Consider the following 268832-nt stretch of genomic DNA (forward strand, 5'->3'; position numbering starts at 1 on the left):
CACCCTGCTTATTTAACTTCTATGCAAAATACATTATGAGAAACGCTGGGCTAGAAGAAGCACAAGCTGGAATCAAGATTGCTGGGAGAAATATCAATAACCTCAGATATGCAGATGACACCACCCTTATGAGCCTCTTGATGAAAGTGAAAGAGGAGAGTGAAAAAGTTGATGTAAAGCTCAACATTCAGAAAACGAAGGTCATGGCATCTGGTCCCATCACTTCATGGCAAATAGATGGGGAAGCATTGGAAACACAGTGGCTGACTTTATTTTGGGGGTCTCCAAAATCACTGCAGATGGTGACTGCAGCCATTAAAAGATGCTTACTCCTTGGAAGGAAAGTTATGACCAACCTAGATAGCATATTCAAAAGCAAAGACATTACTTTGCCAACAAATATCTGTCTAGTCAAGGCTATGGTTTTTCCAGTGGTCATGTATGGATGTGAGAGTTGAACTATAAAGAAAGCTGAGCACTGAAGAATAGATGCTTTTGAACTGTGGTGCTGGAGAAGACTCTTGAGAGTCCCTTGGACTACAAGGAGATCCAACCAGTCCATCCTAAAGGAGATCAGTCCTGGGTGTTCATTGGAAGAGTGATGTTGAAGCTGAAACTCCAATCCTTTGGCCACCTGATGCAAAGAGCTGACTCCTTGAAAAAGACCCTTATGCGGGGAAAGATTGAAGGCAGGGGAGAAGGAGATGAAAGAGGATGAGATGGTTGGATGGCATCACCGACTCAATGGACATGAATTTGAGTAAATTCTGGGATTTAGAGATGGACAGGGAGGCCTGGCGTGCTGCAGTCCATGGGGTCACAAAGAGTTGGACACGACTGAGCAACTGGACTCACTGATGTCTGGCTTGCTTCACTGAGCATGATGTCCTTCAAGTCCATCAATGTTGTTGAAAAGGGCAGGACTTCTTTCTCTCTCTCTCTTAAGGCTGAATAATATTCCATCATGAATGGATGTAGATCACATTCTCTTCTCTTATGATGACACTGCTGGCACTTCTTTATCTTCCTGAGTTGGGACAGGCCCTCAACTGAGGTGGAAGTGATGCTGTGTAACTTTGAAGTCTATGTCACAGACATGAGAAAGCATTCCCTCAGTCCTCCCTCAGGACACGTACCTTGAGATCCCTGAGCTCACACAGAGGCTACATCACTTGCTGTGATGGAGGGACCACATGGAGGGACTACTCAGAGATAGAAAAAGGTGCCCAAAGAGCCCAGTTGTTCCAGCCTTCAGCCTTTGGGTGGGTGTTCTGGCTGAGACCCCCAAAAGATCAGCATCCTCACTGTGCCTCACTTGACCTCCTTACCTGCACAGTCTGTGAGCCTAATAAACAGTTGTTTTGTCTATCAGCTTTGCATGATCTGTTATGCCACCCTATTAACTGGAACAGGCTGTATGCTAGTTGGGCAGGCAGAAGATAAGCCAGTGAACAAATAAACAAACAAGGTGTTGTCAAACATGGCTGTAAAGAGTGGAAAATAAGATGCTAAGACAGGAGTGTGTGGAGGGAGGGGAAATTCTGGCAGAAGAGAGAAGGTGTGAGCTGTGGAGATGTTCACGTACAAAAAAGGGCAAGAATGAATATTCTGGGAGGGACATAACAGCAGGAGCAAAGGCCCTGAGGCAGGCTGAAGCTAGACCCATGTAAGGGACTACAGGATAGCTGGTGTCTCTGGACAATAGTAAGAGGAGTCTAACAGTCCCAGCTGAGGTCGGTGCAAACAGAGGACCTCATATATGGACTGGTAGGTCAGAGCTAAGGGTTTGGATTTTTATCCAAGGATAATGGCAAGCCATGGAAAGGTTCTTAGTGGTGGAGGGGTACAGTTTTATTTACAAAGTAACAATATCCCTTTGGCAGCTGTGTGGTGACAGGATTGAAATATAAGAACTGAAGCAAGGAGGCTAATTAAGAGGCTTCAACCTCCATTCAAGTGAGAACCCATGGCAGCTCAGACTGACCTAGAAGTAGTGGACATTTTAATAACAACAACAATGGATAACATCGCCTGAGTGGTTTCTATGTTCAGGCATTGTTTCAAGCGCTTTACATGGATTATCTTGTTTTGCCTTCACAGCAACTGTTATGAAGTGGGTTCTATTATTATCCCAAATGAGCAGTCAGTTACTTTGCCTGTAATAAGTGGTGGAGGCAGGGCTCCTAGCTCAGGCAGGACCACTGCTGAATGCTGCTTCCCCGGATGGAATCCAGTGGGAGGATTCAGGATATTCTGGAGGACTGGTTACATGATTTGGGGTTCGGAGGAAAAGAAAGAGCTCAAGGCTGGAGCTCGTGTTCTGACACGGGCAATGAGGGTAGAGGTGGTGCCATCTTTTGAGATGGTACTGCCTAGGGGAGAAGCAGAGGTGGGGAGAAGCCAGAGTCCTCTCATTCTAAGAATGAACAACCATAGTGATAAAATGAGCATGCGCGCATGTCCAGCTATGTCAGACTTATCTGCCTACAGAATTTTCTGGGCAAGAACACTGGAATGGGTTGCTATTTCCTCCTCCAGGGGATCTTCCCAACCCAGGAATCGAAGCCATGTCTCTTGTACCTCCTGCATTGCAGGCAGATTCTTTACCATTGAGCCACCTGGGAAGTCCTGTAGAATGAGCATAATCAAGGCTAACGTTTATGGAGTGCCTACCACGTGCAAGTACTCAACCTATACCGATTTGATTTGGCAACAACTTAAAGAAGTAAGGTAGTATCGTTTCCTCACCTTATGATGAAAGGAAGCAGCAGGAAGGCTGAAGAAATGTGCTGAAGGTTACTGAGCTAGTAAATTGCAGATTTGAGGTTTAGTCTGATTGACTGTCTGCTCTAACACACTGCTGCTGCTGCTGCTAAGTCACTTCAGTCGTGTCCGACTCTGTGTGACCCCATAGACGGCAGCCCACTAGGCTCCCCCATCCCTGGGATTCTCTAGGCACGAATGATAAGTACCAAGCACAGTGTCTAATGCAAAGTAAGTGATCGATAAATGGTAGCTGTTATTATTGTTGTTGCTATTAGTATTCAAATGTGGTTGACCTTCTCTGATGTACGTAACAGTGTGTTACTAGGAAATAAAACTCAGTCAGAAAGATGCCATGTCTACAGGAAATCCAGACACTCACGTGTGGAAGTTTAAATGATTCAAGACAACCACACAATACAAAACAGCAGAGGAGGAGGTGCCTCCAGGCAGCATGTGATGAAGTGCGGAAGGGATGGCATATATCTGGCTAGACTGATTTTTTCAAGTATCTTGAGGAATATTAAAGCCTTGTGCCAGGATTATTAACACATGGATTCGCAACAGGGAGGTTCCTTCTCTATGATTCATTGTGCCCTGTCAGGACCCAAACCAAATGTCAAAGCTTGGAATAGTGACATTTACACCGGTTTTAATTACCCAGCAAGATTAGTGTTTGTGGACTTGTTAAGCAGTTCCCAAACAAAGCAATGAAATTTAATGGTTCTGCTGTGCAACAAAATTCACCCCCTTTTTCATTTCCTTCTCTTTTTTTCTCCCTCCTGTCCCCTTCCTCCCTTTGGAGAAGCAGTAGGGACAATTTTTACTAGTATTATCAAGACAAATTCCTTGATGTTTTGATGTAATAAAAATGAAAAACATGGGCTGCTCCCACCTTTCTTGCTTTTTGTAATGTTACTTTTTCTCTGTGGTTCCCAACATGCCAGAGATTCAAAGCAATAAGTCAAGCTATGTTTGGAGGAGGATTTTCACATTTCCTTATTTTTTTTTTAAAGGAAGAAAAAACCCTAGAAAATTTAGAAATGTGTGTGTGTTAAGTTGCTTCAGTCATGTCTGACTCTTTGAGACCCTATGGACTGTAGCCCACCAGGCTCCTCTGTCCAGGACAAGAATACTGGAGGGGTTTGCCGTGACTTCCTCCAGGGAATCTTCCCAACCCAGGGATCAAACCTGCACCTTCTATGTTTCCTGCATTGGCAGACAGGTAATATAAACAAACGAACGAACGAACAAAACCTCACATAATCATACCGCTCTAGCACAATGGCTGATCATAATTTGGTATATTTCCTAAGGAATTTTTGTTTTCCTGTGCTTATACACAGTTGTAGCTCTATCTAGTGTGCTTTCAATGTTGTATGCTGTTTATGTAAACGTTTATTGGGTATATCTTTCTATGCCATGAGGTAAAACTCCAAATTTTATTAGAATAGTCCATTGGATGAAACTCCCTTAATTTCTATAAACAATGTAAATAGATCACTTTTAGAACAAGGAAATGAATAAAAAATCAAATACATAAACAGCGTTACTCTTTCTCTTAACGTTAAACTTGGCGAGGTCTCATGTCTAAGGGTTGAGAATTCTGGCTTTGCCACTTGCTAGCTGTGTGACCTTGGACAAGTCAAAGGTTGAGTCACACTTAACCTCCCTGGGCTTTAATTTCTTCACCCATTAAATGTCGATAATGACAGCGCTACTTCGTAGGAATGGGATAATGTACCTGTCACATGATGAATGCTCAATAAATGTCAGCAATCATTACTATTATTATCATTATTATTTAAAGTTCCAAACATGATTTTGGTAGAATTTGCATCAGATTGGGAATCAGAATGTTTGTGCTCCAGACTTGAATGAGCTGTGTGCTACTGCTGGTTTCTGTTAACTGTGAAAGTGAAAGCGAAAATGTTAGTCAGTCATGTCTGGCTCTTTGTGACCCCATGGACTGTAGCCACCAGGCTCCTCTGTCCATGGGCTTCTCCAGGCAAGAATACTGGAGTGGGTTGCATTCCCTTCTCCAGGGGATCTTTCCGATCCAGGGATCGAAACTAGGTCTCCTGCATTACAGGCAGACTCTACCGACTGAGCCACCAGGGTCCATACGGTTCTTAACTGTAAAACAGTGTTATATACTTGCCACGCCTCTTTCACAAAGAACTCAGAATAAGATACAAAGCTCTACAAATGCATATAAGGCCACATGTACTCCTTGTGGTCTGAGAGGCACAGTCCGTGGCCACGGCTGGGGTGGGAGGTGGGGGAGATCGCAGCATGTCTCTGATGACCAGACCTCATTCCAGAGCCAGGTTTGTTTCTTAGAACAATGCCAGAGGCACACAATGCCAGGCAGAGGTCAGCAAAGGCTTCCCACCTTGCGCTCTTGGTGTCTTCTTCCCTACTATTTACAGAAGGTGCAGAGCCACCCCTATCTGCTGTGTTAAGGAAACCTCTACCTCAGGCTTTTCTCTCTTTTTTTTCCCCATGTCTATTTATCTTAGGTATTCTATCAATATCATGTGCACGGCTCAGGTTGGAAGCTGTCAGCATTTCCCATTTAGGCTGCTATTTTCAGGGGATGGTAATTTGATCGCAACATTTGTTCTGGGCAGCAACAGGCCAAAAGAGGTCTCGGTGCAAAAGCATCCTCCACCCACTTAAAAACAACAGCCACCGCAACGCACTCCTTACGTGACCAATTTAAAGTGATGGAGGTCAACAGAAAAAACACTGATATTTTAAATTCCGGAAGATGGAGGGAGTTGTCCTGACAGCGCTGTGAAGTTCATAGCTGCAGGTCAGCCAGAGTTCATTCTCAAGTATCCCAGCATGAGCTGGGATGGCAGCAGGCAGCAGGAGCTGCCAACCCTCCAGCCAGGTCCTGCTTCTGGGGAAAAAGGGTAACTGCCGCCTCCTTGCCTCTCTTCTCTGTCGGGAATGGACTAGTGAGGAAGGGAGATCATGGTCAGCTCCTTTTTGGGAGTCTGCAGGCTGGGCAGAGAGCAGCGAGGAGAAGTGGAAGATGCATTACTGTTAAGAGGCTGACCTCTTACATTTGCATACCCAGCCTGAATCACCTCCTGCATCATCATGAGAGCCCTGAGCAGTACCCGGGGGAGTGACGGACCTCCTGCTTCAGAGGCTTGCTCGTTCAAGTGTTATTTACTGAGCACCTAATGCACTTCTTGCCCTCGTGTCTTGTTGGATGTGTGAGGTTGAATTGACATGCTGCTCTTCCCAGGGAGCCTCAGTTGGTGTGGAGGCGTGTCCCAGGTGAATGTACAATTACACACACCATCAGGACTACCAAGGGAAACCAGAGGCTGCTTGGAGAGGCAGGATGTGGAGCCTCTCTAACTTTCTAGAGAAAGTGACATTTCACTGGAGAAAAAAGGCAGTGTTGAAGGTACGGGGTATAGTTTAAGAGGCAGGTTCAAGATCAGCACCATCTTTTGAACAATTAGTATGTAAATGTACCAGGCATCTTGTTGCGTTTCCTTTGTCTGAGTTGGATGTGAGACTTAGGTATCTATTCAAACCGCTTAAATGAAAACGGAGGTTTGTTGAAAGGAGGAAGTTGGTAGAACCCAAGGACATCCAGACGGTGCAGGGAGTTGCTTCTTCCCTCTGTCCCTACAGGACTACCTGCTAGGGTTGGGGTCTTGGCTCCCTATTTGGCCTTTTCTGATGTTGTCCCAGGAAGGAGGTTGGGGCATCTCACTACAGCCTGGCAGGACTGGGAGCTTAGACTCTGGGCCTTTGCTGGGAGGGGGGAGGGAGTGGGACACAGTATTTCCTGTGGTGTTTGGCTGGAGTAGGATGTTTATTTTCTGTCTTGCTTGGCTTCCCTGTCCTGGCCATTTTGGCAGAGAGGTAGGGACTTTTGGTCCGTATCTGTTGGTCTCTCATCCACACTAACCAGGCCTGACCCTCCTCAGCTTCCGAGATCGATGAAATCAGGTATGTTCAGGGTGGTATGGCTGTAGACTTGGTCTGTATCCACTGGTGCTTCTGGATTTCTAACTTCTTCAGGATCCAATCTGGGATGTACCAGGCAAAAAGAAAACCCACGCAAAACATTCCCCAGCCATTCAGCCTTCTCTCAGAGACTTCTGTTCTTATGATGTCTAGGGGTTTTAGTTGTACTTGCCTTGAGGAATGGGAGACATTCAGAATGAATGTTTACTGGATCCTTCTGAAAATGAGAGTCAGTCAATGACCTTCTTGTTTTTTTAAGTTTTAATTAATTAATAGTTAATTTTTATTGACTGGAAGGGTTTTTAAATTCTGCCATGCTTTACAATTTTCAAAAGTTTCACACAGGTGATTTCACATAATCCTACAGTAATGCTTTTTCCTCCCCCTCTTTCGCCCCTCCCCTCCTTCCCGCTTCCCCCTGGTAACCATCCATTTTTCTCCGTATCTGGGGGTCTGCCTCTTTTTGTTTGTCCCATTCGCTAGTTTGTTTCATTTTTTAGACTTCACATATAATCAGTCACTTCTCTACTTTAACAGTCCAAGTCAGATTCTGTTGTTTAAAACTAAGATGTTATCTGACACAGAGATCTTAATGGTGAATAACAGAAAACCACTCAAGCTAGTTTCAGTAGACCATGACTTCCCCGAGGTCTAGAGCCAAGCCCTAGAATCTCTAGGAGAGCCAGAGAGGAGTTGTGAAACCAGCATCTGGGCTCAAACCACATCGGGAACAGGGACAGCAGTGACGCCTCTGCCGCCACCCCAGGGCCATGCCCGGGGACAGGTGCTGAGCGTGCCTTCCACTCCCCCAGAAGCAGAAGATTCTGCCGCCATCTTTGCCAGGGTGAATTCCACGTGGCACTTGTGACACCACATCATGTCTTCTGAGTCAAAGTTCGTTACGTGGATGTTTGGAGGCCAAGCTAATGTCTGTGTCCTGGTCGCAAGGGAAGCTGGGAAAATCAGCTGGGGCTTCTGTCTTGTGAAGGTGAGGACATTTTCAAAATACAGAAGGAGTTCTGGGTGGGCCCAGACATGACAGGTGTCCACCACAGAGCTTACTTAACAATGTGAGGGCCCAGACGGCCCAGACTCAGGAGCAGATAGAGGAGATGAAGAGGAGAAAATGTATCTGAAAGATAGTGAGAAGGCGGAATCACTAAAAATTCATAACAGACTGGGTGTGAAGCATGAGCAAGAGGGAAGAATCTAGTTACTAATCAAATATTTATGACTTTAAGCCAAAGATGTCCAGTTGTTGAGTCCATGGTTGATGGAGGATCCAGTTACCAAGTCCTAAGACTTTTGTTGGGAGTAATTTTCCTGAACAAAAGTACAGAAAACAGAGCTCCCCTGTTTTTCAGCATTACCAGCAGTTGTTATTGGACCTTTCAACAAGACTGACTTTAGTTTTATGAGTGCTACAAGCCAAGACCTTCAGAAACAACCTAGGCAGATCTTTAAGACAAACAAACATGTCTGAATGGTGTCTTTCCTCATGGTGTCACGATACAAATGTTTTCCTTTATCACCCTTATTTATAATCATCTTCCAAAATATGTTTGAAAGATTTGTCATACCTACACGTATTAAGTAAATAAGCAATAATAAAATAAATCCCCATATCAATACAAGGATGAAAGACTAAGACTGAGTAATGGGGACAATAGGTCAGAGCAAATTATAAACTACAGATTAAAGAGGCTAATGGAATTGCGTCCGAAGCTCAGGTACGATATTCCTGGCATCACTTGAGAGAGATAAAAAATGGGATGGACTGTGTACATGTGTTACTGTGGACTAATTGTATCCACCCATCCCAACATATGGTGAAGCCTTAAACCCCAAATGGAGAAGGTGATGGCACCCTACTCCAGTACTCTTGCCTGGATAATCCGATGGACAGAGGAGCCTGGTAGGCTGCAGTCCATGGGGTTGATAAGAGTCGGACACAACTGAGCGACTTCACTTTCACTTTTCACTTTCATGCATTGGAGAAGGAAATGGCAACCCACTCCAGTGTTCTTGCCTGGAGAATCGCTGGGACGGGGGAGCCTGGTGGGCTGCCATCTATGGGGTCACACAGAGTCAGACATGACTGAAGTGACTTAGCAGCAGCAGCAGCAGTAACCCCCAAAGTAATGTGTTTGGAGTGGGATTTTACAGGATTAATTAAGGTTAAATAAGATCATGAGGGTAGGGCCCTGATCTGAAAGGATTGGTGTCCTTATAAGAGAAGATACCAGAAAGTTCGCCCTCTCTCTGCCATGTGAGGACGCAGTGGGAAGGTGGCCCCCGTGAGCCAGGAAATTAGGTATCAGCAGAACCTGACCATGCTGGCACCCTGATCTCAGACTTCTAGGCTCCAGGATTGTGAGAAATAAACTTCTGTTGTTTAAGCCACCAAGTCTATGATATTATGGTACCCTGGGCTGACTAAGACACATGTACTATACATGTCCAGCTATCAAGACAGAAAGAAATCTGTTTTCCCAGTTCTGAGCTCCAAGAGTAACCCAGCCTTGCAGGTTACTTAGATAAGAGACATCCAACAACATATTAAAATTTTATAGCTGTTTGTCAAAAAGATGACCTTAAACAGTTCCTGATAAAATAGTTGATGCCTGGAAGTTAAATCACAGCTCACTGCAGAGATTTGGAGGACTAAGTCATATCGCACAGGTTCTGAGCTCCCTGGACTTTGATAAGAGGTGTGCGACAAACAGATGACAGCTGGAGTTTCCATCAGCCTCTGGGAACTGGCATTATTTCCAGCCCATATTTGCTGTGCGGCAGCCCACAGGTTGGAACACCCATGAGAGTAATGTGTGTATGTGTGTGAATCTTGCATGTGCCAAATGACAGCGAAGTGATGAGCACAGCTTCAGAGAAATGTCTGATCAAGGTCACATGAGTACAAAAATACCTTCAAGAGCCAGACAGGTGGGGCTGTGTGAGGAGTGGGCCCAGAGGGTGCACACCTGGTCAAGAGGAAGCAGCTGAATTTTTCAGAAGTGAAGAAATGCCCTGCAAGAATATTCTGCATGTCAAAGCCATCTACGGGCAGCATTCATCCAGAGACCCCCCACCCACCTCACCACCCCACCCTGTCCTCAGGCCTCACAAACTACAAGACTGTTACTCTGAGATTTCCATGATTCTGTCCAAATCATGGCTAACAATTCCAATGAAGAGAGCTGGTAATGTCCACAAAGCAACTCTTTAAAACAGTAATGACCTAGCAGGACTTTGTCACACGAACTTAGAGAATGGATGTCCTCAACTCTGCTGTGGAGCGCAGTGCTCTTTTTGCTCTTTCATTTGCTTGGGCGTGTTTCCCAGCCATGTGTCCTTCAGCAGGGTTTCTAAATGGGTTAACAACACCTTCCCTCAAAGTGCTTGGTCAGGATATTTGCCGCTTTTTCACAGCCATGGAAAATGCACACAGGGATTGAAAGGCCCAGTTCATGCAACATTGCTCAAAGGATTTGAGGATTCCATTACTGCACAAATCCTTTAATTAAAGCCAGTTCCTCCAGGCCCCTGTTACCCGAGCCCAATCCATAGTGTCCCGGGCGACCTTGGGAGAGTTGATTAATTGACGAGTTGGCAGTGCAACCATTCCTTCAAAGATCCCAAGATATATCTGCTAAAACAAAAGTGCCCCCGGACACCGTATGGGCCTGCGTTTGCAGTGGCTCTTAAAATTTATCTGCAGCTTCTCCCCGGTGTGACTAATGTCTGCTGCCTTCTACTCAGTGGCTGTTTCGACCCTTCCTCTCTGAGGCAAAGAACTCTTCAGAGAGGAGATATTTTTGGAGACTCAAGAGGGCGTTTTTGCAATTTGGCAATAAGAAGTAACATTCTCCACTGGGCCCAAGTTACAGTTGATATCAAAGGAGCCAGATTTTTGAAAAATCTCTCTGCCTTGGCTTTTCAGGGATTCAGCACTAAGCAATTATATCTGGAAGCACCAACATCTAGATTCTGCTTATCAGAAGAGTGAATTGAAGGGAACCTGGATAACAGCAAAGTCAGGCAGGAGCATTCTTCCAAGGCAACTCTTAGGGTGACTCTAAATGTTTCTTCTTGATAGCTCTGGGTATCCTCCCTTTGTCTTTGTCAGCATGCTATGTATCAGGCTCTAGTAAAACTGGGTGCTGACTCATCTTTTCAGAAACCTAAGAAACAAGAGAATTCAACCAAAGGCAAACTTCTAAAAATGTCTAAAGAGCAATGAGTTCAGTGCAGTTTGTCTATCTGAGCACAAAGATAGTTCTGTGCATGTGTATTTGAGAGAAGACCATTGAAAAAAGCTGTATAATTGAAGAAGAATTTGGAGTTTCTGAGGCAATCCTGGAGCAAAGCGGTAAGAAGGTGAGAGTGGGAAAGGGGAAGGAAGAGGAGGCTGGAAGGAGGCAGAAGGTTGTGTTAGGACTCCTCTCTGAACCACATCCTCCCATCTTCAGAGGATCCCACCAATCAGGTACTCCCCTGTCTTTTTTTTTTTTTTTTCAGAACAAACAACTTTGTTGAGTATAATTGATTTACAATATTGTGTTAGTTTCAGGTACATGGCAAAGTGATTCAGTTATATATAAATATATATATTCAGTTAAATATGCTGAGCTGTGCTGTGCTTAGTCATTCAATCGTGTCCAGCTCTTTGCAACCCCATGGACTGTAGCCTGCCAGGCTCCTCTGTCCATGGGGATTCTCCAGATAAGAATACTGGAATGGGTTGCCATGCCCTCCTCCAGGGGATCTTCCCAACCCAGGGATCGAACCCAAGTCTCCTGCACTGCAGGTGGATTCTTTACCATCTGAGCCACCAGGGAAGCCCCCAGTTTTATATATACATATATATATGTATATAATTCCCTTTTCAGGTTCTTTTCCATTATAGTTTATTACAGGATATTGAATTTAGTTCCCTGTGCCATACAGTAGGTCTTTGTTGTTTATCTATTTTATATATAATAGTGTGTATCTGTTCATCACAAACCCCTAATTTATCCCCCACCAGATGGTGATTGCAGCAATGAAATTCAAAGATGCTTACTCCTTGGAAGGAAAGTTATGACCAACCTAGACAACATATTAAAAAACAGATATTACTTTGCCAACAAAGGTCCATCTAGTCAAGGCTATTGTTTTTCCAATGGTCATGTATGGATGTGAGAGTTGGACTATAAAGAAACCTGAGCACCGAAGAATTGATGCTTTTGAACTGTGGTGTTGGAGAAGACTCTTGAGAGTCCCTTGGACTGCAAGGAGATCCAACCAGTCCATCCTAAAGGAGATCAGTCCTGGGTGTTCATTGGAAGGAGTGATGTTGAAGGTGAAACTCCAATACTTTGGCCACTTCATGCGAAGAGCTGATATACTTGAAAAGACCCTGATGCTGGGAAAGATTGAAGGCAGGAGGAGAAGGGGATGACGGAGGATGAGATGGTTGGATGACATCATCGACTCGATGGACATGGGTTTGGGTGGACTCTGGGAGATGGTGATGGACAGGGAGGCCTGGTGTGCTGCGGTTCATGGGGTCACAAAGAGTTGGACAAAACTGAGCAACTGAACTGAACGGACCCTTCCCCAAGTGCTCTTTTAAAAGCCAAATACATTCCAGGGCCCCACATGACCCAGTCTCAAGTTGATGTCATGGGCAAAGTAATACATTATTCTAGCTAAGATGAGTACCTAATTCCAAGCTTTACTTGAATGCCTGTAATCTCATACAAGGAAATGCAGTTAGTAAACCTCATGAGAAGGACTATAGAACTATAGAGCAACGCTGAAAGCATGGACCTTGGGTCAGGCAGCCTGAGACTTTGAACTTGGTCCTGCCACTTATAGGCTGTGAGATCTTTGCTGAATCACTTAACCTCTCTATGCTCTGCTGTGCTGTGCTGTGCTAAGTTCCTTCAGTCCTGTCCAGCTCTGTGCGACCCTATGGACTGTAGCTTGCCAGGCTCCTCTGTCCATGGGATTCTCTGGGCAAGAATACTGGAGTGGGTTGCTTGCCTTTCTCCAGGGGATCTTCCTGACCCAGGGATCAAACCGCATCTCTTAAATGTTCTGCATTGGCAGGCGGGTTCTTTACCACTAGCACCAGCTGGGAAGCCACTGCTTTAGGTCTCTCATCTGTAAAATAAGGATGATTGCAGTACCTACTAATTAGGTGATGAGAGTGAAATGAATTAACCTTTGTCAAGCCCTCAAAACAGTACCTGACACATAAGAAAAGCTACGTCAATCTTGTAAATAAATAGTAAAAATAGTAAGTAAGTAACTACATGCTAGGATCCACTTTCTCTGATACTCAACTCAAAAGAGTGTTTCTAATTTTCCTCTCTGTCATTTCTTTTTCATCACTTTCTTACTCTTTTCTTTTACTCTCTCTCTTTGAGAAAAAGCTCTGCCTTTCCTGATGCAATCCCCACTTTTGTTGCCTCATCTCTTCCCAACCCAAAGAGTACCCAGATCTGCCTGCAAGGGGCCTGGAAGGGGTTGGAAAGGATAAGACAGAAAAATGCGGAGTAAAACGTGTCAGAATTTGCCCCGTTAACTGAGGATGAGAGGGTGGGGGAAATGCCATGAATTTGTATTCTCAGATAATATTTTCCTCTTATGTTTGATGTGAGTGACCACAGAGAGGGGACTGAGGAGTTTCATTTCACATCAGGCAGCAGACGGGAGGCAGCATGAGAAGATTATGGAACCTGAAGGCGACCTCAAGAACCCAAGGTCACCCAGGAGTTCACAGAATCCTTGGCAACTTTTGACTTGCGTAGGCTCTGGCCCTGCAGGAAGTGTGATCCAATTTCTTCAACATCTTTGGTAGGAAACATGAAGTACTATCAGTACACATAAAAATGCAGAGTGGGTTTCTTAAAAAGGGAGGCAAACATTTATCAGAACTCTTATAATAGAGAGATGGATGGCTAGTGTTTAAGATCTTAATCTGGACAGGAAGAATAATCTATTAGGTTAAATAATAAGTACATAAGATCTATTCGGTGTATATAAGATGGTTTGCATATATTCATTCATATATGAATACCTATATTCATTTTTACACATAATGAACCATATGCTTGTGGAAATGAATATATTAAATAAGTAGAATATAAAGGAATATGTTTGGCTAGTTAGACATGTGAGCAATATGGTGAAAATGTGTAAGGCTCTACAATCTGGCAACCACAAGACGAAGTGAGTTCAGGACCCAGCTGGAGACTGATCATGTGGGTTAGTGGTCGCAGTTAAGAATGAATGGTACCAGCTTCAATACTGGTTGTCCTGGTAATCACGTTCCTCTGCTCACCCTAGTGACATTACAATGAGCAAAATCACATACAAATAAGGTAAATGGAAAGGGTGGGAGAAGACAAGCTGAATGACTGGCCTAAGACATCGAGTTGTGAGCTTGGATATGGCTATTGGTACTTCCTCCGGCCTGAACAAATCCAAGGTGAAGAAACCAAGTGCCTTGTCCATCCTATTTTTTGCCACAGCTAAGCTGAAGCATCTAGAGACCAGGGGTTGATGTGAGTTGTCTACAAATGTGAGTCTTGATTACTCTCCCTGCTGCAGCCTTTAACGTTGGACAGAATACCCAGGGTGATGGGTGGGGGAGGGGTGGTCGGGGGGGGGGGATTCAACTTACCTCTTATTTGATTTTCTATAGGAAACAGATGCTGCGAAAGGTCTAGGGGATAGAATTATACACCAACTTTGTCATTCTCCTGCCTTCCCATTAAATGTGCTCCCTGGGGGAAGAGGTGGATTCTTTTCCTGCCTGTGAGTAGAAACTTAGGCTCATTTTATTAGCTTACAAGACATTCTTAAATAGTAAAACATTCACTTTCTATCATAAACACAATATCAATTTTAGTCATTTTAAATGCTCAGGGCTCCTGAGGGTAATGATGTCTTTTATTTTTTTCAGGTAAGGAAATTGAAGTTTGGAGAGAATAATTGATTGAAAAGAGGTCCCAGTGGTAGAAAGTGGGGAAGTCAGGATTCAAACCCATGACCCATGTATGCTTCACTGAAGACTTTACTTCCCACCCTCCACTGAGTGCATCAAAGAGTCCCTCCTTTCACTCAAACCCATTTTGTCTACCCTTGGAGCAACAGATGAGTGAAGGGTTGAAAACCAGTTGCATCCTAACTTCTTAGCATGACCTGACCCTTAGAGGCAGAACACTGAGAGTAGCATTTAACCATTCTGTCCCAGTAGGAAAAGAACTAAATAATTCATAAGCAGATTTCTTGACCTGTGGTCCATGAAAGATCTCCTGGTGGAAAGATTAGTCTTTTCTCTTAGATTTTCTTTGGTGTCACTTTGTAAACTGTCTTTATGAGAAGACTGTATTTATTGTAAATGTAATCATATTTTTGATGTGTGGTTTCATTACAAACTAATGTTGCATGGGAAGGGTATTACTTGATAATAGACATACTAGCCATTACCCTGACTTCCTGTTGGTGATAGGAGCATCCACTGATAGAAATGGGCCACAACACAGCCATCACTGGGAGATGATATTTCTTGGTATTTTCCAATTAAGGCCCAGGTTAATTGGAAAATATCAAGAAAAAGAAGTGATGTCCACATTTACATATATTCTTTGTTGTGATTTTTTTTTTATCAGTGAGCATGATAAGGACTCCCAACACCACTCCCCTAAAAATGCTGCAGTGCCCATAGTGTGGCAAAATTATGTCTGTCCACCTTGCAAATATACTGGACAAGGTATTTTTCATAAGAAGGCTTGATTTTAAAAGGCAGAAACCATGTCTAAACTTGTATTGTCTCAGAACAAAATTCTTTGGTCAAAACATCTTCCACAATTTTTTATTCATGTCTTTCAAGTGAAATAAGCCACGGGACTGTGTGGATCACAATAAACTGTGGAAAATTCTGAAAGAGATGGGAATACCAGACCACCTGACCTGCCTCTTGAGAAATCTGTATGCAGGTCAGGAAGCAACAGTTAGAACTGGACATGGAACAACAGACTGGTTCCAAAAAGGAAAAGGAGTCTGTCAAGGCTGTATATTGTCCCCTGCTTATTTAACTTCTATGCAGAGTACATCATGAGAAAAGCTGGACTGGAAGAAACACAAGCTGGAATCAAGATTGCCGGGAGAAATATCAATAACCTCAGATATGCAGATGACACCACCCTTATGGCAGAAAGTTAAGAGGAGCTAAATAGCCTCTTGATGAAACTGAAAGAGGAGAGTGAAAAAGTTAATTTAAAGCTCAACATTCAGAAGACGAAGATCATGGCATCTGGTCCCATCACTTCATGGGAAATAGATGAGGAAACAGTGGAAACAGTCAGACTTTATTTTTTGGGGCCTCCAAAATCACTGCAGATTGTGACTGCAGCCATGAAATTAAAAGACGCTTACTCCTTGGAAGAAAAGTTATGACCAACCTAGATAGCATATTCAAAAGCAGAGACATTACTTTGTCCACTAAGGTATGTCTAGTCAAGGCTATGGTTTGTCCAGTGGTCATGTATGGATGTGAGTGTTGGACTGTGAAGAAGGCTGAGTGCTGAAGAATTGATGCTTTTGAACTGTGGTGTTGGAGAAGACTCTTGAGAGTCCCTTGGACTGCAAGGAGATCCAACCAGTCCATTCTGAAGGAGATCAGCCCTGGGATTTCTTTGGAAGGAATGATGCTAAAGCTGAAACTCCAGTACTCTGGCCACCTCATGAGAAGAGTTGACTCATTGGAAAAGACTCTGATGCTGGGAGGGATTAGGGCCAGGAGGAGAAGGGGATGACAGAGGATGAGATGGCTGGATGGCATCACTGACTCGATGGACATGAGTCTGAGTGAACTCCGGGAGTTGGTGATGGACAGGGAGGCCTGGCGTGCTGCGATTCATGGGGTTGCAATGAGTCGGACACGACTGAGTGACTGAACTGAACTGATAGTGAGATTTGAGGAAGTCCTTACTATGTGGATTTGGCCTAGCTTATTTGGGACTTGGAGCAGATGAAGAAAACTGAAGCATACCTCTGTCAAATAGCAACCTAACTTTGGAATTGTTGAAATTTCTTTTATTACAGTGTTCTGAAAGTCCCTTGGACTGCAAGGAGATCAAACCAGTCAATTCTACAGGAAATCAACCCTGAATATTCTCTGGACAGACTGATGCTGAAGCTCCAATACCTTGGCCACCTAATGTGAAGAACTGAAAGGACCCTGATGCTGGGAATGATTGAAGGCAATAGGAGAAGAGGGTGGAAGAGGATGAAATGGTTAGATAGCCTTATCAACTCAGTGGACATGAGATGGAGCAAACTCTGGGAGATAGTGGAGGACAGGGAATCGTGGCATGCTGAAGTCCATGGGGTTGCAAAGAGTCACACATGATTCAGTGACTGACAAACAAAACCTATGAAGAGGTATTGTTTGGAACTGCTGCAGCCATTTTGTGACCATGAGGAGGAGGCCAAGAGAATTGTAGAAAAGTTGACCCAGAATTCTGATCTTGTTGAGCTGCCAAACTATCACTGGAATGCCCTATCTTTGGAATACCTTGTTAAAAAAAAAATACATTCCTAGGATCTAAATAACTTTAACTAAATATTTTGTTCAGTTCAGTTCAGTTCAGTCACTCAGTCATGTCCGACTCATTGCAACCCCATGAATCGCAGCATGCCAGGCCTCCCTGTCCATCACCAACTCCTGGAGTTCACTCAGATTCAAGTCCATCGAGTCAGTGATGCCATCCAGCCATCTCATCCTCTCTCGTCCCCTTCTCCTCCTGCCCTCAATCCCTCCCGGCATCAGAGTCTTTTCCAATGAGTCAACTCTTCTCATGAGGTGGCCAAAGTACTGGAGTTTCAGCTTTAGCATCATTCCCTCCAAAGAAATCCCAGGGCTGATCTCCTTCAGAATGGAGTTACTTGCCCTCTAACATTAGGATCTGTGTTTCAGACCTTGTCTTGGAGAATGCCGTTATTCCTTGGTATAAGTTTTCTCTCAAATGGCTAAAAGCTTTAGGGGCTCTGTTTCTTTTGTGAGTTAACATTTAATATTTTCCAAAGGAAAAACCAACTGGTTGGGTATTGATATGTCATGTACAGATCATGTCAAATTGTATATTACAATTTCAATTTCATCTATTTCAAGATAAATATCATGTTTTTAAAAGTGAAATTTACCTTTGAGAATATGTAAGATTGACTTTTGTCTTGTTGCTCTTATTTTTCTTCCTGGAATGGATCGTTAATTTTTGAATAATCAAAAGTGAGGGAAATGATTTTTTTTAAAGATTGAACACAGATGAAGTAAATACATTTCTAATGTAATTAGTTCCTTGCATGTAATTTTTTTCCCATTTATGTTTCAAGAGTATTTTTCCCTGGAGAGGGATCCTATACCTCTTATCAGATCCTCACATGAGTCTGGAATAGAAAAAATATTTATCTTGAGTTGGTATGATAGGATAGACCATATTCAAAGCCTCAACTCTTGCTAGATTTCTACCTACTTTTTATTACGAATAGGCATTGGCTTGGTCCAAATTCCTACACAATGGTCCGTTCCTACACCTCCAGTCCATGCCACGGTAGCATGGTGCATCCCTACACTGTTGATCTCAACAGTAGCTACATGATTTGCTTTAGTTAATTAAATGTGAGTAGAATTAACATGTATCACTTCCAGGCAGAAACTGTAAGAGCCAGCACACAATTCATCATATTCCCTCTTACCCCTCTGTGATCTTGGAATCATGTAAAAAAATGGCACATCTGCCAAGGTTCTGTTGAGTTGTGAGTGGCTCTGGTTAGTAGAGCTCCCTCGTCGACCCATGATGGACATGGGGCATGAATGAGAAATTTGAACTCAATTGTTGTCAGCTGCTAAGGTTTTCAGGTTGTTATTGTAGCACAACCTGACCTATCCTGATGGATCTAATGTCCATTTCAACCCTTCCTGCTTTATCCATTCATACCTCTGACCTCAAACACATGCAGCATGGAACCAGGAAAAGAAAGGAATTTCATTTACAGAGTGGTTTCTAAGTGCCCAGGATAATGGAGGGTCTTATTCCTAAAGTCACCTTATTTCAACTGCACAAATAGCCCAATGACACAGGAAGGGCTCCTAGTTCAGCACAGGGTTCAGGAGATCAAGGCTCGGAGCTTAAGCACCCAGTGCTGGGAGCCTCAGTTTCTACTCCAAAGCTCTCACTCTTTCCATTGCAGCAACTGTCTCTCACTGCAAGGCTGGCTAAGGTCATTCTGGGAGGGATGCTTTTGGATCTTAAAAAAATAATAATAACCTTTACTAATGACCTGGTAATTGTTTTTATAGCTTCCCAATGAAGTGTGAAGTGTTCTAAGAGACAACACAGGGCAATTTCCTTTGATGGTGAAGTTCTCCAAAGAATGATTTCCTCAATTTGGGCTCCTGGTGCCCTGACTTCAGAGTGATATTGAACGGACCCTGAGTTGCTGGCCTAGAAAACCTGCCGAGTTTGGCAGGAAGGTTGGCTCGTATTTATCTATATTTTAAAGCAGTAATCCTATCTTTCTTTTTCAAAAATGACCACATAACAGCATATGAACAAATAATAAATAGCTGGCCTTTGTCGAGCACTTACACTGTGCTATGACTGGGCTCAGCACTTCAAGTCCCCACCCCACCCCCCCCAACCAAAGCCCAGCGTGGTGCCTGGCACGTGGCAAGGGCTCCATAAACATCTCTGTAATGAATAAATCACCTACAACAAACATTTGTTAGACCTGCTGCTTTGAGCTCTGCTCAAATGCAATGAAATACTTTCTGCTCAAATACTTGTGCTGTGCTGTGCTAAGTTGCTTCAGTCGTGTTTGACCCTTTGCATCCCTATGGACCGTAGCTTGCCAGGCATTTCTGTCCACGGGGTTCTCCAGGCAAGAATGCTGGAGCGGGTTGCCATGCCCTCCTCTAGGGAATCTTCCTGACCCAGGGATTGAGCCCATATCTCTTACGTCTCCTGAATTGGGAGGCAGGTTCTTTATCACTGGTACCACCTGGGAACTTGACCTCTGGCCAAACGCAGTGAAAATTTATTGAGATGGTAGCGGGGAGGCGGGGGAGAGAAAGGTTAGTGTTCAGACAACTCAGTCACTGAATTTGCACCTAAAAAACCTTTTGAAATTCCAAGACAGTGAGAATATTAATTTTAATTGAAAATATTAATGATATAAGCTAATATTAGAGTTAGGTCCAATTTATGATCTAGGAGAGTTGCCTTTTACTTGTTTTGGTACAAATAACTGGACTCCCTCTGTCCAGAGGGACATTACGTCCCTGTAGGATAGATAATGTGTTATGTCTATTAGGACTCTTCATGGTTTACTTACAAAGCCCCTCCCAAGAGTTGTCTCACTTTTCTCTCACAGTTTCCCTGTGCGGGAGGCAGGGCTGATGTGTTTATTATGAGTTGCAGCTCAGGAAGTTTGGAGACATCCAGGGAACTGCCTGAGGAGCTGCACACTCATCCAGGGCAGAGAAGGCTGGAAGCCGGACACGAGCTCTAAGAGAGGCCAGCGTGAAGTGTTTTCCATCACACCGGGGGACCTTCCTCCTTCTCGGCTTCTGATAGGTCCTGGGACGAAGGCGCTAAGCAGGTGGTGGGCTGTCGCACCTTTTGTGTTGTTGTTGTGCCTTTATAAACGCATGTGTTACTAATCTATGGTTTATTCCATGCTTGCTGCTCGGATAGCTGTGATGTTCCCCGTAGTGTGTGCTGTGCTTAGCTCCTCAGTTGTGTCTGACTCTTTGTGACCCCACAGATTGCAGCCTGCCAGGCTCCTCTGTCCCTGGCTCTGGATAAAAATACTGGAGAGGGTTGCCATGCCCTTATCCAGGGGGTCTTCCCAACCCAGGAATCAAACCCAGGTCTCCCATATTGCAGGCAGATTCTTTACTGACTGAATCACCAGGGAAACCCATTCCCTATAGTAAGAGATAACATACCTGTGATGGTTAACATGTCAACTTGGCTAAGCTACGGTGCCCAGTTGTTTGGTCAAACACCAGCCTACATGTTGCTGTAAAAAAATATATTTTAAAGATGTGATTAACATTGAAATCAATAAGAGTCGAAGTAAAGCAGATTACCCTTTGTAATGGGGGTGGACCTCAGCCAGTCAGTCCAAGTCCTTAAGAAAAAAAGGCTGAGATCTCCGAAGATGAAGAAATTCTGCCTCCTGACTATCTTTGGACTCCAGACTGTAATGTTCACTCCTGCAGGAATTTCCAGCCTGACAGCCAGCCCTGTACATTTTGGACTTGCCAGCCCCCACAACTGCATGAGCCAATTCCTTAAAATTCACTCGCCTCTCTCTTTATTCTGTATACATACATATTTACATCCTGTTGGTTCTGTTTCTCTGAAGAACCCTGACTAACACAATACCTTATGCCTTTCTGGCAGATGATGACAGCGAGGAAAGCTCCCACTCTGGACTGCCTCCTCTCTGCCTTTCTTGAGCCATCTCATGTAACCTTCACAACAGCTCAACGTGGGCAGTGTTACTCCCTCATGATACCAATGACGAAATCAAAGTGGGTCGAAATAACTCACTCAAGGTCAAAAAGCTAGACAGTGACAGGGAATGAAGCCAGGTTTCCAGTCCCAAGCACTCAAACAAACATCTCTGAATTCATCAGGCAATTCATTTTCTAAGACAGTCAAAGAGTGTATCACAGTAAAAATTAAGCAGCTGATCATATTTTTCAGAGGTGATATTTTATTCATTGGGAAATAGCAGCCACTTGTCAAATATTATTTGAGTAGTGTTAGTTAGTCAGTTGTGTCCAAATCTTTGTGACCCTGTGGACTCTATCCCGCCAAGCTCCTCTGTCCATAGAATTTTCCAGGCAAGAGTACTGGAGTGGGTTGCCATTCCCTTCTCCAGGGAATCTTGCCAACCCAGGGATAGAACACGGGTCTCCTGCATTGCAGGCAGATTCTTTTATTGTCTGAACGACCTGGAAAACCCATTATTTGAGTAGATGAAGTATAATACCTTGAACTAAAAGAAGGAGGAAACCTTTCTGATGATTTGCTGTGATTCCAAATTCATTACAGAGAGGATGCAAAAATCTGTCACCTGGCAACCTCAAAAGCTGAGTTGCATTTGTGTGACAGAAAACAAAAGCCTATGCCTTTCAGGTTGGTTCTGGGTTTGGAGATGTTTGAGACTCGAGAGGTGTTACAGAAGGGGAGACCAGTGATAAATGATTCTGAAGTCTGTGCTTTCTCTTTGCATGCAACACAACTCCCAAGAGCATAAGGTAATGTTCCAGAAAAAAAATGTCTGAGAAGGCTGCCACCTGTCCCAGCGCAGTATGTAGACCCTCAGTGATATTTATTTTGCCTGTTACATGTACACAGATATGTAAAACCAGCTCAGGAAAACCAGCTCTTTATCTTTCTCTGGGAAACTCCATGTAAGCTTTGGAAGTTTAAAAAAAAAAAAAGGCAGGGAGGGATCCGCTTTCTCATGAGCTTATTTTTAGCTCCTCTCTCCTTTGCAGAATGGCTAACGCCAACTCAAACTATTTCTGAAAAGAGTTGCTGGGGACAAAGTGGAGCCGTGGGTAGGCCTCCTCGAGCTGGGTCTCTGAAGCAGGTGAGATGCAAGATAAAGCAATCGCTTTGCAGCCACCTTTGACGTAAGTGCTGGCGATTTCTTCAATTAGCCTAATCCTTTCCTCCTGACAGGCGCTTTATAGAAGAGCAAATGGCGTCATTATCCTCTCCCCCCCGCCCCCCCACCAAGCCCCCGGCCTCTCTAATCCCTGTCTGCGCGCCGACAGATGCCTTTCTGCCTGCCTGTGCTGCCTGCATCTCGGAGCCCTGTGTCATGATGAGGCGGACTGTGTGTGACAGATTGCTAAATCTGGCCTTCTCTAGGCAGGGGACTCGGCACTCAAGGGGCACCGGCTGCTCCAGCCTTCCCGGGGCTGAGGCAGGCCCAGAAAGTTCTGGAGGGCTACGTTGTGACTCAGGAAATCCCTTGCAGAGAAGGCCAGCTCTCCGCTGCTGGCAGAGCCCACCATTGGGAGCTTGTCTTGTTTAGGATGTAAATCTGGGGCCCCGCCCAGGAGAAGCCGAGGGAAGTGTCTTGCTCCAGATACCATGGCAAGTATCAGCCATCTTTTGATAACCAAGGAGTATTGCCTGGTCCTGTCCTCCTAAACACAACTGGGACCTGTCTGTGTATGCCCATTTGTTCATCTACTTGCCTGTTATTTTCACCCCTCACACATTTCCATTTCTGTTTGTTTTTTTTTTTCCTTCTGAGGCCACTGCTTTGGATATGAAACTGCTCTTAAACTTCAGCCCTGTCTCCAATCACCTGTGTATCTTTTGAGCCGGTTTCTGAGCCTCTGTTTCCTTATCAGTCAATTGGAGAGGAATGCTTTCTTTTTTTCTTTTGAGAGATGTATAGTGAGGAGTCAGGAAAATAACGAAAGCACTGCACCTCGTGTACAGGGGGTGCTTAATAAATGTGATTTATTAATGAAACAATAACACATTTACATTACCATCACTACTACTAGTGTATATTTCTCTAGTGATTTAGTTCATTAAAAAAATGTCAAGGGAATTTCATATAACATCGCTCCAACTGCTAGAAATTAGTATTATATCCCTCAATTTTTTTTTCAGATGAAATGTGATATACTTGAGATCACTGCGGACAGAGGTTGGCCAACTATGGCCAGTGGACCAGAGCAGCTCACTGTCTGCTTCTGTAAATAGTTTCCCTGGGATTTGACCGTGTCCTCAGCTATACATGGTCTGTGGCTGCTTTTGTGTCACAAGACCTCTGACAGGTTGTAAGCGGTGGAACCAGGACTGAAATGATATACATGTCTACCAAAGCTCAAACTCAGGGCTATCCTGGGAACATGTTCTCTAAATGGGAAAAAAAAAAAAAAAAAAAGGTGGCAGCACGTGGAAAAAACTGCAGATGTGTTTTGTGTGTGTTTTTAATTAACCTAAACCGTTTCTTTGCATTCCTTAGGCAAGATTCACATGTACACAGCAGTGTCCTAGACCGAGAGCTTGAGAAAGTTCCGGATTTAGACCCCAGGGCAATCCCTTGAATTAGAGCCCACCTGGCAAGCTCATGGTGGAGACAGCATGGGGTCTGGAGCTTCTGATTTAGGAGGAACTTCTAACAAGGTCTTGTTCTCACTGTTACCTCCATGTGAACATTTCCTGTTACTTACTATATGCCCTTTAACCCCTGATTTCTCTTTTCCCTATCTCAGCCCCAGCCTGCGCTGAGTAGCACTCTCAGAGGCTGGCAGTATGGACAGGGCTGTTGAGGGGTTCTGTGCTCTAATCCCAAAGGCAGGAAATCCAGCTCCTCCGCCCCCTAACCCCCAACACATATTTCCCAAGAGCCTGCTTTGTGCTGAGCCCAGTCCTGGGTGCTGGGGAGACACCAGTGCATGGTGAGCCCTGGTGCCAGCCCTCAAGGAGCAGAGCAGAGGAAGGGGATCAGAAAGTGAAGAAACAATGCTAAAATAGGGTCAATTATCTGGGGAGGGTAGGCGTTTAGTAGGTCTGGAGTGCCAATTTGAGAGGGAAGCCAGGAGAAGCAGCCAGAAATGAAGTGTGGAAAGAAAGGGCCTCACATCAGACTCTGAGGAGTTTGGATGACTTCCTGGGGGCAGGGAGGAGCCCTTGAAGGTTCAAAGCAGGGGGTGCCCTCAGGCCTGCCCTTCCTACTACAGGGCACCACCTGTACCCCATTGCTCTCACCCTAGTCTCTGCCCCACTCTGCTCCATCCGCAGATCACTCCCTCAGGCCTGGTGACGTGTACACTGCTCATGGCTCTGCCTTCAGGAGAAAGGACCCAGGCAAGGCTCCTGTGCACGCCGGGGTGGGGCCCACGGTGGAGCGTCAGGAATACAGGGTCTTGGGTGTCTGGACTACAGTCTAGAATTGCATGAGCATGCACCTAGGGCATCTCCGCACATAGAGGGTGACAGGACAAGAAATACAGGATTCTAATTAAAGTTGGTGCCTCTCTGAGGAAGTGAGCTCCGAAGGGTGGCTATGGGTCAGCCAATAGAAGATGGTGAGGAAGGAGGTGAAGGTGAGAGGAGACGGGCAGGGAACAGCATTCCAAACAGAAGGGCTGCCGGGAGGAAGACACGGTGATGTCTGCCCATGTTCTCCCTGGCAGGAGTGACAGAAGAGGGTGGCAGGCAGCAAAGTGAGGCTGGCGCCCTGGCTGTATAGGGCGTTAGTGTGCAACTCTGTGCGTGTGTGTGTTATGTGCATGCACGTGTATGCACACGTACATGGGGGGAAGGGCAGATAGGAGATCCCTTGCCAAGTGCTACACATAAGGTTGCACATCTCCCCAGCAAGTCGAGGGGCTTTCAGCTTCCGTACTCACCCCCTCTTTCCTGTGTGAGGATGTAAACGTACAGAAAATAATTCAATCTTGATGAGTTGAAGATAAAAAATAATAGTGACACACATGCATGTGCCCAAAGCAAATTGAGAAAGAACTGCAAACTTCTTTTCATCCCGCATAGTGAAAATAATTTGGTCTCTGACCCAATGGAGCATCTGAAATGCAGGCAAAAGCAACATAACTTAGATGCCAGTCATGCTGTTTTTAATGAGTTCTTCAGACATTTGCGTTCGAGGCTGAGATAGCCCCAGAGGACTCCTGTGTCAGTTATCTATAGTTGGAACATTGTGGATACTTTTTTACACAAAACAGGGCCCACTTCCAAAGAGATATTATGTTTTCCCCATCAATAAAGCTTGATTTTTATGGGCATTTAAAATCACACTAGCAAGACCCATTGGTAGGTGTTGAACAGGCTCCAGGATGGGAGCCTGCCAGTGTTCATCATCTTCATAAGCTCAAATGCCCTAAAACGTTGCCCTTGAGGATCTTCCCAGAAAGACCAGCCTTGCCAATTCTTCAATACACTTGAAATAAGAAAGATTCTTGTGAAGAGTGCAAAGCATTTTGGAGAGAGTGGTACCCTTCCCTTGGGGTGCTGTCTGACCCCCCTTCATTTCAGTTTGCCTCATTCAATGACAACTTGTACTTCATCTCCTTGCTGTCAATCCTCTTGATTTTGCTTTTACCATTAACACCATTTTTAATATGGGTATGGTGCAAGGCCTAAAATTAAGGTTTCATATTACAGGCTGCCTTGGCATTGATAAAATCAGGAGGTCCTCAAAAGGCCTAACCCCAAGGTTCTGCAGTCCACGGGGGCACAAAGAATTGGACACGACTGAACGGTTGAACAACAGCAGCCAAGGTTCCCGCTCTGCTCCTGGAGACCAGGTCTCTTAGCCCCGTTAAACAGACCAGGTGTAGTTCTTGCTTTCCTCTCAGTTCCTTGCGAGCCCAAAGATTTATTCAAACAAGCTTACTGTATCCTTTCTCTGGAACCAGGGGCACTTCACCCTTTTGATACTACAAAGCCTGCTGTCCACAGCCCCTGGTGGTTCACTCTGTTCGCTAGCGCAACCCCCTCATGCCCCTGCCTGGTGCGGCTGTTTTTAGTTGGAATTGTTGCACATTCTGAATTACTAGGATGTAACTAGAAAGCCTTTCTTTTCAAATTTAATTTATTTATTTGTCTATGCTGGATCTTTGTTACTACACTTGGGCTTTCTCTGGTTGCTGAGAGTGGGATCTACTCTCTACTTGTGGCGGCTTCTCTTGTTGCGGAGCACAGGCGTTAGGCATGCAGGCTTCGGTAGTTGTGGTGCATGGACCTAGTTGCTCCATGATGTGTGGGAAGTTCCCAGACCAGGGATTGAACCCATGTCCCCTGCATTGACAGGTAGATTCTTAACCATTGGACTACCAGGGAAGTCCCTAGAAAACTTTCCTATTGTCCATCTGCTCAGTGCTCCTTGACACTGAGGGGACTCACCTAGATTGTTTTATGGATATCATCCTTAAAATTTCTTAGAAAATATGTTTATGTTAAAAATAATATAGCTCCACTATAAAAAAAATAGAAAATTCATACAAGTATTCAGATGAAATTAAAAATCATCCATAACTTTATGCATCTAGAGAGTGATCACTAACATTTTTCCTTTTAGGTTTTTCTCTGTATATTTTAAAATATAGTTTATGTCTTATGTATATATGTTATTTTTGTACTCATTTTAAAGTTAGTATTATATCATAAACATTTACATATGCTATTAATGATTTCTGTAAACATTTTTTAATGGCTGCATAATAATCTGCATATTTTTCCTAATGATTTTCTGAAAACTATTTTGGTTATCTATTATCATATAATTTATCGTATCATTTATTATAAGTAATACTGGGATAGCAAATGAACACATCTGATGCCCAGCTCTGTAGATCTGGGTCTCTTATCAAAAATAATAGTATCTTTTATCATGTGATATCACTTATATGTGAAATCTAAAAATAAGGTAAAAATGAACATATTTACAAAACAGAAATAGAGTCACAGATGTAGAAAACAAACATAGTTACCATGGGGTCAGAGAGAGAGGGATAAATAGAAAGTTTTGGGTTTACATATTCACACTACTATATAAGATAGTTAGCTAATAAGGACCTAACATACAGCACAAGGAACTCTACTCAATACACTGTAGTGGAATATATGGGAAAAGAATCTACAGAAGAGTGGATATATGTATGTGCGTAACTGACTCACTTTGCTGTACACCTGAAACTAACACGACATTGTAAATCAACTATGAAAATCAGAGTGTTAGTCACTCAGCTGTCTCCGACTCTTTGCGACCCCATGGACCGTAGCCTGCCAGGCTCCTCTGTCCATGGAATTCTTCAGGCAAGAATACTGGAGAGGGTTGCAATTCCCTTTTGCAAGGGTTTAATCCAATAGAAAATTTTTAAAAAGGAAAAAAAATAGATAAAAAGAGAATAGTTTCCTTGATGAGTTTCACAGTGAAAGGTCATGGTTACCTCATGTGGATAAGGAAGCTGCTCCAAGTCTTACAGGATAGGGTTTGGTAAACTGTCTCCTCTAGGCCCAGTCCAGGCTGTTTTTGTAAATACAGCCTGATTGGTCACAGCCATGCTCTTTGCAACCGTGTTGTCTATGGCTGCTTTCATGCCTCAAGGGCAAAGTTGAGTCATTTAGACTTGCAAAACGTGAAGTATTTACTACTGACTCTTTCCATAAAAAGTTGGCTAATTCCTGATACTAGAATGTCAGGGACCTCAGGCTTTCTCACTGAAAACCCTACAGCCCTAAACCATTGCATTTTAAAATGTCTTCCTTTAAATCGTGATATTAAAAACAAATATAGAGGAAGTTAGCATGTAATAATAAAACAGCCAAACTCCAATAAATTTCCAAATGTAGGCTTCATGGGTGTACCCAATTCCACTCCTTACATCCGCCTATCCTCTATTTTAGAATTTTAGCCAGGCCCAGGAAAAGATTGATAAAACAGAACAGAAAGTCAGACAGAATAAGATAGGAACAGTAACTTTATCATAGTAAATATGCCACCAAAAATTAGTGGAGAAGAAAAGTATTGCTCTACATTTGGTGTTGGCATATGGTGTGAGGTAGGAATCTGATTCATATTATATACAAAAATGAACTTCAGATTAATACCTAACTGTGAAAGGTTCTGGTGGCTCAGACTGTAAAGAATCTGGCCTACTCTGGCATACTGTTATGTGAGCATGCATGAGGATCTTGCTCTCAGCCCTCTTAGTGGTAGTGGATACCAGAGGCAACTCTTAAATGTGAAAGTGTGTTCAAATGGATATACTCTATTGTATACATGCAACTGTAAGGTACAATGTCTGATATTGTTGTTGTTCAGTTGCTAAGTCGTGTACAACTCTTTGCAACCCCATGAACTGCAGCATGCCAGGCTTCCCTGTCCTCACCACATATAGCAATCCAGATAACACCCTTGACTCTTAGTACTGAATGAATAGATAAGCAAGAAATTTTAACACAATACTTTCTAATAAGTTCAAAATACAAACACACAGAAAATAGCAGCATGTATTTTTTTAAACGTTTTATTCTGTATTGGAGTATAGCCGATTAACAATGTTTTGATAGTTTCAGGTGAACAGCAGAAGGTCTCAGCCGTATATAGACATGTTTCCATTCTCTCCCAAACTCCCCTTCCGTCTAGGCTGCCACATTGAGGAGAGTTCCCTGTGCTATTCAGGAGGTCCTTGTTGGTTATCCATTTTAAATAATGTACCTGTATGTACCTGTCCATCCCAAACTCCCTAACTATCCTTTCCCCCAATCCTTCCCCCTGGCAACCATAACTTCATTCTCTTAAGTCTGTGAATCTGTTTCTGTTTTGTAAATGAAGTTTATTTGTATCGTGTCTTTTTAGATTCCGCATATAAGGGATGTCATAAAATGTTTCTGCTTCTTTGACTTACCACTGTGTATTTTATAAGGTACCTGCATCTTGAGAATGAACATACAAACAGACAGTGGACAGACCATGTATAAAAATAGAACTCTAACCCACCACCTGCAGCAACCTGTCCAGGAAACCAGTAGTTAACTCAATAACTAGCCTAGGAAGCCAGCCTGCTGTAAGTCTTTCTTGTAGGAAGTCAGACTGTTAATCAACCCAGGAAGTTAAATAATAACTTCTGTAACAATTGACCCCAAATGGCCAGGAGGACTAGGAACTTTCCAGGTGGTGCAGTGGTAAAGAATCTGCCTGCCAACGAAGTAAGTGCTGGAGATGTGGGTTTGATTCCTGGGTTGCGAATATCCTCTGGAGGAGGAAATGGCAGCCCGTTGCAGTGTTCTTGCCTGGAGAATTCCGTGGACAGAGAAGCCTGGCCACCTACAGTCCATGGGGTTGCAAAGAGTCAGACACGACTGAGTGTCTGAGCTTGTATGTACAGCCAGGACTTGATTAATAATTCACAGTTTGTCTAATAGTTGCCCCCCTTCCACCTTCGAAAACCTACCAGAGAGTGTTAAATAGGAACCACTAACCAATCGCATAGGCTATCTGTCTTCTAGTTAGCTGGCCTCCAACTTAACATGCCAACAGCTTCTCCAATCTGGGCATTCTGGAAGCCTTCTCTCTTTTCCTACTATAAAGCTTTCCCACTCCTCTGGCTGCCTTTGAGTCCCTGCCAGGACGCGAGTGACAGTAGCTGACTTTGCTGTAGCAAACTCAGAGTAAATTGCCTCTGCTTATTCTCATTTAGTTGGTCTTCATTATTTCCATGATCTGCAGGGATCTGCTGGGCACATTTATTTGTGTGGTACCCCTTTGTAGGGTGGGGGTGAATTGGAGGGGAAACCAGGGCCTTGCATGGGCCCATGTAGACACTATCTGTGCCACAAACTGAGGAAGTCATTAACTGAACTTTTGGAGGTCCACGAAAAATAATTTAAAAAATTGTTTTAAATTAGTTCATTTTCATTTCTTTCTACATTGTGCCTTTCCTTTTTTGCTTCTGCTCCTTTCCAGATTTCCCTCTGCTTGAGGTTGGGGCTAATATCCAGATCATTCTTTAACCAAGAGGAGCTGGTTAAAAGGAATTAAAGGAAGGCATAAAAGGAAGCTGCCCTCATCTGCCTTCTGGGGACCAGTGTAGCGGAGGTTCAGATGATCCATTAAGGTCCCCACCAAATCTGAACTTCTCTAGGAAACTCTCCAGGATGGCACAGGCGGAGGGAGTTCTGAATCCAGATTTTCTGCCTACAGCTGGGCTTTATCTCTGTTAGAGCATAGTTTAAAGCTGGTGACCTCCTTCTTATACTCAGTGCTGGAGATGAAAGGAGAAAATAGCCACAATGATTTCATCTCAGTCTTTTTCATCAAAAATTACTTTTCAGAACTATTAAATCTTCTGTGAAGGTTATAACAGAGGATTCAGGTTCAGTTTCACTCATTTATTAAGATATAGGCTATCAAGCCCCAGGAGAAAAAATAAACAAACAACTAGCAGTTGACGTGGATTTATGCACAGTTTGTCGAATCAATCAATCTGTAAACATTATGCAAATGTGTGTAAACCCAAACCTAGCCCAGACTTTACGTATGCATTGTTATGTAAACGATCAATCTTGTTAATGCAAATATTAATATAAACCTGACATTAAACACAAGTTTACACAGCCTTGCCAGTTGAAGGCAGCTTAATTTACATTGGAATGTAAATAGCAGTAGTGCTCTGTTTGGGGCTTTGGAAAACAGGCTGACTAAAGCTCATTGAGTGGTGTGTCCCCACCAGGGTCCCCAGATCCACTCCCGGAACCCCTTTATTCACTGTATCCCGTGAGGAATTGGGGGAGGGTTTGGACAGCAGCTCGTCCGTGCCTACTGGAGTTCTTGTTGTTGAGGCCCTGCAGGACACCACCGTTAGGACCAGAGGGCCGAGGTCTCTGAACCAACAGTTCAGGGAGAGACATTCCCAAAACTTCCCACTCCCACTTTAGCTGAGAGTTTGCAGGTGAGCTGTTATATCAGTAGGACTTGCCATTAAGTGGTTTGTGGGCAGCTCGGTGAGGGCGGCACTCAGGTCACTCTGTCCCATCCCCTCCTTCTTCTTATCCTTCTAATCTGTTTTAAATGTCACCTCTTTGGACAGGCCTTCCTAGACAATCTATTCTCAGTAGGGGCCCTCCTCCACCGTCCTCTAGCACAGCACCTGTACATCATAGTCATAATGCTTTTCTCAATTTGTGAGGATGTATTTATTTTCTTGTGTGTTTACTGTTGTGCATCTTCCCCACCTATGAACTTCCTGGGATCACAGTGACCTCTATTTTGTTCATCCTTTCAAACTCAGTGCCAGGCACATTAGATACGCATAGACAAATTTTGTTAGGGACTTCCCTGGTAGTCCAGTGGCCAAGGCTCCACACTCGTAATGCAGACGGCCCGGGTTTGATCCCTGGTCAGGGAAGTAGATCCCACATACTGCAACTAAGAGTTCACATGCTGCAACTAAGACCCAGTGCAGTCAAATAAATATTATTATTATTTAGGTTGTGTCGTGTGCTATGCAGGATCTTAGTTCTCCAACCTGGGATCAAACCTGTGGCCCTTGCATTGGAGCACAGAGTCTTAACCACTGGACTACCAGGGAAGTCGCTAAATATTAGAATAAGATAAAATTAACTAAAAACTGATATTAAAAAAAAAGATTTTGTTGGATGGATAAATGGATGGATGGAAAGGTGGATGAATGGACACACACTTGGGAACCTTGCTGCTTAGCACAGAGTTCTGTCTTTCCATAAGAAGTCTTGAGAAATTGCCCAGTTCTGTCTTTTCTTTAGGACCTGGGTTCTGCTCCGAATATATTGATAATCTTCCAGGTCTGATTTGTCCCAAGGCTTTTTGCCAGAATTGAGTTCTATTCTCTAAGCTCTTGCCATAGCATGATAATAATAACAGTAGAAGGAGAAGGAACTGTCATCTGTTCAGCACTTAGTAGGTCCAGTTCTTGTTCAGTTCAGTTCAGTTGCTCAGTCGTGTCCGACTCTTTGCGACCCCATGAATCGCAGCACGCCAGGCCTCCCTGTCCATCACCATCTCCCGGAGCTCACTCAGACTTACGTCCATCGAGTCCGTGATGCCATCCAGCCATCTCATCCTCGGTCGTCACCTTCTCCTGCCCCCAATCCCTCCCAGCATCAGAGTCTTTTCCAATGAGTCAACTCTGCGCATGAGGTGGCCACAGTACTGGAGCTTCAGCTTTAGCATCATTCCTTCCAAAGAAATCCCAGGGTTGATCTCCTTCAGAATGGACTGGTTGGATCTCCTTGCAGTCCAAGGGACTCTCAAGAGTCCTCCAACACCACAGTTCAAAGCATCAATTCTTTGGTGCTCAGCCTTCTTCACAGTCCAACTCTCACATCCATACACGACCACAGGAAAAACCATAGCCTTGACTAGACGGACCTTAGTCAGTAATGTCTCTGCTTTTGAATATGCTATCTAGGTTGGTGATCACTTTTCTTCCAAGGAGTAAGCGTCTTTTAATTTCATGGCTCTAGTCACCATCTGCAGTGATTTTGGAGCCCCAAAACATAAAGTCTGACACTGTTTTTTACTGTTTCCCCATCTATTTCCCATGAAGTGATGGGACCGGATGCCATGATCTTTGTTTTCTGAATGTTGAGCTTTAAGCCAACTTTTTCGCTCTCCTCTTTCACTTTCATCAAGACGCTTTTTAGTTCCTCTTCACTTTCTGCCATAAGAGTGGTGTCATCTGCATATCTGAGGTTATTGATATTTCTCCCGGCAGTCTTGATTCCAACTTGTGTTTCTTCCAGTCCAGCGTTTCTCATGATGTACTCTGCATAGAAGTTAAATAAGCAAGGTGATAATATACAGCCTTGACATACTCCTTTTCCTATTTGGAACCAGTCTGTTGTTCCATGTCTAGTTCTAACTGTTGCTTCCTGACCTGCATACAGATTTCTCAAGAGGCAGGTTAGGTGGTCTGGTATTCCCATCTCTCTCAGAATTTTCCACAGTTTATTGTGATCCACACAGTCAAAGGCTTTGGCATAGTCAATAAAGCAGAAATAGATGTTTTTCTGGAACTCTCTTGCTTTTTCGATGATCCAGCAGATGTTGGCAATTTGATCTCTGGTTCCTCTGCCTTTTCTAAAACCAGCTTGAACATCAGGGAGTTCATGGTTCACGTATTGCTGAAGCCTGGCTTGGAGAATTTTGAGCATTATTTTACTAGCATGTGAGATGAGTGCAATTGTGCGGTAGTTTGAGCCTTCTTTGGCATTGCCTTTCTTTGGGATTGGAATGAAAACTGACCTTTTCCAGTCCTGTGGCCACTGCTGAGTTTTCCCAATTTGCTGGCATACTGAGTGCTGCACTTTGACAGCATCATCTTTCACGATTTGAAACAGCTCAACTGGAATGCCATCACCTCCACTAGCTTTGTTCATAGTGGTGCTTTCTAAGGCCCACTTGACTTCACATTCCAAGATGTCTGGCTCTAGATTAGTGATCACATCATGATTATCTCAGTCGTGAAGATCTTTTTTGTACAGTTCTTCTGTGTATTCTAGCCACCTCTTCTTAATATCTTCAGCTTCTGTTAAGTCCATTCCATTTCTGTCCTTTATGGAGCCCGTCTTTGCATGAAATGTTCCCTTGGTATCTCTAATTTTCTTGAAGAGATCTCTAGTCTTTCTCATTCTTCTGTTTTCCTGTATTTCTTTGCATTGGTCGCTGAAGAAGGCTTCCTTATCTCTTCTTGCTATTCTTTGGAACTCTGCATTCAGATGTTTATATCTTTTCTTTTCTCCTTTGCTTTTCACCTCTCTTCTTTTCACAGCTATTTGAAAGGCCTCCCCAGACAGCCATTTTGCTTTTTTGCATTTCTTTTCCATGGGGATGGTCTTGATCCCTGTCTCCTGTACAATGTCACAAACCTCATTCCATAGTTCATCAGGCACTCTATCTATCAGATCTAGGCCCTTAAATCTATTTCTCATTTCCACTGTATAATCATAAGGGATTTGATTTAGGTCTAGCAGTTTTCCCTACTTTCTGCAATTTGAGTCTGAATTTGGTAATAAGGAGTTCATGATCTGAGCCACAGTCAGCTCCTGGTCTTGTTTTTGTTGACTGTATAGAGCTTCTCCATCTTTTGTTGCAGAGAATATAATCAATCTGATTTCGGTGTTGACCATCTGGTGATGTCCACATGTAGAGTCTTCTCTTGTGTTGTTGGAAGAGGGTGTTTGCTATGACCAGTGCATTTTCTTGGCAAAACTCTATTAGTCTTTGCCCTGCTTCATTCCTCATTCCAAGGCCAAATTTGCCTGTTACTCCAGGTGTTTCTTGACTTCCTACTTTTGCATTCCAGTCCCCTATAATGAAAAGGACATCTTTTTTGGGTGTTGTTAGTTCTAAAAGGTCTTGCAGGTCTTCATAAAACCGTTCAACTTCAGTTTCTTCAGCGTTACTGGTTGGGGCATAGACTTGGATAACTGTGATATTGAATGGTTTGCTTTGGAGACGAACAGAGATCATTCTGTCGTTTTTGAGATTGCATCCAAGTACTGCATTTCAGACTTTTGTTGACCATGATGGCTACGCCATTTCTTCTAAGGGATTCCTGCCTGCAGTAGTAGATATAATGGTCATCTGAGTGAAATTCACCCATTCCAGTCCATTTTAGTTCACTGATTCCTAGAATGTCAACGTTCACCCTTGCCATCTCTTGTTTGACCACTTCCAATTTGCCCTGATTCATGGACCTGACATTCCAGGTTCCTATGCAATATTGCTCTTTACAGCATTGGACCTTGCTTCTATCACCAGTCACATCCACAACTGGGTATTGTTTTTGCTTTGGCTCCATCCCTTCATTCTTTCTGCAGTTATTTCTCCACTGACCTCCAGTAGCATATTGGGCACCTACTGACCTGGGGAGTTCCTCTTTCAGTATCCTATTATTTTGCCTTTTCATACCGTTCATGGGGTTCTCAAGGCAAGAATACTGAAGTGGTTTGCCATTCCCTTCTCCAGTGGACCACATTCTGTCAGACTTCTCCACCATGACCTGCCCTTCTTGGGTTGCCCCACAGGCATGGCTTGGTTTCATTGAGTTAGACAAGGCTGTGGTCCTAGTGTGATTAGATTGACTAGTTTTCTGTGAGTATGGTTTCAGTGTGTGTGCCCTCTGATGTCCTCTTGCAACACCTATCATCTTACTTGGGTTTCTCTTACCTTGGGCATGGGGTATCTCTTCACAGCTGCTCCAGCAAAGCGAAGCCTCTGCTCCTTACCTTGGATGAGGGGTATCTCCTTACCACCGCCATTCCTGACCTTCAACGTGGGATAGCACACATCTCACCCAAACTTTGATGTTCAGAGTACATTTTTCAAAAGATCAAGCCTTTAACAAGAAGTCACGGATAAACGGGCTTGGATGAGGAGAGAGTGCAGTTCACAGTTCAGGGTCCAGATTTGAAGTCAGTGAATATGTGAGTTCTAATCCTGACTATACTAGCTATGGATCTTAGAAAAGACCTTTACGCTGAGCCTCCATTTCCCGAGCAGTAGATCAGGGAAGTACATATTTGTTTTCCAGGGTTGTTGTGACAATTTAATGAGATTGAGAGTGTAGCATAAGAATTTAGTCAATATTAGTGTTTATTTACAGCTCTTACACAAAAGTTCAGATTTAGAGGCCAGGGGCTGGCTTTATTGCCTTCAGTCTCTTTGTCTTCTTTGTCCTTTTCAAATCCGTGACTGCTTTCGGCTCTCTTGGATCACGCTGCGTTCCTTGTAGTAGAGCATTTATTTGAGATGAACCTTTAGGAGCATCCACTGAGATCAGCCACCCCAGGGTGAGACTGAGGACCCAGGATGCTGCAGGTGAAAGAAAGAGGCGCTAAACGGGACTAGAACCCTTATACACGCCCATCAGTCCTAACCCCAAGAGCCCGCCCAAAAAAGGGAATAGAACTAGACCTCGAAAGTCACAGCTAGTTGGCCACAGCTTCCAGCTGAAGTATGTCTATTACTGGCATATCTATTTATGTCTCAGTGCCCTGAAAAGTGGGGCCTGTGTCTTACTCATCTTTGTAATTCAGCAGCCAATGCAGTGCTGGAACTTGGTGAGTACCCAGTCAGTTTGTTGAATGAATATTCCCTTTCCAACCTCTCCTACCTAGATTCATTAGAGTTCTTTTGGGGGGTGTGTATTGGTAGGGGGTACTTTTAAGTTTGCCTTTGTTCTTCATTTGGGTGAGAATTGAAGTGCATTGGGAAAAAGACCACACAAATATTCTTCTGCGCCAAGTCTCTAGGTGATGCCTGCCTGAGAATCACCTGTTTACACGGAGGCTCAATTTTGACCAAATGAAACTCAACTCCCATGACTCAACTTCCAATTATTAGTAGCATCTTCATTTGGAGCAGAGAATGGGTAGCCATTTCCTTCTCCAGGGGATCTTCCAGATCCAGGGATCTAACCCAGGTGGATTCTTTACTGTCTAAGCTACCAGAGAGACCCAAAATCTTCCAGCACGAACACAAATACCAGCAGAATGAGATAATTTCTGTTGCTTGAAGCTGAAGCAAGAAAAACTGAAATGGAGTGAAAAGGTGGAGCTGAACTATTATTCATATGAATAATAACACCTTTTATTTGAACAAGGCTTTGAAACTGATCAAATGCCTGGATTATCTCATTCATTGCTCATCACCCTTTGCGGGGTATTATTCATCAATTTGCAGACTGCTCAGAGACAGTCCACGATAGCAACTGGACCCTCCAGTGATCAGCTACCAGAATTGTTTCATGAAAAGTCTTGGTTCCTTGATGTCTCCCTGGGCATATCTCAAAGTTAGTATAGGGCTTCATGGCAGTCAGCTAGATGACTCCTAGCTGAGCCGTTGTCATTGTTCTGACCATTATAGGCTCACAAACTCTGTTTTGAAGAAAGGAGACATTCACCAAGATAGGATTCTCCCAAAAGAGTCCTTTAGAAAGAGTGCTGGAACCTTCGCTAGCCACCTTGACAGTCCCCAGAGACAAACTGAAAGGGCCTCGCTTAATGTCTCATCCGAAGGGTATTTGCCGTGCTGGCTTCATCATTCAAAACAGGAAAGGCCTTTGTCATGGTCAAATGCCTTTAATGTGTTTTGAATGCTACATAAATTCAAACTTGATGGCTCATTTATTTGTTGGATTGAAGTTTTATACAATAAACTAAGCCTTGGTATTTACTAATAACTTGTGCACTGCCCTTTGTTTGTTTAGAACAGCCGGAAGGCAAAGAAGTTGACCGAGTCCCTACTGGCCAATATGGTGTTCAGGTCCTGGCATTTCCTGGGAGAGTTTATGGATTGGTGGGAGGGATGATAAAAAGGTTGTTTGCGGAGGCTGGAGAGACAAGAGAGGTGGATAGGAGAAGGGGAAAGATGCAGATGGGTGTTTTATTTCAGACTTTTAAAATTCCTGACAGAGCTCCACCCCAGCCACTTCAAAGCTGAATTCAGTGAGCTGGGAACTGGGAACTTTGAGTGACAGGCTAGGGTTGGCTAGCGACTTGTGGCATGACCTTGAGAAATCCGTTGCCCCCTGCTGTGTCTCACCATCTCACTCTGAAAAAAAGGCAAGAAAACTTGTAATAAATTCTATTCATCGTTCAAGGTGAACTTCCTTAAGGTAAGCTTTCTCCTTTTAGGAGATCTTTGTTCTTTACCTTGACCCTATCTATAAAAACTTCTCACTTTCTCTAATTCCAATAGGTACTACTTGTCCCATGTGTTCTGGGCAAGAATACAGGCTTGAATGAGCTGAATGAGAGTCCCAAATCCTCTCCTTGTCTAAACCTGAACAAGTCAGGGAATATTTTTGAGCTTCCATTTTCTGTAGTGAAATAACAGTATGTATCCACTATATCGTGAGAACTAAACCATAGGACACATTAAGTCCTCAGCTCAGTGCCCAGCATTTTGGAAATATTCCTTATGTGTATATGTGTGTATGTGTGTGTGTGTGTGTGTTAGTCACTCAGTCACATCCAACTTTTTGCAACCCCATAGACTGTAGCCTGCCAGGCTCCTCTGTCAATGGGACTCTCCAGGTAAGAATACTGGAGTGGGTTGCCATTCCCTTCTCTAGGGGATCTTCCTGATCCAGGGATCGAATCCAGGTCTCCCACATTGCAGGCAGATTCTTCATCTGAGCCATGAGGGAAACCCCATTCCTTATATATACATGAGCAATATTAACTATAGCCTCTTGTTTCGGGGTCTGGAATAGAGCATAAACTCCCAAAGGGAAGGAAGCAGGTGGGTACCGATCTTTCAAAACATCCAGCGTGTGGAGATGAACTTATTGTCTCTGATAACAGACATTTACAGAGACAGATAATGTGACTGTCTCACAGAGGAGTCACTGAGAACAGAAGCCTCTCTGAGTTCATTTGAAGGGTAAGAGTGAGTGTGGGAATGACATTAGTGGGCAAATTCTAGAAATCTTGACATTTCCATGGCTGAGGAAATATCTTCCTGTTTACACTGGAAGACAAGATTTGCCTTTAGTGGCTGACTTGAAGGACATGAGTTTGAGTAAGCTCCGGGAATTGGTGATGGACAGGGGAGCCTGGTGTCCTTGGGATTGCAAAGAGTCAGACACGACTGAACAACTGAACTGAACTGAACTGAACTGCACCCTATTTCCAGACAACTCCATTTACCCCCAGATATCACCTATAGAGTCCAAGGGCTTGTTAGCTGAGGCAGATTCTGACCCCAACAAGGTACATGAGGCAGTGCTCTGCTGGCCTAGAGCCTTGGCAAGCCTTCGTTGGTATCTCTCTGACTCCTGGGTGCTGGCACCTGGCTGCCCGTGTCCTGACCTGAGGCTCTCCTGCCTCCTGATACTTGCTCTCTGCTGTAGCTGACCTGGCAAGCCTTTCCCCTGCTTCTGTGCTGGAGGAGTCTTACTTTTGTTCCAGCTTGTGTTAACAAATAAATTGGGTCCCACTGCTCACCACTTACACAATCAATACTCACGAATGTCTGTAGGAAGAAAAGATGCCTTTAATCAGAATGCTGGCAATTTGGGGAGATGCTGGACTCAGTGTTCCCCAAAGAACCACCTCCAAAGATTCTGCTTGGCCAAGCAAGTTTTAAAGGGAAACAAAAAAAGGAACCTCAGTTAATCATTGAGATAGGAGGTCAGAGTCGTCACCATCCCCCAGTGTACGCAGGCAGGGGTGTGGGCTTATCAACTTCTCTGATCTTTCTCTGGATGTTATCTTGTTCACATAGTTCAGTCACACACTTTGTTGAGTTTACTTAAGGGGAAGCTGAGGAAGAGCTCTGATCATCTGTTAGTTATTTATTCTTCATTTCTATTTCTTTGATCTATGAAAAGAACCAACAAGCCAAGCAACATACTATGTGATTAAAAGATTTGAAAGGTATGCTTGGGCGGGAGATTAGTAGAGCCTGGGGGTGCCTGGTTTAAAAGTGAGTTACAGCAGAGCTTTGCTAAAGTGACAGGAAAGGGGCTTCCTGCTGAGGGTGGTTTCCTGTAAAGAGCTGCGTACATTTGCACACCTTCCCCAAGTCACTAAGATGAATTCCGATTGGTCTAAGTCAATCATGGCACTCCCATCCCCTAAATGTGGCTAATGAGAACAGAGATTCTGAATAAGGTTTCTTGACTCTAAAAAAAGACAAAATGGATACCAAGAAGAGCTGGTCCCCTTTATCATTAAGATTCTCCAGAGAACCAATAGGATGGATGTATATACAAAGAAAAGACCCTAATACTGGGCAAGATTGAAAGCAAAAGGAGAAGAGGGTGGCAGAGGATGAGATGGTTAGATATCATCACCGACTCAATGGACATGAATTTGAGCAAACTCCAGGAGATAGTAGAGGACAGAGGAGCCTGGCACACTGCAGTCCATGGGGTTGCAAAGAGTCAGACATGACTTAATGACTGAAAAACAACAACAACAAAATGTGTAGAGAGTGAGAGAGAGAGAGATTTATCATAAGGACTTGGCTTATGCAATTATGGGGGCTAGTAAGTTCCAAAAGTGACATGGCGAGTCAGTAAGCTGGAGACCTGGGAGAATGTATGGTTTAGTTCTGGTCTGAGTGTGGAGGCTGAGAACCAGAGGCAATGGTGTAGATCTAGTCTGAAAGCCAGTGGCCCAAGATTCAGGAAGAACTCACGTTTCAGTTTGAGTCCAGAGGCAGGAAAAAAGTCGATGTCCCAGTGTGAAGGCAGTCAGGTAGAAGAATTCTCTCTTACCTGGGGAGAAGGTTGCTACTTTTGTTTTATTCAAGCCTCCAACTAATTGGATGAGGCTCACCCACACTGGGCTTCCCAGGTGGCGCTAGTGGTAATGAACCCACTCGCCAATGCAGGAGATGGGGATCTCATCTCTGATCTGGGGAGATCTCCTGGAGGAGGGCACGGGAACCCACTCCAGTACTCTAGCCTGGAGAATCCTGTGGACAGAGAAGCCTGGTGAGCTGCGGTCCATGGGGTCGCAAAGAATCGGACACAACTGAAGTGACTTACCATGCACGCACGCACCCACATTAGGGAGGCACTCTGCCTTACTCTCGTTCAATCTCATCCCCAAACACCTTTTCAGAGACACCCAGAATGATACTTGACAATATTTAGGCAACAAAAGACCCAATCAAATTAACCATCACATTCCCTTTCTGCCTAATGTACATCATGAGTTGAGCGTGTTTCACTAAAAATGTAAGCTGAAGTCCTAAACTGCAGGTTACTTCAGAAGTTGATTTTGTTTGGGAATGATGTCATTGTAGATGTAAGAGGTTAAGATGAGGTCATATTGGAGTGTGCTGGACCCTAATATAGTACAACTGGAGTCCTTATAAAATAAGGCAAATTTGGACATAGATACAGAGGGAATGCTGAGTGATAATGGAGGCAGACACTGAAAGTCTGCAGCTGAAGCCAAGGACCTCCAGGAATTTTTTTAACACCAGAAGCCAAAGGCATGGAATATTCTTCATCAAAGCTCTCAGAAAGAACTAACCTAGCTGATACCTTATTTTCTGATTTCTGGCCTCCAGAACTGTGAGACAATAATTTTCTGTTGTCTTAAGCCATTCAGTTTGAGACATTTTGTTTTAACAGCCCTAGGGAACTAATCCAGTGTGTGAAGGTGTGATGCCTGGGGCTGCTGGACCATCTTGCTCACAGAGATGAGAGGGGCTCACAGACACACTGAGGAGGACAGTGTAGAGTTGGAAAAACCTGGGTCTTTGATAAATTTGTTGAGCTTCTGAAATAACCAGCTCAGAAAGCACCCTTTCTCTACACTTGTAATATGAGATACTACATACCCTTATTGTTTCAACCATTTGGGACTGAGTTTTCTGATATATGTCGACAAGTGCATCTGACTGATGGATGGATCTCATAGCCTCATAGTTCAGACATATTTTGCCTTCTGTGTTTCTTGTCTTAGTGAAAGGCATCACCATCCATCCAGGTGCCAGAGCTTCCCAAAGGAGAAATTTGGTAGTCATTCTTGATGCCTTCCTTTTTCTCATCCCCCGGCTTAATCATTCATCAGATCCTGACAACATTACCTCTTTATTGGCTTTCAGTTTGCCAGCCATCACTGCCTTGGTACTGTCCTCCCACATCTTAACTGGACTCCATGTGGTCAAATCCTGATCAACTTAAACCATTATCCTCACCAGGGCCAGACTGATATTCTGCACATATAACTTTCCCAATTTCTGCTTGGCAGAAAGTTGTTGGGTGGTGCTTAAAGCCTGAAATGGATGGAAACTGACCAGACCATGCCCTCTGCATATGATAATTGCAGAGTCTCTTATCTCCTGGCACATTTTAAAAGCAAATCATACCCCTTTGTCCCTCATTTTTTTCCATACCCCAAACCACATCACTTGCTCATTTCTATCAGTGTATTTCATAAGTTTCATTCTGTATTACTAACCCTAAATATAAATAGAATTGTTCAAAGGAGACCATTCTGTTCTTAAAGTACTTAGTGACATATGTGTAAGCTCTGCATGGTGGAACTAAGGACAGGGCTCTTTCTTGTACCTGAACATAAATGTAAAAAGAGGATCCATTTTTGAGTGATATGAGACTTCAGCTTATTTGTAATTAACTTTCTTCAAGACAAAGTTCAGGCCCAAACTCCTTAGCATGGTATTCATTGTCATTCATGATCTAGTGTCCGGTCGCTATTTCAGCCTTATCTTTTATCACACGACCTGTGATCAGACTTGAAACCATTGAAGTTATCACTCTCTCTCTTGCCTCAGGATCTTTGCATATGCAGTCCCCTCAAGATGAAATGTGTTAACCAAGCATTCCAAGAATGGAGACCTGGTGAAGGAAAAAAATGTTTATTTGGGGTTTGTTAGGATTGCAGCCCAGGAAGTAGAAATTCAAAGAAGCTCACCTTGAGTTATGTTTGGCTGGAAGGAAAGTTATGACCAACCTAAATAGCATATTAAAAAGCAGAGACATTACTTTGCCAACAAAGGTCCGTATAGTCAAGGCTATGGTTTCTCCAGTGGTCATGTACGGATATGAGAGTTGGACTATAAGGAAAGCTGAGCGCTGAAGAATTGATGCTTTTGAACTGTGGTGTTGGAGAAGACTCTTGAGAATCCCTTGGACTGCAAGGAGATCCAACCAGTCCTTCCTAAAGGAGATTAGTCCTGGGTGTTCATTGGAAGGACTGATGCTGAAGCTGAAACTCCAATACTTTGGCCACATCATGTGAAGAATTGACTCTTTGGAAAAGACTCTCATGCTGGGAGGGATTGGGGGCAGGAGGAGAAGGGGATGACAGAGGATGAGATGGCTGGATGGCATCACCGACTCTATGGACATGTGTTTGAGTGAACTCTGGGAGTTGGTGATGGACAGGGAGGCCTGGCGTGCTGCGATTCATGGGGTCGCAAAGAGTCCGACACAACTGAGCAACTGAACTGAACTGGACTACAAAATGGGGGAAACTTATAAAGGTACCCCCCACTCCCTGCCAAGATTGTATAAATTGTTTGTCAAGAATTAGGGTTGGAGCTGGCAAGAAGTAAAGGTGCTTGTTAAGTCAGGAGTGGTTGGGGTTCTAAAGTTTGAAACTTTGAAAGTTGTTGCAGCTAGCTGCTGCTAGGAGATACTGGTTTTGAAAATGACTGATGGTGTCCTTGAGTTTGATACAGTTCAGAAAATTCAAATTCTCAGTGATGTAAGAATGTGTCTGAAATCATATCCACAATGGCCCTTGGGGTCTATTTTCAATGTCTGAACCATAGTTACTCCATTTTGATTTTTGAGGAATCTTAAGTATGTCATCAAATGCTACTCAGCTCTCTTGGCTAATTCATTCTTCAGGCCTGAACTCAGCCACTACCTCCTTCTCCAGGTGACCTTTTCTGACACCCTGCTATTGTTTGGTTGGGTATTTTCAGATTCTAGAAACAATACTGGCACTCAGGGAAATGTGGCCTGGAAAGCCCCTCGTTGTTGTGGCAAAATCACTGGAGAGAGAGTGAAGAGACCTAAGTTCCAGTCTCGGTGTCTGCCACTGAGGAAGCTGTGGGGCCTTGGGGAAGTACCTTCTCCTCTTGTGGGGGTCAGTTGCTCTGTCTTTTGAGTAAGGAAGTAGGACTATGGTTAGTAGCTTCCAAACTACACCCTTCAGAGCCTAACGACTCTGCAGACACGGCCCAGGTAGGGAGCAAAAGGAGGGAGAGACAATCCCTGGATCCTGTCTTCTCATCTCCTCAGGTCTTACTACATCTGCTTCACATACTGTGATTTTATCAGAACTGGGGGGAAAGAGAGGAATTAAGAGCTCCAAAGTGTTAGAAAACCGGTGATCTTTATAATTACAGTTTCATTCAGGGCTTCTCTGGTGGCCCAGTGGTAAAAAAATCACCTGCCTATACAGGAGACACAGGCTCGATCCTTGGTCCCGGAAGATCCCACATATCTTGGAACAACTAAGGCCACGCACAACAACTATTGAGCCTGTACTATAGAGCCTGGGAGCCACAAGTATTGAAGCCTGCGTTCCCTAGAGCCTGTGCTCTTCAACAAGAGAAGCCACTGCAATGAGAAGCCCATGCACCGCAACTCGAGTAGCCCCTGTTGCTGCAACTAGAGAAAAGCCTGCAGGCAACGACAGAGACCCAGCACAGCCCAAATAAATAAGTAAACAAACAAAAATTTTATAAAAGTCTCATTCAGTTCACAGGCTATGTTGTAACACAGGAAGATGAAGAGAGAGAGATGGTTGAGGAAACAAAGGCGGTGATGCCAGTGTCTATGGGAGGAAGCGGGGAGAGCCTGGCAACCCAACAGATCTCTTTGCTCCAGTTTGCACAGAAGTGACAGGCTCTGGGCTAAGACTGGACATTAGGAGTTTGGAGTCCAGAGCTTGGGTCTTTGGGATTTCAAAAAAGTGGCTCCTAACCTCAAGCAAACAATCTGTTTCTTGTCTCTACATACTGCCCTTTTCTGAATATTTGAAATTATAAAATATATAGTCTGTTGTGTCTGGCTTTTTTCACCTCATGTAATGCTTTTGAGGTTCATCCATGTTATAGACTTATAGGCTGTGCAAAGGATTTCCAGTCTGATGAAGGATAAAAATATGACCCAGAGAGGCAGTAACACACGAGGAACTTCGTTGCATGGTGCTTAAGCTTGCATTGGAGAGGAAGTATCTTTCAGGATGAGACCATCCAGAGACTTGGAGGGGAGCAAGGGAACTAATAGAGAGCTGGGTCAGAAAAAGGGCTTGTGTGTTTAGGTAATGTTACTCCGCAGTACCTGGCAATCTCCAGGTCAGACAGATGGAGAACAGCAGTTTGGGGCCTTGGGGCCCAGGGCACCCCTTTTTGATTGCTAGCAGGAAATTTCCATGGACAGAGGAGCCTGGTGGGCTACAGTCCATCGAGTCAGATACGACTGAGCTGCACGCACATTGCACAGCAGACACACATCAGGGGAGTTTAAGTTGCTAAAAAGCTGCTTGTTTGGAATATTTTTAGGATAACTGGATCCATAACCATTCGAGTTTTATCAGGACTTTTGGCTAATAGGTTTCAGTCTGAAGAAATAAACACCCTAGGGACCAATACACACTGGCCATATTTTACTCATTTATACAACAAGCATATATCAGTATTTCATCTCTTTTCTTTTCTTTGTTGAATTGTATTCCATTGTATAGATATACCACATTTTGTTTATCCATTCATCAGTTAATGAATATGTGATTGTCCATTACAAATAATACTGCTATGAGCATTCATGAACATGTCTGTTTGTTGGGGTATGTTTTCATTTTGCTTGGGTAGTTTCCTGGGAGTGGTTTAGCTTGGCCAAATGATGACTTTTTTAAAGAAACTGTCAAGTTATTTTCAAAGCAGCTAGATACATTTTACATTCCTGCCAGCAATGTATGAGGGGCCTAATTTCCCCACATCCTTGCTAACATTTGTTATTGTCTATCGATTGGTCAGTCAGTCGCTCAGTCGTGTCTGACTCTTTGTGACCCCATGAATTGCAGCACACCAGGCCTCCCTGTCCATCACCAACTCCCAGAGTTCACTCAGACTCACGTCCGTCGAGTCAGTGATGCCATCCAGCCATCTCATCCTCTGTCGTCCCCTTCTCCTCCTGCCCCTAATCCCTCCCAGCATCAGGGTCTTTTCCAATGAGTCAGTTCTTCACATGAGGTGGCCAAAGTACTGGAGTTTCAGCTTCAGCATCAGTCCTTCCAAAGTACACCCAGGACTGATCTCCTTTAGAATTGATTGGTTGGATCTCCTTGCAGTCCAAGGGACTCTCAAGAGTCTTCTCCAACACCACAGTTCAAAAGCATCAATTGCTCAGCGCTCAGCTTTTTTCACAGTCCAACTCTCACATCCATACATGACTACTGGAAAAACCATAGCCTTGACTAGATGGACCTTTGTTGGCAGAGTAATGTCTTTGCTTTTTAATATGCTATCTAGGTTGGTTAGACAAAAATTGGTGCAAATAGTTGGTGCTAAGTGGTATCTCATTGTGATTTTAATTTGCCATCCCCTGAAGACTAATGATGTTAAGCATTTAAAAATAAATATATAAACAGAAAATTTGCCCTTGTGCCCATTCTAAGTCATAACTCAGTGGCATTAATTACATTCTCACTGTTGTACAACCATCACCATGATCTTAAAAAAAAAAAATTCACTCCTTTGGCCACATTGGGTCTCAGCTGCAGCACACAGACTCTCTAATCGTGGCGTGCAGCCTTAGTTGCCCCTCGGCATGTGGGATCTTAATTCCCCAACCAGGGATTGAACCCATGTTCCCTCTGTTGCAAAGTAGATTCTTAGTTACTGGACCATCAGGGAAGTCCTTCTGTTAAGCATTTGAAAATGGGCTTATCAGTGATTCATTTCTTGGTCTATTCAGATCTTGTGTCCATTTAAAACTGAATTGTTGTCTTCCTTATTTATTATGTTATTTATTCTGAATACAAGTCTTTTACCAGATATACAGTGTGTAAACATTTTCTCCCAGTCTACGACTTGCTTCTTCATTTTCTGAATAGTCTCTTTTGAAACACAAAGATGTTTAATTTGATGAAATCTGATTTATCAATTTGTTTTCTTTTATGTGTTGTACATTTGGTGTTGTATCTAAGAACTCTTGTCTAACCCAGGGACACAAGGATTTATTCCTATTTTTTCTTTCTTGAAGTTTTATAGTTTTAGCTCTTAGACTAAAGTTTAGTTACAATCTAATTTGAGTTAATTTTTATGTCTGGTGTCAAGTATGGATATTCTTTTGCCATGTGAATATTCAATTGTCCCAATGCTATTTGTTGAAAAGACTGTTTTTGTCCATTGAATTGTCTTGGCATCACTTTTGAAAATCAGTTGACCATAAATAGGTCTTTATTTCTAGACTAAATTCTGTTTAATTTAAATCTATCTATCTGTCTTCTTAGTCAGTGTCACATGTCTTGATTACTATAGCTTTGTAGTAAGTTTTGAAGTGAAAGTTCTGCCACATTTTTCTTCTTCATAATTAATTTTGCTATTCTGACTTTTGCCTTTTTATATAAATTTTAGAATCAACTTGTTAATTTCTGGAAAAACAACTCCCAGAATCTTATAGAAATTATGCTGAATCTGTAAATTACTATGGGGATAACTGACTTCTGTAACAACTGTCTTCTGATCCATGAACATGGAATGTTTCTTCATATGTTCAATTCTTATTTCTTTCAGTAATGGTTTCTAATTTACAGTGCACAAGTCTTACACTTTATTGGTTAATCTATTATTAAATATTTTACCTCTTTTGAGGCTGTCATGAACTAAATTGGTTTTTAAAAAATTTTTATTGGAGTATAGTTGATTTACAATGTTGTATCAATTTCTGCTGTAATGAACTTGTTTTTTTAATTTCATTTTGTGGATTGTTCGTTACTGTTCTGCAGAAATACAATTGAGTTTTGTATATTGATCTTATATCCTGGACCTTGGTATACTCATACATCATTTCCAGTAGTTTTAAAAGAAAGCTGTATGGATTCCTTAGAATTTTCCCTATACAGGATTAAGTAATCTTCAAATAGAGACTATTTTACTTCTTCCTTTTAATCCAGATAGTTTTAATTAAAATTTTTTGCATTGATTCACTAGCTAGCTAACATTCCCTAGCTAACAGTGGTGGTGCTATACTCAGTCATGTCCGATTCTTTGCAACCCCATGGACTATAGCCACTGTTCAGGGAATTTACCAGGCAAGAATACTGGGGCAGTTTGCCATTTCCTACTCTGGGGAATCTTCCCTACCCAGGGACTGAACCTGCTTCTCTTGTATTGGTAAGCAGATTCTTTACTACTGTGTCACCTAAAATCTCTAACAAAATGGTATTTCAAAGCGACAAGAGAGGATATTCTTGCTTTGTTGCTGATCTTGAGGGGAAGGCATTAAGTCTTTTACCATTAAGTATGATATTTAGCTTTAAGGTTTTCATAAATGCCCTTTTTCAGGTTGAAGAACTTCTCTTCCTATTTTGTAGAACATTTTTACCTGCATGAGTGCTGGATTCAGTTATGTGGTTTTCCTGCATCTATCGAGATAATCGTGTGGCTTTATTCTCTTAATAGGGTGCTTTACGTTGGTTAATGTTCAGATGTTAAACCAATCTTGTATTGCTGAGATAAATCCTACACGGTCAAGGTGTATAATTCTTTTTATATGTTTCTAGGTTTATTTAGCTAATATTTTGTTGAGGATTTTTGTGTCTGTATTCTTGCCCAGGTTGCACAGTGGTAAAGAATCTGCCTGACAAGGTAGGAGACATAAGAGACGCGGGCATGATTCCCAGTTGAGGAAGATCCCTGGGAGTAGCAAACGGCAATCTGCTCCAGTATTCTTGCCTGGGAAATCCCATGGACAGAGGAGGCTGCTGGGCTACAGTCCATGGGGTCAAAAAGAGGTGGACACGACTGAGCAATTGAGCATACACACACGTTTCTCAGGATACTAGTCTACAGTTTTATTTTCTTGTGATATCTTTGTCTGATCTTGGCATCTGACCATTACCCGATGTTGACATCTGAGTAATAGTGGCATCATAGAATAATCTGGAAAGTATTTTCCCTCCCTGTATTTTCTGGAAGAGTTTCTGAAGGGTTGTTTTATTTATTATTTACATACTTAATAGAATTAAAATTCTCCAAGCCAGGCTTTAGCGATAAGTGAACCGTGAACTTTCAGATGTTCAAGCTGGTTTTAGAAAAGGCAGAGGAACCAGAGATCAAATTGCCAACATCTGCTGGATCATCGAAAAAGCAAGAGAGTTCCAGAAAAACATTTATTTCTGCTTTATTGACTATGCCAAAGCCTTTGACTGTGTGGATCACAATAAACTGTGGAAAATTCTGAAAGAGATGAGAATACCAGACCACCTGACCTGCCTCTTGAGAAACCTGTATGCAGGTCAGGAAGCAACAGTTAGAACTGGGCATGGAACAACAGACTGGTTCCAAATTGGGAAAGGAGCACGTCAAGGCTATATATTTTCACCCTGCTTATTTAACTTCTATACAGAGTACATCATGAGAAACGCTGGGCTGAAAGAAGCACAAGCTGGAATCAAGATTGACGGGAAAAATATCAATAACCTCAGATATGCAGATGATACCACCCTTATGGCAGAAAGTGAAGAAGAACTAAAGAGCCTCTTGATGAAAGTGAAAGAGGAGAGTGAAAAAGTTGGCTTAAAGCTCAACATTCAGAAAACGAAGATCATGGCATCTGGTCCCATCACTTCATGGGAAATAGATGGGGAAACAGTGGAAACAGTGGCTGACTTTATTTTTCTGGGATCCAAAATCACTGCAGATGGTGACTGAAACCATGAAATTAAAAGACGCTTACTCCTTGGAAGAAAAGTTATGACCAACCTAGACAGCATATTAAAAAGCAGAGACATTACTTTAGCAACAAAGGTATGCTAGTCAAGGCTATGGTTTTTCCAGTAGTCATGTGTGGATGTGAGAGTTGGACTATAAAGAAAGCTGAGTGCCGAAGAAGTGATGCTTTTGAACTGTGGTGTTGGAGAAGATTCTTGAGAGTCCCTTGGACTGCAAGGAGATCCAACCAGTCCATCCTAAAGGAAATCAGTCCTGAATATTCATTGGAAGGAGAAGCTGAAACTCCAATTATTTGGCCACCTGATGTGAAGAGCTGACTTGTTTGAAAAGACCCTGATGCTGGGAAAGATTGAGGGCAGGAGGAGAAGGGGATAACAGAGGATGAGATGGTTGGATGGCATCACCGACTCAATGGACATGGGTTTGGGTGGACTCTGGGAGTTGGTGATGGACAGGGAGGCCTGGCATGCTGCAGTTCATGGGGTCGCAAAGAGCTGGACACGACTGAGCAACTGAACTGAACTGAGTTGAACAGAACTCACTGAACAAGCCATCTGGGTCTGGAATTTTTTGCCTTTGGGAGATTTTTATTTACTAGTTCAAGTTTTGTTGTTGTAAGTCTTCTTGAGTCCATTTTGATGATCTTCTAGAAATCTGTCAATTTCATTTAAATTGTCTGTTTGTTGCCATAACATTGTTTGTGCTAATCCTTTGTACTAATAATTCCTTAATTTGTATACAGTAGAGTCCTCTTTCCTTCTGAATTTTGCTATTTGTGTTTTATCATTTTTTTCTTGGTCAATCAGGAAAAAGTTTGGTCAATTTTTGGAAGTGTTTCAAAGAAACAGCCTTTGGTTCTGTTAATTTCTCAGTGTTGTTTTGTTTTCCGTTTTGTCCACTATAATTTTTTATTATTTCCTTTCTCCATTTGCTGTGGGCTTAGTCTGTTCCTCTCTTCTAGTTTCTTAAGGGGGAAACTTAGGTTATTGTTTTGAGATTGTTCTTCTATAATATTCACATTTAAAACTATACACTTTCTTACTAGCATTGTTTTACATGCATCCATACCTTTTCGATACGTTGTGTTTTCATTTTCACCCATTTTCAAGTATTTTCAAATTTCTCTTTTTTTTTTCTTTGACTCACCAGTTCTTTTGAAGTACATTATTTAATTTCCAAATATTTATGGATTTCCTGATTTTATCTCTTTCTTGTTTCTGATAAGGAATCAGCTACTAACTGTATTGTTGTCTCTCTGTATGTGATGAGTCATTTTTCTCTTGTTTCTTTCAAGCTTGTCTTTAGCTTTCAACAGTTTGTATATGATGTGTTTATTTATTTAAAAGATGAACTGCAGTTGGTGCAATATGGTGTTAGTTTCAGGTGCACAGCAAAGTAATTCAGAGTATATACATAGGTGTGGGTGTGTGTGTGTGGGTGTGTGTGTGTGGGTGTGTGTGTGTGTGTGTGTATCTGGAAAAGAATATATATATATATATATTCTAGATTCTTTCCATTATAGGCTATTATAAGATATTGAATACAGTTCCCTGTGCTGTACAGTAAATCCTATTGTTTCTCTATTTTATATATAATGCTGTGTATGTTAATCTCATACTCCTAATCTATCCCTCCCCACTTATACCTTTGGTAATGATAATGTTTGCTATGTTTGTGAGTCTGTTTCTATTTTATAAATAAGTTGATTGTATTGCTTTTTAGACTCCACATATAAGTGATATCATGTAATATTTATCTTTCTCTCTCCAACTTACTTCACTTAGTATGATGATCTCCAGGGTCATCAATGTTGCTGCAAATAGTGATATTTTATTCTTTTTTATGGCTGTGTATTATTTCATTGCATATATACACCACTTCTTTACCCATTCATCTGTCAATGGGCATTTAAGTTGCTTCCATAGCACATGTGTGCACATGAACATTGGGGTGTGTATATCTTTTCAAGTTAGAATTTTCATCTTATCTGGATATATGCCCAAGAGTGGGATTGCTGAATCATATGGCAACTCTATTTTTAGTTTTTTTAAGGAGCCTCTATACTGTTTTCCATAATAGCTGTATCAACTTACATCACCATTAACAATGTAAGAAGGTTCCCTTTTCTCCATATCCTCTCCAGCATTTATTATTTGTAGACTTTTTATGATGGCCATTCTGGCCAGTGTGAGGTGATGTCTCATTGTAGTTTTGATTTACATTTCTCTAATAATTAGCAATAATGAGAATCTTTTCATGTACCTGTTGACCATCTATATGTCTTCTTTAGACAAATGTCTATTTAGATCGTCTACCCATTTTTTGATTGGGTTGTTTGTTTTTTGATATTAAGCTCTATGAGTCATTTGTATATTTTAAAAATTAAGCCATTGTTGGTTGAATCATTAGCAAATATTTTCTCCCAGTCTGTAAATAATTCTTTTTGTGTTATGATTTCCTTTGCTATGCAAAAGCTTAATTTGATTAGGTCCCTTCTTTTTTATTTTTTGCTTTTATTTCTTTTGCCCTCGAAGATGGATTTAAGAAAATATTGCCATGATTTATGTCAGAGAATGGTTTGCCTATGTTCCCTTCTAACAGTTAAATGGTGTCATGTGTTATACTAAAGTCTTTAGGCTATTTTGAGTTTATTTTTGTATATGGTGTGAGGGAGTGTTCTAACTTCATTGATTTGTTTGTGGCTGTCCAGCTTTCCTAACACTTGCTGAAGAGACTGTCTTTTCTCAATTGTGTATTCTTGTCTCTGTTGTTGAAGATTAATTGGCTATAGGTGTACGTATATGATGTAGTTAGATATAGATCTATTTGCATTTAAACAACTTGGACTTCATAAAACATCTTGAATCTGTACATTTATGTTTCTTATCAAACTTGGGAATTTTTTGGCCATTATTTCTTCTAATATTTTTTGCCCTTCCCTCACCTCTCTCCTTCAGATATTACCATTAATGTATGTTAGCATGTCCAATGGATTCTTATGACTGTTTGAGGGTCTATGCAATTTTCTTCTTTTTTGTTCTTCAGATTGTATAATTTTTGTTGATTTATATTCAAGCTCACTGATTCTTTATTATACCATCTCAAATATGATGTTGAGCTCCTCTAGGGAAAATTCCATTTCCCTTACTTTACTTTTCAACTGTTAATTTTCTATTTCAGTTCAGTTCAGTTCAGTCACTCAGTCATGTCTGACTCTTTGCGACCCTGTGGATTGCAGCACGCCAGACCTCCCTGTCTATAACCAACTTCCGGAGCTTACTTAAACTCATGTCCACTGAGTCGGTGATGCCATCGAACCATCTCATCCTCTTTCATCCCCTTCTCCTCCTGCCTTTCCCAGCATCAGGGTCTTTTCAAATGAGTCAGTTCTTCGCATCAGGTGGAGAAAGGATTGGAGTTTCAGCTTCAGCATCAGTCCTTCCAATGAATATTCAGGACTGATCTCCTTTAGGATGGACTGGTTGGATCTCCTTGCAGTCCAAGGGACTCTCAAGAATCTTCTCCAACACCACAGTTCAAAAGCATCAATTTTTGGTGCTCAGCTTTCTTTATGATCCACCTCTCATATCCATACATGACCACTGGAAAAACCATAGCCTTGACTAGCATACCTTTGTTGGCAAAGTAATGTCTCTTCTTTTTAATATGCTGTCTAGGTTGGTCATAACTTTTCTTCCAAGGAGCAAGTGTCTTTTAATTTCATGGTTTCAGTCACCATCTGCAGTGATTTTGGAGCCCCCCAAAATAAAGTCAGCCACTGTTTCCATTGTTTCCCCATCTATTTCCCATGAAGTGATGGGACCAGATGCCATGATCTTCGTTTTCTGAATGTTGAGCTTTAAGCCAACTTTTTCACTCTCCTCTTTCACTTTCATCAAGAGGCTCTTTAGTTCTTCTTCACTTTCTGCCATAAGGGTGGTATCATCTGCATATCTGAGGTTATTGATATTTTTCCCGGCAATCTTGATTCCAGCTTGTGCTTCTTTCAGCCCAGCGTTTCTCATGATGTACTCTGCATAGAAGTTAAGTAAGCAGGGTGACAATATACAGCCTTGACATACTCCTTTTCCTATTTGGAAACAGTCTGTTGTTCCATGTCCAGTTCTAACTGTTGCTTCCTGACCTGCATACAGGTTTCTCAAGAGGCAGGTCAGGTGGTCTGGTATTCCCATCTCTTTCACAATTTTCCACAGTTTATTGTGATCCACACAGTCAAAGGCTTTGGCATAGTCAATAAAGCAGAAATAGATGTTTTTCTGGAACTCTCTTGCTTTTCCATGATCCAGCAGATGTTGGCAATTTGATCTCTGGTTCCTCTGCCTTTTCTAAAACCAGCTTGAACATCTGGAAGTTCATGGTTCACGTATTGCTAAAGCCTGGCTTGGAGAATTTTGAGCATTACTTTACTAGCGTGTGAGATGAGTGCAATTGTGCGGTAGTTTGAGCATTCTTTGGCATTGCCTTTCTTTGGAATTGGAATGAAAACTGACCTTTTCCAGTCCTGTGACCACTGTTTTTCAAAACACGATTTCTATCTGTTAATATTCTCTATTTGATGAGTCAGTCACCATACTTTCCCTTAATTTTTAAAAGTAATTTCTTTTAATTTTGAACATATTTTTGCTACCAGCTTTAAAGTTTTTTTCTTCTAAGTCCAGCATCTTACAGGATCTCTCAGAAACAGCTTCTGTTGACTGCTTATTCCCTAAGCATTTCCTACTTTCCTGTTTCTTTAAATGTCATAATCTTTTATTAGGAACTAGGAATTTTAGGTAATATATTGTAGCAACTCTGGATTCTGACTCCCTCTCTGGGTGTTGTTGTTAGCATTGTATTTTGTTTGTTTATTGACTTGCTTTGACTTATTCTGTGGAGTCTCTCAACTTCAGTCTTTGCATGTCTTTGCTAATTTTCTTTTTTGTTCTTGCTTTCCTTTCTAAGTTTGCCTTCCTACAATTAACCCTTAGTTCAGCATAGCTTACTAATTGGTCAGAGGTTTTATTCAAGCACCTTCAGTCAGTAAAGCTTATACCCCCGGCTGTTGGAGCTCTCCATGGATTTGAAAACGCATTTAAATTCAAGCAGGTTATACATCTGCCCTTGCTTATACTTTATGCCTGTTTGTGTCTTCTCTGTTTGTATTCAAAATCTCACCTTATTCAGGCTTATGTACATAGCTAAAATCTTCTCCAGCCTCTCTTGGATATGCACTTAGCCTAGAGCATGGTTACAGCTTTTGAGATCTCTGGGGATAGGCTGAAGCTTATTGAGGCCAACTCTGCCTATCCAGTTCCTTTAATATCATTGTCAAATTTCTGGCTATGCTTCTAAGTCTTCTTCTACCAATGTCCCAAACAATATCACAGCCTAAAGACTAGCTGTCACATTAACCTTTCCCATTTGGTTGCTAATACAATCAGTACTGTTAATCATGATGTCTGAAGGCATGGGATTTTTTTCCATGCTCCACTCCAAATCGCATCAGCTTTCTCTGAAAAAAAATTTTTCAGAGCTTGTCCTGCCCTGGTAGACCTATGATATTGATGCAATTGAAGGGATGATGGGAATATCTGTAGGTTGAAATATCATAGAGTCCAACTGTCCTTAGCCAGGTTTCAGTAGGCTTACTTGAATAAACACATCTCGGTTTCTTCGCATGTCTTTGGACACTGTTCAGGGTCTCAAAGTTGTTTTTGACATTTCTATCTGGTTTTACAGTTGTTTGGGACAGAAAGAATTTGTTGAGCTCCTCTCTCTGCCATTCTGGAAATCCCACCTTTTCAATATAATTTTATGTCCTTATGTCTCTGTTGTGTGTTGCTTTGCTGGGACTGCTAACCAGAGGCCACACCCTTTTCTAGCCAGGAGATACACCTAAGACATAAGTGAGAAGTCAAACTCTCTGGGCTCAAATTTTATGTATCTGTTGTAAAACATCATTTATTTATTCATTTGGCTGTGTCGGGTCTTAGTTGTGGCATGAGGGACCTTCTTTGCGTCATGTGGGGTCATTCGTTGCAGCGCACAGACTCTGGTTGCGATATGCTGGCTCAGTAGCTGCAGCACGTGGATTTTGTAGCTCACAGGCATGTGAGATCTTAGTTCCCTGGCCAGAGACTGAACTTGTGTCCCCTGCATTGCAAGGTGGATTCTTAACCACTGGGCCACCAGGGAAGTCCCTGGACTCAAATTTTAAATCTTGATGGGTGTGATACAAAGTCAGAAAATAGGAAGTTGCAGTTCGTTTATTTTAGCCACACCCTGATAATATTGTCAATTATCTCTTGCTACTTAGATTTCTGGAATTCCCCTGCTTCTCATTATATACAAAGCCTGGTTGTCTGGCCTTTTATCAGTTGCGGAAAGACCCCCACTATGTTCGTTCAAAAAATACCTTTTCTGCTCAAGTTAGCCAGACCCTGTTTCTGTTGCTTGCAAACAAAGAACCTGACGGATACAGCTTTTCAAAGGATGTGCAGAAGGGAATCTTCTAAAGACTCCAGATAAGAGGCCAATTATTCACTTGACAGTTCTCGGGATTGCTACAACACACATGTGCCTGTGGGAAGCTCCTGAGCCGGCGGTGTGCTGTGTGTCTGATGAGATCCCACTGGAGGGGCCAAGTCTGCACCTGTCACCAGCCACAAAGAGGATCCAATTTTTTTTTATCCATTTCATCTGGAGAACCATCTGGGCTGGGGATAGAAGTAATAATAACAAATCATTGTCACCAGATTTCCTCGTAGATAGCACTTCATTTTTGTGGCTCTTGTTAAAAATCAAGTGTTCAAGCCTGCTGGTGAATAAACAGCCAGCAATCGTTACAAAGGCTGTCCTGAGCCGTCCGGAGACTGAATTGGGACTGGGCCTAGGAACATGGCATAGAGAGACTTGGCTGCTGGCTGTCTTTTCTGGAGGAGCAAGAGGCTGGAAAGCCCCAGAAGCCACAGTAAGAGGAAGCCCTACTGAAAATCACGCAAAGCAGCATTGTGTAGCAATGGCCTCCTTACCAGTATCATGCATGAGAAACTAGGGTTTTGTTTGATGAGGGCCAGCAGCAGGATGTGGGGGCTTAAGTAAGCCATCTGTGATATTAAGTAACATTAATGCAGTCCATGGGGTCGCTAAGAGTCGGATACAACTGAGCGACTTCACTTTCACTTTTTACTTTCATGCATTGGAGAAGGAAATGGCAACCCACTCCAGTGTTCTTGCCTGGAGAATCCCAGGGACCAGGGAGCCTGGTGGGCTGGACACGACTGAAGAGAACTGGACACGACTGAAGCGACTTAGCAGCAGCAGCAGCAATAGAGGAATATTATTGTAAACAAGGGAGATGATATTTCCTTCTTTATTCTTTCTTTATTCCATGCTTCTCTGAGCACTCCAAGTTATATCTTATTTTGGCATCATCTATTTCGTGTGCTATAGACTAAAAAGAATCTGTTCAGAGGAGAACAATCAAGATGGCAAACTGAAACTGCCACATGATAAACAGTGGGAGGAACGGAGGTCGTTTTGTTTATGGAGGAGGGATTAAGAGGGTGAAATAGAGGAGGGGAGGTATGATAACTATTCTCAAAGATCTCCAGGGCAGACAGGAGGAGGAAGGACAACATTCATTCTCTTTGCTGCCAGTGACAGCTAGGATCAATGGCCAGAAACTACAAGTAGACACATTTTAATTCCATATCCCTTTAAGTGGAATACTTAAATTTCCCCCAGGGTCACTAGGAAATGTGTTTTCATCTTATAATCTCAGTCAAAGCATGTTTCTTTGTGAAAACCATAGATGTTAGTTTATAAGTACCGACACTTATAAGTGGCAGGTAGGTGATAGCTATATGACTTACCTATATACAGACATATATATTTCCTGTTTTAACTCACTGTACAAACCCTATTTATAAAAAAACTATGTGTACTTTAGGCATTTATTGGCTGAAAAATGTTTGAGTTTTAAAAGAATTTGCAGAACCATGTGTAAGAGCTCAGAGAAATGGAAGAAGATACACTAATAAAACCTTAAAGAAGAGATCAAGTAGCTGACAAGTGAGAGACTAACAGTGGACCAGGAGGAAAGAGTGGGAATTAGAAGAAGAGCAAACAGTTCCACAACTGTCAGAAGGAGCAAAGGAGAGTAATCCATCACTTGTAATCAAGGTGGAAGTGCACAGCACAGAAAATGTTAAAGCTGCATGCATTGCATTGATCTTAAGACTGTGGCACCCTACTGGTATGGGCTTCCCCGGTGGCTCAGCGGTAAAGAATCTGCCTGCAAAACAGGAGCCGCAGGAGACTTGGGTTCGATCCCTGGGTCGGGAAGATCCTCTGGAGGAGGGCATGGAAACCCACTCCAATATTCTTGCCTGGAGAATCCTATGCACAGAGGGACCTGGGCTATGCTAAGGCCCATAGGGTCACAAAGAGTCTGACATGACTGCAGTGACTTAGCATGCATGCATCCTATGGTATATTTAAATAATCATCCATGCACCACAGGAGTAAGATTCAGGACCTCTGCTGGCTCATCCAACACTTACAGGTGAACTAGAAAGAGGCCCTCTACTGGACACATGCAGCCCTGCAGGTGAATGAATCAGGGAAACGCCAGACTTCACCTTTCTCATGTCCCTTCTTTTGAGCATCTTTGTACAGGGAATTGCTGCCTTCATAGGCTTGGACAGTCTTGACATGATCTGTTCCCGTGTTCTGAAACTCACATTTAGAATTTTATATCTGGACCCTTTAAGGACTGGATCAGAAGAATGAAGGTTTTCATTGTGTTTGGAACAGAATAGAAAATGTCAATCTACATACAACTGGTAAGGAAGAATTTTCAGAGCTATCCAAATCTGAAATGCAAAGCTTTAAAAGAAAGTAGCCTTGCCACTTTCAAGCGGTTCGAGTAAAGATCTGGTTATACAAAAAGAGAAAATGTTCCGGTTACTACAGCCAAGATCTTAAGTTTGAGTGAAATTAAGAGCAGAGTGATGAAGCTGTGTCAATGGTTCTAAATATTAAAATGTATCTGAACCTCCTGGAGGTTACAAGCGTATATTGCTTCAAAGGTTCCAATTCAGTAGATGTTCTAATAGGCTCTTAGCTGAGGCTGATGCTGCTGCTTCAGAGACCACATTCTGAGACTGGCCTAGACAGTCATTAAGGCATTTTTACATGGGTATGAATCACTTGGAGATCTTGTTAAAATGTAGATTGTGATTCATCCAGTTTGGGAAGGGGAGGCTTGGGATTCTGGACAAGCTTCCAGGCCCTGGTCCAGGGACAGGGCTTTGAGTATCAAGCACCCAGGACTGGTTCCATGGCAGTTGCTGAATCTGAAGTCATGTGACAAGCTACCTCAGCTGTAAAGACTTAGAGGACTGTTGGGCAGGAAGCCATGTGGCTCATTCATTCATTTCACAGATATGAGTGCCTATTGAGTCTCAGCTGCTGGTAAAGGGGACATAGCAATGAAGAGGCCCAGACCTCACCTTCATGGAGCTCGCATTCCAGACAACCCAAGTCATGTTTACAGCTCACTCTCCAATCTCTCAGTGGTCTCGTCCTTCGGCTTCAATATTTCATACCTTAGCTTATCCCAAGGAAGGAGAATAAATATAAAGAACTGCAAAAAAGCAGAGTAATTTAAAATACTTCGTTTTCTTCCCACTTTATTTAAGAAGTATAAAATTTTCTGACTCTTGAAAAAGTTTTTCAGAAAAGACATTTATATATTGACATAGGCTCACTCACTTTTACTTTCTCTCCAACATTTCTAAACAAAATGTGCATCAAGATGAACCTTAATGTCATTGTCGTGCGGTGAAACAGACACGGTTAGAACCTAGATGCTGACTTTTGAATTGGGGTGGCTCAAAAATAGGGATCAGGACAGTACTTGGAGGAAGTAGACAATTTTGAAAGGAGCAAATGGGTATTTTCCACTGCCTTCGTCCTTGGTTCCAGAAAGTCTGGGTGAGTGGGAAGGAAACAGTCAATAGATTGGCAGTGAAACGTAGTGGCCTAAAGCATGGGTTCAAATTCTGTCTCTATCACTTACAAATTGTGATCCGGACAAGTTACCTAATGACTCTGATTTCTAGTCCTTATCTGAAAAGGAGGAATAAAGTCTAGCTGGCAAGGAAAAGAATGAAATAACAGTTCAACACGCATATGGTTCACAGTAAACTCTCAGTAAGTGGTAATGATAGCAGGATCCAGGTAGACCAGAGTGAAAGTTGCTCAGTCACGTCCAACTCTTTGTGACCTCATGGACTATACAGTCCGTGGAATTCTCCAAGCAAGACTACTGGAGTGGTTAGCTGTTCCCTTCCCTGGGGGATCTTTCCAACCCAGGGATTGAACCCAGGTCTCCCTCATTGCAGGTGGATTCTTTACCAGCTAAGCCACCAGGGAAGCTTAGAAAGTCAGTATAATTCAGGGCTATTTTTAAATTTTTATTTTTATTTATTTTATTTGGCTGCCCAGGTCTTAGTTGTGGAACATGGGATCTTTAGTTGCAGCCTGTGAACTCTAAGTTGTGGCATGTGGGATCTAGTTCCCTGACCAAAGACCCAACCTGGATCTCCTGTGTTAGAAGCATGGAGTCTTAGCCACCAGACCACCAAGGAAGTCCTAGTTTAGGGCTATTTTTGAGAGGCGTGTAAGCAATGCAGAGGGAAAATAGCCCTTCTTCTTGGCCAACCTTCCAGAAAGAGGCTCAAAATACAATAGAATAATTTTGTTTGGATAAAAAGGAAAACATCAACCCGGTGATAGAGAACTGGGTTAGACTGAGCTGAGGGAGATCTGTGGCTGCAACTAGAATGGATTCTTTTCTAGGATGAGGGTATTGGAATTTTACAATAGATACACAAGAACAGCCTTGGATTTGTGATGCTTTTAAATATACCTAAAATTATGATACCCAAAGCTGGTGAAGTTGCGGTTAAACTGCTATACCCATAAGGTTTTGGTGGAAAATTGGTACTATCTTTTAGGAAAGTAATTTGGCACTGTGAATTAGACATTCTGAAAATGTTCATATGCTTTCACTTGGTTATTTTCCTTTTAGAAATTTATTCTAAGGAAATAATCCAAATGAAAGAAAATGAGGAAGGTAGTTATTTTTATTACCTGTATTTGGGAAAAAGAACCAGAAAGCAGCTGTAGTAATTTTAAAAATTTTTAAATTTTTACTGAGATATAATTACACATAACATTGTGTCAGTTTAAAGTATGCAGTGTGTTGATCTGATATATATATATATATATATATGTATCAATATGATTACCACTGTAGCCGTAACTAACACATCCATCATGTTATATAATTACTGTTTCTTCCTTGTAGTGAGAACATTTAAGATCTATTCTTTTAGCCGCTTTTAATTGTATAATACAATTGTTAACTATATCACACTGCAGTGATTAGATTCCCAGAACCCATCTTCCAACTGCAAGTTTGTACCTTTTGACCAACATCTTCCCAGTTTCTCCCACACCACTCTACTCTCTGTTCCTAGGAGTTTGGTTTTCTAGATTCCACATATAAGTGAGATCATATAATATTTGCATTTATCTGTCTGACTTGTCAGAAGTAGCAGGGTTTCCTTCTTTTTTATGGCTGAATAATATTCCACTGTGTGTATATGCAGACATGTACCACTTGATATATCCATTCTTTCATTCATCTGTGGACGAACACTTAGGCTGCTTCCGCATCTTGGTTGTTGTGAAGAAAACGCTGCAATAAACACAGAAATGCAGTTATTTATTTGATATCTTATGTTCAATCCCTTTGGATATATACTCAGAATTGCTGGATTATATGGTAGTTCTATTTTTAAGTTTTTGAGAAACTCTGTACTGTTTTCCATAGTGCTGAACCAATTTACATTCCCACCAACAGTGCACAGGGTTCTCCCTCAATTTTTTGTCTGATGTAATCTTGCTTGTTGATATTTTAGTTTTTATTATATTTTAGTTTTGTTGTTTGTGCTTTTGGTGTCATGTCCAAAAAACTAGTGTCAAGACTGATGTCAAAGAGCTTTTTCCTCTGTTTTCTTCTAGTTAGCTTTTTTCCTAGAAGTTATATGGTTTCAGGTCTTATGTTTAAGTTTTTAATCCATTTTAATTTTGTGTGAATGGTATAAGATAGGGGTCCAATTTCATTTATTTCCTGTATGTAGTTATCCAGTTTTCACACCATTATTTATTTAAAAGACTATCCTTTCCCTATTGAGTATTGTTGATTTCCAGTCAAGTGTTAGTTGACTGTATATGCAAGGAGCTATTTCTGGGCTCTCGATTTTGTTCCATTGGTCTATGTATCTACCTTTATGTCAATATCATACTGTTTTGATTATTATATTTTTTTAGCATAGTTTGAAATCAGGAAGTGTGAGACTGCCAGCTGTTTTTCTTTGCTGGCAAGATTGCTTTGGCTATTTGGAGTCCTTGTGATTCCTTACAAATTTTCAGATTATTTTTTCTTTTATTTGAAAAATCCCATTGGAATTTTGATATGGATTGCATTGACTCTATAGGCGGCTTTGCGTGGTCCTTCCTTTTCTAAAATAAACAGTCTATTTGCAGCTGGGTAGCTTTCTCATTCTACTTCTTTCTCACAGAAGGGCTGGAGTTCCAAAGGCCTTTTTTTCCCCATTTCATGTTGATGCTGTCTTTTTCAGTTCAAGGTGGTATTGCTTCTGCAAGTAAAATTCTCTTGAAAATTTTGTGGGTCTTTATGAAATATTATTGTTTCCTTCATTAGATAAAATTCACAAAAGGTCTTTGAGGTAGACCCTTCTCTCCTTTCAACTGTCTATAAATCTGCTAATGGCAACATCGTTGAGAGTCTATCACTTAAGAGGTATGGTTTACAAAGAGTGGCCTTAAGGTCCTTAGACAATTTTTTTTATCCAGTTGATGATATTTTTGAGATACCAGCTTGGATCTTTCTGAAATCTTTAAAAGAGTGTTTTAAACTCACCCTTTCTGGATTCATTTTTACCCTGTGACTACATTTTCCTGAAAATCTTTTTCCTGGGCTTGTTTTTACTTTCAGTCCTCTGCTGGATAAAAATATTCTCTTTTGCCATTTGTATTTCCTCCAAATTCTACTTGAAAACTGTATAGTTGGTTTCCAGGTCATCTGTTCATATCATTGTAGTCTCATTTCACTAAAGGCAGCTCCGAAGAAGCCAGGTGGCATCTTAAACACTCTGCCTCGAAGTTTTCTTACCCGAAGTACAAAGTTCATTGAGTGCACTTTCTACTTTCCACATCACTGCAGGTGATGGTTATGCTAAACTTTCTACCACTAAATAACAACAGTCCCCTTTCCTTTAGTTCCTTGTAACATTTTCCTTACATTCGTTCAAGCTCTCACTGCCATACTTCTCATGGCCCTTCCAGCCCTTATACCTTGCCCAGTGTCAATGTCACATTTTAGGTTTTTATTATAGCAGCTGCTCATTTCCAGGTACCAAAATTCAGTTTTGTTACTAGTATTGTATGGAAAACTGGCTCAGCACTTAGAGGCTTAAACCAGCGGGTTTATTTTACTCATGATTCTGTGCGTTAGAAACTTGAAAAATGCTCTGCTGAGCAGTTCTCACTTGAGGTTACTCATGCAGTTGCAGTAACCTGTCAGCCTGGGCTAGATGTCCAGGATGGCTCGCTCATACAGTTAGCAGTCGATGCTGGCTGTCAGCTGCAAGCTCATCTGGGCTGTCGGTCAGAGTGTCTACGTGTGGGATTCCTAGCATGGCAGTCTCAGGATACTTGGCCTTCTTACATGCTGCCAGTTTCCCCTAGAGCTAACATCCCCAAAGAACCAGACAAAAGCTTTGTGGCCTTGTCTGACCCAGTTCTGAAAGTTACACAGCATCACTTTTGCTGCATTCTATTGGCTACAAGGAGGTCACTAAGTCATCCCAGATTAGAGGAGAGGAGAGACAGAAACCACCTCTTAAAGAGAGGAGTGGCAAATAATTTACAGATACGTTTTAAAATCTCCAGACAATCTATCAAATTCTACAGAAATGCATGTATACTGTCAATGGAGCAATACGCAAGGGGCATATGGAAAATGCTGAAAAATGAAGAAATTATTAAAACAATTTTGTTATTATGCAATATTTTTCTTCATTCATTTTATATTTGGAAGGAAAGATGGAAGGAGGGGAAACTACATATATAACACAGATCTAAGTGACTCCATGTTTCTGCTTTCTAACCTTTGTTACGTCAGAGAACTGAATTTACTGACCCAAGTGATGGAGGGATTTGAAGGATACAAGGCAGAAAGACACAGCGATGAGGAATCTGATTTGAAAAAATCAGCAGAAAAACCATACTCATCCCAAATGGAACTTTATCATAGTAGGAAGAAGACTGATACATAAGAAACTGGAGAATGTGGTAGATCAGGGTCTTATGTTTGACGACCCTATTTGTGATCATCGTACGTGTGTTTGCTAATCTTAAACAGCTGCATAGAATAATGTGCGAGGGAACATGGCAGCTGAAGAACTCGAGAACAATACTGCTGCAGCACAAGCTGCCTCTCCTGACACTACTGATTTGATGGTCAAGGAATGAACTGGAAAATTTCCAGCGTTCCACTGATGAGGAGGAGGCTCTAAGCTCCCCATTGTTGGTTTCTGTTCCCTATGAAACCCACCAGAAGCCTTCAAGCTCAACTTCCTTCTTAACTCATGAACGCCATATGCCTTTTGCACATTTGCAACAGACTCATCACTGAAGATGTTTAACAGCTCTCCAGATCCACATAAGAAAAGGGCTTTGTGTAGTGGTTAAAAGTTCAGGTTTTAGAGTGTTCATTCAGGCACATGGTCTTAGAAGCTTTGCAGGCTATGTGAGCTTAGCTGAGTTACGAAGCCTTTCCAGGACCCAGTTTCTCTTCTATAAAATGGGGATGACAATATAACAAACATCCTGACGGTAAGTGGGGTCTGTACCTCGTTGCTTCCATCCTTTGCAGGATGCTTGGACCCTTGGCGAGAGACCTGGTTGAACCCAATGCCGATTCACCTCGACCAAGCTGTCGGAGTCTTACTGGGGGCCCTAGAGCTAGGTGAGAAACCCCTTTCCTCCCTGTTGTTAAGATACGCCGAGTCACCTAGCCTGAACTCTAACATGTGGGGACACCTTGGCCTTTCTGATGGCAGGTGGGGGAAGCTCGTCCTAGCCCCAAAGCAATCAGGAGGGTGCCTGTCAGGGAAACTGACCTGTTTAGGATGCCAGGATAGGTCCAGGCCCATCAGAACTATGAGCTTTGATCTGTAATTTACCTCCCTGCATCACTCTCACGCCTGTTAAAAAAATGACATCCTGGTCTCTGATGCTCTGTGGGGACCACGTGGAAGGACCTGCCCACATTTGGGATTCAGTGGACACAAGAAAGGGAGCCCTCACTTCAGACTGCCCATAGTGGTGGAATCACCAGCAGAGGGCCACTGGGGGCAGAGGCTCCATACAGAGGCATGATGAAGATGCGTGAGTGGCTGGACTCAAGAGCCTGTGTCCCAGAACATGGGAGATGATACCCAGACGGCTGAACTAGCAGGACAATGCTGTGATGAAACAGAGGAGTATTTTCTGCTAAGTAGGCAAGGCTGCGGAGAAGGCAATGGCACCCCACTCCAGTACTCTTGCCTGGAAAATCCCATGGATGGAGGAGTCTGGTGGGCTGCAGTCCATGGGGTCGCTAGGAGTCGGACACGACTGAGCAACTTCACTTTCACTTTTCACTTTCATGCATTGGAGAAGGAAATGGCAAGCCACTCCAGTGTTCTTGCCTGGAGAATCCCAGGGACGGGGGAGCCTGGTGGGCTGCCGTCTATGGGGTTGCACAGAGTCGGACACGACTGAAGCGACTTAGCAGCAGCAGCAGCCCCAGGCAAGGCTGTGTATACAGTCCCTTGGGTTACCAGCCCAACACCTTCTTCAGGTGGACCATACCTACGTATATACCCAGTGTTGATGGTCACTATACTTAACCGCTACTGTATTAATTAGGACTAATCCCAAAGGATGTAGTTGGCACTGAAGCTTCCAGTAATTTATGGAAGAAAGAAAATCTCACAGCTAATGACATGGAAAAATTCCAAAATCCTTTTATAAAGAAGAGAAAGGATAATTGGGTTGTTCATGATTCCCCCCCTGCCCACCCCAAACCATGGATTCCTTTCTGTTGAGACCGAAAGAACCCTCACCACTAATCTTTTTGAATTCTGGATTTTGATACTGGAGATTTTGTTTGTTTGTTTAAGAGAACAGAGGGTATTCGATATTCTGGATGTCCCACCGCTGCACAAGGAATCAACCCTTTGCTGTGGTTGTTGTTTGTTCACTAAGTTGTGCTGGAGTCTTTGCGACCCCGTGGACTGTGGCACACCAGGCTCCTCTGTCCGTGGGATTTCCCAGGCAAGAATACTGGAGTGGCTGGAGTGGTTGCCTTTTCTTTTATCCAGAGGATCTTCCCGATCCAGAGATCAAATCCAGGTCTCCTGCATGTCCCCTGAATTGCAGGCACATTATTTTACTGCTGAGCCACTGGGGAAATACATCAACCCTTTAGTTACTGCGTACTGGGGCAATTCATAAAATCCCAGAGGAGGTGCTGGGTAGCCGGTAGCAGTGAGACAAACAGAGGGCTAGGGTCAATATACTTTTACCAAGGAGCATGAAAATATTCCAGTGTTTTAACAACGGGAGTAGCTGAGTACCGATATACACATAACTTACACACAGCACAGGTGCTCTTACTGTGATGCCGTCTCCTGACCAGGTACAGAGAGAGAAGACTGAGGCTCTGGATCCCCCAAGCTTTAGCTGAGAAAAGGATAGGGGGTCAACGCTGCTTCAATTCAGGCCATCTTCCCTGCCAGACAGATGGATCCACATAGCTTCCCTGTCCACCACTGCCAACATAGCACAGTCAGGAAGGCTGTGGAGGGAGGTGAGATCTTGGGTTAGAGCTCCTTCTTCCCCATCCCCTGCCCCTGCCTCCTGAGTCTCTAGAGCGAGGCAGGTCCACATGATACCCAATTCCCATTTCAGGGTGTGCTCAGCCTTGCCGAAAATGAAAAGGTTGACTTATTTTTAACTTCAGCTCTTCTGCTTCTGGACCGAATGAATGCTGGCTGATTCGTAGCTGGTGAAATGGAACTATTTCCATGACCACAAATCCTCATTCAAGGTCCCCACAAGCTCAGCCCACACCCTCCTACTCCAAATCAATGAGGCTGACTCAGTTTCCTGGTGACTCACAGCAGTCCCAGCTTTTTCAGGCAGCTAGCTCCACAGGTTGAACATGGCTTAGGGTAGAACCCACAACCTCTGGGAATCAGAGCATCGCATATAGCCACTGTGAGAGGCTCAGTGTGGTCCTTAGATCCCCTGCATTTTCCTCGTGGCCTGGATCTCCTCACTGCGCCGAATATCCGATTCTGAAATGGGAGTGTGAACAAGAGTGTGAGGTGCAAAGGCAGATGGAAGCACACAGCTAAGATCACTACAGAGCCTTGATTCCTAACCCAATTCAAAGGCTACTTGAAATCTAACACTTTGGGATATTCAGGCAACCTGATGATCAGCTGCTTAGAAAATCTGGATTCTAAACTCCCAATCATGGGGAGTTACTCCGGAAGGAAGCAAAGCCTATTGCTGGTGACATGGAAAGACTCGGAAGCCCTTTTATCAAGGAGAGAAGGGAAAATTAGATTTTCCCAATAAACCCCATAGTCCTTCCTGCTGAGACCAACAGAACTCTCAACACTAATCTTTTTAATTCTGGGTTTTGCTGCTGGAGTTCTTTCAAGAGAGCAGAAGGAATCAGATTTTCTTAAAGGAATATGTTCCTGACCTAAGATCAACCTTTTTACATTCACTCTAGTAAATCTCTGTGCACAATTTACAACACTCACTCCTGCTGGCAAAAAAGTTGATAATCTTTTAATAAAAACATCCAATTCTAAGATGATGGAACAAAATACCTTATCTTCTCCTAATTCTTAATTTTAATAAAATCTGTGGGTTCTGGGAATAGGGCTTACAAGTAACGGGTAAATGGTTCCTCTAGGGATGAAGCTAAGGAATTACAAAGAGGGCATCTCTTTGTAACCAAGTCAGGGAAATATACCTTTAAATAACCCTGAATTCCTGTCCCTATATCCTAAAGATGAAATTTTTGAATATTTCCAAACAACTGTTAAATTGTGATGGTTAACTTTGTGTATCAACTTGGCTGGGCCATGGTGCCCAGATATGTGCTCAAACATTCTTCTGAATGGTTTTTGGATGAGATTAACATTTAAACTAGTGGACCTTGAACAGAGCAGATGGCACTTTATATTGTGGATGGGCCTCATCCAATCAGTTGAAGGTATGAATAGAACAGAAGACTCACCTCCCCAAACAAGAGGGAATTCAGCAACAAGTGGCCTTTAGACTTGAACTGAAGCATTCTCTTCTCTGGTCTCCAGCCTGCAGCCCCATTCTGCAGAGTTTGGGTTTTCTATCTCCATAACCACATGAGCCAATTTCTTAGAATAAATCTCTTTCTTTGTACATATACATCCCATTGGCTTTCCCCTGGACTAATACCAATGTGTTTCCCTATTTCTGTTATATGATTCCCTGCTCATATTCTCTTCTCAATCTTGGCTAAACAGTAGACTCACCAAGGGGAGCTTTAAAAAATACAGGTGCCTGTGTTTCTAACTGCAGAGCATGATTTAATCCATCCAGGCTGTGGCTTGGACATCAGGATTTTAAAAGCTTCCCAGATGAGGCTGAAGTGCAACAAGATAGCTGAGAAACACTGTCTTCCAGCTCCTTGGTCAAATAATCTAAAGAAGAGCTGCATTGAACCTCTACAACTATCCTATTTCTAATCATTTCATTGGATCCCTCTGCTGGGAGTCTCACCTTTATGGATTCCAGAACAGGGTCACAATGTCCCAGGAATGGACTTTTTTCTCACCCACCTACTTGTGACAGTGCTGAGGTCACCAAGTGTAAACCATGTCGCTTTGTGTTAACACAAATTATGATCTTTCAGAAGAAAAACATGTTTTTCATTTTAAAGTTTTACATTAATTCTTTGACATTGGCAAGTGGCTAGTTTGCCTCTATTTTACTCATGAGGAAACTGGGGTAAAACAGACAATTTCTTTGCATAGAATTTTTCCTAAGAGCCAAAACTGTCCAGTGAAGTAATAAATTGTCTTTTGAGAATTTCTTCCCATAGTGCCTCGTATGAAGTCATGGAACCATGTCCTCTGCTATATTTCCACGTGAGCAAAATGACACACCTACAAGGTTATCCATTAAAGTCTGGATTGTGGAAGTAAAAGACCAGAAACAACCTGAGTGTCTACCACAAGGGACTGGTTAAAAAATTATAGTACATCCTAAAATGACCTGCTACACTGCCATGAAAGGGAATGAGGCAGCTCTTCATGCTCTGATATGGAAAGATCTAGCTGTGTGATGGAGGCGGCTTGGACCAATTCACAAGCGCAGATAATTAACTTCTCTTCCTAACTCTGTCCTCAGTGACCTCACACAGCTTGAAATTGACCATGGTAACAGTTACACCACGGACATCTGTAAATGCTACCAATCAAGGCACTCCCTACCTCACAAAAGCTGGTTGTTAACTATTTACCAGCATACCACGGAAAAGATCTATAGAGCCCATTGTCAAGTGAGTAAAGCAAAATGCAACACAATACGTGTAGTATACTGGCAACTGTGTGAAAACAGAGGAAACCGCATGTTTAAAAACTTTCTATTTCTCAGTATTTAAATTCTATTCTATTGCTGTATGACCCAGCAATCTTACTCCTAGGTATATATGCAAAAGAAATCCATATGGAAACTTGTACACAAAAGACTATAGCAGCATTATTCATAACAATCAGTAGGTGAAAACAACTCAAAGGTCATTCATCAGCAGATAAATGAATAAACAAATTGTGGCATATACATACAACAGAATGTTATTCAGCCATAAATAAGAACGAAGTAGTGATACACTCTACAGCTTGGATGAACTCTGAAAACATTATAAGTGAGAGAAGCTAGACAGGAAAGGTCATGCATTGTACGATCCCTTTTATAGGAAGTATCTAGGATAGGCAAATTCATGAAGATGGAAAGCAGATTAGTGGTTACCAAGGCGGGAGGCTGCTGCTGCTGCTAAGTCGCTTCAGTCGTGTCCGACTCTGTGCAACTCCATAGACAGCAGCCCACCAGGCTCCTCTGTCCCTGGGATTCTTCAGGCAAGAACACTGGAGTGAGTTGCCATTTCCTTCTCCAATGCAGGAAAGTGAAAAGTGAAAGTGAAGTCGCTCAGTCATGTCTGACTCATAGCGACTTCATGGACTGCAGCCTACCAGGCTCCTCTGCCCATGGGGTTTTCCAGGCAAGAGTAGTGGAGTGGGGTGCCATTTCGGCAGGATGGCTAGTGGGGGAGAAATGGGTAGTGATAACACAACTGCAAGGAGATCCAACCAGACCATCCTAAAGGAGATCAGTCCTGGGTGTTCATTGAAAGAGCTGATGCTGAAGCTGAGTTTCAGCTTCAGCTGAAACTCCAGTACTTTGGCCACCTGATGCGAAAAGCTGACTCTTTTCAGACCCTGATGCTGGGAGGGATCGGGGGCAGGAGGAGAAGGGGACGACAGAGGATGAGATGGCTGGATGGCATCACCGACTCAATGGACGTGAGTTTGAGTGAACTCCGGGAGTTGGTGATGGACAGGGAGGCCTGGCGTGCTGCGATTCATGGGGTCGCAAAGAGTCGGACACGACTGAGCGACTGAACTGCACTGAACATAACAGTTAATTTTATCTTTTGGTTTTTCTGGGGTGCTGAAAAAGTTTTAGAGACGTGATGACTGCACAACATGGTAAATACACCAAATACCACTGAATTGTACACTTTAAATAAAATTGCCATATGTGAATTTTACCTCAAGTTAAAATAATGCCTCTGGGATTCTATACATATAAACTGTATTGTCTCTGGAAAGGAGAACTGGGTACCTGGGCAACAAAGCATCAGGGTGCCTTTTCGTTGTATGTGCTGGTAGGTTGTTTAGAGGCTAAATTTTGTCCAACTCTTTGCAACCCCGTGGACTGTAGCCTGCCAAGGCCCTCCATGGCATTTCCCAGGCAAGAATACTGGAGTGGGTTGTCATTTCCTGCTCCAGGGCATCCTATTGACCCAGGGATTCCAGCATTGCAGGCAGATTCTTTACCACTGAGCCACCAGGGAGGCCTTTTTTGTTGTATGCCTTTTAAAAAAAATTTTACTGAACTACAGTTGATTTATTTAATATTATGTTAATTTCTGCTATATAGCAAAGTGACTCCGTTATACATACATTTTTTTCTATTATGGCTTATTATAGTATATCGAATATAGTTCCCTGTGCTGTACAGTAGCATGTAGTTGTTTATCCATCCTATATATGATAGTTGCATCTGCTAACCCCAAACTCCCAGTCCTTCCCTCCCACACCTGCCTTCCCTCCCACACCTGCCTTCCCCTTGGCAACCACAAGCCTGTTCTCTATGTCTGTGAGTCTGTTTCTGTTTTGTAGATATATTAATTTGTGTCACGTATACCATTTTTGTACTTTAAAATTTTGAACCATGTGGACAAAGGGGGATACAAAGATCTAAACAGATGAATGTGTTCCCTCTACAAAGCCCAAGATACACAGGTAAACAGGTAAACAATGAGTTAGTGGCAGACCACAATTAATTTAAAGTCTAAAAATACAGATTCTAGCCCAGTTCTCCAAATGCTAGCTTTCTAGAGGCTTCCATTGGTTGAGCTAAATTCACCATCAGTGGGAACATCTTTCCAGAGGGCAACTGGCATCCGGACTGACTCTGCCCTGTGGACAGACGACATAGCAGAATGTCTGGGATCCCTGGTGGTAGAGTGGGTGAGGCAGATTGGGGGAATGGTCATCTGTCTTTGGGTTAGGCATGTGACCTCTCTCTACCTGTTGATGTAGCATGAAGACCTGCTCTGCCTTCATTGTTCAATTGTACAAGCTTGATCTTTTACCCATGACTTTCTGAGACCTCCATTTCTCCTGATTTTACAAATCAAGACTGTATCATTGAAGTGGAGGATGAAGAACCATGTAAAGAATCAAACTCCTAGGAGCAACCAGAACTATGATTTACTGAGTGCTTACCTTGGGCCTTGTATTTTAAATGTATTGCTTCTGACTCTTAAAACAGCCTTAGAAGTGATATATTTCAACCCTCATTTTAGACAGCACAGAGAGTTTGAGTAACTTGATCATAATAACACAGCCCTAGTAAGAGGGCAGAGGTTGGAATCCAGGAGTGCCTGGCTTTCTACTCTATCATATTTCATCACGGAACCCAACTTGCAAATTTCCAAAGTCAAAGCTATTGCTCCAGTTGAACAGTCATGGAATCTAGATGAAAGTTGGAAGAGACCCCAAAGAGTATCAAGTCTAACCTTTCTCTGACATGGAACCTTCACTTCAATATCCCTGATTTTTTTACGGGGAGCTCACTACCTCATGTGACGGTCCATTCCATTTTTAGACAATTCTAATTTCTAAGAAGACTCATAATGTCCTATTTGCCAGTCAGATTCACCTGCTATTTTCATTACAACTTCATTCACCCTGATGAGGCCATCATTAAGACATTTCCAGCTGAAATCCTGAATCCATTACCTCCTGGACTTGCAATAGGTCCTTAACACCATTGCCAAATAAAGTCCCTCTAGAACATCAGCAATGCAGACAAAGTCATGAAAGGGATGCTGATTGCTGCTTCAGATGAGTCTAGGATAGGTGATTATCTCTTCCTGGGAAAAGGCTTTTCCGGATGGGATGTATTGTCACTCGGGACAGAGGTATAGCATATATGGCAAAAGTTTAAAAATAATCAGAGTCGTGTGCATGCAACACAATTCCTCAGTTAATTAAAACACTGCAAAAAGCACTGAAAGCTGATTTTTGTGCTTCTCCTTCCTGGTTTTCAGCTTCTCTGGCAGTTTTCTGTTGAGTTGAAGGACAGTCTGCTCTAAACAGTCAATAATGAGCTAATGTCGCTAGCATTCTGCACCTTGACCTTATTGTAAGATCCAACTGCTCATAATGGAGATTAAAAATGTGTAAGAATTAAGAAGAGGGTAGCCAAGGTCTTCTGAGTGTGGGAGCCATGCTCATCTGATTCTCTGCAGGGAAAACAAAATATGTTTATGTGATTGTGCAAAGTGCAGGAAACAAAAAGCTGCCAGGGTCAGAAGAGCAATGTGGCTCCTCTGGGATTTCAGGTGGCAAATCGGATTGAGAATTGTAACTTTAATGAAGACAACAAAAATCACATAATTAACACACACTGTTAACACCTCATTAGTCTCCTGGGGCTTAAGTTATGCTAAAAATAATCAACACATTTTGCTTAAATAGGGTGCTCTGACAGGTGGTCTTGAAGGCGGCCTTGGCCATAGAATGAGGCCACTGCTCTGCAGTTTCTTCAGATGTTTTAAAGCAGGACTTATCTTCATCCCGAGGAAAGGATTATTAAAGACATATGTGGAATCACAGAGTGGAAATGAGTGTATTATTAAGAGCCTCTCTGACTCTGAGCCTGACTCCAAAATCTTACATAACCCTATTTCACAACCCAGGTCCCCTAAGTCAGGACTGTCTCCTAAATGAATCTGCCAGGAGGCATTGGTACTGGCTACAAGTCAAGCTGTAAAATTGATCAGTTTTGTTCAGTATGCCTTCTTTTCCTAGTGACAGTTTGAGCATTAAAACTCCTAAACATTAGACATTTACCTCCACCTAATCTAGTTTGGCCCATGACTGCTTTGACCAATGGAATTTGGAGGAAAGATGTTGCAGGAATCTGAGCCCAGGCATTAAGAAGGCCTGAACCTTTTGCCATGCCCTGAGCTCTCAAGTATAATGTCTGAGTTGTTGTTTAGTCACTAACTTGTGTCCGACTCTTGGTGACCCCTTGGCCTGCAGCCTGTGAGGCTCCTCTGTCCATGGCATTTTCCAGGCATGAATACTGGAGGGGGTTGTCATTTCCTTCTCCAGGGAATCTTCCCTACCCAGGGTTCGAACCCAAGTCTCCTGCATTGGCAGGCAGATATTTTACCACCAAATCACCTAGGAAGCCTGAGTACCCTTATCATAAAACAAGGCCACATGGACAGGACTTGGAGGATGAGTCATCACATGAAGGATGACCACACAGAGGAACACCTGAGACTCAGATATCTAGCGCAGTGGCAACCCAGTTGCCCACTGACAGAAAGTGCAAGAAAGAACCCAACAGAGACCAGTAAAGGAACCGCCGTCAGCCAATCCCCAGCTAACCCATTATCTAAACAACCCATGAAACGTGAAAAAGTGGTTGTTGGAGTATGTGCTGCAGGACAGTAAATAACCCAAAGACCTCCTCTCTGCCCTCCCCTTTTTAAAATCTGAAAGTATGGTTATTTTATTTGGTGGGAATGTTAAGGACTCTGAGCCCAGGAGGCGGCATTCCAGTAGCTCTGAGAACACTGCTCCCTCTGCCCCTCTTTTTAAGATTCTTTTTTTTTTCTTGGGCACTTCCCATCTTGTGGGATCTTGGCTTCCTGACCAGGGATTGAACCTGAGCCCTCAGCAGTGAAAACATGGAGTCTTTAACCACTGGACTACCAGGTAATTCCCACTCTGCCCCTCCCCTGATGATGCCCCTGTTCACCATGTCTCGGGGCATTTCCAAGGTATCTTCTAACATGTTTGGGAAAGTCACCTACGTGTATTCACATGTGCTCATGGGAGCAGGTCTCCCTCCATTTCTTGGCAAAATAATATTTCCTGGGATTTTTGGAGATGAGACAGCAGATTTCTTTGCCTTACCTAAGAGAGGAATGCTAAGTTGTTCCTTAACTTTTCTTGCTCTTATTTTCTCTCTGCGTGAAAATAGGAACACCACAACCCCCGTGGGATTAAACAGCAAAACCCTGAGCTTAAGGGGTGGTAGTGCTGACTGGGGAGAAGGGCGAGAGTCATTGCTTAATTTTGCTGCCCCGGACATCTCCCTAAGTTTAAGAGTCAGTGATAGGTCTCCAAGGGGATTTTTCATGTAATCCTCAACTTGAAAGCTCTTCTCTTCCTCTCGAAAGTCAGGGCAGACAACAAAACTGCTCCTACCCCCTAGTGAAGATTGAAGCTTGCTCCAGAGACAGGCAGAGAGGCAGGAAGCAGCCATACAGGTCTGATAGCAAAACAAAGAATTTTGTGAGCATATTGAAGGAACATTTACACAGACCTGTGCAGTAGCCTCATCACTAGCAAAGGTAAGGGTTTAGAAGTATTGTTGACAAGACTGTGTACTTTAGAAAGCTTATATTGAATAAGTAAATGGGTGGATGATGGAAGGATAAAGAGACAATGGGTGGATAGATAGATGGATCATTGCCAGCTCTGCTCAAGGGAAACAAGCATTTAACATTGTGAGACCCAGAGGTCTGTGAATGGTGCCGTACGAGGATAAGGAAGATCAGGGTGCAATATTTCTTTTAGCTGCATCTGGTTAAGGTTCACATCATTCTCTTTAGATAAGAAATATACAAGACTTTGTGGTTATTTCTAGCCTGGGTCCTCTTTATTCATGCTTAAGTTAATTGTAAGTAGTTAATGCCACGGGGAGTTGATGATGGACAGGGAGGCCCGGCGTGCTGCGATTCATGGGGTCGCAAAGAGTCGGACACGACTGAGCGACTGAACTGGACTGAACTGAACTGAATGCCACGGGATGAGCTTGGTTCATCTCATCTAATCTTCTTGCTGTCTTTGTAAAAGTCTCAAATTAAAGAACTTCTTTAGTTCCTTAAAGAACTAAAGATAAATATCTGAACAATGTTGCAGTCATTGCAAGCCGCCTACCTAATAAACATTCTCTTCCTTCTTAATAAGGCAAATTTAATTTTGCTAGGGTAGCAGTATTTTAGGCTAAGCACACTTGCTCTGTCAGAGTCCCATGAATCTAGAGATGCCCTGTGATACATTTCTCACCATGAGAAATAAATTGAAGGCATCAGGGAAACAGTGCTGCCACTGCCCCCTCCTTCTGAATGAGATGGACATCTGGAGGTTTAAAAGCCAGTTTGCAGGACGGAGGCAACAGCATGAGGTCAGAAGTCTACACACTGCTGATGAGGAAAAGGAAAGATGTGAATTTCCTGAGCACCCAGCCACAGTGAACATTTTGTTCCATGAGACAAACATCCAAGTGTTTAAGTAACCTTCTATCATATTTGTAGCCAAAAGCACTCCTGGCAGTTACTTTTTCAATTGAAAACTGCAGCCTAGGTTCTAGTGCCCAGGTAGGTAAGGGGAAAAGCCTTCTTAATTGAGCATTGCCTAAATAAAGGTGAATTTCTTACTGGGGATGGTACATCGTATTAGTATAGGCTACAAATAAAGAAACCCCTGACTCGTACTAACGTATATAATAAATCACAGAGTGGGAAGTCCAGAGATAAAGAAGACTCAGGTGCAGAACCGTCGCAGCTCAGGGATCCAAATTATTCCATCCCTTTGCTTGACTGTCCTTGGGGAGCCCCATGTGCTGGCTGAAGTAGATGAAGCAGGAATTTTCTTGGTGATCTTAATCCTCTTGGGTAGAGTTGGATACTTGAACAAAATGTATGCCTATCAGCAAGGAAAAGCAGGGGTTGATAGTCATGTCCATGAGACGCAGTCCATAGAAGTTCTCTGTAAAATGTGGAAAGCCCCAAAGGACGAATGACGGCAGTTCCACCAGCCTAGAGCCAGCATTGATCTGAACATGTTCTGCTGCCGCTTGAAATACAGAGGACTTGTTTTTTTGTCCATTCAGCTAATATTTATGGCTTCCAACTGAATGGTCTGATTCATTCATCCCATTTGACTGGTCTCATAACAGGAAGTAAAGTATCCCAAGGGACCAAATAGCCCTCTTATAAGATTGGAATATTTGAAAAAATTAACAATTCCTTCCTTGTCTTCCTCCAAACTAAGCCACCTTCACTGGTGGTACCTAATAAACCCAAACTCTGTTTACATGGAAGGAAAGAGTTTCCACAATCTATTTAATAACAAGACAAAGTCACAGATGCTTGTTAGAAATAGTCTTTTTTTTTTTTTTCCCATCGTGGAGCTAATGTTCTTAGGAATTTTAAGAAGTGGCACCTCACTGGGAATAGATGTGAAAATGAGTGAAAGGCCCTGTGATGTGCAGACAGCTTCCCAGGAGTTCCTTTCTCCTCAGAACACTAATCTTCTTGTGGGTAATCTACCTCAGTACTCACTGTGGCATGTGTTGTGGAGAGCAATTCCTAGTGCCAGGAACCACTTGCGAGATATACAGAATTTTGGCAAAACAGAGAGGCACCCGTGTTTTCCTTTGGGGAATTATGTCTCTCTCTCTCTTCCTTTGTGGGTTGGTTGTGCTGACCCTGGCTCCTGGCTATTGGTGGGCTTATCACAGTAGTGCATTCCATTCTTATCCACACTGCAGCTGGTTCATATGTGGGACCCAAACAAGCCCCCTAGCCTTAACTTGGGACTCCTGTTGGAATTATTAGGGGTTGCAGGGTTACTGGAATATAAGACACTGGATTGTTCAGTTCTGTGAACCCATGAACTCCTGTTTGCTGAACTTGGCTTGAAGGAGATGTAGCTAATATAGTGACAGGTACCAGTATCTTGACTCCTAAAAAGGAGGATCAGTTACCCATGGTGAGATAAAGACATTTATTTTGTATTTACAAGTCTTCCCATCCCCATCCTGACAACTCTGTGCATTCCCTAGCTCAGTTTATAAAAATGAGCAATTCTCAAAAAACACAAAAAACCAACAACAAGAAGTAACAGAATGACAGAGTGTGGTGGTTACTATGTGCCAAGCACTTTGCTGATTACCTTTATACACGTACCTCATTTCATCCTTACACAATTACTGTCCTGTTTTCACTCATGAGGACCTTGAGCTTGGAGTGGATAAGGGCTGTCAAGTGGTGCCCAGTTCAGCTAACCCAAGCCAGGCGCAGCACTCACCGCTCCTGAGGTCTCCATCAGAGACTTGGCAGAAGGCTTCAGAACTGATTAGCTCCTCAATAAGACAAACATTCAGCAATGGATAGAAAAGCCTCCTCTTTCTTATCTAGAACTGTTACTCATTACAGGCTTGATCTCAGACTGTGAGACCGAACTTTAAGGACCAACAACATAAAATCCAAAATTCCATTTAGATGACTTTGTCTGGGAAGAATTTGAACTTGAGGTTATTTTCACACCAGTGAGGTTCAGCCCAACAGCTGCCAACTTGATTATTCTGCTAATGTTTACACATGTCTTTGCTTTTCAAATTTACTGAAGTACAATTTACAAGCAATAAAATGTAGGATCTTTGACAAACTCTCATTTAAGCATCTCATATTCAATATAGAACATCTCCATTACCCCACTTTCATCACCCCAGAAAGATTTCTCATGTCTTTTTGTAGCTAATTCTGAAACACATCCATATCCAGCACCCCTTAACCCCCATCCTAGGAAGCCCTTGTTCTAATTCCTAGGACAATAGATTAGTGAACCTGTTCTGGAACTTCATTTGAATAGAATCACACAATATGTACTATTTTGTGTCTGGCTTCTTTCACTCAGGGTTACATTGTGGACATCACTCTACGTTGCTGTATGTACTAGCAGCTTATTCCTTATTTCTGCATAGTGTCCAATTATGGAAATATAACACAGATGATCTATTGACCTGCTGGTGGACATTTGTGATGTTCCCAGTGGAACACTTATGTATAAAGCTCTTGTGCATATTCTTAGATAAGGCTTTGTGTGGATATGCATTCTCATTTGTCTTGAGTAAATATCTAGGAATGAAATGATTGGATCACATGTTATTTGCTGTTGTTCAGTCGCTAAGTCATTTCCGACTCTGTGACCCCATAGACTGCAGCATGCCAGCCTTCCCTGTCTTTCCCTATCTCCCGGAGCTTGCTCAAACTCATAGCAGCAGCAGTAGCATGTCCATTGAGTTGGTGATGCTATCTAACCATCTCATCCTCTGCCACCCCATGTTAAGTGTGTGTTTAACCTTGTGTGAGACTTCTGAAAACTTTTCCAAAGTGGTTCACCATTTTACACACTCACCAATAATGTAGGAGTTCTAGCTATTCCACATTCTCACCAACATTTACATCATCAGTGTTTTTCTTTTTAGCAAGCATATTGATGTACAGTGATATTCAGTTGTGGTTTTGTTTTGCATTTTCTTGATGACCAATGAAGATGCTTATTGGTCATTTGTACTGAAGCATTGATTAAATTATTTGATCCCATTTTAAAAATTGGGTTATCTTTCTTATTATTTCATTGTAGACACTGTCTATACATTCTGGATACAAGTCCTGTGACAGACAAGTGTATTAGTAATATATCCTGGTCTGTGGTTTCCCTTTTCAGTTTTATAAAGGTGACTTTTGAAGAACAAAAACATTTTTAATTGAGATGAAATGCAATTTGTCCATTTTCTTTTATAATTTATGCTTTTTTTGTTCTACTAAGCAAACTCTACCTACTTGAAGGTCATAAAAATTTATCTCCTACACTTGATTGATAGAGTTTTCTAATGGGTCTTGAAGTCAGGTAGTATCAGTCCTCTAACTTTTTTCCTGCAGAATTATTTCAGCTATTCTAGATCCTTTGCTTTTTTACATACATTGTAGAATCATCTCTTCAATTTCTGTAAAAGTCTGCTGGGCTTATGACTAGAACTGCATTGAATCTGAGAAAACTGACATCTTAACAATACTTATTTTATAATCCATGAATATGAAATAACTATATTCAGATCTACTTTAATATCTCTCAGAAACATTTTGTATTTTTGTACATTTTAAGGATTGGAGTATTAAAATCTTTTTCTAAATGTATTACTGAATATTTTATTCTCTTTGATGTTCTTATAAATAGTATTTATTTCATTCTCAGTTGTTTTTTGTCAGTATACAAAAATCCAATTGATTTTTATTTACTGACTTTGTATTATGTGACCTTGCTAAATTCTTTTAATTTTTATTGGAGTATAATTGCTTTCAATGTTGTGTTAGTTTCTGCTGTACAGCAAAGCTAATCAGCTCTACATATATCCCATTTTGTGGATTTCCTTCCCATCTGGGTCACCAGAGAGCACTGAGTAGAGTTCCCTGCTCCCTGTGTGTTAATACACAGTATTTGTTTTTCTCTTTCGGACTTACTTCACTCTGTATGACAGTCTCTAGGTCCATTCATTCTGGATTTTGTCAAGAGCTTTCATGAATCTATCAAGATAATCATATGGTTTTCCTTCTTTAATTATTTGTTAACATTGTGTATCACATTGGTTGATTTGTCTATACTGAAGAAGCCTTGCATTCCTGGGATAAATCCCACTTGATCATGACATATGACCTTTTTAACCTTGTTAAATTCTTTTACTATTTATAGTAGTTTTCAAAATAGTCCTTGGAATTTTCTCTGTAAACAACCACAATGTTTGTATAATGTTTACTTTCTTCCTCCTCAATAGCCATCCTTTCTTTTCTTGTCTTACTGCACTGGCAAGGACTTCCAGTACAGCAGGTAGGAAGAACAGTTCCAATCTTAGGTGGAAAGCAGTCAAAATTTCTCCATTACCCATGCTGTTATCTGTAGGCTTTTCATAGCTGTCTTTGATGAAATCAAGGAGGTTCCCCTCTATTTCCCTCTAATCAAGGAGTTCTGATCATGAATGGGGATTGGCTTTTGTCAAGTACTTTTTCTTCTCTTATTGAGATAATCATATGATTTTTCTCCTTTATTCTGTTAATGTGGTAAATTGCATAGGCAAATTTTCAAGTGTTAAATCAATCTTGTATTTCTGAGATAAATTCTACTTGGTCATGATATACTTTCCGTATGACATATTTTCCAGATTTGTTTTGCTAATATTTTGTTGAGGAATTGTTTTCTGTGTTAACGAACGACATTAGCCTGTCAGGATTTTGGTTTCAGGTTTATGCTAGTGTTGTAAAATAAATTGAGAAGAATTTTCTCCTCTATTTTCTGAAAGAGTATGTGAAAGTGTGATATTACTTCTTTCTTAAATATTTGATAACTGTTTGGTAGAATTCACCGATGAACCCATGTGGGCCTATGCTTTTCTCTGAGGAAAAGATTTTTGAGCTACAAAAAAATATATTTTTAATGTACAGTGCCATTTAAATTATTTTTCTTGTATCAATTTTGGTAAGTTAAAATTTTCAAGAATTTTTCCAATTTATCTCAATTATTGAATTTATAAACAAATTTACTCAGAATATTTAATTATCTTTTTGATACCCATAGGATATGATGTGATATGCCCTCTTCTATTTCTTATACTGGTAATTTGGATTACTCTCTCTTTTTTAATTCATTTTACTAGAACTTTATCAATTTTATTAATCTTTCCAAAGTACCTTCTTTTGGCTTTTTAAACTTTCTCTAAAGTTATCTGTTCTCAATTTCATTGATTTATGTTTTTTATTATTTCTTTCCTTCTGCTTACATTGTTGTGATTTTCCTAGCTTCTTAACACTTAAACCTCCCTATTTTTCCTACATAGGCATTTAAAGTTATATATTTTCCTCTAATAACTGCTTTGGCTACATTCCACAAATTTTGATCTGTTGTTTTCATTATGATTCACTTAGAAATATGTTCTAATTTCCCTTACGGTTTCTTCTTTGACTCACGGATTATTTAGTGTGCCTTATTTAATTTTCATGTATTTGGGAATTTTCTAGATATCTCATTGTTATTGATATCTACTTTTCTTTCATGTAATCAGATAACATATTAACATAATCCATAAAGTTTTAACTTTTAAAAATATAATGAAACCAGGATAGACTAGGATATAGTCTACCTTGGTGAATATTTCATGTAAACTTGAAAAGAACATTTATTCTGCAATTGTTGGGAAATGATTTTAGTCATGTTGGTTGATAGTGTTGTTCAGATAACCTATATGCCAAGTGTTTTTTGTCTATTTCTTCTATCAACTAAAAAGAGAATATGTTAAAAAATGTCCAATTATGATTATGCACTTATTTATCTCTTTAGCCAAGTTTTTGTCAATGTATTCTAATGTTTTGTTATTGGGCTAAACATTTAAGGATTATTGTCTCCCTGACAAATGTGCTTTCATTACCATGAAATGCCCAATTGCAATCATCTATACCAATCATATTTATCTCAACATCTACTTTGTCTGATATTAATATAATCTTGCTTGTCTTAGGCTTTTTGCATGGTAAATCTTCTTTTATCCTTTTACTGTCAATTTATCTGTATATTTGATATGTAGCCTTTACAGGCAGCAAATAACACTATTGAACCATCATTTGAAAAATGAGAACTATCGTGTAGAAATGTGAATCTCTGGTCTCTCTTGAAAATAGAAGGCATGGCAATAATAGGCAGCATTCCCATTTGGCAACATCTGGTTGTGCAGCTGTTGCCCCATATCTATTCAGAATTTCTCTCCAATCTCCACTCTTCTCTATTGTTTTCCAGGCACTGGGGGCTGAGTTGCCATTTTTCAATGGGCTGTTGCTGTTTTTCTCACAGAAAAGAAATTTTTCTTCAGGTAAATATCTCCTCTAGAATATGAAGATACAATATATATAGAAAGGCTATGTGTTTGATGACAAAAAGGAGACAACACATAGCTGGCCCACTTTAGTCATGATGTGACCTGTCTGGCCCCCATAGGTGTCTGAGTTTTCAGTGTCTGTTGTAATAAACACTCAAGTTCTGTTTGAGTTGATAGAACTTTGAAAGTCAGAATGCAAAACAGAGAGAATGGTTTCATCCTAGGCATAGGCATTTACTTTTACAAATGCCTGTTCACTCCTTGTAATGTATTTTAAAAGCAATTTCAAGTCTAAGTTAGTGTGTATGTAACAAACATATGTTCCCAAATGAGAAGATAACTTTATTCTAATCAATAATGCCCAACCAGGAAAATGCTCTGATGATCAAAACACATTTCCATAAGTCAAATAAAGTAGTTGAACCAATGGTTAGATCCCAAATCTTCTGCCTTGGATTTTAAGGGAAATTAACCCGGTGGCTCAGTGGCAAAAATTCTAAAGACTCTACCTGGAATGCGGGAGACACAGGAGATGTGGGTCAGATCCCTGGGTCAGGAAGATCCCCTGAGAAGGAAATGGCATCCCACTCTAGCATTCTTGCCTAGAGAATCCCATGGATGGGGAGCCTGGTGGGCTACAATCCATCGGGTCGCAAAGAGTTGGACATTATTTAGCATGCAGCAGCTGATAAGAGATACCCCCTAGTTTCTGAAGTAAAAATTTTGTGGAGAAAGACCAATGTGACAAGCTTCTTATGCTAAGATGGACAAAAGCTGGAGAAAGTTCCATGTCCTGGTCCCCATCTGGGTCTGCCAGTAGCTCCTATTATGTCCCTGCTAAAACCTACTCCCATTCTCTCCAGGAATGGCAAGATGGATCCTGAACAGCTGTGTCTGAGCTCAGAAGAACTGCGAGGAGGTTGATTGCTTTGTAAAATTGCTCCAAAATTCTGTGAAATGAAATTAAAAATATACTACTAGGGCCATAGCGCAGGACTATCTAAGCTTTCAGATACTGCTGCCCTTCTGGACTCACCTCTGGGTGATATTGCTAGGTCATGGTGGTTTGGAGGCTGTGATGAAAGTCACTACTCAATCCATTGAGACCATCACTAAAGAAGGGCCAGAACCCTACTGGATTTATTTTCTAAGTGAGACACATGGCTGCTTATCTATTTCCCTCCTTGGGCTTCAAATCTGAGGCTTTCTGAATTCCGTCAGCATTTAGACTGCCTAAATCCTTTTCTAAAATAGAGGCTGAGTCAGAGGACCTCTTCTGTACAGTTTCTTCCCGCTTTGATTTTCTATAACCCTAGGAGCAGAGAATGTAATGTCACTTCCGTCTCTAGAGGCCAGTCTCTACATGTTGCAGGGTTTGTGCATTTTGCACAAGCTCCCTGGGGGTTTCCTGCCCATCTTTTTCTTGTTGTAGTTAGTTTGGTCATTCTGAAGGTGTGGACAAAAGGAATTGGGCCAGGGTGGCCATCTGAATGGGGAGAGGTTTTCTTCTTCCTGGTGAGGTTGCAGGGTTTATGTGTATTGCAGGGGGCAGTCAGAAGGGGAAAGGGAAAGAGAGAGTCTAGGAAGCATCAGAACCAGTGAGATAGACAGGCACCAGTCTGAAGGCTCAGTGATCTGGGCTCAAGTCCTTCCTCTGCACCTATTAGGTGTGACGCTGAACAAGGCAATTAACCACTGTGGGTCTCAGTTTTGTTATTTGTAAATTATGAAAATAACACTGGGGAGAATCTGTGGTCCTTCCTATATAGGTCTGTTCAAATAGATTATGAGCCGCCTGAACTAAGGTTAGGATTTATACATTTTCACAGTCATGATGTCCAGAGCAGAGTCTGGTACATAATTTTATCAGTCAGGCATGAATTTGGCTGTAAGTATTAATAACAGAAACCCACTGACAGTGAAAAACGTGGAGGTAATTTCCTCCTATTATCAGAAAACTACAACTGTGCTGGTGTTAGTTAAGGTGCTCAGTGAGACACTTTTCCCTCTTTAGCTTTTAATTTAATTTAGTTTTTAATGAAGCTTTTGAGGACCTAGGTTCTTTCCATTTTTTTTCTCCTTCATCCTGTGCATGTTGGCTTTTGTTCTCATTCTCACGAACTTATAGCCCCAAAGGAGCTGCCACATTACTAGGCATCAAACCCATGTTTAAGACAATAGGACAGATAAAGAGGCAGCACCAATCATTTCTGTCTTTTTAATAATGAAAGTGAGAACTTTGCCCAAAGCCACATCAGATTATGTCCAGTTGGCTATAACTGGGTCTCATGACCACCACCAGCTGCAAGGGATTCTAGGAAAGTAAGTGCCTGGCTTTTCAGCTTCTATAGTGGGAGGCAGCAAGCAGAGGGGTCCATATGGCCCTTGGGTTAACAAATATTTTAAAATAAATACAACTAGAAAATAAGCTGAAAAATACTCTTTTCTCAAGTGGAGTGTACTGTGCAATTATTTGAGGAAACGAATGCTTTGTTGGATATACTTTTAAATATTCATACTGCTATTTTGTTTTTATGTGGCAAAACAGGAATGACCTAAGTGTTCTCTCACAGGTATGGGCAGGAAGTGGAACTAGAGGCAAGGTCAGACCCCGTGAAGGACTTAGCTTGGAGGGATTTTACTTTGATGTTTTCCTGAGAGAATACTTTGCACATACTCACCTTCTGATCAGAAAGACATTGCTTTTCATGTGCTACAGTTGGTCTTCTCCTCACATGGCCAGCCAAGTGTAACTTGCTGAGAAGTTCCTGGTTCTCACTGGTTTCCATTCCCTTCTGATTCATGTACATTTCAACGGAAGGGTTACACATTCACAGTGAAAAGGAAATTTCCCAGAACATAGCACAGACACGGAATGCAGTGTCTCTTCACTGAAGAGCAGGGCTGTTACAAAGAAAAGGTGCATGTGAGCCACTTAACTCATGCCTGGCACAGAAGAGGCACTAAACACATGTGAGATAGTATTGTTTTATGACTGTTAATAAGAGTGATGTTTTTAATCTCCCTGCCCACTTTGCCAACAAGCATCTCCTTTTCCCCATATTATCCTGTTGGGTTTGGACAAAATGACAGGATGCAAGGTTGAACTACACAGGCCCCTGATTCCACTCTTACTTCCCAGGGGCTTCTGGGAGAACCCAGGCAGGCAAGACACACTTTAAGCTGTCTCAGGTGTATCTGAAGTACTCTGGTTGGGTAAACTGTTACCACACAGACTCTGGCCTTTTAGGGAGGCAACCTGAAATCCCAACTGTTGTGTTCAGAAACTTTCTCCTCACAGTAACCACTTTATTTCCTGGTAGAATTTAATTCTATCAATTTTCTGAACACAATGAGAAGGAAGTTATGTACAACTGATATTCCTGCATAAAAGAAGCACAAGTTCTCCAGCAGAGATCTCTTCTATTCAGACAGGAGTACATTTGAATGCATCTCCTAATAATGGCTGATTGACAATGCTTGCTTGATTTTCCATTGTATTATACATTAGCACAAGGAGAAAGGACAGAGGTCAAGGGTTAGGTGTCTTGTTTGCAAGGCAGTAACTAACTACAGAGATAACTGTGAAGTACAGAGTCATTTGTTGTTTTGAACTTTTCTTTCATTCCCCCTTCAGACTTTTGGAGGTAATAAAACATAATGATAAAGGGACCAAGATCAGCAATCAGAGACTCTTGGGTTTAAATTTTGCCTTTGCCATGTTGTAACACTGAAACTTTTGGCCTGTTCTTTTCTTTAAAAAAACTGAAGTATAATTGACCTATTATTCAGAAAGAATATTCTTTCTGAACCTCATTTCCTTATCTACAAAGTAGGCAAATTAACACCTATCTCACAACATTATTGCAGGCATTAAATAGAACAGTATATGAGAAAGTGTTTTGTAAAGTGTTTGGTCTTAAGTGCAAAAAAATGCAGCCCAAACAACTTAAGCAAAAAGAGAAGGTATTTTGTAATAGACTGGTAAAACATGCTAGTCTATTAAAAAACAATTAATTAAAAAAATTTTTTTAATGAAATAATGCTTTCTCATAAATAATTTTAGGAAAAAAACTCCAAATGGTGATTAGGGTGCTTCTTCCTCTCCTTCCTCATTCTCAGTTCTGCACCCCCAAAACAAATGCTGTTAAGAGTTTCTGGTTTTAATACATGTTGTAGGAATAGAAAAATAGAGTGTATTGTTTATTAGGCTGCCGCTGCTGCTGCTGCTAAGTCCCTTCAGTCGTGTCCGACTCTGTGCGACCCCATAGACAGGGGCCCACTGTCTCTGGGATTCTCCAGACAAGAACACTGGAGTGGGTTGCCATTTCCTTCTCCAATGGATGAAAGTGAAAGCGAAAGTGAAGTCGCTCAGTCGTGCCTGACTCTTAGCGACCCCATGGACTGCCGCCTACCAGGCTCCTCCGTCCATAGGATTTTCCAGGCAAGAGTACTGGAGTGGGGTGCCATTGCCTTCTCCGGTTTATTAGGCTATGTTTAAATATATGTATTATAAAATGTGTATATTACTAAAAAGGTACAAAAACTACCAATAAATCATTTGTCCATTAAAAAACAAACAAAAAAAGAATGTATTTGACTCACATAATGAAAACAGTTTCAGGTACAGCTGGATCCATGGGCTTAAACAGTGCAACTGGGTCCAAATATCGCTCTACTTTTATTCTACTTCCCTCCACTGGCCCCATCCTCGCATGGGTTTTCCCTGAGTGGAGCAAGGGGGTACAATAACTCTACCATTTCTCCTCCAGTTTCAAGTCCATTGGGAAAGAGAAGATGCATCCTTCACAACAGGCCCAGCAAAAATGTCACTGCATCTTACTGGCTCTGAATGTATTATTCTGGAACTAATGCAATATTATGACTGGTCAGGAACCTACCTCTGGAGCAAAGGGTGAATCAATACTACCTGCATGGACTGAAAATGCAGTGGTTTCCAAGAAGGAAATTGGGGTGCTATTGCCAAAGGAGTAGTGCATGGATGTTGGCGAGGTCGGGTAGGAGAAAAAGCAAATTTCTCCTAGAATGGCATAAAAAGAAAAGTGAAAATGGACTTTAATACCAATCCTAGAATATCATAGCAGAGGAAATCTTTCTCGGCCCTTAAATAAAACTAAGTGAAGAAAGTGCTCCTTCATACAGCAGTTATGAACTGATATAATTCTTACTTCAATAACTGAATGAAAATACAGGTTTCTTTTTCTTTTTTTTTTTTTTCAGTTGGATGGACGATTCACAACGGGAAACCGGAATGTTTCAGGGTGAGATAGACTGGAGGACAGCATCTGGAACTCAGAAAAGTCATTAGTCAAAGGCACCTACGCCCATCAACAGAATGCAGAGTGGGAGGAACTGAGCCCATGATGCCCGAGTTCTCAGTGAGCCAGGTGGGCTGATGCCAGGATAGAGGCTGGAGGCTCTGAGTGCCCAGAAATCTCCATCTTACCTTGTGCAATGGCTGCTCCAGGACAAGATCTTTAGTTTGAGTTCTGCCTGCCAGGCAGAGGTTTCCAAACCTGGTTGTACCCTAGAATTCTTGTTTTAGTTGCTATGTCACGTCCGACTCCTCTTTTGCAACCCCATGGACTATAGAGGGCCAGGTTCCTCTGTCCACGGAATTTCCTAGGCAAGAATACTGGAGTGGGCAGCCATTTCCTCCTCCAGGGGATCTTCCTGACCCAGGGATCAGATCTATGTCTAATGCTTGGTAGGTGAATTCTTTACCACTGAGCCACCTGAGAAGCCCATACTCTAGAATAGCGAGTTTTTAAAATGATGATTCCAGGAAGCCCTGCTGGCAAAGGATTAACTTAGCCTGGGATGGGGCCCAGAAGTCTAGATTGTGAACAAGCTTTCCTGAGGTCAGGACAAGGGTCTGGGTCTCTGAGGGCCCTGGCTTTGCTTCCCCAGTTGCAGTCCCCACTCTGTACTGGATGGATCTGTTGACACTGCTGTTCCCTCCCTGGAGTATGAACCCCAAAAAGCAGGGACTCGTGCAGCTTTGGGTACCAGTACCAACAGAGCAAGCACCCACTAAGCGTTTATTGAAAGCAGGCTGGAGGGCAGACAGGCAGGCAGGCAAGCTGCCTTTTCCAACGTGGGCTTTTCTGGGGGTGGGGGTGGGGGGGACTTCTATTTCTGGAAAGAACTGCTGTGATTAAGGAAAGATCATGGCAAAAGGAGAAAAAGGGCACTGGGGAAGGGAAAGTGGTTCCTCCACACTACTCATTCTTTTAAAGGACTCCTCCATAGCTTTAATAAGGAAGCGAGAACAGGATGAGTGGGACTACGGGCAGGGCACTGGGTTAGCCTCACCTCCCCATGTTACAGATGAGGAAACGGAGGCACAGGCACATCCTTAGGAAAGTGACACCGCTGGGACTCTGCAGCCTGAGTGGGTAACTGCTACCCCACCTGCGTCTCACCTCTCACAGGTGTGGAAGCACAGTCCTGGAGAAAACATTATGCATTTTTGCAAGGTGTCCATTTCCATCTTAGACATTCAGCAAAAGTAAATCAAGAGCTGAGGAAATCAGGGGAGAGCAAAGGGCGTCTCAAGAAAGAGACCATTGTACACCTCTCCAAACAAGCTATTTTCTGTCTACTTTTTATTCCCCTGCTCGGCCCTGAAGGTCACTTGCTACGTCTGCACAACTCAGTGAAGTCACAAAAAGGAATACTTGGCCCTGGAACGCGGGGCTGGGGAGGGACTGCGGGGAGGGGACAGAGCTGGGGGAGGTGAGGCAATTCCACAACAAGGACTGCCTGGCCGGCTTCCCTGCCTAAACCAGCCCAATGACCTTCTTTCCTCAGTGACCACTCCCCCTGGAGGCTGCCCTGCTCAGACACAAACAGCCCGGGAGTTGCCCGCATTCCTGTGACCAGCTGGTGAGGTGCTGCTCCTCGGGTCCCAGGTGAGAGAGCGCTCTTTGAAGAGCTGGAGAGGTGGGTGTGAAGTCGAGGTTCATTTCACTCTTCTCAGAGTGTGCTTACCGAGTCTGAAACTGGGACAGGGCATCCAGCCTCTTCTAGGAAAAGGATTTGAACATTTTCATGGGAAAAAACGCACTTCTTGACAGAGCCCAGCTGCTCTGAAGGGGAGGAGGAGGGCGGTGGTGAGAGGGCTCAGGAAGGCAATGGGCCGGGGCAGGAAGTGACTGTTTAGGGATCCGTTAATGCCCATTCATTGGAGAAGGCAATGGCACACCACTCCAGTACTCTTTCCTGGAGAACCCCATGGGCGGAGGAGCTTGGTAGGTTGCAGTCCATGGGGTCACGAAGAGTCAGACACGACTGAGCAACTTCACTTTCACTTTTCACTTTCATGCATTGGAGAAGGAAATGGCAATCCACTCCAGTATTCTTGCCTGGAGAATCCCAGGGATGGCGGAGCCTGGTGGGCTGCCATCTATGGGGTCGCACAGAGTTGGACACGACTGAAGCAACTTAGCAGCAGTAGCAGCAGCAGTAATGCCCATTCAAGAGGACCTCAGCATCGTCTGGGTTAGAGAAGAGAGAGATGTGGCGTGAGGAAGGCAGATGTTTCTGGATGTTGCCTGGTGTGGGTGGCAAGGAAAAGCCACCTGCTTAGGAGAGGCACAAAGGGAGGACCCCCACAGGCTCAGACTCACAGGTGGGACCCCATCTCATAGGGCACCCAGGCATTAGAAGACCCTGGAGTCTTTGAGGGGTGGGGGGTAAACAGTTTTCCCAAACCCAAACCCAGGAAGGAGGTACCAGCTTGGTAGCTTGCTTTGTTCCCTGATAACTTTGTTCTCCCCTCCGGACCAAGCAAGCCCTTCTGAAACTGCTTGGTCATCTACAGCTCAAACTGAGAGACTGAGAAGGGTGAGCCTTCTGCGAGCTGACCTGGAGGGCTGGAAGTGAAAAGCTTAAGACCCAAGGAGTTTTACTTGGGGTTTAAGAAGAATTCTCTTTTATTTAAGAGGGCTTCCCTGGTGGCTCAGAAAGTAAAGAATCCACCTGCAATGCAGGAGACTCAGGTTCGATCCCAGGGTAGGGAAGATCCCCTGGAGAAGGGAAAGGCAACCCACTCCAGTATTCTTCCCAGGAGAATTCCATGGACAGAGGAGTCTGGTGGCCTACAGCCCACGGACTTGCAAACAGTCGGACACGACTAAGCGACACACACACACACACACACACACACACTCTCTCTCTCTCTCTCTCTCTCTCACATTCTCTCTCTCTCTTTTTAAGACAAAAACATCTCCTTCAAGTGTTAAATATGACCCAAGCATTTTTGGAAAAGAAAGCTTTGTGGACATGTCCAAAACAACCCGTTTTTGCGTATGCTTTCAGTGAAAAACCTTCTAGTTGGCAGAGCCCGCCTGAGGGGTAGGACCAGCTCAAAAGGACAGGGGTGGTCGGTAGTGATGGAGAGCTTGAGGCCAAGATGTGGCCTCAGGGAGAGCCCTCTATTCCCGCCCCTGCTCCCTGGGGCTTTACCATAGGAACCTGGCCAAGTCAGAACTGCTTCCCTTGATGTCACTTTCTGGACCTCTCCTCCTACCTGTCCCTCCTTCTCGGAGCCTTTCCTGGCCACCTCCTCCCACAGCTTCAATAGCATCTTTCAGTGAATAGTCTCGAAATCCTTATCAGCAGTTTTTCTCTGATAGCTAACAGCTGCCACTTACTGGGAATGTTCTATGTACCAGGCTCTGGGTTAATTGCCTCTGATGAGAGCTATACAGTGTGGTGCCTAAACCTTGGGCTTGGGGCAGACCACACCCCTTCACATCCTGCCTCAGCTATTATTGAATGTGTAACTCTGGGAGATAGTGGAGGACAGAGGAGCCTGGTGTGCTACAGTTTATGGGGTCACAAAGAGTTGGACATGACTTAGCTATCTGTACAACATTCACCTTTTTGTGCCTCAGTTTCTCTGTGCTCTAGAATGGGGGTAACAATGCAACCACCCCAGAGGGTTCTTGAGAGGCTACATGAATTAACATTTGCAAAGTGTTTTCAACAGTGCCAGTCGTGCGTTCAGTAAATGTTAGTGATTCTAATTGTGTCTTTCAAGCATCACAGCAAGTCTCTAAGGTAAGTATGATTATCTCTATTTGCATATAAGAAAACAAGGCTCAGAGAGGAGGGTGAGCCCAATTAGACTCTGCAGTCCAGCACTGTCTGGTACTCTGTAACAAAAATAACAAGTATGCTAACTCTAAGGGAGTAAGTGAAGTGGCAGAGTCAGGCTTCAGATCCAGTGAGTTCTGGAATCCGTGATTTTAATCACCACACTAGATTGTCTTTCTGTAATGATTATGGAAGGAATAAACACTCAATCCCAGATTTTAACTTTAAAATGGCATCTGCTTTGGGGTTGGAGAAGGCCTTTGACAATGCAGTTGACCCTCAAACCAGCTCTTTAGAGGCAGCATTGATCCCTGTGGGCAGGCTTTAAAATGTGAAAATGACCTGTCATCTCGTATCTCATTTAAACTTCCTAGTGATCCTTGGTGGTCTTACCAGCCTTATTTTATAGCTAAGGCAGAGTCAGAAATTCCCCCCACAATACTGCAGTTAGTATTTGTGTCTTGCTTTAAAATTCCTGGTTGGGTACCAGAGCTACCAATAAAACAAAATGAAGTAACCCATGCCCACTGACTCAGAATCTCTTAGGGTGTGGCCTGGGCATCTGAATTTTAAGATTCAGAATCTGATGTGTAGCCAGCAAACACTGAGAACCCTTCCCACTGACACTGCCTCTTCCGAGGGCCAGAACTCCCATTCACAACCGTCTGCCCAATATCCCACCTGGGATCTTACCCTTAGCAAGCTTGGGCAAAACTTGCCCTCTCTCCCTTCTTCTCAGGGCCTGGTACCACCATCCATCACCCAGTCTCCCCTGCTGGGAACTCAGTCATCCCCAGCTCCTCTTCTCCACTGCCAGTGGTACCCAAACTGTGAATCCGTTTGAAGCACTCCTGAAACCGTGTTGCCTCCACTTTGGTAGTAGCCTTCATCATTTTTGGTTTGGATTGCTGCTACTACCCCCTAATTCATCACCCTCTGCCTGTCTCCATTTCTCCCTGGGGTCTTCCCATCCCTGCTCCTCTGTCCTCTCCATTCCCGAAGTCTAGCCCACATCTTTTCTCCTGCCAGACTGAAAACCTATCTCAACACTCACTTTTCTGCTTAAAAACTTCTACCAGCACTAGCCTCCTGGCTAATAACCATGCACTTTAGCAGAGCAAACCCAGCCCCTCCCTCCTTGGCCCAAAGCTCCCTCTTCAGCCTTGACTCCTCCTCCCTGGTGGCACAGGCTGCGTCCCAGCCACATTAAATTTCCCCCATGCCCCATAAAAACTGTGTCCCTTCACAGCCTGTGAACACTCATGTTGTGCCTCCTGCCTGAAATGGGCTTCTGACCTGGCTTGGCTGAAAAGCTTCTACTTGTCCTGTGGGACCTTCAGAAGTCACCTCCTCTGGGAAGCCCTCCTAAAGTCCCTCATGGAGACGTGCACTGCTTATTCTGTCCTTCCCCTGCACAAAGCTCCATCTTCAGTCAGAGCATTGGAATGATCTGATGACACGTCTGTCTCTCAGTGAACTCCTCATTCCACATTCACATATTAAATGTCTCCTACTGCCAGATGCAGGCCCAGATGCTGGGGATACAGATGAATACAACTGCGTTTCTGGCTTCAAGTCTACAGGATATGGCAGAGAGGAGGGGATGGGGCACTTCAGGGAGCACCCAGCAAGTGCAAGAAGCAGCGGCAGCAAGCCTTATGCTGCCTGTCTAAGAGGAGGCAGAAAAAGAGTGGCAGGAGATGAGGGGGCAGAGATGCTGAGAGGGAGGAGATCTGGAAGGGCCAGGAGAGCCTCCCTCAGGTAGCCTGAGACAACCCCCTGTTGTGCTTAGCGGCTCTTCCGTGTCTGACTCTTTGTGACTCCATGGACGGTAGTCCACCAGACTCCTCTGTCCATGGGGTTTCTCCAGGCAAGAGTACTGAGTGGGATGCCATGCCCTCCTTCAGGGGATCTTCCCAACCCATGGATGGAACCCAGGTCTCCCACATTGCAGGCGAATTCTTTACAGTCTGAGCCACCAGGGAAGCCCACCCCTAGGCCAATGTCCTGGACTCACATTGCTATGGAGATGGTAGTTGGGAGGATCACTGTAAGACTTGTGGCTCAGAAAGATCCCTGTGAGTTTCTTGTGATTATTCCTCATCCATCTTTACAAGGGCAGCACCTGGCCCAGTTTCTGGAATACAGCAGGCCCTGGAGAGACAGGGGCCAAAAGAACAACAACAAAAAAAGCACGCTGGGCAAGAAAGCCCCTCAGCAGGAAGGGTCTGGAGTCAAGGACACCGGGGGGTCTGGGATTCCAGGTTTGCAGCGACTAAGCCTCGTTCCGCCCCGCCCCCTGGGGGTGCCCACAGGTGCTCGACTCGCCATGCCGGCGCTGCTCTGTGCCTCTCTGCTCCTGGTGGCCTGTGCCTCGGCCGCCTCGGCCGACCAGGTCCAGCAGCAGATGGGCTCCAACACGGAGGAGCAGATCCGCGACATGCACGCCAAGGTGACAGAGATCTGGCAGGAGATGATGCAGCGGCAGGCGGCGGCCATCGACCCGGACGCGGCGCTCCATGCGGTCTGCCGGGTGCTGCCGTCGGCCACGCTGGAGGCGGAGCAGCCCCGGGTCAGCGGCCTCGTGCTCTTCCGGCAGCTCCGGCCTGGCGCCCTGCTGGAGGCCTTCTTCCACCTGGAGGGCTTCCCGAACGAGCCCAACGGCACAAGCCGCGCCATCCACGTGCACCAGTTTGGGGACCTGAGCCAGGGCTGCGACTCCACCGGGCCGCACTACAACCCGATGTCCGTGCTGCACCCGCAGCACCCGGGCGACTTTGGCAACTTCGCCGTGCGAGATGGCCAGGTCTGGAAGTACCGCTCCAACCTGGCTGCCTCGCTCACCGGCCCGCACTCGATCGCGGGCCGTGCTGTGGTGGTCCACGCAGGCGAGGACGACCTGGGCCGCGGCGGCAATCAGGCCAGTCTGGAGAACGGTAACGCGGGACGCCGGCTTGCCTGCTGTGTGGTGGGTCTGTGCGGCCCCGGGCCCTGGGCGCACCAGGCGCAGGAGAATGCGGAGCGCAAGAAGCGGCGGCGCGAGAGCGAGTGTAAGGCCGTCTGAGCGCTCCACCTAGGTGGCCCTGAGCTCCGACCGCGCGCCGCAGACCCCTTCTATGCCCTCTGGGAGCCCTTCCATGCCCCGACTCCCCTGCAAGTGCCCTAGACCGCTCCACGCCCGGACTTCTCTCCAGGCTCCCGAGATCCCCTCTGTGTGCCTCAGCCCCCTCAGCCACCCTCTCTACGTACCCCAGTATCCCTGTATGCTGTGACATCTCTCCCAAGGACCCCAGACCTTTCTACACCCTGACACTCCTCCAAGCGCCCAAGATGGTCTCTATGTGATCCAGGACCCCTTCTACGCATCCTGGGGAACCCTGGGACCTCTCAACATCCTGATGCCTCTCCAAGGCCCACGATCCCCTCCTTGAGACCCCAAGCCACCTATCCCCTCACCTTGATTTTTCTCCTTCCTTTCCCGGAGACACTTTGTACTCTGGAGTACCACTTCTGCCATGGCTAGGCTCTAACTGAAAATCCCCTTCACTTTGAGGTCTTCAACCAAGTATATTGAGACATCCCCTTTTCATCCTGAGGGCACCCCGAGCTCTGAGGACCCCCCAGAGATACCGAAGTAAGCCCATGAACCTGAGGGTCTTCCAGACTCTCTGAGGTCCCTTTCCACCTTGACACTCCCGCCTTCACTGTGTGAGCCCTGAGATCCCTCTATGCCCTAAGCACCCACCTACCCCCACCTCCAATGAGCTCCTTCTAGGCACTCTGAGACCCCTCCAGAATTTGCCTAGCACCACTCCCCCACCTCTGCCCCCCAGCTTGTGCAGCCTGCACTTAGGTGCCTCTTCCAGGTGTCTCCAGGTATTCCCCCCTACTTCACCCCTCACTCCCTCAAGAAAGCAGCTCCTTTGGGGGTTGGCAATGTTTGTGTTGCACATTAAAAACTCAGCAAATCAGTATTTCATGGGGGCCTTGGTTACTTTTTTCTTTTTTGATGCTTCTTCCTGGCTCAGCCATTTTGGGGGAATGGTAAAGATGTTTCCCAAGTCCCTGCAGGGCTTCTCTTTCTTCCCTGCCTAGCTCCTCTGCAAGGTTTAATCACCTATTGATCCTTATGCATTTGGGTGGAGCTCGCAAGAGGGAGGAAACCAAGATCACTTAGGGAAATGGGAAAACAAACAAAAAGACAGCTTCCTGGGCTATATCCCAGAGCTGTAGAATTCAAAGGGAGAGGACGAAATTTATTTGAAACAACCTTCCCAGTGATTCTGGGCTTCCCTGGTGGCTCAAACAGTGAAGAGTCTGCCTCTAGTGCAGGAGACGTGGGTTGAAGCCCTGGGTTGGGAAGATCCCCCTGGAGAAGGGAATGATCCCCCCTGGCTCCAGTATTCTTGCCTGGAAAATCCCCGTGGAGAGAGGAGCCTGGTGGGTTACAGTCCGTAGAGTTGCAGGGACTGACATGACGGAGCAACTGGCACTTTCACTCCCAGTGATCCTGATGCTGGAGCCACTGGCCTGGCATGAGGGGTGCACCAACTTCCTGGGCTCTATGGCCTTTCACACCTGCCTCTGTGTGAAGCCTGAGGTCCATATCCCAGATGGCGGAGACAGGGCCACTGCGGCAGTGTCACTGGGCAAGTTACAGGGAAGCTGGTGTTGATACCTGAAGTTGTCAGCCTTCTCCACAACCAGGACAATGCTCTTCTTGACTTTTTGTTTTTTTGGCCATGCCATATGGCCTGTGGAATCTTAGTTCCGTGACCAAGGATCAAACCCTGGCCCCCTGCTTTGGAAGTGTGGAGTCGATCACTGGACCACTAGGGAAGTCCCTCTTCTTAACTTCTTGATTACAAAAACAGGTGGAAGCAGTGGGGTCTAAAGGTAGGTTGGTCTTGATCACGGCTTGATGGGGGAACCGTTCTGCCTCTCCTCTTGAAAATTATAATCTATACACAGACTAGATTGGTCCTGTGTATTCACTTTCATTTATTAATGAAAGTATACTAACTTTTCAGCTTCCTGGGATAGAGTCTCTTCCTAGCTGTGAGTGTTCCACCCTGGTTCTTTATAGGCAGCTTCTGTTTCTCTCAGACTCTTGAGACAGTGAGTCAAACTGAACTTTAGCCAAAAACTCATCCCCAGTGGTTATTTTTACCTCTTACTAGGACTAACTTGTTATTTAAAAACCATTCCTTGAACCCAAGTGACAACTGGGAAGAAAGACTATTGCCTGGTGAATTTGCTCCACCAGCTGGTTCTCACTGATTTTGAAACTGAACAGGACTCTGCGAGGCCTTCCCAGGGACAGACCCCTTGTGTTCCCATCCCCACATCCCCCAGTCTGCAGAAGAACTCTAGCCTGCTAGGCCTTCCCTGAGTTCTAGAGAGCAAACGGAATCAGAGAAGTGAGAAAATGCAGAAATAAAGGAAAACGATCAAGCAAGACAAAGTAAATGTTCAGTTATCAAATACTTATAAATGTAAAATAGTTATATTTTGTTATATTTAAATAAATATTTAGTTATAAAACAGTCAAGGACCTTTAGTTCCTCCTTAAGGGCTATAGAGAACGTGAGCCACATCCTTAAGCCGTTTGGCAGACACTAAACCCCCTACCAGGTGAAAGAGGTTCATGGCGTGATGACCACAGCTGTGTAGACCCCAGACCAGTTGGAACGAGAAGGTTGATGACTGAGATTCCTGAAACATCACCTTTGTCTTCATCACCAGCCAACCAGAAGGATGTCCTTGAGTGGCTCATGCACCCTGTGACCTTCTCCTTCATCTTAAAAAACCCTTCACTGAAAACCATCAGGGACTTCGAGTCTTTTCAATGAGTGGTCCATTCTCGCTTGGCCCCACATTGGGTGCCCTTTCCATCACCACAACCCAGTGTCAGTAGGCTGGCTTTACTGAGTATCAGGCAAGCAGACCCCAGTTTGGTTTGGTAACAGTCTGAAATATTATTTTAAACTGTACAGATCGGCACTGATAAGGGATTAGTAAACCAAGTATTTAAATATCCTGATCTCAGATGCATTTGCCTATCCCCACAATTAAAAGTTGTGAAAACAGGCAGCAATTACATAGGATCACAGAATGGGCAAGAATAAAAAGCCAGCACCCCATCTTTGACACTGCTGCCCAAATTACAGGTTAATTCAGGATTGTCAATGGAAGTTTGTACTTGTTTTGCAGAAGGGACTGGTGCCTCTCATTGTTTATTTTCTGTCTTGGTCCATTCGGGCTGCTATCACAAAATACTGCAGCCTGGCTTGCCAATAAGCAATAGACCTTTATTTCTCACAGTTCTGGAGGCTGGGAGTGCAAATCAGGGCACCTACATGGTGGATGAGAGCCTCTCTGGGACTCATAGCCTGCTTCTCACATGGTGGAAGGGGTGAGGGATTTCTTTTGAGCCTTTTTAAAAGCACCAGTCTCATTCAAGAGTGTTGAAGAATTGATGCTTTTGAACTGTGGTGTTGAAGACTCTTGAGAGTCCCTTGGACTACAAGGAGCTCCAACTAGTCAATCCTAAAGGAGATCAATCCTGAATATTCACTGGAAGGACTGATGCTGAAGTTCCAATACTTTGGCCACCTGATTCGAAGAATTGACTCACTGGAAAAACCCTGATGCTGAGAAAGATTGAAGGCAGGAGAAGGGAATGACAGAAGATGAGATGGCTGGATGGCATCACCTACTCAATGGACATGAGTTTGAGCAAACTCTGGCAGTTGGTGAAGGACAGTGAAGCCTGGCAGCTGCAGTCCATGGGATTGAAAAGAGTCAGACATGACTAAGTGACTGATCAGCAACAACAACTCATTCAAGAAGGTTCTCCCTTCATGACTTTGGGACCCCTACCAAAGGTCTCCCCTCTTAACACCATCATATTTGGGGGTTAGGATTTCAACATGAATTTTGCAGGAAACACACACATTCAGGCCACAGCACCTTCTGTTTTCGGCTTCTCTCTTCACTACCTTTGACTCCCCTAGACTGAAAAGATACCCTGGCAGACCTGCTTTATTTCTGTTCTGTCCATTCATGTCCTTGGGGTTGATGAACTGCTCTATGGGTTCCAGAGCCAAGAAACAAAGAAAGGGAATATTAGAGGGGCAAATTACAGTTCACTGTAAAGACAAGGAATGTGTACAGCACAGTGACCAACAGTTCAGGCTCAGGTAGGAAAGCCTGTTTGGAACCCTAGCTGGATCACACTTATAAACTTTGTGACCTAAGTGAGTCACTTCACCTCTCTGGGCCTGAGTTCTCTCATCTGTAAAATAAGATTATTACATTGGATTGTTGTGCTGAAAAATTGTTACTACTGAGAGGGGTATCAGTTCAGCTCAGTCGCTCAGTCGTGTCTGACTTTTTGCAACCCCATGAACTGCAGCACACCAGGCGTCCCCATCTATCACCAACTCCCGGAGTTCACTCTGACTCACATCCAGCCAGTTGGTGATGCCATCCAGCCATCTCATCGTCTGTCATCCCCTTCTCCTCCTGCCCCCAATCCCTCCCAGCATCAGAGTCTTTACCAATGAGTCAACTCTTCGCATGAGGTGACCAAAGTACTGGAGTTTCAGCTTCAGCATCATTCCTTCCAAAGAAATCCCAGGACTGATCTCCTTCAGAATGGACTGGTTGGATCTCCCTGCAGTCCAAGGGACTCTCAAGAGTCTTCTCCAACACCACAGTTCAAAAGCATTACTTCTTCGGCGCTCAACCTTCTTTACAGTCCAACTCTCACATCCATACATGACTACTGGAAAAACCATAGCCTCGACTAGATGGACCTGTGTTGGCAAAGTAATGTCTCTGCTTTTGAATATGCTATCTAGGTTGGTCATAACTTTTCTTCCAAGGAGTAAGCATCTTTTAATTTCATGGCTGCAGTCAACATCTGCAGTGATTTTGGAGCCCAAAAAAATAAAGTCTGACACTGTTTCCACTGTTTCCCCATCTATTTCTCACGAAGTGATGGGACCAGATGCCATGATCTTCGTTTTCTGAATGTTGAGCTTTAAGCCAACTTTTTCACTCTCCTCTTTAACTTTCAACAAGAGGCTTTTTAGTTCCTCTTCACTTTCTGCCATAAGGGTGGTGTCATCTGCATATCTGAGGTTATTGTTATTTCTCCCGGCAATCTTGATTCCAGCTTGTGTTTCTTCCAATCCAGCGTTTCTCATGATGTACTCTGCATAGACGTTAAATAAGCAGGGTGACAATATACAGCCTTGACGTACTCCTTTTCCTATTTGGAACCAGTCTGTTGGTCCATGTCCAGTTCAAACTGTTGCTTCCTAACCTGCATATAGGTTTCTCAAGAGGCAGGTTAGGTGGTCTGGTATTCCCATCTCTCTCAGAATTTTCCACAGTTGATTGTGATCCACACAGTCAAAGGCTTTGGCATAGTCAATAAAGCAGAAATAGATGTTTTTCTGGAACTCTCTTGCTTTTCCCATGATCCAGCGGATATTGGCAATTTGATCTCTGGTTCCTCTGCCTTTTCTAAAACCAGCTTGAACATCTGGAATTTCATGGTTCACGTATTGCTGAGGCCTGGCTTGGAGAATTTTGAGCATTACTTTTCTAGCATGTGAGATGAGTGCAATTGTGCGGTAGTTTGAGCATTCTTTGGCATTGCCTTTCTTTGGGATTGGAATGAAAACTGACCCTTTCCAGTCCTGTGGCCACGGCTGAGTTTTCCAAATTTCCTGGCATATTGTGTGCAGCACTTTCACAGCATCATCTTTCAGGATTTGAAACAGCTCAACTGGAATGCCATCACCTCCACTAGCTTTGTTCATAGTGGTGCTTTCTAGGGCCCACTTGACTTCACATTCCAGGATGTCTGGTTCTAGGTGAGTGATCACACCATCGTGATTATCTGGGTTGTGAAGATCTTTTTTGTACAGTTCTTCTGTGTATTCTTGCCACCTCTTCTTAGTATCTTCTGCTTCTGTTAGGTCCAGACCATTTCTGTCCCTTATCGAGCCCATCTTTGCATGAAATGTCCCCTTGGTATCTCTAATTTTCTTGAAGAGATCTCTAGTCTTTCTCATTCTGTTCTTGTCCTCTATTTCTTTGCATTGATCGCTAAAGAAGGCTTTCTATCTCTTCTTGCTATTTTTTGGAACTCTGCATTCAGATGCTTATATCTTTCCTTTTCTCCTTTGCTTTTCGCTTTTTTGACAGCAGTTTTGCTTTTTTGCATTTCTTTTCCATGGGGATGGTCTTGATCCCTGTCTCCTGTACAATGTCATGAACCTCCGTCCATAGTTCATCAGGCACCCTATCTATCAGATCTAGTCCCTTAAGTCTATTTCTCACTTCCACTGTATAGTCATAAGGGATTTGATTTAGGTCATACCTGAATGGTCTAGTGGTTCTCCCTACTTTCTTCAATTTAAGTCTGAATTTGGCAGTAAGGAGTTCATGACCTGAGCCACAGTCAGCTCCCAGTCTTGTTTTTGTTGACTGTATAGAGCTTCTTCATCTTTGGCTGCAGAGAATATAATCAATCTGATTTCGGTGTTGACCATCTGGTGATGTCCATGTGTAGAGTCTCCTCTTGTGTTGTTGGAAGAGGGTGTTTGCTATGACCAGTGCATTTTCTTGGCAAAACTCTATTAGTCTTTTCCTTGCTTTATTCCATATTCCAAGGCCAAATTTGCCTGTTACTCCAAGTGTTTCTTGACTTCCTACTTTTGCATTCCAGTCCCCTATAATGAAAAGGACATTTTTTGGGGGTGTTAGTTCTAAAAGGTCTTGTAGGTCTTCATAGAACCGTTCAACTTCAGCTTCTTCAGTGTTACTATTTGGGGCATAGACTTGGATTACTGTGCTATTGAATGGTTTGCCTTGGAAATGAACAGAGATCATTCTGTCATTTTTGAGATTGCATCCAAGTACTGCATTTTGGACTCTTTTGTTGACCATGATGGCTACTCCATTTCTTCTAAGGGATTCCTGCCCACAGTGGTAGATATAATGGTCATCTGAGTGAAATTCACCCATTCCAGTCCATTTTAGTTCGCTGATTCCTAGAATGTCGATGTTCACTCTTGCCATCTCCTGTTTGACCACTTCCAATTTGCCTTGATTCATGGACCTAACATTCCAGGTTCCTATGCAATATTGCTCTTTACAGCACTGGACCTTACTTCTATCACCAGTCACATCCACAACTGGGTATTGTTTTTGCTTTGGCTCCATCCTTTCATTCTTTCTGGAGTTATTTCTCTGCTGATCTCCAGTAGCATATTGGGCACCTACTGACCTGGGGAGTTCCTCTTTCAGTATCCTATCATTTTGCCTTTTCATACTGCTCATCGGGTTCTCAAGGAAAGAATACTGAAGTGGTGTGCCATTCCCTTCTCCAGTGGACCACATTCTGTCAGCCCTCTCCACCATGACCTGCCCATCTTGGGTGGACCTATAGGCATGGCTTAGTTTCATTGAGTTAGACAAGACATAGCGTTAAGGCCTAAGGATATAATGAATGATTAATTAATAATAATAGCTTAAGGTCAGAAAAATAGTTACCTAGTAATGGATTCAGAGAAGGCAATGGCAACCCACTCCAGTACTCTTGCCTGGAGAATCCCATGGACGGAGGAGCCATGGACTGTAGACTACAGTCCATGGGATGCATGGGATGCAGAGTCGGACATGACTGAGCAACTTCACTTTCACTTTTCACTTTCATGCATTGGAGAAGGAAATGGCAACCCACTCCAGCGTTCTTGCCTGGAGAATCCTGTGGACTGAGGAGTCTGGTGGGCTGCCGTCTATGGGGTCGCACAGAATCGGACACGACTGAAGCGACTTAGCAGCAGCAGCAGCAATGGATTGGATGGGGGCTTCTCTGGTGGCACTAGTGGTAAAGAACCCACCTGCCAATGCAGGAGACACTGGAGACAAGGGTTCAATTTCTGGGTCAGGAAGATTCCCTGGAGGGCATGGCCACCCACTCCAGTATTCTTGCTTGGAGAATCCCATGGACAGAGGAGCCTGGTGGTCTACAGTTCATGGGATTGCAGAGTCAGATACAACTGAAGCAGTTTGGCATGCCCGCACAGTGGATTGAATGACCTTGAAATATAGTGTGGATTGTATCACTGGAAGGATTCAAGTAAAGGAAAGGCTGCTACCTCTTTGGTTTGGAAGAAGGAGTTCCACATCCATTAAGAGGCCAGCTGGGATGAATTCTGTGATCACAGCTCTAAATGAGGGAAAGACTGGCGGCCATAAGGGCAGGCATCTGGTTCCCAGCACAGAACCGGATATGTACAACCAAACCCGCCTACAGGACCCCACTTGGCCCCCTGTGGCTATTTTTACTCCTCTACTCTTACAGATCTATTTTGTTAATCTCCTTATAGTTGCTGTTTTGACTTCCCAGCCAGCTTGCTAATCAGTTTGCCTATTTGACTCACAGGGTTTGCGTTTGTCACTGAGACTTAAACACACACTTGTTTTGATTTCTTTTTGTAAAATTAGAAGCGTTTGATGTAATGACTCTACCTAGACACAGCTGGTAAAGTGAGAATAATGCTCAAGTTTGCACAGTGTAAACACAATGTCGACAATAATTAGAAATGCTATCTTTAGATGTTTAGGATAAGCTTTTTCTCAGAATTGCAGTGCATTTTTTTCCAAGTGGGGCTTTTCAGTGCATGTATATACAGAAATACTAAAAACGTAAGAAAATAGAGCAAATCAGTGAGAGCTTTGGTCAACTTGAAAGATGGCAGGAAATAAACCAACTGATTTTAGATCTGGTGTTTTTGGCTGATTGCATAAAATCTTTACATTCTCCATATTTTTCCCAACTAACATATGATCTAATAATTTTAGGTGACAGATTGCAAGTGATAAGCTGCTACAGTTTGCTAGAAACTATGCTCAGCCCAGGCTTGGGCTTCAGCGAGGGTGGGTGGGGGGGATAATGAAAGTAATAAAGATAATCAACCACCTACATTGGGAAAATTACATTTTAATTTCAGGTAACAAAAAATATATAGTTATGTTACACAATGATGGTAAAATCCAATAAGAAAAGGTCTACACCTGAATAGAAGTTACTTCTTTCTTTAAATCAAACTACAAAACAGCAGCTGGTGTGCTTTTTTAAGTCTGCTGTTTTAAATTTAATAGGCTATCACTGGCCTTCGCTACGATCCCAAAACATATTCCTGGGCTCATATAGATTTCAGATAGTCATACTTGTCAGTATTATGCAAACTTTGCCTAAGCATCTGAAAAAAATCCTCATTTAGTAGAGAGGCGATATGAAAAGTAAGGCAGCACATCCATATCTATCACTTTAAATTGCCATCACGCTGTATCAACTTGTTTTGTTTTTGTGAGCAACCATAATATCGAGAGACGGGGCCTTCTTATTTTTCTGCTTCTCATTTCTAATTAGATTCACTGCCTAGCTCTCTACTGCATCTCTCTGCTCTTCAAATTTTTCTCTGTTCAGAAAGACATCTGGAAGACAAGGAACATGTAACAGTAGTGAGTTGAGGGGAACCCTTTGGCTTTTAGACATCCTAACTGAGCCGCGTGAAGGTACCCTCAATATTATTAAGGAGGCACATTTGTTCCAAATGGAGGCTTCTACAATGAAAGTCAAGGGCAGGGGGGAAGGTGCTCAAATAGAGCCAAAGAGAAAAAGGGCACCAGCTCATGGGGCAACAGGAAATGATCCAGCCAGGAGAGCCCCCCAGGTTTTGGAGGAAACCAAGAAGGGCAAAGGTGTGATTTGAAAGAGACAGAAAAAGATAACCCCAGTGAGCAAGCAGCTGGTCTTTGAAATTCTTTAGAGAGAAGATTGGACTTCCATTTGGACCAATTCACATGCTGAACTGGGGTGCAAATGCTCCAGTAGGGATAACACATCCCCCAGTTCACTCCAACACATGAATGGCCGACACTAGAACTCTTTTTGGAACTTCACCTCATGATGCGGTGTGTGTTTGGGACTGAGGGCAAAGAAAGAGGAACAGTAACGGGAAAATGAATTTAGCTTCCTGAAGACTGCCAGCGGGGAGGAGGTTCCAGCAGGGGCTGAGCTGAATGCCATCAGAGGCTTCCTAGCTAGAGAGGCGTCAGGAATAGATGTTCCAAGGGAAGAAGGGGAGGGGGAGAAGAGGTGGGCAGAGGAGGCACAGAAGGAGAAGAGGATTAGGGGTGAGAAATGCCTGGTTTACAAAAGCCAACCCATTTCCATGAGCCTTCATTAGAAGAATGACAAACACATGTAAAAATCCACACCCAAAGGCTCTCAGGTACAGAGCAATCTCAAGAAATGCCATGTGTGCATTTCATTAAGAGACCTGCCAGCTCAGTTTCCATTTATCCAGACTGCTCTGCATTCTGCTGGCAACTGAGCTGGAAAAAAATAATGGAAGGACAGACATACTTGAAGAGGTAAACAGAGGTGGGAACATTCTAGCTACAAAATAGGACAGATGATGCAGAAGCCAGGGGAAAGGAGAGATGAGATGAGATTTTTCTTAACAAAAAACAACTGCTCTTCTCTCCAACTCTACATTTGCCAGTAATGTAATATTGTGGTTTTTAAGAGAAAAAATACAACAAGAACAGACATGTGTGGTTCAGAGACAATTCTGTTGGCAGCCTACTCGAATCTGCTGCCAACTCTTCTACACTTCCCAAGACCTGATTTTGTTCCAGTGTTCACCCTTTTAGAGTCTCCATGTCCAGGGACAGGCTTCCTCAACAGACCTAAACCCATCACAGCAAATCCATCTTCCTTGCTAAGGACTGTTTAGACATAGGCATGTGACATGATCACATAGGCATGTGACAACTTGACCAATGAAATGTGGCAAGTCCTAGGTTGCATGAACGTGTGCTCAGTTGCTCAGTTGTGTCTTAGCAACCCCATGAACTGCAGCCTGCCAGGCTCTTCTGTCCATGGAATTTTCTGGGCAAGAATTCTGCAGTAGGATGCCATTTCCTCCTCCACGACATCTTCTCAACCCAGGGATCACACCTGTATCTCCTACATAGGGAGGCAGATTCTTTTACCACTGAGCTACCTTGGAAGCCCTGACAAGCATTGGGTTACTCACTGTTAACACACACACACACAACTTCCTTCTGCCTTTGGACAATATGTGAGAACAAGTGATGGCTGGTGCTGTTGCAGCCATGTTGTTAGCATGAGGAAATATCTGCCACTGAGGCAGGCAGGGCAGCAAGACAGAAAATGAGTTCCTTGATAACTTTCTTGAATCAACCAGCCCTGGAATGCCCTACTTCTGAGTTCTTGTTATGCAATATAATTCATTTCCCTATAGTTTAAGTTTCTTAAAAGTGTGAACTGTAGCTGAGAGGGTCCTGACTGATGCAGGGTTATTTGGTGGAGTAGAAGACAGAATGAAGCACACTTTCACAATGACTCATGAAAAGACAAAAGACAACTGTTAAGTAATTGTTGAAACTCTTTAATGTCCTTGGAACCATGTTGGACTGGAATAGCAAAGGAGGGACAGTGTCACACGTGTACAGGGCAATGTTCAGATTACAAACGACAGGATCAACTCATTGGCTACAATTTCATCTAATAACACAAGACCCCCAACCCCAAGCTGACTGAACATACAGAATTTAGGTTAGCATTTCCTATGACCCTCTGCCCTGAGCCTCACTCTCTGGGACTCACAGCAGTTTTCCTATTCATGATGGAATGTGCTAGAGTTTATTATAAGCCCTGCTTTTCAGCAGGTGATGGAGGCCCTAAAGACATGCACCTGGCCAACTCTGTGTCAAAACCAAGGCTATTGTGGGGGAGATATTTTTCTTTTTATTATCCCTGTATTAAATCTGGCCAGGTTTTCCTGTGGTGGCTCTGGCGGCCTACGCAGTAGTGCTAAACATTTGCAGGGAGTTTAGGCCTGGTGCAGCAGGAAAACAATTGCTGTGGCTGCTGGCCTGAGCCGGAAGCTTTGCAGCTGCACAAGTGGCCTCCCTGGAGCGGAAGGTGGGAGAACAGGTGTGGGCAGGGGGAGGGGCTGGAGCACAGAAAGATGAGTGAATGGGGCCTTGGGTCCCGGAGGGCAGGGGTAGATGTGTTCAGCTCACCAGGAGTCACGGTGCCCTGACTCAGGTGTGCCCGTGTCCTGCTAGTGGGGTGACCTCAGGTGAGTGGGAGGAAGGCAGCTGGAGGTCCTTCCAGGTGCATCTGGTAAAAAACAGGACCCTCTAGTCTGCACCCTGCCCTCCTTCAGATTGAGACAGTGCCAAGTGTGATGGATCCTACCCTGCTGGCCCAGTGATGCCAGGAGGTAAAATGTGGAAGGGAGGTGTTGGGGGAGGAGCCGCAGGCCACCCATGTGCATGTGGGATTCACACCTTGGGTCACAAGCCTGGTCTAAATATATCTGATTTCTAGGATGAATTGATGAATTTCCTACCTTTCCTACCTTGGGAACTTCTCTTTTCAGGAGTCTCTCTCAAAGGAGTGATTCCGGTTCTCAGGGACATTTTGAACTTTGGGATCTGGTTTTAGGTATTCCTGGGAAATAAACTGCATTCGGCACAAGGAAAGGTCTCATTTCATGAGCCCTCAACACCCTACAGCACCAGATGCTGCCTCGAAAAGCTAATTTTATTCCCAAGGAAAGCCACAGGTGGGGGTGACCACTCTCTACTTTGCTGCGTTTAAAGCCTGAATTTGGTTCCACACTCTGCCTCCGCAGGCTGTAATAAAGTGACTTTGTTTTCCCTCTCTTTCCACTCTAGGACTACAAGCTCTGCCTGGCCCTTAAAACCTCAGTGCCTGGTGCCACAAACGGGTGGATGCAGCATTCTGTTGGCGGAGTGATGGCTAGAGATTCCAGGCGGTGGGGAAACCTGAACTGGCCCCGAAGCAGCTACACTTGCCACAACCCACAGGACCATAAAACCCTAAATGCAGCCTGGGGTTGAAGGCAGAGAACCAGCATTCCCAGGTTTTGGCTCCCGTATCATCTCAGAAACAAAAAATCAAAACACCATTGGAGTCCCCTTCCTCTCTGCTTGTCCACAACCCGCCATCACTCGAGGTCGATTAATCCTCTAGAATTCCAGGCTGGAAAACTCAGCTCTAGTAGTCAGCAGACAGGTCTCAACAGGCGTTGTGGATTTCCAACCAGAAGCCTAGCCTTCTGAGCCCATTTAAGCCCCTTTCCACTTGCCATTTGGTGCCAGGACAGTGCTGTGGACAGGATGCCAAGAACATCCACGCTGGGAGGTCCCACCAGGCCCTGATGTGAAGAGAGGAGCCGTGGGCCCTCTGGACCCACTATGCTCAATCACACGTTACTCTACAGCAACTGAATCACAAAGACGGGCACCTGATTAAAAACCCCACCCGTTTCGAACCCTTTCCATAATTTTGACCAACAATTTAAATGATAATAGAAAAGCATCTTATCTCTAAATGAAACAAATGCGGACAGAAAAGACCGATGCTGAAAACCAGCCATATGGCTGACATGAGCCCGCGCCTGGCCACATTTACCGCCGTGTGGCCTCCACAGAAAGAGACACTGAAAACCTCAAGGGCCCGTGTTTAATAAGTCAAACTCTGCTGGCATCATCAGAATATTCCCCGTTTGCAACCGGATCCGTGTCCCTTCTCACTTGCAGACTTGGAGGTGTTTTAGGAGAAAGTGACTTCTTCACTGAGCTGTTCTGATGTGTAATTCTTTACGTCTGGAGTACCTCCGACATGGCATCGTGCCCGATCTCTTTCCCCTTCATGTTTTCACAGCGCTCCTTGTGCCTCCTCCACCCTCTGCAGTGTCCTCGTCATCCTCCAGGGTGGAAACTTTGGCTTCTGGCTGGCTGGACTCAGAGGAGTCCCGGCAAGGTTTGGGGCACGGCCCATCGGCGGTCAGGCCTGCAGGGGATGGCCCCATCTCCTCCCTCTGGCCCTCCACGGGACTCTCTCTCCTGACCCCTTCTGGGCCCGCAGCTGCCTGCTCCTCTGTCAGTTTCACGGTCTCCCTCCCAAGCCTGTTTGCCTCTTCTTCCTCAGAAGGTAGCTGGAGTAATGAGGGATGAAAGGGCTTGCTTTGGCTCCTGTGGCTCTGACTTGCTGGGGAGCTGACAGCAAGCCTCTTGGCATCTTCCCGCACTGCCAGCGCCTCGGGAGCAGCACAACTTTCATCTTGCTTCTGAGCCTCCCCTGAAACAGACAGCGGGTGGGGGATCAGCATGAGACCTCCAGCTGGAATTCAGCCCTCACTTCCCCTCTCCCAACCTCCAGCCCACTGTTGCCGGGCCTCCGAGGTAGAAAATGCTGCTGAAGGCAACCTAGGACCCACAAAAAAGAAAGCAGCCACTCTGGTGACTCCTGTGTCATTAACTGAAGGGAAGGGGTCACATGGGCCGTGTCTGTAACCCATCCTTTCCAGGCGCCTGGTTATCACCTGCTTCGCTCACCAATGGTGACTCCTTGAGCTCATGAAATATTTAAACTGAGGACAAAGGTTTTGTGCATTGTGTAGCTCAGGGAAGATCTGGGCCTCTTCAGTAATACGAAGTGGTTCTGGCTTCTTCGGTGTGGGAAAAAGAAGGAGTGGTTAGGAGAGATTGAGTGCCCCCCGCCCTCAATTTCCATCAGCACCTCATTCTTTGATGCCGACCACTGGTACTTCCTCAATTTTAGTAAAATGTTATATGCAAAAGCAGCTTCAAGCTCCCTACCCCTCCTAGCTAAACTGTTCTCCCTAAACCTGTATAACAGAAATTCTCCAGCTGCAGCTAGAGGGGGATGAAAGAGAATGTGGGCTCCTGAGAACCAGCCTCCTGCCCCCATTTTCCTATTTGCTTGCTTTGTAATCAGGACAATCTGTTCAGCCTCCTTTTTTTCAGACATAAAATCAGGGGCTGCTGCTGCTGCTAAGTCGCTTCAGTCATGTCCGACTCTCTGCAACCCCAGGGATGGCAGCCCTCCAGGCTCCTCTGTCCCTGGGATTCTCCAGGCAAGAACTCTGGAGTGGGCTACCATTTCCTTCTCCAATGCATGAAAGTGAAAAGTGAAAGGGAAGTCGCCCAGTCATGTCCAACTCTCTTAGCGACCCCATGGACTGCAGCCTGCCAGGCTCCTCTATCCATGGGATTTTCCAGGCAAGAGTACTGGAGTGGGTCGCCAGTGCCTTCTCCGAAAATCAGGGGCAGGCTCTCTAATGTCCCTTTTGAACCTAACAGGCCACATGGGCTCTGCGTGCCTGGGAGGAAGCACTTGGGGAGTGAACTCTTGGCACCTGGACATGTGCATTCAGCACCAGACACCAAGGTGCCCAACATGTCAAGACTGGTTTAGCCTTCAGGCCAGATGGGGATAAAGTGTCTGGAAGAGGCTTGCTGGGCAGATTGCAAGGGTGAGAGGGCTGGGGCACGTTTCCCAGTTCCCCAGATGGAGCCAGAGTAGAACCCACCACAATCAGACCTGTATCAGATACATGCAGGTGCAATTTCAAGCTGAAAGATGGAATCTGGGGCAGCTAAGGGAGAACTGTAGGAGGTTTGAAAGAAAGTTGACTTGTTATGATCACATTTCACTAACGGAATTAAGTAACTATGTGTTTTTGAGCATTTATTTACCCAATCAAATGTTTAAAAGTCTTAAGAAATTTAAACATGGCTGAACCCTGGCAAAAACTCTGAGAAACTCCAGAAGAGGTGAAATACTGATGAGATCAGATGGACCATAAGACTGCAATGAAAGAGCTGAGATGAAGGGTGGGAACAATGACGGAAGAGGAGATGATGCAGAGAGAGTGGTGGGCGTGACAGCGGACAGGCTGGTCCCTGGGGAAGAGGACTGTGGTCTCCTTCAACAGACAGAACTTGACCTCTGTCCCCACTCCCCAGACCTCGAGTTCTTCTGCGGTAGATTCGCATCTCACCTTTCAAAAGAAGCCATTTCTTTCTCTTTAGCTCTTTGGATGACCACAGAAATCCCCCAGGAACAAAAATGTAACTAATTCTTTTAAATACACTCTCAAGCCTGTGTTTTAGTTATGGACAACTCTCCTGAGAACTCACTGACCTCAGTAAGTACTGTATCTGAAAATGAGACCATTACTTGTGTTTACAATGAGATACTTGAACGTATACATGAGTGACTAAAGCAAGTCTTGATTTTTAAAAAAGTAACTATTCAGATCTGTTCAGCCAGGATAGTGTATGTTAGTTCCTAGTAGGTTCCCATACTCCTTCTGCTCAGATCCAACCTGTTGGGAGAGGAACCTTCCCTAAAACTGTGCTCCTCAAAGTCGGGTCTGTGGACCAGCAATGGCAGCGTCACCTGGCAGCTTGTTAGACATGCAGAGTCCTACCCTAGACCTACTGTTTCAGAGCCTGCATTTTAATAAGATCACAGGTGATGTGGGTGGATGTTACGGTGTGAGAAACACTAGAACTGAAACACAAATCTGACCTTGCCTTTCCCCAGCTTTCAAATCTCTAAGAGCTGTCAGTGCCCAGGGAGCAAAGCCCAAGCTTCTCCTGACATTCAAGGCCTTAAGTGACTCAACATCCATCTACCTGCCATACCAACTCTCCTCATATCCCTACACTCCAGCCACACCGAACCCTTCATGGCACCCGGCTCTGCCCTCTGTGCCTTTGCTTATGTGCTTGATGCCTCTACGACCATCATTCTTGATGCATCCAGATGACCAGTTTCAAGAGTGAGCCCTACCCTCCACCTCCTCATGAAGCCTATTTGATTAAATCTACCCAGAGGTAATCTCCCCACTGTCCTAATCCCCACACAATTGTGTCTGGACCTCCAAGGGAACTTTGTGCTTTTAACCCTTAGATTGTTACTTACATATAACTATTTTATATAAATCACATTTATATAAACCTGAAGTTTAATATCTTACCCAATTAATCTTTTACCCTGGCTAGTGTTCTACAGTGGGGGCGCAATAAATAACTTATTAAACATTTGAATCTATGGACATTTACATCAGTGCATGAATAAATGAACATATTAGTACATATATTTCAATACTAGCCATTAATAAATGAAAGCAATCCTCAAATCAATTTATTCCAGGTTCAGGTTGCCACACTAAAAGTTCTTAAAATGGCACTTTCAGGAAAAAAAAAAAGATTTCTAACTCACACAAGCATTTAGCTACATCTGAGATGACTCAGGGAGGCAATCACATAATTTTTGTACTAATAAGTGAAAAATGTTACAGTGGTTGTACAAGAGAAACACAGAGCCAAAATGGGCCAGTTTCCAGCACAGCGCAAGAAACTTTACTCAAAAGGGGTAAATTACGGTCTTTTCTCCAGTGAAAATTTTCACCAGTGTGAGATGAATAAAATCCTTCTGGAAATTACTGTTATGAAATTACTTCTACCCAGGACACTTAATAGTATATTCTGGTGCCCCTGAAAAATTAATTAACCTTATCCGTAACAACCTAACCCCTAAACCTTTTGCAGTGTTTTTACTGTGGGTCAGGTTAATCTTCTCTATCTTAATTTATATCTAAGGGAGAGTGGTCTAAATTACACTGAGGCCTTCTGGTCGCCAGTCCCCTGCCTCATGGCATTTCTTTAGATGACATTCCACTCATGTTCAAATGTATGAATCTTTTAAAATGGCAAACCTCTGAGATTACTAGGGAGAACTTTCCAACGTTTGGAGGGTGAGGGGAGGGGAGCTACACTTCTGTCATCATTATCGAGCAAGACACAGCCACAATGAGGGGATGAACAAGGCTGTAATTCTCTTATTTGGTCCTAGAGCAGATTATTTTTTCTCCTGAGAAAGCCTAGAGTTTTGGAGTCTCAGACCATATAGGGACCAGGCTCTGAGACAGGATTATGGGTCAACAGTGGGATCCACAAATCCTCTTCTCCCTTTTGTTTATCCCAAAGATATCCAAAATGTATACTCAAGTCATGATCAGAAGACTAAGAAAAGTTACTGAAAACACCACAATGCTTGAGCTAATAATGAGGGCCTCGGTTATTCGCTGTGGGAACAAAATCTTCCTTAACTCTGTGCTTCTGGAATGTTGATCTTAAGCGGTGGGAGTTTTATTTTTCCTTTGAGAACAGACACACGGCGTGCCCATTTCCATAAAAGAAAGATTTCTGAATTAGCTCAGAATCGGAAAATAGTGTTACCCCCAAATAGGAATTAATCTGTGCTGCTGTAGCAAACAGAATTAGCATCATTAATACTTATTAATAACAACATACATACCAATAATGATGAGGCAATCAACTGATAAAAATGCGTTAGGACACAAATAGTGCGGAAAGAAAAAAACATTTTCTCTAAAAGATGAAAAACAGTAGCTCTCTGTGGAAAAGATTGCAAGTCTCCTAAAAAACATGTCCCCCTCCCCAAACACTGGCCCAAAGGGCACATTCATCTTCTTTTGTGAACTGGTCTCTGATGGGCTTTGTCCTCCTGAGTGTGAGCTGCTTTCAGTTGGAATTAATCAGAGATACAGCGGTGATGAGGCCACCCCAGACACTGACAGCAGCTACATAAATGCTTCCTTGTTGCCACGCGTGCTGGCAAAGGATGGAGCTGGAACAATGAAAGCTAATGATGGGACTCTGGAAGCTATCATTTTGAATCAGACCATCCCTTATGCCACCCTAGTGAAAATCAAGCCAGGCTCAGACTCCATGTCAGGTTAGCAGGCCTGGGAGCTCAGCGAGCCCACAGCAGACAGAGGGCTTTAGATGTCCACGGGAGCACTGGATGCTGGCATGGGATGACCACTCGCCAAGACATGTCCCAGATGGCACAGTGGGCTATGGTGTGTTACGGGCCAGCCTTGCAAACAGCCACACGCTGCTGGCTGGAAAGTCAAAGCTAGAAAGTCCTACTTTGTCTTCCGGCTACCGTGGAAACCACCCGAGTCAGGGGCTCTCTCCAGGAATTCTCTCTGCTTGTGCTTGGAGGACTTCTCTGTTGAAACCCCAGATATGTCTTGGCTTTTCCTCTTATGATTTCATGCACTAGGATGAGTGATCAGAATGGGCTTCAGAACACAGCTGTGCAAAAGCAGAAGTGACCGAGCCTTGCTGAACCCAGGTCAGATAAGCAGAAAAACTCATCTGATCCAAAGACTCATGATAAATAATACACATCTGTGGCTTTAAGTTCTAAGTTTGGGGGTGCTTTGTTACACAACAGTTAATAGACAGTTGGGGAGCCACTTGACATTTTCTGAGCTCAGTACAACTATGATGGAAAACGTGCTCCAGAAGCTTTATCCTATAGCAGCTGGATGAAGATGGGAAGGGAGTATGGAGATTCTGGAAGGCAGGAAAACCAGAATGGAGGCCTTGCCCAGGAGGTCAGGAGGGCCCAAACCCAGCCAGAGGTGGTAGGAATGGAGATGCAAGCAACTCTGAAGAAATAGTAGCAACAGACCAGATATGGATGGAGAGGGAAAGCGCACGGTGGTTGGTGATGACTCTGAGGGTTGCTGGAGAGTTAAGTGACAAGAAGGAGGGCAGCAGGAAGGGCTGTGATGTCACATTTGAGAAGTCCATAGAGTATGTTGGTGGGACAGGTTGTGCTTTGGGAAATATAGGACAGTTACTCTGTAAATGAGACCCACTGGAAAAAAATATTTCAAATATATTTTGGTAGAGGTGATGGTTGAAGGCATGATTCTCAGCAAAAGAACATGTAGAGGAAATTGTAGAAACACGGGAAAGAATCTTGACACCCATGTGCTGGCTCTCAGTTCAGGTCAGTCGCTCAGCTGTGTCCCACTCTTTGCAACCCCATGAACCACAGCACGCCAGGCCACCCTGTCTATCACCAACTCCTGGAATTTACCCAAACTCATGTCCACTGAGTCGGTGATGCCATCCAACCATCTCATCCTCTGTTGTCCCCTTCTCCTGCTGCCCTCAATCTTTCCCAGCATCAGGGTCTTTTCAAATGAGTCAGCTCTTTGCATCAGGTGGCCAAATAATTGGACTTTCAACTTCAACATCAGTCCTTCCAATGAACACCCAGGGCTGATCTCCTTTAGAATGGACTAGTTGGATCTCCTTGCAGTCCAAGGGACTCTCAAGAGTCTTCTCCAACACCACAGTTCAAAAGCATCAATTCTTCTGTGCTCAGATTTCTTTACAGTCCAACTCTCACATCCATGCATGACTACTGGAAAAACCATAGCCTTGACTAGATGGACCTTTGTTGACAAAGTAATGTCTCTGCTTTTAATATGCTGTTTAGGTTGGTCATAACTTTCCTTCCAAGGAGTACACGTCTTTTAATTTCATGGTTGCAGTCACCATCTGCAGTGATTTTGGAGCCCCCCAAAATAAAGTCAGCCACTGTTTCCACTGTTTCCCCATCTATTTGCCATGAAGTGATGGGGCCGGATGTCATAATCTTAGTTTTCTGAATGTTGAGCTTTAAGCCAACTTTTTCACTCTCCTCTTTCACTTTCATCAAGAGGCTCTGTGCTTATTCTTCGCTTTCTGTCATAAGGGTGGTGTCATCTGCAAATCTGAGGTGTTTGATATTTCTCCTGGCAATCTTGATTCCAGCTTGTGGTTCCTCCAGCCCAGCGTTTCTCATGATGTACTCTGCATAGAAGTTTAAAAAGCAGGGTGACAAGATACAGCCTTGACGTACTCCCTTTCCTACTTGGAACCAGTCTGTTGTTTCATGTCCAGTTCTAACCGTTGCTTCCTGACCTGCACACAGATTTCTCAAGAGGCAGGTCAGGTGGTCTGGTATTCTCATCTCTTTCCACAGTTTATTGTGATCCATACAGTCAAAGGCTTTGGCATAGTCTCAATAAGCAGAAATAGATGTATATTAGTTATCTAATGCTGTACAACAAATTACCTTGAAACTTGGCAGCTTATGACTCGGGAGCCTGTAGCAGTTTATCTGGGTGGTTCTTGCTAATGGTCTCTAATGTTGTCATCAAAACCTTTACAAGGGCTGCTGTCATCTGAAGGTTTGACTGGGGCTGGAGAATCTGCTTCCAAGATGGTGCACTCACATGGCTAATGGCTGGCGGCCTCAGTTCCAGGCCACACAAAGAGCATGTAGGGATGCTCAAGAATCTTTGTGACGTGGCATCCATCTTTCTCTACAGTCAGTGATCCAAGGCAGAGAGCGCAAGGCAGACCATGTGCCTTTTATAGCTTGACCTCAGAAGTCATGTACCATCACTTCTGTTGTAACCCATCAGTCACAAAGACCCATGTGGGAGAGAACTATAAAAGGGCATGAATGCCAGAAAGTGGGGATCATTTGGGACCATCTTGGAAGCTGGCAACCACATTAGGGGTGTAGGAAGAAGCTGAGCAAAACTCAGAAAGATGTGAAGGATAGTTTAGCTAAAGAAATGAGACTACCCCCTGGGAAGAGATCTGGTTCTCACCTTGTTGCTTCAGCTGGCACCTTAAATGAGCCCTTGACCTCCTTTAAAACACATTGCCTCCAGAAAGTGTGCCTGGTAAGGAAGATTCTTCCTTCATTCAACCGATTCCCAGACTACTTACCACATGTCAGGCAATGTGTCAAGATTTCCCTGAGGTTGGCAGTGTCTCATCTCACTGTCTTATAGGAAAGGAAACTGAACCTGAAGTTACCAGTCCAAGTTCTCACTACCAGTGTGACGTGAGGCTGGAATATGAACCCAGGTTGCTTAAATCCTGCACCCTCACTCTTAGCCTCTTTGCACTATGCTGAGAGTGCAGGAACCAGTGTTCTTCTGCTGGAAGCTCCAAATAAGAGGAAGCACGAGGGATGACCCACAAGTGCTGCAGATGCTGCAGAAAGGTGAAGGACTGGTGTCCACTCATCCCCTGCACCAGGCACAGGCCAGGAAAGAGTCAAGAAATCAAGGGCTTGCTTACCATCCTTGGGACTTGCTTTGCTTTCAGTGGGCTGCTCCACGAACTTGAGCAGTGGGGATCTTGACCTCTGCATGCTGGGAAGAGCCGGGTCACTGAACAGTATGGTGTCCTTGCCCCCTGTCACAGGAAAGAGGAAAATAGACATATTATGTCACCACTGGGGTGGTGGAAACACTCACCCCACCCAAGGGACTGGCTCTTCGGGTGAGCAAGGCTCCTTCTTCAATCATAGACAGTGCCATGGTGGAGAAGGGCCAGCCTACCCTCTCCACAGTGAAGGCAGGGCAGAGGGGTCCAGGGCCAGCTGCCTCTGAGTCCTGAAGTCTGCTCAGAACACAGACGCCCACAAATGCCACCGTTAAAGGGTAGCATGCTGTATCTGTCGGAAACTGAATGGCTTTCATCTGGGTGAGACAATAGTAATACTAACAAGAGTAGCAGAGCGCTTTGAATGCAGGCTCTGGAGCCATGCTGTAGTGCTTGTGTCCTGGAGCCCATCACTGGCTAGCTGGGTGACCTCGGACAAGTCACTGAGCCTCTCTGAGCCTCAGAACCCTCATCTGTAAAGTGAGGAAGAATAACAGCAGCCACCTCAGGGGGTGGTGGTGATAAAATGAACTGATTCACGTAAAACATTTAGGCATTTCGTCAGCACTCAAATTCCACAGAGTGAAATGACTGTTTTATGGTACCAGTAGAACTGCCATACATACTGAGTCTGGTTTAATTAGATTTGGCCATTTAAATTGAATCATATGTATGTCATAAGGCAGGTAGTATCAGGTTCCCCAAATGATCACAGCTAGACTCAATAAAGACACATCCCGGCCAAACCCTTTCATCAATTCATATGAGCTCCCTAAGTGGGCAGAGAGAGCCTGAGGTGAAGAGGAAGAGGAAAGGTAAACCATTGCAGCTCTATTTTTGAGGCCATGGCAAGGTATGAAGGTGGGGAGCAGGGAGGTGTGGCTTTGAAATGTGAGCTTGTACACATGGACACAAAACACGTACACAGAAGGTGATGCTGCCCCAGCGGTCAGGTGAGGGAGGATTTGACCCCCAACTCCTGCCCATGAACCCCGAAGATTCTCCTGGTGGGTACCACCATGCCAACACTGAGCCCCAGGGCCACGGCCCAGCCCATGCTCCAGCCTCGGCTGTCTGACTTTGAATGAAACCTTATCTGAAGCCAAGTCACTGAATGTCTCTTGGGCTCAACATCAGAGGCTCTAAAGTTCTATGATTCTACTCAGGTTTGGTGGAGCACAGAATGGTATTTGGGTCAAGATGTCCACCACCTTGGAGAACGAGGTGAACCTTGGCCTGTACCTCTGAGCCCTTAACTTGTTTATAATACCACCCTCCCTGTTGGCCATACATGTAATCTTCTTAACTTGATTTCCAAGACTAGTAGAGAGTTTGGCATATGGCAGGTGCTTCATAAACAGCTGATAGCTGTGAATAGATGGTTGCTGCATTCTTGGGAATCCTGATGTTTACTTGGTGAGTATGGATGCTTGAAGCTGCCTCAGGCAGATGGAGCTTGTTATTAGCAGCCATCACTCTCAGCTTTCGGCTTCATGAGGGTCATCCCAGAAGAAGAGGAATCTGACAGGAGCTGGCCCTGAAGCTCTCCAGAAGTACAGATACTGTCTCAAGTTGGAAGAAATCCAGAATCTTTAGGACCACAATCTGGGGAGGTTTCCCAAGGAGAACCAGTGAACTGAAGCTTTGGATATTTTAAGAGGCTCTCAGGATGAAGCTATGACAAACCTAGAGAGTGTATTAAAAAGCACAGACATCATTTTGCCAATGAAGATCCGCCAAGTCAAGGCTATGGTTTTTCCAGTAGTCATGTATGGATGTGAGAGTTGGACTATAAAGAAAGCTGAATGCCAAAGAATTGATGCTTTTGAACTGTGGAGAACTGTTGGAGAAGACACTTGAGAGTCCCTTGGACTGCAAGAAGATCCAACCAGTCCATTCTAAAGGAAATCAATCCTGAATATTCATTGAAAGGATTGATGCTGAAGCTGAAACTCCAATACTTTGGCCACCTGATACGAAGAACTGACTCATTAGAAAAGATCCCAGTGCTGTGAAAGATTGAAGGCAGGAGGAAAAGGGGACAACAGAGGATGAGATGGTTGGATGGCATCACCGACTCGATGTACATGAGTTTGAGTAAGCTCCACGAATTGCTGACAGACAGGGAAGCCTGGCATGCTGCAACCCATAGGGTTGCAAAGAGTCAGACACAACTGAGCAACTGAACAACAGGACGAAGTCAACCCAGTCAGGTCTCCCCTTGTGTTGCAAAGATACAATCTAGAAACACCATGAGGAAATAATGGTTGTTATGAAGCCATACCAGATGTCTCAGATGGGCTTTTGTTTCTCTTCAATAAGGCAACAGTAGCTATCCTAAGTTAGGGGCAGAACTGCAATTCCTGTCCCATCTTTCCAGCAAATCCGCTGGCAGCAGAGGCACATTCTATCCTCTGCGCCCCAACAAGCCTTCCAAGTCCACTCTGTCCCGTGGTCAAGGAATCAGAGTATGGGCGGAGCTGGGAGCTGGGAGCTGGCTGCCTCCGAGTGAGTAAGGCAGTGGGAGGGAGAGCCTCGCGCCTTCCTATTGTGAGGAATGCTCTGGGGCAGAATGACTCCCGGGCCCTCTTCAAGCACAGTGAATTATCCACTCCACAATGGCCCCTCGAAAATGCCGGGGTGTGTGTGCTGTCACGTCTGACTCTTTGCGACCCCACAGGCTGTAGCCCACCAGGCTCCTCTGTCCATGGGATTCTCCAGGCAAGAATCCTGGAGTGAGTTGCCATGCCTCCTCCAAGGGATCTTCTCAGCCCAAGAATCAAACCTCCATCCCCTGCATCTCCTATATTGGCAGGGAGATCCTTTACCCCTGAGCCACCTGGGAGGCCCTAAACTTCTGCAAGAATCTGAGCAACAGGCATGCAGACAAGGGAAGCAGAAACCACCATTTGTCCATAAATTAACCCGTATCTAATCAAAGTAGGGGTTGGAGGAGAAGATAAACACCTTTGGAAATCCCCACCTGCAAAGATTACTTCCTTATCTGATGGTAAAATGTCAAGATTTGGTTTTTGCAAAACATTTGAAGAATTCAAAGACCCTACTTAGAAGGCTCTCAGTTCTGTTGTTTCTAAGCCCAGACTCTCTCTGTATTGACTATGTTGAACTCTAATCTGATAGTCTGCTGTCTCCTAGCTCCATTTTGGTCCTCGGGACTGGGGAATGGGGTGTGGACGATCCATGAACTAGATTCAAACCACAATCAACGCAGGTCACACAGGCCCTTCTGTTCAACTGGTGTTGGAGTTTCCAGAAGCCCTCCCGATTCCCTATAACACAACAGCACTCCTTCATTTCTCCAAAATGTGCCAGTTACTTTCAGAATGCACATTTTCCTCCCCAGACTGATGCTGAGAGTGGAGAATACAGAATTCAAAAAAAAAAAGCTCAAAGAGCCAGGCTCTGCTCTTGCCAGACTTTTCCCCGGCTTTCAGTGTTTCTTTTCGAAGCGTGAGCACATCCAGGAAACCTTCTCTCGGTGCCTGCCCCCTCTCCGGTCCCCTCCAGTCATCATTCTCACCCACAGATGCCAGCAAACCACTGGGCGAAGAAGGCTGACAGATAGGGGGCTGGGGAGAGTGGAGGCTCCTTCCTTCCTGAAGTGCAAGGCCAACCAGCCCACCCTCTGGCTTTCTCTACAGTGCCCTGTGTCTCCCCCACCTCTCAGGGACCAGGTAAACAGTCTGGAGGACTCTCTGCTTTCCAGATGATTTCTCCACATGGGCTGTGACATCTGTCAGACTTGCCTGCTTCCCATCAGGTTCACACATTTGCCCTAACTCTATCCAACACCACCAAGAGCTGTATATTGTTGGCTGAGAGAGTGAGGAGGGAGGGAGTCAAAGAGAAATCAGAGCATGCTCCAAGGCCAAGAGAAATTCTGCCTTATAGTCATGAGAGGTGGGCTTGACCACGGTCCTTTAGTGTCTTGGGAGAGATCGTTCCAGCTTCTGAATCTTTCTTCTCCAATTTAGCTTGCTTTGAGAACCAGTCCCCAGCTGATGTGATCTACACTCCCTACCCTCCCTCACTCTCCCCCCGCCAGCCCCCTACCTTCTGTGTCTCTCTTTTGTGAACTGTACTTTCCCTGCGCAGATGGAGCACTGAAATGAAGATCTGAACACCTGAGTTCAGCCTCTGTGGCCTTAGGTATCACCCAACTTCTTGAATTTCTGTTTCCTAATGGAAATTTCTGTTTCCTTAGAATGAGGGGATCAGACTAGTTCATGAAAGGGAAGAAGGTTTTCTCTCACATGTCAACTCTGACCAGGAGAGAGCTTCCTGGAAAGCCAACGTAAAAGACTGTTTTGAGGGCCAAGTGTGAGATTAGCAAGGAAGGGCGATGTGACTGATTAGCCATGTCTGCCACTGCACGGAAATGATGCTGTGTAATATATACCAAGTATTTGTCATCCTTGGACTTTTTGCTCTCAACTGTCATGCCAGGTCCAGCATTCAATCACTTGTCACATTATTCCCTCACACACTAACATCTTTACCACTTCATTGACACTTATGTATCATTTTGTGTTTTCCTTTCACTGTTATGCATATTCATCGCACTTTCCTACCCACTCCAGTACTCTTGCCTAGAGAATTCTGTGGACAGCAGAGCCTGGTGGGCTGCTGTCCATGGGGTCGCACAGAGTTGGACACGACTGAAGTGATTTAGCCTGCATGCGTACATTGGAGAAGGAAATGGCAACCCACTCCAGTGTTCTTGCCTGGAGAATCCCAGGGACGGGGGAGCCTGGTGGGCTGCCGTCTATGGGGTTGCACAGAGTCGGACACGACTGAAGCGACTTAGCAGCAGCAGCCAGCAGTGGGACTGCTGATTCTTGGAGGGGGCAAGGGGCATGTCTAGCACGTCTGGTACAGGACTGAATTCACAAAGTTGATACTCAGAAAGTATCAACGTGTTATGGATCTCTTAGAGGAGACACAGATCCTTTCAAGACTGGTAAATAACTGCGAGCTAGCAATTCTCTGAAACCACTGGGTCTCAATCCCCTCTACTTGGCTGAAATGGTAAATATTCCCTTACTGAGCGAAAGAGGAAGAGGAAGAAGAGAAAAGCGGAAGAAGTAGAGAAAGGGGAAGTGGAGGAAGTAAGAGGAGGAAGGAAGAAGAGGAAGAGGAGAAGAAAAGAAGATGACATACTTCCTCTTGCTCGGCTATTAGAGCTTAAATGGAGACCATACAAAGATGAGCAGATAGAAGGGACTGGTCTGATTTGCAGAGAAAGAGGCCCCTTTCCTCCTACCATGGTTTGAAAATGATAGCGAGGGGATGCCTCATTGTAACATCCTTTACTACTGCATCAGGGCAGTGCTATCACAGTCGCATAAACTGTGTCAGATTGGGGGAATTGCCATTCTTTTTTTCTGTCCTCCCGCTTTGTACCCATGTGGAGGCCAGAGATTAGAACAAACAGGCTGGGGCATAAAATTCATTCAGTCGCTGCCCTCCAAGCAAATGCTACCATTTAATATTTGCTTTGTGCTAATTGAATTCTCTATTTCAATTGACTATTCTAATCAGAAAAGTGCAAGGATACAAAGAGAATGCATTTCTATTTATTTACATGCAGGGATGATATTAATGCACTGCTATTAGCCACAAACACAGATATTTCAAGAAGAACATACTCCCAAATCCTATGGAAACATTGTAGCTCAGGCCTTCAGGCAGCAGGAAAGAAAAAAAAAAAAAAGGAAAGAAACAATTGTTATTGCATAATAGCCATTCTAACCTAGACCAAACAACAGCAGAGATAGGAAATTCTCAGCATTCTTTCATTTATTCGACTTCCATCTTTTTGCATAAGTTGTAGAAATAAAACATTGTGAAATCTCACTAAGTCATTTGGAAAGAAAAAAAAAAATCCAAACGCTAGAACATGCACAGAAATAGCAATCCGACTGCACAAATAAACGATAAATTTGCCTGACTGTGTTGAAATTCAATGCAATAAAAGAAAGGCCTTCAAAGGAGATAAGGTTTTAACTGCATCAAAAGATTCTTGTGCAAAATGGATCATTCAAGTCCCCAGGATGGCACTTGGCACTAATTAGGTCTGTTAGGTCTTCTGACATCAAGTTCAAGGAATCTCTACTAAAAATTGCAATTTATGAAATACACTTCCAGGCAACCTGAGGCAGCTATTCAGATTTACATTAAGAAAACATGTGGTTTTGTCCATGTCCCTGTGGCAATGTTCATTTCTCATACATTACGAGGAAGCAACGGATATGATTCAAGGGTAGAGAAGGGTTTGTGCAGAAAGGTTAAGTAACTAAAAATATATGCACAAAGTTGCTTCCAGGGAAAGAGGAGGTGGTAGAAAATGATAAATACAAGTTTCTGGAGAATGTAAAGAGAAAAAAAAAGCTGACGGGGGTCTCATGAAGGGGGGTATTTTACCAAGACACATGGGATAAATATAGCTAATTAATGTGAAACATCAGTTTCTTCACTCCCTGCACCACTGTGGGAAAAAAATCTACAGTAGAAATTTTTATTTTCAAGCTATGTAGCAAATGGAATGAGGGAAGAGGGAAGAAGGTTGTAAAGCACATTTGGGTTAGAACAATTGTTTGCTCTTATATTCAATTTTAAGACTGATGATTAAATTGAACACGTCTTTGTAAGTTTGTACATTCATTTATAGAATGCATGATTAAATAGAATAAAGTTTTGTGAGTTCTTATATTCCTTTTTAGGGGTGATGATTAAACTGAACACATCTCTATAAGACACCTACAGAGAAAAAACGAAGCAATTTACCATACTCACAAAAGTTAAAAATAACATACATACAGACATATACAATGACAATTTCAGAATTTAGATTAGCAAACTTCATAGTTCACTTTGTATATTTATTAGTTTTTTTCTGATTTTCTCCAAAATCATGGCTTTTAAGTTTCAAACACTTGTAGACGTCTCAGCAATAATCTTCAAATAAAAGAACGTTAAAAAGGTAAAGTCTGCTCTGCAACTTTTCAAAAAAAGAAATTTTTATAAAGTTCTGCTTACCTGGGAGACTCCACAAACCAGAAACTTCCAGAGTTCTTAATTTTTTCTCCAGTTCAGCCACCCGATTCCCTAGGATTCTGGAAAAGGGGAGAAAAATGGCAAAAGACAGATCAACGAGCATCTGTCTCATCAGCTCTTAGGGCTGCGAGCAGGCTATCTGGGAAGGCTGGTGATGCCCTAGCAGAGAGAAAATGTTTTGAGACTTAAGACACATGCTAAAAACAGTGTGTGTGTGTGTGTGTGTGAGCATGTACCCACATGCTAAACATAGAGACTCTACTGAAAGTACATATGAAAATATAAAGTGAATGATTTAAAATGACTTAAACCTTACTAAAGTGTTGCCATTCAAGTGAATCTTCTCCCACAAAGGTAGCTGGGAAGACAAACAATGATTCTACCATTACCCAGGCATCTTACATCATTTCTATCTGGGAATTCCTCATGGCTAAAGAGGAGAAGGTAATGGCACCCCACTCCAGTACTCTTGCCTGGCAAATCCCATGGATGGAGGAGCCTGGTAGGCTGCTGTCCATGGGGTCGCTAGGAGTCGGACATGACTGAGCGACTTCACTTTCACTTTTCACTTTCCTACATTGGAGAAGGAAATGGCAACCCACTCCAGTGTTCTTGCCTGGAGAATCCCAGGGACGGGGGAGCCTGGTGGGCTGCCGTCTCTGGGGTCGCACAGAGTCAGACATGACTGAAGTGACTTAGCAGCAGCAGTAGCAGCAGCAGCAGCAGCAGCATGGCTAAAGATGACACTTAATTTTGAATACTCACAAGTATCACAACTTGATTCTTTGAGGGTGGATCTGAGTTTTAGAAGCAACCAAGTCTAACAAATAAGATGAAAGAAATGCTTGGTGATGTTATTTCGAGTCAATAAAATAATATCCACCTTCTTAGACCTAACCTATGACTTACAAATGGCCATATCCTTGATATCTAGCATAATGCCTGGTAGATAGTAGGTGCTCAATAAATATATTTCATTAAATAAATGCATTTCTCATAGCTTGTAATGATCTCTGGAATTTAAAAATTGGCATTTGAAAAACTTTCAGAAATTATAGAATCACTAAAAATAATTACACTACTTTCCAAGATGACTATTCTGATTCACTATGATGTATAAGATCTTGAATGTGTATTTTAACAGATTACTCTGTTTACTTGGAAGCCAAACTTTGTCTCTATGCATGAAGAGACCTAAATGTGGCCACATATTTCCCCTCCTTCACTCTACACAAAATTAAATATAGTTGGGAAATGATGTGATAGTCATCTGAAACTTCAATCACTTTTCATTGGCCTGGAAATTGAAAAACCAGTCTTTATCTTTGGGGGATTTTCTTGGCACTGCTGTGCTAAAATGATGTGGAAATCACCTTAATAGCAATGTTTCAAATTCTTTCAGCAGGAGAAACCAGAATGCCAGAATTGTTCTTCTATACTTCTTTATATTCCAGACACAGATGCACAAACCCACATACATACCAAGATCTGAATATGTATATATCAGCATATATGTATATTGCTTCTAATGCATCCTTATTTTACCTGAATTGACTTGCAGACTCTTAATTAACATTCCCTTTGAGTTCACAGAAAACTCTTTGACATGACTCTATGTGGTTTTGCTCATCTAGGTACTTAGAGCTTTTTTTCTTTTCTTCTTTTCCTTAAGTCTTAAATTCTGCATAGTCTTTATCAATTACTTTCAATTTCCACTCCATTTGTTGGGTCTATTCGGCTTTCATGTCTCTGACCCCTCAATAAACACCTTTCTTCGTAATCTCACTTTCAATATTTTGCTCAGACCTTCTGATCCGAGCTCCCTTTTCACCAGCTGATGAGTTTGAGATGCAATCACATTGGTGTTCAAGCTGATGCCTGCTTCTTAGAATGATCAGATCATCTGTACGTGGCTGCTTCTTGGAAACAAAAGATAAGGCTTAACTCTTCTGTGTACAATGAAAGATGCCGTCAGGGCAACGCTCAAAGGCGTGGTGAAGAGACATTTGGTTGTATTTTTTCTGATGTTCTTGGATAACGCAGCCACATCTCCCAAAAATGTGCTGCTGTGAATTTGCTGGTGTCTGGAACAATCTACTCTCAGGGACCTTGCCTTAGTTTGTTGGTGCTCACTGCTTTTTTCTTTAGTTTGACACAGGCATCTGATGCAGGGCTGGAGGTAGTAAAATGGACCCAATAGAAGTTGTGGTAGTAGCAATGGCAACAATAACATCATCAGTAACAGTAACAACTATTCTATGGTTAACACAAATAGCAATTAATCTTTCCTGAATCCCAGGTCTGAGTCAGAGTGCATGCCAAACATCTACCAAAAGTACACTTTCTTCTCTGACCTGACAAAACTCTACAGTGTAGACTGTATTTTTATCCTCCTTTTATATGTGTGGGCCCTAACAAACAGAGAGGTCAAGCAGTTTGTCTAAGGACACACAGCTCATCTCAAATCTATGTCTTTTCCCAACCCCTAGTATAGAGGGTGCTCACCCAGCACCCTCTACTCCCATTAGAAAACAGAGGCATAGAAATTAGTCAGCGTACCCAAAACCACATGATGGATTCAGCTGGTGATGAGTATGGATTTTTAACCTATGCCTCAGGTAGATTAACCTTTGCCTCCCAAGCGCATGTTCTTAACCAATAACACCCTCATGACACTAGAAAACCAGCATTCACAAGTCTAAAGCAAGTTCTCTTTAAAACTATGCATAACTGAAATACGGATGCAGCCTCAGCTGGACCTGCAAAATATAACCCAAGATGCTTCAAACGACACACGGTCTTCTAGTTGGCTTCACACTGAACAGATACAGCAGGTGGTCCACTGAATGTGATGTAACACAGCCCAGGGAGAGAGGAGGCTTATCAGAGTCTTCATAGCTGGCAGGACACACAGATGGAGACAGTTGAAGTAAAAACAGGGTCTGTTCAGTGAAGTTTAACCAATCCAACAATTATTGAGGCCGCAAGGAACAAAGATAAGAAGCTATATCCCACAAGAGACAGTGGAGATGTAGGAAGCCAAAGGAAGAGTCATAATAAGGAGGCAGAGGAGGAGGTGACCTTGGGATACCTGAGGAGACAGATGGACGTCTCTGGGAGACAGGAAGATCCAGGAGGACGAGGATGAGAGTGTATGCTGGGGGCAGGCGGAAAGAGAGAAGTCAGAAGAACTGGGGGCCACAGTGCCACCTGCATAAAGCAAGAAGGGACGAGAGGAACACAGGTGGAAAGGGAACAGGAGCACCAGGGCCACATGGGGAAGGGAGAGAGGGTTCCAGGTTGGGTGGCATAGTTGGTATCATCTTATTCTAGAAGGTGGTCACACAGGATGAAAAAGGCCACTGAGAAGATGTGCCCAACCCTTGAGAGAGCTGTTACAAGACAGATGAAGGGGTGAAATCCAGAACCCAAGTGACAGGGTTGGAAAAGCAGCCTATGAGAAAGCTGAAGCGGTGAATATAGACAACTCTTCAAGTAGTTTAGCAGGGAATCCAAGGAGACAGTCAGGGTAGTAGCTTGAGGCATAAACAGACTTGAGAGAGGATTTTTTTTCTTTGTAAGATGCAGGGTGGGGCGGGGCGGTGGGGGGGGGTGATGTTTAAAATAAAGTTTTAATTTAGCTGTGGCTTGTTTTAGAATAGGGAAAATTTTAGCATATGTCTACCTGATAGTCTAGAAAAAACTTCAAGACACTAGGCTTCTGGATAGGATTTTCAGTAGTAGTTTCTTATAGTAAAACACCATGTATGTGTTAGTCACTCAGTTGTGTCCAACTCTTTGTGACCCCATGGACTGTAGTCTGCCAGGCTCCTCTGTCCATGGAATTCTTCAGGCAAGAACACTGGAGTGGGGAGCCATTCCCTTCTCCAGGAGATCTTCCTGACCCAGGGATTGAACCCAGGTCTCCTGCATTGCAGGCAGATTCTTTACCACCCCTGAGCCTCCAGGGAAGACCACAGGGGATCTGCAAAAGACAGAACTGACTCGGGAACTAGCCACCACTGTGCCCTGTCCTTTCTCTCTGGACAACATGGGAAGCAGGAATCCTGAGTGAGGGTCTCCGGGGAAGCCTGATCCTTAAAAGAGGAAGAGCTGGCAGTGGCCCCACACAAACTGCAGATAACCTCGCCCCCCACCTTCACCCCAGGAGATCTTCTTTTGAATCTGCTCTGATACAGGACAGCTCCTGCTGCTTCCAAGATCTTGAACTTCCAGGCTACTTCCCATTGTCCAGGTAAGGGAGAGAGCAGTGAAGAGTTTTAGGCAAAGCACAGAGGGTGGTGAAAGGCCAGGATGTCCTCATGTATAAACCACTGTTGCCATCACCCCATCACAGGCAGAGCGAGGGCTCGTTGGAAAAGGCTGGAGAACTGAGGGTGGTGTTCCATGAGACATGCTCTTAATATTTGCCTCTTCATCATTAACCTGTTTATAAGACACACGAACCCCATCTCTTCTTTAATAATAGCTGGACAACTGCAAACTTGCAACAAGTACCTCAAGCAAAATGCTTATTAATTGAATATTCTCTCAAATTATAAAGTCCTAGGTTTATTCATCAGTTTGCCAAGATGGCTCCCATTGGGCCTTCTTAGCGTTAAGGGTGGAGAAGGCAATGGCACCCCACTCCAGAACTCATGCCTGGAAAATCCCATGGATGGAGGAGCCTGGTGGGCTGCAGTCCATGGGGTTGCGAAGAGTCAGGCATGACTGAGCGACTTCCCTTTCACTTTTCACTTTCCTGCATTGGAGAGGAAATGGCAGCCCACTCCAGTGTTCTTGCCTGGAGAATCCCAGGGACGGGGGAACCTGGTGGGCTGCCGTCTATGGGGTCGCCCAGAGTCGGACACGACTGAAGTGACTTAGCAGCAGCAGCAGCCTTAAGGGAGAGGAGGAAGGGGGATGGGCAAGGGGTAGATGGGGTAAGTGCCAGGCAGCGGAAGACCAGTAGGGGGCGCACGCTCTTACAGAACAGACACCTGCATTCATTCCTACTGCTAATGCTCCACCTCAACAAAGCTATTTTAAAATTTTAGTTACAAAAGGCTAAATCAAGGAGGGTAAGAGCAAGCAGACCAAACTCACATTTTATTCTTAGCCCCCCCTCCATCTGTTATATAATTTGTTTTTTTGCATACCCCCAAATAAAACATTTATTGAAAGTATGAAACTTAAGACCCTCAAAGTATTAAAAATGGCACATTAGGTACTTTATGTACTGATATGAGGCAATCTTCAAGATCTATTGTAATGAGAAAAAAGAAAGGTGGAAGACAGTGAAAAAAACTTTTTTTGATGAATGCTAACAACCCGCTCCAGGATTCTTGCCTGGAGAATCCCAGGGACAGAGGAGCCTGGTGGGCTGCTGTCTATGGGGTTGCACAGAGTCGGACACGACTGAAGTGACTTAGCAGCAGCAGCAGCAGCTACCATTTGTGAAAAGATAAAAAGAGAGAAAGAAAAAAGAAAATCTATATGTATATAATATATGTGAGTATTTATGTATGTTTATATAAATGCATTATACATTTGCTTATATATGTACCCTTGGAGAGGATACATAAAAAATGAGGAATGGTGGTTTCTTCTAGGAAGGTGGATTGGGTGGCTGAGAGACATTGGTTTGGAGATATATTGTTTAACCTTTTAAAATGTGAATCAGATGGTTCAAAATGATTAAATAACAGTTAAAAACAAAGAGGTGCGTTAAAGAAACAAAGCCTGCAAAATGAAAACGTCTATCTTTCTGAATAGAAAGCAAGGGTCCATGAAACCTGGAGATGTGTGTGGTTGCAGTGGGGTATGGTGGGCATGCATTAGGAAATCAGTCCACCACACGAGATGGGAGTGTCAGCCAGCAGCTTGGGAACATTGAGTTTAGGAGGTGGTGGGACTCAGCTGGGCTTTTCAGTGAAGGCTTGCATTGTGAGGTCGGCGGGTAGTGTGCCCAGGTAAGCAGCAGAGGAGGCGGGCGGGGGTCTGAGGATAGAGGATTCATGGGAGGCTCTTCCTAAGGACAAGATAATGAATGGTCTGGTGGGGAGCAAGCAGAGGGAGCAGGTAGGAGATGAACACAGAAGGGCCCTGGCAAGCATTCAGGAAATATACATTGAGTAAATGAATGCATGCATGAAAATCATAAAACTTAATGCCCATTTGCACATGAGTATTAAGGGAAGAGGAATAAAGGGTTAGACCAGTCAATCATCCACTCATTATCAAATAATTATAAGCACCCATTGCGGGCCTAGCACTGTCCAACGCACTGGAGAGAGCAGTGACCAAAACGGACCAACACTCTGGCCTTAGGACAGCCGCAACCCGAGTGATGTGGGAGCTCGTCAGACCTAGGCATTAGGATGGTGGGCAGAACACGTTAAATATTCTTCAGGTCACACTTTAAGGGGCTGCGTAATATTCTGCCTTATGGATTTACTATAATCATAACCGCTCTCCAGGGCTTCCCAGGCGGCCCAGCAGTAAAGAATTCACCTGCAATGCAGGAGCCACAGGAAATGTAGCTTCGATCCTTAGGTCTGGAAGATCCCCTGGAGGAGGGCATGGCAGTCCGCTCCAGTATCCTTGCCTGTAAAATTCCACGGACAGAGGAGCCTGGCGGGCTAAGGTCCACAGGGTCACAAAGAGTTGGACACGACTGAAGCGACTTAGCACGTACACACGCTACCATTCTCCAATTTAAAAATATTCTGGTTGTTTCCACTCATTTTCACTATTATAAATGAATCTACAGTGAACCACCTCATGGATAAATCTCAAGAGTATTGTTCTGATTTGTTTCTTTCAGATAAATTTCTAGAAACTGACCCTTTGGGTCAAAGGGCACAAGCATTTTAAAGTATATTAAAACATACTAAGGAATGGGTGCTCCAGACTCTAGACTCATTGAATTTGAGGAGCTGAAATTCAGGAGAAACTGCCAACTGAGCAGCTGGAAATGTGGGCATTGCTCTGGACCGCAAGGTGACAAGAGTTCTAGGAAGAGTCTGTAAAGAACAGGAAGCAAAGACAGGTCCCCTGAGTGGGGGTAAGAAGATGGAAGGTCAGAGAAGAGAGGAAGAGGAGGAAGAAGCCTGGGGTGGAAGGAGGAAGAGGAGAAGGGAGAGGGAACGAGGCAGCAGAGAGAGCAGAAGGGATCCAAGAAGAGGGTTTTCAGAGAAAGTATAGAAGAAGCAGACTCAGAAAGTGAAGTCTGGGGGTACTGGTGACCCTCACAGGAAGACTGCTATGGAAAATTCAGAAGAGGTCTTGGGAGGTATTCAAGCCTGTCCCTGGCATCACTGCTGCTGCTGCTGCTAAGTCACTTCAGTCGTGTCCGACTCTGTGCGACCCCATAGACGGCAGCCCACCAGGCTCCCCCGTCCCTGGGGTTCTCCAGGCAAGAACACTGGAGTGGGTTGCCATTTCCTTCTCCAATGCATGAAAGTGAAAAGTGAAAGTGAAGTCACTCAGTCATATCTGACTCTTCGAGACCCCATGGACTGCAGCCCACCAGGCTCCTCCATCCGTGGGATTTTCCAGGCATCACTGGACACCTGCTAAAATTCAGAATCCCGACATTCCTTCCAGAATCCCCCCAAATCTGCATTTCTAAACAATCACCCCCTTCAAGTAATTCTACCATAGGTGCCCCTCACCCGCAGCACACACATTTGGGAGGTGGTTGATGAAGAAGTAAAGGTGGCCTCTTGTTCACAAAGATTGGAGGTGAATGGAATTCATGGGAACCCTTTGGGGGCAGATGTTTAAGAAGATCTGAAAGGTTTCTGGGTGAAAATGCAGAAGCAGCAGGAGGGGCAGAAATCGACAAGGTTGAAAGAGGAGCTCACAGGAGAGCCAGGCCCTAGAGGAGGGAGCAGGGGGAGGACCAATAGGTCAGTGGGTCAGTGTGCTTCCCAGAGACCAGAGGGAGCGGGTGGAAGACACTGGGGAGCAGTGAGCCTCCGGGCTCTTGATAGGCAGGCTTTGTTTTCTCAGTAAAAGAGAAGCTGAGGTTACCTGCTGAGAACAAATGAGGGTTGAGAAGACCCGAGGAGGTTTGTAAGAGCCTCTGTGGATGCCTTATAGGGAGCTGGCAAGGACAGAGAAGGCTCCTGGGACCACTACCAGCTGCAGAAATAAAACAGACCTTGTACCTATTTGAGGAGATCCCCATTTCTTCGTCCTCCCCTGAGGAACATCTCCATTTTAGCATCTGGCTGTTTCAGTCCTTGGTTAATATTTCTTTTAAAAGAATTTTTAAAAACTTCTTCTGTCAATAAATCACCCTTGTCATCCCTCTGAGATTGCCCAGACTCCCTCCACTGCTCTCCGCCTTCTTTTATATATATCTTAATCTCCTGCGCTATCTTCCCTTCACTCCCAGCCTCTCTTTTTGCTATTTGGTTTTTACAATACTCTCCATCATTTCACGGTTGCCTCTCCCCTTGCAGACCCCCACCTCACCAGGCCCCCAGTTCCCTGACTGCTCCCTGTTCTTGCTGGAAGCCCAGTCTTTGGGAAGCTGCTCCTACACGGCACACTTATATTTTGCTTCCACGTGTAGGTCATAAAAGCAGGACCAGCTACGTAGTTTGCAGGGCCCAGTGCAAAATGAAACTTCGGGGCACTCTCGTTAAAAAATGATCATCAGACCAAGTGCAGGGACCTTCTGAACACCCGGCTGTGTGTGACTGCATGAGTCGCTGGTCCTTGAAGCTAGCTCTATTTGCAACATTTGTTGCATTGATTTATGGTTTATTCACCATTCTCTGAACACTTCCAATTTTGCTTCTGTCATCTCTACATGCCACTTTAACTTGCTTGATTTTGTCCAATGTAGTTAACATGTTTATAGTAACAGAAAAAGACATGCTCTTTTAGCTATTGTTCCTTTTCACCATCTTTTTGTTTTTGCTCGTCTGGAAAAATGGCATGAGACTCCATTCCAGGCCCCATAGGCTTGTAAGTTGATGCTTCGGTGTTTCTACTCTAAGAGCTCCAGAATGCCGTGCCATGAGGTTAAAACGGCATGAGGAGGTGAGTCCCCTAGAGGAGACTTGAGGACAGTAGGTTAAGTTCCCCAGGCATGGATACCATCAAAATCAGCCGGGCAACATGCATGGCTTGGTGAGTGGCTCAGACTAAGCATTCAGTGAGGAATAGCCAGTATTCTCTCGTTGTTGATCTAGGTAAGCTTTCCTCTAGATTCGATGGTTCTCCTCTCCTTCCCTTAAGGCTTGCAGCCCACCCGGTTGCCACCTGGTTGCCTGCTGACAGCCATCATCCCACCGATCTCCCGCCCACCCTGCACCCCAGGGGACAGCCATCGTCCCACCGATCTCCCGCCCACCCTGCACCCCAGGGTCTGGCCACCTACTTGTTGGTCTGCCTCTGGTGCTGGATGACCATGTTTTTCTCGTGGATCGTCTCCAATAGGGCTGTTGCCAGAGATTTCAGATCAGAAATGGACTGTGGAGTAGCTGGGAGACTGCACCCGTGATCCTCAGATAACAGATCCTGAACTAGGAGGGATATAAAATTACAACTCAGTCTTAAACCCTTCTGGAATGATCAAATGCAAACCAGTGTTACTTCTTCCTGGACAACGAAGCTGGGATCAGTTCCTGACTTGTATGTGCTACTGTGTTGTAATTGAAGAATCCACTTCAAGTGTCAAAAGTAAAATGAAATAAAAGTCAGGGTGAGAATTAAACAGAAAGGAGGAGTCCTTGTGGACTTTTGCAACATTTTTTTTTTCACTTTCTTTTTTTTTTTTTAATTTTAGTTTTTTATTTTTTAAATTTTAAAATCTTTAATTCTTACATGCATTCCCAAACATGAACCCCCCTCCCACCTCCCTCCCCATAACATCTCTCTGGGTCATCCCCATGCACCAGCCCCAAGCATGCTGCATCCTGCATCAGACATAGACTGGCGATTCAATTCACATGATAGTATACATGTTAGAATGTCATTCTCCCAAATCATCCCACCCTCTCCCTCTCCCTCTGAGTCCAAAAGTCCGTTATACACATCTGTGTCTCTTTCCCTGTCTTGCATACAGGGTCGTCATTGCCATCTTCCTAAATTCCATATATATGTGTTAGTATACTGTATTGGTGTTTTTCTTTCTGGCTTACTTCACTCTGTATAATCGGCTCCAGTTTCATCCATCTCATCAGAACTGATTCAAATGAATTCTTTTTAACGGCTGAGTAATACTCCATTGTGTATATGTACCACAGCTTTCTTATCCATTCATCTGCTGATGGACATCTAGGTTGTTTCCATGTCCTGGCTATTATAAACAGTGCTGCGATGAACATTGGGGTACATGTGTCTCTTTCAGTTCTGGTTTCCTCAGTGTGTATGCCCAGAAGTGGGATTGCTGGGTCATAAGGTAGTTCTATTTGCAATTTTTTAAGGAATCTCCACACTGTTCTCCATAGTGGCTGTACTAGTTTGCATTCCCACCAACAGTGTAGGAGGGTTCCCTTTTCTCCACACCCTCTCCAGCATTTATTGCTTGCAGATTTTTGGATCGCAGCCATTCTGACTGGTGTGAAGTGGTACCTCATTGTGTTTTTGATTTGCATTTCTCTAATAATGAGTGATGTTGAGCATCTTTTCATGTGTTTGTTAGCCATCCGTATGTCTTCTTTGGAGAAATGTCTATTTAGTTCTTTGGCCCATTTTTTGATTGGGTCGTCTATTTTTCTGGAATTGAGCTGCAGAAGTGACTTTTGCAACATTTTTTTAAAGGTAATAATTTTTTGCATTTGTCTAGTATTTTATACTTCAAAATGATCATACTAATTCATTTGAGACTTCAAATTTTAAAAAGAACCTGGAAAATGTTATTTATTCCCATTTCATAGACAAAAAAGCAAGGTGCTGATGGATTAAAGCCATTAGCTGAAGGTTACCTTCTCTGAGGTCTATTCATTCAGCCACCCTTCTTCACTCTTTCTTGAGTATCTGCCTGTTATAGGCAGCATTACGCTGAGAACTGGGCTGCGTGCATATGCGTGCTTAGATGTGTTCAGCTCTTTGTGACCCCATGGACTGTAGCCTGCCAGGCTCCTCTGTCCATGGAATTCTCCAGGCAAGAATACTGGAGTTGGTAGCCTTTCCCTTCTCCAGGGGATTTTCCCAACCCAGGGATCAAACCCAGGTCTCTCGGATTGCAGGTGGATTCTTTACCAGCTGAGCCACCAGGAAGCCCAAGAATACTGGAGTGGGTAGCCTATGCCTTCTCCAGCAGATCTTCCCCTGGGAATTGAACTGGGGTCTCCTGCATTGCAGGCAGATTCTTTACCAACTGAGCTATCAGGGATTGGAAATTTATTTAATTATGCTGGACATTTATGTTGTTTTCAATTTTTTTTTAATAATTAATGAAGAAGAACTTTCTTGAAGCTAAGTGCTTGCATATGTCTGTAATCATTTCTTATTAGCTCAAAGGGGATTGGTTTAAGGCTTTTTGTAACAGACCGCCAAATGGTTCTCTAGAAAGGTTTGGCTGGCTGACTGCTCTGCCGGTGTGCTTGAGCTTGGCTGGCATTCCCCATAACAGTGACAGGACTGGGTCTCAACATTCAGAGATATTTGGCTATCAAGGGTATACACAGCTGTACTTAGATGGGCTACTCCACATTTCTATAGAGTACTCTAGTTTTCTTTTTAAAAAATAATTCTAGGGTGTCCTTTTCTAGTTGAGGGGGAAAAAAAGGAGTTGCTTAGGCAGGCTGGATTCAGCACATTTTTTTTTTTTAATTCACCATAGCTCTTATGAGGACTACCACGTGATCCTTGCTGGTCTGCATTGCCAACAGCCCAGAACAGGCCAGCCCAGCATGGTCCACTTGAGGCTCACATTTAAAACTGAATCCCCAAATATTAAGTGTCAGAAGCAAGCGCTCTGCTATTTATTCCCCTGACTGTTCATGGAAGATCATTATTTTTCATCGGAATCGACAAGAAGGAGGAACAAGATTGCAATCAATAAAAACTTCTTTGAAAAAAGGCATGCGTGCCATGATAAAATGATTTCAGTAGCCAGGAGACATTTCTAGTCTGATCTCAGAGGCCACAGAAAGGAGAAATACAATGAGGATGGAACAGACGCTTGGGGATGCTGACCTGGTGATTACAGAAGGGAAAACAATCCAGAAAGGAGAGTACAGTTAGATGAATAGATGCAAATGGGGTTCGTTATTGGAGAAACCTTTAATGCAGCAGCTCTCCAAGCAGGGTACCCAAACCAGCATTGCATCAGCTGGGAACTTTTTAGAAATGCACACCTTCTGGGCTTACCCTAGGCCCACTAAATCGGAAACTCTCAGGCGAGGCCCTGTAATCTGTGTTTTAATAAGCCCTCCACGCAATGATGATGCAGAGGGAGGTTTGGGGGTGACCACTCTAAGGATTGGGCTTCCCAAGTGGTGCTGGTGATAAAGAATCCACCTGCCGATGACGACCCTGTATGCAAGACAGGGAAAGAGACACAGATGTGTATAACGGACTTTTGGACTCAGAGGGAGAGGGAGAGGGTGGGATGATTTGGGAGAATGCCATTCTAACATGTATACTATCATGTGAATTGAATCGCCAGTCTATGTCTGACGCAGGGTGCAGCATGCTTGGGGCTGGTGCATGGGGATGACCCAGAAAGATGTTATGGGGAGGGAGGTGGGAGGGGGGTTCATGTTTGGGAATGCATGTAAGAATTAAAGATTTTAAAATTTAAAAAAAAAAATAAATAAAATAAAATGTTAAAAAAAAAAAAAAAGAATCCACCTGCCAATACAGGAGATGTAAGAGACACAGGTTTGAGCTACGGGTCGGGGGGATCCCCTGAAGGGGGGCATGGCAGTATTCTTACCTGGAGAATCAACAGGGACAGAAAGAGCCTGGTGGTCTATAGTCCATGGGGTCACACTGAGTCGGACACGACTGAAGTAACTTAGTATGCACGCATGCACGCTCTAAGGATCACTTTGGTTCCTAATTCACAAACTGAGATGTGGACCCACAGCACCAGCATTCTGTGATCATACATGGTTCCTCCCAGAAAATGACCCCTACCTTGCTTTGCAGACAGGACTCCAGTCAGAGCACTGCTGCTGGATTTGTTCTGGCCTTTTGAGTTTTTCCGTCTCTCAAGAGCATTCTAAGCAGCATTGGGAGAAAACAAAAACCTCTGTCAGAAAAGCCAATAAAGGAAAAATACCTAATGCTGGTAGCTACATCCTCCCCTCCAGCACACAAGAACTCTTTGCAAACTCTAAATGCTGGCCTGACTTTCAAAATTCAGAGTCCTTGCCAAAGAGTTCTGATTTTTACGGACCCGGTAAAGAGTTTTTTTTTCAGTTGGTGCCCAGCATAATTACAGCAATTACATCCTCCTATATATAGAAGATACTCAATGCATATGCGTTAAATTAAATCAAATCTGAAACAAGAACTTAGTCTAATGTGTGAAGTCACTAGTTATGGAAACCCCTTCCAAACAGACATGAGATAGAGGCTGGGTTTAACTTTCGTGGAAGAACTGAATAAATGTTGTGAAGTGAATGCATACACACATTTTTTAAATTATGTATTAATTATACAATGTTAAGAGCTATGTGTATATATAGATGGATATAAACTCAAGCCTGGCCCCCACAGAATGGAAAAGGAAGGACAGCATAGAGACTTCCGAGAAAAAAGCAAACGTCAAAAGTCAGGAAAATGAGCCGGCTCTCCCCAGCATCTAGACGGCTATAAAACTTCACCCTCAGGAAGAGAAGTCAATTTACTTTCAAAGCAGAGAAACCCAGGAGATTTTGCTAATTATAACACTTACAACTAACATCTGCAGAAACAGATATTATCTAACTAATGGCGCTGGAATTAGACTAAATAACAGTGGGGAGAATTTAAACATCCTGTCCTTTCAGTATGACGTGAACATTATCGTGTAGATTGTGATTTCCCAATCTTTGTTTCTTCATCGCTCAGAAATCATTTTCTTATGGATGATTAGGAGACAAAGAGCATCTGATATCAAAGCACCGTACAGAAAAGCTGGAGAGGAAATTCAATTTAATATAGACCGAGGCTGTAAAGTGGTCGCATCCAGATTCTGGTGGTCTCAGTGTGCCCTGTCCAGGTAACAGAAGGAGCTCTTGCAAAACCTGTTTTTGTTGTGTTTGCTGTTTGGGGGCTCAATTCTCACTGGTTCCCCAGTTTAAGCATTCTTATTGAACTACCTGGAGGGCAGGCAGGCACTAGAATATCTTTGGCACAGAAAAGAGAATTAAAATAGAATGGCATTGAGATGTACAGTGGTGAATCATCATCGTCACTGTCATAATTTTCTACCTTGTATTTGGCAATATTAGATTTCAAGAGGTTGACCTCTTCGTGAAGTTGCTTTAATCTCTCTTGAAGGTACCTGGAAAAGAATGCATACAACTAGAAAGAGTTTGCGAGCAAAATAAAAATCATACACTCAAACATAAGGTGGAAGAAAGGAAAACCACACCCCTGAGCAACCACCTTTTACATATAGTGCCTTCCCACCACCCAAAGAGGTAAAGAGCATCTTGGTGACCTCTTCTTAAATGGATGTGATGAAGGTCAAATATTCCCAAGTCACCTAAACCTCACTTCAGAACAACCCTCAGCAGAGATCCCCTAAGGGGTATCAACACAGTTTTCAAATAATTCTCATTAAGATGATTCCACTGGGAAGCAAAGCAGGAAGAGGCGACACCAGACACGCTGTTAAGTTAGTCACATACAGACACGGAAATTTGCCTCCAGGAAAAGGAACAGCTAAGGGAATTCCTCAATTTATTTTCTTGTTCTTTTCTGTCTTCTTGATAGCAATAATAAGCAGCTTTCACTGTTCCCTACCCTTCTCACCCAACCGGAGAAGGCAGGGAAAGACTGCACGTATGTAGCTTGTAAGCATTTGGTTGTTCTTTTCTTACTGTTACAACTAATGGGCGACATTAATATCATTGCTTTAGAGTTGGGACTTTCCTTTCACTGTAAGGCAATTTTATCAAATGTAAATAGGGCTGCAAATAATTCCCAGCCTGCAGGCAAGTGGAGGGCCAGCACCCTATGACCACAGGCCAGGGCCTGGGCACTTGCCTGTTCTCCATACACAAGGCGTCCACATCAATGATACGGTTCTCATGGCCACTCAAGATGTGGTTCAGCTCCTGGTTGAGCCTCTCGACTTTGTCCTGGTACGAAGACCGCTCTTCTTTAACATCCTGAAGCTCATCCACAGAAGCCTGTAGGTCATGCTCCAGAGACTCAATCTGAAACCAAAGGAAGCGCCCTTACTTAAGGAGTTCTGCAGACACTGGCTTTAGGGTTAGACAGGGAATCTTCTATTTTGCTGACTGACTTTTAGAGAGCTTATTAATGCCAGCCACCTTCTATAAAACCATAAGTGCCACACATTGGCCTATGATGAAAGCTAAAAACAAGGAGATGACTTCTAGCCAGTCACTTACTATATCCAAGAGGAGACAGACGTGGCAGCTTGGAAGCACAGAACTTGCTTACTAACTGCAGCCTGCCCTAAAGCCAGAGGCTCGGAGAGGGCAAATCCAGACACTGGTAACAACAGCCAGTGTCTTACAACTACGTACTTTTTTAAACCACTCTAGACCCAGAAATCTTGTTCTGTTCTTCAAAATCACTTAATCAGAGAAGAAAAACAAAGTCGAGGCTCTCTAAGCTGCTCCCTAACTAGGGCTCGGTACCCGTTGAGATTTAGACTAAAAAGCATCACTCAGTATTTCAGCTGAAACTTGCAAATTAAGGCCAGTTTGTCATGTTTGTTCGCTCCCTGTCTGTCCTGGGTATGGGGGATGTTTCTTGCTATGTTCAGAACAATGACACCCAAAGTAAGACAGCAGATCTGCTCGAGGCCTAAAACAGAAGAGACTGCTTAAGAACTTAGCAGAGAATGGAGGGAGTAAATGCATTCCAACTATATCCTTCATCCTCCTCTGACCACATCCCAGACACCCCACATTCTCGGAGAAACAGGGCACAGTCTACTCTTCTCTGTGTCGTGCCCAGCTATGCGAACACACCCCCCACTCTTTTTTTTTTCAGGTTTTAATTTTTTTAATTTTAAAATCTTTAATTCTTACATGTGTTCCCAAACATGCACCCCCCTCCCACCTCCCTCCCCATAGCATCTCTGGGGGTCATCCCCATGCACCAGCCCCAAGCATGCTGTATCCTGCGTCAGACATAGACTGGCGATTCAATTCTTACATGATAGTATACATGTTAGAATGCCATTCTCCCAAATCATCCCACCCTCTCCCTCTCCCTCTCCCTCTGAGTCCAAAAGTCCGCTATACACAGCTGTATCTTTTTTCCTGTCTTGCATACAGGGTCGTCTTTGCCATCTTTCTAAATTCCATATATATGTGTTAGTATACTGTATTGGTGTTTTTCTTTCTGGCTTACTTCACTCTGTATAATCGGCTCCAGTTTCATCCATCTCACACCCCCCACTCTTAACAGATGTTGACGATAACCTGTTCCTTTGCTCTCTCCAGCTGCTGAACCAAATCTTCACGCTCATGGGCTGCAAAGTGCCGCACGCCAATTTCTTCATCTCCCAGCCTCTGTTTGGCAATTGTCATCCTCAACAGCTGCATTTTCCATTGGTAGAAAAAGAAGAGGGAGAGAGAAAGAGAGTTAAAATGAATTGATCTAAACAAAACCCCAAGCCTACTTAGGCAGAAAGTGTTGGAAGAAATGATTTTTCAAGAAATACTGGGGGAAGGCACAAGACAAAGAAATTTCTTACCAATATCATTAATTCAATTTAAAAAATTCATATTGTATTCTGTACAGGCATGCCTAAACACACATGTCCACGCATTCACCTATAAGGCTAATGGGAACACAGGGCTAGGCATCTGAAGATGGATGCCCTGTGTAGCCCTACCACAATGAGGGAAAAATCTCTGGGTCTCTTTTAAACTTAGCAAAGTGTAAAAAAATGATAACACCATGTTGCAAAGAATCTGCTAAGACAGGCAATCTCCCACATTCTCGACATTTAGGCTATGACATATTTGGGGTCCTTATTTGAAAACTAGTCAGCTGAACTGCACAAATATTTATTGTGCGACTACTGTGAGCAAAAGCATCATGAGGATCAGCAATGTTACGGGCAGGTGGAACGGCTTGTACAAAGGCCTAGCATAGGATACACAGCACTTAGTATACAGACGGCCATGTTTGATGGAATTCTCATTTCAAAACTCAAGGATTTTGCCCTTGTATACCTGCATAAAGCAAATTTACTTGTAGCCTTGGAATCAGCTTTCATGCTGCTTTTGCATGGGCGGATGCTTGCATGCTCAGTCACTAAGTCATGTCTGACTCTTTGTGACCCCATGGGCTATAGCCCACTAGACTCCTCTGTCCATGGGATTTTCCAGGCAAGAATACTGGAGCGGGTTGCCATTTTCTCCTCCAGGGGATCTTCCCAATCCAGGAATCGAACCCGTATCTCTTGCATTGGCAGGCATATTCTTTACCTCTGAGCCACCTGGAAAGCCCTTGTAGGTAGATACAGGCAGACAAATGCAGAGTTGCAAACAATGGGAAGTGTCCCACAGCAAAGTTCCCAGGGAAGATCATTATGCCTTCTTGTTTCAGCTCATATTATAAACAAGTGTGTGCCTTTTCATGGTCCCATTTGTGCCCCTTTTCTTCCCTCACATTTTTGTAATTTCTCTCACTGTTTTGCTGTTTAAGAAGGCCCCCTGAGCTGTGCTGGAGTGTTGTTTAGTGTTTCTGAGCACAAGAGGTCATGATGTGCCTTACAGGGAATATCTGTGTGTTAGATAAGTTTCATCCAGGCATGAGTTACAGTGCTATTGGCTGTGACTTCAATGATAAAGAATGAACAATATAAGTTAAATAAAGTTACTTTAAACAGAAACGTGTAAAACATATATTGATCAGGTGACAAAAGTGTTGTGATGAGAGGCTCAGAGGAACCTAATCTGCTATTTCCTCTAGGAACAATGGTTCCGTATTCCCTAAATCAGTGTTTGCAGTGATTTTAGAGGCTGTAACTACAGCAAGTGTCAAGCATTGGCTATACTGCAGGGAGAATGGAGTTTATGTCAGAACTGGTTAATTCACCTGAAAGCTGATAACGTGAAAACACAAATTCTTGACTCAGGACTTTTAGGACCCCAAGTGAGTGAAAGACAAATAGCTAACCAAATAAGAAACACTTTCAGATCAAAAAGTCTAGAAACAGGAAGGCCCGTGCCTTTTTTTTTTTTTTTTTTTGGCATGAGGCAACCGGCATGCCACATGGCTTTGAAAGCAGGGTGCTTTTCCTTGTATGTGAAAAGCCAGATTGACAGCCTGAACTTTAAGTAATAAAACACCACTGTGGTTTCCCATTCACAGTACGCTTCGCCGAACACTTAATTTAGAATCACACAATTATGTTTGCTTAATGCCAATTAATTATTAAACATGTTTATTGAGGTCTGACAGCCATAGAAGAGAGTCATCTTTTATATACTGGATGCCTGTTAAGCTTCAATAAACATGTTAACAATCATTTGGTGTTTAATGTGCATACAATATCAGCTATTATATCTCAGGGCTGGGCTGGATGAAACACTTATTTTTAAGAAGTGAGGCCTGAGATGGTGATAGCTGGATCACTGGTTAGGTCTGACACTCAACATTCAATTGGCTGAAGGGGCCCAAAGGGGCCACGAGAGCAGGGACAGAAGCCCCAGGGAGACTGCTCTTGTCTTCCCAGCTAATAGCTCACAGGTTCTGGAGTCTGCCTGCCTGGGGGCTATCGTCCTGGGGCCAAGTATGAGAGCTGTGCAACCTCAGGCTTATGCCTAAACTTCTCTTAGTATCTTTTACTGTAAGAGTACGACAGCAACAGTACAGCTTTTTACTCTCCAGGGTGCCTGTAACTGTCGGACCCAGAGTAGGCTGCACCCAAATATGCCTCAATGGCATATTGATTATTTTGAATTAAAGTTACTTAAGAAATGGCCAAGAGGGACACTTGCCCCTTAACCAGAGGGACTCTGACCCTCCTTTCTGTCACCCTGAGAGCAGGAAAAGATCTCTCTCATGCGGAATGGACTTGTAGACACAGAGGGGGAAGGAGAGGGTGGGATGAACTGAGAGAGTAGCGTGGTCATACGTACCACCATGCGTGAGACAGCAAGTGGCAAGTGGCTGTACAGCACCGGAAATGGGAAGCGGCTGTACAGCACCGGGAATGCAGCCCGGTGCTCCGTGATGACCCAGAGCAGCAGCATGGGATGGGGTGGGAGCGAGGAGCAGGAGGAAGGGGATACACATATAGCTGATTCATACTGTTGAATAGCACAAAAGAATACAACATTGTAAAGCAATTATGTTGTTGTTGTTGTGTTGTATCATTGCTGTTTAGTTGCTCAGTTGTGTCTGACTCTTTTGCAGCCCCGTGGACTGTAGCATGCCAGGCTCCTCTGCCCACAGAATTCTCCAGGCAAGCATACTGGAGTGGGTTTGCCAGGCACTCCTCTAGGGGAATCTTCCCAACCCCGGGATCAAACCCATATCTCCTGCTTGGCAGGTGGATTCTTTACCACTGAGCCACCTGGGAAGCCCAAAGCAATTATATTCTGATTAAAAAATAAATTTAAAAAATCTCTCATATGAAAAGTGTACTCCCCGCATCTAAAGGTAGGACACCCTTACTGTCAGATAGGGAATTCAGGCAAGAAACCAAAATCTAAACAAACGCTGTTACTGCTCTTATTTACTACCCCAAGTCAAAACTCAGTGTATATTTTTCACTAGTTGGGCACCCAAAACCTAAGGTTCTCTCTCCTGTCAATTCCTCCCAAATATATTATTTCTTTATCTAAAAGTATAAAAGTTATCTGCTTTGGTCACTTCTTAGATCCCATGTCTGAGAGACCAGCATGAATTTCAAATATGTCTCTTTTTCTCCTGCTAATCTGTCTTGTGTCCAACCACAAGACATCAAGACGGGTGGAGGGGGCAATTTCCCCTCCCCAACACTGAGCATGAAGTCGCATGAAGTCAAAGAATGAAGTTGTATTAAATGAGAATTTAACTTAGGGCAATTCAAATTCAGGTGTCCAGTTTCTGAAAAGCTGAGGGGGGAAACCAAGGGGAAGAAGAACAAGATGAAGAAAAGCGGATGGGAGAGCAATCATAATTTTAAAAAGTGGTGGCTCCCCCCATCCCTACTTTCAGTGTCCTAGACTGAGGGCAAGGTGAGAGACTGACGATGCATTTAGGCAGAATCCTACTGTTCATGTTTATAAGTAAGGCTGCGGTTCAGGAGCTTGCGTGGCCATGTGCCTGAACACTGTGGGCAGCTTAAGGGAACTTCAAGGCGGATTTCAGCCAGACCCAAGTTTTTGCCTCTTACATGCTGACTTTAGAACCTAGCCCCACGTAAGAGAAGGTATTTCTCTACCATACTTAGCCCAGCCCCAGAACGTAAAGAGTACTCGATCAACATTAGCTGCTATTACAGTCACGCCTGTGACCACTGGTGTCCCCCTCCACGTGAGGTTCCCCACACATACACCCACTGGGAAAGTCCCAATTTTCTTCCAAGCTGGAGGAAAGCGAGCTGCTGAGCCAACATTATCTGTAGACCGCAGGCAATGGGGTTGATTTCCCTCCTTGGAAGCTGTTAGGAAGCAACTGCTCAGAGCACTTAATTTCCTCCAATGGGACTATCAAAACTGCACAGCCAGCCTCCCTGTGCCAACGCTCGGAGTGGACCAGTGCCCTGAGAGGCGCGTGCATGGCCATCAGGAGACATGTCCGTTTGCTGATTTAGATGGAAAATGCTTATGAATGAATTACGGGTGTGAGTCGTCCGCTTATGGATGAGGTGCAGCTGCAGCTGAGATGTGGCCGAGGGACAAGACTGCAAAGCGATGTGGCGAACGGCTCTTGGGTGCCCTGACGACAGAGTCTGACTCCTCTGCCAAAGCCCTGCTCAAACTCTGGTGCCGTCAAGGCCCCCCAGTCAGAATGACTCACTTCCTCCTTGATCTCTTCTCTGGCTTCATCCCTCAGAGCCCTCAACAGCCTCTCCTTCGTCTTATTTTCATTTGCCTGAATCCATTTTCCCCAGCTCACCAATGAGTCATCACCGACTCAATGGACACGAGTTTGAGCAAACTCTGGGAGATAGTGAAGGATGGAGGCCTGGTGGGCTGCAGTTATGGGGTCGCAAAGAGTCAGACACGACCCAGAAACTGAGCAACAACAATTTTCCCCAGTAGCCGGAGGCAGGAGCAGCTATCATTCTCCTGGTGTTACCTGTGTTCAGCTCCCGCATCTGCTCATTCTAGTCATGTGTCCTCAGCTGTCACCTAACCTTCACGGAGCCCTGGGTGACATCAGATTTTTTGAAAGTGGGGACTGTCTTAGTTCGTTCAAACTGCTATAACAGACTGCCATACACTGTGTGGCTTATAACTATAAACATCTCTCATAATTCTAGAGGCTGGGAAGTCCAAGATGAAAACGCTAGCATATTGGGTGTTTCCCGCTCCATAGAGGGCTGTCCTTTGGCTGTGTCCTCACATGGTGGAAGGGCTGAGAGAGCTCTCTAGGGTCCCTTTTGCAAAGGCACTAACCCCGTGGATGAGGGCTCCACCCTCATGACTTAATCATCTCCCAAAGGCCAAACCTAAAAATATCACCATGTTGGGGGCTAGGCTTCAACATACGAATTATGTGGCGGGGGGAGGATACAGCTTATAGTATTCCACCCTTGATCACCCCCAAATTCATGTTCTTCTCACATGCAAAATACATTTATTGTATCCCAACACCTCCCAAAGAATTAACTGATTCCAGCATCAACTCTAGAGTCTGAAGTCCAAAGCTTCATCTAAACCTCACCTTGTTTAAATCACCCATGAGTGAGATTGGACGTGAGATACATCCTGAGGCCAACTCCTTTCCAGCTGTGAAATGGAGAGACCTAGCAAGTTACGTGCTCCCAAAATACAATGGTGGGACATGGGCAGGAGAGACACTACCATTCCAACAGGAGGAAACAGGAAAGAGGAAAGGGTGATAGGTCTCAAGTAAGCCCCAAACCTAACAGAGCAAACAACATTAAATTGTAAGGCTCAGGACTAATCCTCTTTGGATGGATGCTCTACCTTCCAGGCCCACTGGTAACATCGCCCCCAAGGCTTGGCAGGATGGTTCTGCCAGCGCCCTGTAGCTCTCCTGGGCTGGGATCTTCAGCCTTGGGGTTCTGGAAGGCCCCCTCTTTTCTAATCCAAGTGGAGGCAACTGTCCCCCAGAGCCATGCACTCCAGGCTTGTGGCAGGAGTGACAGCCTTGCTGGTCTCTGAATCACCTTCCATGTCATTCTTCTCTTGTCCTGAAAAATAGTGCCCAGCCTCTTACTAACACTAATTAGTATTAACCTCCTTATCAAAGGGTTGTTTGGCCAACACCCTTAGTATTCTCATTTTTTTGCAATATAGACAGGCTGAGAATTTTCCAAATCTTTAAATTCCGATTCCTTTTTGCTGAACAATTCCAGCTTCAAATCATCTCTTTTCTCACATTTTATAAGCAGTTAGGAGAAACCAGACTACTTCTTCAACACTCTCCTTAGACATTTTCTCAAATATCCGACTTCATTATCTACAAGTTTTACCTTCTATAAAGCAACAGGACCTAATCACAATTCAACCAAGTTTCCCTGGTGGCTCAGATGGTAAAGAATCTGCCTGCAATGCAGGAGACCCAGGTTCAATCCCTGGGTCAGGAAGATCCCCTGGATAAGGGAATGGCTACCCACTATTCTCCAGGTACTCTTGACTAGAGAATCCTATGGACAGAGGAGCCTGGTGTTCACAGCTCACAAAGATTTGGACACGACTGGGTGACTAACACACAAGAAGGATGGCCTTTTCCCAGCATCCAATAATGTGTTCCTCATTTGCATGTAAGACCTCATCGGGATGGCTTTTACCGTCCATATTTCTACCAATCTGTTCAGGATTACTTAAGTATCTCCACTAAGACTGATGCTTTCTCTAAAGCTCCTTCTCTCTCTTCTCTTCTGTCCTCACCAGAATTGCCCCTACTTCACAGCAATGCTGTGAAGGATAATAGGCGTTTTCTAGCAGGAGCCTCAAAATTCTTGCAACCTTTCTACCCACCACCCAGTTCCAAAGCTGCTTCCACACTGTTATAGCAGCAGCCCACTTCTCAGAACCAATTCCTGTCTCAGTCTATTTAGGCTGCTATAACCGAATACTATGGACGGAGTAGCTGATAAACAGCAAACATTTGTTTCTCACAGTTGGAGGCTAGCAAATCCAAGATCAAAGCCCCGGTAGATCTTTTGTCTAATGAGGGCCCACTTCCTGGTTCATAGTCAGCTGTCTTCTCACTATGTCCTCACTTGGCCAAGGGGGCAAAAGAGCTCCCTGGGGTTTCTTTTATGAGGGCACTAATTCCATTCACATCAGCTCTGCCACCCTGAATCACCCAAGTCACCTAATCACCCAAAGGCCCCAGCACCTAATACCATCTCATTTCGGACTGGGTTCCAACAAACAAATTTTGGTGGGGGACATATTCCATAGTGAGTCCATAGTGAGGGCAAGAGCTATCTTGTAGACAGGACAGTTAAGTATGGCTGCCCAGCCTGTGCACTGCACAACTCCAACTCTGGGGTCTCCATCCTCGCAGTGCAAAGATACAATGCAATGATCATTCTCTGAAGAGCTTTGAAAGTGCAATCTCCAGTTGTAGCTGGTATGGCTATAATTCTAATCCAATGACTCTCTATTTTCCAGAATTACTGGGAGGACTAGATGAAAAAATTAACAGGAAATAGATGTGAGCCCTTCCTCACCCTGTTCCTTGCATACTTCTGCAAATAGCATGCCTAGGGAGAGGTCAGCACCAAAAGTCATTTATTAAACATTCAGCTGCCGGTGTTGTGCTGAGTGACTTAAAAAACAAGTTCCTGCCTATCTTGTCTTTATCTATTGGTTTTTTCCACATCCTCTCCAATTGCCCCCTGACCTTTTGAAATACTCTTGATAAAATTAGACACAAGAGCTTTAAATGGCTCCAAGGAGGCAATTCTATTGTGTATACCAAAGTTCAAATTCTTAGACCTATATGACAAATCCAGTTCTAACTTTAAACAAAAGAATTTGTCACTTAAAGAACAATGAAAAAGCACAATGCAGCAGTTTTCACTGTTTTCCTCCCAGGCTCTGGAGATCACCAGGCCCACACTCATTAGTGCGCATCAATGTTTCCCAGTTAATGAGCACCCAGTTTGGGCCAAACAACATGCTGGAAGCTTTCTTTACACACAGTAGCTCCAGTGACTTCACTGCAATGGAATACATTTGGAATAAATCGTAAAGCCCTTCTGAGAGCTGATGATGCATGAACTGCCCCCACTCGCTTCTCGACCCCAACTCTAACCACCTCTCTTGTTCGCCAGCCTGGTTGGCTTCCCTTCAGCCCCTGCTTCTGCCCACCTCTGGGCCTCGGCACTTGCTCTCCCCACAGGTCTGTGCAGAACCCACGTCTTCTGTCTCTTTCAGGTCACAGATGGAATGTCACCTCCTCTAGGAGGTCTTCCCTGAACACCATTGCTGAAGCGTTCACCTTCAAGTGCCCCAGTGCCTTCACTGTGCTTCCAGAAATCAACTCGCTCATCTGCTTATCCCTCCCGCTGTCAGCTCCACCTCAGGGGCCTCTCTGGCCTCATGCACCGAAATACCCGGTGACCACAGCAGTGTCCAGCTAGCCTCAGGGAGTCCTCAGATGCATCTTAGGTACAGGAAGCCTCCGGTTTGCGGCTTCCCACAAGCCCAGAAGGCAGACGCTGTCTGCCATCTTCACAGGGGAGAGCCGTGGAGGGGCTGCAGCAGAGGGCTGAAGCCAGGGCTCCTTGCCTGGGGCCTGCGCTCAGACTGGGGTGTGCACTTCCCCTCACCCTCACATGCCAAGCCCTCAGTGCCTACACACTGACCCAGTAAGTCCAACAAGCATTCTGTGATGTACTGTTCCGATCCCCGTGGAGACAGAGAGGTGGAGTGACTTGACCACCTCATAGTCCTTAGAAATGGCAGAGCTGGGAGTTGAACCCTGGTGGTGAGGGTCCTGGAGTGAGCACTCTGCAGCCTCTCTCCTCACCGATGACAGCACACACTGCCTGGAGCACTTCCCATCTGACTTCCTCCAGGCCTCAGAACCAAGGACACGTGGACAGGAATGCCTTCCTGACACCCGATGTAAGCAGTGCCCTCCAGGCTGCAGTCTACAGCTCCGTGCCTGTGAAGTTGCTCAGTCATGTTCAACTCTTTGTGACCCCATGGACTGTCACCTGCCAGGCTCCTCTGTCCATGGGATTCTTAGGCAAGAATACTGGAGTGGCCAAGCCCTCCTCCAGGAGATCTTCCCACCCAGGGATCGAACAAGAGAGGTGGTTAGAGTTGGGGTCTTGAAGTGGGTGGGGGCAGTTCATGCATCATCAGCTCTCAGAAGGGCTTTGCAATTTATTCCAAATTTATGTCTCTTATGTCTCCTGCATTGTCAGGAGGGTTCTTTACCTTTAGTGCCACCTGGGAAGCCCTGCAGCTCTCTAGCCTGCTGTAACTTGTTGACTTAGTACTTAGCACTTAGCACTATCTGACATATTTTACTGTATTTAATCAAATATAAGATTTTGTCAACTCTAAGACCTACCATTATGCATCTCTAAAAAGGCTGATAAATACCAATCATCACTACATGATCCCAATGACTACATCAGAGATGTTCAAATGTTAAAACCGTGCCTCTCAGAATCAGTGTTATACCATGTATCTATTTATTTGCTCACTGTCCTTCTGTCCCCACTAGAATGGAAGCTTCATGACAGCAGGAATTCAGTGGTTTGGTTTACTACCCTATTTCCAGACCAGACAGTCAGGTTTTCAATGAAGATGTGTTGAACTGAGTTGAACCGAACCACTCTCTGTGAGGCAAGTACTACTATCACCTCCATTGTACAGATGAGAGCTGAGATACAGAGAGGTCAAGGAACTGGCCCAAGATCACACAGCTATCAAGCTCCTGACTTATCTTCAGATAGTTCAGAACACACTGTTCCCAAAGGGACAACATTTGAAGAGTTGTACAAAGCCGTTTTAAAGCTGCTTCAATTTGTTTTGATTTTAGTGTAATTTGGGTATGTTGTGGTTGTTGTTGTTTAGTCAGTAAGTCATGTCTGACTCTTCACAACCCCATGGACTGTAGCCCATCAGACTTCTCTGTCCTTGGGATTTCCTAGGCAACAATACTGAACTGGGTTGCCACTTCCTTTTCCAGGAGATCTTCCCAACCCAGGGATTTCTGCATTGCAGGTAGGTTCTTTACTGCTGGGCCACCAGAGTATCCCCGTTTGGGTGTGGTGTACTGTAAAACAGATCTTGGGCCAAGCCATCTTTCAGAATCAGTTCTCTATGAAGTGTGATTACAATGCATGGTCTAGGGGATGAATGTCCAAAATCACACTGTTTTGGTCATCTGCCCTACCCAGGCTAAAAGCTCATATAAACCAGAACAACCTTAAACACAGTCTCTGAGACCAAATTCATTTGTCTAATTCATCTCACAATAAAGCATTAGGAAATGTTAAACTAGTCCAGCTGCTTGCTGAACTAACTGAGTGTTGCCTATGGTTTGCCATCAAGATCTCAGTTAGAGTAAGATATGACGGAGCCAGAACAGGTGAAGGGACCTTCTTGCTCATTTTAATTCTTGGTTCAGTTCAGTTCAGTTCAGTTACTCAATTGTGTCTGATTCTTTGCGACCCCATGGAATGCAGTGAGTCAGGCCTCCCTGTCCATCGCTAACTCCCTGAATTTATTCAAACTCATCTCCATTAAGTTGATGCCATCCAACCATCTCATCCTCTGTTGTCCCCTTCTCCTCCCGCCTTCAATCTTTCCCAGCATCAGGGTCTTTTCAAATGAGTCAGTTCTTCGCATCAGGTTGCCAAAGTATTGGAGTATTCAGTATCAGTCCTTCCAACAAATATTCAGGACTGATTTCCTTTAGGATGGACTGGTTGGATCTCCTTGCAGTCCAAGGGACTCTCAAAAGTTTTCTCCAACACCACAGTTCAAAAGCATCAATTCTTCGGTGCTCAGCTTTGTTTATAGTCCAACTCTCACATCCATATGTGACTATTGAAAAAAACCATAGCTTTGACTAGCATACCTTTGCTGGCAAAGTAATCTCTCTGCTTTTTAATATGCTACCTAGGTTGGTCATAACTTTTATCCCAAGGAGTAAGCATCTTTTAATTTCATGGCTGCAGTCACCATCTGCAGTGATTTTGGAGCCCAAAAAAATAAAGTCTGTCACTGTTTCCACTGTTTCCCCATCTATTTGCCATGAAGTGATGGGACCAGATGCCATGATCTCAGTTTTCTGAATGTTGAGTTTTAAGCCAACTTTTTCACTCTCCTCTTTCACTTTCATTAAGAGGCTCTTTAGTTCTTCTTTGCTTTCTGCCATAAGGGTGGTGTCATCTGCATTTCTGAGGTTATTGATATTTCTCCTGGCAATCTTGATTTCAGCTTGTGCTTCTTCCAGCCCAGCGTTTCTCATGATGTACTCTGCATAGAAGTTAAATAAGCAGGGTGACAATATACAGCCTTGACGTACTCCTTTTCCTATTTGGAACCAGTCTGTTGTTCCATGTCCAGTCCTAACTGTTGCTTCCTGACCTGCATACAGATTTCTCAGGAGGCAGGTCAGGTGGTCTGGAATTCCCATGTCTTTCAGTATTTTCCAGAGTTTGTTGTGGTCCACACACTCAAAGGCTTTGGCATAGTCAATAAAGCAGAAATAGATGTTTTTCTGGAAATTTCGTACTTTTTCAATGATCCAACAAATGTTGGCAATTTAATCTCTGGTTCCTCTGCCTTTTCAAAAACCTGGAACATCTGCCTGAACATCTGGAAGTTCACAGTTCATGTACTATTGAAGCCTAGCTTGGAGAATTTTGAGCATTACTTTACTAATGTGTGAGATGAGTACAATCGTGCAGTAGTTTGAATATTCTTTGGCATTGCCTTTCTTTGGGACTGGAATGAAAACTGACCTTTTCCAGTCCTGTGGCCACTGCTGAGTTTTCCAAATTTGCTGGCATATTGAGTGCAACACTTTCACAGCATCATCTTTTAGGATTTGAAATAGCTCAACCGGAATTTCATCACCTCCACGAACTTTATTCATAGTGGTACTGCCTGAGGCCCATTTGACTTCACATTCCAGGATGTCTGGCTCTAGGTGAGTGATCACACCATCGTGGTTATCTGTGTCATGAAGATCATTTTTGTACAGTTCTTCTGTGTATTCTTGCCACCTCTTCTTAATATCTTCTGCTTCTGTTAGGTCCATACCATTTCTGTCCTTTATTGTGCCCATCTTTGCATGAAATGTTCCCTTGGTATCTCTGATTTTCTTGAATAGATCTTTAGTCTTTCCCATTCTATTGTTTTCCTCTATTTCTTTGCACTGATCACTGAGGAAGGCTTTCTTATTCTCTCCTTGCTATTCTTTGGAACTATGCATTCACATGGGTGTATCTTTCCTTTTCTCCTTTGGTTTTCCCTTCCCTTCTTTTCACAGCTATTTGTAAGACCTCCTCAGGCAGCCATTTTGCTTTTTTGCATTTCTTTTTCTTGGAGATGGTCTTGATCCATGTCTCCTGTACAATGTCCATAGTTCTTCAGGCACTCTATCAGACCTAATCCCTTGACTCTATTTCTCACTTCCACTGTATAATCATAAGGGATTTGATTTAGGTCATACCTGAATGGTCTAGTGATTTCCCCCACTTTCTTCATTTTAAGTCTGAATCTGGCAATAAGGAGTTCATGATCTGAGCCACAGTCAGCTCCTGGTCTTGTTTTTGTTGACTGTATAGAGCTTCTCCATCTTTGGGTGCAAAGAATATAATCAATCTGATTTCGGTTTTGACCATCTGGTGATGTCCACGTGTAGAGTCTTCTCTTGTGTTGTTGGAAGAGGGTATTTACTATGACCAGTGCATTCTCTTGGCAAAATTCTATTAGCCTTTGCCCTGGTTCATTCTGTACTCCAAGGCCAAATTTGCCTGTTACTCCAGGTGTTTCTTGACTTCCTGCTTTTGCATTCCAGTCCCCTATAATGAAAAGGACATCTTTTTTGGGTGTTAGTTCTAGAAGGTGGTGTAGGTCTTCATAGGACCGTTCAACTTCAGCTACTTCAGCATTACTGGTCGGGGCATAGACTTGGATTACTGTGATACTGAATGGTTTGCCTTGGAAATGAACAGAGATCATTCTGTCATTTTTGAGATTGCATCGAAGTATTGCATTTTGGACTCTTTTGTTGACCATGATGGTTACTCCATTTCTTCTAAGGGATTCTTGCCCACAATAGTAGATATAATGGTCATCTGAGTAAATTCACCCATTTCAGTCCATTTTAGTTTGCTGATTCCTAAAATGTCGACGTTCACTGTTGCCGTCTCTTGTTTGACCACTTCAATTTGCCTTGATTCAGGGACCTAACATTCCAGGTTCCTATGCAATATTGCTCTTTACAGCATTGGACCTTGCTTCTATCACCAGTCACATCCACAGCTGGGTATTGTTTTTGCTTTATCTCCATCTCTTCATTCTTTTTGGCGTTATTTCTCCACTGATCTCCAGTAGCATATTGGGCACCTACTGACCTGGGGAGTTCATCTTTAAGTGTCCTATCTTTTTGCCTTTTCTTATGGTTCATGGGGTTCTCAAGGCAAGAATACTGAAGTGGTTTGCCATTCCCTTCTCCAGTGGACCACGTTTTGTCAGAACTCTCCACCATGACCCGCCCATCTTGGGTGGCTCTACATGGCATGGTTCACAGTCGCATTGAGTTAGATTGATTCTTGGAAATTAATTTCTAATTACCCAGGGTGAGAGCTCTTCATTAGAGTGCCCTCTTCATGTGGGCTTCCCACAGGCTAGGACATCTCCATGCTCCTTTGAAGCACAAAGAGAAAATGTTTATGAAGAGCTCTCTGATCCCTCATCCTGGACTGTTACAAACATCCACAGCTGAGCACTTTTTTTTTTTAATAAAAACAAAATATACTTTAATAAGTCACCTGCATGCTCATTGGTCTATCTTTATCGACTGGTGGCTTTGCTTAATTGGTTTGCTTGCTGAATCCATCCAAAAGTCCCATGTCAATAGAGGTACGTTCATAGAAAGGGTCTATCATTTTATGGTGCCAATACCAGATAAAACAGAGTTATTTAAAGACTGTTGGCTGGTGTAGCATAAAGCTCATTATTAAGGGTAAAACCTCATGTTTATGCACAACTGCAAACAGTTACATTTAAATTGGCCAGCAGGGGCCCAGTGAAAGTGACTGCCTGACACTGCCCACCTGAAGTTCCTTGGTTTTGAGTACCTCACATTGCATCATCGTTTTTCTGTATAAAAGTGCCGTAACCTGTAAAATGAAGGAAACATAAAAGCGAGTGGACTAGAAAGCCCAACGGAAACATGAGATGCCACTCCTGGTACATTCTCTTAGGTGCTTATTCCACAAGGGGTACATAAAATGCAAGGTGCCGGCCTTCTCACCTCAGTCTGTGTCTCCAATGAGAGGCATATGCCCACCCGGTCCACTGGAAACAGTTGATCAACAGGTAAAATGACCTTGAGATTCCTGGTGGAAATTTTATACAAGAGGACTCTAAGCTGATCTGGGCCCAGGTTGTGCTAAAGATACCAGCAATGTTTACCCTTCATGGGGTGCTTACTGGATGCCAGACACTATACTACACCCTTTATAAACATAATATTGATGTACACACACAATTCTAATCATTAAGTCTCCTGTTTTCTTTTCTTCCTAGCACTAAACACTGATAATTGTGTATATAACTACTTAATTTTCTTACCCTCTGTCTCCCCAACTAGACTGTATATCTGTGAGACTGGGTACCTTGTCTTTCTTATTCCTTGATGTAGTCATAGCACCTAGAACATTAATTAGCACACAGTGAGTTCCCAATTATGTATTGATGAATAATGATGAAAACTGACAGCAGGTCTATGTGAGATATCATTACTCCCATTTTACAGATGAGGAAACTGAGGCCCAGAGAGACAAATGACTTGCACAAGGTAATAGCATGCACACAGATAATAACTGACAGAGCTAGAATATAAATCTGGTCTAGCAGTTTCCAAAGATGGACCTTCTGGACTATTCTAGACTATACCATTTGGCAGTGGGAGGCTGGAGCTGGCTCTTTCTGGAGTGCCAAGCTTTCTAACTTCCAGTTCAGTGACTTCCATTTGCTGGCCTGATATTTAAATGTCATGGCACCAGTGTTTATACCACAGAAATCGGCAAAGCCCTACCAGCCGGCTTCCCCTTAGGAGCAGCAGGTTCACCACCCCCTCTGGATATCTGTGATTCAAGTATGCTTTGTTGGTTTGTGCCTCTTGTATGCACGTGTGCTCAGTTGCTTCAGCTGTGTCTGACTCTTTGCGACCCCGTGGACTGCAGCCTGCCAGGCTCCTCTGTCCATGAGATTTCCCAGGCAAGAATACTGGGGTGGGTTGCCATTTTCCCCTCCAGGGGATCTTCCTGACCCAGGGATCAGACCTGGGTCTCCTGCATTGGAGGTAGATTCTTTACCGCTGAGCCACTGGGGAAGCCCTTTGTGCCTCTTACTGATTCTTAAATTCTCAAAGACCTCCTTCTTCCTCCTGGTCCCCTTTCCCTAAATCTTCTCTTTTTATAATGTCTGCTCAGAAGCGGAAGCAGGAGTATGGCGGGGGCAGGAAGGGAAGCTGTAATTCTCTCAGTGGGCTGCTTTCCAGACTTGAGGTCCTAGCACTGCTGGGTCTTCCCATGTAATTGGTCCTTATTCCTCACAGATGGACACACAAAGAACCCTGGGCAATCCACCCTCGTGAAGAGCTTTCCCCAGGGTGATCTGTGGAGGTGTAAGTCCTCTCTTCCTTCTTTAACCTTTTAGAGGTATAATTATCAAGAAAGGGGAGGACATCTACTAGGCTTCCCTTTTCCCACCTCTCGTCTGGTTTGGACTGGGGCATTGTATCTGTCTGTGAGCCTTGAGAAATTATTGGGCTATGCTCAGAGAATACTAGGGGATGTTGATCACGGAAGCCCACCATCCGCCTGCCGACCCCGTGTGAGTACCAAGCGGCTTGTAAGCCAGGGTGGCAACAAATCTTTCAAGAGGCTGTTTGAAAATGCTTTATGGCACGTAGGGCTACAAGGCTCTAGCTGAACAAATGGAAAAATTAGTCTACCTTAAAATAACCAAGGCAAGTAATTTTCTATCACCTTGTTTCTTAAATGTACTTAACGTCTAGAATCTGGGCTTCCCAAAATATGGCGAAGGGTCATCAGTTAAAATGGCAACTAACTTGAAGATAAACAAAACAAAACAAAACAAAATTTCCACTTTAATAGTTGCTTCTAAAATGATGCCATCAGCCCTTCTGTTCAGAATATGGGGAGTTAGGAATCAAACAACATCAATTACTATTTCTTGAATTTAACAGGCTTGAGCTAGTCTAGGAGCAGGAGTCTTATCCCACATCTACTTAGGCTCAGCCACAGCTCTCCCTGAGCCCTCCAGGGGTTTCCCAGGTCCCACAGCTTAGGTTTGGTTTTCTTCGGGTTTTTCTTGAATGGAATGGTTTGCTTTCTAACCCCTTTCTCCAGATTTCTAAATTAGTCTTCATCCCACAAAGCAGGTTAGTGATGACGACCAGATGGGCAGTCAGTCTACGGTTTTCTTGTGTTCTTTTCCTTTTTCTCTTCCTCTTTCTTAAACTTTTTTGCCTTTTTTTTTTTTACATTTCCTTTATTCATTCACTCACTCATTTATCCTATTCCATTGCTTCAATAAAGATCTGTCATTAAATACATATGGCCACTATGGAGAAGAGCATGGAGATTCCTTGAAAAAAAGAATAGGAGTAAAACTACCACATGACCCAGCAATCCCACTACTGGGCATATACCCTGAGGAAAACCAGAATTCAAAAAGACACAGGTATCTCAGCGTTCACTGCAGCACTATCTACAATAGCCAGGACATGGAAGCAACCTAGATGTCCATCAATAGATGAATGGATAAAGAAGCTGTGGTACACATATAAATGGAATATTACTTAGCCATAAAAAGGAACAAATTTGAATCAGTTGAACTAAGGTGGATGAACCTAGAGCCTGTTACACAGAGTGAAGTAAGTCAAAGAGAACAAATATATATGGAATCTAGAAAAATGGTACTGAGCACACTACTTGCCTGGTAGGAACAGAGACAATGGATGAAGAAGAGGGTAGATGAACTGAGAGAGTAGCATCAAAACATATACGTTACCATGTGTAAAACAGATAGCTAGTGGGAAGCTGCAGTAACGCAGGGAGCCCAACCCAGTGCTCTGTGAGAACCTAGAGGGGTGGGATGGAGCATGAGTTGGAGGGAGGCTCAAGAGGGAGGGGATATATATGTAGACTTATAGCTAATTCACATTGTTGTTTGACAGAAACCAACACAACATTGTCAAGCAATTATCCTCTGATTAAACTTTTTAAAAGCTCTATTAAATAAAATCTATGCATCACAAACCAAGAATGCTAATTCCTACGGATACCAGGAGTTTGGCCTGCAAGGGGTTTGCACTTATGGGAGGAGAGACACAAAAGTACAAGCAGAGGGGAAAGAGTAGGACACTGTTGGTGCGTACAGGAATGCCCCCAAGGGTTGGAGAAGGCTACATCTGACCTAGGGCCTGAAAGATGAGCGGGAGTTTGCAGAAGTAAAGGGGAAGAGTGTTCCAGACTGTGACAGCACGTGCAAAGGCCCTGAGGCACAAGGCAGTGTGGCTCCAGAAAGAGGCTGAAATGAGCACTGCAGGGTGGAGGTGCGAGGCGGCTAATGGCAAGAGACGTGGCTGGAGAAACTGGGAGGCTAGATAATAGGGATCTAGCACACCAAGGTAGGGAGCTGGGACTGGATTCAGAAGGTGATGGGAAGGTTGGAGCTGTGAGTGACGCAATGAATAAAAAGCAAAGGTGGGGTTAACTCATTTCCTACCACACAGTCATGGCCACCCTTCAACAGAGGCCTCTGAGGTTCTCATGATGGCTGGTGTCATTACTGAATGAGTCATCTGGCCTGAATGTTGATGACTGGGGGTGAGGGTAGGGGAGAGGATGAACATGACTCACAGGGGGCTGAAAATAAACCAGCCCTATTACTTTAGATGCAAATGAGAATAAATGGAATTTCTGGGGCTCATTGTAGCTGGTCTTTTTTGAGGAGGAGAGGGCTGGATACTGAGATACAGGGTCTACTGAACATTATAACATCTTCCCTGCACCTTTTGGCAGGCAAATTACTTCACAGGCCATGAAAATGAGTCACTAAATCCTAAACCTTGGTTGAGAAAAGCAAGTTTGATAAATGTGTTCAGCTACTGGAATAAAGACCCAGAATGCAGGCAAATCATGAAGTTCAGATGGTGCCAATGCAAAAACAGCCCCAGACCTGCACTTAGTGTTTCACACACACACTCACTTATGTGCACACCCCCTCCCTTTCTTTCCCTGAAATATCAGTTGCAAATGTCAATGCCTAGAATAGCTCATGCCTACAAAGTGATACAATTATAGGTGACCAAAAGGTGAGACAGAGGTGTGTATAGGAGAGTTGGGGGTAGCCCAGAAAATAAAAAAGAAAAGAAGCAAAAAAATCAGTCAAGAAGAACCATGAATGCAAATATCACGTTTCAAAATGTTTTAGTATTTTGAGGATTTATATCACTTCCAAGTGTATTAGTCACTTAGTCATGTCCGACTCTTTTCGACCCCATAGATTGTAGCCCACCAGGCTCCTCTGTCCATGGCCTTCTCCAGGCAAGAATACTAGACTGGGTTGCCATTTACTTCTGCAGGCCTTCTTCCCCAGTCAGGGATTTAACCCAGGTCTCCTGCATTGCAGGCAGATTCTTTACTGTCTGAGCCATCAAGGAAGCCCCATTTCATCTCAAAATTCCTGCAGTATTTTTACAGATTTAAAGGACAGGATTGTACATCCCTGAATTTAGTCTCTGGAAAAACTTACTCTGATGTTATAACTTGTGGGAGTGACTAAGAAGGCCTGGCCTTTAATTTTTGACCAAACATCTAGGTTACAGAGCTTAAATCATTTTGGAAGGCCTGATTAGCTTGTCTAGGGTTAATTAGTACCTTTCTTAGGCATTCTCGTCCACCTCCTATTTCATGACTGAGAATAGTAGAGCTTACTTTTGCAAATATAGTATGTTAAATCCAAGAGGTTTTTTAAAAATTTTAAAGACAGACTAAGTGGAGAAGAGGCTACGTAGAGAAGACTCCCCAGTACACCCTTAGGCTGAGCCCCTTTAGCCAGCAGTAAACACACAATCCTCTCTGCTCTTTTGTCATGGAAGGGTTCTCTGGATGATCCAGACACTTCCATGCATTTTTTTTTTTAAAGAATGAGCATCTTTCAAAATGGCACCTCCTGATAACCAATGACTCCCAGCAACGCCGAGCATGCCCATCATTTGTCAGGGGATTTGGTGCCATTCAAAAGACATTTCCCAAGAAAGCACCTCCTCCTTCCAAGTAGTTTTCTTGAGTCAAACTCCAAAGGCCATCCCTGTTGTGAAAGCTGCCTCTAGCAAGAAGTTAAAATTGAAGTTATCTTGGCAAAACAGGAAATTATTTGGGGGGCGGGGGACAGAATTAAACTTGGGTAGTTTTTCTTCCTTTTCTCAATTGTACTTTTGTTCACAGCTTCAGCTGGGAGAGAGAGTGTTCACATTTAGTTTGGAGTTTATGAGTTCATATTTTATAATTAACGTTGCCAACAGGGGAGTTTGATTAATACCAAGCAGTGGATTTTGAGCAATGTTCCATACAAATTGCCAAATTTAGCAATAAAATAAATTGGTTATGTGAACATAATTAGTAGGATGACTACTTAAAATTCAAAACCGAATGTGAATAATTCCAAATCATCTGAGCCACAAATCCATTATTTGTATAGAAGGGAGAAAGTATAGCATTTGGGTTTTATTTTGCCCTCAACCACAATGTTATTCAGCACCAAGCTGAACATAATGAAACTTCTACAATGGGTTGTGACAATATTTTAGAGCAATCCAGAAACACACACAGATGCATGCGCACGCATACATGCAAAGGGAATGTAATAAAGATAAGAAATGCTAAACTGAATTTCCATTATAAATGTAAAAATCTATAACAAATTTTTACGCAAATGCTGTATTACATTTTTCTGATGCACCATACATAAACCTATGGCACAAAATTACTCAGGAGAGCTTCTTGTCTTTAAATATTCACAGTACCTTATTGTCACCCTGGACTTCTCCGAGCCTTTGCTGAAGTTCTTTAATTTCTTCTCCCAGATGTTTATTTCGGTCCTGAGAATCTCTCAATAGTTGTGCAAGATTAGCCTGCAAATATCAACACATTATGAAATATAATCAGAAATGGAGGACTGGAGAAATGTGAGGCTTTATTAGGCTTATTGCAGTCAGCATCCAAGCCCAGCTGAAGCACACAAAGCCCTTTAGAGCAAACACATGTACGAATATAGCAAGTGTGAAAATCACGCCACTACAACCGCATGGAGGGAAATAAAACTGGCCATGAACCTCAATTTGGGGATGTTCTTTATTTCCAGAATGCCTCACAGACAAGTGATGGAGGACTTGGTCTTACTTGACATTTTTTTTAAAGCGCTCCTCATGAAAACTCTTACAAGCAGTCCTAGACTTCAATGCTAACTTTGGGCCAACAATAATGGAAAAGTTTCATTTCCTTGTTTGGATAGTTTTTTCCTTCAAATAGATCATGTTTAATGAACTTTTCTGTGCCACATTAATGCCCAGAATTTTGATTAAAAAAAAAAATCAGTTAGACAAGAGACCGGTGAGGTATCTTGATTGCAGAAATCAGGATCCAGCGTAATGGAACAACCTTCCGGGCTGCTTTGCTCACCTCCTTATTCCCCTGTTCTAGTTCCCAAAGTACCAAACAGCCAGGATGAGCGCCTTCCAGTCCAGTCTCTGTAATGGCATCGCTTCCTTAAGATTTCTTCCTGCTCAGACCAGATCCCACTAGCCCACAAGGGCAGTTCTCCCCTCCCTCAGTCTAGCTTCATCAGCACATCATAGCCGGTTCCTCTGGACCGCGTGAGCATCCTTTACCATGCTCCCAACCTTCTCAGATTCCCTGAACCTGAATTTACATCTGTTCCCAAACTATGTGCATGCTTTCATCTATTCAAGCCTGTAACTTACTATTCAACTTTACCTCCCATGGCTGCTGCTTCTATACTATTCAAATTTTGCTAATTTGTTCTAATTCTCACCTTGCTTATTGTGCTCGCATCTAACACTCAGAAAGAAGAAATGAACTATTCAAAGGTAGAGATTCTTTTTCCTCCTTCCTAAGCTTCCAAGGACATTGCTCCAGAAAGTGCTCTCATTTCAGCAAATGTTTTAAAGACTCCTGATGAATAAATGAATGATGGAAGGAGGGAGGCAAGCAAGCCAGCAATCGGAATATGACTCCTGAAGAGGCATTTTTCAGAAACAGTCATATAAGGGGTTTGAGAGTCATCTTAGATTCCTGCCCTGGGATAGCTGAAGAAACTCAAATCCAGAGACGTTGCAGATGAGTGCAAATGCAGTTGGCTAAATCTCGAAAGACTTCAATGCTAATACTTCCAGGAATACTCAGTTATGTTAGGTAATCAAAGGGGAATGAAAGCGGAAGACTAATATAAAGACTAACCCTTGGCTCATGCTTGACTCCTCGCTTTATTTCATCTCCCATATTCCAGCCGTCGGGATATCCAGCATCTCCACTGTCAAGGTAGGCCCCCATTCAGCTCCTCGCGAGCCCACTTCTGGCTGATCCCCGCATAGTGCAGGCAGGACCCATCTCAGCATCGCTCTCTCTGTTGGTTCTTTTGGACTAGAATGCTCTCCCTCCCAGATGCCTCTTGGCTCACTCCCTGACCTTTTTGAGGTCTTTGTTCAAAGTGCATCATTTCAAAGGGCCCACGTGGACCACTGTCTAATGGTGCAAACTGCCCACCTCCCCTGAATGCCCAAGCCCTTTCCCCTGCACTATTTTTTATTTCCATAGCACTTGCCATCTCTTAACATACTATGTAATTTACTTTCTTGTTTATTGCCATATGTTGACATATGTTTATTGCTCAGTGTTTATGTCCTGTCTCTCTCTCCCTAATAAGAGAGAAGCTCCGTTAAAGGGCAAGGAACTTTGTTCTCTCTACTGGTCTACCTCGAGAACCTAGTGGATGCTCCATAAATATTTCTTAAATTAAGAGGTTGAGTCTGAAGATTGTGGTCCTAGCCTAGAGAAATATCTAGAATAACAAAATACTGAAACCAGTTCATAGAACATAACATTGCATAGAAACCCCGCTCATCCCCACTTGGCAGGATTCAACCCAGCCCTGATTTCTACTTGCTTATTTGTGAACATTATTCAAAAACGTGATCTAATTCTCAACCCCATATTTGCCAATCTCATATCTTGTAATAGTTGTTTTCCAATTTTCTCAGATTCCTGTCCTTATCAGATAAAAATTTGGTAGAGGATAAGGAAAATTCACCCCCATTTTGCAGGCAGGAGAGCAAAGAAACAAGAGATACTGTGATCAACAGATGACTTTTGGAAATTTCTCCAGAAGGAATCATAGACTAAGTTGGGTCCCAGTTCTGCCACTAACTGGACTGGGTGACCTTGAGTAAGTCTCTTAACCTCTTGAGTTTCTTCACCCATGAAATGGAGTTAACCATACGTACTTCATGTAGTAAACTGATACTTTCATTGAATAATGAACCTAGGACATCTTCTGCAGTGCTTGATGTATCGTAGGCGCTGGTTAAAGGCTGGTCATCTCTCTTTGACTCTGCCCTTCCAGTGGCTCCAATTCACTCACTCAGGGGACAGTTGGGCAGATTGGCAGAAAGGCTCCTTGGATATAGCTGTCTCCTTTGTCATCCTGCCCTTGCACTCAGTCACCTATTCATTTAGACAACAAGTATTTAGGGAGTGCCCACTATATGTCAGGCACAATTTTTAGACTCTGGAGATACAACAGTGAGCAATACAGACTAAGTCTTGTGAAATGAAACATTTCCTGCCATATCAGTGGGCAAGAAATGTCACAGCCATCCATGATTTCTGGCCTCCTAATGTGAATGGGGGCTCACAAAAGGGAACACTATACCAGCAATCCGACAGATGCTGCCACCCCACAATGGCGATTGCCGAGGAAGGGGGTTAGGGGGCTGCAAGAAGCAGCCAAAGCCACACCTGCCACCCCTTAAGGTGAACAAGGAATTAAGGATGTAAACATTCTAGAAACAGGATTTGGCCCCAGATAGTTGAGGTGCATATGAAAGGAATGAATTCAGTGAGCCCAGAGGCTTGCATCTTCCCACACATAGAAGAACACTAAATTCCTCAGCTTGATATCTGGTTTTCCTAACTGCTTAACAATAATCTTTGATGCTCAGACTGACTGTCTGGCCCCTTTATTGCAAACTTGTATATAGCCTGACTCTCTCCTGCCTCCTCAGAACAGTTTTCTCAGAGCTATTGAGATGCTGCCTCCAGAGCTCAGAGTCCTTAACATTCCCACCAAATCAGATAACTCTCTACTTTCAAAGTTGTGACGAGTTTTTTAGTCCACAGCCCCTTGCCCTTGTAAACTTACATTTTAATAAATGACATTATATTAACTGTATTCTATTACAACAAAATGAATAGTGACCGATGAGCTAAATGATGAGTGCTTTGTGAAACAAACACAGCAGGCAAAGGGAACAGTGTGTGCTGGGGAAAGACCATAGAAGGTGCCACAAGGAAGGCCGCATTAAACCAAGACTTGAAAAAGGAGGAACAGCAAGCACGAGCCTTGTGGATATCCTGGGGAAAGTTCCAGGTAGAGTGAAGGCAACCGGCTTCCTCTCGCTCTCACGTCACAAGATTCCCACTTTGGAAAACAGTTCAAGACCACTAGAGCAGGTAAACCCCAGGGACTGCAGTAGAGAGATTCAATTCTTGATTTTCTTTTCTGGGTTCCTCCCCTCCTTCTTGCAGCTCTCCTGTGCTAGCACAAAGTATCACAAGCGGGCAGCCTCTCCTTTTCCTCCAGGGAGCTCCAGAACACTTCCCAGACATTAGCTCAGCAAGCATAATCCCTCCGCAGCAGATGGAGGGACAGGCACCCCAGGCCAGAGGGACTGGCCCAGAGGCAGGGTGCAAGGAGCAGCCCAGTGCTGGCTGGTGCGTGGTTGAAAGTGTCCTCAGGGAGTCTGCTGGCACCTCCACGTGGCATCCCAGCACCCCATCTGCAGGAGACACGGCAAAATTCACCTTCACGGGAGCCTGCTTCTCTTAAAACAGTGGAAGAGATGTTCAGAAGGAAGCGCTTGTGGGAGCAACAGTGAAAATTAACAACAACAAAAAAAATCTGCAACGTCCTTGACCTGATCTTTCTGAATCAATCACTGCTTGAGCCCCTTAGGTGGGTGGGAAGACCCTGACATATGTTCGCTGATGTAACTACAATAGCTTAACCTGCACAGCTTGAACTCTTGGTGGTGAAAGACCCTGACCTCCAATCTGTCACAGATCAGTATTTGTGCAAAATACAATGGAGATCAATTCCTAGGAAAACAAACTGAAGAAGACCTCAAGGCCCCAAGTGTTTGTTAGATTCCCCTGACATAAAATCACACATACTGTCAGACTGCTGGCAAGGAAATATATACATTTACCATATGTAAAATAGATAGCCAGTGGGAATTTGATGTATGATGCAGGGAACCCAAAGCCAGTGCTCTATGGAGGGATGGGGTAGGAAGGGAGGTGGGAAGGAGATTCAGGAGTTGGGGGACACATGTATGTCTATGGCTGTTTCATGTTGATGTATGGCAGATGCCTTTACAATACTGTAAATTAATTATCTTCTAACTAAAAAAAAATTAACACCTGCTCTCAATTCCTGCACTTATCTTTGTCACAGGGACCAGAAATAGCAGCTTGCAGCCTTTCACTGGTCCTTAGGCCCTGTTTTGAACAGCATTCGGCCCAAAGATACTTCCTGGTACTTGGGTGTTAAGAGCAAGGCAAGCACCCAGTTTATATATCAAAGGTTCCAGAGATATGTGAAGCAGAGGACAGGGCTGCTTTAGGAAACAGCGATTCAGAGACATAGTGATGTGAGCGTCAAACATTATTTACTCTGCAGCCTGGCTGAAAAGAAATCTACTAAAATAAAGTCAAGCATTTCGACAGTAGCTACAAAACAATGGTTAATTAGAATCACATCGCCTCCAAGGAAATTCACCTTAAATCTACCCCAGCTTTCAAACTGACCCTTGGGGTAGGGAAGGGTTGGGGAGATCCCCCTTTTAAAGCAGGTGACTGTAATTTTCTTTCCCATTTCATAGGCTGGCTTACTTGTCAATACACAATTCTTTTCTATTCAGTCCTTCCACCTCCTCAACTCCCAAACAATAACTTTGAAAACTAGAAAATTACTATTCTGTTACAGTGCCTAATTCCTTGACAAACACCTTAAAGAACAAAAAAAGAGAGAGAGAGAGAAAGAAAAGTAGTACATTTCAAAGCACTCAAAATAGAGGAGAAAAGTTCACACAATTCTTTTGACCAAAAATAACACCCATGACTCACACACATTCACTATAACCATCCATCAAGCTAACACGCAGCGCCTGCTTATAATTTATCAGCTATGCAGAGCGTTTGTCTCTGTGTTATTGAGAAGGACTCTGTGACCATCAGTTTAGAATAGCTGCACGATGTAAAGGAAATGTCAGGGAAGAAGTGGCGGACCGTCTAACACTGGAAAGGATTTCACAGGGAAGAAAACAAAACCGAGAGATTATTTCCTCTAAATCTCTGGGGCAAGGAGTAGCATAAATAGCAAAACATGAAAAGGTTTCAAAAGAAGCCTCTTTTAAATATTCAGATATAGCCAAGGCTGATGTTAAAAGGTTGACATTTTCACTCTGATAATAGTGGGATGCTGAATATACTAGAGTATATTGTAGAAGCTATATATTTAAGTCACTCTTTCTAGTTTGGAGTTTCTATATTAAAATTGTGATGGGGAAAAGAGAGAAGACAGATTTGATGAAAACGTGGCTGGGAGACCCGAGGCTGAAAGGACATGGCGGCTGTCTATTCTAACACACCTTCCTTTGTCAAGGATCCAGTCAACCCCCAGTTACAATGGATATTCACAAAAGCGCCAGCCAAGGCCAGCCCCTGGGGTGGGGACTATGATGCTTGTGGAAATTCTCTCTGCACAGAGATGAAGACTACACATCCTGACAGTTGTTATAAATGCAGAGGTCTGGGAGTTGAGAGAGCTGTGTGCGTCTTGCCCCAACCTCTCTGCATTTTTGCAGAAATTCTCAGTGAGGCAGACTGGTCACATTAACAAGGAGAGCTGTCGTTTCTTTCTTCAAGTCCTGCTGCATCTTAAACTCTGGCTCTTGCCTCTCCCACTGTGTTTGAATTCCTTCATAGATGTCAGAAAATACATAGAAATTTACACTATAGATGCAATACATTTTTTAAACTTATAAGAAGTGGTGGGAGGTTTTTTTTTTTTTTTTAAATGGTATATCACATTGGCAATAACAATCTCTTTGAAGGACCCCTGTTTTCTAAGATCAAGTAACCAAGACTGGTTTACAAGGAGGGGAATTCAGGATATCAGTTACAAGAAGTAGCCCTAAAGCTTTTAGGTGGGGAGACAAGATCCATTGTATACCAATTTTCTCACTGATGTAAGAAATGAAAAGCTGGACATGAGATCAGTATTTGTCACCCCAAAATATACTCCTCTGCCATGAAAATTATTTTGATCTGAAGGCAACTGAGAATCAACAAACACTGAGAATGTTCTCCCTTCCCCCTTTCAGCCTAAAAACAGGGCATAAATTTCTATTTGTGAGGATATCCTACCCTCTCTGTAGTACCAGGAAGGGAAGAGCATCTCTTATCACTGGACACAGAGAACTGGCACCATGATGAGTCTGTACAAACAAACCTTACCAAAATAACCCTATCTTCTGTTAGTTTTCCTATATATATCTCTAGTTACTGTCCCACAATTTACCATCCCTGGAAGCCCACATGCCCTTTCCTTTTATTAAAATGGTATGTAAACCCCTCCCAAACCAGTCTAAATAATTCTTTTGAGTTTTACTTCCCTGGCGGCTCAGACAATAAAGAATCCACCTACAATGTAGGAAACCTGGGTTCAACTCTGAGGTCAGAAGATCCCCTGGAGTAAGGCATTGCAACCCACACCAGTATTCTTGCCTGGAGAATTCCACAGACAGAGGGTCCTGGTGGGCTACAGTCCACGGGGTCATAAAGGGCCGGACACGACTAAGCGACAAACACTTTTACTTTTTTTTCTTCTCTGTGAACTTCCATGCACATAAAACATTTATAAAATTGCTTTTTTCTCCTGTTATCTGCTTTTTTCAGTTAAATTTGCAGGCCCCCATGCACTGAACCTAAGAAGGTAGAGGAAAAGATTTTCCTCTCCAACAGATAAAAACAAAATGAAAGAAAGTGATGAAAAGTTTAACATTAACCTTCCAACCTTGCACTAACCAGACACTGGGAAGGGCAGCAAAATGGGAAGACCACGTGTTTTCACCCAAGTTCTTAAATAATTCAGCCACCTGGAGGGTAAAGGAGCAACATTTCAGTTACGATCCCTTGAGTTATCCTGAAAACTTTGTAATTTATTAGACATACACCACTTCAGAAACCTAGCCATGGAAAAGTCATCATAATGACTCTCATAATTCTCCATCATAACGTAAAAGTGATGTGTACCAGAAAATCCTGTAACTGCCTTCTCAGCTAGCTGACATATCAAAACCAGGATTTAAAAATTGGAGGGGGAAAAAAAAAAATAAGAGAGAGGCAGGTAAAAACGTGGCCTTAAGAAGACTACTTTTTTTTTTTTTAAACTGTGAGGAAGAGACCAGATTTAGAAAATGCTCCTCAACTACATGGTGTGTATCACCTGAACCCTTTAAACTCACACCTCCAGTAGTGTACTCAATTAAGCAAGAATATGTAAAAAAAAAACTTTGAGAAAATGTGGAGTATACTTGAGTGGTGTGATTGATAGCAAATTTAATTGCAATTTCTACTCTGCTGCTTTGGTCCTACAGCGACTCCTGTGTTAACAGAGTGAAACTTGCTTTGCTGAGCAATGGCCCCCTGCTCATAGTAACTGCCAAAGTGATGACCTCTGCTACAGCAACAGCTTTCTTATTTACAAAAAACCACCACTGGAAAGAGAGTTCATTCTACACAGTCACACAGAGTTTTTGGCTGCGTAAGGAGCCCTTGGTCCAACTGCTCTTCACCTCACAATCTCCAAACACACACTGGCGAAGGCAGGCATTTCCAGGCCCACAGGCAAATGCTCTTCTATGGGCTGAGGAGGTTGCTATATAAATGTTTGCTTAATCTTGGCCATTATGGTTCTGCATCTGCCACTTTAGCGGATCCTGTAATAGCTCCCAAGTTCTTTAGACTCACTGAGCTTAAATCGCTCCATCTATAAATGGGGGGAAGCCCTCACCTTCCTGACAAAAGTTGTTGCAAGGACTCGAAGGGCTTCCAAGAACAAGGCGGTAGCGCTCAGAATGAAGTTACAGTTGTATGTGTTGGGGGAGGGGGTGGTTCCCGCAGGCTGAACCCTGGATTTCTTCCCAGTTTCCCTGGTGTAACAGTGAAGCAGTACTATTCAAAGTGTTATAAAAAGAAACGTCTCAAAGCACTCAAGACCTTTGAAGGAAGTTTTAGGTTCTGAGCATCAAACTGGAATGCGTATACAAAGTTGCTCTGATTTGTGGTCATGGGGGACTAAAATAAGATTGACCAAGAAGATTTTCTGCTGAAGCAAAAGGCTCCCTCCCATTCTACAAAGGGTCATCCTGTGCTCTGATTTCTCCAAGGTTGTCATTCTGGCGCATGTCATCATCCAAATAAGCCATCACTTTTTAAGGGAAGAAAGCAAACGCTCCCTCCCGAACCAAGAGGAATACCTCCCCTGGTACCTCGGCTTGAAATCAAAACAGGCAAAGACAAAGATGTGCTTCATTGTTTATTCAAGGAGGAGTCTGCTAGGGGGAAATTGCGTTGCCATGACCCCAAAGAATCCCAACCTATAAGAAGATTAACCCCAGATCATTTAAATTCCCCTTTATCTCCTTTGGAGGAACTGCTTGTTTAGCAAAAGAAAAATATTTAAAGGGTCATCTGAGAGCTTTTGGTGATCTTGCACTGCACTGCAGAGAGGTGCTCTGTGTATAGTTCTGCCTGGAGTATCAAGAAAAAATTTTCATTTCAATATCCCCTGAGAAGCTATTAGTGAAATCACTGTTGTCACGATTTCTTCACTGCCTCTTTAACAGATGATTTGCCATTGGAAATAGAGTTGTTTTACAAAGGATTCTAAATTCTAAAAGAAAGCCTCGATTGACAACCATATTTCTGGAACTACAAACATGAATGTTCTTGTCTATCCTGAGAGGAGGAGACAAAAAACAGGTAGATATTATGACCAGACACTGGTTGCCACAAGAGAGAACACTGGCCTAACAGATAAAGATTTCTAGCTCAGTTTCTGGTTCTCAACCACTGCTTAAGCAGAGGGCTTCAGATGAAGCACTTCATCTTTGAATTTCCAAAACAGCTCGGATTAAATGTTGACTATGCTTTTTCCTGGACTTCCCTGGTGGCTCAGATGGTAAAGAATCTGCCTGCAATGCAGGAGACCTGGGTTCAATCCCTGGGATGGGCAGATGGCCTGGAGGAAGGCATAGCAACCCACTCCAGTATTCTTGCCTGGAGAATCCCCATGGATAGAGGAGCCTGGCGATCTACAATCCATGGGGTCACAAAGAGTCGGACATGAATGAGTGACTGAACACATGTTCTTTCCAATTCAAACAGCCTCCGAGTCAAATAAGGAACAAAAACCTAAATTAGAACACTGAACAACACACTGGCACATTTGGATTTTTAGTCCTGTTCTATTCACCTGCTGTATGACCTTGGACAAGTCACAAGAAAAATGAAAGAATTAGCCAACACCCACTGAACACCCCATGGGATCACAAAGAGTCAGACACTACTGAGCAACTGAATAACAACACCACTGAGCACTCACCAAGCACAAGGCAATGGGCTTTATCCATGTTATCACAGTAATTCTTTATAAAAATTGTATGAATCTATTTCATGATTATGTTCATTTCAGAGAGGAGGAAACTGAGTCTCAGAAAGGTTACACAGCTTGCCCTAGATCACCCAGTCAGCAAGTCAAAGTATTATACTTGAATTCCCCAAGTTGGATGCCAGAACCTCAGCTTTTATCTATTGCCATACAGGGCGCTGCCTTTCAACTTTAGGAAAGACCTAACTTGCCGTGTGGCCACAGAAGCCAGCTGGGAGACGACACACACACATAGATTCATGTGCGCAGGCACACCGTACGCACACGGCCTCTGGAAAGCGCAAAGCACTGCAGAGCTGCGGATGTGGTACTGCTCCTACCTATATTTGAGAAGAACTTGAAGCTCGAGCCGTGACAACAAAGCACCACAGACTGGGTGGCTTATAAACACAGACGTTTACTTCTCACAGTTTTAGAGGCAGGGAGTTGGAGATCAAGGTGCCAGCATAGTCAGGTTCTGGGGAGCGCCCTCTCTCAGGTGGTAGGTTTCTGGTTTTGCACTCACATGGCAGAGAAAGCATGCTCTCTCATAACTCTCAGAAGGGCGCTGAATCCTTTCGTGAGGACTCTACCCTCATGACCTCATCTACCTCTCAGAGGCCCCACCTCCTAACACCATCACACTGAGGAGCAGAGTTTCAACATGGGAATTTAGTGGCGGGGGCGGGGAGATGTAAACATTCAGTCCATATGACGGTGATGATGATAGTAATCTCTCCTTCCGAGCTGAAGAGGGGAGGAAATAGGAATCCCTCCTTCAAGTCAAGAAACTGCAGCCACGGTTTCAAGGCCTGTGGCCGATGAGATCCTCAATGCTGCATCTTCCCCTTTTCCAATGTGGGGATCTCTTGACCCCCTTCCACGTCCCATCTGTTGCCCCGGCAGCTGGTTCTCATTCCAATGCCTTCTGCTAACACAGGTACATTTGCTTTGCAGCTGTAGGGTAAAAACTTCACCTACTGTTTTGCCTTTGGGATAAACACGCAATATAAGACAGGAGACACTAGGTCAGGGTGCACATTTCTATCCCTCGTTCCTGCTGATGAAAAAAGTGAAGAAGGTAATTGTGCCTCTCTCATCCAGTACCAGCACACAGATGCTAAAGCTATCTGCTTTTGGCCAAATGGAAAGTTTCACTGTAACCAGCACCTGCAAATTTAACAGTGCTCTTCTCCACACTGAGCTAATGAAGAGAGCATCTGAACACCCTTGCCCACCCAAAAACCAACAGCATACTTTTATAAATCAACTAAAGGTAAACAAAATTTGAAAACCAGTATTTTAAACAGGTAAGAATTTTTCCACAAATACTAGAACTATTCTCTCCCCACCCCATTGTTTATCAATACATTTCTTCCATTACTAAGCCAGAATTCCTTCCCTGGCTTTGGGCTATAATTTTCTCTCCATTGCACCGACTACCATTTAACATCCTATATATTTTAATCATTTTGTTTATTGTCTGCTCACAGCATCTCTATGAGACTTAAGGTAACTATATTATTTATCATCCAAATCAAGACACTCTGGAGAGAGAAGGGACCACTAACACAAATTATGTCAGGACAGGAACTTTCCTGGCAGTCCAGTGGTTCAGAGTTTGCCTTCCAAAGCAGGGGGTGTGGGTCCCACCCCTGGTTGGGTAGCTAAGATCCCACATGCCTCCTGGTCTATCTCTCTATGTGTGTGTGTATATACATATATATATATATAATATATATATGTATGTGTATATATATAACATATATATTTATATTAAAAATATATATATATAAAACAGAAGCAATATTGTAACAAATGGAATGAAGACTTTCAAAATGGTCCCATTCCAGTATTCTTGCCTGGGTAATTCCATGGACAGAGGAGCCTGGCAGGCTGCAGTCCATGGGGTCACAAAAAGAGTAGGACAACCACATCAAAAAAATCTTACGTAAAAATAAAATTATGCCAGGACAAGAGGTGCAAATGACAATGATCTTGAGCCATTTAGGTTCCACACGCTCAAGGATTCGGGTCTGACTTTTTTCACTCCTGCGTTCCTAGTGTCTAATCAGCACAGGATACCCATAAGGTGTTCCATAAACTCTTACTGAACCATGGTGGCTCATTCTTAGAGAGAAGAGTCCTTACCAGAAGAGTCCTGACAAAGGCACACAAGTATACAGTTGTTAAAACAGAAAGGGATGATCAGGAGGGGGAGAGGATGATAAATATTCATTGATCCTCACCCTGGGCCAGGCACTGTGCTGAAGACTCCACTTTTGTTATCTCCTTTGTTCCTCACAGCCACACCATGCAGTGGGCACCATATTTATTCCCATTTTGTAGATTCTTCTGGTTACACTTGGCAGCTTGAAATAGCTTGGCCCAAAGAGGAAGTTACTGGCTCCTAGAACTTCAGAAGGGTTGGGTGAGTAGCCACCTTGGGAGGCAGAAATGCAGCCCGGCCTCAGGACCAGCTACCACCAGCACTCAGGGGCCCCCAGGTTTTTCCCCTGGCTTCAGTAGAGTCTCACCAAGTCTCAGGCCCCGAAAAGAAACTTTCCAAGGCACGTGATTAGTTTAGTGGGCGTCACTGCTGGCCCTTCCATCCCCGGTGATTAATCTAAGCCAATTAATGAATAGTATCCTCCCAGTGAGCACTCAGACCAGGAAGAAGGACATATCCTACATTGGCCCAGTGAGACTGGAGGGAAGGGCTTATATTCCAGGGGTGGGTTTTCGGTCTTTCCTGCTTACGGGAACTGGCCTCAGGAGAAAGCTGATGCTAAATTCAAGAAGAAACTGATGTTAAAATTGGCACAGTGATAGAATGGTCAAATAAAATATACGATTCCCAGCTCAATGTGAACTTCAGATTAACAGTCAATATTGTTTTAGTTAAGTAAATATTATTGCATGATACATGAAATTGAAAGTGTTAGTCGCTCAGTCGTGTCTGACTCTTTGCAACCCCATGCCCTGTAGCTCATCAGGCTCCTCTGTTGATGGAATTCTCCAGGTAAGAATACTGGAGTGGGTAGCCATTTCCTTCCCCAGGGGATCTTCCTGACCCAGGGATCGAACCCACGTCTCCTGCATTGCAGGCAGATTCTTTACCGTTTGAGCCACCGGGAAAGTCCCACAGTCTTACACTAAAAAGGTATTCATGGTCCATCTGAAATCCAAGATTTGATTCACTGTATGTTTCTTTGGTAAGTATGGTAGAGAAGAGAGAATGAGTACATGACACTACAGCACCCGAGACTTGCACTACCTCTCAACTTGCGGTTACGCAAGGGTATCAACTCCTTTACTGTTTGAGCAGTTTAGAATGCCTGTCACTGGTACCCCAGTCCACCCTATGCCATCCATCACAGGCAGGAAGGGTGCAGAGCCCAAGCTCACACCACCACACTAAATCCTAAAGGGACAGAAACCAAATGCCATATTAAAAGCTACAAAGCCAGAACGTAGGACATTGAACCTGTTTGTTTGTTTGTTTCCAGAGCTGTAAGAATGCAGCTTGACAGACTTACTGGAATTCATCAGATTCTCTTCAGTCAATGTAAATTTTTTATTATAAAGTCACGGAACGTGAATTCACTTACCCTGTAAAACTCCTCCATGAATACTAACAAACCCTAAAATCGCGGCAAAGATGACAGCTCATAGACACCAAAAACAAAAACATAAGCGATCCCACACTACGGATCCCAATTTTAAAACATTCATGATAAATTTCCACATCGTTTTGTTTAGGAAAAAACCATCAATTAGCTCCATAGAAGAATCTGATATTAGCTCAAAGCTGGAGCATTACAAAATAATCAAATAAAATAGGAAAGGAATATGGGAGTGACCAGAACTGAATGCCTGAAAGGGTAACCATAGGACTGAATTGTTATTTAAGAGTAAATGGGGTGTGTGTGTGTGTGTGTGTGTGTGTGTGTGTCTACAGTTTACGCAGCCATGAGTCTTACGTGTTTATATGCTGTGCCAGGTATATGATCAATGAACAAAAACAGGATGTTGGCTGAGCCATTACAGCTCTGAAGACAGCAAACAGTTTCTGAGTCCTTATTTTCATCCACCAGTTTTGAAGCCCTGCTCTGGTGTAGCGGGTTTCCCATAACATGGAACATACAACATTAATATCACCATCATCCAGGCTGCCTTCAAGCCCATGAAAGGTTACTAGTCAGGGTGTGTCACTATAGAAAATTGTGAAGTTAAGGAAACAGCTAACAAGATATCTTTGAAAAAAGAATATATATATATGTATGAATACAACTGGATTTTAAAAATTTGATGTATGATATTCCTGGATGTAATCCTATAAAAGTGTTAACTATCCCTACAGCAATCTATAAATTTAAGAAAACTCCAATCAAAATACCAACAGGAATGGGTTTGGGTGGGGTGGGGATCAGAGGAGGACTTGATAAAATATTTGTCAGTTATTTATATATATATATATATATATATATATATATATATATATATATAAAAGAAATCTGAAAAGAAAGAGCAAAGCTAAGGATAACAGCTCAAACAGGTACTGAAAGTATAAACAAAACAGAATAATGTGGTACAAGTAGGGTGGTACTGAAGCTCAATGGAACAAACAGAAAGTCCAGAAACACACGTACGCACATATACACAAGGTACGGATTTGTTCATTGATCAAAGTGGGCACCTAAAATCTGTGGGAAATGGATTCATCAATAAACAATGCTGGTTACCATTCAGGAGAGAACATAAATGGCTCATGAGTTTTTCTGGTAAGATGCCTTTAAAAGTCTGAAGTGGCAGAATGACATTCATCCATGGAACAGTGAGCTAAAGCCCGCTAGCAGTACGCCCTCAACTCGTGGTTTTTCAACAGGGTCCCAACAAGAAAGGGAACACGCTCAACATGTGTGCCCTCTTCTATCCTGTTAGATGTCACTGTGTCTCCTTCACCCCATCCTTAGCTCCTCTTTGTAGTCAGTGTTTCTCAACCACACTTCCCCCAGTAATACAAACACCTCTGAGAAATTAAAAGATTTCTCTACCCATTTTGGGATTCCCTGATCCTCCAGTTGTTGTAAGACACCAATACAAACATCCTAAGAGTTACCAAAGGTCAGGAGTAAGTCTTACCTGTTTCCTCTTTTCAGGGGGAAGTGATGGATCTCCATCCTACAAAGAAACCAATGTTACATTTTATTTTTTTTAAAATCAGATATATGTAGGTTCAAGGAGCTGTACTGAACTATGAACTAAATTCAGACCCTCCCCACTCCCACCCCCTGCAACCAGCAATGTTCTGAACCAAACTAAAATATACTTTAAAAACTGATAACTGTAAACTGAACCAGAGTTATTTTGGGAAAACCTCTAAAGAATCACTTTCAATTAGGACCAGTCTATATGTTTTCTATAAGATGGTTGGATGGCATCACTGACTTGATGGACATGAGTTTGAGCAAGTTCCGGGAGCTGATGATGGACTGGGAAGCCTGGTGTACTGCAGTCCATGGGGTCGCAGAGTTGGACACGACTGCGTAACTGAACTGAACTGATAAATTTTCTAAACCTATGTGAGCCAAATAAATTCATTACTTAGATTTTTCAAAATTACTTTTGAGCACACTAAACTGAAATAGTATTTCATTTGGTTTGAGTTCCGTTTTTAAATAATTAGATTCAAGGTAATAGTAGTGGACACACATACACATGTGCATATACACACACACTTGAATTTTCTCTATAGGCAGAACAATTTGGGGACAGGATATGCCCAAAATAAAAGAAAACTAACTGAGAACTTCTAGCCCTATCAGATTTTTGTTTTAAAAGGATATAATTTCTGTCCCTCATGTGCCATCTGGGAATACATAAATATCTCAGGTAAATGATAAATGCTCAAGAAACAGTAGTCCTATATCTGATGCAGTCCTCATGCAAGTCAACGTTACTTTAACCTTAGGAATCTTTCTGTTGTATTTCTGTTGAGGACAATTCAATGACCCCAAGCAAAGCTGGTTAAATGTAAGCAATAGTGTCAGCACTTAAAAAAGAGATGGCATAAGTGAGAAAATACGAAGTGAGAACGCAAAATAGCACTATGCAGTTGGTATCCTCCAATTCATTTTAATTTGCATCCTTAAAAATTATGCCATATGAAAACTAGAGAAAATCTAATTGCCCAGGAGAGGGAAAGGTTTAAAAATTATGGAAATACTACTATGCAAATATTTTTTTAATGAGTTAAATCTGTATATATGGCCTAGAGAGATGTCCAAAATAAAGTGCTGAGCGAAAAGAGCAAGTTTTAGAGTAACATTTATATAAAGCTGTCCAATAGGAGTCTCTGCAATGAGGGACATGTCCCACAGCTAACTGTCCAATATAGCAGCCAGCATGGAAATGTTCTATATCAACACAATCCCATACGGTAGCCACCAGCCAACTATAGCGATTGAGCACACGAAATATGACGAGTCTGAGTGTTCAATTTTATTTAATTCTAATTAATTCAAAATGAAACTTTGACCACATGCAGCTAGTCAGTGGCTTCTGTATTAGCATAGATTTATAACATGAATCCTCCAGAAAAAAAAAAAAACGCTTCATACAATTCATTAATAAGTAAATAAGGCACACGCAGACACATTCAGATACGTGTGTACATTCACGGCTGCCAGAGCAAGTATCCGGAAGCATACACTTATCAACCAGCAAACGGTACTGGGTGTGGAGGAAGTGGGGTTGATGACTTTCATGTCCTGATAACGTGAAAGACTTTCATGTCTTTCCATTTGGAAACTGTCTGGATTCAGCCCTCTTTAGAAGAGATCGCATGCTTAAAGCCCCTCTTTCTATCTCCACAAGGAAACGGGGACATCACCATAACGTAATACGTACGATGAGTTCGCGGTACTTCTTCTTCAGGGACTGGTGACGCTCTCGAAGCTGATTGGCCATGAGTTTGTACTGGTCCCTTTCCTGCTGGCATGTGTCCAGCTCCTTGGAAAGGATCAGCAGGGCTTCCTTCTTACTCTCCAGCTTCCTTTTACACACCAGGTACTGCAGAATAAACACATCCATGTGACTCAGAACTGTCATCAAGCCTCCTTCCTTTCACCCGCGTTGGAGTTCACACACTCTGCAGGGTTGATTTTGCTTTGTTGCTTTTTGTCTTCAGAGATCATATACCCAGAGACATTTGTCATTCAATGACACACGAGCCCAAAGGCTGCTAAAGTACCTGACACAGTGCCCTTGTGACAGAACCAAAACCGTGGACATTCGTGAAGTTTGGCCAACTGAGACAGGGAAAATAATTGGTAAGTTAAAGAGCACAATCCTTTTAAACAATTCCATAGTTAAATAGATAACAGGATGCCAAATTTTGTTTCAAAAGGTATTTATATATCCTGATAAGACTGTTAAAATTCTATTAAAATTTTACAAAATAACATAACATAAATTTAGTAAAAATTCTGTATATTACTAATAATTATCTCTTGGTAGCAAAATTATTTGCATGTTTTCTTTAATCTTTATACTTTTTTATGTTTGCCAAATGTTCTAGAATACACCTATATTATTTCTATAATTTTAAAAAATACCAAAAATGTAATAAAAAATAATTTGATCAAACTATACTTTACTACAATAGATTGCACCTGCCCATGCAACCCAGCAGACATTTTCTCACTTGAGAGTTTTTGTTCACTAAAATCGGGCAGAGGTGCACACTTTTTTCCAGGATTCAAGTGCAAATACCCACCACCCAGAGACCAATTTTATGAGTGAAATATTTTAGTCACACTGAATTATCCATCTTGCTGGAACTCTTCCTCAGAGTTGCAGGATATCTTCGTCCCTCCATTGCCCCACTCCCCCAATGATGGACAGACCCTCACTTGACAATCACCCACCACCTGGGCCAGCGTGAGCCCGATTGGGATTCTGTCCTTTTACTGGGTCTATTGCACCGTCTGGTGTTATTCTCATATGTGAGATGTGGCACTAAATACCTTTTGAATTTGCCCCGTAAAAGACCAAATTCAGAGCATTCATGAAAACAATTTATAGTTTCATTATACACTCTGACATGAGCACTTTGTCATTACGGACGCTCACACAAAGCAGACAGAGGATCAGCACTCCCATACCATTCGAGTCAATGCTCTTTTATGGACAAAAAGCATTACTCATATATAGTGCTTGCTTGGAACTGACTTTGTTAAGTTCAATTTCAAATAAATGAAAGGGGAAAAAGAGAGTTTTGTGCATTAGCACATTTTTTTCCTTAAAAAAAAAAAAAGTAATTGCTTAGCTTCAAAAACAAAGGGGAAAGAAAAGCCATTCTGAGATGATTTGAGTTCTAAGAGAGGACACTTCCACCTTGGATGAATCTTATTCCAGGCAGTAATGAGGTTGGAATCCTGCCTTAAAACGTCCCAGATTTTAAGACTTTGACATCGTCTTCGTGGAGGCAAATGGTTCTGTTGCCACAGTGATTTCTCCAGAGTAAAATCCCCGACGTGTAAATATCAGAGAAGAGTAGCTCAAAAACCTGAACAGCAGTGTCCTCAGGGAGGTATTGAGATTTCACAGGAAAAAATACCATTTACACACAGTTTAACAGATCTACCCTCGCGCCTTCGTTTCTTTGCCTGTGATCAGCAGCTTCAGTTGGCAGTGCTATTAGTACCAGTGGCACAAAGACAATTGCCTTTGTCCCTTCAGATCCAAATCTAAGGGCCCACATATACTCCGATTCTTCCCACTTTGGGGCAGAAAATCACAATCATGTGTAGACGTTATAAGCTGAAGCAGGCAAGGTTAGAGTCACATCTGGTCTATTGAAGGCAACCAGGTAAGGTCCACCACTTACTGGCAAAGTGGAATTCAAGTTCCCTAACCTTGAACTGCAGTCTGTGAGGGTCCAAGAGAGAAGCCGTTTCTCTCTCAAAGCATGACCCACACTGGGCCTTGGAAGCTGTAAAGAACAGAAGTAGACACCCATCCCCTCTCTATCTAAGACACTTGGTAGAAAACAGGCACAGAGGTGCCTAAGACTCAGGGATCAAGGATTTGAGGAGCAGCATTGCTGCTGTTTGGTTGTCTTTAGGGTGTGGAAAACAAGACAATTATAAATTTCATCAAAGCATAAGAAACTCATTCTGTATAAAGATGAAGCCACTTCAAGAAAAGTATGGTCTTGAGAAAGCCACTGCTGGATGGTTCTTTCTTCTGCTTACTGTGGTCTAGAATGGTGAACTGCAAAAATGTTATTCCATGTCATTTGTTTCTATCAGCAGAACAAGCCTTAGGCTTAAGCCTTATTTATAAAATAGCTCCAAGTGCTGTCGCTCTGGCTGAAGACGGGACACCTCCTCTGTAGTTCTGCCACCTTGGTGCACTGGCATCAACCAGAGCCCTGCTCTATGTTACCCTGGGATGCTTGTGAAAATGCAGATTTCTGGGCCTGGGCTCAGACTGCTCACCCCCAGCTCACATATTGCCCAAATCGTCAACCTCTGGTGGTTGGCTCAGAAATCTGCTATTAGCACATGGCACAGGTGATTCTTACTCCACGTGTACTTTGAAAACCCAGGCTCTGGAGGCCTCAGCTTCACACTGTGAAGTCAGAAACAATGAACATAGTCTGGAGAGACTGAAAGGCCAGCGGCAGGCCAGAATTTCCAGACAAGCCTGTCTCAGGGCCATTCAGGGCTGTCTGAGCCCCCTTTTTATAGCACAGAAGGGTTCTGAACAAGTACAAGTAGGGACCATATTTTACCATCTGGCCAAAGAGCTTCTACATGCAGTCTCATTAAAATATCAATAGAAACTATGGGAGGTATATGGGAGTGGGGGTGGGGTGGGGTGTACTGGGGAATGGGACGGAATTTCTCATTCTTCTAAAATGGTAACAGTTTAGTCCCTGTGGTAGCAACTGCTAAATTGTCCTATTTCCTGTCCCTCCAATTGAAAACAAAAAACAAATGACAAAAAGGAAAGAAAAAGGTGCTGAAGATCCTCCTCCATGGGTCGTTCTGAACAACCAGGGAATGCACAGGTCCAGCCTCAGCCTTAGAAGGGACCAGAAATAGAACAGAAAGCGAGACAAGCCAATCATTGTGTATGGGGCGTCTCCGCTTCTAAAGGAGGATAAGTATGGCTGATGGAAGTGGTGGACAGTAGCAAACGACCAGGCAGAGCCAGGAGGCCTCCATGCAGATGTAGGTTAAGTGATGGGCTAATCATGACTTTTGGGACCCTGGGAAAGCCCCAGCAAACGGGAAACAAAACAAACTCATGCTGCCTGGGTCTGTTTCCACTCTTGGAAAATGAGCAGGGTTCCCAAGAGTGCCTCCTAACCTGAGGAACCCATGATTTCAACATCTCATCTAATATCACTGGGGTGCAGGGTGCTGGGGAAAACATTTGGGGGCAGGGCTCCAACCCAGGAGGCATGACTCACTTCCAGTGCCTAGCAATTGCCTCCTCTACCTCACCTAGGGCAGAGTTAGCTCAATGATTTCTAAAGATCACCTGCAGCAGTAACTTCAGGACAGCCACTTGGTTGGAAAGGGTTGTCAGGGCAAAGCAATAACCACTGTGTTTGTGATAACCATCTACGACAGAGTGAGAAAAGGCTAAATGTCTGCGTGGTTGTCGTTAGTACCTCTCGCCAGTATTTCTCGTTCTTCCTTACTTCCAGGCATCTGGCAGGACTGTTCTTCCCCCATTGCTTTGGAGTAAGGCAGAACCATGTAACTTGCTTTATACAGGAAAGGGGAACCGGAGGACTACGAGTCAGTTCCAGGATGGATGACCCCAAGCGTCAAGGTATGAATCACCAGCACAACTTGGATCATGGAACCACAGCAGACAACTGCTCTGAAGTCATTTAGGTCCACAGAGTAACCTGTGTGATCCAGAAATAAACTTTTGTACCGTTAAGATACAAAGATTAGGGGGTGTTTATTATCAGAGCACACCTTAGCCCATCCTGACTAACACGATCCAGAGCAGAGTATGAAGGTAGCCAGATTGGGGAGATCAAATCTGCCCTGCTCTGTGCTTCTAGTGAGTTACCACAATGATGATGAGGATTGCTATTATCACTATTATTATTGCTGTTAGCAACAACAAAACCATAGTTTTATGTCAAATGCTTTCCATGGATGATCTCCTTTAATTCCCACAGCACTGCAGGGGGGTTACTGTGTTATTTCAATGTACATTTCCTAAATGAGAAAGTGAGACTGAAAGAGTTTATGTAATATGCTAAGGGTTTAATAGAGCTAGAATCTGAACCCAAGTCTTTGTATAGCCAAGCTTGTGAAACCCCAATTTCTGACAAACCAAGCATTCCGTGAAAAAACAATCAGAATATTCATGGAGTTGGTTACTACATCTAGTTGGTATTTTCAGCATAGGGAAACTAAGAAAGGGGAATTTTAAATTTAGCTCCTTTTATGTTTAGAATCTCTTCACCCACCCTCTTCTAAAACTAGATACAAGGGCTGAAGGAAGAAGGAAAAAATAAACAAAGAATTCATGAGCATCCCTCTCCTCTGCTCCTTGTGAAGGAGCCAAGTAAAGGCAACAAGGTTTCTATCCACTTAAAGGAAATGGGATAAGACTAGAGGCTGTTTTCTCGAAAGGCTTGGTTGCAACAATTTTCTATAAATTATAGTTGGTCTCAATCATTCATTCAGGCAATACTTTCTGGGTGTCTTGTATGTGTTAGGCACCAAGCCAAACATTTGGTCTCTTAAATGGATAAATGATCCTGGGGATTTTGAGAAGGAAAAGCATGATACCTGGATAATAAGACATAATTTCCACAATCCCTTATGGGTTTTTCTGAAACGCCCAAAGTTTTGAAAACTGAAAATGTGTTCACATCTTGTTAGTGACCTCAGCTGATGTGAGGGTTTTTACTGTCTTATGCCACTGATTGTGAATATTCATACATTTGCTGAAGACAAATCAATGTGTTTGATTATTTGCTGCTGCCCAGAAGTCTACTGGGGTTGATACACAATATACACTTCACTTACTGCATTTCCTTTCAGATGCCAAAAATCCTGCCTCAGAAACATATCTGGGGGCCAAGGATATCAGATACAGAAACTGCCTTTTATTTTAAAGTCACCCTTGCAAATCTCTATATAGTCTCGAAGACACACTTGTGACAAAAATCAAATCTTTCTCAATTAATTATCCAAACCTAGGACATTATTAGATTTTTATTTCCGTATATAGGCAAGGAAAAACTGAAAATACGTTACATGCAGTACATGTTCAAGCTGCCACAATGCTTACATGCCTATTCCCATCACCTCATAATGCTTTTATTCTTGAAAATTAGCACGAACACTGGAGCAGGGATAAGCCTCCCAGATAACCCAAGTGACTTGCCCAATTGCAAAGAACAAGGTTCCCAGCTGCCAGCATCTTCCATAACAGTGTCTTCCAAATTGTGGGTCACAATACATCAGTTTGTGTAATGAACTCAATTCAGCTGCTACCCTCATTTTCTTTAAAACAAAAACAAAACCAGAATAGAACAGAAAATAGTGTGAGCCCATGCAGTAAAGGTAAGTATTATTTCATGAAACGTTTGTCTGTTAATATGTGTGAAGGAACAAACACACTTTCTATGCATATTTTCAACATATTCTGGGACTGCCATTCTAAAGTTTGGAATTGACTTTTCTATAACAAGTTACTCCGTACATTTATTCATTCATTCAACAAATATTTAGTGAAAGACACTAAGAGAGGCAAGAATGGAGCTGGGGGGTAAAGCCATTATGTAATAGAATTAACCAGTTCTTTGGGGTTGAGGTGCAACTCAGATTAATTAATACCTGCTCTGCCTACCTCAGTGAGATTACTGGCAGGTTGAAATGCAAGGTATGATATTAATATTTGGCTTTGGAAACATTATCAAAATTGAAGGTATTATTTTTTTTACAGCACTTAAAGCTTACAAAACATTTTCCCAGACACTCTCATTTGATAGGCAACATTATATGACAATTTTAACAAAAACTGCTTTCCCCATTTTATAGACAAGATAGCTGAGATTGTCTTTTTCAAAGTCACAATGCTAACAACTGTCAGCTCAAACTAGGGCTCTTAATTATAAATTTCAGATTCTTTTTAATATTCTGTATTGGTACCAATTAAATTATTAGCAATTCCACAAATCACCTCTCTTGGGTCAAACCATATTTTTAACAAGACACTCTTAGAGATAATTGTGTAACTGAAAACAATACATTTTATTTCATGGTATTTTGAGACCCTGTTTGGAAGACAGGCAGCCTTCCTGGGGCTCTTTCTTTTTTAAAAAATGTATGTATTTATTTTAATTGCAGGCTAATTACTTTATAATATTGTGGTGGTTTTCGCCATACATCAACATGAATCAGCCATGGGTGTACATGTGTCCCCCAATCCTGACCCCCCCCCCTCCACGCCATCCCTCTGGGTTGTCTCAGAACGCCGGCTTTGAGTGCCATGCTTCATGCATTGAACTTGCACTTTTACATATGGTAATACCCATGTTTCGATGCTATTCTCTCGAATCATCCCATCCTCGCCTTTTCCCACATAGTCCAAAAATCTGTTCTTTATATGTGTCTCTTTTGCTGTCTTGCATATAGGGTCATTGTTATCATCTTTCTAAATTCCATATATATCGTTAATACACCATATTGGTGTTTCTCTTTCTGACTTACTTCACTCTGAATAATAGGCTCCAGGTTCCTCCATCTCATTAGAACTGACTCAAGTGCATCCTTTTTTATAGCTGAGTGATATTCCATTGTGTATGTGTACCACAACTTCCTTATCCATTTGTCTGCCAGTGGATATCTAGGTTGCTTCCATGTCCTGGCTATTGTAAACAGTGCTGCGATGAACACTGGGGTACACGTGTCTCTTTCAATTCTGGTTTCCTCGGTGTGTATGCCCAGCAGTGGGATTGCTGGGTCATATGGCAGTTCTATTTCCAGTTTTTTAAGGAATCTCCACACTGTTCTCCATAGTGGCTGTACTAGTTTGCATTCCCACTAACAGTGTAAGAGGGTTCTCTTTTCTCCACACCCTCTCCAGCATTTATTTTTTGGATAGCAGCCATTCTGACCAGCATGAGATGATAGCTCATTGAAGTTTTGATTTGCATTTCTCTCATAATGAGTGATGTTGAGCATCTTTTCATGTGTTTGTTAGCCATCTGTATTTCTTCTTTGGAGAAATATCTGTTTAGTTCTTTGGCCCACTTTTTGATAGGGTCATTCATTCTTCTGGAATTGAGCTGCATGAGCTGCTTGTATATTTTGGAGATTAAGTCTTTGTCAGTTGTTTCATTTGCTATTATCTTCTTCCATTCTGAAGGCTGCCTTTTCACCTTGCTTATAGTTTCTTTCATTGTGCAAAAGCTTTGAAGCTTAATTAGGTCCCATTTGTTTATTTTTGTTTTTATTTCCATTATTTTGGAAGGTGGGTCATAGAGGATCCTGCTGTGATTTATGTCAGAGAATGTTCTGCCTATGTTTTTCTCTAAGAGTTTTATAATTTTTGGTGTTACATTTAGATCTTTAGTCAAGTTTGAGTTTATTTTTTGTATGGTGTTAGAAAGTGTTCTAGTTTCATTCTTTTATAGGTGGTTGACCAGTCTTTCCAGCACCACTTGTTAAAGAGCCTTTTCTCCATTGTATATTTTTGCCTCCTTTGTCAAAGATAAGGGGTACCTAGGTGTGTGGCTTTATCTCTGGGCTTTCTATCCCGGGGCCTTTTCAATCGCGTTTCATGGGGAGTGGCTGAAGAGGTAGAGGCCACCTACAGTCCTACTCACTGTTCAGCCAAGCCCATGTCCCCAAGAGCTCTGCTAGTGGAGTGTCAGATGATGGGCAGTTCCCCACACTGGGTTATTTACCAGCTGAATCGTGGGCATAAGACACTTTATTTTTCAAAGAGCAGTGAACTCATAATTGTCTAAGTCGTAACTCAGGCCTAGCCCTCTTGACTAACTCCAGTTCCACCCCTAACAACCCTGCATCAAGGCAATCTCGTTCAGTCCAATGACTTTCACTGTCATCTCTGTGCTGATTTTACCCAAATTGGTACCCAGCTCAGACCTCTCTCCTGTATTCCTGCTCTGCTATCCAATGTGTGCCTCTATTTGAGCATCTTAGGGGCATTTTAAATGAGCCCTTGATATTCTCTCAGACCTGCCCTCCTCCAGACCTGCCCTCTTGGTAAACCAAACCATATTTGGTTTTCCATGAAAACCCTGGACTCACCCTTGCCTCTTCTCTTTCTTTCCCAGCCCTCATGTATTCATCAGCAAATCCTATGGGTGCTATCTTCATAAGACATATTGAATTCAAATGCTTCTCACCCACTTCTACCCCTATCATCCTCCTTCAAGTCACCATCATCTCTTGATTGGACTGTGGCCCTAGCCTCCTATTTCTACTTCCTCATTCTACCCACCTCTATTTTCCAAATAGTAACGAGAAAGATGCTTTTCAAATGAAAGCACATGGTGACATATGGTGGTTCAAAAGCTCGCATCACACTTGAAACAGAGTCCAAAGTCCTTCTATTCCCCCTTGCGCAGGGCTCTCCATCTTCACTGGTCTCCTTGCTAGCTTTGACCACATTAAGCCTATTCCAACCTCAGGACCTTTGCACTGCCCTCTGCTTGGATTGCGTGGCTTCTTCCCTGGCTTTATTCAAATTTCTATTGTCACGTCTCCTTCTTAGGAAAGAGATTCTCAATCTCCTTATACTGTGTTACCTTCCTTCATAGTACTTACCACTTGACCTTGAGTTATAGGACTAATTATTTATTTACTTGTAACATCTCCACATCTATAGCAGCAAGAATGTGATGTTTCATCCAGATCCCCAAAGCTAAGAACAGTACATGGTACATGGCTAATGAACGAGAAAACTTAATCTTACTACATCTTCAACACATCTGTGACCCATGTGATACTGAACCCATTTTACAGATTCTCAAACTTATAGCTAGTGAAGACCTCAGGGTGTCATTATATAAATGAGGAACCTGAGACTCAGAATAGTAAATTGACTTATCCAAGGCTGGCAAGTAGACGCCAGAGCTAAAATCTAAACTGAAGATTCTTCTCATTCCAAGTTTAGCACCATTTTCACATTACCTAATTAAGGCACATGTTCCTGGCTAGGGAGTCACAAATGCCTATAGACTTAGAATTGTGCCTAGTACTTTTATAGTAATAATAATTATTACTATAAGAAAAGAGATAATAATAGATGATAGTAAGTAGCCTCATCATCATTCATGAATAGTTACTAACTATATAATATGTTAAATATTATAAAACAGCAAAAACAAAACTCCCAGAACACAGAGAAAAGCAGTTCAGAGTAACAGCTGATAGCATGGCAGAAAAAGCTGGAATGCCTATATTCAAATCTTGGCTTTGCCACTCACTAGTTATCAATTACTCAGCCTCTCTGTACCTCAGTTATACCATTTATTAAATGAGCATAATTAAAGTATCTTCACAGGGCAGATGCGAGCACTGAAAGCACTTGCATGTGTAAAACATTTAAAATAGCAAGTGCTGTATCCACCTTCATTGTTATTACTACTATTTTTTATCATGAGCCAAGTGATCAAAGAAGGTACTCAAAGAGCTGGAGGAAGATGTGAACGTCTGAAATGGATTCTGAAGAATAATAAGTAGATGGATAAATTTTGTCTGGGGATAGGTGGAGCTGTGACAGGAGTGGTGATGGGAAAACAATACCCCTAGCAGGGAAACAGCCACAGAGAAACACAAAGGTGAGCAGCAGGAAGACACATTGTCAGCACAGCGAGCAGCACCCAGGGCTGGCTCCAGTGGAGGGGCGGGGATAAAAGCTGTGTGAGATGAAGACGGAAGCAGAGATAGATGCTGGCCCGGTCAGAAAGGGCCTGGAAGTGTTGCTGACGAGTTCAGATTTCATTCCTTCAGCAGGCAGGAGCCCCAAGGGTTTCTGCATAGAGGAGTGACATTAAGAATCCTCTTAGAAAGACAGTTTTGCTCTGACAGCGTGTGGTGTACATTATCTTGGACTCTGCAGCTTGGGTAGAACTGGCTACCAAGCTCATGGGGGAGGGGAAGGAGCTGCGGTTCGGGGCCCCCACTGAAGACACACCTCTGAATCCTGTTTTGATCTGAACTGTCAGGCCTACAAAGAACACACTGGCTTTGCTATTTCTTAATGTGGGGGGTCTGCGATCACCTTACATAATGCAATATTGATAAGCAAGGTGCTACCTAGGCAATCAGATGCATGCATGGGCTTAGCCTCAGCCTTAGCAGCTGGTATCACAATCACATGAGGGGATGGGAACTGGGTCACAAGGCCACCCAGCCATGCTCCAAAGGGCTGAGCTGAACTGGGCACTGGCAAATGCCCCACTTTCCGGTCATCTGGGTGGGGCCAAGGGATATACACTGGCTTCTCCTTAGGCCCCCATTTCCGCTCTTCAGTCAGGGTGTAATTCTGCTTATCAAGTTCATCTGTGGTGTACACACCAGGGATATTTGCTCTCTACATCAGAAAAGGCAAGTTTGTTTTCGGAGAGGGGAAGAAAAAAAAAAGTAGTGTTCTTTGAATGTCTACTATATGCCAGGCACTGTTAGGAGTAAGAAGACCTTTATTTGATTATAAGAGTAAGTGGAACAGCCATTACTGAGTGAAAATTACTATTTTCCAAATCATGCTCAAAGCTCTGCCTTAAACACTTTTTTTTAACCCTGAAATAGCTTGTTTGATCAGCCCCATTTTAAAGATAAGGACACTGAAGCCCAAAGAGGTTAATTTATCCTTCATCATGAAGGTCATAAGTAGTGAAGGCAGACTGTTCTTTGCCCATATCTGTTAGGAAACTTTGGTTTCAGGCAACAGTAATCCACACTCTTTCCTAGGAATGTGTTGGAAGGATGAAAAAGTGAAAATGAAAGTGAAAGTCACTCAGTCGTATCTGATTCTTTGAGACCCCCATGGACTGTAACTTGCCAGGATCCTTAGTCCATGGAATTCTCCAGGCAAGAATACTGGAGTGGGTAGCCTTTCCCTTCTCCAGGGGATCTTTCCAACCCTGAGATCGAACCCAGGTCTCCCACATTGTAGGCAGATTCTTTACCATCAGAGCCACCAGGAAGCTCAAGGATACTGGGACTCGTGGAATTGGTAGGAAGACAGAGAAGACTTGGAAACAGGCAGGCAGTGAGATGGTTCCGGAGGCTGGAAGCAGGGCCAGGACCCACCAGGTCTCAATGCAAGGAAGGTCGGGTAAGAGGTGACTGAATAGGGTGGAAATGAACTCCGTTATGTTTCAGATTCTTTACGTCTCAAGTCAAGCGTGTTTCCAACTGGCCTAAAGCTGATCACGAGTCATTCTGGGCCCAGGGGACAGGACACCCAGACTGTATCCCTCTGACCTGTCTAGACTGTATCCAGTGGTAACACCTTCCAAATTGGGGTGCTGATGAGAAAGAGAAATGAATGCAGGGAAGTGAGAAAACAGCAAGTGTTCACCACAAATAATCTAGTGTTGGGCAGCTCCCCGCAGGCCTACAAGACCAAGTAAAGACCCTGGAGTCAGCAACAGAGACATCAGTGGTTTAACGGATGGGGAGCTTACTCATCTGAAGCAAGGTCCTAGAGCAACACCCCACGGTGTGTAGCAGATGGTGGGCAGAACTTAGTGACAGGCCTCGTTCCAGGGGGAGGGGAAGACTGCTGGTTATAGAGTGAAGTGATGTCAGGTTACCAGGGAAACTAGCACAGGCACACATAAGACCAATCACTAGCTGGGGCCTGGGGCAAGTATGTAGGAAGGTCAGTCTGGTGAGAAAGGTGTAGGTGAAGTAGGCACTGGTCAGGCAGGGGTTGTACAGAAGGCAAGAGAACAGGCATCTTGAGTGGCCTAACCATACATACACCTAAGTGGATGCCTTCTATTGAGCTGATTTCTCAGACTCACTAAGGTTCCCCTTCTAGTGCTTCATGAATGAAGGTTGAAAAAGAAATGGTGGGCATTAAATACCAACTTTTATTTAAAATAATCTTTGAGCCTCTACTCAACACACACTCACACAAATACATACATGGTGGTGAAGTTTACACAGCTGCAGGAGCACATGAACCTACCAACTGGAGGGAGGAAGTATACCAAGTATACTGGGTGATCAGTGAGACACGGATGGAATAAACTTGGAAAAATATGCCCAGTTTTTGGCATGTATATTAGATACCATGAAATGTTTTTATTATCCTCTCAAAAATAGATTTCTTTTGAATTGCGTTTCAATTACAATTTTAAAGCAGAGCTCATAGCTCATTTGTTGATGTTAATTCATGCCCCCACGCAAATACTTGAAGGTAGCTTGTGCTTCTCATCTTAAGAACTCAGACCCACAGTTTTCATCACTGAGTGACTTTTATCTGCCCATTTACTGTTATCTGCAATAAAGCAAGTCATAATTGCTACAAGGAAGATCATAATGATTAAATGACTATCTGACATACTACATTACTATTTGGATGGCTTTACAACCAGATAACGGCTGAGAGAGATGAAGGTAGCCGGGGTGTCAGGGAGGGGACCTCTCCACCAAGTGACCCTCTCTGTTAAACAGTGCCTCGTGGTCCTTGGCGGCTTTTACTGATGGGATTGGGTTAGCTCTCTCTCATTAGCCGCTACAAGAACATGGCCTGCTATTCCAGAAAGGTTTCTCGGCGTGATGATAAACACACATGGCTGAAGGGTTCATGTCTGGGAATAATTTAGAAACTTCTCAAGAGTGCACTCACTCTTTTCTTAGAGGGATTTCCTTCCCTGGCCCCCCGCTGCACTTTACTCTGCTATCACCATCTTCCTACCCTACCCTCTCTCCCCTATCCAGGAATACCTCCTCCCCATCCACTCAGCAGTGCCAGGTAAACAGTAGTCAACAATCAACATGACTTCTCCAACCTCAAATAAGCTAGTCCCTCCATTCCCAGAATTCCCAGTGATTTCTAGCTGGGATCATCATTTGTTTGCTCACCTGTCTAGCCCAGGTACTGGTCCCTTTGAAAACCATAAATCCGGTACTGTCACTCTTCTTTAAAAATATCTTTATTAAAGGAAGTGGCAAACAAGAGCCCTTCGATATCTGGCTGCAATCTACTTCCCTGACTTTCCCCACCAGCCATGGGTCTATCAAGTCCCACTTACTGCTGCCCCATACTCGCTCTCCCTCACCTCTCTCTTGTCTGCTCCTGGACCCAGCTCACAAGTCCCTGACTGGGAAGCCCCCTGCCATCCCAGAGCAGAGTAAGAGCTGGCTCCTGCCAGTCACACAGCATTGCGGGTACCCCTTGATTAGAGCATCATATGTTGCATCACCATCACCTGCCTCCCCACAGACTGAGGCCTCTTTGCAGTCAGAGTCCACCTCATTCACCTTCGCTTCTCCAGAGCCAAGCACAGCACCCACAGAGTGGGTGCCCCCCAAATATTTGAGAAATAAAGGAATTTCAGTTCCCATGAATCTAAAAAAAATACACATTGTCTATAAGTATGATATTTGTAATACAAAATTTTAGTAAGATAGCCATCAATTTATTATTAAACCTAAATCTCTAAATCCCATTTTAGCATCAAGTTTAGGGGGAGAAAAAGACCAGTTTTACATAAACTTGATGTGTACAGAGAGGGCACATAATAGCTCCTATAGAATTATCAAAATTTTTGTATTTAAGCTCATTTTTATCACTTAAAATGAGCACTTCCTTCATCATCTGGGCATATATTCCATTCAGCACTTCCATCCTCTGCGGTCTTGAAGAATCGCTGCTCCAGACGGACATACAGGACTGTCACCTGGAGATACACATATACTTAGAACTTCCCCAGACTGAGTGTGGGCATCTATAGGGTCCATGCAATGTGGGGCTGACCACACACTGATGCTCACTTGGCGGAAGTCCTCCAGCCTCCGCAACCCCAGCCGCATACCAGGAACCCATGCCTCGTGTGGGTCCTTCCCATCCATGTGCAACTGTACAGCTGCCTGTCCATTGCCACAGTCTTTTTCTAAATCTGTGATTGCCTCTGTAATTTCTGGATAACATTTCAGCAATTTCAAGTTTGTAACCTAATGATTCTAATGCCATTCTCTAAGATGACTCTTTTTTTTTTTTTTTATGATTTATCTTTCTCAGAGTTACCATGGCGGTTCCCCTCTCCGGTATTACTTTCGACAGGCAAACTTTGATTATCACATGCCCTAGGGGATGTGCTGAAATTTAAGTTAAGTGAGATTTCAGGTAATTGGAAGAGTTTATAATGTGAACCATAGTAGCTGGGGGGTATGTGAAATTCACTGATAGTCTCGGTTAACTGGAGTTATGAATAACGAAGGTTCGTCTGAATATCTATTTCAATCCTTTCGCTCCTGTTATTTATCCTTTCTCCTTTCTCCCCATCTTCTCATTCTCCAAAGAGTGTAACCTTATTCTTTTAAGGCTGATAAAAATGAGAAAATGAAAAGGAAAAAAGATCAGCTTTCCTTCCAGTTGGCCATACGTGGGCTAGGAAACCCCCTTGAATTTGCTGAGGAGAGCAAATATTTTTAAAAATCATTGCTTTCCTGGAGTGAATGTGCTCTCTCCCTCATGCTAGGCTATCTTTCTAACCTTACCATGGGCCAAGATGCTGAGGGTGGGACATACAATGCTGGTTTGCAGTTCAGCATGGAGCATTAAAACCACCCAGGTACTGGAACTCTGCTCAGTGTTATGTGGCAGCCTGAATGGGAGGGGGGTATTGGGGAGAATGGATACATCTATATATATATGGCTGGGTGCCTCCACTGTTCATCTGAAACTATTACAACATTGTTAATTGGCTATACCCCAATACAAAATAAAAATGTTTAAAGTTTGGGCAGCGGGGGGAACTACCCATGTATCTGAGGTTCTCTCTCTTCCATGCAGGTTGCCAAGAACCTGTGGTACACTGGACACAGGTGACAGCCCACGTCACTAACCCTCACATATGCAATGGTATTATAACACGTAACATTCACACTGGGAATGTCATGATATTAGTAGGTCCTGTGGTTACTCCATTATATGATGATAATTCGATTCAGTTGCAGAGGGCTCCCCCTGTGGGCTGGGTGACAGTAAAAAGGCAGCCAAGCATGGACAACATTTGATCAATCTATCTTTAAACGCTGTAAAGATGCTGTGGCTCCACTTCCTTTTCTCTCAAAAAAGAAATCATAAAAAGACCCCAATATTCCCCAGTATGGCACCCCCATCCCTACCTATCAGATCTTAACCTCTCAGCTCTGACTCCAAATATCAGAAGCAGAGGGACCAGTGGCAATGCCTTCACTCACTTTATAGATGTGCCAGGAGTACAAAGGGGTGGCATTTGCTAACAGAGTTGATTCTTGGACCATCATGTAGCAAGAGGGAATTGGGGGATACAAAGGTGCCATTAATAAAAGCAACATGGCAGGTGGGATTTAGGGTGCGATGTGGGTTCACTGCTGTTACCTACCACTGGCTAGACCATGCAAACCCCTGCACCCACTCTGAGCTTCCATTTCCTCCTTTATAAACAATGGTATGAATAACCATCATTTTGAAAGCTACTCTCTGCCCAAAGATGATTCATCATTTTGCATGTATAAATCATTAATCCCTATCACAACTCCAAAAGGTAGACATCATTACCCCCTTTTACAGATAGGGAAATCAAGATGCTAAGAGATTAAAAAAAAAAAAAAAAGAGCATCCAGCCTGTACGTGAAAAAGGTGGGATTTGAACACAGGCCTGTGCCATGCCTTTTCTGCTGCAGTGGCCTGCTTCTCTTACAGAAGAGTCTACAGATTTCATAAGACAACACATGTTTAAAAAAATAGCACTCAATAAAATCCAAAGGCATCAATCTTATTAATTATCACAGTATCGAAAGAATCAAGGGAACTGTGTCTGTCCCATTCAAAGAAAGAAAACAATCTTTGTTCCTAAGTTTGTCAGCAGACCTTGCCTTTCTGAAAGATAGTATCTCCCTGATGAGATGAACAGTTCCATAAGAGGGTCAGAGTGCTCAAGATGAAGATTCAACTCAAGATGGAGCATTTTGTGGGAATATTCCCTGGCTCCCATCGCTCTGAAACTTGAGTCAGGTGCAGATACTCTAAAGCAAGGAGGGGTTCCATCCCCGTCTGCCCCACAGGCAGTCATCTGCAGACTAGAAATCTTGAAACCAGCCATGCAAATCCATCACCATTTTAATTATCCAAGTAAATAGAGCTCTTACCACCATCTGCGAAGATTTCAACCAATCGTGATCGTTAAGCTCCCCCAGTGGTTCTTTCTGGATGAGAACCACAGAGTCATTGCTAAAGAGCCACTTGGGCCCAAATTTCTGCCCACAGGATGAAGGTGTGCTCAGCTGAGTCTCATGGCTGGAAGGTGTTTTTTTCCCTCCTCTCTACTTCTTGCTCATATTTTTCTGAGCACCGTTAATTTCCTCCTTCAAATTAACTATCCTCATCGTTATTTCTTTCCACTGACTCCAGGCAGTACTGATTAGTGAGAAATTTTCCTCCACAAGAACTGTCAGCTTAGAACTCAGCCCCACAGCAAAAAGTGAGGTAGATTCATTCTGGAACACGAGTGGGTGTGCAATCCTGGTGACTCAAATCACTGGAGATTCAGAGATCAGACTAAATTGTAAACACTTGTTAAGGCAGGGACTCTGTCCAGGTCTGTTTCTCTGACTAATAACTGTGCAAATGAGTTGATTATGTTAGTGAAGGGCTCCTGTGGGCGACCTGAGTTAATTATGGCTTTCAGGGAAGATGGCAAAAACCTCATTGGCTACAAATCACTAATGGACCACAAGGCAGTGTTGGGAATAATTGTATCGATACTGGCTTTTCTTGACAGTCAGTTTGTCCACCACCAACACTACTTTTCTCATCACCGTTTATCAGGATAGCATTTAAATGATAATAAAGTGTTTAATCTTCTGCAAGAACAGAATTAAAACCCGACACTTAGAAGATTCTTTGAAGAAGGACACCCAAACATTACTGATACAGGTAATGTCAAGGTTCGGACATCTCTCTTTTAGTAAAGAAAATTCGGTGGTAATCAGTATCACCACAGACAGAAGCAACAAACTGCTAATTGCTAGATACACGACCAGGCCAACCACTCCAAAAGGAGATAACATTTCAGAGGCAGCAAGACCTAAAAGGATATGGAGGGCAGTGGTTATGCTGAGTAAGACTCTGACCCTGAGACCAGGTACTACCACAGAAGCATCAGTCAAAACACAGGTGTCCTCTAGTGACTGTGTACCAGGCACTTTATACATATGAGCTCATTTGTCCCACAGTGAAACCCCAGAAGTAGGTACTTCTGTGATCCTCTGTGTGTGTGTGCCAGCTAAGTTGCTTCAGTCCAACTTTTTTTGACCCTATGGACTGTGGCCCGCCAAGCTCCTCTGTCCACGGGATTTCCCTGGCAAGAATACTGAGCTGGGTTACCATGTCCTTCTCCAGGGAATCTTCCTGTCCCAGGGATTGAACCCATGTCTCGTATATCTCCTGCATTGGCAGGCGGGTTCTTTACCACTAGCACCACCTGGGAAGCCCCTGTGATTCCCTTTATACATATAAAGTGCTGATCAGTAAGATGGAAGCAGAAGTGTCCTTTGGGACTTCTGTGAAGTTTCCTTAAGAGGAAAGATACACTCCTTTATATGGACCCCTGACAAGTAGTGAGCCACCATATCAGCTCAGTCTACCTCCAGACTTACTGTGTGTATGGCTGTTAGCAAAATGGAGGCATCTTGAGCCCTGAAAGTTTCTCCTGTCCTTTTGCTAACTCTACCCAGAACTGTCCTGTGCAATAAGTCACTTCTCTGTCATTAAGGGCTTTGTAGTTAATAGATATTGTTTAATAAGCACTGGGACCAGGTGGCCTCTATGCTCTGTTAGTCCCCAAACAATGATGAAGACTTTCACTGACGTATTCCCTGTGCCCACGAAACGAGTTACTCATTCATGCATGTCCTGTTTCCCAGCACCTACCGCAAAACCCTTTTAACTATGAAATTGTCCCCTGGCCCCGAGGTGGTACAGGTGCAGCTGCAAATGCTTCCAGATCATCATCTCCCTTATTCCACCCTGTTAGTAAATTACCCTATAATAAATTGATCCATTGGCAACCCACTCCAGTATCCTTGCCTGGAAAATCTCATGGACAGAGGAGCCTGGTGAGCTGCAGTCCATGGGGTCACAAAGAGTCGGGCATGACTGAGTGACTAACACTTACTTAAACTGATTCATTGACTCCATGGAAGTGTTTGTCTCATTTTTTGGTCTCAAGATGCCTTCTCAGTTTGGTAGGCACTTTTTAGTTCCCTCTGTCTTTCAACAATGTGAGTGAGAAATACAGATAATTCTACCTTATTTCAGTTCAGTTCAGTCGCTCAGTCGTGTCCGACTCTTTGCGACCCCATGAATCGCAGCTCGCCAGGCCTCCCTGTCCATCACCAACTCCCGGAGTTCACTCAGACTCACGTCCATCGAGTCAGTGATGCCATCCAGCCATCTCATCCTCTTTTGTCCCCTTTTCCTCCTGCCCCCCATCCCTCCCAGCATCAGCGTCTTTTCCAATGAGTCAACTCTTCACAGGAGGTGGCCAAAGTACTGGAGTTTCAGCTTTAGCATCATTCCCTCCAAAGAAATCCCAGGGCTGATCTCCTTCAGAATGGACTGGTTGGATCTCCTTGCAGTCCAAGGGACTCTCAAGAGTCTTCTCCAACACCACAGTTCAAAAGCATCAATTCTTCGGCGCTCAGCTTTCTTCACAGTCCAACTCTCACATCTATACATGACCACTGGAAAAACCATAGGCTTGACTAGATGAACGTTTGTCGGCAAAGTAATGTCTCTGCTTTTCAATATGCTATCTAGGTTGGTCATAACTTTTCTTCCAAGGAGTATTTTAAACCACTGTTATTTTTGATATGATGTTAAAATTAATACTAAATAATATACTGATATGCCCCAAACAACAGATACTAAGGAAATTACAGAAAGAAACAAACCAGTCCCATCTAAAATAGTAAAATAGAGAACAAGATGGCAGAGAAGTAGGTGGACGCGGAGTACATCTCTGTCCACGGATACATCAGGAATACACCTTCAGACACAGACGTGCATGCAGAACACCACCTGAGAGCGGACAGGAGTACCTGACCAGAGGAAAAGAATATATAGAGCTGCGAGAAACCTGGTAGAACAAGGAACTACGGGGAAAAACAGAAGTGTTAGTAGGGCTGGACCTGTCCTCGGTGGGTGGGGAACTGAAGCAGGGGTCCGATCCCTACATCGGGGCAACTGTCTGAGTAAGAGGAGAAACATCTACGGGTGAGAGCGAAACAGCTGATCTGTGGCAGCCTAAATGGAATAAGAATCAGAAAGTCCTTGCTGCAGCCGTACATACCCCGGACAGGGACGAGGGACCCCTGGAAGGTGCAGCAGCTGAGAGCTGGAGCTTGGGGAGTATGGAGAGATCACAGGGCGAGGGCTGCTGTTGACAGTGGAGAGACAGATTGAGGGGAGGTGAGGGAGGAGATTGTGGTGGGAAACGCCTGTGGAGGAGAGCCTGGCAGCCATGGAAGCAAGGTGATATTGATGAGTCATGAGTAGGGGGTGGAGCCATCACCATAGCCTTTCTCTCCCCACCTGCCAGCGTCGGCAGCTGAACAATAGCAAGGCTGGCCCATCAAATGCCTGAGGTACTGAACTACAGAGCTGGACCCCACCCAGGTGCTCCTTTAAGTGACTGATGCACTGAACTACAGCGTAGGACCCAAGCTGGGGGGCCCCTCTATGTGCCTGATACACCAAACAACAGAGAAGGACCCCAGGCAAGGGAGCCCTCTAAGTGCCTGAATGAGTGGAGCTACAGAGAAAGACTGGAGCTTACTGGCCTATACTGGTTTTCATACCCTTCTAGAGCACTCTATTTCCTGCTGCCCTAACCACCAATCCCCCTGAGCACCTGGTGCTGCCAGAATCCCTGTGACCCAAGCAGCTGCACCACCTCCACACCTGGCCCTCACAGGGGCAAACCCAAGTCCTCCAGGGCAGCCTCAGGAGCAAACCCCACTGGACGGCCCACATGCAGAGGTGGAAATAAAACCACAATTGAAACCCAGGGTCAGTGAGCCTATGGAAGAAGACCCAAAACCTTCCCATCAGCTTTACAACCTGCAAATTAAATCCACGTTATCAACTAGGCAGACTCTGTGTCTATGGACTATATAAAAGGCCACTGAGAGCTCCCACAAAGGAAAACACACTAGTTCTGATAGCTGTGGACATTGGAGACAAGAACACAGGAGTAGGACCAGATTAGAATCTGAGCTGCCCCCACAGCAGGTCCAGAGATCAGCACAGTGTTGGAGGGCATCCTAGGGAGGTGAGGTGGACTGTGACTCCCAGCGAGGGAAAGGACTCTGACAGCAGTGACTCAAGAAAAACATTTATTATTCTTATCTTTTGACTTGCTCTGTAGATTCTTTCTGATTTTTTTCTTTTTCTTTCCTTTTTACCCCCCTCTGTTGTAGTGGTTAATTTTATTGGCACTATGAAATCTAATTAGGCTTTTGAGCTTTTTATTTCTCAGTCACATTTTTTATTGCTGTTATAAACCTCTGCCTCTACATTGGGCTTTTGCAGTTCTTTGGAGTTGTCCTTTTTTTTCTCTCTCTTTTTTTAATTTTAATTTTTAAACCTATTATTATTATTTCTACATTTATTCCTTTGTTTGCTTTTTCTACTGTTCTTTTCCCCTTGCAGTTAATCTTTAATGTATATAAATCTTCTTAATTTACCTCTATTTAACTCACCATATCTATTCTTTCTCTCTTTTCTTTCTTCCCTTTCCTCTCAACATTTTGTTAGTTTTATTTTCATTGCTTTATCCCCCAATGGGCACCTTGCTCTAGTTTTGCTTTCCAGTTTGTGCTTCAGTTACTTTTGTTCTGGCAGATATAATTTTGGTTTCCTTTGTTCACCAAGAAGATCTATTGCACTTTATTTTTGTTGGACTGTTTTGATTTTGCTTATGGGTGTATGTGTATATACGTATATTCAGTCACACTTTTTATTGTTGCTATAAACCTCTGCCTCTACATTGGGCTTTTGAAGCTCTGTGGAATTTTCCTTTTTTTTTTTTTTTTTGCCTTTTTTCTTTCTTCTTCTGTTTCTTTTCTCTGTTTTATAATTTTAATTTTTTAAAAAACCTACTATATTTTTTCTATATTTATTCCTTTGTTTGCCTTTCCTACTGTTCTTTTCCCCTTGCAGTGAATCTTTAATGCATATATAAATCTTCTTCATCTACCTCTATTTAACTTTGCATATCTATTCTATCTTTTCTTTCTTTCCTTTCCTCTCAACATATTGGTTAGTTTTGTTTTCATTGCTTTATCGCCCACTTGACAACTTGCTTTAGTTTTGTTTTCCAGTTTGTTCTTTAGTTAGTTTTGTTCTTAACTGGTAAATATAGGTTTTGATTTACTTTCTTCTCCAGGTCAACCTACTGTACTTTATTTCTGTTGGACTGTTTTCACTTTGCTCATGGGTGTATATGTGTATGTGTATATTTCATCATTTTAATTATTATTTGCCTGATTTTGTAACTGCCATTTGTCTGGGGTTCATCTTTGGTTTCTCATTTTCGGATATTTGTTTTAATCTCACTTAATGCCATAACAAACCACTGGTGGAAACTTTGTTCGTGACCAGAGATCAAGCTCTGAGCCTCTGGAGTGGGAGCACTGACTCCAAGGCCCTAGACTACCAGAGAACTAACCCTAGGGAGTCTCAGACAGTGAGAACTCACACAAAGGAAACCACCTGAATACAAGACCCAGCATCACCCAACCACCAGTAGCACCCTGTGCACGACAACTCGTCTAAACAACAAACAAAGCAAAATTACAAACCCAATCATCAGCAGACAGGATTACCACCTCACTCCACCTGGCACATCAGAGGAAAAACAAACAAACAAAAACTCAGCACAAATCTCACCCTATATGAAGCTTACACAAACCTCTGGACCAAACTTAGGAGGGCAGAAACCAAAAGGAAGAAAGAATTCAACCATGAAGCCTGGGAAAAGGAGACCTCAAACATAATAACTTAAAAGAAAATAATGAAAGGGCAGAGAAATACCACACAAATGAAGGAACAAACTAGACACATAGAAGTCCAAATAAATGAACAGGAAATAGGCAAATTACCTGAAAAAGAATTCAGAATAATGATAGTAAAGATGATCAAAAACCTTGAAAACAAAATGGAGAAAATGCAAGAATCAATTAACAAAGACCTAGAAGAATTAAAGAATAAACATACAGAGACAAACACAATTACTGAAATTAAAAATACTCTAGAAGGAATCAATAGCAGAATATCTGAAGCAGAAGAACGAATTAGTGAGCTGGAAGAGAAAATGGTGGAAATAACTTCTGAAGAGCAGAATAAAATAAAAAGAATGAAAAGAATTGAGGAGAGTCTCAGAGACCTCTGGGACAATATCAGGTGCACCAATATTTGAATTATAGGGGTCCCAGAAGAAGAAGAGAAAAATAAAGGGTATGAGAAAATTTTTGAAGAGATTATAGTTGAAAATTTCCCCAACATGGAAAAGGAAATAGTCAAGTCCAAGAGGCACAAAAAGTCCCGTACAGGATAAACCCAACGAGAAACACACCAAGACACATACTAATCAAACTAACAAAGACTAAACACAAAGAAAGAATATTAAAAAGCAGCAAGGGAGAAGCAATAAGTAACATAAAAGGGAAACCTCATATACTTAACAACTAATCTTTCAGCAGAAACTCTGCAGGCCAGAAGGGAATGGCAGGATATATTTAAAGTATTGAAAAGGGAAAATCTACAACCAAGGTTACAGTACCTGGCAAGGGTCTCATTCAAAATTGATGGAGATCACTTCACACCAGTCAGAATGTCTGTGATCCAAAAATCTGCAAGCAATAAATGCTGGAGAGGGTGTGGAGAAAAGGGAACCCTCCTACACTGTTGGTGGGAATGCAAACTAGTAGAGCCACTATGGAGAACAGTGTGGAGATTCCTTAAAAAATTGCAAATAGAACTGCCATATGACCCAGCAATCCCACTGCTGGGCATACACACCAAGGAAACCAGAATTGAAAGAGACACATGCACCCCAATGTTCATCGCAGCACTGTTTATAATAGCCAGGACATGGAAACAACCTAGATGTCCATCAGCAGATGAATGGATAAGAAAGCTGTGGTACATATACACAATGGAGTATTACCCAGCCATTAAAAAGAATACATTTGAATCAGTTCTGATGAGATGGATGAAACTGGAGCCGATTATACAGAGTGAAGTAAGCCAGAAAGAAAAACATAAATACAGTATACTAACACATATATATGGAATTTAGAAAGATGGCAATGATGACCTGTATGCAAGACAGCAAAAAAGACACAGATGTGTATAGCGGACTTTTGGACTCAGAGGGAGTGGGAGAGGGTGGGATGATTTGGGAGAATGGCATTGAAACATGTATACTATCATGTAAGAATCGAATCACCAGTCTACGTCCGATGCAGGATACAGCATGCTTGGGGCTGGTGCACTGGGATGACTCAGAGCGATGTTGTGGGGAGGGAGGTGGGGGGGGGTTCATGTTTGGGATTGCATGTACACCTGTGGTGGATTCATGTCAATGTATGGCAAAACCAATACAGTATTGTAAAGTAAAATAAACTAAAAATAAAAGTTAAAAACAAAATTGATGGAGAAATAAAAAGCTTTTCAGACAACAAAAGTTAAGAGAATTCAGTACCACCAAACCAGCTTTACAATAAATGATAAAAGGACTTACATAGTCAAGAAATACAAGAGAAGAAAAAAGATCTACAAAATCAACCCCAAACAACTAAGAAAATGACAATAGGAACATATATATCAATAACTACTTTAAATGTAAATGGATTAAATGCTCCAACCAAAAGACACAGACTGGCTGAATGGATACAAAACAAGACCCATAAATATGCTGTCTACAAGAAACCTACTTCAGATCTAAAGACACATATATACTGAAATTGAGAGGAGAGAAAAATATATTCCATGCAAATAGGAAGCAAAAGAAAGCTGGAGTAGCAATCCTCATATCAGACAAAATAGACCTTAAAATAAAGAAGATTATAAGAGATAAGGAAGGACACTACATAATGATCAAGGGATCAATCCAAGAGGATGACATAACAATTGTAAATATCTATGCACCCAACATAGGAGCGCCTCAATATGACAAACACTAACAGACATAAAAGGAGAAATTGACAGTAACACAATAATAATAGGAGACTTTAACACCCCACTCACACCAATGGACAGATCATCAAAACAGAAAATTAATAAGGAAACACAACTCTTAAATGATACATTAGATGACATGGATCTCATTGATACCTTCAGGACATTCCATCCAAATATAGAAGAATACTCTTTCTTCTCAAGTGCACATGGAACATTCTCCAGGATAGACCACATCTTGGGTCACAAATCAAACCTCAGTAAATTTAAGAAAATTGAAATCATATCAAGCACCTTCTCTGACCACAATGCTAAGAGATGCTATCAATTACAAGAAAAAAGCTGTAGGAAACACAAACACGTGGAGATTAAACAACAAGTTTCTAAATAACCAACAGATTACTGAAGAAATCAAAAAGGAAATAAAAAAATTTTCCAGAAACAAATGACAATGAAAACATGACAACTCAAAACCTATGGGGTGGAGCAAAAGCAGTTCTAAGAGGAAAGCTTATATCAATACAATTCTATCTGAAGAAACAAGAAAAACATTGAATAGACAACCTAACTTTACACCTAAAACAACTGGAAAAAGAAGAACAAAAAAAAAACCCCAAAATTCATAGAAGGAAAGAAATCATAAAGATCTGAGCAGAAATAAATGAAAAATGAAAGAAACAATAGCAAAGGTTAATAAAACCAAAAGCTGGTTCTTTGAGAAGATAAGAAAATTGACAAGCCTTTAGCCAGACTCATCAAGAAAAAAAGAGAAGAATCAAAGCAACAAAATTAGAAATGAAAAAGGAGAGATTGTAACAGACAATGCAGAAATACAAAGGATTATAATAAGAGACTATTATAAACAACTATATGGCAACAAAATGGATAACCTGGAAGAAATGGACACATTCTTAGAAAAGTTCAATTTTCCAAGACTGAACCAGGAAGAAATAGAAATTATGAACAACGCAATTACAAGCACTGAAATTGAAGCTGTGATCCAAAATCTCCCAAAAAAACAAAAGCCAGATGGCTTCACAGGAGAATTCTATCAAACATTTAGAGAAGAGCTAATGCCTATCCTTCTAAAACTCTTTCAAAAAACTGCAGAGGAAGGAACACCTTCAAATTCATCCTATGAGGCCACCATCACCCTGATACCAAACCCAGACAAAGACGACACAAAAAAAGAAAACTAAAGACCAATATCACTGATGAACCTAGATGAAAAAAATCCTCAACAAAATTTTAGCAAACAGAATTCAGCAATACATCAAAAAGCTCATACACCATGACAAAGTTGGGTTTATTCTGGGGATGCAAGGATTCTTCAATATATACAAATCAATGTGATATACCATATTAACAAACTGAAAGATAAAAACAATATGATCTCAATAGATGCAGAAAAAGCCTTTGACAAAATTCAGCACCCATTTATGATTAAAACTCTTCAGAAAATGGGCATACAAGGAACCTACCTCAACATAGTAAAGGCCATATATGATAAGCCTACAGCAAACATTATTTTCAATGGTGAAAAACTGAAAGCATTCCCCTTAAGATCAGGAACAAGATAAGGGTGTCCACTTTCACCACAATTAAACATAGCTTTGGAAATCCTAGCTACAGGAATCAGAGAAGTGGAAAAAAAAAAAAAAAAAAAAAGGAATCCAGATTGGAAAAGAAGAAGCAAAGCTCTCACTGTTTGCAGATGACATGATACTGTACATAGAAAACCCTAAAGATAGTATCCGAAAATTACTAGAGCTAATCAGTGAATTTAGCAAAGTTGCAGGATACAAAATCAATACACAGAAATCACTTGCATTACTATATACTAACAATGAAAAATCAGAAAGAGAAATTAAGAAATCAATCCCATTCACCATTGCAACAAAAAGAATTAAATATTTAGGAATACTCTTACTCTTAAATATTTAGGAATACTCTTACTCTTAAGGAGACGAAAGAACTGTACACAGAAAATTATAAGACATTGATGAAAGAAATCAAAAATGACATAAACAGATGGAGAGATATTCCATGTTCCTGGGTAGGAAGAATCAATATTGTGAAAATGGCTAACCAAGTGCAATCTACAGATTCAATGTGATCCCTATCAAATTATCAATGGCATTTTTCACAGAACTAGAACAAAAAATTTCACAATTCATATGGAAACACAAAAGACCCCGAATAGCCAAAGCAATCCTGAGAAAGAAGAATGAAGCTGTAGGAAACAACCTTCCTTACTTCAGACTATACTACAAAGCCACGGTCATCAAGACAGGATGGTACTGGCACAAAAGCAGAAATATAGACCAATGGAACAAGATAGAAAGCCCAGAAATAAACCCATGCACCTATGAGTACCTTATTTTTGACAAAGGAGGCAAGAATATATGGGCAAAGATAGCCTCCTTGATAAATGGTTCTGGGAAAACTGGACAGATACATGTAAAAGAATGAAATTAGAACACTTCCTAACACCATACACAAAGATAAACTCAAAATGGATTAAAGATCTAAATGTAAGACCAGAAACTGTAAAACTCGTAGAGGAAAACATAGGCAGAACACTTGATGACATCAATCAAAGCAAGATCCTCCATGACCCACCTCCTAGAGTAACAGAAATAAAAACAAAAGTAAACAAGTGGGACCTGATTAAACTTAAAAGCTTTTGCACAGCAAAGGAAACTACAAGCAAGGTGAAAAGACAACCCTCAGAATGGGAGAAAACAATAGCAAATGAAACAACTGACAAAGGATTAATTTCCAAAATATACAGGCAGCTGATACAACTCAATGCCAGAAAAACAACCCAGTCAAAAAGTGGGAAAAAGACTTAGACATTTTTCCAAAGAAGACATACAGATGGTTAACAAACACATGGAAAGATGCTCAACATCACTCGGTATTAGAGAAATGCAAAACAAAACTAATGAGATATCACCTCACACTGGTCAGAATGGCTATCATCAAAGTCTACAAACAATAAATGCTGGAGAGGTGTGGAGTAAAGGGAACGCTCTTGTACTGTTGGTGAGAATGTAGATTGATACAGCCACTATGGAAGACGGTAGGGAGATCCATTAAAACACTAGAAATAAAGCCACCTTATGACCCAGCAATCCCATTCCTAGGCATATACCCTGAGGAAACCAAAATTGAAAAAGACACTTGTATCCCATTGTTCATCACAGCACTATTTACAATAGCTAGAACATGGAAGCAACCGAGACGTCCATCGACAGATGAATGGATAAATAAGTTATGGTACATATACACAATGGAATATTACCCAGCCATAAAAGGAACACATTTGAGTCAGTTCTGATGAGGTGGATGAACCTAGAACCTATTATACAGAGTGAGGTGAGTCAGAATGAGAAAAATAAATATTGTATTCTAACGCATATACACAGAATCTAGAAAAATGGTACTGAAGAATTTATTTACAGGGAAGCAATGGAGAAACAGACAGAGAACAGACTTATGGACATGGGGAGAGGGAAGGAGAGGGTGAGAGGTATGGAAACAGTAACATGGAAACTTAAATTACCGTATGTAAAATAGATAGCCAACAGGAATTTGTGGTATGGCTCAGGAAACTCAAACAGGGGCTCTGTATCAATCTAGAGGGTTGGATGGGGTGGGAGATGGGAGGGAGGTTCAAAAGTGAGGGGATATATCTCTACCTAGAGCACATCATGAGAAACGCTGGGCTGGAAGAACCACAAGCTGGAATCAAGATTGCCAGGAGAAATATCAATAACCTCAGATATGCAGATGACACCACCCTTATGGCAGAAAGTGAAGAGGAACTGAAAAGCCCCTTGATGAAAGTGAAAGAGGAGAGTGAAAAGGTTGGCTTAAAGCTCAACATTCAGAAAACGATGATCATGGCATCTGGTCCCATCACTTCATGGGAAGTAGATGGGGAAACTGAGGAAACAGTGTCAGACTTTATTTTGGGGGGCTCCAAAATCACTGCAGATGGTGATTGCAGCCATGAAATTAAAATACGCTTACTCCTTGGAAGGAAAGTTATGACCAACCTAGATAGCATATTGAAAAGCAGAGACATTACTTTGCCAACAAAGTTCCATCTAGTCAAGCTTATGGTTTTTCCAGTGGTCGTGTATGGATGTGAGAGTTGGACTGTGAAGAAAGCTGAGCACCGAAGAATTGATTTTTTTTTTTAGTTTTTTATTTTTTTAATTTTAAAATCTTTAATTCTTACATGCGTTCCCAAACATGAACCCCCCTCCCACCTCCCTCCCCATAACATCTCTGTGGGTCATCCCCATGCACCAGCCCCAAGCATGATGTTTTTGAACTGTGATGCTGAAGAAGACTCTTGAGAATCCCTTGGACTGCAAGGAGATCCAATCAGTCCATTCTAAGAGAGATCAGTCCTGGGTGTTCTTTGGAAGGACTGATGCTAAAGCTGAAACTCCAATACTTTGGCCACCTCGTGTGAAGTGTTGACTCATTGGAAAAGTCTCTGATGCTGGGAGGAATTGGGGGCAGGAGGAGAAGGGCACGACAGAGGATGAGATGGCTGGATGGCATCACCGACTGGATGCACATGAGTTTGGGTAAACTCCAGGAGTTGGTGATGGACAGGGAGGCCTGGCATGCTGCAATTCATGGGGTCACAAAGATTCGGACACAACTGAGCAACTGAACTGAACTGATAGGATCTGAAACCATGGTACTTCTAGAAGACAACATAGGCATTACTCACTCTTGGAATGGAGTGACCAAGCAGAGAAACAGAAGGTGCCTGGATCCCTGACAAATGCTGAGCCACCATATGCATGTATCTACATTTTCCAAATTTGGGGAGGGGCAGTGAACTCATATTACTTGGATATTTAAAGTTACATCCATCACAACCCAAGTTTTATCATCTCTAGGTAATACCTTCACCCACTCAGTTTTTGACCCCAAGCTTTTCTCATTCACCAATTCAGGCCATCAGGGACAGGAGCGTGCCATTGCTGAAGGATACTGTGATGCGGGTGGCCAGGCAGGGGTGGGAAGTTAGAGTCCCCTAATCACAGAAGGCAAAAGACATGTTAGGGCTGGGTCACTTGGCATACCTGCCTGCCTGCAGTCCACAGAACAAAGGCGATGTCCTGCCTGTCCTTCAGGATGTGGTCACAGCTGTAGGTCTCCTGACACCACTTTAGCTCAACTTCCAGCCTAAACTGAAGTCTTGTCAGGAGCCTGGAGCTAGACCCCAAATGTCTCTTCTTTAGCTCAGATTTTTAGGTGTAGAGCTAGGTCAGCTGGCATGAGTGTACAGATCTGAACCCAAGGCTCCCAGAGGAAAAACCTTCTAACTTTTCAGTTTAAAAGTCTAGCTCCAAGTGCTTGCTTCTTGTTGAGTGACCGAAAAGAATGACTCTGAATTTCTGAACATTTCATAACCAATCTGAATTTCTATTTCTTCATCTATAAAGACATTACTCCCTGCTCATTCTAATTGGTAAAGTGGTTACAAGAAATTGATTTAGGAATATAGAGGAAGGTGGCAACATCATGTTGGGTTTTGTATCCCCAAAGGGCCTGGGACATAGTTAATCCTCTTTAAATATTAGTGGAGGAAAGACAAATGTAAGGAATTACTTTTATTTACTACTTCTTGTGGTAAGAAGATGGTCATAGGTACACACACACACACACACACACACAAAATCACACAATTTTTTTTGCATGAGTCAACCGTGGGTGGCAAATAACCTAGGAACAAACTTAAATTCTAGTCCAGAGCAGTGTTCAGATACACTATAGAACAGGTCAGAGTCCATTACAGAAAGTAGTTCTTTATAACCAAATGATTTCCCACCCACAGGTTCTGCCTGACTCTTTTCAAGCAATATATCTGATAGAATAAAATTCCAGTTTGAAGAAGGGAGGAAAGGAAGGGAAGGTGGGAGGGAGGAACTTCTAGTAAATTCACAAATCCCTTAGAGCTTATTAAAAGGAGATTTGACTTTCTACCTTTAAAAGATCAAAATCTACTGATAAATTTTGAGTCAGAAGACCTGTGAGACCAAATGGAGATAAGGGGACTTTGGGGGAGAGAAAGAGATAAGAATGTTATTTTGACAAACAAAAAAGGATATCCTTGTTTTAATCCAGTAGTTTTTCAATTCAAACATTAGCTGAGAATCCAATGGGTTTGTCAACTCTTTAAGATTTATTCATTATATGCAGCACATTATTCTGCACACAATGGGAAATTCAAAACTGAATCTACCCCTCCTAACTGGGTAACTCCAGGCTGGAGGCAAGGTATGTACCTAAACAACTCCAGTGTGAGGCAGCCAGGGAGACACTGGTCACAGAGGTGTGTCTAGATGCTTGGCATCACAGAAGGCAAAAGACATGTTAGTTCAGGGTCAAGGTGGTTATGACCAAACCTTGAAAGTGGAGTGAGGAGAAGTGAGAGAAAAGAGTCCCAGGCAGAAGGCACGGCCTGAATAAAGGCCAAGTGTGTGGAAACACAGGCTTTGAACAAAGACCCCAAAGTAGTTATATTTGCCAGGAATATATTAATAGGCCACATGAAAAGGAGAAATGTAAAAAAGGCTTGGTTTGGATGAAAGTAAGAAAGACTTTAAATGACAACAGAGTCTGAGCCAAAGGCAGAACTAATAGGGCTGTGGAGGGCTCTAAGCGAGGAAGGCAGGGATCATGGTTCTGCTTCCAGACTCTTGACCAGGCAGGATCGATGAGAAGGAAAGGCAGAAAGAGATGCAGGAGTCAGGAAGGCACCTGCAAGAATCCAGGGTAGGGAGCTGACTGCTAGTTCTTTGTGAGCAAGTACTGAGTCTTGAGGGATCCAGGTGGCTCAGTGGTAAAGAATTCACCTGCCACTGCAGGAGACAGGTTTGATAGCTGAGTCGGGAAAATTCCCTGGAGGGGGAAATGGCAACCCACTCCAGTATTCTTGCCTGGGAACTTCCATGGACAGAGGATCCTGGTTGGGCTACAGTTCATGGGGTCCCAAAGAATCAAACACGACTGCATGACTGGGCACACATGCTGAGTCTTGAGCACTGAAATCAGCTGGATATGAGGCTTATTCAAAACCCCAGGAAACGGAAGGTAGAGTGGCCAACAGGAGACTGAACCGAGGGGAGTGAGAAGGGTGCAAAGTCAGAAGGTGAATGAGGCAAGCACAGAAGAGGCCACAGAATGGAAGTTGCCCGGACTTGATGGAGCAGCCTGGAGGCCTGGCAGAGCTAGAGACTGTCAGGAAAGCAGAAGAGGTCACAGAGTGACCCCAACAGCACTCACCCGTCTGGAGCAAATTAAAAAGCAAATTGGAACTGGCTTAAATAAAAGAGACTCCCATCACTGCCACTTCCAATATCGCCTTGGTCGTGGGGTCTGCAGATGGCAGAGCAAGCAGGTATGCCAATCTGTGCTCCATCAATATGAATTTTCAATGGCATCATGTTGACAGCCAGCAGCTCACACATCACCACCCTCTGCTCAAGCATCTCTGAAGCCCTGGGAAGGCTTTTCCTAAAGCCAAGGCAAGGACAGGACTACCTCCTTGGCTGTAGAAAGTGGGGGACTTTAAAAAATAAAGAAAAATAAAAAACACACTCTCATGTACATCATCTCACTTTATTCTCATCTTAGGTGAGAGGCACAAGGCAGGTATTATTATCCTCATTGTAATCTGGAGAAACTGAGGTCTGGACAAATCAGGAGATTTGTCTAAGACCATGGAGCTACATATCTATGCATCATCAACTCAGTGGACATGAGTCTGAGCAAACTCTAGGAGACAGTGAAAGACAGGGAAGTCTAGTGTGGTGCAGTCCATGGGGCCGCCAAGAACTGGACACCACTTAGCGACTGAACACAACAGTGTAGCTATGTAGTGGTGGAACTTGATGACCTACGTAAGCCACTGCAGCCTGAGACGGCAAGCTGCCCAGAACACCAGGCATTTGCTGGCCGTGTAGACATTCCCTCCCAGCTCCTTCAGAACCATGATCAGCCTGGGGAGAGGCTGGAAGTGGGGTACACCAGCAGGCAAGTAGGGCTGGCTTCAAAGAGAATGTGGAAACTGGCACGGTGAACTGTCTTTCCCTCCTTCATTCCTACCCCCCATCCCTTCCTTCCTTCCACAAGTACCTGCCGAGGATCACCTGACCACTCACCCCTCCAAAGGTCCCTATCCTCAAGAACCCCACTGCTTTGCCTTCTTATCCGGCTCACCATTTCCCACACTGTCTTCCCAACTGAAACATACCATCATTCACTTCTCAGTCTCTTGAGATTCACAGGAGGAAGGAAATTCAAGTGGAGGTGATGACATCTGAGCTGGCCTTAAAGTGTGAGTAGGAGGTAATCTCTGGACACAAGCAAAGGCTTAGAGATACCTCAGGGCATGGAATTCTCTGGTAACAGGAGTTCTGTAGAGCTTGGGGCCAGTGGTGGCATAGGGGTACATAGGAGCTACTGAAGATGAGGAGAGAGCAGGCCCTCGGAGATCACCTAAGGAACGCCTCTCACTCCACAGACCCTAGAAAGCCATCAGAGAACTCTAGGCAAAGTAGTGGTAAATCATTTCAGTGCTTGGAAGGCCAACTCTAGTAACTGAATGGAAAAAAGAGGATCGTAGAGGGTGTTGCAAACATTTCAGGAAGAGTAGACGAGAACCTGGGCTATGAGGGGTGAGTAGAAAAGGTGGCACAGAGTCCTTCTTAAGGAATTGTATCAAAGCAGTCAATCCTAAAGAAAATCAATCCTGAATGTTCATCAGAAGGGCTGATGCTGAAACTGAAGCTCCAATAATTTGGCCATCTCATGTGAAGAGCCAACTCATTGGAAAAGACCCTGATGCTGGGAAAGATTGAAGGCAGGAGGTGAAAGGGATGACAGAGGATGAGATGGTTGGATGGCATCACCGACTCAATGGACAAGAGTTTGATCAAACTCCAGGGAATGGTGAAGGACAGGGAACCCTGGTGTGCTGCAGTCCATGGGGTCACAAAGAGTTGAACCTGACTGAGCGACTGAACAACAAAAATCAAAGCAGAAAAATATGCCTTCCAGTGCAGGTGGGGGTCCAGGGGGCCTCGTGGGTCCTGCTCAACCTTCATCCCCAGGCAAGCTCTCCCCTTTTAAGGTGTACAGTCATGCCCATTGAGTCGTCTTCAGAATGAAGGCCACTCAGGTCCCCCAAACTCTCTGGGCATTCAAGGTCAGCCCAACAAACAGTACCTGATGTGTGTCTCTAATCACAAAAAGACATCTGGGATTTCCCAAACAAGCCCTGTGCTTTACCACCTCTGCACACAATCTCCATTCCTTCTGCCTAGAACACCTTTTCTTTACATTTCCACTTATAGAAATCCTACCAACCTTTCTGGTCCCAGAGTCACCCTCATCAAAAACCTTTCTCAATCCCCCAATCCAAAAGAATTTCCCTGCAGAGCACAAGGCTTTGCCCACAACCGTGTTAATTATGCATCTGCTACGCTGAATGCTTACCTTCTCCTCTGTGATCCATATGTCCCACTGAAAGACCCCTGGGCTGTGTTTCATTCTTCTTTCATGCTAACATGCCAACTGACCAATCTAACACAGTGATGGATCCATCCTGATGTCAGTGACCCCCCACCTGTATGTCTGTCAACAATAAACTAGGTGGGCAGGCACGTCCATGAGTCTCTCCCCATAAATGAGAATGTGAAACCAAAGTCGAGGCCCTACAAATGGGCCAGAACTAGGTCACTTGAGGGACGCTCTCTCAGTATCCTCACTCAGGCCCTGCACCTCCTGGGCCGTAGCATAAAGCCTCATCATTTTAGAGCTCGTCTTCTACCTCAGCACAGGTGGGCACAGTTCCTCCTCTTAGGGGCTTACTAACTTGTGTAAGAGTTAAGATCCACACACAGAGAAGGGCCTTTCCTTTCTCAGGGAGCTGGCAGTTCTACACGAGTAGTTTGTAACCTGTACTACATAAGGCAACGTGATGAAGAGCTCACTTCAAGCTCAGATGGTCATGGGTGAATTTTACGAGGGCTGTGGGCATCTATCCTACCTTGGAGGAGTGCTAAAGGCTGTCTTTGGTCAGAAGCGAAGAAGTGGAAGACCCACCCAGTTGAGGTCAGGATAATAAGGCAAAAGTCAGAACAGAGAACAGATCACTTTGGCTGGAACAGCCAATCTATGAGGAAAACTGAGGGATAAGGCTGGAAAGATAGGTCAAGACCAGCTTGGGGTGGGTCTCAGATACCCGGTAATGCGGATCCATTGAAGTTCCTTGAGTAAGAGCCCCTGGTAAGGCATTTTTTTAAGGTATTTTAATAGGCTAGTTGTATAGAAGGTATATTGGCTTGAAAAAGATCTGATATCTTGAACAAACAAGATGTTTGTTACAGCAGGATACTATAAGATAATGGAAATAAAGTAGACTAGGAGAGGTGAAATAAAAATAGGAACACTTCAAAATAAAACATCTGCTAAAGGTTTGTGTTCCTTGTGTACCAGGTATCTACTACCACTGGCACCATTTTCCCTGAAGGACCAGAGAGAGACAAACTCACAACTACACAAAGTCCTCTGCCAGGAAGTGCCCACAGCCCCACTATGGTTTTATTGGTGGAAAACCAGGCAGTGGGTAAGAAACCTGGCTCGCTCTGGTCATTTTTCATTCAGGGACTAGCCGAAGTCGTCTTCTAATCTTCAGCCAATGGATTTTACTCAATGCGAAAGTCACTAAATTAATTTTTTAACATAATAAGAGTAGAAATTGTCAATTTTAGAAGCACAGATGCGAATTTCCCTGCACAGGAGAGAATATGAATCCTATTAGTTAAAAATAGCAGTTGTACTCACTTTCCCCCACATGCTAATTTTAATAAACTTACTCTGAAATTAGCCTGCCACTAGGAAGATAGCTGCTCATCAAAGATGTTCCCAGGAAGCACTAAGCTTGCCTTGCAGGAGTTCAAGCACTCCCAGGAAACTCAGAACAATGCAGAATTCTAAATGGAACACGTCCACGTCTCACCAGACCTGGTCACCTCCCACCTCTCTGTCACACCCAGCAGCACCACTCTCTAGCCACACCTTGAGGGTCATCTTGGACTCGTTCTATTGCATCTTCCTAATCGACTTGGCTATGAAACCCTGTATGTATCTTCCTTTAAAATCTATCTCATAGACATCCTTTTTTTCTCTAATCCTCACTGATGCTGTATCCTCTTATCACTTTATTTATTCAAATATCTAAGCAGTCACATATTCTACATTCATTGAGTATCTACAAAGGGCAAGGTCCAGTGGCAAGTGCTAAGGTCACAATAACATATGGTCCCTACCTTCAAGGAGTTCAAGATCTTTTGGGTCCAGTGGAGACAGAGGCAAGTCAAAGGTTGGTTAAAGAACCATATGATAAATGGTATGACTTAGGTGCAATAGAGGTAATTGGGAATATTGATGGTGACAGAAAAGACTAGATTGCTGGTAGCTCATCTCCACTTATCTTGCCCTGATTTTGAGGACAGCTACCAAATTTGTCTTCATATCCTTACTGCCTGGCACAGTGCCTTGTGAATGACAAAGGCTCAGTGCTTGTTGAGTTCAGTGGAAACAAATCTTTCCCAAGTATTTTCATCAACTTACACTCTAGCTAAAAAAGCTTTCAGTGACTATTGCCAGCTACATCAGAGCACAGCCTTCTGTCTTCTTTTAAAGCTGTTTGCCATCTGGTCTACTCTGGCCATGCAACCTCCATTTCTGCTATACCTCAATGCACTGCTGCTGCTGCTGCTAAGTGGCATCAGTCGTGTCCAACTCTGTGCGACCCCATAGACGGCAGCCCACCAGGCTCCCCATCCCTGGGATTCTCCAGGCAAGAACACTAGAGGGGGTTGCCATTTCCTTCTCCAATGCATGAAAGTGAAAAGTGAAAGTGAAGTCGCTCAGTCATGTCCGACTCTTAGCGACCCCATGGACTGCAGCCCACCAGGCTCCTCCTTCCCTGGGATTTTCCAGGCAAGAGTACTGGAGTGGGGTGCCATTGCCTTCTCCGACCTCAATGCACTAGTTTTAGCCTTTAGCTAGAGCATTCCCTCAAAGGCCGACCACCAGTTCAGTGCTCAGGGCTGCTTCCTGTCACCTTCGCCCACGCCCTCTTCACTCAAAGGTGAGGGACTCAGTTCCAATTCTCCTTTAAGACGTTTCCCACTTCTTCAAGCCTCACCAACTGCCTGTATATGTATCTAAGATCAATTGTTCATTATTGTACACTGCTTGTTTGTTTAATAATGATATCAATATGAACAATGCTTTGAAATATTAAATGATACTCTATCCAAAATCCCTGTAACCCCTCCCCCTTTCTCCCCACATATCCCTTTCCCTCTTAAAAGCCAGACAGTCTGCATTCAAGCTCCAAGGAAGAGAGTGCTCCGCAGAACACTGGAAGCAAAGCATCTGACTTTTCAGCTTAGAAAGCCTGATCCTTAAGACACCAGAGCACAGAAGAGTCTCTCCAGTTTCTCCCTCCCCCATGGTTCTCCAAAAGACTAGAAAAGATCTCCAGTTGAGAAAAGGCAGACAGAGTGCAAGGGAGGAGAGGGCCTGGATATCAGCGAGTGTCTAAGAATGAACACTAATCACCCTGGTGTGGGGAGAACACAGTAAGAACAGCAGGCCTGAGGTTTGTATGTGGGGGCGTAACTAGTTGTGACAGAAACATGGTAAGTGGGGAATTAGTCAATCTCTCTATAGCAATAGCTGTCTTGAAAATCCATTCCCCCTCCCTTTGAAAGATTTAGGTTTATTGAGGTATAATTTACATAGAGGAGAAAATCATTCTTTTGAGGCATACAGATCTACGGATTTTATCAAACTTATATAGTCATCCAGTCATCAATACAACCAAGGCATAGACTATGTTCATCACTTCAAAAAGCTGTCTCATGTTCCTTTGCAGGCAGTCTGCTCACCCACTCCAGGCTCTGGCAACCACTGATCGGCCTTTTTGTCCTTTTAGTTATGCCTTTTCAAGAACTTCATCCTGGTGGAACATTACAGCCAGGGCCTTCTTTTACTCGCCATGTTTTTGTATGCGTCAGTAGTCCATTCCATCTTAACACTAATCAGGCTGTAGCAATGACACGGATGTAGCAATTTATCCACTCACTAGTTTTGAACATTGCTGTGTTTTCAGTTTTCAGCAATTATAATAAAATTGAAATAAACATTCACATATAGGATTTGAAATAAACATTCACATATAGGATTTTGTGTGGACACGCGTCTTCATTTCTCTTGAATCAACATCTAGGAGCAGGATTGCTGGGTTGGGTTAGGTGTCGGTTTGACTTTATGAGAACTTACAAACCTGTTTCCAAAAGTGGTCGTACCATTTTATACTTCTCTAGCAACACAGGAGACTTTCTGTCACTCTGCCTCCTTGTCAACACTTGGTTTTTCCATTTTTGTGTGTGTGAGTCTGCTTTTCATTCAAATAGATGTATCGTAGCATCTTGCGTGTGTGTGTACTCAGTCGCTCAGATGTGTCTACTTTGCAACCACACGGACTGTAGCCCACCAGGCTCCTCTGTCCATGGGATTATTCAGGCAAGAATACTGGAGTGAGTTGCCATTTCCTCCTCCAGGGGATCTTCCCCACCCAGGGGTCGAACCCATGTTTCCTGTGGCTCCTACACTGGCCGGAGGATTCTCTACCACTGAGCCACCTGGGAAGCCCCTTGCGGTATCTTACTGTGGCTTTAATTTACATCTTTCTGATGACTGGTAATGCTGAGTATCCATTCATATGTTTATTTGCCATTTGAATCTCTTCTTCAGTGAAGTGTCTGTTTAACTCTTTTGCCCATTTTAAAAATTAGGTTGTTTTCTTACTATTGCATTATAAGAATTCTTTATATATTCTGGATATGTGTTATGCACAAAATTCCTCCCAGTCAGTTTGTCTTTTCATTTTCTTAACAGAGTTTTTCAAACAGTAGACTTTTTTAAATTGTGATATAGCCCATTTTATCCTTTTTTTTTTTCTTTTATAGTTTGTGTTTTCTGACTTTTAAATAGAACCCTCCCAAATTTAAGTTGGGTACATCCAGCTTAAGATGACACTTCCTAGCCTCCCTTGCAGCTAGATGTAGCCATGTGATGGTGCTCAGACCAATAGAGTACAAGAAGTGATCCCTAATTAAAGAAAAGTAAGCAGAGCATCCCTAATTAAAGAAAAGCCCTTTGCCCTGAGCTTCCCCTTTCTCTCTCTCTCTTTCCCCTACTTATGGGTTGGGACAAATCATGGCAACCACTCAGCTTTAACTATACAGTTGAGGATAACCCCCTCAAAAAACAGTAGAGAAACAAGATGGAAGAAACCTGCGTTTTTAAATAACACGTGGAGCAGGGCTGTCCTCCTAGACTGGACCACATATTGTAACACAAAAAAGACCTAAATATCACTGGGGAGTAGGTATCTTTTTCAAGTGGTTTAGATTTTACCCTAACAAATACACTCTTCTTTCTTAGGAAGTAAAAATAATCCCCAATTCCCTGGACCCAGCTTGGTGTGGTGTGGTATGTCTATGCAGAAAATTGCACCATAGTTTCTCAAAGTTTTCCTTAGTTCAGGAGTGATTCAGGGACAGCAGAACATGATCAAAGCTACCCACCTTGGGCAAGAGAGCAAAGTCCCCCATGCCCAGAGCAGTGAAGGAGCAGTATACCACCTTGCTCTTCATACACCCAGGGTAGCATGGGTGTGGCACAGACACCAAAGGGCCAGAAGAGGGGAACAAGGGAGGATACAACAGTGATCAGCCATGACCAGTGACCAGATACTAGACTGAAATAAGGAAAGTATGGCTAAACAAAAACAGTCTAGACCAGATGTGTGCCCCTCCACACCATCACTCCTGCCAATGGGGTGATAATGCTAGTCAACACTTCTTACTTACAATGGCTAAATACTACTAACTCCCTCTAGAACTCAAATACAAGTTCAGGAAGAGGCGTGACTCCAATCCAGATTATGTTTCCACTCCCCTTCCGATGGGAGTTTGTAATCAAAATTGAAATGTTATAACAAAATAAAGAAGTTTTTGTTTCCTGGACATCTAAGTTGGTATCCTGAGGTCCACCCTCACTATGCTGATATTGGCTGAACACTTACTGCTTGACAAAGAGAACAAAGCAGTAACAAGCATGATTTCATCAGAGCCTCACAGTAAGAGCACCTATCTGGCATGTACTTCACGATCCTGTTTAAGGATGAGAAAAACGAGACTTGGAGGAGTTGCACAGTGTGGTGATTCTATCAACCTCCATTCCACTTCTTCCGGCAAACAGTCCCACTGCCCCAGTCCACTCACAGTCCATGTGGCCTGGGCAGGGCCCATGTACAAGACCCCAGACAGATCATTACACCCCTGAGCAACTTCGCCAGGGCAGGTAAGGGATATAAGTGGGTTCAAAGGGAGTGATTCCTGAGTTTTTATGGGACCTCTGGCATGAGAGTTTCTGTCTCTCCCTCTGGACTTGAAGGGTGGGAGGGTGATACCAGGCAACAAGCAGATCCAAAGATGGAGAGAAAGCATCCATTTGAGTGGTCTGAGGGCTGAGTCCAGCTGTGACCCATGCCACACCATCTTGGAATGATTCAGCTGTATTAGTTCGCTAATTAGTTTGCCAGAGGCTGTTAACACAACGGAGAAGGCAATGGCACCCCACTTCAGTACTCTTGCCTGGAAAATCCCACGGGCAGAGGAGCCTGGAAGGCTACAGTCCATGGGGTCGCTGAGGGTCGGACATGACTGAGCAGCTTCACTTTCACTTTTCACTTTCATGCATTGGAGAAGGAAATGGCAACCCACTCCAGTGTTCTTGCCTGGAGAATCTCAGGGACGGAGGAGCCTTGTGGGCTGCCGTCTATGGGGTCGCACAGAGTCGGACACGACTGAAGTGACTTAGCAGCAGCAGCTGTTAACAAACTGCATAAACTGGGTGGCCTGAAACAGCATAAACTAATTTCTGATAGTCCTGGAGGTCAGAAGACTAAAATCAAGGTGTAGGAAGTGCCAGGCTCCCCAGTAAGACTCCAGAAGAAGGCCCTTCCTTGCCTCTCCCTAGCTTCGGGTGGCTGCCAGCACTCTTTGGCATTTCTTGGCTTGTAGCAGCGTAACTCCAACCTTTGGCTCTGCATCACACAGCTTTCCTTCCTCTGTCTTCACATCATCTTCTCTTTGCACATCTCTGCACTCCAATTTCCTTCTTCTTACAAAGACACTGGTCATTGGATTAGGAGCCCACTCAAACGACTTCATCTTAACTTGATTATGTCTGCAAAGATCTTATTTCCAAAATAGGTCACATTCACAGGGATTAGGGGAAGGGGATAGGACTTGAACATATCTTTTGGGGACACTATTCAAACTACAATATTAGTCAACAAATTCCTTCTGAGCTAAACTTCCTTGGGTTGGATTTTTGACCATTTGCACCAAAAAAGAAGTAGAGTCATGACGTAGGTCCAGATCTCAGTTAACAAACAAGACCCAAAGTCACACCCTTAACCACAGGCTCAGACTGTAAGCCTCTTCTACTTCACTACCCCAAATGTCAGTGGCTCAACTTTGGTTAGAGGCCCAGGGTTGACAGGGCTTCCCAGGTGGCTCAGTGGTAAAGAATCCGCCTGCTGATGCAGGAGATGCAGGTTCGATCCGTGGGTTGGGAAGATCCCCTGGAGGAGGAAATAGCAACCCACTCCAGCATTCTTGCCTGGGATATCCCATGGACAGAGGAGTCTGGAGGGCTACAGTGCATAAGATTGCAAAGAGTCAGACAGGACTGAGTGACTGAGCACACATACCCGGTCACTGAATATATAACATGCTCAAGGAATACAGGATTGATTGCTATCTAATTAATTAACCAAAATTCAAATAGCAAGATTGAATTGGGCATGGTTTATCATAGGGAGCCAGCTGACAGATGACCAGGACTTTTATGTTAGAAATAAAGTTATGGATTGTCTGCACGACTGCATTTCAAGATGTCCTCTTGTATTTGCAAGCTCACCTCAGGTGGCAATGAGAAGATGGTTTCCCCCTCCCCAGACATTTAATTTCCAGAATAGAAGAGCATCCACGCTTCTTTCACATGCATGAGGGCTGTGTTTACTTCAGGGCCTGAGAGAAGGCTGTAGTTTCAGCTTGTTATGCTGAAAATATGAAAATAAAACTGATCTCTATAGGGTCATTTAAATGAAAACTGCTTTCTAGAGGCAAACCAGGAAGCAAACTGATTGAAAGAGAGCACAGAGCCCTGGGCAGGAAGGGCGACGGGGTGTGGACTCAGGGCAGGAGGTAGGGCCAGGGATATCTGCAGAAATAGGTGGGCGCCTGTCAAAAGCCCATTTGATCTGGGTTACATGTCTGGTGACGTCTTCCCCAGTTCCTCCCACTGGCTTCCAAAGTCACTTTCAAAACCATTAGACTCTGACCGTTGTAGCTGTTGTTCAGTCACTAAGTCATGTCTGACTCTTTGCGACCCTATGGACTGTAGCTGGCCAGGCTCCTCTGTCCATGGGATTTCCCAGGCAAAAATGCTAGAGTGGGTTGCCATGCCCTCCTCCAGGGGAACTTCCTGACCAAGGGACTGAACCCCTGTCTCCTGCATTGACAAGAGGATTCTTTATCACTGAATCACCAGGGAAGTCCCACCCACTGACCATACTCTTCTTTGAATCCTACTTGCGTGAGTCCCAGACGATGTCTCTACACCAGACCCAGTGTACACCCATGGGCAGGAAATGGTCAGGGAAACACCTGGGGAGCCCTGTTTGTGAGAAAAGCAGATTTGGGGGGACTATAGCCCTGGCACTTTCATACATTAAGGTAATTAGTTTCCCATGGTTGCCACAACAGATCACTGAAAGTTGGGTGGCTTTTCACACAGAAATGTATCTCTCATGATTGTGGAAGCCAGAAGTCCAAAATCAAGGTGTTGGCAGAACTGGTTCCTTCTGGAGACTCTGAGGGACAACCTACTCCAAGCCTCCTCCAGCTGCTGGTGGCTGCTGGCAGTCTTGGCATCCCCTGGGCTGTCACTGCCCAGCTCCCCATTCTACCTCTGTCTTCACAAGGGCTTCTTCTCTCTGTGTCTCTGCTTCCCCACAGCCTTCTGCCTTGCAGCTCTGTGTCTCGAATCTAAGAACACCAGTCCTTAGATTTAGGGCCCCTTCCTAAATCCAGGATGATCTCATCTTGGGATCCTTAGCTGATTTTATCTGCAAAGATCCTGTTTCCAAAAAGGTGTTATGACAGCTACTGGGACGTTAAGACTTAGATATATACATGGTGGAAAGAATACAATTCAACGTACTACATTGGATCTGGGGAGAGACCCAGAAACTTCCATTTCCTCCCCAAATTCCATTGACTCTTCGTACTTTTTATTCCCAAAATGCCTCTGATAATCTGTAGATCATACTCTGAGCAATACTTATCCAATTGCTGAGGATTCAAAGATGAATAAGACAGAGACCCCTCCCTTCAAGAACCTGCTCTCTAGGCGAAGATACACACAGATAAACTGGTGATTAAGACACAAAGCGTGGCCTAGTGATCCTGAGCTCTGGAGTCAAACAGACCAAATTCTGCCCCCTTCAGATGTGAGGCTCTGAGCAAGTTCCTTAGCCTGTCTGAATCACGGTTTCTTTATCTGTAAAATAAGAACTAATTTCTACCTTATACATGGTAGATGGACTCAAGGAACAGCTTTTGGCTATTATGAAGTTGAGAAGCATTCTGCATTCATTTTCACACCCCACAGCCTCGAGCTGTGGGTCCCCCGTGTCCTTAGCTGTAATAAATGTCTGAAGGCAACACGGCAAGTGCCCTGGAGATACACAGCTAGGACAGGCAGGAAAACTCTGGAAAGACCCCTTTCTCGACCTTGACTTATTCTCCAAGTATACTTTTGAGGACCTACTGTGTATGGAGCTCAGTGTGTAGGCACCTGGAACAAAGCCAAATGAAACACATAGCCTAAAGGGAAGACCAGAAGGCTGCAATACCACGTGGTCGGTGCAGGGTAGAGGCATCCTGGATCCAGGACAGCCATGCCAGGAAGTACTTCCTTCTTTGGTCTCACATCCTTCATATTCCACCTTTTAGGATTCGCTTAGTGTTTGCAGTGTGACACTCTTCCCACAGTATACTATATATGCTTAAGGAGTTCTCTGAGGGCAGAGGGGTTGTCTGTTTTCTCGGCCACTGCATTCCAAATACAGAGCGAGGTACCTGACTCCTAACAGTCATTCGACAAGTATTTGCTGGATTAGTGAACATTCTGCTATTTCAGAGCTCAGCACTGGACTTCCAGGAAGAAGCACCTCCAGCTTCCTCCACTGCTGGGTGTGATTCTCCATGGGCCAAGAAAGAAGATCTCCAGTCTCTGTCCCTGACAGAGGAGATACACAACAGAGTATCATAATACTGAGCAGCTATTGCTTACAGACTGAGAGTGGACAAGCTAAACCTGACACTTGAAGCTTTGACAGCCCACTCCTCTTCAGAAATACAATGTTCTGCACACTAGACATTAAATATGGCTATTAGACTGAGCTGGAGGCCCAGGAAATGATTAAAGGGGAAAGACGGTACAAGTGTTCCCCTCCAATACTCAAGAAAGGAAGACAGCAAACCATTGCGCCCCGACTGGTACACAGTAGGATTAAGAAAAAGGAGGCCCAAGCTGGCCTTGCCGGTGGGGATGGTCCTCAGGAGGGAAAGAACGGAGAACCGCTGGGAGATCATCAGCACGGCTGGGTACATGACTAACTGCCATCACAAATAATGGTAAGTCAGGAGAAGCAATTTACCTGTGAGACTTCAGCACCCCGCTCTCACCTGGAGAAGTCAGACCCCAAAATTCTTAGAGTGGGTTGAAGGGGAAATCTCATAGGAGCGCAAAAGCCGACCCCAGGGGTGTTTATAACAAAATCTTGGCGGGGCAGTGGGGCGGGGTGCCGCGGCGCCGGGCTCAGGGCATTCTCTGCTTCCACAGAGAGTTCTGCACCAGTGCTTCACTCCTTTGATAAACAGCCAGGCACCTTACTGGAGAAGGCAATGGCAACCCACTCCAGTACTCTTGCCTGGAGAATCCCATGGACGGAGGAGTCTGGTGGGCTGCAGTCCATGGGGTCGCACAGAGTCGGACACGACCGAAGCGACTTAGCAGCAGCAGCAGCCGCCGCCACCTTACACAAAGGTGGCCCACGGTAAATATGTGTCGGCTGAACTGAACCTGAATGAATGAAGGCTACGGAGGACCCTATGGAATCTCCCCTCCCTCCCCCGAACCTCCGCCGCAGGTGATTCCGCCTGTCTCGGCACCCGGATTCAACCCCCCCAGCACGACCTTTCCGCTTCGGCACTGGGCGTCCAATCGCTTGGCTCCAAAACAGCGGTAACCGAGAAGGCAGGTGGGGCTTGGCTCCCACTCCCGGATCCGCGCTGCTCTCTCCAATCCAGGGCCAAGCCCTGCCCAGAGGGAAGGGCCCTCCCCAAAGGCTGGCACCAGCTGTCATGGGAGAAAGTGGCGCCCGGACAGACGGGAAAGAGCGGAAGGAACCGCGCACCTTGCAGGACGCGCGGGGGCAGCGAGCCGAGGCCAGGGAGTGCGCGTCCCCCCGCGAGTCCCCGCCCGGCTCGGCCACCCGGGGGTGGGGGGCGTGGGCTCGGGGCTGGCGGCCGCTCGGCCTGGCCCATGCCGCCTGGCCGGCGCCTCGGCCTCACCTCGCTCACCAGCCCCTGCCAGTCGCTCTCGGTCCGGTCGCCGTTCATGGCCTTCTCCTCCCGGCGAGGGCCGGCCTCTCTAACGCCGCCCTCCTCCGCCACTGCGGCCGCCGCCGTCGCCGCCCGGGCCCCGCGCGGCCCCGAGAGGGCCCGGCACCTCCGAGCCACCGCGCCGCCGCCTCCGGAGGCCGCCCGCGCTGTTGACTCAACGTCAGCCTCCGCGGGAGGAAGAGGAGGAGGAGCCGAGGCCCGGTGCCCGGCCACCGCCACCGCCGAGCCGGCCCGGATCCCGCGCTCCCGGTGGTCCGCGCCCCAGGCCGCGGGAAACTCCTGACCACCGCTCTCCAGGCGGGAGGTGGCTCGGCTTCCCGCTACAAGAAGTAAATCCCCAAATCCAGCCGTTCCCTGACCACCATCACGGCTCCCACCACTAGAATGTAAGCCCCACTCGGGCAGGGGGTTGCCTCCTTCCCTGATAAACCTTAGGTACAGGGCCTGGCACATAGTAGGTGCCCTGCAAATATTTGTCGAACCTATGGATGAATGAATTACGTGTTATTATATATTCAACGTAGTTTTAAGTTACTAATGTCTGTTTCTATTTATTTCTTGAATTATCAGCTGTCATGAATAAAACAAATAAAAATACTGAAAATAAAACGGTAATGAATTATAAATAGAAGCTAAAGCTCTGAATAGGATGCTTAATGTGTGTCGAAAGAGATGTTGAAGACAGTGGCATCAAACTGAGACTTTCTCATAAGTGGAAGGACTAAAAGGGATTTACAGAGAGCAGGGGAATCTTCACACATGTCTTGTCAGTATTATTGGAGGTGGTTTTCCCCAGTCACCTAAAATCCTGACCTGAACCAGGACCAGCAGTGCGCTTTCCATACTTTGAGAAGCGCTGCCTGTGGAAATGAGCATATAGGTTGAGAAGCTGTGAATCCATTTTACAGTTGTGAATGCACCGCCTCCAACATTTATTTGTTTTAGTCCCTAGTGATCCTGACTCAACCCTGCAGGATGGATGTTACTTCCATTTATTAGAAAAAGTGGAGAAACAGAGACTCAACTAAGACTTCTAGTTCCCAAAGACCCTTTCTAGCATCTTGGAAACCTGAAAATGAAGTATCACCCCCTGGGAATTGGAAATATTGCATTGTATTGTTGGCCTTGTTTTATTGGTGTGATAGGTTGTTTGCAAAATACTATCAATAATTTCCTGCCCATCTTGCAGTCAGTGTCCATAACTTTGACTCTAGGCTCAGCCATGTGACTTGCTCTGGCTAGTCAATGTTTGCAAATGTGACTTGCTCTGCCAAGTCAATGTTTGCAAATATGACTTGCTCTGGCAAAACAACGTTTGCAAATGTGCTACACAAGGAGGCTTGTAACTGTACAGTAGAGTTTATCCTTTCTATGCTCTTAGGAACCTGTGATCACCACCTTAGAAACAAGCCCAGAATTGCTTGCTGGATGATGAAGGACTCACAGCCAACAACCAGTCAACTGCTACACGTGAGTGAGGCCATTAACTCCCAGCAGCTACCATTGCCTGCATGGGTCCCGTTGAAATCAATGGAACTACCCAACTGAGCCCTGGCTAATTTGCTGACCTACAGAGCGTTATGCTAAATAAGCTGTTGTTGTTTCGAGCCACTAAGGTTTGGGATGGTTTGCTATATATCAACAGCTAATTAATATAAATGGTGACACCACTGATGAAGACCTGGATGACAGAACTCTTCTTGGCAGTCCTGGCATCATGACCTGTTGGGGCCTCATCTAAAGAAGACTCTGGCAGGCCAGGGGCTATAGAAAGGAGCCAGTCAAGTAGGCAGCACTTTTATTCAGTGTCTGTTGTGTGTGCTCATCCTGGAGACATTCAGTAACAGTGCAGACCCTTTAATAACCGGTCCAGGTCCCTTTCCTCGAGGGTTTGCAAACCTTATCATTTAAGTTTTGGAAACAAGTGCTCTAGGGAACAAGAGAAAAAAGATGGGGCTAGAATATAGCTAAGACTTCTGGGCTTCTGACCAGCTGGGCCGCCTAATCCATTATTTGTAATCCAAGAGAGTGGAAAGTTCATCCCTAAGCTGAACACCTAGGGTTAACTTGGCATCAAACACTTGTTCCTAACAGCCCGATAGATGTCTCACACTAAGAAGAAAGGTATTGTCTGCCAATACGTAGCCCTCTGGCAAACCAACTGATTTCATTCCAACCTGTCAATGAAAAAGACTGTAGGAAGAGTGGGCATATACTTGGTCCATCTTGTGTTCCACTGCCTCGTGGTCTGCGTCTTGCTCCTGGCTAGAATTCAGGTGGGAAAGCAGCCCGCCCCTTCCAGTTACCATGTTTAGCTGAAGCTTTCAGAACTGCTGTGGCTTTGGGGGCTTCACTGGTATTTCAGGCAGTAGGACAATCGGCAAGCTGTTGGGAGTGAAGGAATCTTCACATGAGAGATCGTGTAATTTAGGACCACTCTCTGAGTGACTCTGTTGCCCCTTCTTGCTTTCCTTCTCTGAAGTAAGTCAGCCAGTTATTAAGGTGTCTAAAAATAAAACTGGGAAGGACAAATCAAAGAGTGGCCAGCCTCTTCCTGCCCCAGCATGTTGAGAAACTTTCAACTCACTTGAAACGGCATCTCCAGTTGCCTGGGTTTCCCTTAGAGGTTTTATGCCCCAAGTGCCAGCTCAAACCTGCTTAGCTTGTGAGATGTGATGAAATCACACACCAAGGCAATGTAGCTGCAAGCGTTTCTTTTTTATCTCTTTTCATTTATGTAGCCTGACATTGAGTAATAATAATAGTTAAATGCAGTTTAAGCTTTTAGGCACCTATACCAGGAGGCCTCTAGACACCTCATCAACAGCAGCCCAGGCTGACAAAAACCAAGCTAATTACATTGTGGTTAACTTTTTTCAAAGAAAAAAATTAAACCGCCCAGCAACTGTCCTCACCTCTGATAAAAGTAGTACATCAAATGTTCCATCTCACAGTCCATTTGCATGGGACCAATTTAAAGCCAAGTGGCTTTGTCTTAAATTTGCCACCCTAGCACTAAGTATTGAAACATAGCTTTAGCCTCTATTTTCACACCCCCTTAACTCTCTGGAAAATCTCTAGGGACCCAATTTTTCCATGTATATTCATAGCCCCAGGGCCAGTTCTATTTATTTATTTATTTGAACTACATTCAGAAAACTAAGATCATGGCATCTGGTCCCATCACTTCATGGGAAATAGATGGGGAAACAGTGGGAACAGTGTCAGACTTTAGTTTTTGGGGCTCCAAAATCACTGCAGATGGTGATTGCAGCCATGAAAATAAAAGACGCTTACTCCTTAGAAGGAAAGTTATGACCAACCTAGACAGCATATTCAAAAGAAGAGACATTACTTTGCCAACAAAGGTCCATCTAGTGAAGCCTATGGTTTTTCCAATGGTCATGTATGGATGTGAGAGTTGGACTGTCAAGAAAGCTGAGTGTGGAAGAAATGATGCTTTTGAGCTGTGGTGTTGGAGAAGACTCTTGAGAGTCCCTTGGACTGCAAGGAGAGCCAACCAGTCCATCCTAAAGGAGATCAGTCCTGGGTGTTCATTGGAAGGACTGAGGCTGAAGGTGAAATTTCAATACTTTGGCAGCCTCGTGAGAAGAGTTGACTCATTGGAAAAGACTCTGATGCTGGGAGGGATTGAGGGCAGGAGGAGCAGGGGACGACAAAGGATGAGATGGCTGGATGGCATCACCGACTTGATGGACATGAGTTTGGGTAAACTCCAGGTTTTGGTGATGGACAAGGAGGCCTGGCGTGCTGCAATTCATGGGGTTGCAAAGAGTCAGACATGACTGAGCGACTGAAATGAACTGAACCGAACCGATAGTTAGAAGAAAGTGCTTAGGTGCTTTGGAATAATGCTTAAAACTATCAAAAGTTTAAGAGAGTTTTAGCTTCATCTAAGAAACTGAACCAGCAGATACTGATGAAAACAAAACAAAATAAATCTCAGGAGAGAATGGGAAAGATAAGATGACTTGAACTTATCATTAGAAACCAAGACTCCCGTTTCGGGTTCTCACCTGACTTATTAGATAAGTTTGGCCACGTCAGAACAGCTCCAGACACATGGGGAAGCCCTAAAGCTTTTGATACAACTTCACCACACAATATTTTCAGTTCAAAGTCTGGCTTCCCAAGCAAAAATGTCAGCATTCTCAGTAAAGGAAACTAAGCAAATCTTCAGTAGAGATTTTGGCTTGGCTCCTCTCCAAATGTACAACTGGGGCAGTGTTCATGGCCATACTTTTCTCCTGCCTGAATTAGGAAACCCAGTCTGATGAACCTGGGAAGGAAATGATTCTTAATGATAGTGGTTTATAGCGGTTATATGTATGTGTGTGTGTGTGTGTATATATACACACATATATATATATAAAATATAATAATTAGCTCTATATGAGCCAAGGTCCCCAGTTCTTCCTCTTGTCAATGGAGGGCCAAATTAAGCAGGGCCTGCCAAGAGCCTCCACGACCTGGTTGCTAAATGCCTTCCTTCATCTTTGACTTTAACCTGGGGCAGGGGACTACGGGTCCCAGTATGCACTGCAGATAACCTGAGGTCCTCTAGGCCACTGGCCTCAGTTCTGTAAAAGATATGCCTCTTCTCTTCCCTGTACCTGGGGATACTGTGCAAAGGGCCTCCTCCGTCATTTCCCTGCTAGGGCCAACAGCCAGACACCAGACAGATAGACGAGGATTCTAGCTGGATTCCTGACATAGAGCATTCTCTGTCTCTTAGCCCCCTGAGCTCTTGGGTGCTCTCTCTGCCTCCACTAGGCCTTCCCTGCCCAGCAGCAAACAATCAGTTGCAAGCTGCTCCCCCCACCTCCAGCCCCGCTGACTGCCAATCAGCCGGGCAGCAGGGGGTGGAAGGAAGTTCCACCCCCTGCTGAACCTGCACTGAGGTACTCAAAATGACTAAGTGGGGCTGATGACGACCTGGCAGGCCAGGGACCGCCGTCGCCATCAGAAGGGGTGAAGGGTGGGTGTGATTGACTGGTGCATTGCAGCCAGGAGGCGGGGATGAGCGGAGGTAGAGGGGCAGCTTCTTTTACCTATGGAAGGGTTCTGATAAGGGAGACCGAGATGTTAGGAGGAAAGGACAATGAACTGGAGAAGGAAAGGGAGATGCAGGGCTTGTGGCTCCTGATAAGAGGCCAGGAAATCAACGAGAGATTATGAAGTGAAGCAAGAAGGAAAACGACAAATGTTATATGATACCACTTATACGAATGAATGACATGAATCTAAAATATGACACAGAGCCTCCCTGATGGTTCAGTGGTAAGGAACCCGCCTGGGTTCCACCCCAGATTCGGGAGGATTCCACGTGCTGTGGAGCTCCCATGCACCACAACAATTAAGCCTGCACTCTAGAGCCCAGGAGCTGCAACTACTGAATCCATGTGCTGCAACTATTGAAGCCCTAGGGCCCTGGAGCCCGTGATCCGTAACAAGAGAGGCCATCACAATGAAAAGCCTGCGTACCAAAGCTAGCGAGCGGCCCCTGCTCGCCGCAACTGAGGAAGAGCCCGCACAGCAGCAAAGACCCAGCACAGCCAAAAATAAATCAAAGTTTTTTTTAACTGTGTAAGAAAACTTTAAAAATAAAATAGAATATGAAACAAATGAACCTTTCTACCAAACAGAAAGAGACTCACAGATGTAGAGAATAAACATGTGCTTACCAAGGTGGGTGGGGGCAGGATGGACTGAGAGTTTGGGATTAGTAAATGCAAGGACAGCAGAGTCTACGATATAGCACAGGGAACTATATTCAACATGCTGGGATGAACTATAATGGAAAAGAATATAAAAAAAGAATGTATACATATGTATGTATATATACATATATATAAAATATAAAAGGACCACACACACACACACACACACACACACATATATATAAACTGTGAGAAAAAAACTGAAAACCTTGGGCACAGGGCTTGGTGGGGATAAATCCAACCCCACCCAGTGTGGGAAGTGGAGTAAGCCATGGCCCAAGGAAATAAATGGAAAGGAGACAAGGAAAGTCATTCCACTCTCAGATTATTCTAATTTGTTGTACTTATTGATAATGTATTTCATTTCTTCCACGTGGGGGGGATATGATTCAGCACAAATTTGATGTAAATTTATGGAAATAGAAATACAGAGAGACTACGGGTCCTTGCTGCTGGCGGGTTAGCAGCTCAGCCCTCACCCGAGCTCGGGTTACGGCTCTCTGGACTTGGGGAGCTGAAAATAGAAACGTCTGACTTGGGGGTCACTGGCCTCTCCTACAGGCCAAAAGAGGGACTGACCCTGTCGATTGGCAAGGCTTATTTAAAGAAAAAAAAGAAAAGCTTGATGATTATATAAAATAGGATCATCTACATTGTCCTCCTGTCTGATATTTGTCTTTAGGTTGGGGGACAGTTTTTTACCCAGTGGAGATGGATGGGCTTATTTCAGTGAAAAGGAGGGGCAAACAAGGAAGAGATTAACATTATCTAAGACCTACTGTGTGCTGTGTACACTACCTACTGTGTAGTGAAGTGACACGAATGGTTTTCCTCCTGTACTGTGGAAGAATCATGGGGCTAGGGGAAAAAAAAGAGAAAACAATTTTCTAGACAGGGTGAAAGGTGGCATTTCATACAAATGGCCAGAGCTGGTCAAATATTTATTGTCCATTAGGCTGTCCTTCAGAACCCTGGATGTTGATTTGTATCTTTCCCTTTCATACCAGGTCACGGCATTTCTCTAACGATGTGCCTCTCCCAGCTGGCAGCAGCCTCTCCAGCCTGGCCATGACCCTGACATCCAAGAGAACCTTGCACAGTTTGGGAATAGCTTCTCTGAGCCAAGCCTTACTCTGCAACCTGCAAGTGAAATGAGAGGAAATTCAAGAGACCAAGATACAAAGCCAGACCAAAGGGTTTTACTGCCCCTTCATTCCCGCTGGAGATAAAGATTACTGGTACACTGGTTCTCGCTTTCCATCAAAGCAAGGATTCCTTTCAACATCCAAACAGTTGTGAGGTCCTGAACCGCTGAGCTTACCTGGTCTAGGGGCACTCAGAAGGTGTTTGTCTGCAGCCCACAGCCAGGGTCTGTGGGTGTATTTGAGTAAATGTTTCCAAGGATGGCAGCAATCTGCTCACTTGTATTACATCCATGGGGCAGAAATTGTTAGCTCTTGGTGATGCTGTTTATAATGCTTTGACCTCATTCAGTCACCGAAAGGCAAATTTCTCTTTGTTCTCTTACAGGAACACAACGAGGCAAGTAAACATGATGTCTAAGAAAGACTGTCAACAAGGGTTTACAGGCTTATCATGCCCTTGCTGTTCCACTGAGTAGCTTACCTTTGGGGAGAGAGGCATACATATGTCCCCTAGATGCCCACATGTGACACAGTGGTTGTCATTTATTAACACTGGTTGTTCCCATAAGGCAGGAAAAATAATCTTAAGGTGACATAAGAGAGTCTGAGGAGGGTCTTCTTTAACTTGTAGGGTCATTTATTCACTCAGCAAACATTTCTTGAGCTTCTCTTAGAATGCTGAGCTAGGCAGTGGGGAGGACAAAGAGGCTAAGACCCCTCCTCTGTCCTCGTGGCCCCAAGTTTAGTAGCTGAGTTGCCCAAGCATCTGAACACTGCAGAAACATGGAGAAATATGCCAGAATTGGACTCTTCAACTATGATATGTCATATAGTCAGCCTCTTTAGAAACTGGGAGCGAATTAGGAAATCAGATCCATTTGGTACACTTATCATGGTTAAAAAGGCAAATTTTATCTTATTTATATATATTTACCATAGTAACAAAGTTTTAAAAGCTAAAAAATTTTTAAAAAAAATGAAAAAGAAAACCCAGATCCATTTAGAAAGATGGGAGAGGACAAGGTCAAAGACAACAAAGACACAGAAAGTATGAGTTTGCAAGGTTACTCACCAAATCCCAGAACATTTGAAAAACAAGAAGCAATGACCCCTTTTCCCAGGTGAAGGAAAAGTTGAAATTGGACCAAAAAATTTTCAAAAGGGAGCAGTGGGTTGGAGCCTTGAACCTGGGAGCTGGAGCACCTTCACCTCTCTGTGATTTGGTGTCATCAGCTGTACAGTGAACAGACTGGGCCAGATGACCTTGAAGGTCCATGACTCCATGAAATTAAGCTGAATTTTACATTTGGTTGCAACTCTGTACAAAAGGTTAGTGAAAGTACTGTTAATATCAAAGAAAGATTACAGCACCATAAAGTGTTACAAAGATGAGGACTCTTAGCTAGCTGGACCCCTTACTGTACAAGAGAAGAAACAGAGGCCCAGAGTGATAAAGTACCGTGCTTGAAGTCACAGAGCTTGTTAGGGACAGAGCTGTGTTCAGAGTCCAGACCTTCTAATTCCATGCCCTGGCTCCTTCACAAGGCTCTGAAGCTAGTATTTGAGATTTCTGAAGACCAGAATTCTGGTTATCTATTGTTATGCAACAACCCTTAATAGGTTCTTGATAAATGCGTTTTGAGCTCTATTTAAACACTATCCTATTCAATAATAGCGTAGACTAGCACTTAGCAGCAGCAGCAGCAGCATTTACTGAGTGGAGAAGGCAATGGCAACCCACTCCGGTACTCTTGCCTGGAAAATCCCATGGGTGGAGTAGCCTGGTAGGGTGCAGTCCATGGGGTTGCACAGAGTTGGACATGACTGAGCGACTTCACTTTCACTTTTCACTTTCATGTGTTGGAGAAGGAAATGGCAACCCACTCCAGTGTTCTTGCCTGGAGACCCAGGGACAGGGGAGCCTGGTGGGCTGCCGTCTATGAGGTTGCATAGAGTCAGACATGACTGAAGCGACTTAGCAGCAGCAGCAGCAGCAGCATTTACTGAGCAGTTGCCATATGCCAGGCACTTGGCTAAGTACTTGACATGCGTCACCTCAACTGATCTTTGTAAAACTGTATAATTATCTGTAATTATCCTGGGCCTGATATTCAGCAGGTAAAAGCCAGGAAGACTCTATTAGTTGTTGAAGTTGTAAAATACTTCCATATGAGTTGGTAAATAACAGCTGCTCTGTGCCGCTTACCCTTAGACCTCTTCTCCACTAAACACTCCAGCCCAAGAGAGACCCAGGTGAGCACAGGCGGGGTGGACCCCTTATCATGTCTGAGGCCCTGTATGTTTCCCTCACCGTGAATCACATTACCCTGTGTCTTCCTGTTCTGAGCTGATTCCATGCTGATGGGGTAGACAGAGCTTGGTAGTTGTGCTGGAACTTCAGCAGGTTAAGTGCTTGTTGTCTGCCAAGAATCTTCAAGAATGAATGGGTGGATGGAGGGAGGGAAGGAGGGAGGGATGGATGGAGAACTTAAGAACTAATGCGCTAGAGTCACTCTCCTGTGGCCACTTGTGGGACTGGCAGCCTCTGCAGGATGATTTGTGGGCTGTTAAATATTTTGAATATTGCTCTTAATTGTCTACATTTGACAGAAAAGGCAGTTGAGAATTTTAAAGTTTTTAAATGACTTGATCAAAGTCACATAGCTATTAATAGTGAGAGGGTTTTTGTGTGCATGTTTGTCTTGGCCAGCTTTTTCGTGATTCTATGGACTTTGGCCCACCAGGCTCCTCTGTCCATGGGACTTTCCAGGAAAGAATATTGGAGTGGGTTGCCATGCCCTCCTCCAGGGCCTTCCTGACCCAGGGATGGAACTTGCGTTGCCTATGTCTCCTATACTGGCAGGCGGATGCGTTACCACTGAGTCACCTGGGCAGCCCAGCATGGAGTGGGTCTAGGACTAAATGCCTCTGAGCTCCACGTTCTCTGCTGTTGCACTAAGCTTCTGTATTAGCATTTTAGGGCTGTTGTAACAAAGGACCACAGACTGGGCTTTAACAACAGAGATTTACTGTCTAGAAGAACGAGAGGCTAGAAGTGTGAGATCAAAATCAGCTGTGTTGCTTCCTTCCAAGGACTGAGAGGGAAGGATCTGTTCCAGGACTTCCTCCTCAGCTTTAGACAGCCATTTTCTCTCTGGGTCTCTTAACATTGTCTTCCTTCCATGCCTGTCTTAGGAGCCCACCCTAAGACAGGGCTTCCCAGGTGGCACAGGAATAAGGAATCTGCCTGCCAATGCAGGAGACACAGGAGATGTGGGTTCCATCCCTGGGTGGGGAAGTTCCCCTGGAAGAGGAAATGGCAACCCACTCCATTATTCTTGCCTGGAGAATCTCCACGGACAGAGGAGCGTGGTGGGCTAAAATCCATGGGGTTGCACAGAGTAGTACACGATTGAGTGACTGAGCACACCACACAATACTGCATTATGACCGTATCTTAACTAATTCCAGCTGAAATATTCCGATTTCCAAATAAGGTCACAGTTTGAGATACTGGGGGTTAGGACTTCAAACATAGGTATCTGGAGGGAGGACTCAGTTTTTTTCTTTTTCAATGAAACTTCCTTATCTCTGTGTAACCTAAGTTAGTGTTTATATAATCATTTGGAGAAAGTTCACAATGCACAGGTCTACTAGCACCCCAGTTCATTCTTGACCACTGTAGAGGGACCTCATACTTCAGTTAGAAGTAGTGTGAATTGATACTGACTCAGCAACGTTTGCCTCCCCGCCATGCATTCCATACATTTCCACTGTGGCAGCCCCTTCTGATGTCCAGTCAAAGGCTCTGAGATGGGGTGTTCTTTATTCATTTTTATTATTTTTCACCCTATTTCAACGTCTTGGGCTCATGGCTGTTTCTGCAGTCACTTTGGGTACATGAGGTCAGCCCATGTCCCGTCAGCCATTTAGTGAACTCTGCAACTCCAGATATCCTGGAACTGTGGTTTATATATGATGAACCCTTCTTAGTCTCAAGGAGCTACTGCAAAGGCCTTTCCCAGGAAGTGCTATTTGGAGCTTTTCTCTCACTGGGAGCTTTAGCTCTACTCGCTGTATGTGAGATGGTCATCTGGTCTGCTTTGGCACAGGCAGTTGAAACTGAAAGTAACCTTGGTCTCAGATGCAATGTCCTCAGACTTGGAAACTCATTGCACCAAAAATGTCTACAACTTATTTTTCCCCTTAGATTTTCTTTTTTTATTGATTTTCCATTTTTAGCACAAGATTGATCACCAGCAAAATACCAATTTACATACAGATTCTGCTAAACTCAGCATCCTATATACTTGGGACTTTTTCATCCATAAACCAATTTTTTAAAGAGAGAGATTCTATTATCAGAAGTATCCCTGACGACAGTCAAGATGGCCTGTAGAGAGCAGACTCAGGAGGCCCACAACTTGGTGGGGGTGAGCTCAGCTGATTTGTGAGCATAATAACTATGAAGCCAAGGTCGCAGTTTGATACCCATCTGGGCAGGTTCATCTTTTGCTTACTTTTCTGGCCACAAGCCTAAACTGCAAACCTTGGTCAGCTATCTTACAAGTTCATTCAGTAAAATTCTACAAAGAAAACTTTGAGTACCTACTATGTGCCAGGCACTCTTTGGGGACTGGGAATAGAGCAGGGAAACAAGAAGAACATGAGCCTGTCCATATGATGTTCACAGTGCCATGATGAAGTAGATATCAAACAGCTATGCAGAGGATTAGTTAATAGCACAGTGATAAGTGCTATGAAAAAAAAATACAGGGATGCTCTGAGAGCATGTGATGGGAATCTAAGTTGTGTCATTTAAAGCAAGACCTTGAGGATGTGTAGTTAGCTAAGCAAGAGGATGTGCCAACCATGTGGAGACAATAGCGTGAGAATACAAGAACCTCAGGCAGTTGATTTAACCAAGGAGTAGGGAAGTGAGTGACAGGAGATCAGGCTGGAGGGAGGATCAAGGTCAGATCTCTGTTAAGGAAGTTGGAATTTGCCACACAAGCACTGGGAGCCCTTGAATGGTGTGTTAGGATTAAAGTGATCCTTGAGTCACAGAGACCCAAACATACGTGGCTTGAACAAGAAAGAATTTAATTTCCCCTTCACATGACAGGCTGGCAGGCCAGTCGTGCTCCCAGGGTCATTTAGGGCCTGATGTTCCTTACATGTTATGGTTCTTGCTTCCCCTAAGACATCATCCTGAAGTGCAGATTTGAAGCTGAGTTGCTGGCCTAATTGTGTTCCAGCTGGTGGCATGGGAAAAAAGCCACGCCCTGTGACTTTTTACTAAGCAAGTGAAAGGGAAGTGGTAGGTGCCCATTCTACTCATGTTCCCTTACTGAGAACTTAGAACTGTGATCACAGACCACTGTAAACGAGTCTGAGAAATGTACTCTCCAGCAGAGGAGTCTGTAAACACAAAGAAAACAGATTTGAGGTGATGAGAATAGGCAGAAATCTGACCCAAAGGCTTTTAAGCCCTTTTGTTGTTTAGTCGTATCCAACTCTTCGCGATACCATGGACTGCTGCTTGCCAGGCCTTCCTGTCCCTCATCATCTCCTGAAGTTTGCCCAAATTCATGTCCATTTAAAGCCATACAGTGATATAATAAGATCAGATTTTCAAGTTCGTATAGTTTAAAAAGGATTTTGCAAGTCACACAGACCAGATTCTCCAAATTACAAATGTGAAAACAAAATGAGGTCCAGGTCCCAATCAACTGCTGCTGCAAGACAAACCATCCCAAACTTAGCGACAGAAAAGATGTCTTTATCTTCATGGACTCTGTGTAAGGGATTCAGAGAGGGTACCGTAGGGCCAGCTTGCTCTATTTTGTACTGCCTGGGGTCTCTGCTGAAGAGATTCAAAAGCAGAGTGACTCCATAGTGGGGTCAGAATCATCTAAGGACTCATTCTTTTTTTTTTTTTTTTTAATTTTAGTTTTTTATTTTTTAAATTTTAAAATCTTTAATTCTTACATGCATTCCCAAACATGAACCCCCCTCCCACCTCCCTCCCCATAACATCTTTCTGGGTCATCCCCATGCACCAGCCCCAAGCATGCTGCATCCTGCGTCAGACATAGACTGGCGATTCAATTCACATGATAGTATACACGTTAGAATGTCATTCTCCCAAATCATCCCACCCTCTCCCTCTCCCTCTGAGTCCAAAAGTCCGTTATACACATCTGTGTCTCTTTCCCTGTCTTGCATACAGGGTCGTCATTGCCATCTTCCTAAATTCCATATATATGTGTTAGTATACTGTATTGGTGTTTTTCTTTCTGGCTTACTTCACTCTGTATAATCGGCTCCAGTTTCATCCATCTCATCAGAACTGATTCAAATGAATTCTTTTTAACTGCTGAGTAATACTCCATTGTGTATATGTACCACAGCTTTCTTATCCATTCATCTGCTGATGGACATCTAGGTTGTTTCCATGTCCTGGCTATTATAAACAGTGCTGCGATGAACATTGGGGTACATGTGTCTCTTTCAATTCTGGTTTCCTCGGTGTGTATGCCCAGAAGTGGGATTGCTGGGTCATAAGGTAGTTCTATTTGCAATTTTTTAAGGAATCTCCACACTGTTCTCCATAGTGGCTGTACTAGTTTGCATTCCCACCAACAGTGTAGGAGGGTTCCCTTTTCTCCACACCCTCTCCAGCATTTATTGCTTGCAGATTTTTGGATCGCAGACATTCTGACTGGTGTGAAGTGGTACCTCATTGTGGTTTTGATTTGCATTTCTCTAATAATGAGTGATGTTGAGCATCTTTTCATGTGTTTGTTAGCCATCCGTATGTCTTCTTTGGAGAAATGTCTATTTAGTTCTTTGGCCCATTTTTTGATTGGGTCGTTTATTTTTCTGGAATTGAGCTGCAGAAGTTGCTTGTATATTTTTGAGATTAGTTGTTTGTCAGTTGCTTCATTTGCTATTATTTTCTCCCATTCAGAAGGCTGTCTTTTCACCTTGCTTATATTTTCCTTTGTTGTGCAGAAGCTTTTAATTTTAATTAGATCCCATTTGTTTATTTTTGCTTTTATTTCCAGAATTCTGGGAGGTGGATCATAGAGGATCCTGCTGTGATTTATGTCTGAGAGTGTTTTGCCTATGTTCTCCTCTAGGAGTTTTATAGTTTCTGATCTTACATTTAGATCTTTAATCCATTTTGAGTTTATTTTTGTGTGGGGTGTAGGACTCATTCTTTTGCACGCCTGACACCTGGTCTGCTGCTGCTGCTAAGTCACTTTAGTCGTGTCCGACTCTGTGCGACCCCATAGACGGCGGCCCACCAGGCTCCTCTGTCCCTGGGATTCTCCAGACAAGAATACTGGAGTGGGTTGCCATTCCCTTCTCCAAGGCATGCATGCATGCTAAGTCACTTCAGTCCTGTCCGACTCTGTGTGACGCTATGGACAGCAGCCCACCAGGCTCCTCTGTCCACGGGATCCTCTAGGTAAGAACACTGGAGTGGGGTGCCATTCCCCTCTGCGGACACCTGGTCTGAAAGGACTCTAAGACTATTGGCTAGAGTGGTTTCTTCATATGGCTTCTGTTTCTCACAGTATGGTAGCCTCTGGGTGGGAACTTCTCATATGGGGCTGCAGATTGCAAGGATAACTATTTCAGCAAACATGGTGGAAAGTGCATTGCCTTTTATGATCTAACCCGGAAGTCGTTTCACAGCATTTTCACTACATTTGTTGATAATGAGAGAATCGAAAGCTTGTCCAGACTCCACCTCTTGATGACAGGAGTATCAGGTTACGTATCAGATGAGCTTGCGGGGTGGGAGAAATTGTTGTAGTCACCTTTGGAAAACATAATCCAATACAGTGACCACACCCACAGGCCACAATACCTATTGCAGAGGGTATTATCTCTTTTCCAAGATGCATGAAGTCTTATCCCATTACTCCATCAGTTGTAAAACTTCAGAATCTCATCTTAAAAGTCAAGTCCAAGGGTGGATGATGCTTCTCAGGTACAGCTTTTAGCTGATCTCCTTAAGTACCATTCCTGTTAATGAACTAAAGAGAGGATTATCCCTTATGTATACAAACTGCACACACCTGTAGGACAGGTGTAGTGTGACTGCTGTCAACATTCCTTTCACAGACGGCACCAGTGGTCACTTCTGAAATCTGAGCTCATGTCAGGTTTTAGTTTTATTCTCTGGGAGCTTTTCTTTGTGGCTCTAGTTCTGCCTTCTGAGTTATCCTTTCTTTTCTATAAGGAGTGATTCATGCATGCATTTTAATAGTCTTTACAGCCTGCTTCTTATCCTTAAAAGATTGAGAGTCAAAAATCTCTTCATTTTATACTATCTTTGTTCCTCTCAGTCAATGCTGCATAGTTTAAAAAAAAAACTTTGTGTGGTTTTTTCTTCTTTTTGTAAGTGTGAATCAATATATATTAGATGAGACTACGTTTACAAATCTCTTTTAGTCATGCCCTTCTCTCTCGGGCCCTTCTGTAGCTATTGTGAGACAACACCCTTAAGTTTCTCAGAAGTCTTATTGTTTAGTGAAGAAGTTCTACAAAAGACACATTAAGATCCTTAGAAGGACCTTTGTCTTCCTGGGAGAATCTCTGAGGCAGCATCTTAGATCTTTCTGAGACTGAAACAAAGCATCTTATAGCACGTCTTGAATCTACATTTTTCCAGAAGCCGTTTCTTACTTTGGGACACTTCCTGGCAGAAAAGACTGTTCTGTAAGCTTTAACAGTCTCCAAGTTACACTTGAAAACTTAAGAATTTATCCTGTTATCTGTTGTGAGACAACACCCTTAAGTTTCTCCTGTTATCTGTCTCACTCTCATTTTTTTTATTGGCAGCTGGAAGTCAAGCAGCACCCTCAATGTGCTGCCCAGAAATCAAATTTACTAGATTTATTTTCTACTTTTATATTTTATCACAGGGAAACGTTTTGCTGAAATACTTCCACCACACAACAAGGATTTCCTTTCCCTCAGTTTCTGACAATATGCCCCTTGGTTTCCTTTAAATCCTCATTAGCACTGTCCTTAGACCCTTCCAGCCTGCCCTAACCTCCCTGTCAAGGGCTTCTGGGACACACCTGCCACAGGGTCCCAAAGCTAATGCCACGGTTTTAGTTTTTTGTTACAGTAGCCCCCACTTCCAGATTTCAAATTTTCTGTTTCTGATTCCAATAGTATTATTCCTATTACCTCCAAACCGAGGGGCATAAAATATTATGCTCAGTCGTGTCTGACTCTTTCAGCCTTATGTACTGTAGCCTGCCAGGCTTATCTGTCCAAGGGAAGATAAGTATTCTTCCCTGTCTTCCCAGGGAAGAGTACTGGAGTGGATTGCCATTTCCTTCTCCAAAATAGTATGGCAGTGAATTATTGGAGTCAGGAATTCCGAAAGGATGTAGCAGGGATAGCTTGGGTCCAGTGCATCTCAGGTGAAAATACTTGAAGGCTGGGATTGACTCCATGAATGGCAGCTGGACCATCTGGAGACTTCTTCAGTCACACGTCTGGCATGCGGGCCAGGAGAACTCAAAGACGAGGACTTGTAACTGGAGGGGCCACCTGTGTCTATTGCACACTCAGCTTCCTCACAGTACAGCAGCCTTGGGATAGTCAACTTCTTCGTCGGCAGCCTGGTTCCCAGCACAAATGTTCAGATGAGCAAGCTGCATTGCATTTTATGACTCGGCCTCAGAAGTCCTCTGTGCTCACTTCTCCCACATTCCATTGGTTGTAAGGAAGTCCCAGCCCATTTGGATTCTAAAGGAAGGGATGTGAACTTTTCCTCTGGGTGGGAGAGTGTCAAGGTCACCTTGAAAGGAATATAGGGGATGTGAGATTTTTGAGGCCATCTTTGGAAAATGTAATCTGCCACATCCAGGAAGGTCATTACTGAAGCAGCAGAACGGCAACTCGTTTTGAAGCCCAGATCCCCTTTCTTTTGCTGCACCATGCTGATGCATCAATAGCATTATTTGCATGAATGAAGGTCCTTATGTTATTTAAAAGAAAAGTTGAAACATAAGGCAAAACGCCAAATTCAGTCTCAATTGAACATTCTCCATATCACAAATGCAGCATAAATATATGTTTTCCATAGCTCTCGCAGAGCAAACAGCTGCATTTATTTGCGTCCAAAAACATGGAAAAATTCCAAACTATAAGCAAAGTGAAGAAACTCAAGAAAACTACTCAAACTTCTCCAAGTGTAAATCTTCATAAAAATAGTTGTAAGGTTGATTAAAGCAGGTGCTGAAATCTCCTAGTCTGAAGAGTTCCACTTATAAAAAACCCCTTCCCATGTAATGATGTCATTCTTTAGGTTCTGCTTCTATATTTGTCTAAGCAGTCAAATGCCTATTAAACTTTCTTGACCCAAACCCCCACTATCTCCAACACACATGAACTCAGTCTCTCTCCTCTCTCAATACGCACACACACACAAGCATACACAAACTTTCTCTTGGAACCCTTAAAGCTCCTTAGATCCTTAATAAGAAAGGTTTATTTTCTACAGCTAAGACTTGGCTTGGACAAAAGTCAGGGCACATATATTTGTGGACATCCATGAAGTCTATTTTACTCTATTCCTTCCTTTGGGCCTATGAATAAAGATTTCGTTTGGAAGAAGAATGAGACCAAAGAACCTTATAAAACTGCTCACCCCTCTTCCCCCTTGATCATATATTCAATCTCTGGTCTGAGAATCTGAAAATGTCAGAAATGCATTGTTCCCTACGATTTAGCATTAGCAAGAGAGCTCTTTGAAAGGATTCTATTACATCTTTATGTCTTTGCACATAAACTTGGTCTTCTCTGAAAACTCAGTTCCAATTTGATTTGCAGTGAAAATCCCTACAGTTGTGGTAAGGATTTTAAGAGATGAAGACAAGAAACACCATTCAGCAGTTAAGGTGTCTATACAGCGTGCTAGGTGCTTTTCTAGACATGGGTGCCTTGGATGGTTTGGCATAAAAGAGGTCAAGATGCATCCTGTGTGTAGATGAGGCAGGTGCCCAGCAAGGAGGAGATGATGGAAGGGGAGGGAGGGGCAAAACCAGGGGAGATGGGCACAAGCTGGTTTGGAAGGATGCCTAGGAATGTCAATAGAGTGGGTGGTGCACATAAAGGAAGAAACCTTGACCTTGGCATCCTAAGTTTCTCTCCCTTTCTTAATGAGCTCCCGAACTCCATCTCATTGTCTCTGTGGGAACCTGACTAGAAATCTCCCCTTGGCTCCCACTATTCTTATTATTTCTCTCTCTGTTTCAAACACCCTGGCCAGGCACATCCCACCTCAGCCCCTTGGCAGTTTTGTTCCTCTTGCTTTGAATGCTTTTTCAAAACTGTGAGATCAATTGCTGTGGTGTTCAGCCCCCCAGTTAGTGGTACTTTGTTGTGGTAGCCCCAGCACCCTCATACAGATGTGCTGTGGTCTTCACAGAATAGCAGTGTCCTCCTATTGGTCTCTAATGTGGCCAGGAACTGAACCGAGTCCAGAAAGCAAAGAAGGCAAAGAACAGGAGGAGCAGGTTGCTCTCCACCTAGCAGCAGACACCCTTTAAAAAAAAAAACTGAATGTGACAACCTAGAGGGGTGGGGTGGGGTGGGAAGTGGGAGGGAGGCTCAAGAGGGAGGGGATATATGTATACGTTATGACCAACCTAGATAGCATATTCAAAAGCAGAGACATTACTTTGTCAACAAAGGTCCGTCTAGTCAAGGCTATAGTTTTTCCAGTGGTCATATGTGGATGTAAGAGTTGGACTGTGAAGAAAGCTGAGTGCCAAAGAATAGATGCTTTTGAACAGTGGTGTTGGAGAAGACTTGAGAGTCCTTTGGACTGCAAGGAGATCCAACCAGTCTATCCTAAAGGAGATCGGTCATGGGTGTTCATTGGAAGGACTGATGCTAAACCTGAAACTCCAGTACTTTGGCCACCTCATGTGAAGAGTTGACTCATTGGAAAAGACTCTGATGCTGGGAGGGACTGGGGGCAGGAGGAGAAGGGGATGACAGAGGATGAGATGGCTGGATAACATCACTGATTCGATGCACATGAATTTGAGTGAACTCCAGAAGTTGGTGATGGTCAGGGAGGCCTGGCATGCTTCGATTCATGGGGTCGCAAAGAGCTGAACACGACTGAGCGACTGAACTGAACTGAGCTGATGGATGATCCATGTTCATGTATGTCAGAAACCAGCACAATTGCAATTATCCTTCAATTAAAAACAAATGAAGTTTTTAAAAATTGGAGTACAGTTGATTTACAATGTGTTAGTTTCAGGTGTACAACAAAGTGAATCAGTTACACATATACATATATCCACTTTTTAAAAAATTATTTTCCCATATAGGTCATTACACAGTATTGAGTAGAGTTCTCTGCACTATGCACTAACTAGGTCCTTATTAGTTATCTATTTTACATATAGTCATGTGTACATGTCAATCCCAGTCTCCCAGTTTATCCTTCCCTCTTCCCTTTCCCCCCACAGGTTTGTTTTCTACATCTGTGACTCTTTTAGCAGACACCCTTTTGTTAGGTGACATTTGTGGTCAACGGAAATGATCTTGAATTACTGCTAAACTTCATCTGCCAGGTGGCTACAGTGTCACGCACTTAGCTGGTCTGCCTGCCTAATTTAAATGAAGAATAAGCACTCTTATTAGCATAGAACTCTTTGGTGCTTTTTTGAAAGGCTGAGGGTGGAAGAAGCCAGGCCCCACAGCAGTGGCTTTCAGTCCCACTCCCATTCAGAAGATGGGCCCATTCAGAGCTTGCCTGAGGGTGCTGTTGGGTAACTTCTGTGTTCTCCAAGCTGATTGCCAAGCAGCCCCACTCTACTGAGATCCACTCAAAAGCAGTCCATGCACTTTTTGTCATGTGGGCTCCCAAGGAGCGGAATTTGCCCCCACAGCACCTTGTAAATGATGATCTCAAGGATCCTTCTCAGAGTGAGACAGAAAGATTTCTGGGTAGATAGGAAATTTTAAAGAATCTTTTCTCCCTCCTAATCATTAACACCACCACTACTATCATTTCCATAATCATCTTTATAATTATTTGAAGTGGAAAGGAAGCAGGGTACCTGCTTAATGAAAAATAGATGGGGAAAAAATAGAAACTGTGAAGATAGGTGATTGAATAGCCTCTCAGAAATGCACACCATCGTATGTGATTAGTGAGCACTGGAGGGCATTCTTGGCCCCCTAGAAACTTTTCCAGCTGAAACTTGCCTCTCGTCTTCTAACACATTTTGCTCCAGTCAAACTGAATCTCTGATTTCTTACCAAAAAGACTCCCCGATTACCTACCTCTGTGACTCTGCTTCTGTTTTGCCTCCTTCACTCCCACCACAGAATCCTCCATCTGTCTCCTCTTTAGAACTTCCAAAAGTCCCTATTTGAATCTCTCTTGGAGCTTTTGTTCTTGTCTGCCATAGATAGATAGACACAGATATGGATATATTGATAGATAGAAATAGATACCGTTTTTTCCTTCTACTAGATTAACTCCTTGAAAGAGATTCTTTGCATTCTTCTCCGCATCTCCCTTGCCCAAGTCATCAGGCATGTGCTTTGAACAGAGTAGGTGTTCCTAAATGTCTGTTGAAAGAATGAGAAGCCAGAAATTTACAAACTCACTTTTTTTAATAGACATAAGTCAAGTGGAAAGGCTTGGGAGGAGCAATACCAGTTGTGGCAGAGCCTACTATGATTCCCAAAACATCTTTTGTCTCCTTCCTGGACACACAGGCAAATAACATTTACCTGTTTCACAGTTAGGGGAGATCTGGTAATTAAGTTTTGGAAAATGGCATGTGAGCACAAATGCTGCATCCCATCTCAAGACCTGGCCCCATAAACCTGCATACATGATCCTTCATTTTCTTTCCCTTCTGCCAGCTTGATGAAGGTTAGCATAGCAGTCTTGGAAATCACAGCTTGGAGATGACAAAGCCATAAGTTAGAAGGAAACTGAGTTATTGAATCATCACATGGAGAGAAGCCCCTTAGCAAACAGTAATACCATTTTGAGATTTTGTGTAAGAAATAAATGGCTACCATATTTGAACCATTACCCAGTTTGGGGTTTATTTGTTACATTAGCCAGAATTACCTTAACCGATGTAATAGGTCTTAGTGTTTCCAGAAAAAAAAAGTACAAAAAATAGCATTCTTGATGTACATAAGTAAACTGGTTTCCCACTTTGGGCACCAATATGCCCCCTTTTCGGAGAAGGCGATGGCACCCCACTCCAGTACTCTTGCCTGGAAAATCCCATGGACAGAGGAGCCTGGTAGGCTGCGGTCCATGGGGTCGCGAAAAGTCGGACACGAATGAGTGACATCACTTTCACTTTTCACTTTCACGCGTTGGAGAAGGAAATGGCAGCCCACTCCAGTGTTCTTGCCTGGAGAATCCCAGGGGCGGGGGAGCCTGGTGGGCTGCCGTCTATGGGGTCGCACAGAGTCGGACACGACTGAAGTGACTTAGCAGCAGCATGCCCCCTTTTGGGCTTCCCTGATGACTCAGCAGCAGGCTACAGTCCATGGGATTACAAAGAGTCAGTCATGACTTAGTGAATACGTGACAGTAACAGCAAATGCCTCCTTTCCAGTGTGGTTGTGGAGCGAGGTATTTAAAGATCACTCCATTTCCAGACACATGCTCATCCAGCAATGCCCCCACCCGATGAAAGGAAGTGTGACAGTTTGGGGTCACTCTTCCTAGAAGCTGCCACACCGAGATGCTGTCCCAGTTCCTATAGCAAATGCAAAGAAGGTTCCTCCTACTGTGGACAGGGAGAGTTTATGGAGATGGGTAAGAATCATGACAAAAATTTCTATTGTAGGAATCATAAAATCCAATTCTTTTTGGTATTGACCTACAGAACACACTTGTAATGTTTGGGAAAAGGAGGAAAACTCTGGCTCAAGCAGGTGCCGCCTGAAACTATTGGACTTCACCAAAGTGTCGTGCTCTTCAAAGAGCTCTCACTGCTACAACCCGCACAGTGTAATCTTCCCAGGAAACATACTTCATTGTTCTTTGCTGTCTTATGGATTAAAGTCTGACCTCTTTAAGGCCCTCCATGATCTGACCTCAGTTTTTCTTTCCAATCAAATAGATATTTATCCCATAAGCTGTATTCTTTCCATTCTTTTTCTCAGGCTCAGCACCATCACATACGTATACGTATACGGTTACATCACATATGTATAAGGTTACATGTATAAGGGTAGTAAACATGTATGTATATTATACAAGGACATATAAGTTCTATAAAACCTTAAACAAGACAGATTAGGTGGACTTCCCTGGTGGCCCAGCGGTTAGGAGTCTGCCAGCCAATACAGGGGACACGGGTTCGATCCCTGGTCCAGAGGATTCGCTATGCCATGGAGCAACTAAGTCTGTGCACCACAACGACTAAGCCCACGTGCCCTAGAGCCCATGCTCTGCAACAAGAGAAGCCATTGCAATGAGGAACTCCCTCACTGCAACTGGAGAAACCCCGTGTGCAACAACAAAGACTCAGTGCTGCCAAAAAAACCCCAGAAGACAGGTGAGATTACGCTAGAGTGACACAGTAGGCCCCAAATCCCAGTAGCTTAGCACGTGAAAGGTTTCTATGTTGCTTCTGCTGCACATCCATTGTAGGGGTTGTGCTGAGTGTTTGGGTTAGAGGAGGCATGCCTCCTGCATACCAGCACTCAAGGTACCGAGGCAGATAGCCTTTCTACCATTGTAGCTGCAGCACCTGGGATGGGCAGCCTTCTCTTACTGCAGCAGGAGAGGAGGGGACCCAATAAACTCAGCACTTTCACACATACTTCAGTTACAGGGCAGGGAAATAGATGAAGCAAATGAAATACCAAGTAAGCATCAATGTCTTGGTCATTCTTCCAGGAAGCCTCCCTGGTTCCCTCCATCTGCAAATGATGTCTCCTGTGTCTGAATCCTGGTAGCAGTATATGTGCCCCTCCCTTCTAACAGTTATTTTCTATATTGTATGGATACACACACACACACACACATCCATATCTATATAAAATAGAAATCACTTACTACATGTCAGACTCCCTGCTGTTTACATTTCTTACCTCATTTAAATCCTTATAATAATTCTATTATGTAGAATATTTATGTAAAGGTCGTTACTCTTATTGTCTCTGACTTACAAGAGAGGAAACACAGAAAGGCTAAGTATTCTAACAAGATTCTAGGTCGGCCAGCTGACTTCCCCAGCACATGCTCTGAACTACCCTGCTGTATTATGTCTTGTCTTTTCAACTTCTTTATTAACAGAAAGTCAGCTATAAAATGGTCTCATTTCGTTTTTTTCCCATAATGTCACGTACAGGTTTAGGTGCATAAAAGGTTTTCAGGAAGGTATTGCCCACAACTAGTCCCTTTTCTAATCAAGATCGTCAACACATCTGCTTTTAGTAGTTTCACTTTCTGCATTGCTGGATTGCTTCTAAGGTCATCAGGAAGCATTTTAGGAGATGCAATTGTTTTTCCTTAAAAAGCTACAGGTCTTTAAGATGATAGAAGGGGGTCTTTGGGGACATCTAGGGGACAGCAAGACAGAAGATAGCAGAAGTTAAGGTAAGACACTCAGGAAACACTCGAGCCACTTTATTTATATTGTGTTTGATTTCGTGCTTAAGAGACTGTTAAATTGCAGCAGGGAAGTGTGGCTCCTCTGTCTATTTGGTCTTCATTTGAGTCCCCAAACTCCGTAAATAAATCCAGATCCCCAGAGAGGACTTTCCTTTGCTTAAATGTGAATTCCTGGTAAACCGTAATCCCCGTCCACTGGCTGTGAGCCTTCTACAAACTAAATTTAGAAAAATTAAATTACAGCCCAGCAATGCAGCTCCCTAAATGAATGTATAGGACAAAGTACCTGAAAACACGGGGGAAAACGTTCTTCAGAGGGAAGTGGCAGGGACCCTTGATCAATCTCACACATCTGCAGTCAGAAAGGCAGCGATCTAGTTCATTTAGAAAGAAACAGGACTGTGTAAACCAATTTAGAAGCATCAGAGCAATGATCTGGGAGAAGAGGCTCGTTCTAATTATGACTTTGTGTTCCAACCAGGCATGAAAGAAATCACAGTAAAACCTATTCCAGAGGAAAGCATTCCCCAATGAGGCAGTGTCCAATGTCTTCTGCATGGTGAGGGCCAGTGAGTCAGGGAGGAAAACCGCCAGAAAAGGAGCTTTGATGACTAACAAAGAGGGAGTGTTCTCATGTTTTGATGGAAAAATTGGTGTGATCTCAGGAATTAATAAGGAATTATCAGCCCCTGCTTGGATGTTTTATCCTAAATGTGGGGACTTCTATGTATTTAAATGGGAGGGGCTGGTGGCACCAGAAGTCTATCCAGAGAAGAGAGAGGATGAAATGGTACTTTGTCATTAACCCACGCACAGGATTGTTCTGTGCTATCCAGTGAATGGTAATATGTCCAAGTCATCTTAAAATGCACAGCAGACCTTGACGCTAAGTATTTTCTGGACTTAAAAAAAAAATTTCCTGTTATTTTACCAGTGACTAGAGATCTCTGGTTCAAAAGGCAAATGTAGTTGGATGTTGGAATTTAAAGGAGAACGTTTTCATGAAAATGGATGATTTGGGAAGAAAAGGAAGGCTGATATATCAGGGTTTTGTGTCCATCTTGGCCTTTCAATGACCAGTGCTGTGATTGGACTGGTCCTTGTGGTTCTTGTTATAATTGGAAGGTACTCGTCAGCGATAACTATCAGGAAACTTCGAAAAAATAAAGATTTATTAGTCAACAGGAGCTAGAAATTATACCGCACACCTGGAAGCACACACAGCATAGTCAGGAGTAAAGGGAGAGAGAGAGAGAAAGAGAGAGAGAACACTGGCTTGGAGTTCTGCGTTTTTATTGGGCTCAAGGGTGGTAGTCTTGGGTTTTGAGGACTCTTTATTGATGAATCTGAAACATAAGAGTGGGAAGAGAGGAAAAAAACAAGCAGCCCAATGGGTTAGTTACAAAAACCAACCAAGAAAAGTCAGTGAGCTGGCCTGGCTCTTCATCGCGTTCATAGCTGGCAATGTGTTATTGGAGACTGCCATCTTTGAAATGGCCTTCTCTTTGAAGTGGATGCCTCTGTAATCAAAGCCTATGTCAGGTACTTGCATTACAAGAAAGAAAAAAAATAAATCCCACCAACTGTCAGGGTTTACGCTACAATCAGGTTCTTAGTATATTCATTTATTCAACAAACATTTGTTGGGTCTTGAAATAGACCAGGGATTGCTCCAAGCACTGGGAATGTTGTAGTGAACAAAACAAAGTCCTTTCACTCATAGAGTTTATATTCTGGAGAGAGAGTCTGATAATAAACAACGGACAGGCAAAGTAATAATTGGGTAATTTCTTACTGAGATAATTGCTATGAAGAAAAAAAGCAATGCCCGTAGTCTGTTCTGGCTATTATAACAAAATACCATTAAAATATGGTATAAAAATACTGTAGACAGTGCAGCTAATAATTAACGCCATTTATTTCTCATAGTTCTGGAGGCTGGTTGTCTAAGATCAAGGTGCTAGCAAATTTGCCGTCTGGTGAGAGCCCACTTCCTGGGTCATAGATGGCCATCACTTCTCTGTGTCCTTCCGTGATGGAAAGGGAACAAAAGAGCTCTCTGGGATCTCTTTCATAAGGGTTCTAATCTCATTCATGAGAGCTCTGCACTCATGATCTAATCACCTCCCAAAGGCCCTAAATCCTAATACTATCATGTTGGGGAAGAGGTTTCAGCACATGAATTTTAGGAGGACAGACTCTATCTATAGCACAGAGTGAGGAATTATAAAGTATTTCAGGGATCTATTGCCTTGTAACAAATTATCCCAACATTTAGTGGTTTTAAACACAATATTTAGTGGTTTTATTAATTTTCATGATTCTGTGGGTCAACATTTGGGAAGGGCTCAGGTGGCTGGTTTTTCTGCTCCATGTAGCATCAGCTGGGGTCAATCACTTGGTCACATTCGGTTGGCAGCAGACTAGGCTGAAAGATCCAAGAACGTATTCCTTTGTTTGTATGGTTTGTTTGTTTCCTCAAAGCTCATCCATGTGTCTTCTTTCTCTATATGGTATTCGATGGTCCAGTTTGATCTTTACAGCATGGCAGTTTGTCTCCCCAGAGAAAACAAAAGTGGAAGCTCCCAAGACTCTTAAAGGTTAGTCCTGAATGGGCACCCTGACATCTACTGTGTTTTTCATTGGCCAAAGTAGGTCATAAGATGAGCCCAGACTCAAGGATGGAATGGAAAAATAGACTCCACCTTCTGATGGACAGAATCCATGGCAGCCATCTTTGGAATCTGTCTAGTACTGAAACTGACTGAGATAGAGGGAGCATGTTGTGGCAGATAAAATGATCTTGGGAAATGACATTTGAACAAAGACCTGAGTGAAGCGAGAGGATGAACCACAGCAGAGATGGGGGCAGGGTGATATGCTCTAGACCAGGGTTTCCCAACCTCTGGGATCTAATACCTGATGATCTGAGGTGCTGATATAATAACAGAAATAAAGTGCATAATAAATGTAATGTATTTGAAACCTCCTGAAACCTCCTGGTCTATGGTAAAATTGTCTTCCACAAAACTGTTCCCTGGTAACAAAGTTAGGGGATACTGCTAATAGGTTAAGTAAACAGTCGATACAGACAGAGATACAGTCAGAGTACCAGGAAATTTGAATTTCGTGTCTTTTTATTTTATTACAAATAGAATGAGAAGCTCTTGTAGAAGAGTAAAATGAAGTGGTGTTTGTGCCGGAAGGATCACACTGGTTGATGTGTGGAAAATGGGCTAGAGGAAAAGAGCAGAGGCAGAAGGAAACCAGCAGAGAGGGTTCCTCAGTCTTCCAGGTGAGATGATGGTGGCTTAGCGTAGGCTAGTAGTGATGGAGGTATCAGATTCTGGGTATATTTTCAAGTTAGATCCAGCAAGGTTTGCCAACAGATTGTATATAGAACTGAGATGAAGAGCAGAATTAAGGCTTACTGGAAGGCGATGGCACCCCACTCCAGTACTCTTGCCTGGAAAATCTCATGGACACGAGGAGCCTGGTAGGCTGCAGTTCATGGGGTCGCAAAGAGTCGGACACGACTGAGCGACTTCACTTTCACTTTCAAGATATTTGACCTAAATAGCTGTGTTAATCATGGGACCATTTCCTGGAATAGAAAAGACATAAAAGGAGCAGGTTTGGGGTAAGGGGCAGTAAACAAAAAGAGCTCTGTTTTAGATATTTCAAGTTCAAGGTGACTATTAGATATCAAAATGCAGATTTTAGTTAAGTAGTAGACACATGGGTCTAGAGTTCAGGGGAGAGGGGAAACTGAAGACATAAAGTTGGGAGTCATCAATGTACAGCTGGCACTTAAAGCCAAGAAATTGGGACAATTCTGGTGGCCCAGTGGTTAAGACTTCACCTTCCAATGTGGGTTTTATACGTCATCAGGAAGCTAAGATATCACATGCAATGTGGGAGATGCCGGTTCAATTCCTGAATTGGGAAGATCCTCAGAGAAGGAAATGGCAACCCACTCCAGTGTTCTTGCCTGGAGAATTCCGTGAGCAGAGAAGCCTGGTGGGCTATAGTCTGTGGGATCTCAAAAAGAGTTGGACATGACTGAGCTACTAAACAACAGCAACAAAATTAAGGGGTGGGGAAATATATATCATGTTGATGACAAGGACTCCAAAATCACATGAAAAAATTCTTAGACAAAATAAAAGTCTTAAAAAAAAAAAAAAACCAAGAAACTGAATAGCACCTGGGATTCTCAACTTTCAGAGATCAGGAGGAGGAGGGGCAGCCAAAGAGACAGAAAAGAAGTGAGCAGCAAAGGAGAAACAGCAAGAGAGTGATGCCCTGGGGGCCAAGGAAAGAGGGTGCTTCAAAAATAAGGCAGCACTCTCGCAAGTTGCCGGTGCTGGTCATGTAAGGTGAGAACCGAGATCTCTTGGCTTTGGCCAGTCCAGAAATCTTGGGCAACCGAGACAAGAGCAAGTTCAGTGGAGTATCAAGGAAGAAAGAATTGATGAGAAGGTAGAGGCAGCTGATACAAACAACTCTTTCAAAGACTCGCTTAAAAGGGAAGGAAGAAATGGGTCAGTAGGGGGTATGAATAGGCAGGGTTTTAAGTTGTTTTTTCTTTTTAAGATAGACAATGTTCAAGCATGTTTTTACACTGATGGGAATATACATCACTGATGGGGAGAAATTTCTATTTCAGGGAAAGAAGAAGATACTTGCAGAAACCAAGTCTTTTGTAGGCAAGAGGTATGGATTCCAGTGCCCAAGAGGAAGGGTTAGCTTGAAACAGAAGAGTAGATAGATGTAGATTCAAATGGCTTGGTTGATATGCTGGTTAAACTGCAAGAAAGTTCTTTAGTTGTTTTGGTTTCTCTGTGGAAGGAGAAAGAAGGCCATTAGCTGAAGGTTAGGTGGAGGTGCTAGAGATTTTTTGGAGAGAGGAGAATGTTTTAAAAATAGAATGGAAGAATTTATTGATTAGAGAATGGGGTAGGATTCTGGGCCCATATGAGTTTAGCCAGTCAGTGCCAGCTGTTCAGCCATGTCCGACTCTTTGCAATCCTATGGACTGTTGCCCACTAGGCTCCTCTGTCCATGGGATGTTCCTGTCAAGAATACTGGAGTGGGTTGCCATTTCCTCCTCCAGGAAATCTTCCCAAGCCAGGGATCAAACCTGCATTTCCCATGCCTCCTGCATTGCAGGCAGATTCGTTACCACTTAGCCACCAGGGAAGCCAAGGTATGTGGTCATAAATTCATGGTCGTGTATTTTTCTCTAGCCATTTGGACCTGCTAAGGTACGTGTATAAAGTAAATGGATAATTGGGTTTAACCAAAAGTTTGCTTTTTGCCATGTGGGTAAAAAGAAGGCAGTAAGCTGCTATTTTTTATGAAAATGATTGAGGAATTTTAAAAATGTATCCAACATGCACTTATATATTAGCTCCTATGTACCACAAACTAAGTGCCATACAGTAACCTTTCTGATATTTACAACAATCTTTTGACAAAGATACTTATTTCCCTTCATGAGATGATGAACTGAGGCCCAGACGATTAAGGAACTTGTCTAAGGGCACACAGCTAGTAAGTGACAGAGCCAGGGCTTGAACTTGAGAGTCTGACCCTGAGCCTGCGCTGTTCACCACTGTGATACTTCTCTAGAGGACTTATAGAAGAGAGAAATAGTAGGGATGGGTCAGGGGGGAAGTAGAGACACAAGGCGAGGGATGGGCAGTGAAGAGTTTGTAGGGCCAGTGAAAATGAAGGTTTGGTTGGAGTCAGGATAATAGAAGGTGAGCTGGAAAGATGAGAGGACGTAATCAGAGAGTGGACTGCTTCTTGACATAGACATTTTGGAGTGGGTGGCTTTGTTGATCACATCAAAGTCTACAGCATGATTCTGGGAATGGGTAGCTGAGAAAGGAAGAGAAAAAAGACAATTGGAAGATAGAATTGAGAGGCCAGAGTGTTGGATGAGCTGTTTACTTTAGTAGCAAAGCCTCTGAGAATGCTGACAAATAGTGATGCAGAGAAAATATTGTCAAGCTAGCTGACTCTTCACTGCCTGAGGGGGTATGTCACGGAGGCTGGTAGGTGAACGCGATAGGGAAGGAGCGGGTAGATGTGCTTCCAGCAGGCTGAAAACTTTGCAAGAGGTGGGGGGCAGGGGTAGGATGGAATCAGTGGTCTTAGAAGGATCAGTGAGGAGATACTCCATGCCTCCAGGAGAAAACCAGTGATGACAGCAGAAGGCTTGAGGGAAACCACATTCTCAGGGAAAGGTGGGGTTTAATAATGGAAGAGGCTGAGGACAGTGGGGTTTTGCTGCTGGCCAAGCATGAGTTTGAGAGGCACGCTGGAAGAACCTGGGGTTTGGGAAGGGCTGGAAGCTCAAGTCACATCAGGAAATACCCAGAGATGTATAGAAATCAGATCACTGAAGAATGGCCTGGGAGGCTGGTACTCTTTTGTGCTGTCTGAGGAAATGAGATGGGTCCCGATAGTATTCTAGGGGTAAAGGATAATCAGTTCTAATCGTAGGCTTTTTCTGGGGCTTGGCCTCTGAGGTAATTCTTGCTGTGGGGTTGACAGTGCTCATAGAAGAGGAGTGCTGAGTCTGAGCAGGGCACAGGTAGGCCAATATCATTGATACCAAAGCCAAGGGAAGGAGCCTTACCAAGGTCAAAAGAAACAGACCTTGGCTAAATGAAGCAAAGGTGAACTTATTGGAGGGTTATCAAGAGACCGCAGGACTGAAGAAACCTCGAGAGCCCAGCTGGGAGATGCGCAGGAGCAAATGGGACCCTGATGGAGGCAGTACTGTGGTACCAGTTCTGTAGCAGGAACAGTCTAATGAACACATCACAGTTTTGAGGAATGTTCTCACAGCATCATTCATGTAAGAGGCACTCACTCAAGGCTCAAAGTTCTGGGAGAATAACTTATTAATCAAATTTAGATCAGTGGCTCTTTTGGTCAGAATCAACTAAGCAACACCATATCAAAAAGCCGTATCTCAGTGACTTAACCAGCATGACTTAATTTCTTGTCCAGTCTTGTAAGTAAGCGGGAGGCTCCGCTCCACTCGGTCACTCAGAGATTCAGCCTGAGAGAGGTCGTGCTGGTTGCAGTGTCTTAATATATGTCTTCAGAGCTTGCTGCAGAAGAAGAGGAAAAAAGCAAGAGGGTCACACACTAACTCTTAAATACTCCAGCCTGGAAATGACACACCTTCTGCTCATACCTATTGGCCATAATTAGTCACATGACTCTGCTTAAGTGTAAGCAGGGGGCTGCTGCTGCTGCTGCTGCTGCTAAGTCTCTCAGTCATGTCTGACTCTGTGCGACCCCATGAACTGCAGCACACCAGACCTCCCTATCCATCACCAACTCCCTGAATTCACCCAAACTCATATTGAGACAGGGTGCTCAGGGCTGGTGCACTGGGATGACCCTGAGGGATGGGATGGGGAGGGAGGTGGGAGGGAGGTTCAGGATGGGGAACACATGTACACCCATGGCTGATTCATGTGAATGTATGGCAAAAACCACCATAATACTGTAAAGTAATTAGCCCCCAATTTAAATAAATTTAAAAAAAAAACTCATGTCCATTGCATCAGTGATGTCATCCAACCATCTCATCCTCTGTTGTCCCCTTCTCCTCCTGCCCTCAATCTTTCCCAGCATCAGGATATTTTCAAATGAGTCAGCTCTTCGTATCATGTAGCCAAAGTACTGGAGTTTCAGCTTCAACATCAGTCCTTCCAATGAACACTCAGGACTGATCTCCTTTAGAATGGACTGGTTGGATCTCCTTGCAGTCCAAGGGACTCTCAAGAGTCTTCTTCAACACCACAGTTCAAAAGCATCAATTCTTCTGTACTCAGCTTTCTTTATAGTCCAACTCTCACATCCATACATGACTATTGGAAAAACGTCCTGCCCATAGGTTATTCTGAAGCAGGAATAAGGAAGTGAGTACTATATCCAAGGTCTTCAGACACCAAATTCACCACTTTTCCTAAACACTTCACTGCCTCCTTTGAACGCGACTGAAGCAACTTAGCACACACACACACTGCCTCCTGACAGATTATAGGTATGTGGGTGGGTGGATGGGTGGGGAGGCATGCATGAGAGACTACTTTATATTTCTGTATGTACCTTCTTATTTCTTTCCAAAAATACTTAACACAGTGTTGGAGCACAGAGAATATGCTTGAAATTTCTTTTTGACTGATAGATTAATTGATATGTAGCATAAAAGTTTAATCATAGTGAAATAGCCAAAACCTCCACATCACATAAATTCAATTCAACCAACCCCTGAGAATGAGTCTGTACCACACATCAATTACTGGCATTAAAGAGAAACAACAGAGGCTTAATCAGAGGAATAAGAGGGCAGAAATCTTAAGAGAGAATATTATTTCTTTTTCTTTTGGTAATTAAGGAAAGCCTTCATTTCTTTGGAAGAAAGAAACAATGTTAAGGAATAAAAATAAAGTTTAAAGTAATGAAATCGATGGCCGAGGTAGAAGGACCATCCTTTAGCTCCAATAAACATGTTTTGAGAGCTTTTACGTGATGACTTTTGTTTTCTGCCATATACGGTTTAAGTGGTTCATGATGATGGTGACTATGAAGGTGACTATTTTGGGGTAAGTATAAATACATCTTGCGGCTTCCCAGGTGGTGCTGTGGTAAAGAATCTGTCTGCCAATGCAGGAGCCAAAGGAGACACGTGTTTCAACCCTGGGTTGGGAAGACCCCCTGGAGGAAGGCATGGCAACCCACTCCAGTATTCTTGCCAGAATAATCCCATGGACAGAGGAGCCTGGTGGGCTACAGTCACAATGAGTCAATGAGTCACAATGAGTCAAACGTGACTGAGCAACTGAGCACACAAATGCACATTAGCTGACAACCACTGGCAGTGTCGCTAGAGTTCAAGTGCAAATCCACTCTTGCTTCCAAGTTCAGCCTCACATCCCTGCTCTCCTGTCGTATCGCACTCTCTCTTCCACCAGACATTTAACTTCTCCATATGGTAATTTTTCCACATGTTTTCTTTGTGGACTGAATGCTGAAGTTGGGAGATGCTGTGCACCTCCTTCCAGGACAATGATTGGCACCCTTTAGAGGGCTCTGTTAATCTCCTGGAGGTCTTGTTTAAACACAGGTTCTTGGGCTCCATGCAGTGGAAAGTTTACCACTCAACGGGTCTAGGGTGAGGCCTGAGAATGTGAATTTCTGAGAATTCTCATTTCCCTGATGTTCAGAGTTAAATAGTGTGTCCCATCACTGCCCTCCCCATCCCCACCCCCAACTCATATCCACCCAGAACTTCAGAAAGTGACCTGATTTAGAAGCAGGGTAACCACAAATGTAATTAGCTATGATGATGTCATACTGGATTAGTATGGGCCCTAAATTCCATATGACTGGTGTCCTTATAAGAAGAGAAGGGACACAGACATAGAAATACAGGGAGAAAGCCAGGCGATGACGGAGGCAGAGGTTGAAATGATGCATCTGCAAGGCAAGGAACACCAAGGACTGCCAGCAACCACCAAAAACTGGGAAGAGAAAAGAAAGGGTGCTTTTCCTCAGAAGGCTTCAGAGGCGGCATGGTTTTGCCAAAAACTTGATTTCAGATTCTGTCTTCCAGACAGAGAGAATAAATTTCTGTTCTTTAAGTCACCTCAGTTTGTGCTAATTTGTTATGGCAGCCCTAGGAAACTGATACAGCAAGAGGTGCTGATGCTGTTGGTCTGGGATCACAACTTGAGAATCACGGTTCTAGGGAAAAAGGAAAGAAGGCCAAGTACCTTTCCATACAAAAATATAGAAGAATTTTAGTAATAAAATATTTTTGTGGAAAAGGAACTTCTAATCTGCTTTCTTTCCTTTTGGGTTCTGTAGTGGACTTGTGTTGTTTTGAGGTTGCCCCACAGCACCTTGATGGTGCTAGTGGTAAAGAACCTGTCTGCCAACGCAGTGGATGAAAGAAATGCAGGTTCGATCTTCGGGTTGAGAAGGTCCCCTGGAGGAGGGCATGGCAATCCACTCCAGTATTCTTGCCTGGAGAATCCCATGAACAGAGGAGCCTGGCGGGCTACAGTCCATAGGATTGCAAAGAGTTGGACACGACTGAAGCGACTTAACACACACAAAGCAGCTTTCATTGCTTTTGGGAATTGCCACTGAAATGGTCATTCTAGGAGACTTTACTCTGAAGCCAGGTCCTTTCTGTCCCTGACCTAATACAGTCAGAGCATGGCATATGATCAATGCTTAGCCAATCACACTCTTCTCTCGGACTTTGAATTGTAAACAAGAGATGCAGGCACAGACATACAGCATTGATTTCCAGCCCACTGACCAGACACCTCTATGAGATGGTGTCACGGTTTGGTTGCATACCTCTCTAGGGAATCCCACCCATTTGTAGTCCAGTTCTTCAGCTTCTGGAGCTTCTGTGAGTCCCCAGTATCCTTTCGGTAAATCCCTTTTAGTTAAATTATCAAGTCAGTTTCTGTTGCTGGCAATTAAAGAACCTAAACCAATAGAGAGAATCTGTTGTCTTCATATATGTCCTTGAAGTGGTCTACACTTAGCTGGGTTGGCAAGGAATGAGGACTAAATTTTTTACTTCAAATTTCCTATCATTCAAACATAAAATTGTTTTCAGTTGAAAGATCTTGGGTTCCCCCTTCCTAATTACAAAAGTAGTGTGAATGTTGCAACATTTCTAAAGTTTTTTCTTCGTAAAAAAATATTTTTGCTAGACTTGCCATTGATTAAAACGCCATTGTATATGACATTATATAGATAATAATAATAATAGAGGATAAAATCTCAGTTAGCTAAAGAGCTTTCCCTGATAATGGAACATACATATTAAAAGGCTGTCTAAGAAGACCACAGTACTGGTGAACATGTGGCCACTTTATGTTGAGGAGTGGGAATTTTCTCTCTGCCACCGTTCTGGGGCAAATTAATACTGACTCCAGCTTCATCATCAGCCTCAAGATTTGTCTTAAAAGTCTCATTTACATTAACTCCAGATACACTCTTAGAGTTTAAGACTGGATGTTAGATGCACAATTATTTGCGGTGTCTATATATTCATATGTACTCACAGCTTTTCTTCCTTGAGTTGTGAATCAGTTCCTGTTTGTGATGCCATCTGCTTTCTCCACTTAAGCTACTTTGTAGTACTTTCCAAAGTTGGTGTCAATAGCTTCCTGTCTGACCTGAGATTCAGGTTCCCGAGAAGGACAACAATATATATTTTTGCAACTGTCAGAGACAACTTTCCCTCTTGACCAATGCACTAATGCATTAAAACAGTCCCAGCTGGGTTTTCACATCTGCTGTTTGCTTACAAATGCCTCCCCCCTGCTCTGCACTAAATCACAGGTGTTCAAGTTAAACTGGACTCTGAGGAGTCCTCCCCAGACCCACCTTTTCCTTCCAAGGAATTCAAGCCAAGCTTTTCTGAATCTCCCAGCAATATTTCCACTGCACAGGAAATCTTCAAAACTTTTCACCACTGTTCTTGCAAATACAAAATGCTACCTTTTAAAAAATTAAAAAGGTAAGGAAGTATCTCCCAAGGTTCAACCTGAGTTTAGAAAATCCATTATAATGAAAAGAGAAGAAGGCGGATTTTTTTTTTCTTTATTGCTTATAGTTAGTGGCATTGATAGATCATGGCAGAACCATCTGCAATATGGCCAAATAATTTCACTGGAGAGGATTTTATATAGCTACAGCTAAAATTCAATGAACTGATTCAGAAGACTCAGTATAAAATATAACAGTGACTTCGAGTGCCAAATCAATTTGGGGGCTTGAAGGGATGGGAGAGCTGTTCATTCCCTCCCCCTTCATGGACGTGACTTTAACTGGAACCGTAAATTCAGAGGCATCGGCATGGCCAGGCAGTGGGTTACAGCAGGTGATTTAAGAGACCTATCACGAAAAATCAGCAAGTGGTTACAAACACCAATGCTTAGAGGAGCATGTGACTCTGAAGTATGGCCCCAAGAAAAAGCTAGAAGAAATATCCTTGAGGACAAATTAGGAATTAGCCATCAGGTAGTTAGGGTTCCAGGTTTGCAATGTGAATCAGGTCAATATCTGATTTCCTACCTCACTTTCCTCACTAGGAAGTAAGGGGGATGGATCAAAGTACTAGTTTTCAAAATTCTGTTTTGTCTTTTCAATAGAGGAGGCTTTTATCAATGAATTCATCTTACTGGGCTGAAGGTTTGATGTGCTCCTCCAGGTCCATGGCTGCTATTGACAGAACATTTGTGATCCCCCAAGATTCGTATGCTGAGACCTCATCCCCAGCATGATAGTGTTTGGAGGTGGGCTTTGTGAGGTGATTTGCTCATTAGCAGCCCCGATGAACAGCATTGCTGCTGCTGCTGCTGCTGCGTCACTTCAGTCATGTTCGACTCTGTGCGACCGCAGAAACGGCAGCCCACCAGACTCCTCCATCCCTGGGATTCTCCAGGCAAGAACACTGGAGTGGGTTGCCATTTCCTTCTCCCATGCATGAAAGTGAAAAGTGAAAGGGAAGTCGCTCAGTCGTGTCCGACTCTTAGCAACCCCATGGACTGCAGCCTACCATGCTCCTCCGTCCATGGGATTTTCCAGGCAGATGAACAGCATTAAGATCCTTATAAAAAAGAGAGGAGGCATGAGATTTCTGTCTCTGTTCTCCACTGCCTCCTTGAAAACACAAGGAAAGGTAGCCATCTGCAAGCCAGAAGAGTTCTCTCACCAGACCCTGGATCTGTCAGCTCTTCGATCTTGGACTTCCCAGCCTCCAGAACTGTGAGAAATACATGTTTGCTGTTTAAGGTCCCAGTCTATGGGCAGTTTTATTACAGCAGCTTGTATGGACTAAGACATCTGCTTTCTTCACCCTGCACTGAGCTCTGGGATGCCGAGGACCACATCATCAGACCCTCTTGCTTCTATTCAGCTCCAGCCAGTCGGAGTAACCAGCAGGCAACTGAAGGATAGGAGGAGACAGAGATCAAGTCAGCTCTATCCCCGCCAGGCCCTAGGTTGGCAGTGGCTGGTGCCCCTCTGCCTCAGCCACACCTCTCTGTTTCTCCCTGTGGATTCCAGAACCATCCCATCCTTACCCCTTTAGACATGCAGAGCAATTGCTGCTGCTCACCATCCCTTAAGGGTTTCCTTTAATCCTACTCACACCTTTATAAATAACCTCTTCATTAAATTCTCCTCAATTGCCTCCATAGAAATGTGATGTTTCTTTCCTGCTGGGACCAATGTACACAGACACTTAGGTGAAAGAGAAGAGAGAAGAGCGACTCTGATTGTAGCTGTGTCAGGCACTCTGGCCCTGCCCATGGTGCACCCCATCTCCACGTGCCTCATAGTATCCTGAAGGGAGAAACTTCGGAGATGTTTTTCCAAGTCATTACTTGGAGAGAGGTGAGGGGGCCTCCTTTATCCAGTGAAATCAAATATACTGAGCCCCTATATTAATCTATTCACTTATTCAGCTATCTTTAGTAGAACACCTCAGTGAGGCAGATTCTGTGCTAGGTTCTGAGGTTAAGAGATAAACAAGCTGGGGGCTCACACACAATCTGAAAACACACAAGTCAGATACTAAAAATTCAGGTTCTCGTCTTTACCTGCACTGAAGCCAAGAAAGTCCCCTGAGGTCAAAGGGAGGCTCCGCCTCTGAGCAAGAACCGTAAATCATGCTGGAGGACCCAGCTTCTCCCGAGAGACGAGGTCAGAGGCCGAAGGGTAAGACAGAGCAGGTCTTTTCTCCAGATGCTACCAGGGATTCAGGCACGGACTCCCCAGGACGCTTGGCTCAGGTGGATGGTTCCTTTAGAAACCTTCAGATCCACAGAAACAGAATGGTGGGCTGCAGAGTCCGTGGGCTGTGCGGGGAACTAGGGAGCCAGGCTCACGCTGGGTGTGAGCCGAAGGCACCATGCGTCTGCCACGGCCAGTCCTCTGCCGTGGCTTCTCCTCACTTGGGGAAGTGAGGAGGGACAGTGTTCGCCCTGCTGGGAAGAGGCAGGAGTGGTCCTCACCTTCTTCAGCCGCACGAGGGGTAGAGGGAACATGCAGGAGCGCCTCCCCCGTCACAGATGACAGCGCAGCTAGTCCAGTCTTTGCCTTCCGCTGACAAGCCACTCACTGTCTTCAGTCTCCGCACCTGTAAAGGCCGTTCCTAACCCCACATCAGAGGAGGGATGTGACGATTCACATAATTTTTTCTAAGTAATTAATGAATTAATACAGGAAGAGTGGAAAGGGGGAGTGGGATGAATTGGGAGATTGGGACTGACATATATTCACTGCTGCTGCTGCTGCTAAGTCGCTTCAGTCGTGCCCGACCCTGTGTGACCCCACAGACGGCAGCCCATTAGGCTCTGCCGTCCCTGGGATTCTCCAGGCAAGAACACTACCTTGTGTAAAATAAATAACTTGTGGGAACCTGCAGGAGAGCACAGGGAGCTCAGCTTGGTGCTCTGTGGTGCCTTAGAGGTTTGGAGGTGCCTTGGGGTTTGGAGGGAGACCTAAGAGGGAGGGGATATATATATATTCACACACACATATATAGCAGATTCACTTCATTGTATGTCAGAAACTAACACAACATTGTAAAACAACTATATATATGCAAAGGGCTTATACAAATATTAATTCTTATTACTCCTCATAGGAGAGTGTGCTAAGTTGCTTCAGTAGTGTCCAGCTCTTTGCGACCCTATGGACTGTATCCCGCCAGGCTCCTCTGTCCATGGGGTTTCTCCAGGCAAGAATACTGGAGTGGGTTGCTGTGCTCTCCTCCAGGGGATCTTCCCGACCCAGGGGTTGAACCCATGTCTCTTATGTCTCCTGCATTGCAGGCAAGTTCTTTACCACTAGTGCTGCGTGGGAAGTCCTATTACTCCATACCACTCTGCTATTTTCATTTACTAGTGACTCAGTTGTAAATAAAAAATACTTCAGGATTGCCCCTGAGTTGAGTGGACTTGGAGGTTGGAATTTGCCTCATGAGCTTGAGCACAAGGTTGGAAGGCAAAGTGGAGCTTCTTGGAGTAAGACAAATACTGGACCGTCAGCTGTGTTCAGGCAGCTCTGTGATCTTGGCAAGAGCTCACCCTCTCATAGCCTCAGTTTTTCCATCTATAAAATGGACATTACTGAGAGCATCTCCCTCTGAGGGGTTTGGCGGGACTTAATGCAAATCATCCTTCTCTTTTTCATTTGCTCAATCATTCATTTATTCAATAAACAGATCTCCCCGCAAAAAACCTAGATGTGTTCATTAAAGTAACAAACTTGTGTCTCACTCCGGACATGTAATGGTCCTTCAAGGCCTCTCGCTAAGTGAAAGTGAAAGTAAGTGAAAGTAAGTGAAAGTGGCTCAGTCGTGTCCGACTCTTTGCGACCCTATGGACTGTCCAGTCCATGGACTTCTCCAGGCCAGAATACTGGTGTGGGTAGCCTATCCCTTCTCCAGCATATCTTCTTGACCCGGGAATTGAACCAGGGTCTCCTGCATTGCAGGCACATTCTTTACCAACTGAGCTACCAGGACAAAGTTGCCACAAAGAGTTGACAGAATTCTTGCTTCTGAGTTAGATGCTCCCCGTCTTTCTCACATCCAGACTCAAGGATTCAGATTCCCTCAAAGCCTCCACTCAGCAGCATCAGTGTTCCCTCAAGGATCCCTTCTGAAGAAAAAGCAGCTGTTATCATGCTGGGGGGCCGCGGAGGGGGACATGAAGGGAACGCGCAGGAAATTGCTGCCCCCAGTGGATGCTTTCCCCACGTGTGGGTACCGCTTGTGACCAGGCAGTGATCAGGAGGATGGGCAGCGAGTGACACATGAGACGCCTTCTAACATACCTATGCTCCCTGCTTCAGACCTGCCTGCTCCCTAGGAGGTCTCGGGGCAAGCTGCCCTGAACATTTCATTCAGAGTAATGCATCCCTACTCATTTGGGGAAGCTTTTAAACTACAGGGTGGACAGTGTAGCCCTTGGGGATGTGCTTTCATGCATTAGGCGTTGATCTGAAACATCAAATATGCCGTAGTCAGTCATAGAGGGAAATAATAACACAACTTCAAAAGAGCAGAGCCCAGGAGAAAGGGTATGATTAATGGAAAAAAAAATGTTCAGTCATAATAAAGAGCCTCAAGTCTGGGGGAAAAAGCCAGGAAATGGGAACAAAATTAGCATTATTATAGCTTTTCACGGTAACTTACTCTGGGTTTTTATGCTGGCTTAAAAAGGGAGAAAAGAAGGGAAAACCTAGCTGATAATAATTTATAGGAGCAAATACATTTCCCAACTCAAATGCACCTGCAATAGTGACTGTGTTTAAAACATTTTCTTTTGATACTGGTTTGTGGCTGTTTATACTTCACAGTGTTGTTAGAGAAAGAAGCATTTTGTTGAAAAGCAAATAGGACAGCTCTTTGAGGGTTTTCAGGAAGAGGTGCCATTTAAGGGCCAGGAATTGTGATCATTAATTTGCATCTTAATCCAAGTCTTCACAAAAGCCCACACTGCGGATGTATCCTCTGAAACTCTGCCGAGGGTCACCGCTGTAAACACATAAATGTGGCTCCTCGGATGCTAGAGGACAGCGAGGTTGGGTGAAGGGCAAGCCCCTTCCTTGTTCTCTCTACCATCCTTTTCCCGGGAGTCCCACTCCGCTCTGCCTCAGCGGCTGAGCTTAAGTAGACCGCCCCACTCTCACGGTTCCCTGCACAAGAGCACTGATTTCTGGTATCCCAATTTTATTCCATTTGACTTTGGGGCGCGCACAACTCCACTCTCCTGAAAGTATTGTGGGGCATATGTATGCACAATCACATGTGTGCAAATGGGCATGCCTTGGACACACAGCCTGATTCATACATATCACTATGCGTATTCTGTTGTTAACTGTTTGGAGCTACCTGGGTTTGGAAGTAAGTGAAGTTTAGATGACTGTTAAAAATATTTTTTACTGTGGTAAAAACACATAGCATAGAATCTACCATCAGAAGCATTTTAAAAATAATTTTATTTCTTTTTGGCTGTGCTGTGTCTTTGTCGCTGTGCAGGCCTTTTTCTCTAGCTGTGGTCAGCAGGGGCCACTCTGTAGCTGCACGCATGCTTCTCATTGCGGTGACTTGTCTTGTTGTGGAACCCGGGCTCTAGGGCACAAGGCTTCGGTAGTTGCAGTTCCTAGGCCCTATAGCACAGGCTCAATGGTTGTGGTGCATGGGCTCAGTTGCTCCACGAAATGAGGGATCCTCCTGGACTAGGGGTTGCATCCGTGTCTCCTGCATTGGCAGGCGGATTCCTCACCACTGAGGCACCAGAGCAGCCCCAGAAGCATTTTTAAATGTACAGTGGTGTTAAGCGTATTCACATTGCTGTAAAAACAGATCTCCAGAACTTTTGGTGGGGTGGGGTTGGGGGGGAGGCTTAAAATTAAGACAGTTTACTAGAGCAACTTTGGGTTGGCAGTAAAATTCAGAGGAAGATAAAGCTATCTTCACAGACCTGCCCCCACACATACATAGCCTCCCTTGTTGGCAACATCCCTCAACAAAGGGCTGCATTTGTTACATCAATGAACCTGTGCTGACACACATGCTCACCCAGAGTCCGTAGTTTACATCAGCGATCACTCTTGGTGTTGTACATTCTATGGGTTTTGGAATGTATCATGTGTCAACCAATATGGTATCTTGCAGAGTATTTTCACTATACCCCATATCCTCTGTGCTCTGCCTATTCATCCCTCCCCAAACTGCCCAGAAGTTTCCAGCTTGTAAAACTGAAACTCTGTACCCATCAAACAATAGCTTCTCATTTCTTCTCCTCCAGGTCCCTGCTCACCACCGTTTTACTTTGTGTCTGTGAGTCTGACTACTCTAGGTAACTCATATAGGGGAATTCATAGAACATTTGTCTTTTGCCTTTTTATAAGGAGGTTGGCTTTGAGGATTTCTGCTGGGAGATGGTCATAATGTCAGTGGAGACATAGCTGATACTTCTGTGTGGCTGTAGTGAAGCGTTCAGCCCCCAGGGACTGGACTGCCCCTCTTCCGATGGTCATCCATTGTCTATTTGGTCTGGAGGGGATGCCAAGTGGGTAGGAGCTGGGAAAGGGATAAAGGCGCCTTCTGTCACATCTGGTGGGGGCCCCGTCGGAGCTGAGGCTGATGGTGCTCCTCTCTGTAATCTCCTGTCCCCTTCTGGATTACTAAAATAGTGTCCCAGGTTATGGTCTGTCCTGGAAGCTCCGTGTGGACCAAGATGACTCCTTCCAGAACAACAGAAGACCAACTTCCCCTGATGGAAAGAAAGGGAGGAGAATGTCATTCCTAGATTACACTTGAAGGAAGTTTTTCGAAGAAACAAAGATAAAATTCGCCTAGGAACATCAGTTAAATGGCATCTGCCCTCCTTCCCCAAATAGAGGGAAAAAAACCTTTGCTTTAATCTTTGGCCAAGAAGGTGGAGGGAAGCTTAACGCATGTATTAGACTCGAGAGGTGGTTCTGAAAGAAATTGTGCACCATCATTGGGATAGTAAGAGGCCAAAATACAAACCTCAACATTTTCATGTATCTTCTACCAAATTAACTGGATCTGTGCTGAGTCATTTCTCCCTTTGCTGAGGTAGAAGCAAAAATGGTTTGGGGGAAGATGACGGAAAATCTAGTTAACTCAACCTGATCCCACGACAAGGATTTCTATGAACTTGCCTGGGGTCAGCTCATCCCCCACACCCTCTTGGTGACCCTCTATTAACATATACAAAGACTTTTCGAGTGACTTCTAAAGCTGTCTTGTTTTGTTTAAAGGCTGATTACAGCCTGACTCCATCCTTTAGCCTGAACTTGTGAATCTGCTACATGGTCATCCTCTGAGGACTGAACCAGGTCTGAGCGACGTCGTGCTGTCAATGCGAATTAGTTTAGTGATTATTATTTTAGTGATCAACACACATCCTCCCCCTGCTACTCCAGACCCTCACCACTTTCTCTGGCTCAAGGATAACTATTTAATATGGAACATCAAGAGAAAACTGAGGTCTGCCACTTCTGTACAAAGTCATAACCCTCTGCTACTTTCAAGATCCAAGTTATTTCTGGGACCCAGAACCCTCTGCTTGGAGGAAAAGGCTTGAAAGGAAGGATTCTGCAGCAGTTGAACAAGTATCATCTTTCCTCAAAGGTCTATGTCCATCAATTCAAGTAACCTGGGGAAGAGGGAACACCCAGACATTTCAAGGGTTTTGGAAATAAGGTCTAACTTGACCCTGAAACCCAGAGGCAAAAAGCCACTCTGTTAGCATAGACATACTGGGTCAGGTGATAAATTGACTCCTGGGGCAGGTCTGTTCACAGTGAGACATTGGGTCCATGAAGCTACCCACTGATACTTTCTCTGGTTTCCAAAAGTATAATGCGAATAGGCACGCTCAGCAACTGATTGAGCCTTCACAATGGCTTCTTGTCTGCAAACACAAAGTGGAAGCGCCAAAATTTCAACATCTCCCCAGTCCTCCCAAGACATAATAGTATATGTATTTCATATAGATTTTTATAAATATAGATATATCTATTTCTTTATCTATCTGACCCTGGGGGAGGGGTATGGAGAAATCAGTGCCATCTTCAGTGGCTTATAAGGAGGAAGGGGCCCTGCTCCCGTCAGTTGTTTTTTGTTTACTTGCTAAGTCATGTCTGACTCTTTGAGACCCCATCAACTGCAGCACATCAGGGTCCCCATCATATTCCCAGTGAATGCGCCAGTTTGGGCCCTGCAAAGATCAGATGGATAAGGGCGGATGGAAAGGGACTACCACCACATTCACCCAAGTTTAATCAAGTAATAGTCACCGTTTCAGCTAATGTGCTAAATAGGTATCTTTACTAGAGCAAATTGGCACAACGTGGGACTATAACTTAGGAACATGGCTATTGAGATGGTGAATATGGTTTCTCCCCCATTGATCCAGAAGGACGATTAGAATTTTCATGAGGTGGGCTATAGGACATAATCACAGTTTTGCTCTGAACTTATAAGGTTTGCCTGAGAGTTATCCTAATTTCTATCATAATATAGTCTGAAGGGACCTGGGCTGTGTCGCCATCCTGAAGAACAATGCATTGGTCCATCATATCAGTGATATCATATGAACTTGACCCAGTGAGCAAGAAGTACTGCGGATGCCAGAGCTGGACATGGTAGGGACTCGGAGATAAACCCTACAGACCGTCAGAGGCCTGCCATGTTGGTAAACTTCAGAGATGTGTAGTGATCTGAGGCAGGCCGGGCCAGTCCATCCAACATGCACCTTGGCCCTCCTGTCACCAAGAAAGAAGCACGCACTTGGGCTTCTTTTCTGGAGGCAGCATGTCTTATGTGAGAAAGCCAATAGAATCCAATTCATCGGGGGGCTTGGAAAGTTTCTAGCTCTGAGTGGGACCCAGAGCATAAAAAGATTCTGTAGTAGGACTTAGTAGGATAAGCATCCTTGTTTGGGTTACGTAACCAAGAAACCCCATGGAACTAGAGGTATTGGTGCAAGAGAAAGATACCGCAATGGAAACTCTGGTCTCAAAAGTAGAGACATGGCAGTCTCGCACCCCTGGAGTTCTGGAACAAGGTCATGAAGTCTGTGAAAGGAAAGCATACACCATTCAAAACTGGGCTCTGACAGAAACTGAATACTTGACTGTGGGACTTTAAGCAACCATGTGACCAGCACGGCCTGTCTTAAGCTGGGAGCTGTCAAACCAGCCAAACAATAGAACAGACAGACCGAGTGGTAATACACTGAAAAAAGAAATGTTACCTCTGGGGTCAGACATAAGCAGGGTCAGAGGGTGCAAGGAAGCTTCACAAACAAGTGGCCCAGATCCTCACACTACCTGTCAGTATTTTCTGATTCTGTTCTCATGGCTCACAGCTCACGCCCGATGTGGGCTTCCCTGCAACTCTCCAAAGGAGGAAGAATTAGCCCAAGCTCAGTGCACTGATTCATTGACGTGATTTGTAGGTATGGGCCTGAAATGGACCATCACCACCGTACAGCCCCACGCAGCAGCCCTGGAAGGAGCAGGGAGAGAAGCGCCTCAGGGCCCTGCCTCTGGTCAACCACTTTGTATGGCATAAGAAGAGGCAGAGTCAGGGGACTATACATCCTCATAATGGCAAGTGGCTCAGATCATGGTTGGCCAACAAGACTCAAATCCAGCCCCATGCTTGTTTTTGTAAATAAAGTTTTATTGAAACCCATCCATACCCATTTGTTTTCATGTTGTTTGTGGTTGCATTTGCACTGTAATGGTAGCATTGAGCAAAGTGTAAAATATTTGCTACCTGGCCCTTTGCCAACTGTTGGGTGGTTGAAAAGAAGAAAGAGTAAGATTGGGAACCTGGAGACAGAAAGGTCTAAGGAGGACTCGGTGGGGCTGGACATAAAGTGTTATAACTTTGGCTAATATGTTCAAGTTCACTGGCGACACCTCCTGCAGAAGAGACATGAACCAGTCAAGTGGACCAGTGACTCAGCCCACAGATATCACCCAAGGTCTGTCCTTGCTCACACTTCTAGGTATACTACAATACCTAGAACAATCACTAAAACTACCAAAAGATTCAAGCCATACCAAATAGATTCTCTGACCACAGTGGGAAATACATTCAAAATAAATAACAGAAATACATCTGGGAAATTCCCAAATGTGTGGAACAAAACTGCACACTTTTCAGTAACATGGATCAGAGAAGAAATTAACAATTAAACTGGGAAGTATTTTTTTTTCATTTAATATATTTGAAGGTAATGTTTTCAGTATAATTTGTTTACTGCTTTTATTTTTTAATTAATTAATTAATTAATTTTTTGGAGGCTAATTACTTTACAATATTGTATTAGTTTTGCCGTACATTGACATAAATCCACCACAGGTGTACATGTGTTCCCCATCCTGAACCCCCCTCCCACCTCCCTCCCCATCCCATCCCTCTGGGTCATCCCAGTGGACCAGCCCCGAGCATCCTGTATCTTGCATCAAACCTGGACTGGTTCGCATATGATAATATACATGTTTCAATGCCATTCTCCCAAATCATCCCACCCTCGCCCTCTCCCTCTGAGTCCAAAAGACTGTTCTATACATCTCTGTCTCTTTTGCTGTCTCGCATACAGGGTTATCATTACCATCTTTCTAAATTTCATATATATGCATTATTATACTGTATTGGTGTTTTTCTTTTACTTCACTCTGTATAATAGGCTCCAGTTTCATCCACCTCATTAGAACTGATTCAAATGTATTCTTTCTAATGGCTGAGTAATACTCCATTGTGTATATGTACCACAGCTTTCTTATCCATTCATCTGCTGATGGACATCTAGGTTGCTTCCATGTCCTGGCTATTATAAACAGTGCTGCGATGAACATTGGGGTACACGTGTCTCTTTCAATTCTGGTTTCCTCGGTGTGTATGCCCAGCTGTGGGATTGCTGGGTCATATGGCAGTTCTATTTCCTAAACTGAGA

General features: G+C 43.7%; 2 protein-coding genes across 18 annotated transcripts; one reads left to right on the plus strand and one right to left on the minus strand.

The window, feature by feature from the left end:
• Window positions 1-20249: 20249 nt before the first annotated feature.
• Window positions 20250-112088, plus strand: SOD3 (superoxide dismutase 3). Of its 17 annotated transcripts, XM_069593002.1 has the most exons (6): window positions 20251-20418; window positions 22334-22471; window positions 82479-82551; window positions 87799-87839; window positions 89392-89492; window positions 93996-95654. In XM_069593002.1, the coding sequence occupies exon 6, from the start codon at window positions 94010-94012 to the stop codon at window positions 94742-94744; it is 735 nt and encodes a 244-aa protein (XP_069449103.1). In that variant the 5' UTR covers window positions 20251-20418; window positions 22334-22471; window positions 82479-82551; window positions 87799-87839; window positions 89392-89492; window positions 93996-94009; the 3' UTR covers window positions 94745-95654. The 17 variants fall into 17 exon arrangements, 12 of the variants coding, with proteins under 12 accessions (XP_069449104.1, XP_069449103.1, XP_069449099.1 ...); XM_069593003.1 differs by lacking the exon at window positions 22334-22471 and having other exon boundaries at window positions 20250-20418; XM_069592998.1 differs by lacking the exon at window positions 20251-20418 and having other exon boundaries at window positions 22275-22428; window positions 87799-87965.
• CCDC149 (coiled-coil domain containing 149) lies at window positions 106172-222883 on the minus strand. Its single transcript, XM_069592997.1, has 12 exons — window positions 222659-222883; window positions 177249-177410; window positions 175482-175520; window positions 160351-160458; window positions 140364-140480; window positions 138949-139121; window positions 138169-138241; window positions 136888-136972; window positions 133178-133322; window positions 123763-123839; window positions 116617-116733; window positions 106172-108913 (listed from the first exon to the last, which is right to left on the minus strand). Exons 1-12 carry the CDS (start codon window positions 222704-222706, stop codon window positions 108483-108485), a joined length of 1575 nt encoding a protein of 524 aa, XP_069449098.1. The 5' UTR covers window positions 222707-222883; the 3' UTR covers window positions 106172-108482.
• Between the last annotated feature and the right edge of the window lie 45949 nt (window positions 222884-268832).

Source organism: Ovis canadensis, chromosome 6 (genome assembly GCF_042477335.2).
Source record: "Ovis canadensis isolate MfBH-ARS-UI-01 breed Bighorn chromosome 6, ARS-UI_OviCan_v2, whole genome shotgun sequence".
Lineage (NCBI taxonomy): Eukaryota > Metazoa > Chordata > Mammalia > Artiodactyla > Bovidae > Ovis > Ovis canadensis.

Coding starts and splice junctions, on each gene's coding strand:
- SOD3 (XM_069593003.1), top strand. CDS start 94,010: ATGCCGGCGCTGCTCTGTGCCTCTCTGCTCCTGGTGGCCTGTGCCTCG.
- CCDC149 (XM_069592997.1), bottom strand. CDS start 222,706: ATGAACGGCGACCGGACCGAGAGCGACTGGCAGGGGCTGGTGAGCGAG. Junction 136,973..138,168: donor CTAATATTGCCAAATACAAG/GTAGAAAATTAT, acceptor AATGCTGCTTAG/AATGCTCTTGAGAGACGGAA. Junction 123,840..133,177: donor CACCAGAGGCAGACCAACAA/GTAGGTGGCCAG, acceptor CCCCTTTTCCAG/AATCCTAGGGAATCGGGTGG.